At 39.8% G+C, this 288,358-nt stretch overlaps 2 protein-coding genes across 2 annotated transcripts; both read left to right on the top strand.

Moving 5' to 3' along the window:
• The first annotated feature begins 48,345 nt into the window (after nt 1–48,345).
• MLIP (muscular LMNA interacting protein) lies at nt 48,346–167,254 on the top strand. Its single transcript, XM_031688666.2, has 12 exons — nt 48,346–48,441; nt 51,629–51,784; nt 54,749–55,141; nt 66,593–68,122; nt 85,196–85,267; nt 94,050–94,115; nt 94,199–94,282; nt 94,404–94,463; nt 101,941–101,985; nt 111,639–111,683; nt 121,100–121,228; nt 166,925–167,254. The coding sequence occupies exons 1-12, from the start codon at nt 48,346–48,348 to the stop codon at nt 166,928–166,930; spliced, it is 2,682 nt and encodes an 893-aa protein (XP_031544526.1). The 3' UTR covers nt 166,931–167,254.
• Nucleotides 167,255–184,614: 17,360 nt separating this feature from the next.
• Nucleotides 184,615–248,413, top strand: TINAG (tubulointerstitial nephritis antigen). Its single transcript, XM_072944682.1, has 11 exons — nt 184,615–185,078; nt 191,873–191,936; nt 192,581–192,670; nt 197,914–198,028; nt 210,104–210,227; nt 214,892–215,042; nt 216,118–216,298; nt 217,801–217,846; nt 221,188–221,311; nt 243,165–243,210; nt 247,991–248,413. Exons 1-11 carry the CDS (start codon nt 184,724–184,726, stop codon nt 248,123–248,125), a joined length of 1,431 nt encoding a protein of 476 aa, XP_072800783.1. The 5' UTR covers nt 184,615–184,723; the 3' UTR covers nt 248,126–248,413.
• The last annotated feature ends 39,945 nt before the right edge of the window (nt 248,414–288,358 follow it).

Raw genomic sequence — 288,358 nt, 5'->3', positions numbered from 1 at the left:
CATACATTTGATAGCGGAAGAAGACACACAAACCAATACATATTTAGCCACAACACCCTGGGGAGGCACTTGGATGGGGGCAGATAAGGGAGAGAGATCTAGAGATGTTCATTAGAGGCACAAACTGAGCTTCACACTTTTATTGATTCTTTGGGTAAAGAATTTTTGAATTTGGGTTGGGTTTCATAGTTCTGGCCATGGTCAGTGAAGACAAGGGGGGAAAGTTTACCAAAGATCCAGGGGGTGGGGGTTGAGACATCTGGGGAAAGTGTCTTGGACGCTAGAAACTGTCACATACAGTTTGTCAATTCCACTCGCCAAAGCAGTTTTCCCAACTTGCTTTTGTTTTGCAAGAATCTCACCCTATCAATAGAAAAACAGCTGGTTTAGGAAGAAAACAGAGACAAGGAAAAGGAGATGGTTCACCTGACTGAGTGACTTGTCTTGAGGACAAGGACCAGATGAGCAGTGGACCAAACTGTATCGGGAGAAAACTGAGTTCCCAACTGGGCTTGCCAGCCACACAGTCCTGAGTTGATTGCTTAAAATGTGAGCTTGTTCTGTATCCGCACATGGAAGTAAAACCTTGTCTTACTGGACTGCCTTGGGTATCAACTGTGATAGTGTGTGTTTTTTCCTAACTGTAAAGTGGACAAAATAGGAAAGCTACCACTGTCACTATTACCTCATTGTGTCCAAGACTTTATACTGGGCACCAGGCTCCAACCTTGGAAGAATCTATGTAATTCCAGACATAAAATGTACAAAATGAATTTAAGTGGTGTTGAATAAAATGAGACCTTTTATGTCCCAAACACTGTGCCAGGATCCAGATACAAAAATGAGTAAGATTTCATCTCAGCCCTCAGGAAGTTTACAGTGGAGAATTAGTGTAAAAAAGAAAAAAGAGAACACAAATTGTATTATAATAATATTAACAATGCAGATGTGAGAGACAAAGGAGATGTGATCAGAGCCTTCGATGGGAGAGGAAAATCTCAGAAGGATGGAAGGAGAAAGCGAAGGTCCGTTTAGAAAAGTCTTCAAGCATGAGGATTTCCCAGGAATTTGACAATCTCATTACTTTCTCAAGTTGGTTTATCTATTTTTTTTTAGAGCCCTCTTTTTAAAGAAGAAAAATCTTTGCTTTGAAATGTACTTATTTTTCACTCTGCACATTTGAAACATTTCATTTGAGGAGATTTCTGAAGTCCTTTCCAGCTGACCTGATTTTACATTGGTCTACTTTGTGATAAAAAAGGGAAGAGCATCTGGAGTCATCATTCCAGTCCTTCCCCACCTGAAAGTCGGGGCACACCGACCAAAGCAGAGAGCGAATGACTCATCCTTATAATGATGGAGACTCTTCTTTAGGGTTTCTTATATCCAAACACTATCCTAATGTATTCATTCTCTTGCGGTTGGCTCTTTTGTTCCTTTTTGTGGTTTGATAATTTTCTTTTGTATTAGCTTGGTTTCTTTTTGGTTTTTGTGAATTATTGATAGATGTGTGCTTATGGCCATTTTGAACTGTTTTCCAGTTGATTTGGTATTTCTCCTTTTTGTTCCTTTCTTTTCCTTTTTGTTTTTCTTTTTGTGGTTTCTCTTTTTTCTTACCATCCCAGTAACAATTGTCACTCTCTTTTCCTAACCCCCCACCCCCCTCCGTTGTCAAGTTCTTTGATGAAGATGAAGCTTTTTTTTAAAACGTTGTTTGAATTCAGTCCATCTGTCCCCGACAGCTACTACCTTGGAATATTTCAGAGAACTTTTGCAAGTCCTTTGTCCAGGCTACTCAGCGGATTGCAGCCAGGTCAATAGCCCTAATGGGACCTTTCCAGTAAATCAGGTGATGTTCTTATTTTAAAACTTGATAGTTCTCCTCCATGGTTAAGTCAAAACTGCTTTGGATTTTAAGACGATCTGTGGTGTAGGCCAGTCACCAACTGCTCACCTTTCTGAACCCCTTAACTGTAATCTGATTGACATATTTTTTCCTAAAAGCAGAGACCCTTTCATTTTCTGTCATAGGATGAAGGGGAAGGAAAAGAGAGATGAGGAGTGGAAATGCTCACTCATCCCTCAGCCGACTTCTCCTCTCAGCCTCTGCTAATCCTGGCTTTAATATTCATTTCTCGATTTTTTTAAAGTGGAAAAAAAAATTAAGGAAATAACCTATGGTCATTGGAAAACAAATGAAAATAAGGAAAAAGTCAAGTTTAAGGTAGCCTCTTCATATATTTTTGAACAGAGATCAGATCTTGTGCCTGCCGTGTAGGGTCTCAATAAATGTTTGTTGAATGAGTAAATGAATGTTCAGGGCCAGAATTACGATGAGCCAAATTGTGAGACCTTTTGCTTCTTCCTCTGATCCCTCAGTTAGTTTCTCCACCTTTTCCCCCTTCACCTTGTTTCTCTTTTAACCTGAAAACTCTCTTGTCAGTGTGTATGTACATGCGTGTGGGTATGTGCACTTTTAAAAATTAATCGGAGAAAAAAATTACACTTGAAGCTTAATTATTTTGTAATATTTGCAGGAAATATCTTGCATATGATAAAGATATTATGACTTTGGCATATTTATCAGTGCTACGATAACTGTACATATGATGAATTTTTTTGCTTGTCATTTGTGTGTAAATGTGCTGCAAATAGGTATTCAGGGATTTAAGCCATTTGGATTTATCTAGTCAAACACTGTTATGGTAAGTAAATTTGCTCAAGATAGAGTTACCCTAAAAAGTCAAACCTTTTTAAGAATAGACGTGATCAAATGGACGGGGGAGGCAGAGCTAAGGCAGTGGTGAGCTTTCTTCATACAGAGAATGAAACTTTTGTTCCAAATGTTACTGCCCAGTGCAGAATATTTCTTAGAGAATCCACTGGGTACTTTTAGACTTCTACACTGAGCTAAACCGGTAAAAAGAGTTAGAAAGATTATTTATAGATTTAAATTAAATAACTTGCTTTATCAGAAATTCAGATTTGAAGCAGTAGAGAGTTTCACTGTATATATACGCTGTACTGTAACTACTTCTGAGGCCAGGGTAGGGAGAGTCTGGAATTAGCAAGCAGCTGCCTTTCAGGAGCTCTCCCTTAATACAATTTTTCTGTGTTGCTAAGACTCATATTTTGAACAGGAGGGAGTTAATGACTAAAGAGGGTTAGTGCTGGAGTGACTGAGTGGCTTTTCATTTAGACGGTCAGTGCATGCACCCTAGCTCTGCTCAGACTAGCTCTAAAATCTGAGGCAATGAACTTCTTTCTCCCTTGGCTTTCTTTCTTTTTTAATATTTTTATTATTTTTTTATTGAAGTATAATTGATTTACTATGTTGTGTTAGTTTCTGGAGTACAGCATAGCAATTCAGTTGTATGTGTATATGTTCTTTTCCATCATAGGCTATTACAAGACATTGAATGTAGTTCCCTGTGCTGTACAGTAGGACCTTGTTGTTCATCTATTTTATACAGAGTCGTTTGCATCTGTTAATGCCAGACTCCTAATTTATCCCAGCATCCCCCTTCCCCTTTGGTAACCACAAGTTTGTTTTCTATGTTTTGTAAGTTAAGTTCATTGCATCATATTTTAGATTCCACATATGAGTGATGCCATATGATATTTGTCTTTCTCTGTCTGACTTACTTCTCTTAGTACTGATGATGTCCAGGTCCATCTATGTTGCTGCAAATGGCAACATATCATTCCTTTTTAATGGCTGAGTAGGATTCCATTGTGTATATATATCACACTTTCTTTATCCAGTCATCTGTTGATGGACATTTAAGTTGCTTCCATGTATTGGCTATTGTAAATAGTGCTGGAACATTGAGGTGCATGTATCTTTTCAAATTAGAGTTTTCTCCAGATATATGCCCAGGAGTGGGATTGCTGGATCATGTGGTAAGTCTATTTTTAGCTTTTAAAGGCATCTCTGTACTATTTTCCATACGTTCCCACCAACAGTGTAGGAGGGTTCCTTTTCTCCACATCCTCCCCAGCATTTATAATTTGTGATCTCCCTTGGTTTTCTTATCTGAAGAATATAAACGTACCCACATCGTATGATTGTTATGTGGCTGAAATGAACTGCTCCATGCTAAACACCCAGAAGTTTACCCGATAAATACTCATTGTGTGTTTGCAGTTGTTATCAGGACTAAATTATAAAGAATCACTTCTTATTACATCAAAGCTACCTCTAGTTAAAAAAAAATCAAGGATAGAGTTTTCTTACTCTTTCAAAGAGGATTTAGATGCATTTGTAAAGATAATAACCAAATGTATCAGAGGAATGGAGCCAAGGATGAATACTAGCTAAATCATTCTTTTTTCTCAGGGAAAAGCAATCACGAAAGTCTTAAACTAGAACATAAAGGCATTAGAGAAACATGAAGGGAGAATATACCAGTGAGACCTGTTAATTCTAAGTGAAGTTTTAAATCTGGGATGCTTCAGGCAGGTCTGTCTTCGGCAGCACTTGGGTTAATTTTTCAGTGTCCTCCATTCTCATGGGCTTCCTGCTACACCTCCCCCCTGCGGCTCAAGCCCTTCCTGGACCATCCAGTCCAGGCCCCCTCTGATCTACTCAGCCAATGTAAATTTTATATATTCCTCCTTGTCCTCATCTCAAACCTTTGCTGATTTAATTGCTTTAACTTTATTCAATAATCTTTTCAATGGTAGCAAAATGGACTTCTGACTCTGATAACTCTATATGTAATCTGTTTTTTTTGGACAATCGCTTCTAGTTTTCATACCAGTGAAACTGTACGTAGTTGTAAGCAAAAGGTACCTATAGTTTCATATTTTATTTTGTCCACTCATCATTTTTTCTGTCCTTTCTACATTTATCTTAGCTGTGTAGAATCAGTCATCAGATTTCTATATGAACCTCGAATACTTTCCTATCTTTGACTATTTGGGTTGTTTTTCTGTTTTTCTCTTAAAATGCTTTTATAAATGTCTGCTTTTTTTTTTCATTTTCACATTATTTCCTTAGAACAAATTCCAAAAGTTGGATTATTAGGTCAAAGGCATAAATTTTTCTATACATCAGCATATATGTTCACACATAGCCAGGTGTCCCTTAAAAGTAGTAAGTTTCTATTTCTATCAGCATTAAATATGTTCAATATATTTGGCTTATAAACCCTTACTATACTAATTTCCGAGGTTTTAGAAATAAATGCTTTGACTAACTCACATTGATGTATAAGTGATCGGTGGCCTTTTCTTTCCTCATTTTGGAAAGAAATTCTAAGCAATCTGAGTGTGTATGTGTGTGTGTGCATATATGTTAACATGAACTTCTGAATATTTAGAGGACTTCAGTATTTTGGTCACACCGTATAACACACTGTAAAATTTCTTTACTTAGGAAGGCCAGTTTAAGCAGAGTTTATTGAGATAGATTCTGACTGAGGGAAGGCAATAAATGTTTCTCCCAGCATTATATTATTATAATTTAATGAGACATAGATTGGTTTTGCAGGTAATTTGTTACTTCAGCAAACACTTAGAGAACCTCCTCCTTGTCCAAAGCACTGAATCAGGTGCTGTGGCAGCTACAAAGATGTAAAAACCCCACTTGCAGCCCTCAGCGACCTTCTAGTCGGATAAGGGGAATGACACGTGACCACAAACCAATACAATACTAATTAGAAAGTGAGGTCTCATCCAAAAAAATAATGTGATAGTTAAGTTCAGAAAGAAGTTGCTTTGATGAAGTGATGATTTATCTTAAACCTAAATATTCAACATCAGTGATCTCTAGAGGAGAAAAAAAATTCCATTCTCACTTCCACTGTAAGGTTAGGGAGACGAATTTTCAAAGCCAATTATATTAAGTTATTCTGCCTTCATCAGCCGCATTGACACATGGAAATATTTGGGAAACCTTACGAAATTCCAACATTCTTGTGGAACACAAACACATTGTAATTTACCAAAGGCATTTATTTCTCGAGGTATAATCTCTTCTGGGGAAGACGAAGGGTGAGATGAGTGGGAGAAGCACTCATGAATTTCAAATTTCATGGCTTGACATTCGATCTTTAGCATGAGACTAAGATTAATTCAGTATATAGTATGTGTTTGTAGCTGAAATCACTGAATATACTGAAATTGATAAAAAGAAGAAAAAAATGAGTTTGACACACTATTTGACAGTTTTCATTACATTATATGCGCGGCATGTTCAATAAAATACACAGTTCAGAAATAAAACAAGAAGGAAAATCTGAAATTGGCACTTCAACTCTTTCTTTTAGAACGGTACCTAATTAACCTTTAACAGCTTCAGAATCTCTAATTAGCAGATTCTTTAGAAACAAACATAAAAGTTTTCCTTCTTTCCTAAAATCATCAGCTCACCCCAATCCTCTTTCTAGAATTAGATTTGATCACTTTTTCTCCAGGTTCAGTTCCAAATGTACCTGTTCGCTTCTAAACAGGCAGTCAGCATTTTGAGATTCTCTTAGGTTGAAAGGCTAATCGCCTAGAGTGAATTCTGTACTTTAATATTCAAGTCACAAAGGTAAAAGCTGTTCTGCCTGGAGCCTGTACTTTGAAGGCTGCAGGCAGAAGACTGAGGAAATGCGGAATGCCACAAAACCTCAACTACCTTCATTAGAGTCTTCAGGACTGGCAAAGTGATAGGAATCAAACTTTGTATCATTTTAGGACAAAATTGTATTTTATTGACTCACACATGCAAACCAAGGTTGAAAAATCCAGATGCAGCTGAGGGTGGAATGCTCAGGCCTCCAGGGATTTGTCAAACTGAGATTTACTGCAGCTGGGCTCTCCCCTGGACAGGGTTGCCTTGTGGCTGGACAGGTCACCAGTGGCTCCTGAATTTTATGTCTTAAAACCCTGCCATCCATGTGGCCGATGGGCTTCAACGATCCACTCCCCAGTTTAAACATCCAGAAGAAAGTTCTTGTTGGTCCAGCTCAGGTGAGCTGTTAATACTGAGCGTGGTCTGGTGAAATAATTACTGGAACCCGTTCTGCCAGAAGCAATCTTAAACACTGTCCATTACTTTTTAACTTTGCCTCTCACACCGACTCTGTGAGATCAGAATTGTTACCACTTTCATTTAATACATGATATAATTGAGGCGTAAAGACTTAGGTGGCTTGTCTCGGTTTGCGGGCTAGTAAATCTCACAGCCAGGAGTTGCTTTGGGGGATCTATCTTCTTCCAGAGCTCCCACCAGCCGTCTTCCATGGTCTATCCCTGTGGTTAACCTCCTCTGGGTCAAGTGTGCTTCTCCCAGTCCATTGCCAGGTGGAGAGCTCATGAGGTGCATGCCAACTCCCAGAGCAGTCAGGGTGAAGGTGATGGTGGGAGTGGAGAAACGTCCTGCAGGAGAGGGCAGCATAACAGGTGTCCTCTATGTTCCTACCGCCACCTGTAGGTCTCGGTGCTGTTTGTTACGCCAGCTGGTGCTGCTCTCCCTGACTAATACAGGTCACTTCATGTTCAACGCTGGTCCAAACATCCCAAGACTCCTCTTTGTGTCTCCAGGTCTGAGCCCAGATCTCACAATTTCACTGATGGTTCCTTTTTTTCTACCATTTTATTTATTCACTTACTAGAGAGAGGAGATATATTTGTTTCTTCTTGAGACAATTTCAAGGTTATTCAGTGAATGTTATCCCTTCCTTCTCAATGAAGTGGGTTAATCTTTCTCGTTGGGATATTTAGAAATAACCAATAGTACAACTATATTTACATATACATGTTCAGGTGGGGACCTTTACAATCACTTGATGATGAAAATACTGCTCCTTATTTCAGAATTATTTAAAATACTCAAAAATTCCAGACAAGATGTCTTTAAAAAAAAAGACTCAAATCAGCTGTATTTTTATTTCAGGCATAAGGGACTGAACCACAAAGCGAGCTTAAACTATATCTCATCTCTCTTTGGACTGTGGTGTTTCATCAATAAAATTCTTAGGAAGGTTGTGAAAAGATGCTGGCAAAATGTGGAGTGGTCGAGTTCAAAGTTTTGATTGATTGATTGATTGATTTTTGTAAAGCATTTTTTATCTTCGCACCAACGTGTCCACTATTCAGTTACTCCTTTTGTCCCAATTGTCCCCCTTCTCTGCTCCCTTTGGAGGTAAACGATGCGAAATGATTGTTTTCACTCCTTAGTGTTGGCATGAAGGGGTGGACCATTCCTGCCACCCAGGCAAGACTCCTGTTTTCTCGAGACAGCTGTCCACCTCATCTCTTGAGTCAGTCTCCTTGCCACATTCATCATTTTTGTTGTTTTTTCTTCCGTTTTCTCAGCTACTTAGTATCACGCTGGGACCAGCTCAGTTTGATATAATGTCAGATTTTCCATGTCTTTCTTTCCCCATCTCCTCCATAGTTGATATCCTACGTAATGGTAAATGTTAAACTAGACCACTTTACCCAGAGATTCTCTGCTGATGTTTTCGTCATAGAGATACAGTGAGTACATTTAACTAATGGTTTCCAAGCTCACAGCTTGTGTAATATGCCTCTAGGGTCACACTGCTGCTTTTGTTTCTGGAAAAGGCAGGCATGCCAACTTTATTGCATGCAAAATTTGCCTTGGATCCTTGAAGAACCCTTTCCAACAGTTATTATGTTATCCTGTAATCTTTTGCTACCCTCATCAAAAAGAAAATAAATATAATAAATTATATATTCTATAACCTGTCTGAGCTGCGCACCCCTCTGTCAGTCTAAGGAGGATGATAGTTTCCTTCTTTGAATATGGTTGTTACATGCATGCCACAAAGTACATACAATGAAGATAACCACTTATATTGAAATACAGGCATCAAATTTAAAAAAAAATTGTGATATAGTAACATGTGCTTCATTCATTCATTAATAAGATGTGGAGATAGGTCTAACAGCTATTGTACTTTCAAGGTAGTGATTAGTAATCTTTTGTTACCTCTGTGTTACTTGTAATTTGATACAGAAATGTGATTTCTATAGGAATTAAAGTTACAGTGCTAATTCTACAGAGATTGATTGATTACATTCATAGTTGAAGGAAATGTTAAATTTTGCTTAGAGATTCACACAAACAAAATGTAATATATTCCACTGCAATCAATTGTTGGTGATTTAAAGCATTATTTACTTTCTAGGTATTTGCATTTCAAAATAAGACCTTCAGGGAGAGAGAAATAGTTTACCAAAAAAAAAAAAAGTTTCTAATGATGGAATTTCAAGCACTGTATGGTCCTCTTTTATGGGAAAGTATATACTTTGTTGTGATGGTGGTATATGTTTTAACAAACATGACAAAATTAAACATGCACGAATGCTTTCTCTATCAAAGCTGTCACTTCCACAGGCTAAGAGAGTAACATCTGTGTAGTATTTATAACATCAGAAACTTCCTGGGGAACAATCCTTCCTCTGTTTTCTTCATAGACAAGAGTCCTCATCTTCTGAGTCCCTGATAAATCATTATCTTTCAGTAGCAGGTTTTATTTTTAGAAAGAGTCAAAAGTCACGATGGGGTAACTTGTTTAGGATGAAAAGAAGAGTGTCAATTTAAGGCAGTGAAGCCAGTTTTCTGTGCTTTATAAGTTAGCTTTTAACTTAATTTGGAGAGAGATTTAAAGAAATCTTTTGAAGAATGGCAGAGACATTAAGTAAACATTTGAACTGCCCAAGATAACTTCTTTATAGATAACATTCATATGAAATCAGCTAAAAATATCTGGCCTCTTTGAGCCTTGTGTTATAATTTGGTGGGGAGAGAGACCCTCCCACTGAGCTTCAAATCCCATGATTTAGGCATCCATCTTTTCTGCTTCAGCACAAAACTGGATCTGGCTCCTTAGACGCTGCAGTCCCCAGTGAGATGAGGCGCTGCTTCTGGTACCGTCCGTGAGTCAGTAATCATCTTCCAGGGTTTCCTCGTACTCTGCTGCTTGAAGCATCCCGTAATGGACACTGAGAAGCTCCTGCGATTTTTTTTTTCCCCGAGGCATCTTAGGCAGAACAGAAACAGAGTCTTGTCTGACTTTGTCATCACAAGTCCTCTAGCTCTCCTTCCCTCTGTGGACGTTTTGTGTAAGTGTATCGAGTGATCGATTTCATTGTCTCTGCTCTCAAACGCCCGGGGACCAAACAGCCCATGGGTGCAAATAAATGGTTTCCAAGCATTCCTTTTTCCTTCTGCCTCAAGGGCTGCTGTTGACGTTTTCAGCTTCTGGTGGCCACGGGAACCTTGAAATCTCTGGAGGCTTCTGCCATCCCTCCCTCAACCTTGCCTCTCATTGACGTCCACTGGCGGCGGTCATCACTCACTCCGTTCTGCTGTCTTCGCCGCTCCCCTGCGACCTTGTCCCACTTCCAAACTCTATAGTCTCTTCCAGTGGGATTGGCCCGGGAGTGGGGGTAGGAGCGCTGTGTTGGGGCGGGGTGGGACTCGGGGAGCAGCAGCAAGTTGAGCCTTCCTCATACACCTTGAGCCCTCCCATGTATCCACGATCAGCCTTCCATAGTTACTTCTGGAAAGGCACTCCATTACAATCCCTATTCAACTATATTTTTCATATGATAGCTCCCATTTTAGCTGTTTAATTGGCTTCGTGGATTTGACTGAGAATTTTAGTGCATTTACTATATTCTCATGGAAAAACCACACGAAGTAGTTTGCAAGTCAAATTTTCATTTCTGTCCATTGAGAATGACTCTGCAGTTCACTTTCCCTTTGGTAGGTTCTACATGCACACATTTTAACCAGTTCTTGTAAAGCAGAACACCCGGCTCATGGGCCCTAGAATTTCCTAAAGGCTTGTTGAAACGTAGATCACTAGGCCCCATCTCCAGAGTTCCTGGTTTAGCAGACCTGGGGGAGGGCCTGAGAATTTGCATTTCTAACAGATTCCCTTGTGATTGTCAGGATGCGGATTCAGAAACAGACTTTGAGAACCCCTGGCCTAGAGGACAGGCCACAGCTCTAAAATTGCTATTAATCTCTATTATTCCTAAAATAATTTGAATCCCAAATTTTCAGGATACTGTGAATTTTAAACTCCTCTGGCAGGAGGAATTTAAACTAAATAGAGGGACATCCAGCCTCACTTAAAACTTATCTTTAATTACCTATTTTTAGGTTTGCTCTCAGATGCTCACTCCGTAATGAATAATAAAAATGTTTATAGGTTGCCAATAAATGGGCGAGTCTGCATGAATTCACGTCAGTTAAATAATAAATTTAATTTGCATATAAATCACAATTTTCTTAATTGATGGTTTCAAATTTAAAAATCGATTTCAAATTTAAAAAAATTATGTGAAAAAAATTCATGTGATTTCAAATAAATCACATAAATCGCATGAATGAAAATGTGCCCCAAATCAAATTAAATTGCCTCTTTTGTCATCAGTTTTCCTTCCAGCCATTCCTTTTGCTTTGGAGCCAGACTTTCTTAAGTAATGCTTTTTAAGAGTTAAAAAAAAAAATTCCACCAAGTTTGTTATCCTGTTAGTTTGAAGTTAAGTTTCTTTTCCTTTTTGAGGCACTACTGATAAACAGCTCCCAGGGAGTGCCTGTTCCATAGGTGGGAAAGGGTAATGGATTTTACAGCAGTGTAGGGTGTTCAGTTCCGGGGACCCACCTGTGCTTGGCAGACACGTGAATTGAATGGCGGGAAAGCTTTACCACTAATCACTGCAAGAGTCCAGACTGGGCGTGGGAGGTGAATGTCATGGGATGGCCTTTCTTTTCTAGAGAAAAAAGGAAATCAAAGCCACAGAATATTTTTTCCTGTTAGCTCTCATGATCCCACTTTAAGAAAAAAAATACCTTTCGATCGTGGTGAGGGTATCTTAAAAGATGAATCGTCGTGATGTATCAGGTTGAAGTTTGCACTGCAGTCAAAGGAGGCTGAGTTTAGCCTAATTTATGCAAATTAATGGGTGTGTCTCTTTGTTCCAGCCTCCAAGCAGTCGAGCTATCTGATGCTGGGGAAGCAGAGGGGCATCAAAGAATGAGCCCCAACCTGGGGACTTCAATGTTGAGTTCAAAGCCCACCTGTGTTATCTGTTAGTTGTGCTGCTTGGATCAAGTATTCCGTTTCCTCATCTATAAAATAATTTAGAGCCTGTGGGCTGTGAGGGGTTAGGAAGACTGGATGCAAAACACTTGGTATACAGTAAACAGCTAATGAATGGAAATTATTATTATAGACAGAAACTCATCAGTTTGCTCAAAAATTTCAAATTTTCTGACTTCTTCATTTGCCAAAGCACAGCTGCTGAATTCATTTGAGGGAAAAAAAAAAATTTCCCGAGTCCCTGGATAGGAATCAGAGAAATGCCTGTGTACCTCTTACTGACTTTGCATTCAAGGTAATTTCTGCTTATTTGTCCTTGCTTTTGTCTACTGTGTGAAGATGGGTTTGTGATTGGTTCCTTGAATTTTAATAGCCGTATCAGCCTTTTTACCCATTAGATCAAATTCTCTAAAGCACCTTTTATGTATGCAGTGATTATAAATCAGGGTTCTGTTATGAGTTTGGTAAATGTTGACAGTCTCTACCACCTTGCTTAGCACATACCGTTTATTCAGTAAATAGTAGTGATTTTTGTTAGAAACTGTAATATTGACAGAGATTCCATCAGACGTGCTTCCAGACTATTAATGTTTTAGAAAGTGGAGGTGCTCCTTTTTCCTGACCACTACGTACAGGGGTCCATGGGCAGGGTGCTTCCTCTTTGCACCCTGATGGTGGTCCTGGTCTCCCAGGCCATCCAGGCAGTTTTCGCACTGACCAAGCCCCGCACCACGGCTGGTGCCTCCCAGACACGTCTCTAGAGCCTGCCGGGTGTGCCCCCAGGGGTCAGTCCACGAAGCCCCGCCAATCATTTGTCACTCGTTTCACTGCAGTTAAAAGAGAGACTTGGAATAAGTAGGTTTCATCATTACGGAACTGTTTCTCTTATTTTTTATGGTTGACAAATGGCACCAAGAGCAGGAAGATGTTAACTTGTGTCCCAGTTAAGACTGTTTTTCGACCATAAGGTGAATGATTTCACTGGTCTTTGGCCACTAAAGCCTCCCGCTCTGGTGAGCATCGGAAAGATACGTTTCTGACCTCTCTGGAGAAGCCGGTACCTGTCTGCATCCAGCCACCCTCTCCTGCCCCCATGAATCCGGTTCAGCACATGCGCTGGGGTGGCACAGGGTGGAAAACCGAAGGCCCCTTGCTGTAACCCGTATTGGCCTTCCTCAACCCCCCCTCAAATCATCATAAATCTAACTGAAAATCTTGTCCTGACTGTGCGGTCATTGGCAAGTGGGGACGCTGTGTTCCTCTCCCCAGGTCACACCCAGGTGATGTCTCTGGGCTTCGCCTGAACGGAGCAGCATTTGGTACCCTCACCGCAGCTCCTTCCACAACTGCAGCAGAGAGAGTGTGGACCTGTAATTCGGAAAGCCTCCTGGACCAGCGTTCTGGAGGAGAGCTTCTCCAGGGCACTGCCAGGAGGGTTTAATTAAAAGAAATGCAACCTAACACATATGTTTTCTGGAACGAGGCATGTCTGTAGCCAGTGTTTGCTGGAAGCGGAGAGCAGCCCTAATGGATGGTCTCCGGGTGGCTTTTCCCAGGCTTCCAAGAATAAATTTTGCATAGCGACCTGGAGGCACTACCAAGATCGAAACCTGAATACAGTTTCATCTAAAGCAGCCCTGTGTGAAAAGTGCGCCTCTCCTATGTTCCCCAAATGAAGGTGGACCCGCTGAGGATGAGCCTTTTCTTTACCTGGAATTCACTTCGCTGTGGTCCGGCTTCTTCTCATTTTCACTCAGCAATTTAGCAGAAAAATGGAATAATGACCTTGAATGGGTTGGATGTCCACCTGACCTACTGTCATTTTGGCAGAAATGTTTCAACCGGTACCATTTCCTGTTCCTGACAGGCAGGGGGCTCTTTGTTGTAACAAAGCTGCTGCCTTTGAGACACCTGCTGCTTCAGACTTTCACAGATTAGGTTAAAGGGCTCGAAAATGGATTTGTAATCAATTCATGTCCCCTTTTTCCTCCCTAAAAAATTGTGCGTATAAAAAACACCATGTAGGTAGGTCGCAGACAAAGTAGTTCCCTAGCCCTTTTTCCAGTCTTGACATAAGACATGGAAATAGTGTTGTAAGGTTTATCAAATGGAAATACAGGCAGCCAGGTAAAAGTGAATTTCAGATAAACAACACGGATACTTTATTTATAATTTCAGTAGGTCACATGAAATACTTGAAAAGATGCCTGTGCTAAAAATTATTCATTCTAAATATTTGTTGGGGCGTAATTATATTAAAAACTTGTTTGCTGTTTATCTGAAATTCAAATTTAAACCTCATACTGAAGCATGTTCTAGGAAATGGAGTTTCTGCTGCCCACTCTGTTTTATATTGGGGACGGCTAAAATTTAATAACGCAAATGCTTCTAGTAGACGATTCTTAATGCCTAGTTGGCAAATCTGTCTCGGCTGAGGGCCTCTTCCTAGGCTGTGTTCGTTGGGCGAGAATTGGGTCAAGCAGATAAAACACCTTTTCAGTTCAAGTGTGGGAAGAATGATTCACCACGGGGGTATGTTTTCTGAAATTCATGGTGGGCAGGCAAAGCTTAAAATGATGGTTTAAGTTTACTCTCTATTTTAATAATGTATTTGTTTTTGTCTGTTTCATCTTAAGCTTTATGGTATATTATTTGGAAATTAGAGATAAGCCAAAAAAGAAAAAAGGGGAAGAAAAAAAGAGGTAAGAAAGATCTAACACCTACCATGCTCTCAATATCTAGAGAAAACCATTGTTCACGTTTTGAGGTTTACCGGTCTAGCCTGCTGCATATATAGAAAGTCGAGCGGCTATGATGTCTTGGATATCTGACAGCACGTCAGCTCTGAAACGTCACCTTTACCGTCCGTTTCCACATCACCTGGCTTGAGTCTCCTTCCACCATATTGTGGGATGTGAATATTTTAAAAAATTCACCCAAAGCATATCCTCTCAGATCCTATGGCCCCTTGCCGCCCCCATTCTTTCTCTCAAAGACCCTCAGCCATGCCTCTGGTTGTCACCCTTCCTCCGTTTCCATCATTTAATCTCATGTTAGAAATGGCCCCTCTTACTGCCATCCTCCGAGCGCCACTAACGCAACACTGTTGTATGGAGTTGGCTTTCAGTGAAGGTTGGAAAGTCAGTGGGGGTGGGTTTACAACAGGGCACAGGTTGGGAAGTACTTGGCATTGAGTCCTAGACGACCTGTGCTTAGGGCTTTCTCTGCCGTCACCAGCTGTGGGACCTTCCCACCGGGCCCTGCCCCCTGCCATGTTGCAATTCCTAACCCGACAGCCCTTCCCCAGGAGTTCTACTTGGTGCCTCTTCTCCTCATTCTGGAGCCCTGAATGCCCCTCCCGCAGCGTCTCTGCTTCCCTCACCTCCTTTAGACGCTAAGCCTCAAACATTCTCATTACTTTATTGTACAGGGCACGCAAACCTTTGTTTCACCCACAGCCCTCCCTGGTTTTTCCCAGGGCTCTAAGACTTTCTCAGATAAAAAGTTATACTTTTAAATTTACGTATTTATCTTTTAAATTAATATATTTTATAGGCTTATATTCTGACTTTTACAACCAAGTCATCAGATTAAGCCCTTTTATTAACCTTTAATAGATGAAGAGATTTTAATAGATTTAAAAATCTATTTGCCATCTCTACAGATACATATAATTTTGTCTGAAAAAATTATATATTAAAAAATTTACAATTTGTAATTGTAAATTAAAAATTAAAAATTGTGTACATTATATACCCAACTATCCAAAGAACCAGAAGAAACTTTGTTTTTATTTTAAAAAAAATTTTTATTGAATGAAAGTCTTTAAATTCTACAGAGCTTTACAATTTTCAAAAGTTTTGCACACATGATTTCATATAATTCCATAATAACCTGTTTTCTCTGCCCTCTATTACCCCTCCCCTCTTCCTACTCTCCACTGGTAACCATTAGTTTGTTCTCTATATCTGTGAGTCTGCTTCTTTTTTGTTTAATTCGCTAATTTGTTGTAGTTTTTAGATTCCATATATAAGTAATATCATATAGTATTTGTCTTTGTCTGACATATTTCACTTAGCATAATGCCCTCCAAGTCCATCCATGTGGCTGCAAATGACAAAATTTCATTCTTTTTCATGGCTGAGTAGCATTCCATATATATATATATATGTATGTATGTATCTCACATCTTCTTTGTCCCTTTATCCATTCATCTGTTGATGGACACTTAGGTTGCTTCCATATCTTGGAAATTGTAATTAATGCTGCTATGAATATTGGGATGCATGTATCCTTTTGAATTAGTGTTTTTGTTTTTTTTCAAACATATACCCAGGAGTGGAATTGTTGGGTCATATGGTAGTTCCAATTTTTAGTTTTTTGAGGAACCTCCATAGTGTTTTCCACAGTGGCTGCACCAATTTACATCCTCACCAACAGTGTTTGGGGGTTCCCTTTTCTCCACATCCTCGCCAGCATTCATTATTGTGTTCTTTTTGATGACAGCCATTCTGACCGGTGTGAGGTGATAGCTCATTGTGATTTTGATTTACATTTTCCTGGTGATTAGAGATGTTGAGTACCTTTTCGTGTGCCTGTTGGTTACTTGCATGTCCTCTTTGGAAAAATGTCTATTCAGTTCTGCCCATTTTTTAACTGGGTTGTTTCTCTTTTTGATGTTGAGCTGTGTGAGCTGCTTATATATGTTGAATGTTAATCCCTTATCGGTCATGTCATTTGCAAATATTTTCTCCAATCCAGTAGGTTGTCTTTTCTTTTAGTCAGTGGTTTTCTTTGCTGTGCAAAAACTTTCAAGTTTATATAGGTCACGTTTGGTTTTTTTCGCTCTTATTTCCTTTGCTTTAGGAGATGGATCCCTACAAATATTGCTGCAATTTATGTCAAAGAGTATTCTGTGCATATTTTCCTCTAGGAGTTTATAGTATCTGGTCTTACATTTAATTTTCAATCCATTTTGAGTTTATTTTTGCATGTGGCCTTAAAGAATGTTCTAATTTCATTCTTGCGTGTAGCTGTCCAGTTTTCCCAGCACCACTTACTGAAGAGACTGTTTTTTCTCCACTGTATATTCTTACTTCCTTTATCAGGATTAATTGACTGTAAGTGGGTAGGGTTCCTTCTGGACTCTCCATATTATAGATAGATACATAAATTTTTGTCTGAGAAAGAAGTTATATAGACAGATAGGTAGACAGATATACCAAGTCCCCAAAGGACCAGAAGAAACTTTGAAAGTACTGGACACGTTCTCTTTAACCTGAAGTAGACCAGTTACTCCTGGGCAAGACTTCACCCCCAGTCTTGGTGAAAGAACAGTTATTTGACTTCCTTTTATGCCCTGCTTCCCCCGATCTTCCTCACCCTGACCTCACAGAACTTGTTTTAAACCAGCTATACTCCACCTCTAAGATTCATGATTTTGTGATTCTGTCTGAAGTGCCCTTCAAAACTTCAGTGAAGGGCTGTTTTATTTTATTTTATTCTTTAAGTTGGCCTCCCTGCCTCCCCCGGTCCCCTGTGGCACTGAGGAACTGCTCTCCAGTACCCTCGTTTATTCACTAGTCTCTCTGGAGGCTTCCTGCAAGCAGTAGATTACGTGTAATTCACTTGTCTGCACTGACTCACTACAATGGCTGGAACCCAGTAGGCGCTCAGTAAATAATTTGTTGGCTGCATCGCCAAGCTACTGCATGGAGGAGTCAATGGACTGATGCAATCTTTGCCTTCCGCTCAGCCTCTCTCCTTGACTACCCACTGGCGTGAGCAAGCACTGCTCAGTATCACAGAAAAGACTGTGCCCTGAAAGCGAGTTGCTGTCAAACAGTTTGAGTTTCTGGAGGAGCACGATTCTGGGGAGGGGTCTACCTTGATGGTCGTAAGACACCCCCAGGCTTCCATCAGTGGCAATGAAATTTGCAGATCTTAACTACTGTATATGGTAGATATACTATAAGTTTCTGCTGTATAGTGCAGGGAAATATATTCAGTACTTTGTAGTAACCTGTAATGTAAAAGAATTTGAAAAGGAATCTATGTATGTATGTGTAAGACGGAAACATGATGTTGTACACCAGAAATTGACACAACATTGTAACTGACTATATTTCAAACAAACAAATAAGAAAAAGGGGCGACTTTAATGCCAGTGCAGACTGCATAGAGCATTTGGTGTTAGCAACTCTGTTCAGAGTTTTATAGTTGCAAGCAAATGAGAAGGCAACAGTGGAAACTGTGAATCAGCATTTGGATCAAAATGTTTATCAGAAAATTTTAAGATGCCCTGACTTCTCCAGGGCAGATATTTTTTGATACCATAATGACTCACGATCATTTTATTCATTTTACTTTCAGTGCTATTTATCTTGAAGCAGAACCAATTATTCTTTTCGCTGTGCTTTTGCTGCACTTTTTTGAGCATATTGTTTGTATTTTCAAGGAGTTCCAAATACAACAAAGAGAAATAAGGAACTTCCAGTATTAATTGCAACTTCTTGCCTTCCTCTTTCGATCTTATTTTTCTCGCTCCTGCTCAGAGTTTGCTATCCTGGATTTAGTGTTTATGATTTTCATGAGCGTTTTGTACTAATACCACATACAATCTATAAAATTATATGCAGCAGATTTTGCATGTTTTGAATACTACACAGATTACGTCTTCTATAATTTGCTTATTTTCCCAACATTATATTTCTAAGATACAGGTATGTTGATATGTGTAATTCTAGGGAATTTATTTTATTGCTTTGTGCTATGTCACCAGATAAATATATCCCACGTTTTTATCTCTTCTCAAATTGATGGGCATTTAGATTGTTTTCCTCTAACAGAAAGTGTCAATACAATATTCGAGTGCATGACTCCTTGGGCCAGGTGCTGGGGTTTCTCTAGGGTATCCACTAGGGATGGGATGGAGGGTCTTGGAGTGTGCCCCTGGTCTCCTATTCTGGGATTTAAAAAAAGTTTTTTTCTTTCCTTTGGTAGGGGGACTAATTAGGTTTATTTACTCACTTTTAGAGGAGGTACTGGGGATTTAACCCAGGACCTTGTGTATGCTAAGCATGCACTCTATCTCTTGAGCAACATCCTCCCCTTGTTCTGGGATTTTGCCAAACTGCCCTCCAAAGTGGATTTTCTCTCCCTTGAGCCGTATGTAAGCCTTCACTGTTGCTCTGCATCTTTGCAGCGTTTAGTATGGCCAATCTAGCGGGTAGGAAGTGACACTTCATTTATGGGTTTAATTTGCATTTCCTGATTACTAGGCAGATTGCTTATCTTTTCATGTTTTTTTTTTTTTGTCATTCAGGGTTCTCCTTCTGTGAATTCTCTCCTTCCATAGTTTGCTAATTATTCCATTTCTTAAAAGCTGACTCATGGAGCCCTTCAAGTATGTTTTTGACTTATAAACCCCTTTTTTGATTTTGTGTACCGCAAACATCATCTCCATCTAACATCATCATGTCTGAGAATTAGCATAGCATTTTCCCCATCTACAGGTTAATGTAGCAGTTACCTCATTGCATCATATTTTGTGTTTGTCTCTGTCTCCCATAAGGCTGTGAATTCAGGTGAGAGCAGGAACAAAATTCTTCATTTTTACTTCCTTAGTCCCTGGCACGTAGATGATACCTGGCAAAATTGCTTGGATTGGCTTGAGGGTGCCACTTAATTTAACGTAGATGCTTTTGCAATCTTGAAGTTTTGACTTGAAGCTTTCAATTTAAAGGCATGTTTGTCAGTCCTAGTCATTTGATATATACATATATATTCATACACACACACACACACATATATACGTGCATACACACATGCATACACAGGTATCACTTGAAAGAGTGACACTTCTGCAACCAAATCAAATTAGGACCTTTAAAAACCTTTAAAATAGGGCTTCCCTCAATTTCCAGACAGAGTTTCTGTTAGAACACTGCTAAGGTTGAGATAGGTTAATATCTTCAGATGCGATTGAAATAACAGATGCATTTCTATTTCCAGTCCAGAGTTGTTGGGGGAGCGGGAGGAGGGAGGGCAAACTTGTACGATGCTTTGTCATCTTTGCAGCTCGTCAGTGTCAGCAGCTGACACAGGCAAGAGTTCGTCAGTTAAGTTCTGTTGGCTGACCGTGACCTTGTCGTTACAACCACTGCTTTCTTGACATCTGCTAGTTTGACACGTGGCACCAGACTCCGTGGGCAGCTGGTACCTTGGACTTGAATGTACTGTGAGTTCTCTGGCATCACTAGCCAAATTCCTTGTGATTGTCACCATGTCACACTTTTGACATTGACAATAGCTGTGTGCTGTCTTTGCATCCCTTGTTTCCTATCACAGTCCATATGTCGTAGGTGATGTGACTGTGTATGGTGGCAGCAGACGACAGATGCTAAAGTAGCTGTGGACTGGTGCAGGCTCAACTTTGGAACTGCTGCAGGAAAAGCTGACTTTAACTCTAACTTTATATAACAAGAAATAATTTAAGTAAATTGTGGGCTGGAGCGAGTGTCAAGAATTTATAAAGAATTGCTTTTTATTTGAGATGTAACTGAACTTTGAAATGCCTTGAAATGTACTGAAATACATTTCAAAGTGCAATTGTAACAATGCACTGGGGTAGCAAAATAGGGAAGCCATGGGTCTCACTTCCCCTCCTTGGTCCTTCCTTGAACTTCTCTTTTATTTTCCTTCTTTCCTTTCTTTCCTTTCTTTTCTTTCTTTCTTTCTTTCTTCCTTTCTTCCTTCCTTCCTTCCTTCCTTCCTTCCTTCCTTCCTTCCTTCCTTCCTTCCTTCCTTCCTTCCTTCCCTCCCTCTCTGTCTCTCTCTCTCCCTCCATCCCTCCCTTGTCTCTTCCCTAACCTGACATCCAAACATTCTTAAGCTCTCCAGGTGACTCTCAGCATTCCACTTACGAAGTTTCATTGCCATTTTTTTTCCCCACCGATAGCATCCTTTGAAACAGATTTATCCACAGTAGTAGTGGGAGATAACATTGTTGTTTCTGGTGCTGTAGGTAATTGCATTTGCTGTTGGCTATGTCAGACCTACGAGGATGGAATAATAAATGGGTACTGAATGTTCCTGCTGCTTTCATTTGCGAGGCATGCCTCACACTGCCAGGGTCACATTACCTAGATGCAAGGGAAATGAGACGGGGAGAGGAGGATTTATCTAACCCACTCTGAATGCATTCCAGAGTGATTTGATTGTTTTTCTGTACCTTCTAGCAGGCAGATACACATCCATGCGCAGTAGAGGAACCTTTCTTGTTTTGGTTAATAGCGAAAAGTACTCTTTGCCTTGCAAATTCAGGCATTTTTTTTTCTTCTAGAATCCCTCAAATTGGGAAGATTCATACATTTTCATTGCCTTTTAAGCTTGCTTCCCTAGGGCAGCACAGCTGTAACTGTTCCCAATATATCCTGGGTATTATTGCAAAGGCCGTTTTATCTCAGAGTCAAGGGGACAGTCGAACAGAAAGTTTTTATTCCAGAAATTCAGCCATTGTGAATTTTGGTAAAATGTCATCTTTGCATCATTTATTTTCTGCCTGAAGCTTGTGTGTAAGACTGGAAGGTTCTTTGAGATGATGTCAGAAGTTTCTCTAGACATGTGTTCAGATTCTGTACCAAGCATCTCTTTCTTGGAAGAGCCAAGATTTCAGATCGATTGCACTTAGCCCGTAGATGGCTTTGCACCAGGAACTGCACCCGTGGGGAGGCTCTTCACCTTTGGTGGATCCTGGGCTCCGGATGGGAGCTCCTTACATGGGTAGCAGAGGGCCACGGCTAGGTTAACTGAGCGTGCATCTCCACCCTACTCCTTTCTCTCGAGTCCAACCTCACTCTTTCCAACTGGCCACTGTCCCAAGTGGCATCTCTGAGAGGCGTATCTCTGAGATGCATTGTAGGATGATGGTTAAGGTCACAGTGCCAACGAGTCAGAAAGACCTGGATTTGAGTTCTAGATCTATCATTTGGTTGGTTTGTATGGTCTTGTGGGGGATTATTTAACCATTTTTTAAAAATTATTAAGTCTTTATTTTTTAATTAATTAATTTATTATTTATTTATTTACTTTTAAGTCTATTTTTTTTAGAGCAATTTAAGGCTCACAACAAGATTGAGGGGAAGAGGCAGAGACTTCTCTTATATCCTCTTTCACGCACCCACAGCCTCTGCAATTATCAGCATCCCTCACCAGAGTGGCACACGTGTTACAGTACGCAGACACATCATAATCACCCACAGTCCACAGTTTACCTGAGGGTTTACTCTTGGTGCTTGGACAAACGTATAAGAACACGTATCCATCATTGTTGCATCATACAGAATATTTTCACTGCCCTGGAAAACCTCTCTCCTCTGTCTATTCTTTCCCCCACACTCCTGGCAACCACTGGTCTTTTTACTGACTCCATAAATTGGCTTTTTCCAGAATGTCGCATAGTTGGCATCATTCAGTACGTAGCCTTTTCTGACTGGCGCCTTTCCCTGTGGAATATGCATTGAAGCTTCGGCTGTGTCTTTGCGTGGCTTGGTGGTGATTTCTTTTTAGCACCGAGCAAGCGTTCCATTGTCTGGATGTACCACAGTTTATTCACTTGCTGAGGAGCATCTTGGTGGCTTCCGAGATTGGGCAATTATGAATAAAGCTGCTGTAAACATTAAGGTGCACATTTTTATGCGGGCATAAGTTTTCAGTTCATTTGGTGAACGCCAAAGCAAATCACTGCTGGATCATATGCTAAGAGTACCTTTAGTCTTGTAAGAAACTCTCAAACTGTCTTTCAAAGTGGCTGCGCCATTTTGCCTTCCCATCAGCAGTGAATGAGAGTTCCTGTTGCTCCACATCCTTGCCAGCCTTTGGTCTTGTCACTGTCCTGGATTTTGGCCACTGTAATAGGTATGTAGAGATATCTTTCACTGTTGTCTTAATTTGTGTTCCCCTGATGACAACAATGTGGAGTTTCTTTTCATACCCTTATTTGCCATCTGCAGATCTTCTTTGGTGAAGTGTCGAGGTTTTAGCCCCTGTTTGGGTCAGGTTGTTTTCGTATTGCTGAGTTGTAAGTGTGCTTTGTACATTTCGAATGATGGTCCTTTATCAGAAGTGGGGTTTTTTTGGCAAATATTTTTCACTCGTCTTCTCACTTTCTTGATGCTGTCTTTCGCAGAGCAGAAATTTGTAATTTTCATTGTCAGGCTTATCAGTTATTTATTTCACGGATCATGCTTTTGGTGGTGTATCTAAAAAGTCATCACATGCTTGAGGTCCTAGAGATATTTCTCTCATGTTATGGTCCAGGAGGTTTATAGTTTTGAATTTTACGTTTAGGTCTGTGATCCATTTTGAGGTTTTTTTTTTTTTTTTTTGTGAAGGGTGTAAGTTCTGTGTCTAGATTCTTTTTCTTTGCATGTGAGTGTCCAGTTGTTCCAGTACCAAAACACTGTCTTTCCTCTGTTGTATTGCCTTTGTTCCTCTGTGAGATCAGTTGGCTGTATTTATGTGGGTCTGTTTCTAGACTGTCTATTCTGTTCCAATGGGCTATTTGTCTAATCTTCTACCAACACTGAATGTATTGAGTACCGTAGCTTTATAGGAAGTCTTGAAGTCAGGTAGTGTCAGTCCTCCAACTTTGTTCTTCTTCAACATTGTGTTGGCTCTTCTGGGCCATTTGCTTCACCAGATGGTTGCATTGGCTAGAACTTCAAGTACAATGTTGAAAAATTCTGGTGCAAGGGAACATCCTTACCTTGTACCTTGTACTGAGTGGGAAAACCGAGTTTTTCATCATTAAGTATAATGTTAGCTGTAGGTTTTTTTGTAAATATTCTTTATCAAGTTGAAGAAACTTGCATTTCTAGTTTACTGAGTGTTTTTATCATGAATGCATGTTGGATTTTCTCAGCTGCTTTTTCTGTTTCTATTGATACAGTCATGTGATTTTTCTTTTTTAGTTTAATAATGTGATGGATTACATTCATTGATTTTTTTGGGGGGGGGATGTTGTACAGCCTTGCAGATCTGAGATAAATCTCCCTTGGTCCTAGCATGTAATTCTTTTTATACCTTGTTAGATTCAACTTGCTGATGTTTTGTTGGGGGTTTTTATGTCTACATTCATGAGAAATATTGGTCTGTAGTTTTCTTTTCTTGTAATGTCTTTGTCTGGTTTTGGTATTAACATACTGATAAATTAAGAAGTATTCCCTTTGTTTCTATCCCCTGAAAGACACTGTAGAGAATTGGTATACATTTTTCTTAAATGTTTGGTAGAATTCATCAACTGAGCCTGGTGCTTTCTATTTTGAAAGGTTATTAATTATTGATTCAGTTTTAAAAATTCTATTTCATAGAGATAAGTCTTTTCAGATTGTCTATTTCTACTTAGGTAAGTTTTGGCAAATTATATCTTTCTAGAAATTAGTGAAATGAAATCCATTTCATCTAGACAATCAAAACTGTGGTCATACAGTCACTTGCTGTATTCCTTTATTGTTCTTTTAGTGTCCATAGTGTCTGTAGTGATGTCACTCTCTAACCATCTCCCGGATCAAGAAATAGAACCTCCCCAGTATCCTAGAGGCCCCTTATCGTCCCTTCCTTTGACAAGATCACTGTATACACTGCTAGCTGCCTAGCAGTGTTTGTCCTCCAAGAAGCATTTATTCATCATTTTGTTATTCAGGTCCAAAACTTTGGAATGACCGTTGACTACCCCCTGGGTCTCAGACGCCGCATCCAGTCCATTAGCCTGGTCATGGATCTACTCTCAAAATATACTGAGTCTCCCCAAGTCTCGCTTCCTCCACTGCTAATGCCCTGGTCCCAGACTCAGGCTTTTGTCTGGACTTGTGCAAAACTGGCGCCTCCAGTCTGCTCTCTGTGCTTCTCCCTTGTACCCTGGTCGACTATTGTCTTCTGTTTTGAAGTGTAAACTTTTATTCTCTTGCAAAGTTTTAGACTCTCCCACCCTTGTTCTTTCCCAGGACATCTTGTCATAACAAATCAGTTTAAATAAGCCAATATGATTAGCGTCTATTGCCCAGTAACTTGTCTGTACATTCAAAGTAAGAAAATAGTGACAGTTCAATTGTATTTTTGCTTCAGGCTAACAAAGGATTCATTAGCGCCCATTGATAATTGATATTTCTGATTTGTTAGAACTAAGAGATGCATGTTAAAACTAAAATGTTTTAATATGTATATTCTTTTCAAACTTTTTACTTTTTTATTTTAAAAATGTCAAAGCTACAGAAAAATTTCAAGAAAAGTACCATGAACACCAAATATCCTTCACCTAGATTCATCAATTATTTCACATTTTGTCATATTTGCTTTATATCTTTATCTATCTATGCATCTCTCTATCCATCCTTTTATCTACCTTTCCTTCCTTCTTCCTTTTTTTCTTTCTTCCTTCCTTTTCCCTTTCTTTTTTTCTTCCTTTTTCCTTTCTCCTTCTTCCTTCCTTCCTTCCTTCCTTCCTTCCTTCCTTTCTTTCTTTCTTTCTTTCTTTCTTTCTTTCTTTCTTTCTTTCTTTCTTTCTTTCTTTTTCTTTCTTCCTTCCTTCCTTCCTTCCTTCCTTTCTTTCTTTCTTTCTTTCTTTCTTTCTTTCTTTCTTTCTTTCTTTCTCTCTCTCTTTCTCTCTTTCTTTCTTTCTCTTTCTTTCTTTCTTTCTTTCTTTCTTTCTTTCTTTCTTTCTTTCTTTCTTTCTTTCTTTCTTTCCTTCCTTCCTTCCTTCCTTCCTTCCTTCCTTCCTTCCTTCCTTCCTTCCTTCTCTTTCTTTCCTTCCTTCCTTCCTTCCTTCCTTCCCATCCATTTATCTATCTATCTGTCTGTCTATCTATCTATCTATGCATCTATTATCTATCTATCTATGCATCTATCTGTCTGTCTGTCTATCCACCCACCCATCCTGTATATCTATCTATCTTCATCATCATCATCATCTTCTTGCTAATTTATGTTGAACTAACTGAGAGTACGATGCGGACATGACCATATTTCATCCCTAAATACATCAGCATGGGTCTTCTAAGTATAAGAAAATTTTCTTACATAAACCCACTACAGTTATCACATTTAGGGAATTTAGCATAGCTATAATACTGGTTTTGAATATATATTTTATTTCAACTTCCACAACTAGTATCTGTATCCCAAACTCATTCTTGCCCAGATTAGTGCAAAATCAGTGCACTGTCCTTTATCACATTGTTCTTTACAGCATTGTTTCTTGTCAATCCAGAATGCAACCTACCATCGTGTGTTATATTCAGATTTATGTATTTTTGGTTTCCTTTATATAGGACATTTTCTCAGCTTTTCTTTGTCTTTTCCAATGTTGACATTTTGAAGAGTGGAGAATATTTATTTTGTCGTCCTTTAATTTGGGTGGTTTTTTTTTTTTTTTTTGGCTTGTTTCCTCATGTTCAGATTCAGATTATTATTTTTGTCTGGAATGAAATATAAGTGATGCATTCTTCCTATCATGTCACATCAGAAGGCACATGATTTCAGGTTATTTATTGTTGATGTTGACATTGATCTCTTCAATGTGGTGTTTACCATGTTCATCTGTTGCAAAGGTATCGTGGTTCCTATTGCAATTTATAAGTGCTCTATGAGGAGACACTTAGGGACTGTATGTATCTATTTTCAGGGTATGAATACTATTGGCAATTACCTCAAATTTTGGGCAGCTTGGCATTTTACATTACCTGATTAAGCTTGCATCCCAAGGCCACAGGATAACTTTACTTCCAGGATTCAAAACTTTATTTTCTCTTAATGAAGCACAGAATATGACTGAAAACACATTTCGGTTCTGAGCCGTGATAGGTGAGCTGAAGGCCTGGATTTCAGGACCATTCTATTTCTGATGGACAGAGGACTCAAGCAACAGAGCTCTGAATCTGAGACTGTCCCTCCCACAGAATATTCATTCCTGACTATTTGAGTCTTTCAAGAACCAGAACCAGAATCTCCTTGACACAGCATCGCCGAAAGCAAAACACTGTGTCCCTTTACACCAGATATATCCGAAGAATTTGCTAAACCCTGAATGAAACCCAAATACTGAATTTATTTTTTAACTAAGATCTATATTGAACAAACATGTTTTTAAAGTATTTAGCTTGAACTGCTTCCAACTTTGAATATTTCGGGACTGTAACAAACCAGGTCATCAATAACGTATCCTCTGAGTGAAATTGGACTTGGTCCAGTGCCTTGGTCCTTAAGTCCCTGGATTGAACCTCCTTGTGGCAGGCGCTCCTCCTGGAGCCCACACCACCGATTTCCATTAATCCTTCCTGATAGGGCCTCTCTGCCTTTCAAAAAAAAACTCATCTCTACTTTGGAAGCATCATTCTTAGATGAAAGTGAATGATCTATCGGCCTTTGTTTTCTGTGTCTTGATTTCTTTTCTTGAGCTGTTGCAGATTAAAAGTGGGAAGAAACGTCAGCAGCAGATCTCAGAGACAATCTGATCCTTGAGGGACTTAAGTTTTCTTCTCAACTCTTCATCAGTGGTAATCCCCCTCCCATGTCTCCTTTTGTATCCTAGCAGGACCCCGTGGGGCCTTCCAGGGTCAGACCCCCCCGCCGTCCCTGTATCCTCCGCTGTGGCTCCTCTCCGAAGGACCCAGAGAATAGTATCCATGTATATTTCCTGAGTTTTTCAGATGCTGAAAACCACCACTAAAGGGCAGAAATTAACTATTTGATGATTAAGACCACGTGGCCCCCAGACCCTCCGGTGCCCAGGGGTTGATAGTGTTGACGCCCTGTTACATCCATGTCGCCCACTCAGAGGGCTGTGCACAAGCTGATCACGCACCCTGCAACCCCCGCCCTCACCTGGCCTTTGAATGTGCTTTGCTGAAACCCTTTGGGGAGTTCGGGGTTTTCTTGGGCGTGAGCCACCCTGTCCTCCTTGCTCAGCCCTGCAATAAACCTTCCTTTTCTCTGCTCCAAATTCCGACATTTCGGTTTCTTTGGCCTCACAGTGGGTCAGCGGCATGAACTTGCCTTTGCTGACGCTTTGGCAGAAAAGGCTCTGATGGATGTAGAAAGTGCACCAATTGTCTCCCAAGGATGTCTTATGATACAGAAGTTGTGCACGATAATGAAGATGCCTAGTCTCTGTTAGGATCTGTCAGACTCACAGAGGACTCCAACCCTCCCAAGACGATCCTCCCACTCTGTGATCAGTGGGTAAGCTCGACAGCTTCACTCTAAGGTTTTCACTTTTGTTTGTTTTAATTTTCACCTTCTGTCCAGAGCCATTGGAGTTTTATTAAGTTTTTTGTTTTTTAGAGACACTTACTAAATATGAAAAATGAAAGCCCAGAGGATCTGTATTTCTTTTATGTCTGGTATCTGACCAGGAAGAGGCCTCTAAACTGTTTTTCAGGGAAGTGTGAACTAACTAGTCTCTTCTTTCTCTATTGAATATCAGTGTCTCCAGTATAGGCATTCTTCTTTGATGTTGTTTGAGAGAAATCTTTCATCAACTGAATATAAGATGGAATGGGAGAGTGGGAACGATTTTATTCGTAGAATCTGTTCAGGAGACTGTATGGGTTAGCCTTGTCTGATAGGAGTAAGGATGTGTTTTCAAGATCTTTTGGAAGAAAAATCAGTGAGTCCCACATAAATGCTAATTTTTATTTCGCTGATGAAACTGAAGCATCCCCCAATGGCAGTGGGAACAAGCAACGACTTGATCCTTAATTGTCTGGGACCAACCCCAGGAGCGCAGGCTCTGCTCCAAGGATCAACTTTTCTGATCCTTCTAAACTCCAGGCCTCCAGTTACAGACTTCCTTTAATTATACGCACACCTGTTGGTGGAGAACTCGTAAACATTCAGCACATTCAAAAATTATTATTTACTCCCTCACTTCTTTGTACTAATGAGTTTTACATCTACTTTTAATCCTTCAGTTTTTGGAATCTTTCTCTATTCTGCAAAACTGGCACTAAACTGGGCTTGCGTTTCTGAATATGAATCCACGAAGGTAGTTTTCAGAAGGGAAACTGCAGCTAAGCGAAGCACTGATAATTTGTCAACCAGGATACTTTATACAACATGACTTGACTAGCCTCTGGAATTAAATACCCGAGAGAGAGAGAGGATTAAAAATAGAATGGGTTTCAATTTCAGAAAGTGAAGTCTTGAAATGTCTTTCCTGTCCTTTTCATTCAATTTCTCACACATCCTGGCACCCACCAATTCTGCAAATGAGGCAGTTTCCTCTAGGGGCTTCCAGTGTTAAGCAGAAGCAAAAGGGCTGAATTCTTGCTGAATTTTTTCTGCAGACTGGTGGGTTGCCATTTCAATGCAGATCATAACATGCTGGCCCAGGACTAGCATCTACGGTACCCTTCAAAGGGAGACCAGAACTGGAAAGCTTTGCCCTTTTTGTGTATCTTGGTACATGTTTGATTCATTTCAAAGTGGTCTCTCTGGAGTGTTTGACTTGGTCTTGTTTTATTTGTATGCAGGCGAGAGGTACCACAAAAATCAGGCAGATTTTTCGCACCTTATTTCTTTATTGATCGTATTTTACCAAAGTATATTTCAATACAGGTTTAATAGCATTATATCTAGAATGTAGCAGAAGTAGCATTATTATTAATTCATATATTAATAGTGTTAGGATAATGATATAATATAGATTATAATAGAATTCATAATATAATAGAGCAGAACTTATAAAAATAATAGAATGGTTCTAAGGAATTCCTCAGCGATTGCCAGACTTTGAGGTGTGGAGAGGATTTGTAAGAATTACAGTTCTGTTGACTTTCCATCACTCTAGTATATGGTTTGAGTGGTTTTATTGTGGTAATAGAGAGTTATTTGAATCTTAAGGCTGCAGAGAGCTCTCAGATCCCGTGTGTGTGTGTATAGATCTGAAATAGAGTCTCTGAAATAGTGCTTATTGGGGCATTTTCTATTACAGTTGATTATTTTCCATTCTATTCTTCTCTTTTCTAATTCATTAAAAATTGCTGAACACGCTTCACTCAGAGTCATAACTGGTGGTTTGAAAAGCACTGATCTAGCCCAGCAGCTGTGTGTTATGGGTGAGGAATCTGGGGTTCTCAAACATGAAGTGACTTGCCCGAGGTCAAACAGATCATCAGCAGCTAAAGTGAGCACTCTGTGAAAAACACATATGGGGCGAGGGTATAGCTTAGTGGTAGAGCGTGTGTTTAGCATGCTTAGCATGCACGAGGTCCTGGGTTCAATCCCCAGTACCTCCATCAAAAAATAAATAAGTAAATAAGTAAAGCTAATTACCTCCCCCCTAAACAAAACAAAAACAAACACAAAATAAATACATTAGAAAAACACATATGGAATTTCAGATTCAAGTCATTTAGCCTTTGGCACTTACAAAATGATTTACGGCTAATCCAGAAAGTACTGTTCAAAATGGAAACCAGGAGGCCAGCCTGACCCACTGCCGCGGCGAGTACATGCCTTGACTCGTCCGTGTGGCTGCCCTGGGACACCCCGGCCCAGGAAACTCGACTCGTGGTGCTGGGTTTTGGCTACCTTCATACCTTTGGCATGGGTGTGGAAGCAACAAGAAATTCCCGAGTTTGGCTGGCCCTTTACAACTCTGAGCCTTGGAGAACACACGTGGACCACGCAGCAGGAGGAGGTGGGGGGGCAGGGGACTGTCTGCTCTGCCCGGGGCCACCATCACAGTGCGTGACCTCAAGCAAACCAGTCAGCCTTTCTGTACCTTAGCTTTTCTCATCTGCCACACGGGCGTGATGATAATATAGGTGCCACCCTTCCTCCCAGGCTTTCTGCGACAATCCAGTGCGAGAAAAGAACGAAAGCTTTTTGAAAGGCCAAAATGAAGTGTACATACAGAGTACTGAAAAAAAATCTTCCTCCTTGTCAAAAAGCAGATATATATATTTTACTTTTAAAGAATAAAAAGGCATGGAAGTGATTATTGATGGCTGTTTTTGTATTTCATCTGAAGAGAAAAACAGGAATAAAATCAAAGGTTGGATTTTCTGGTTGTATTTTTTCAAGCATGCTAAAACAGATGGAGGCGGGGTGGGTGTAGCTCAGCGGTAGAGCGCAAGCTTAGTGCGTCCTGGGTTCAGTCCCCGGGACCTGCATCAAAACAAAACAAAAAGAAAAACAAAATAGAAACAAAAAAATAAATAAAACAAACGGACCTATTAAAATGTTTATACATGTGTCTCCTAAAATTATCTTAAACAGCAGCCAGGCATATGGGTATCACATTCTGTGATGTGATGGAGAGAAGACGGTTGCTTTGGTGACCGCTCGCTAGACCTAGGCTGTCACCCTGCCCTCCATCTGCAACCGTGGGTGACCACGGACAAATTAACTCGACCTCAGACATGCCTGGTTTCCCCACTGGAGGAATGAAGATGCTCTTGCCAAGCCCACAGCCTTGTGAGAATACTTAGGACGTGATGCGAGCCGGTGAACCAGTGCCAGCAGGCCACACCTGGCCCACCGATTCAACTTCATCAGATTTTGTGGATAAAGTCGAATGGGGACACTAGCGTGCCCATTATTTGCACGTTTTCTGGGACCGCGTTTACTCCACGACGGCAGAGCTGAGCAGTTGTGCCAGAGATGGTGTGATCCAAAAAGCCCAAAATATCTACTCTCTGGCCCTTTCCTGAAAAAGTTTGCCAACTCCTGAGAATTTTATTTGATCATAAAACATTTAGCATTTCTGGCGCAAGGGGACATTCCAAAGCAGAGCATGATCTACCCTCATGATCGAGTAGTACTAGAGGCAATGATGAATTACGACTATGTTGCTGGTAATACTAGTGGCAGATGATGGTGCTGGTGGCAGTAATGATGCTGGTGATGATAAATCTTTTTTTTGGCTGCCAGTTTCAAATCCTTTTACCCTATTTTAGAAACCACTCCTCATATTGCCAGATACCTAACGCTTAAAGTTTTTTCCTATCCCCTGGTATCAGAATTAATTTTCAGGAAAGGATCTGAAACTTGCTACAAGGTAACAAGAATGAAGTGCTAGGCGTTTTTGGCTTAATCAGCAGGTGTGGGGAGGTATTTTGAGGGAAAGACCAGATCTCCTCCTTGTCCATTTCTGCCCAAAGTGGCCACTAATGTCTTCATACTTATTTTTTCATTCCGGACAGCTCCTTTGAAAATATTTGCAGAGTGTTCAGAGTGTTCATGATTTATTTCCCCCTAAGATCATGCTGTAAGCATGTACCAGAGACCTTCACCTTGGGTAAGTCCTGGTCATTTCTCCAAATCCCATGGGTTTCCTGGGAAAAAAATGGGTTTGCTTTTCTGGACCTTTTTCTTTCTTTCTTTTTTTTTTAACTTTTTTTATTGATTTATAATTTTACAATGTGTCAAATTCCAGTGTTCAGCACAAGTTTTTACTCATACATGGACGTACACACACTCATTATCACATTTTTTTCTCTGTGAGCTACCATAAGATCTTGTGTATATTTCCCTGTGCTTTACAGTATAATCTTATTTATCTATTCTACAATTTTGAGATCCCAGTCTATCCCTTCCCACCCTCCGCCCTCCTGGCAACCACAAGTCTGTATTCTATGTCTGTGAGTCTATTTCTGTCCTGTATTTATGCTTTTTTGTTTGTTTGTTTGGTTTTGTTTTTTAGATTCCACATATGAGCGATCTCATGTGGTATTTTTCTTTTTCTTTCTTTCTTTTTTGATTTACAAAGCTAAGAAAAGGGGGAGAAAGAATTTCTTGTTTTTATTTGTAATTTCTAGGCTACAGTAAGAAGATTTCCTATGAAGTGGGTAATTTTCCTAACCTAAAAAATGTAACCCATTCTTACCATCAAATGTGTCTCAAATTCGACTCACCCAGAAACTCCCAGCTATAAACCTCCAAATAGGATTCGTTTTCTCCCTTTAAAAGCAGTTTCCGTGGCAACTAAACCACCCTTGCATGATCAGGGCACCTTGGCACTTTGCGAGTTTGACTTTCCAGCAAGGCCTCCTGGCTCAGGAAGAATAAAAAAAAAAGAAAAAGAAGTCCAAACACCAACGTGTCAGAGACACTCCAGCGGCGAATTACACGTGGGAGCTCTGTCTGCTGGGGCGACTTTTCTGTAGACTGTGTGTCAGAGCGCATCACCGCCCTCCTCCCGCCTCCGCGCCAACCAGCGAAGACGGCGGTCTCTCCCAGCAGCTATCTTTGTAGCGGAGAACAGATGGGAGCGATGCTCACGGGGATAAATTACCATCAAGTTATATTCTGGGAAGCGCCGGGTGGAGGGAGAGGTGGGAAGATCTGCAGCCGGCAGCCGCACGCAGCGAGCTCACCTAGCGATTGTTCAGCCTTGCTTCGCTCTAGGCTGGAACAGAAGCACCCCTCATGCCTCGACGCATCATCGGAACCCAGACTTCTGCTCCCCCTGCTCAGAAACGCCAGGGCCCAGTGAGAGGGTGGCGGTCGTAGCCGGTCCCCAGACTGGCTTCTCATTATTATTCTCTAGCCCGGGTGCCTTTCCCCGCTGCTGCGGCCCTTTTAACCAGCGCCCAGAGTCAGATCTGGTTCGGTGCTGGGTTTCCTCCCCCTCCACTGCCCCCGCCCGCCCCCGCTGTAACTGGGGTGCAGTTGGGGGTGGATGGAGTGTTTAGGGTAGGAAAAAAGAGCACAGTAAATAAACAAGCAAGTTCCCTGCTTTCCTGCGTCATGTCCCACCCAGAGGAGCCGGGACCCCTAGAAACTGACGCGACTCTGCAGGGACTCCCGGATGAGCTGAGAGCGAAAGGGGGCTGGGTTTGCTTTCATGATCTCCGGATGAATGGCGAGCTTTCTTCCTTGGAAGGCTCCCCCTCCGCAGCACCGTCTTTCTCCTAGGAAGCAAGTCCAAAGGGCAGCCGTGTGTCACTGGCTCCTACTTTGGGTGGGTGGGGGGGTGTGGGTCTGGAGACCCCGGCAGCATCTAAGTGGTGGGAAGCATTATATGCAGTTAAGTGGAAAAGGCATGTTCTGTAAAACAAGGGATTGCAAGCTTTTGCAGAGTCACTGCTGACTCTAGGAAGAGTTTTTCTTATAAAGGAACTTTTGAAAAACCTTTTTTTTTTTTTTCAGGCTGTGAGTGGGTTCATCTCAGGAACTTTGCTGTATGGGTTGTTTCTTAGGCTAGGCATAGAGTAAGTTTCAGTGAACTATTGAGTAAATAGTTATCAAACACCTATTGTGGGTTTCATATTAACATTGGTGTTTGGGAAGGGAAGCGTAGAATTCAGACCCAGGGTGGTGGACACCCTGTGTGGCCCCTATTTCCGCTTTGAGGAAGAGCCAAGCATGGGGAGTATGATGAGCAGACAGCCTCCAGCTGTCCCCTCGCTCAGGGTCTTCCTCGTCTGCAGAGAGGCCTTGCTGAGGTCACACCTTCCCAGGGGAGCCCACATCAGATGAAAACCTGGCCGCTTTGACTGGATGTCGGATGCTCTCGTGGGTGCACTTACTCCAAGCTCCCTACACAACCAGCCCCAGCTCTGTCTGGTATGCAGCACAATGCAACTCCTCCCTCTGCCCAGTCCTGCTTCTGCCCCATCCTTCTTACAGGTGTGAATCCCTTGTGAACAGCTGGCACCTGGAACTTTGTCTTGGGATCTGTTTCTAGAGAACCCAACCTGCACCCTCTGGTTATTAATGATCTTACAAATAGTCCAAGAGACAAGATTGCCCTCTGGGGATGACTGATGATGTGGGATAGAGATGCTACAACATTCAGATGAGAGGGAGATAGGGGAATGCTTTAAAATTCAGCTATAGGCTCCTGATGGATCTGGAACATCTTGTGGAGCAAACCCAAGATACTTGAGGGTGAGAAGACGATACAGGCAAAGGGAGCCAAAGTGCATGGGAGACTGTGAGGAAAGGGGCCTGGCTAGAATGAGGGATGCATGTGAGAGGAGGGAGAGTCAGCACCAAAGTGTTAATTCATTTAAGATCAGATCTGGCTGTAGACAAGAGAGAAACCTCTTGACAGATGTCTACTTCTCTCTCACATTATTTAAAGAAAGTTCAGAGGTTATCGGTCTTGACCTTGACCCCCTGCCATTTCATGAACATTCCATCCTCTTTAAAGTGAAGCTTCTATCATCAGGGTCTCAGATGGCTGCTAGAGATCCAGCCATCACATCCAAATTCCAGGCAGCAGGATGGAGGGTGAGACAAAGAAGGGGATGCCACATCATTTTAAGGAGACTGACTTCTAATTATGTCTCACTGGTCACAGCTTAATCACATGTCCACACCTATAAGGAAGGGAGGCTGCAGAACGTAACCTTTAAACTAGGCAGCAATATACATGGCTGAAAAAAAAATTCCCTATATTACATTTGAAGAATATATTATCATGTTTTATTTCAAATGGTGGAAACAAGTGACACAAAATCATACGAAGGCTAAAATCTGGTGTCTTGAAAATAATAGCGGCAGTAAAACAGTCTAGAAATTACGGAGAAGAGTTTTTGTATATGAGTATGGAATAGCAACAGATTTTGGATGTATTCAATTGGACATTAACATTAATAATCATCTGACAGATGATGAGTGTTTTCTGTGTACCAGGAACTATGTCAAAGGCTTTACCTCTTGGGCTGTTTCTTCTGGAGGAAGAAGAACAGAGGAGGAGAGACAGAGGAAGAACCAGGCAGGGAGGGTTCAGAGAGACCCAAAGAAAGACTTCCTTGGCCATGAAAGGAGCCAACGATGTCTGTAACAGAGATGTTCAGAAAGAAGTCAACGAGCTGAGCAGTAAGAGGTCATTCGCTGATTATCTTCAGAAGTGTTGGAAGTAGGATGTAAGAATTGTGGAGGAAGGTCGGAAATAATGGATCAACCATTTAAAACCTAGACGATCCTCTTGTTGTTAGCAACAGTCAACATAACAGTGAATATTTATTGAATGCTGACTCCAAGCCAGGTAGTGGTCCCAGGGTTTATGTGTACCCTCTGGGGTCGCTTCTCTTCTTATTCCTATCTTACAGATGAGGACATTGAGGCAGTGAGAGGTTGAGGCATCTGTCTAACGTCACACAGAGTTTGGACTCAAGTCCAGCTGTCTGGCTGTTGACTTCATGGTTGGGAGTCTAGAAAAGCCAAAGGTTTCTTTAAAAAGTAACAAACTGGCATCTTGTAATGACCTTTAATGAAAAAGAATATGAAAATGAATATATGTACGTATGTGTGTGACTGGGACATTGTGCTGTACACCAGAAATCGACACATTACAACTGACTACTTCAGTTAAAAAAAAAAAGTAATGAATTGACAAAAGTCCACGGACGCTTTTCACTGAGATAAAAATCTCACATCCATTTTCACAGGAATTGTTGAGGGTCCTTAGTGATCATTGAGTCTTCTTTCCCTGAAAAACTGTTTTGAAGAGGGATTAGTTTTGTTTCATTTTTTCCTATGTCAGTTTTTTTTTAAAGATAGTTTAAAAATAAATTCAGTGAAATTTGAAAATATTGACAGAACACATCTTGTATTTTTACTGGTAAGCTAATTGAGAGACTTGAAATGATACATTATGGACCTTAGTAAATGTCTCCAGAAAGAAAAGGGCATTCTCTTTTTACAGCAAAACATTTTAATAGCTATGCACTGGAACAATGATTTTTTTGTGTCTCAAATTCCTTTATGCCTACAGACTGTTCAATTGAATGTCATTAGAACCTCTAGAACTTATTTTCACATAGTTTGAAGGCTCACTCAGCGCCTACATAGTCACGTGTTGATTTGGAAAAAAAAATATGTGTGTGTGTATATATATACACACACATACGTGTAGCTGTACCCGATACACATGGACAGCCTGTTGGGGTCTAAGACTTAGAGATACCAGCCTCTCAGCATCCTTAACCCTGTCCAGGTAACCAGATTTATTAATGTCAATACATGCTTTCAAAGGACTGACAAGTGATTCTTAAAATCTTTCTACCAGGAACACTCTAGTGAGATTTGCAAGTTAATTAGTCCTGTGATATTCAAAACCGGAGACTCCTGAACAGTGTTTCTGTTTCAGATTTGCTGGTTATTAGGTTAGGCAGCTCTGAAGGGAGCAGATCTGCCTTTCCATGCAGACTCATCCATGAACAAAATCGTAAATGGGAAACGGGCTTCATTGTACCCAGAGTTGTAAAATATAAAAGCAAGGAAACAATGATCAAAGTTGATTAGAAAAAGAAAAGAAATCAAAATAACTGATTTTTAAAGAAAAGTACTTTGGGGTATATATATTCGGTAACAATATTTTGGGGGAAACTTTATAATGATGATCACAGAGCTAGCATTCATTGGTTTTAAATATATACTTAACGTTAGATCACTAGTTACTTCCAGCAACACGACACGAGAGCCGACAGCTACAACGAATGATGATTTTTGAGATCCTCATATTGGGACTGTCTCGGGTATCATTTCCTTTCATTATTCCATTTAATTATCACAAAACCTCTATGAGTTAGATAATCTAGTTTCTTTATGGAAATGAGGGAGTGATTCTTCATTGCGTATCTTTAAAACCTGAAGTATAGTTGATTTACAATGTTGTGTTAGTTTCAGGTGTACAGCAAAGCGATTCAGTTATATATATATATATATATATGTATTTTTTTCCATTATAGGTTATTATGAAATATTGAATATAGTTCCCTGTGCTATACAGTAGGACCTTGTTTATCTATTTTATATTAATTGTCTCTTTAATCTAATCTGTGGACAAATTTGATAAGTAGAAAAAGTGCTTTTTTTCAGGTAAGATGTTGCTATTTCCATCTCCCTTTTATGATGGATTGAAAAAAAAAACTCAAAATGATCTGTTTATTTGACTTGAAATTTTTCCTGCTCACATCATGCCTATTCATTACACACCAAGAGAAGAAAAGTAAGAGCCATGTTTTCCTCGTATTGTATCTTCTAGATTACTTCTTAATATTCCACCTTTGAAACGGTGGCGATTTCTGACCTAGGAAACCTCCTGTCACCTAGTTTAATTTAGTCAGAGCAGTTCCAGAGGAAGGGTAAATCACAGTGGCTGCTGACTTACCACTAATAAGGTGAGTCGTGGGGAGAAAGTCTTTGCCTTTCGTCTTCAATTTCTTCACACTTGACCCCTAGCACCTTCGTTTCTTCATTCTCCTCTTTTTTTTCTAGGGTTGGCATGTACTATTCATTCATTCATTCATTCATTTATTCATTTAACAAATATATAATTAGTGTCTGCTCAGTATTAAGCACCAGGGATGCAGTGGTGATCAGAAAGGCACCAGTAATTCCTCTCTCCATGAAGACTGCTCGGCACTGTTGGTCCCAGGACCCCTCCCATCCTGTGGGAGCTGATTGGCTACTGCCGCCATCAGCTGGTTTTTCCCTCGGGGAGAATTACTGTGTCAAATCCAAAACCAAAAGGAAAGACCATCCCAGTGTACTTTGATTCACCTGCATCTCTTCACCCACTCAATGACTCTTTTACAAATACATTGACACCTTCGTTGGGGACAGCCCTTCAGTCTAAGTGGGGACTGACTCTGGAGGACCAAGGTTGGACCTGTTAACTTGTGTGACTCCTGATGAATCTGGTTTTCAGCAGTTGTGGGCGAGTCACAGGGTTTGTGACTTTAGGCTGATGGTGATCTTTAGGCTGATGGTGAAGATAGTTAAAAATCTACCTTTCTGTTTCATTTTGGAGTGAGCGCATTAAGGGAAGGAAACAGAGGAGATCACACGTAAACATGGTAGTGTTCTGATCCTGTACCAATTTAGAGATTTTTGTTAAACCTCATACCTTTCATCTGTCCTAAAAAGAAAGAGAGAAATTAATACTTAGTGTGTGCCTGCTGTGTGTTGGGCCACACCCTCGGGGCCTTATGTGTCGTCTCATTAAAATTTCACATTCACCCCATGCGATCTGGATGGTTTTACGCTGCCTATTTTGTAGACAAAGAAAGGAAAGCTTAAGGAATTTCACTAACAGAGTGTCGTCAGCTACTTATTGGTAGATTATGATTTGAATCTGTCTCTGAATTTCATTGTTTCTATTAGTAGAGTTAATAAGTTGATGGTATAAAATATAGTTTATAGCTCACACTTTAGATGTTTTTGAAGATAAATATTGCTTATAAAATATAATGAAATACTTATTTTTAAGCTAGTCATTCAATAGTATTTTACCCTATTTTGTGCTAGCTATATTGAAATTCATACCAATACCATCATATTTTTTGGTGATATCTCATTTCCACTTAAAGTTATGTTGCAAAATAGCCATGCATTGCTTTTATAGATGGAGTAGGGTAGAGACAGTAAGAGAATGACAGTGACAAAAGCTAGGAAAGTCAGAGTAGGTGGCCACGTTTTGGGAATGAATACTGGAGGCTTGGGGAAAATGTTCATCGGGGCCCGATTCTCTGGGGTCAGAATGCCGTCAAAACAGAATCCTTGCCAGGCTCCTGCCTTGCATTGTCCCCTGCACCGTGACCTCTCTTACCACTTTTCTGTAAATGATTATTTCTAAGGTAAGGATGGCACAAGTTGTCAGCAAATAAGAGTCCGCATTACCCTGGGTTCTAGCCAGGCAGAGGAATTCAAATCCAATTTCATCATGTGCTGGTTAAGCAAATAAGTTAATCTCCCCGAGTCTCATTTTTCTTACTCGTCTAATGGGCATCCTGGTTCTCTTGCTGGCTTGTTGTGAGAAATTTAAGAGACGATCTATATTAAGGGTCAGAAACAGCATCCCATAAAACTCGTTAAATGGTGTTTATATGCATTATACGTACATCCAGGCTGTTCTGGGAGGAGTGGGCGAGGCGTGTGACGTGGCCAGGGTGGCAGACCACGCCAGGCTGCCAAGATTGACGGGAGCGATCTGGACCAGAGAAGCTTTTCCATTTCCCTTCACGTACCCCAGCCCCTCACACACCCTTTGGATGCTGATTCCTTCCAGGCGTTCTTAAAACAGTCACAGCTTTGGCATTTGGTGTGGGTTGCTATTTTTATATGCTATCTGTCGTCAAAGTAACAAAATTATACAGTGATTAAATCACTCTGATTTCTCTATGGACCCTAACACTGAATGTTCCTTGAAGACAGAAATCTCTCGTGCCCTGTCTGAATCCTTCATTCAACTCTCATGAATGCACACAGTCTTGCATTTATTTAATGGACATTTATTGACCCCCTACTGTGTGATAGACACTAAACGAGGTGCTGGAGATACAGCAGGAGACAAAATAGAAATTTCCCACTGTCCTGATTGTTGTGTTTCAATGGGGGAGCCAAATAGGAAAGAATCCATTATATATATATATAAAACCATATAATTTTTAAAAATTCTTTTAAAATTTTGTTTTGTTTTTATGAGGGAGAGATAATTAGGTTTATTTACTTATTTCTATTTGGAGGAGGCACTGGAGATTGAACCCAGGACCTCGTGCATGCTAAGCATGCGCTCTACCACTGGAGCTACACCCTCCCCTCCTATAATTTAAAAACAGCAAATGCTACACTGAAGTACAAGGTGTAAGACAGCAGACAGCACAGGCTGTATCTGAACCCAGTTGTCTTACGGTAGTGATCTGATGAAGTGTATTGTGTGCTGGGAAATTGTGTTACCCTCATCATGCAAATTAAAATGATTCACCACGGAATCTCTGAGTTTCTCAGAACTCAGCAGGGTGAAGAGGAATTAACCCTTGGGAATTAACCCAAGCTTTGCAAGCAGATGTCAATCATTCATTTTGCTCCGTTTTTAAGAAGACAACACAATTAGTGCCTCGTATCAGCCTCGCCCCTAACCCATGCCCAGCTGTGATTTATGAGAAGGGAAAATAACTTACTGAACATATGTATGGTTAAACTTCCTACATCGCTTCTTACATGATGCCATTTTTAACCTCACAACAGTTTTGAGATATTATTATCCCCAAATTGCAAATTAGTAGGCTGATTATGTCTTGGGTTGTCCCAAATCGTCCCATTTCATGCCCGTTGCCCTGAAGGTATTACTAACAGTGGGCACCCCACTCCCATCCTCCCGCCTTTTACACCCAAGAGTCTCCCAAGTTATGTGATAAACTCTAGGTCATAAATAAATTGGGAGGAGGGCACATCTCCGTGGTAGAGTGTGTGCTTACCAGGCACGAGGTCCTGGGTTCAGTCCCCAGAACCTCCATTAAAAATAATAACAACAGTAATTAAAAATAAATAACCTAATTACCCCTCCCCCCAAAAAGTATCCTCAAAAAAAAAGTTATCCCCTTCCCCCCCCCCCAAAATAAATGAAGCTCAGAGAGGTCAAGAATCTGCCTAGAGTCACACAGCTAATAGGTGGTTGAGAGTGGGGATACCATGCCAGTACTCGCTCACCTAAAGCCCACGTTCCCTCTGATGTTTCACCAACACAATTAATTAGTTCTACTCTTATACTGTCTCTGTTTTGTTCTTCCGGTCAAAGTTAGGTAGCCCGAGATTAAAAGTGACCAAAACTGGCTTTCTGACACCTTCCTTCAGTTATTTGCTAAGAGGCATTCATGTCTATAGCATATAAAGGAAAAGAAATGATGGATTAAGATAAAGTGCAAAATACGTGTAGTAAGTAGTGATTATTTTCTTGGTATGCGTGTCTTTGCACTTGTACTTAGCCTGTTCTCTATGTTGACTGATATAAGGGAGCTACTGTAAAATATAATTGTTCTGGAAAGTGAAGCTGTGACTCTAATGACAATACATTGGTTATTGATCTTTCTATGACGACCTATCTTATGGGCGGGGCAGTTCATGACTTGCTCTGATGGGCGGAGCCTGAAGCGAGAGAGTTGAGAACTTTTAAACTAACCAGTTAGGGGGAGTGTAGCTCAAGTGATAGAGCGTGGGCTTAGCACGCACAAGGTCCTGAGTTCAATCCCCAGCACCTCCATTAAAAATAAATGAATAAACAAACCTAATTACCTCCCCCCACCAAAAAAAATGATCTAAAATAACCCTTTTTTAACATTTTTTATTGATTTATAATCATTTTACAATGTTGTGTCAAATTCCAGTGTTCAGCACAATTTTTCAGTCATTCATGGACATATACACACTCATTGTCATATTTTTTTCTCTGTGATTTATCATAACATTTTGTGTTTATTTCCCTGTGCTATACAGTGTAATCTTGTTTATCTCTTCTACAATTTTGAAATCCCAGTCTATCCCTTCCCACCCTCTACCCCCGGTAACCACAAGTCTGTATTCTCTGTCCATGAGTCTATTTCTGTCCTGTATTTATGCTTTGTTTTTGTTTGTTTCTTTGTTTGTTTTTGTTTTTTAGATTCCACATATGAGCGATCTCATATGGTATTTTTCTTTCTCTCTCTGGCTTACTTCACTTAGAATGACATTCTTAAAATAACCCATTACACCATTTTATTTGAGCCATTTTTGGGGAACCATTTTAAAAACACTTTTTGAACACAGTTTTCATCATTGCCCAAAGTGAGTAACACAGACACAATTTTTATCTGTAGAACGTGATGAAGGCTTTTGAGGGCTTTCTTCATATGTCAGTATATCTGGAACATAAAATAGAATGCTATTGCTTTCCCTTTGATTTATTTATTTTCATTAAGTTTTTTTTTTTTTTTGGCAGTGGGGGAAGGTAATTAGGTTTATTTATTTATTTAATGGAGGCACTGGGGATTGAACCCAGGACCTCGTGCATGCTAAGCACGCACGCTACCACTGAGCTATATGCTCCCCCACTGCCCCCTTTAATTTGAAACATTTAAATCGTATTATACCAAAAATCATATTGGGAATAAATATTACTTTGTTTATGTTCCTTTATGAGATTATGATGTGAACTCTAAAGCACTATTCTATGCACTTACAAATAAGATTTTATAAACTGTGTTCTGGGTTAGAATTTAAGCGTCTCTTATGATGTAAATAGAAGTGATTTGCTATGGAATCTCTGAGGATTTCTGTTAAATCCTGGGCTTTATTCCCAACTCTCTGGGCCACACTTTGGTACTTTGGATATGTTTTGAGATCTTTTAGTCAAAGTGTTAGCCATTTTTTCAGTTCACACTCCTGTGCTGCAGAATATGTTCATGACCCATTGGCACATGTGGGTCTGTAGTGTGCAGAGGGCGTGGAACTTGGGACCGCCTCTTCCTTGCTTTCGCTTAGAGCTAGAGTTGCTTCAATATTTGGAGGGTTTTGGTTTACTAGAATTAAGGAGGGCTTCTAGCAGCCTCTTCCCTGGGAGGATATCCCCCAAAGAGAAGCAGTTCCACTCCTGAGTGTTAACAACAGGAGTGAAAGCAAACCAAACTGAGGCTGTGACGGTATCTCACGTGGTTTTGATGACATGTCAGAATTCGCATTAAATACCATGCACTTCATTCTGAGTCTGATTGGGACCCCTAGAATTGCCCAAACCCCGAGTGGTTCCCATCTTCAGAGGAAAAACACCACCGAGGGCTAAAACAGAATGAGAAGTGTCCTGATGTTGGTTACCAGAAAGAGAAACCAAGGGCAGAAGCTGAGAGTGAAAGCTCCCTGGGAATGGCCCGGGACCTCTTCCCCACGCAGCTCGGATTCAGCACATCACCTGCGCTGCTCTCTGATTTCACTCACCACCGCTGTCAACTGTGATGGAAGGTGCCTCCCTCACAAGACGATAACCCATGCTGAGAATAGGGTCCAGTCTTCTTTATCTTGATGTCTTCTAGAGCTTAGAATAATAGTGCCCGGCACTCAACAGGTGTTTATAAAGATAAATAAATGGGATTTCTAGTACCTTCTTCTTCTTCTTCTTTTTTTTTTTAAAGCACAAGGCATAAGAACAGACAAATGGACTTCTGAATAGCCTTGGCAGCTGGATCTATTTAATCATTTACATGTTTCTTAGCAAACTTTCGTGGACAAATCTATTTTTGTCTCAGATTTGTTTCCCATGTCAGGAAGCAAGACTATTTGTTCTGTATTGTTTGTTTTAAAAGCAACACCTTAAGAGTCTTCAGGCTGGAAGGTATTGCAGTAAAATAAGTGTAGTAGGAAGAGTGGAGAATGCTCTGCTTCAACCATCAATAATGCCAGATTTTAAAGAGAATTTTGGATTGTGTTTGTCTGTTGCAAACTTCAACAAGCTTTATTTTCTTTTGGAAAAATGTTATTGAGCAGGACATTCTGGGTTCCTGAGTGGGAGAGAGATTATTAAAAGTCTGTGTTTATAAAATGCCTCAGGGTCTTAGGCAGACCCTGGGGGACCTTATTAACTATAGAAAAAAGTAGGTGTAATTGGAGGGTAGACCCTCCCCTCTTCCCTGCCCCCCATCCTGTGTAAGTAGCGCACTTGGTCTTCGTCATCTGAGACTGAGGCCTATTTTTTTGACCAGGTGCCATCATTTTCCATTCAAATGAGGTTGGTTTCTATAGAGATTGTTCTAAATGCATGTGCTCTTTGAGGCTGTATGTAGGTACTAGCCAGATGGCTGAAGCACGCTATTATAAGGCATGGCTCTTATGTTTTTTGTTAAGTAAAAATTATATCTTCTATCAATATAAGAAATAGTCTATCACACCAACCATTTTGATTATTATTACTTTTTTAACTTGAAGTACAGCTGATTTACAATGTTGTGTTAACGTATATATACATATATATACATTCTTTTTCATATTCTTTTCCATTATAGGTTATTACAAGATATTGAGTATAGTTTCCTGTGCTATGCAGTAGGACCTTGTAGTTTATCTATTTTATAAATAATAGTTTGTATGTGCTAATCCTAAACTCCTAATTTATCCCTCCCCCACCCTTTCCCTTTGGGTAACCGTAAGTTTGTTTTGTATGTCTGTGAGTCGTTTCTGTTTTGTAAGTAAGTTCATTTGTATCATTTTTTAGATTCCACATATAAGTGATATCACATGATATTTGTCTTTCTCTGACTTAACTTCACTTAGTAAGATAATCTCTAGGTCCATCCTTATTGCTGCAAATGGCATTATTTCATTCTTTTTAATGGCTGAGTAATATTCCATATATGTATATGCCTCTTCTTCATCCAATCATCTGTTGATGGATGTTTAGGTTGGTTTCTTGTTTTGGCTACTGTAAATAGTGCTGCTATGAACATTGGGGTGCATGTATCTTTTTGAGTTAGAGTTTTCTCTGGATATATGCCAGGAGTAGGATTGCTAGATCATATGGTAACTCTATTTTTAGTCTTTTACGGAATCTCTCTACTGTTTTCCATAATGGCTGCACCAAATTACATTTCCATCAACAGTGTAGGAAGATTCCCCTTTCTCCACACCCTCTTGAGCATTTATTGTTTGTAATACCAATGATTATTAATAAAATAAGTTGAAGAAAATGATCAGAGAAAAGTTCCCAATAAGACACAGAACAAAACAACAAAATAATGTATTAATTGAATTGGTTGTCATGTTGTAAAATGATTCAAGGAAGAACTCAAGTAGGGCAAAGGGGAGGGGCTGAAGTATTTCCCTTCCCAAATTTGATTGTGCCAACATGCCTAGATATTGCTTTATTTTTAGGGTGAGGGAATGAGCAAAAGGAAAGACCAGAGAGAGAAGGACAGAATGAGATTTGGGAAAAGAGCTTCCTTGTTGTTTGAATTGACTTAGAATAAACCGATTGAACCAGTGACACAGGAGGGAACTGTTTCTTTCCCCTCGGGAGCCGCACACCGGAACGTGGAGATGAGTGTGGTGCCCAGGATCTGTTAAGGCTACTCTTTTTAAATTGAAGTGTAGTTGATTTACAATGTTGTGTTAGTTTCTTGTGTACAGCATCGTGATTCAGTTATACATATATATATTCCTTTTCATATTCTTTTTCATTATAGATTATTCCAAGCTATTGAGTACAGGTCCCTGTGCTATATAGTAGGAACTTATTGTTTGTTTAAGTCTACCTTTTGATGTTTGGATTCACATATATATACACATATATATGTATATACATATGCACACATACATATATATAAATATATATTTATAAAATATATATATATATATATAAAATCTTAAATCCTATTCCTTACTGAATACATCAAAACACCTTACTTCAAGATCTCTGATGATCTATGAAGACAGGGGAGAGATGCATCTGAATGTAGAAACTAAAACAGTGGGGGTGGGTTGGGGCTGGGGTGGGGCAGGGAATGGGGAATTATTGCTCAGTTGGGGACAGAGGTTCAGTTGGACAAGATGAAACCAGTTCTGTGGATGGACAGTGGTGGCAATCACACAACCATGTCAGTTTTACCTACTGCCGCTCACTAAACTAGACACTTAAAAATGATTAAAATGGCAAAATAATTAAAAAAAAAAGATCTCTGATGATCTAGATGTAACCAGCTTTTCTAGTCTTATTTGCCTGTATTCTCATTTATGTTATTTACCAGGCTGAGTAGTAGCCGTGCTCACAGGAGCAACATATATTAAGTTTTAGATGCCGGATTTAATTGTAATTTGCCCAAGAACCCTGTGAAATAAGTACAACCCTGATCCACATTTCACTGGTGGAGGACTGAGCCTTCGAGGGGTCCCAAAAGCCCCCCAGGTCCCACAGTCAGTGAGTGATCTGACTACACGGTGGGCCCCGGGCTTTATGGCGGCACCTGCTGCCTGCTGACAGGTGACATCCCTCACGGCTTTCTCTCTACTGGAAATAAGGGTTATTCTGTCCACCGTTCAGAGGCCCCCCTCCCCCTCCTCTTCTAAGCGCAGCCCAAATGCTACTTTATCCTTGAGTTACTTACTCCAGGTGACTGTGATCTCAACACCCGCCTCCCCAAATTCCTCTGAGTCTTTGCTACTCAGAGTGTCACAGACCAGCAGCTGGGCATCACCAGGGGCTAGTTGGAAATGACCCCAGATCTCCTCAATCAGAAGCTGCATTTTAATGAGATCTCCCAGTGGCTCATGTGTAAACATTGAGAACTGCAGTATGGGATTTTTCTTCTTTGCTTTGTATCTCGGCACACCTGCTTTAATTCTCAGTTAAACCGTAAGCTCTTTGAGGGCAGGAAGGTATAAAATTCTCTTTTAAGTATTCCTAAATATACACAGCATAGAAAAAGGCGTATAATTTGTTTCATGATATTACACGGCACTTCCATTAAACAGTTTAGATCATTTCCTAGGTCAAAAAGTACTGGGTTATTTGGAATAACTTTTCCCCACATGCATTATGAAATATTGACGATTATTTTGCTTGTAATGTTTCCACACAGTCGGGCTTTTGATAACGGTGAAAATGTTAAGAGGTATAATCTAAGTCCCTAAAATAAAACTTTCATTCTTCCCAGAGCCTTCGGTCTATAATCAGCCCTTGTGACACAACATCTTTCATTGCCAAAGCACAAATATAGATATGACAGATTTTTGGAGAAAAATCAATACTTAGAAAATAGAAACGCGAAAGCTGAAGGCTCCAATCAGTTTCACATGTGAAGTTCTGCGGTTTGTCTGCGGTCGGAACGAGCACTGTCTTCCAAGAAGCTTGGAATGGGATTTTGTTTTGACGAATGTTTGATTCCAAGCTCTCTTTTAGAGCAGATGTGGTTCATAGCAAAACTTCAGTCACTGCAGATGCTCCTGGATCACTTGCTGTTTATGTGCCAAGGACCAATAATTAAAGTTATTGATTTTTGAAGTGATCACTGTGTGTTTGCTCGTCCTTTATCGAGACCCAGTGTTTGCATGTGTTCGTACTTCTAAATGTTCTCAGTGAGTGTGACCGGCTGATGGCTGGGATTGGCAGATGTGGGGGACCCTTCAATCAGCTCCGTGTTGCAGCACAATCTGGCTTCTCTGTTCTTTTTTGCAGAATATGTAATTGGAGGACATGCATGCAAAGAAAAGAGGGGAGAATGCCTGTAGGTGGTGATTCTTTTTTTTTTTTTTAACTTCTACTGGCTCCATTTTAGTAGTCAACGTGACCTCTCGTGTAGTTCCAAATCTAAAAATGGTCTGAACATAAATCTGCTCTTTGGAGCTGACAAAATCCTTCGGTTCAGGGAGGGTTCCATGTTACCTCTTTTTAGAATTCTTTTCTCTGTGCGTGCGTGCGTGTGTGTGTGTGTGTGTGTGTGTGTGTGTGTGTGTTGTTTCAGTCAGCGGCTCCCTTCCCACCTAAGGCGTTGATTTGCTCACTCCCTTATGTGATGAATCAATGCTTCCAGAACGGGGGCTCCCGAGGGACTGCGGGAACAATCACTTCCAAATGAACTCGTGCATCCTAGCCGGGAGCGTTCAGACCGCACCCCAGGTAAAAGGAAGTCTTTCCTTAATGCTTTCAAGAACTTTTAAAGGCTCTGCACTGTGGTGTTGGCTGCAAGTGGGTTTGAGGGAGAGCTGCCTGGGGGTAGGTCAGTTTCGCTATACGCAAAGGAAATGTTACAGACAGTTAGGGGAAAGGATGAGCAGATAGAAGCAAAACTGCTTACTGGCAATCAAAGATGCTCGGGACAGTCCTTGGCGTGGCATGTGTGCCCAGACACCCTGTAATGTTTCTTCTCAACAGGAGGCTAGTGGCCATCTGTGAGTGTGGGTGTCAACATAGCAAGGGAAAGAACTTTCACAGAAATAGAAGAAGGGAAGGCACTGTAGCTCAGGACTGAGCAAAAGTGCAAACAGCCTGCATGGCACGGGGGTGAACAGTCTCTTAAATCATTAGCCAGCTGTCCGGTGAGAAGGGACAGTCTCAGTTTCGAGCCCTTGAAACCATATTTAGGAAGAGCTTTTAATCCTTTCGGCTCTAATTTCTATGATTAAAGTGGTTTCCCAAGGAGAGGAACTAAGATGTGTTTTTAAGCAACGTCGACAACTGAAAGTGTTAATTGGTATTTAACAAATGCAATGGTATTAACATGCATCTGTTTCTGCTCTGTGTGGGAAATGAGTTTTCATCACCATAGCAATTCATTTCTGGGCTCCGTTGGAACTGGGCCACAGTATGCAGTAAATGGCACTTTATTTTATTTTTCTTTTCTGAATAAGGGATTCAGCAGTCAACCAGCTAACACGGGGCTCTTCATCTACATGTTGTATAGTGTCACTAGTATGATTTCAAATCCTTTTCCAACTAAATTCTGTGCAAAAAAAAAAATTCCGTACATCTTTGGTAGGATAAGAGGATGATAGGTAAAAGTGATGAAAAGAACTGCATGATAACGTACTCCCAGCTTAAAAGCGAATACCAAACCATGGCCCCCTTTTTGTGGTTGTTCTTCTGAGGCTCTGTGTGTGGACAGGAATTTATCCCTGGTCTTTTCCGTAGCAGTAACCTAGGAAGATGAATAAAGTCTTTATTAGTACAATTGGATTTTCCATTTTTATGTTATGCTTGAATGACATCATACGTTGGTTCCACTAAAATTAAAAAATAGTGCACTCCTACACTGGTGAAGAAATTTTATATAGGAAATGAAAAAAGGAAATTTTACGTAGGAAATGGATGTTTCTGTAGGAATCTGTAACAATAAAGTAGAAGGAAACAATTCTACTTATTTTCAGTTGCTTTTATTGTCAACCTGCGGTTATGTTGAGAAATTCCTTGGAGGACAGTGTTCTAAAAGCGCACCTTATTCATTGAAGCATCGGTGTTTATTCATACTTTGTTTCCATTTTATTCACTAAAATTGTAGCTATTAACCTTTAAAAAGTCAATCGTTTATAACGTATCGATAGCAACCACCTATTTGTATTTTAAATACTTCAGTAGCAAGCCTTTTGGAGAAGGGAATTTTTGTCACTGTACATGCTTTAGAAGGCAAAGTTACTGTTAATGATGGTTATGTGTATTTTGTAACCACAGGACACTTACACTGAAGGCTTTCATGCATCAGTATTTAAATTTCCTCCGGATAAAACCTACGATACACCTGTCATTGTCATGTGGGGAGATGAGGGCAGGCTTACAGAGCCTGAGGACAAAGTCACAATTCCACCTCTCCTCTGACTCCTAAAAGACGATCTTTATTTCCTACCCAAATGAAATTCTACGATGAACTATCTGAACTACCCTCAGTGATTTCCTTGCTGAAACCCCGTCTCCATCCATCATGATATTGATGAGATGAGTCATATAAAGAAACCTTCCCGGAAAATAATCCATCAGGAAAGTGTGCAGAATTGAGTATCACTGATGACACTTAGTGGGCTCCCCAGATCTCACAAGGGATGTCATGTCCCTTCCTACAAAGGAAAGCATTGGTTTATTATTTTCTGATGATAAGCTACAGCCCAGGAATGGTGCCATGACTGTGATGGGGGAATAATGACAATTTTTTTTGGAAGTATAGTCAGCTTACAATGTTGTGTCAATTTCTGGTGTACAGAGTAATAGTTCAGTCATACAGATGCATACATATATTTGTGTTCTTACTCTTTTTCATTACAGGTTACTACAAGATGTTGAATATAGTTCCCTGTGCTGTACAGGAGGACCCTGTTGTGTATATACTTTCTATAGCACCTTCTTCTCCCTTTCCACGTGGCCCCCCATCTGCCGCTCTTGGCTTTCTGACCTAATTCCGATCTCGTGTCTTTAAAAACCGGCATTAGCTATCCAAAATTCTAATGTGACGATGCCACGCACAATCTACGGGACTTTCACGGTTGCTTGTTGTCAATAGGACAAAATCCAGGCTTGGTCCTCACCCCACCATTGACGCTTTCTTTATTTTTTGCTCAGTCAGGGTCCTCATCTTCCTCTCCCCCGGGGCTTCAGTTTCAGGTGCTGCCTTTTGCAGAGTTTCCCAGACTGGGCAGCATCCCTCATGACACTTCCCTTCCTCTCCTGTGCCCATGCTTTCCCTGCCTGTGTGTGGTCTGTTGACCGTTTCCTCTTCACGATTGTCGCCTGAGCTCCCAAGGGCCTCCGCACAGCAAGTACTTAACAAGATGATTTTTGAATGAATAAAGAAGGAAGGAAAGAGAGGGTATTTCCCTGAGAAGAGGCAGGGGTAGTCCGACAGCCAGAAAAGTAAACTTTCCACCTTCGGTCCGTATTTGAACCCTCTCGATAACGATCTCTGTTGGAAGTTTCATGTGTGCTTGGGGATTGAGAGCCAGCTCAGACTTGCTAAACCCAGGGCTAAATGGATACAAGTCAATTGCAGAGCAGACCAGATGCTGTGTTTGCGATGACACCACAGAGGTACAGATGCCTTATGCCAGCTGGTCGACTTGTCCCCCTGCCCTTTCCTTGCTCTGTCCTATAGTGGGATCTTCCTGGGGTTGTATTTCTTTCTCTGAGAAATATTTTTCATAAAAAAAGGATCTGATACACTCTGAATATTTTAATGGCTGTTCTCTTTGGCAACCATACACACGATCACAGAGTAACAGGCAATTTATCAAAATCAATGAGGTAAATATCACAATATATAGAGAACGAAGTCAAGGTGAACCTTTAAGAAGACTGAAAGTCTCATTTATTACGTGTCTCATAGGTCTCTTCTGGTGACTCTGAAGCCAAACCTCTGATCTTCACATTTGTTCCCACTGTCAGAAGACTACCAACCCACTCCCAGTTGACTGACACCTCTAAATTCCTTGTTAAAATCCCTGAGGAGCCAAGCGATAAGACTCCAGAAACTGTAAATAGGGTAGGATTATTTTTATTATTTTTTTATATCAAGCAATTAACATTAAATTATCCATAGTAATGACTTGAAAATCTGTATGAATGTTCATTTTCTCTGCTTAAAGTGAGATGACTGTGATTGGCTAAAAATATAGTTATGTAACAGGAGCTTCAAGTCCCGGGTTCTCTCCAATACATTATTCTCAGCACTTTGGATCAGACGTCCTGTGGTTTGCTGTTCACATGATATATTCTGCCTCTTGGCATCCCCTGCTCCCAAATGTATCTTAAAATAATAAAAGCAAATTTTTTTAAAAGTTTAAATTTATCTTCATAGAGAAAATACTAGATAGAGTGAGGTATTATTATTATTATTATTAATTATTTTAGTTCAAAATTTGTAGATACTGGCAGGCATATGTAGAATAGATAAACAAGATTATACTGTATAGCACAGGAAAATATATACAAGATCGAGTGAGGTATTATTTTGTGTGTAACAGATTAGCAACAGTAAAAAAATGTAATAGTCGATGTTAGGACAATTGTCGAGATACTGGCATGCTCACACTTTGTTGCTAGTTTTGTGGATTTGGGTAATTTGAGTGGAAAACCCTTATCCACAGTGCTAAGAACGTTTCAGTAACCTTTCAGTGATCTGACTCTTGGAAATGTGTCCCAGAGAAACAGTACGAAAGAAGAAAAGTGTTACGTAGGAAAATAATTAGAGAAAAATAAAAATGGCCCAATGTGTAACAGTCAGAGAAACGCGGAGACTATGACAGCACATCACCTTGACAAAGTTACAGCCATCATGATGATGTAATTTCCTGGAGCATGTTAATTTGTATACTACTGAGTGATCCAGTAGGTTGTAAGATGGTATTTATACCCTGATGATTCCTCTCTAAAGTGAGACCAAGACTGAAAATGAAATTCAAACAAGCAAACAAAAACCTAAACATGACTTATGCTAAAATAATGACATTCTGGGTAAAAAAAAATTTTTTTTCTCTTTAAAATGTATTTTAATACTGTCTTGTAAGAAACAAAATGTGACGGAGGGAGCTCTGTGGTATTTGTGAGCCAATTTGCAGAAGATAGAATTGTCTGATTTTCCTCGTCTATGTGAAAACATTCTATCTAGAGAGTAATAATATATTTATCTGTGAACCTGGAACTTACAATGCTACCTTATTTCAAAGACTGTTGGGACCAAATTATTTCAGAGAAACCCTGAATGCTATGTAAGGCATTTCTGGGAAGTTTGTCCCCAGCAGTACTCAAGTATATATAATATACTCATGGGATCTTTCTGTTATTAGGTGCTCTGAGTGGGTGAGACCGTAGATACAAGAATCAACCTTGGTTGCAGACTCCAAAGCTCCCTAAAATAATGATATTCATCTGCTGATACATTGGTGCCAACACAACCACATCTTTAAAAGATTAAAGGTTTTTCTTCCTGTTTTTAAAACAATTCACTATTCTAATAGAACAGGGTAGATAATCCCTCATCCTTTACATATTTAAAACTATTTACTGAACACACGCCACGTGCTTGGTGCTATGGATTCCGAATGAATAAAGTCAACTCATGTAACTTATTTGTTATCAGGAAGGCAGACAATGAAACCAGTAAAAAGGAGATAATAAAATCTCAGGTGGTGATAAATGTAAGAAAAATACCTCAGAATAAAGTAATAGAGAATAATGGACTGTGGATGGAGGGAGTTATTTGAGATCATTAATAATGTTTCCAAAGACTAGTTCAACTTTGCCAGCTCTCTAGTGATTCTGTTAACTTCCCATGTGATAAGCAATCTGTCTTTGAATCCTCTGATTTTTAATTTGAACTTCCTTCCTATCCGGGTTTTGTTACTACCTAGTGTTGTAATTTAATATACGAAATGACCATGGTCAGAGAAATCCTAATCAGAGGCAACTTGGGTTTTATCTTGACTACGATCATCAGCTAAAAAGTGTGGAATGAGGGTCTGAAGTCACCTCCTTTGTTTAGTTGTATCTAGTCCACGGTTGGACTATTCTGTCTTCACATACACAACACATAATACATATGAGCCCACATTAAGTTGACGGCCATAGTTGAAATTTAGTTTATTTTGGTTTATTTACTGTCTTTAACTTTCTATTTCGAAATAATGTGAAACTTAAAGAAAAGTTGCAAGGAAGAGAAGAATAGTAACCATAGTATGATGATCAAAACCCAGAGAATTAACCTTGGGTCTTTTAAACACAATCTTAGTGTACGTAGCTGCTATAATTATAGAAAAAGATGCTTTAGTGCGTAATAAAGCTGTCTCTCCCCCCTGGTCTTGTAAACCTTCTATGTATTCAGAGAAAATTGGACGGGAGAAAACTGAGAATTACAAATCCAAAATAAAATAACAGTTAAAAAATACTTTGCACTAAAAATATCTGTCTTTCTTGGTATCCTATTCATGAGTTCTTCCCAATCAGCTTGGATTGTTTTGTTTGAATTTCTGTGCATTTTGTTCCAATTCTACTTTTCTTCTCAAACTTTTAGAGAGTCATATTATTTTAGAACTTTTCAATGGGATTTCCTTTCTCCCCGGCTTCTGCAGGATATACAGGGTTTTCTTGACCATTAACTAAATGCTTGACTAGTCCCCATTTGTTTCATGAATATCTTTATGGAAAGCATTGCTCCTTTCCTCTCTTCATAAAAAGTCATATCAGGATTTATTGGAAAGCAGGTTTGTTCATTGATGTTGATTCTAAACCCTAAATTATATGAACTTGGACCAGAATGAACAAGCAGGTTAGTAAAAGTAATCCACTAATTTCAACCCAATCTCTCCTAAGCCAATCTGATTTTTAGATATATTTTTAAAAACTCTTGTCCTTGGAGATTATAAGCAGGTTAAGCTTTTAAGGGTACGTGCAAAAAAGAAGCATTTGTCAAATCGATGTCAACGCTTTTATGTCTCTACGTTTATTGCAGTCTAATTCCAATGAGTACTTGACCTTGAATGCTGGGAGCCAACGGGAGAGAGACGGAGGAACGTTGACTTATCCTTTAGAGGTGAAGGACAAGATTTCACAAGGAAAGGGACTGAAAGCAAACGAACCTCAAGGAATGCAGCAGAGTGACCTCTTCAAAGCTGAGTATGTCTTCATTGTGGACTCTGAAGGAGAGGACGAAGCTCCAAGCAGACAGGGTGAACAGGGCCCCCCAGCGGGGGTGGACACCACAGCTGCTCGGCCCCGGTCTCTGGCCCTCTCCTCCAGTCTGGCCTCTGACGTGGTGCGCCCCAAAACCCGGGGGGCCGACCTCCAGGCCCCACCACATCCTGACATGCCCCATGGAGTGGCTCCTCAGCAAAAACATGGGCAGGTAGGTTTTTCTTCTTGTCATTTAAAAGAAAATGTTTCTATTTAACACCCTTGTTCTAGACTGTCTGCAGAGTCCTTCCTATTTAGTCAAGGCCTACAAAACTCCCAAAGAAAAGGATGTTAAAAACCTAAATCCCAAGGTCATAAATCATCACAGTGTAAATACAGATACTATGTTCTTAAGACAAAAAGGATGACACACAATTTTACTGTGGATTGGCTGAAGAGCACATGCAAAACACTCAGCCGGAGTGGAGTTGGGGGAATGTTAACTCTTCCTTCTGAAAATTCTCGGGAGAAGGTTGGCAGTGGGAGTTTCTTGGGAGAGAGAGCCTGATGGAGACGTGAGAAAGCCCCGCCGAAAAGACATCAACTGGGGATTAGTCGTAGACACGTTACTCTGAAACAAGTGAAAGAGTAATAAAAGGAGCCACGAGGTAATAAGAGCGTGGAAGGAAAATCGTTCCCTCCTGCACATCTTAAGGGAAATACCTATTGTGTTCCTGAAGCCACCAGAAGCAGGGCCGTTCTCAGTGGATTGGGGAGAAGAACCTATCCCCAAAACTGAGCTGCAAGATTGAATGGTTCCTTTAAGGGGGAGAGCCTTTGATACAGTAGAAGAAGACCCATGCCTGTGATGGCGAGAGTAAAGGGATGGGTAGGGAGAGATTTGGAAGGGAAAGAAATAGAGTGACTGGCTATTTGTTGTCATGAAGTTGTAAGATGACTTTGACGAGATGTAGAGAGGATGTCAGGAATGCAGAGGCTGGCCTGGGGAGCAAGTAATGGGTACAGAGCGCTCTCCTTGACAATGAGCATGAGTTGGTACCCAAATGCCCCATTTAGGAGCTGCTAGACCAGGCATTTGCAAGCATCTCAGAGTAACTGGAAGAACATGTTTATTGGTGAGTTGGCTTTTTGGAGCTACTAGGACGCATGCAAAATGGTAGAGCAGGCATCTTATTTTTGGTGCCACCCCATCTTTATGTCTGCAGCTTTTGCTGACTTCCCGATGCTGCACTGATGTCACCTTCAAGCATTCAGTATCCTCATGCCACCTTTTGGTGCTGGAAGACTCTCACTGGGGTACCACCACCACCCAGGTCTATTGGACTAAAAGATTGATTTCTTCTTGAAATTTATTCTCAGCTAGTTATTGGAAATATTCTAATCATATAATTAAGCATCTTCTCAGTCAATGGTGATAAGCTTAAACATTTCTTTCCTGCCTTTGGAAGGATGGTGGAATAACCAATTTGGAGATGTGGCCATTGACATAGTCAGTGGAGGGTACTTTAATGTGGCCCCTTTGAAGAACATGTAGACACGGCGATACCAAATATAAGCGAAGAAAAATACCCTCAATGAAGCAAAGTTTGGAATTTTAATTTACTCTTTTCCCCAATTGATAGATTTCTTCTGCTGAGTTGGTCATTTATTTTGTTTTCATGGGATCATATATATAGAGTCCAAACTAGAGACTAAACACATATGTGGATTTTTTTTTTTTTGCCAGAATAGGTTAGAAGTAGGTTATAGTTCATGTTGTCAAAGCTTCAAATGAAAAGGTAAAGCTCAGCCTGATTCATTAGTGGTGGCAGAACATTCTGATCACCACAGGAGGAGGACTGCTGGGTCCTGAAATGTTTGGGAATCGCCATTGTTCCTGATTCCATTTCCTGTAATAATCCCCTTGAGCAACGGGTACTAGGTCATCATGAAATAAAAATAAGATGACTGTTACCCACAGATGTAAACTAAACATCAACGACCAGATCATCAAAGAAGGCACTCAGAAGTTTCACGTAGTCAGGAGTCAAAGCTTAGCGTAAAAAGCCTAAAGATGTTTCCATCATTTGATCACCTGGTACCAGTCACATTAGTCTTTCAATCAGAAATGCAGTTAATTAAGTGTCCTTCTGGTCTACCTGGTAAAAATGAACCCACGTACAGAATTGTCTACAAATTAGCACTAGCAGTAAGTCAGGAGAAATTTATGAAGATATTCCAAAAAAAAAATGTCCTTAGTTCTTATTCTGACCATAGTCTGACCATAGTCTGACCACCTGCCTAGGTGTCATTTTTCTGTCCACCTCTTGTACCTTTCTTCTTCAGCTCTCTTGAACCATCAGCCAAGCACATGCTTCCTACCTTTGCATCCCTGGGCTCTTCATTCCTGTGTGTGATGCTTCTTTCCTCCCCAGCCTGCCTTCATGTTGGTCTTGGCTACTCGAAGCTCAGTTCAAGTAGCACCTTTTCCCAGAGACATTCCCTTTAAAGAGGAGTTAGGTTTTCTCCTGAATTTTGTCACTTTCCTTAGAGTTTGTAACCTTTTTTTTTTGAAAATCTCCGATTTAACTCCTTTTATGTTTATAACCTGATTATAATCATTGAGTTTATTTTTCTTCCTCACTAGACTGAGAACCACTTGAAGTCGAGGTCTGTCTCTTGTTCATTTCTGTGTCTTTAGCACTTAGTGTAGTGTCTTGTGTATATGTAGGTTCAATAAGGTGTATGAAAAGTATACGTATTTAAAATTTCACATTGTTGAAGTCTTTGTTCAGATGTTGGCTCCTTCACGAAGCCCGCTTTGGTTCCTTCAGTGAAAGCAAACTCTCCCTCAATATATTTCTGGTAGCCTTTTCTGTACATTTTTATAACAGTTACCCTATCCCAGCAAGTATTATACACATTTAAGTTTATGCCTTATCTCCTCTAGCAGATTGGGAAGTCTTGAAAGGTAAAGTCCAGGTTAAATTCATTTTTATTAAACATTTTGTTCCCTATAATGGTTACTGTATTATCTTGAGCATAGTCAATATAAATACTGAGTTGAGTGTACTTTGTGTTCCAAATATTTTTGTTGAAGTGGCACATTTAAGTAAAAGCACATTGTCAAAAAATCACCAACAAACTAAAAAATTGAAAGTGTTAAGTCAAAAGTAAAAAGGCTATATAAGCAGTTGAGTGAAAACTTTCTCAGATAAAATTCAGAAAAAAATCAGTAATATTTTTGAATGTCAGTGTCTTGAATGTTGGTGTCAAGGTCTAAGAATTGTCTTACCTAAGGATGCTATTAGACTTAAGAGAGAGGTGGCTTAGCTATGGTGAAACCTGGAGCTGAGGCAGTGGCACTGGGAATAAAAAAGAAGGACTTTTTAGAGGGGAGGATATAGTTCAAGTGGTAGAGCCCATGCTTAGCATGCACGAGGTCCTGGGTTCAATCCCCAGTACCTCCTCTAGAAAGAAATAAACCTAATTACCCTCCTCCCCACCAAAATACAATAATTAAATAATACAATAATAAATAAATTGGAATTTAAAAAAAGAAGGACCTTTTTGGGTAGAATTAACTGGAGTTGTTCATTGACAGTATATGGAAAAAAATCAAGGGTGAATGAAATTTATAAGCCAGGAAACTGAGTGAATGTTGGCATTAATTGAGGAAAGAATTACAGGCTTTGGGAAGGGATAGGAAGAGATGAAACGTCTGATGTTGAACTTGAGATGCCTGGAGGTGCAGCACGATGCTCTCAGGAAGGAAGCTGGAAGGATGAATCTGGGCACAGGAGTGAGATGGGAGACTGGAGGTGTTTGCTATACACACCTAAGCTGTGAGGGTGGAGCTGTTTATTCATGGAAAGAATGCAGAACAGGAAGGCACCACACACAAGTCGGGAAACAGCAGGGTGTAGAGAGGTCCCTGAGAAGGAGATGGAGTGGGGGCCAAAGATGGTGAGAGGGACTTCATGCAGTGAAAACTAAAAGGCTGTTCAACCAGAAGAGTAGTTTATGAACAAGATCAGATAAATAAAATCTATATAAATGAATTAATCAATAGTTTTAAGGGTAGCTCAGTAATGTTTTCTTTATGAGACTCAGATGAATCTGGTATCAATCTTATCCATTTGGGAATACAAAATAATCACCTATGAAAGAACATTCTGGCAGCACGACTTGTTTCCCGCCTGGACGCGGAGTCATCACGTGTGATTTCCCATTTCTTTGCGGGGAGGAGCCCCTCCTCCAGAGAACGCGGCTTTCCTCGACAACACTGTACTTTTCATATTTTCTAGCTGCCTTACCGGGTTCTCTTTCTGTGCACCAGCCAGTCATTCTGCCAAGTGGGACAGCCAGGTTAACACACGCTGCTGCTCGATTTAGGAATGGTTAGAAGCTCAGCGATCAAGAGGCCAAGATCAAAGCTGAGGGGAGGGTCAAGAGGCCTTTTGCTGATAGAGCTGGAGGTGAAGCAGAGGGGCCCCTGCAGGGAGGTGTGTCCCCTGAAGGGAAGGGAGGGGACCCTCTCTCCTCTGGGAGTATTACTAGAACCAGAAGATGTGCAGGGGTGAGGCCAGGCATGTGAGGTCCGACCTGGCCACCATCCCAGTGTGGGAAATGGAAGCCCTTCCACTGCCCAGGTCAGCCCTCGGCCGGGCCCCTGTTCCCTGCTGGGAGACACGCCCCCTCTGAGCTCCTCCTCCTCAGTGGGAGGGGTTGGGCTTGTCTGGTGTCTGACCAGCTCGCCCTGCAAGAGCTGCCTTGTGCCTTCTGTTAAAATAGCATTATAATATATTATTTATGAAGATAATGTAATGTATAACACAATATAAAATCTTGTAAATATGGAAACAAGTAAAAATAAAATATGAAACGCAGTCAAATAAAGCAGGGCCCTCAAAGTCCATGAAATAGAGAAATGAGGAGGTCATTTGATGCCCTGAATGGGGCCAGTGTGAGAGGGCTGATGGGCCAGAAATCAAGTGGAGAAGTGATGAGGGAAGGGAGATCATACATTGGGAGAATGGTATGAAAAATTAAAAAAAAATGAGACCAGCAACTTACAGCCATGCTCCTCTGTGTAGTTACTTGAAATCATAAACCTCAGGGTCCTCATTGGTAGAATGGGGTGATGACATCAACCTCCCTGGTGAAGATTAAATGCGATGGTATATATGGCCTAGAATGGTTCCTGGCCCATGGTAGAGTCTCAGGAATCATCTACTCTATTTAAAAAGTTGGAGGTGGTCGCATGTTTGAGGGCACAGGTTCAGAAACGTGTGAAAAGGGAGAGGCTTTTTGTACTGGTGTAAACAAAGTTTGGAGGCAAGAACTGGAGAAAGGACACACACAAAAAAAAGATCAGAAGAACTAGCTGTGGTCAAATCAAGGAGGGTCTTAACAAAAAATTCTGGGATGGGAGGGTATAGCTCAATGCTAGAGTGTGTGCTTAGCATGCACGAAGTCCTAGGTTCAACCCCCAGTACCTCATAAATAAATAAAAACCTAATTACCCCCTTCAAAAAAACCCAAACGAATAAAAGTTAAAAAAAATTCTGAAAAGCATAGGCATTGGCACATATATTTATTAAGAACCTATATTTTATGGTTCCATGGAAAAGAGATTGTAAAAAATTATTTGGACAGGGCATTAGACATAGAAACCTTTCTGATTGTCCCGGGTCTTCATTTATAATGAAACATTCTATTCATACAGCACATTGTATCAGAATAGACTTTCTAGGTCTCTTTTACCCCAGTAGATCTGGGAGTCCTGTGATGACAAAGTCTCACCTTCTGTCTATATCACGTAACTCAATGCCTGGAACACTAGGTGCTTAGAAAGGGTCTGATGAATGAATGATCATTCCTTCCCCATGACCCTGTGATATAAATAGGAAATAGACGTTGTTACATGAACTTTCTTAATGAACATTCTCAGTGGAGAAAAAATTATACTAGCGTATGGGAGACAGTCTTGGACTCCTGCCCCCTAGCTTGGCGGTTGTTTTGTATTTTGCTTTTTAAAACAAATCATCCATAGCTTTTGGTTTAAGGATTTAGAGATTCAAGATTTTGAAAAACGCTGGGAGATTAAACTTCCGTGTCGGTTCTGCTCACTGCTGAGGAGTGGCTTGCTGTGTCACAAGTCCCTGAAAAATGGCGTGTTTCTATGAAGATGTCAGGAAGTCATCAGCTGGATGACTTTTGCGTACCCTTTTATGGTTTTAACAACTCTTCATGTACTGACATGAAGGGAAATGGGGGGATCTTCCCACTCCATCCTGATCCATCCTCTTAACCTCCTTTGTCACTGCCCACGGTGAGTGAGGCTGGACACCACAGGGAGAATTCCTCTGACTCATTAAGAAGATCTGTCTCTGCTCTGATGCCGGCAGAATCCCTGTGATCCCTCACCGGGTGGCTGGTTGCTTCCCCTGGGTGAGATCAAATGTACCATTAGCCCAAAGGGCAGAGGAAGTACATTTATGGAAAATCAGTTGCCTTGACAATTTCAGCAGAAAGGTGAGGAAGCCTTTTAAAAGGAGAGTCTCCTGACGTGGTGTCAGAACTCAAATGTTTGTCCTACTGGTGAGGTCAAGACTGACCCGGATTTCAGAGCCATTGTTCATTCCACCCCCAGCCCGCCTTCCTTGCCCAGAACCTGGAGCAGAATAAGAGGGTGCAACTGCAGAGGGAGGTGGTGAGAGCTCCTTTGAGCAGACAGCACATTTCTGCTCTCTGTCCTATTCCTACACCCACCGGACACTTTATTTCCTCATTCCTGCATGAAGGTAACATACCAGCCACTAGACACTGGGGAAACAAACTTCAAAAATTCTAGTACCTGCCTTCAAGGAACTTGGGAAGCAGATGCACATGAACGCAATGACAGTGAAAGGTGATGTGTTCAAGCAGGAGTGGGATGTCTAGGAGGAGGACACCTACATCGGCCTGGACCACCAGACCAGGAAGGGGTCACCTTGTCTGAGCAGAAACATGAAGGATGAGTAAAGGTTTTCTCAGTTAACAACCAGGGTGTGGGCATTTCAAGTCAGATGGCCAGGGAAGAGGGCTCACTGAATGACAGGAAATACTCTGGGAGAGAGGGATGAACCAGAGGCCACAGAGACAACAGTTTTGAAAAGGAGGGAAAGACTGGAAATCAGTCTAAAGAGAAACCAGAAGAGACCAGGGATTCAAGTGCCCACTGGGCTTAGGAATAAATAAATCATTGTAGACGTTGGTGATAACAGTGTCTGTGGAAGAATAGGGAGTAAAAGCCATTAAGAACTCAGGGGAAGTGTGTCACTATTCTATTTCCACATAACAGGTGACCACAGATTAGTGGCTTTAAAAAAAAAACACCTATTTACTTTCCCCAGGGATTCTGTAGCTCGGAGGTTTGGGCATGGCTGATCTGGGTCTCCTAAGTTGGAAACCAAGATGTCAGGTTCCTCTCCTCTGGGGTTCTACTAGGCAACGGTCTTGCCTCTGAGCTCACCCGTGCTATTGGCAGAAGCTCATTTCCTCAAGGCTGTAGAGTGAGTTCACGGCAGCTTGCTTCTTAAGGCTGGCCATGGAGAGGGTCGCTGCTACTTGGATCTCTAGCCTTTTGGTCCTCTTTAAAAGAGGGCTCATTTGATGTGGTCATGCCTACCCAGCACAGTCTCCTGTTTGATTAAGTTAAAGTCATCTGATTAGGAATGGTAAATACATCTGCAAAATTCCTTCACCTTTGCCAGGTTCTGTTAGTTAGAAGCAAGTCACAGTTTCCATCTACACTTAAGAGGAGGGGACTATGAAGGTGGGGGTGTGCTTTGGGAAGTCACTTTAGGGTGTGTTGGCCATAGAAGTAAGGAAATCTACACAGTGATGGTGTGGCACAAGCGAGCCTGAAAAGACAGCTACGTGGACTTGTACTAGGGCACGGACAGGCTCCACAGATCTTGGTGCACGTGTGTGCACTCGTTTTTTTCTTATCAGTTAGCTTTTGCTGCTTAATAGACCGTGCTGACATTTGCTGTTTTCAAACACCACCATTTATTTATTTAGCTCAAAAATCTGCAGGTCGACAGTGTGGCCGTATTTAGCTGGGTGGTTCTGCAGATCTGGAGTCAGACTCAGCTGTCTTTGTTGTGGTTCACTTATGTGTCTGCAGTTGGCTGCTGGGTCAGATGGTGGCTGGTTAGCCAAGATGTGGTCCTCCAGCAGACTAGCCTGGGCTCATTCACATCATGGCAGCGTTCTGCACTTGGTAAGCTCCAAGGCACAAGTGCCACTCAAACCACTGCTTCTTGGATCACATTTGCTAACATCCCACTGGTCCAAACAAGTTATGGGGCCAGTTGAGCTTAAAGGGTGAGGAAAATAACTTTGCCTTTCTTATGAAAAGGGTAGATAAACGTGCGCATTTTTAGAATCTACTACATGATATTATTGTCCTTTTAAAGATTGGAAGTATTATGCTTTATATTTATGTTAGGATGAGAGAACTAGTAAAAAAGATAAAGGATGGGGGAAAACTATGAAAGGGGATCCCTGAGAAGGCACGGGCTGCTGTGATCCAGAGCACAGAGGGGAACGTACATTTAAAAAGGGAAAATTCTTCATTTTTCTTTGGAACAAAGGAAAAGAATGAGGATAGATCTAGAAAATTTTAATTTTCCTAGTACTCTCAATTTTCCTTGGAGAAAGGGAACGTGGAGTATCTGTTGACTACAATGAGGGAGGTGCCGGGAAAAGGGTTTGTGGAGAGTGTTAACTTTGGGGAAGAACTGTTGTTCAGAACAGGACAGGAAGCTGAGATGAAGACATAGGAAAAGAAAAAGAAAAACCCCAAACAACCCACCAAAAATCTGAGTGGTACAGGGCCCAGCTGAGACTACAGGTCTTAAATTTATGATGACACCATGTACAGCGCCTGACCCAGGCCACATGTGAATTCGAGAAAGGTAGCCCCTCTCCCCAGTGCAGAAAGTTCAGCCCCACTCAGCTGGTGGCCTTGGGCAGCACAGGGAACTAAATTCAGTACCTAGTAATAGCCTGTAATGAAAAAGAATATGAAAAGGAATATTTATACATGTAGAACTGAATCACTATGCTGTACACCTGAAATTAGAACATCGTGAACAGATTATCCTTCAATTAAAAAAAAATAGAAAGAAATGGTGGAGAAGAAAGAGAACAGGCTTGAGAGAGAAGAAATTAGAGCATCAATAACAAACACAGAGACCAGAACAGGGGTGATTAGGAGGAGAGGATGAAGGGACTGAAAGAATTTGTAGATGTCATTAGAGAAGTTTGTTATCACTAGTAAGGGATTTACAGGAAAGAGAGAAAAAGAAGGGCCTATTTTGAGCTACTTGACTGAGCATTTAATAGGTACCCATTCTTTCTTTCTGCATAAAATTATTCCTGTCTTTACCCCCTCTTTCAAAATAAAAGCTTATTAATGAGGGAAAATCAGGAAAATGAATCTTTTTCATTAAAAAATGCATTTCTCGCTCCTGGGAATTTTATTAAAATACAGTGCCTCATTTTTATATTAGTATAAATTAAGATAATGTCAGGATGTATTTGCAAATTGGAAACAAATATATTGCAAAGGCGTATGAATACATTGAATAGGGAAATATAGTACAAAACCGTTCTTAGATTTTTCAGAATCTTTCTCTTTGAATTTTCTTAGAAATTCTTCAATAATCAACTGTAAAAAATACAATAAAATTCAGAGGTACTTGCATTAGGCAATATATGACTTCCTGTAATAGAATGTTTGGTGATTAAAAGCCATGGTCTTGAGGAAGTTGGAGACAACTGTCTTTTCCTCTGAATGAGACCCTCACAATTACAGTCCTGTAACTTTCACATGCTACTTTGGTGGATAATCAGAATGAATTAATGAGTTTATTATATAAGTTGAAGTTATTTGGAAACATGACTGAAAAGATAATGAAATTTTTGTGGCTGTTACTAATTTACATTTTTGTTTTTAAAACCAAAAGCTATGGCATAACATGCAAAGAGATGCTACACAGTCTTGAAATTTATTCATTCTTTCTGTGAGGAGAGACCAATCTTTGGAAACAATAGAGAAGACCTTTTATTTATGGCTTAATCATGAGTCAGTTTTATAAACACTGAATAAGCAGAACTGTTTCCAAGTAAAACTTAGGTGAGGCAGTTGTTTTCTTTCTCAATTTGATTGAATTCTGCTTGATTTTCAATTATCTCTGATTTTCAGATATTCTAGTCACATGCCAAAATTATTCAAAAATTATTTATGTGGCAAGAATTCTGTGTTGCAAACACACAAATATATTTACATATAAAAAGAAAGGAAGATTTTTGGGTACATTTGCTCAGAAACAAGAGTTTGGGGTGAGTTGTTTGAGTTGATCAAGTTTTAAACATTTTTAGAACTCAAAACTGTGTGTATGATATTAAAATCTTTGCATTAGGTCTGATGGACACTTTCTTAACATGTTACAGAGCAAAATCAAGAAATATCTTTTACTGAGTTTGTAAACCAAGCTTTTGCTAAGTTTAATCGTTACGGTCATACATTTCTGCTATGTAATGCAATATATGTATAATATTATTATATATTATATATACATATACAGATACTCATTAATATTTTGAATAACTGATATTCCTTGAATTCTTTATTAGATACAAGTATTTTTCTTTCTTTTATGGATTGATAGAATCAAATCAATACTTTAAGGGAAACCTCTGTTTTAAAGGTTTGGCTTTAGAATCATTTATAATTTCAGTACTTGTCTTAAAGTACTGGATGATGTAGAAAATAGCACAAGAATAAAGATACCCAGTCATTTTGCAGGCTCTCCCTCGTCTCTCTTGAAAGTGATACATTATTTCTTTATTTTCTTTTTATTTGATGTGGGATTTGTGGATTGCATTGTTTCAGGCAGATTACAGGGTACTCTAAGCTTCCTTTGCTGTTCCTCCTGGCATAACCCACCTCATTTGTTAACTGTTCATTCCGGCAAGTCATTAGGGAAAATATTTTTCATAAGCTAAAACTCCCTCTCTATTTCGACCCTGGCTTTTACTCTCTTAATTTATCACTGCATGTTGGTGTTGGGTGCTGCATCTTTGAATCCTGGGCATTATTTTCAGGCTTACAATATGTAAGAGTGGTCCAAGTTTTTTTTGAATTTTAAACACTTGAAGTGTTAAATTTTTAAGGATTGTAGTCATGACTATCATGTTATGGCTTAGATTCCTACAACGGAAGAAAACCCACTTCATTTTCCGAAGTGAATTTTGAAATATATATCGATGGTGATTTAAACCTTTTCAAATCGCTCAGTCCTCAGTTAAAAGAACTCTTTTAGCTTTTATCAATGCGTTACTTTCCAAATGGAGACACGCAAATACAATTTCATATTGATGTTCATTCTGGAGGATACATGAGCTATAATATCGAATAATTCACAGTTTATTTATATTTTATTTCAAAGTCAAAGCAATGCCTCATTAGCAAAGCAGCATTGCTTCCATTTTCTTCGAGGTTTAAGCGCCTCCTTTTGTGTCAACTCACAGAACGACTCCGCTAAACACTCACGTGACACGTGACAAGAATGTTTTGACAGTTTCACAGACCACGTCCTATTACAATGTCTATTTCTCTTTCCTCTAGTTAACTTCTCCTCCCATTGCCTCTGAGCAGCTTGCCTGTAAACCACCTGCTTTCTCCTTTGTTTCTCCAACTAATCAGAAACCGCCACCTGACCCAGTCGACCTCGCCGGAGCCTCTGTCCTGGAGGAGTTCCACACGAGGAGGCTGGATGTCGGTGGGGCCCTGGTGGAGGAAACGGCTACGTACTTCCAAACCTCCGCTCACTCTGCACCCTTTTTTGCATCGGAGGGCACGTCCTCGACGCCGCGGTTTCCCCATCCCGCTCAGTTACCAGGTTCTCATTTATCCAGTGCAAGGGCAGCCCATCCGAAACCTGGACTGACATCCGAAGGCCTCGAGAAGACGACGGCGACGGTCACCTCGCACGTCCGTAGTCCCAGAGGGAGTCCGAGAACCTCCTCTCCTCCGCCGCCCTCGGGTGCTTCTCCGAAGCCGAATTCAGCCTCGTACATCCCCGTGCGCATTGTCACGCGTTCACTCTGTCCGAGCCCCAGACCCTTCCCCCTCCCTTCCCACGGCTCTTCCTCCGCCGTCTGCAGCCGCGTGTCATCGAGCGGGAGCCTCTCCAAGTCAGGGGTGAAGTCCCCGCTGCCCTCCCGGCTTTCCCTCCTCACCGCCATCCTCAAGTCCAACCCTTCTCACCAGAGACCCCTCTCCCCGGCCTCCTGTCCCACTTTCGCTCTCAACTCCTTGGCTTCTTCCACACTCACACTCGATCAGAAAGTAAAACAGACTCCATCCACGCCGAAAAAATCTCTCTCGAGTTGCTCCCTAAGAGCCAGGTCTCCAGAGCAACAGGAGAACCGGGTTCCTGAACTCAGCCAACACTTGGCCTTTTCCACCAAAGCAGCTCGCCTCCCACGGGCGCCCTCCCTCTCTCCCACAAGGCACGGCAGTGGCAACCTTGTTTCTCTGAATGTTGAGAAAGCGCCGTCGCCCACTTCTTTGAAGGGCGGTCCGATGTGTTCCCCGCTGCAGACCGGCCCCTCCAGTCCTGCAGGTCTGCCTCCCGTTCCACCAAGCCTCCCTCCTCTGTCTTCCAAGGGCAGACAGGATGCTGACCTCAGGGGCCCACATCCTTCTCCGTCACCCTCCTCTGCATCGTCTTCTGTATCCCCTCCCACTAACCAGAGAGCCAGGCTCTCCTCTCCAGAGAAATGCTACCATCCTTCCCCCGCTCTTTCAGACCTGATAAACAGATCCCAGAGGCCCTCAGCACAGCCGTCTGGCCAGGGGCACCCTCCTCCAGCCCCTCCTCCAGCCCCCGTGTCCAGCGCTGGCGCGGCTGCGTCTCTTCCCCACCTGGGGTCCAGTGCTAGTCAGCCCACGCAGGCGCGCCGGCTCAGCCCCTCAGCGCAGCACCCAACTCTTACCTTGCCTTCAAGACTTGGGAAATCTGAAAGCTCAATCTCTGACCACAGGTCATCTGTTTCAACCCCATCACCTCCCATCTCTCTAACAAGAACCAAGGAGCTGATTTCACCTTGTGCAATGTCCATGTCGACAGGCCCTGAAAATAAGAAACCCAAGGTATCTTTTTTTTTTTTTTTGCACGCTGCATGGTGCATGCTTATTTTGAAATATGGAAAAATCTTTTTTTCAGGGGAAAAATCAATAATTATGATACTCATTCTGCTCCTACAAGGAGATAGGCAAAGTGCAAACGGGTCTAGGATTTGGCATATTTGAATGTGTGGATGAAGTATAATCTGTCTAAAACTCTGCATTTTTCCATAAAACTTTGATTTTACAAATCCTCTTATGGTAACGTCTTTTATCTCTGGGTCCAAGAGCATTTTCCCCCAGATATAATAAAAATTACATTATTGATCCCAAAGGCGGAATTTAGAGCAGTTAGGTGAGATTTGGGAATATGATGCGTTTCTGATTATTTAATAATGTGGACTTTATTATCCAAGAAAATACCCTATACCGAGAGAATGGTAGACAGAATTAGTGTAAAAATGGAATACTAGCATATACGCATATTATTGCCAAGTCAATCTGAAAACTTTCTAGTTCCTTTGCTGGCATTTATTTATTGTTACTAATTTTCTTCCCCTTCTAGCAGGCTGATTTCTTTATTGCTGTCTGTATACTTTAAGCTAATTCAGTATGGATTTAGCTATATACATGTAGAGCAAAAGGGAATAGAAATTACCTTTATACGTGAAAATGATTTGATTTATTATGAGCCCTAAATATGTACTGATTATGGAATACAGAAAGGGTGGGCAGGCTGGGTATAAGGAAATAGAATTAAGAGAGGAGAAATACTGACTTTTAAATGGTCTGAAGCAACCCGCTGAGTGAGCATGTGAACTAAAGCATCTATTTTAATGTGAGAAGAGGATCATTTGAAGGAGTGACCCACAGCGTTCATTTCTCCGGGTGGAAGGCACCGCTTTTCTGGAACATGCTGGCTTTCCAAATGTTCTCAAATAATTTAGAATGTGGAGCTTATATGCCCAGAATTCAGTCATTGGTATACAAATAAAATATAAAATAAAGTAATGAAAGTGCCTGTATTAGGAGGGAACTGGGATTTTCAGTTCAGTGCAGTGAAGTAACACAGTTTTAGAGTTTCCAGGTTCCATGGGGATTGTGTTCAGCTCTGTCACTCTTTGGGTGGTGAACTGATGATGGGAAAGATGAAACCAACCCTCGTGATCTTGTTAATGAGTCATAATACAATTCAACTGAGAAAGCATGTATTAAGCACCTACTGTATGCCCACCACTATAGTGGCTTCTGGGGGATGTATGTTTTATTTCTAAGGAAAATAAGAGATAGTCCTTTGTCTTAAAAAATAAATTTTATTCAGCAGGAAAACATATACATAATGTGGAGGAGCAACAGCTATTAAACATGCAGTAAATCTAGAAAACAAGTATCAGGCCATATGATTAATATAGTGTAATACAGATCATATGTAACAGTTCACTGAATTCAGTATAACAGAAATATTATTATGGGATCTGGTTAGTGAGAGAAATTATCAAAAATGTCAGGCCTGTCGGAAATGTTTAGGGTTTAGCTTAATGAAGAGGAAAGCAATTGGCATTTCAGAAATGGTAAACAATGTGACCAGATATACAGAGGATGACCCCAGTGGAGTGTATGTGGAGATGCAAGAAGACTGGCTTTATCATTGAACAGTGACACCAGGAATGACAATTATAGGAACAGATATATAAATAGTAATGATAATTATAGTAACAGACATCAGCTACTTTCTGGGAGTGGAGGACTGTCTTAGCAATTACACAAACTAGTTAAAATTTAATTAAAAGGGACCATGCCAGTTAATTTTTTTTATGACCATATGAGATTTGGTAATATTATTTCCTCCTTTTTAGACACCAAGAAGCTGTAGTTCTGTGAATAACTTGCCTGGGTCACATTTTTGATACTGGCAGAGCTGACGTTTATTTTGATTTAAGTCTACTGATTCTTGAAGCCATGTTCTTTATTACTGAGATTTATTGCTACAAAGCAATAACTCATATTAATGATCTTTTTTAGCCTGATTTATTAATTCTCCTGAAAGAAATCATCATTGTGGAATAATGATTAGAATGATCAGTTTATATAATATTGGGGTCATTATAAAATGTATTTTTAGAGATTAGTAAGTCCCTGTATTTTCAGCTTCGAAGCAAATGGGTTGGAGGAAATCTAACTTTTTCCTTAATTCTAAATTTGGAAATCGTGTTTATTGAGGTAAAATGAGTTGGTGGTTGTCTTTTCAGTACATACGTGTGATTATGGAATTCATTTGTGGCATATTGAAAAAAACCTGGTGATCTAAAACATCAGTGTTCCCTGAATTTACTGACAGGCATCTCTTAAACCACGCTGCTTACGCTGCAATTATTGTGTACCTTTCTGAGAAGTGGCTTCACTCCATGGGCTTCGTCAGGTCATTTCTGTTTGTAGTTCACTCTGCTATTTCATGTTTTCTCCTGTTTTTGGAAAATCGGAAGAGGGTGAGCCCCGAGGGTTCTCTGTTAAAGTCAGGACCTTTTTATCCTAAAATCAAGTCTATTGAAGATCTGTTCCTCCCCAGCTCACTTCCCCCAATATTGAAGAATGCTTAGCGTTTGCTTAATTTTTTCAGTTTATCTTCTTTATTTCCAAGCTCATAAAATGCAAGCTTTCTGAAATGCATGATAAATATGAACATGTATGAAAAAATGAAGAATGATGATGACTTTTTCCATTTTTATCGGTTCCTTCGAACAGAAGAAAAAAGGTTTCTTATCATGGCTAAAATTTATGATAGCTTCTGCAAAATTAGTTTCTTTTGCGACACGCTGTTCTTTGCCACAGTTTCTTCCTCTTCCTCCTTGCTTCTTGCTGTGATCGCTCTAGGTGAAAATCAGCCTCTAATTTTTTCAATTGCAAACTCTTATTGGCAGGAATTATAACTTGAGTATCAAGTTCATTAAAATGGATACTGACGGATGGAATGGATAAATCTTATCTCTGTTTCTTTTGACTGCTTTTGTTTAAATTGCTAAGATTATTTTATAGACAGATGGGAGGAGAGACACAAAAGGCTTTGGGTTATCAAAGAATTTATGTGCTTTTATGGGCTGTTTCTCGTCGCATTCCTTCCACTGCGGTGCTCATCTGAGCACAGGACTTTCTTTGAAGTGTGAAGGAGTTTCAGAGCTAGATTACTTTCACTCAGTGCCAGATCCCGGAAGGAACAAGGTCCTAGAATACAGATGGCCGTCAAATTAAAGCACGGATGCTTTAAAGATATAAGTTCAAAGTCTGGGCCCTACTGTCCTTCAATATTAAAATAAAATGGAACAACTAGATTATGCTGAGCTAAATTCAGGTATAAGGCGTATTTGATGTTCCTTTTTCATAGAGAGAATCTTAAGGTTCTATATCTGCTTATATTAGTATGATATAATGGCCTTATTTTAATTTCAGATATGGTTTAAGAATATTTCAGATGGGTGTTTCCCTGAAGGTTGCTTCTGCGACTCTTTGATGAACGTGTATAGTGTCTGAGACATTTTTTCCCCCTCAGGAAAGCCTGAATATCATGAAATTAATCCACGGAGTTGTGTTTGGGTTCCCAATATACTTTCCTTTATAAAATAGTTTAAATTTTTATAAATAGCTTAAATTTTCTCCTCGTGAGTTATTGTGGTATTCCACATGGAAATTTGGGGTGGTCATTGCATCGGAACCTGACAGGTGTTGCCCTCACTGATGACAGTCTGAAGCTCTGTGAGGGCGCCAGCAGCGTGTCTGCCCTGGTCTGAAAGCTATCTGGACACATAGCTTGTTCAGAGAACTAGTTGGGAGCTTTTTGATATTTCATGAACTTTTAGAGCTGATGTTTTATTTATAAACTCTCATTTCTTTAAGGCATCAAAACATTTCCAAATATATCACACTGAAAGCTCAGTGGCAACCGTCTCTATGTAACGGTCTCCGCCCCTGCTGGTCCTCTTGTGATCTGGGGAATGGCCAACGTGAAATATGCATCCATGGGCTAAAACAGTTAATCTGAGTTCGAACAAATCACTCATTCATTCAATAAATACATAATTGGGTGCTTATTATGTGCACTTTTCAAAGTTGTGAACATGTCGAAACAAATAACATTGCAAAAATGCCTGCTAAAAAGACGTTTATATTTTATGGTGAAAGAGAAACCATGGATGATTTCCCCCCATCCCCCCAGAAGTGAATTTGCTCGTATATTAGAAGGACATGAGTGGCAGGGAGAAAAGTGTAGCAGGGTAGGAGGTGGCTGTCACAAATGTATACTGGATGCTGGAGACGGGGTTCTTTGAGAGCGTGACATCCAGTTTGGTGATGCGTCTAAAGAGAGTACAGTCAGGAACTGTTCCGAAGGCCAGAGAGAGCTGGGCGGGTACAAAGAGCAGACGGGGGAGCGAGAGTGGTGATGCTGAGGTTGTCAGGCGGAGATGCTGCTGGCAGCCGCGTCCCGTGAGGTCTCGGAGGCCACATCTGAGTCTTTGCTTTTTAATCTGAGTAAGAAAGGGAACCATGGGAGGGTTCTGAATGGCTAACAGCCACAATCTTACCTGTTCAGCTGCTGTGCTAAGAATAGATTCTAAGAGGGTGCGAGGGAAAGTAAGGCGACCTTAGGAAGCTATTGAAACAACTAGACAAGTGATGATGGTGGCTCAGGTGGCAGTGAAGGGGAGGACAATATTTCTAATATGGGTAAATGAATGGACATCCAGCAATCATTAAAGCTGGCCGTATGTGGGATGCTGTTAAAACAGCTGAAACGAGACATACATATCTTTTTGTTTCCTTTGTTTCTTTTTGTCCCACTGTCTTCGACCTCACCTCTTTTTAAAAATTTTTAATTTTTCCTGTTTTTTTCCATAGAATTGTTACAATTTGACTGACTGCACATATACAATATATTGCATATAAATATATATACACAATATACTTCACATTTTAAAAAGTTTACATATATGTACTGTTCACTGTTTCTAAGAATGTTTAGAGCTTTAGCTTTTTCAATTTACATAGTTATCAAAGGAATAAAGCCAACCATAAAATAAGGATTAATTCAAAAAGATACATACACCCCGATATTCACAGCAACATTCTTTATAATTGCCAAGATATGGAAGCATTCTAAATGCACATCAACAGACGAATGGGTGAAGAAGATGCAGCATGCATATACATGTAATGGAATACAACTCACCCATGAGAAAGAAGTTTTGACCCAAACTCTTCCACAAAGTTCTTGGCACCTTTCTGGGGCTTCAAGATTTTCCACGATTATCCCATCCTTGCTGTCTGTCACTTCCGTCTCTCTCCTAACCAGTTCTGTACCCTGTTCCCTTGGCTTCTCTCCAGCTAGCCTTTCTGAACTGATCTCAGCAAATGGTTCACACTCCGGTGTCACAGATCGACAGAAGCTTCTTTTTCACGCCCTGGAGAGTATGTGCATTTTAGCCGAGGAGGGCTTAATGCAGTTGAACTCAAGGAAGAGACTTTTCAAAAGAAAAAGAAAGCAGTGCTTCAAGCTCATGAGTTCAAACCTTGGAAGTTTCCATCACTGAAGGAAGATGAGTTTAGGAACCTAGCATATTGGAAAAGTCTTCAGGGAATGCCTGGAAATGAGGAAGAGGGTCTCCAATCAGCCAGGTTCCTCTAAGAGTTGAACAGCAGATGAGGGACCAAAATTTTCTTCATGAACTCTGAATCTTATTACGATTTTCAGTTAAGTACTTCAATTTGAGTCAACAAATGTTTGCTGAACATTTGTTCTTTGCCAGGTTGGTTTTAGGTGTTGGAAATAATATAAAATCTCTCCTCTAAAACACCTGTCAGGCTAATAGGGGTGGCAAAGTCTCATAATACAAGGACATACATGCTGTATGTTTAGAGTGCTGGAAACATGAGAAGATAAATGAGCCGTGGACAGGGACCTGGGAAGACTTGTTCAGGGAAGTTTTCTTTGGAGCTCTCATCCCCTTGGCCAGTTGGTTGCCCCTGCACCTGCGCTGGTAATCAGGGTCATTCTAGAGGCTGTGCCCTGCCAGTCATCCAGGTGCAAGGCGGGTGGCTGGGCAACCTTCTGTGGATGGGATGAGGGCTTGGCTTGAGCTTCCATCTCTGGGAGACTTTGACTCGGGTGGTGTAGACATGATCCCAGAGGAGCAGGAAGCGTGCGTCTGGAGGGATGCTTTCCGCCGTGCCCGTGGATGCTTCTAGAAGGAGAAGCCGGGCAGGTGGTGGGACGCTCTTCACCAGGGTCGCCTTGTTGTTCGTTTAATCTCAGGTCCTGTCATTCACCTGTGTTGAAAGTATAGCCATGAGTTCAAATTCCTGTTGCTCAAGGCAAATAGTATCATTTGTTCTGAGATCTCATAGGTCTTTATTTCTAGAGTCTGTGGTGGAATTTCAGGCATCAGCCGTGGGGGGCACGATAGCGGTGGGAAATATCTTCTGAAGAGGATGGCTTTGCTCTTGTTATTCCTACACTTACACCCAGGATTTACGTTGCAATATCTAGCATTGCCCATAAATAGAGTTGGCTCTGATCAACTTACGTGCAAAATGCCTTTTCCTTTTTTAAGCCTGAATTTTTCCTGCACTGGTAAGAAGTGTTTATTGAATGATGACTGAAAGTATAGATTGCAAACTGGAGTGATGACAATAGTTCTCATTGATTTTTTTTTTTTTTTTTTTTTTTTTTTTTTTGCCGGATGCAGTCAGGCTGGTCATTTCTGTGATTAGCTGTTGGTGATTCCAGCCTGTAATATTACAGTCTGTTATTCAAGTTATAATTATCTTGACTACAGTTATTTGCAATTTTAAACCAGGGGTGGGAAACCAGTGAATTTGGTTTAATACGGGGAAGGCTGGAAATACTGAAGAAGAAATATATTCCAAATTAGAATATTGTTAAGATAACCCAGAGGAGATATACCAAACACAAAAAAATGTCTCTTATGGTAATAAGAATGATTTTCAGATTGGAAAGGAGAGGCCACATATGTCTGAGAGATGCATAAATACTAAGATAGATGAGGAACTAGAAAAGACATTGAGTTGCCCTAAATAAATTTATATCCCCTAGTCTAGATAAATTGTATCTCAAAAAATGGATGAAATTTCTAATTCTATTGCAAAACTCTTGTAAATGAAGGGAAATAAGAGATTTACCAGGAAAAAGAAGAAAGCTGTGTGTTCCATTTTTCACACACACAAAAAAGGTAAATTCTGAAAATTACGTCCTATCTTCTTAGTTTGTGAATGTTTGTAAAAACAGTTATAACGGGAAGTCAGGCATTTTCTTCAGCAGTAGACATTTATTGAAAGCATTTCAGGTTCTAGCTTTTGTGATGTCTTTCACAATATGAACAAGGAGAGCTAGTCCAGGTGTAGTGATGTGTTTCTATGAATTCACTTTGGATGCTTAATCCAAAGCATCGTTGAGATTGCTCTGTCTCATCCCCCATTTCAATTTTCTGCATGTTATTTATCTCTCTATGATTTTTCTTTTCCTTTCTCATGTATTTGTTTGTTTATTGTTTGTCTCAGTTTATTAAGATGTAAACTCTAGAGAGTAAAGTTGTCTTGTTTACTGTGGAATCTCCAATACTTAGAGCAATGTGTGTTACAAAACAGACACTCTACAATATTTTTTTCAAATTTTTTTATTGAGTCATAGTCATCTTATAATGTTGTGTCAGATTCCAGTGTAGAGCATAATTTTTCAGTTATACATGAACATACATCTTTCATTGTCACATGTTTTTTTCACTCTGAGCTACCACAGGATCTTGTATATATTTCCCTGTGCTATACAGTATAATCTTGTTTTATCTATTCTACATTTTGAAATCGTAGTCTGTCCCTTCCCACCTCCCTCCCCCTTGGCAACCACAAGTTTGTATTCTATGTCTGAGTCTGTTTCTGTTTTGTATTTATGTTTTTTTTTTTTTAAGATTCCACATATGAGCGATCTCATGTGGTATTTTTCTGTCTCTTTCTGGCTTACTTCACTTAGAATGACATTCTCCAGGGACATCCATGTTGCTGCAAATGGCGATATGTTGCTGGTTTTTGTGGCTGAATAGTATTCCATTGTAGAAATATACCCCATCTTCTTTATCCAGTCATCTGTTGATGGACATTTAGGCTTTTTCCATGTGTTGGCTATTGTAAATAGTGCTGCTATGAACATTGGGGTGCAGGTGTCATCCTGAAGTAGGGTTCCTTCTGGATATATGTCCAGGAGCGGGATTCCTGGGTCATACGGTAAGTCTATTCCTAGTCTTTTGAGGAATCTCCACACTGTTTTCCACAGTGGCTGCACCAAACTGCATTCCCACCAGCAGTGTAGGAGGGTTCCCTTTTCTCCACAGCCTCTCCAGCGTTTGTCATTTGTGGACTTTTGAATGATGGCCATTCTGACTGATGTGAATTGTAGTTTTGATTTGCATTTCTCTGATAATTATTGATATTGAACATTTTTTCATGTGCTTTTTGATCATTTGTATGTCTTCCTTGGAGAATTGCTTGTTTAGATCTTCTGCCCATTTTTGGATTGGGTTGTTTGTTTCTTTCTTGTTAAGTTGTATGAGCTGCTTATATATTCTGGAGATCAAGCCTTTATCGGTTTCAAAATTTTCTCCCATTCCGTAGGTTGTCGTTTGTTTTACTTATGGTTTCCTCTGCTGTGCAGAAGCTTGTAAGTTTCATTAGGTCCCATTTGTTTATTCTTGCTTTTATTTTTATTGCTTGGGTAGACTGCCCTAGGAGAGCATTTTTGAGATGTATGTCAGATAATGTTTTGCCTATATTTTCTTCTAGGAGGTTTATTGTATCTTGTCTTATGTTTAAGTCTTTGATCCATTTTGAGTTGATTTTTGGGTATGGTGTAAAGGAGTGTTCTAGCTTCTTTGATTTCCATGCTGCTGTCCAGTTTTCCTGGCACCATTTGCTGAAGAGACTGTGTTTATTCCACTGTATATTCTTGCCTCCTTTGTCGAAGATGAGTTGACCAAAAGTTTGTGGGTTCATTTCTGGGCGCTCTATTCTGTTCCATTGGTCCATATGTCTGTTTCTGTACCAATACCATGCTGTCTTGATGACTGTAGCTCTGTAGTATTGTCAGAAGTTTGGGAGAGTTATTCCTCCAGCCTCTTTCTTTTTCTTCAGTAATGCTTTGGCAATTCTAGGTCTTTTGTGGTTCCATATAAATTTTATTATGATTTGTTCTAGTTCTGTGAAATATGTCCTGGGTAATTGGATAGGGATTGCATTAAAACTGTAGATTGCCTTGGGCAGTGTGACCATTTTAACAATATTGATTCTTCCAATCCAGAAGCATGGGATATCTTTCCATTTTTTTTAAGTCTTCTTTAATTTCCTTAATCAGTGTTTTATAGTTTTCCGTGTATAAGTCTTTCACCTCCTTGGTTGGATTTATTCCTAGGTATTTTATTACTTTGGGTGCTATTTTAAAGGGGATTGTTTCTTTACTTTCTTTTTCTGTTGATTCATCATTAGTGTAAAGAAATGCAGCTGATTTTTGAACGTTAATCTTGTAGCCTGCTACCTTGCTGAATTCTTCAATTATTTCTAGTAGATTTTGTGTGGACCTTTTAGGGTTTCCTATATATAGTATCACGTCGTCAGCATATAGTGACACTTTTACCTCTTCTTTTCCAATTTGGATCCCTTTTATTTCTCTCTTGCCTGATTGCTGTGGCTAGGACTTCCAAGACTATGTTGAATAGGAGTGGTGAGAGTGGGCAGCCTTGTCTTGTCCCAGATTTTAGTGGGAAGCTTTTGACTTTTTCACCGTTGAGTACTATGCTGGCTGTAGGTTTGTCAGATATAGTTTTTATTATGTTGAGATATGTTCCCTCCCCACTTCGGTGAGAGTTTTTATCATAAATGGGTGTTGAATTTTATCAAATGCTTTTTCACATCAATTGAGATGATCATGTGGTTTTTGTCCTTTCTCTTGTTGATGTGATCTATTACATTGATTGATTTGCATATGTTGAACCACCCTTGTGTCCCTGGGATGAACCCCACTTGGTCATGAAGTATAATCTTTTTTATGTGCTGTTGGATTCTATTTGCTAATATTTTGGTAAGGATTTTTGCATCTGTGTTCATCAATGATATTGGTCTGTAATTCTCTTTTTTGGTGGTGTCTTTGCCAGGTTTTGGTATCAGGGTGATGGTGGCTTCATAGAATGAGTTTGAGAGTATTCCCTCCTTTTCAATCTTCTGGAAGAGTTTGAGAAGGACTGGCATGAGTTCTTCTTTGTATGTGTGGTAGAATTCCCTGGTGAAGCCATCTGGTCCTGGACGTTTATTTGTAGGGAGTTTTTTTATTGCTAATTCGATTTCATTTCTAGTGATCGGTTTGTTCAAGTGGTCAGTTTCTTCTTGATTCAGTCTTGGTGGACTGTATGTTTTCAGAAACTTGTCCATCTCCTCTAGGTTATCCATTTTGGTTCCATATAGTTTTTCATAATATCCTAATATGATATCTGTATTTCTATGTTATTTGTTGTAATTTCTCCATTTTCCTTTCTTATTTTGCTCATTTGTGCTCTTTTTTCTTCTTTGTGAGTTTGGTCAGAGGTTTGTTGATTTTGTTTACTCTTTCAAAAACCAAGCTTTTGATTTGATTGATTTTTTCTATTGTTTTTTTAATTTCTATTTTATTTATTTCCTTCCTGATCTTTATTATTTCCTTCCTTCTGCTGACTTTTGGGTTTTTTGCTCTTCTTTTTCTAATCCTTTAGCTGGTGGGTTAGATTATTTGAGATTGTTCTTTTTTGAGGAAGGCCTATATCGCTATAAACTTCCCTCTTAGCACTGCCTTCGCTACACCTCATAAATTTTGTGTGGTTGTGTTTTCATTTTCATTTGTCTCAAGGTATTTTTTAATTTCAACTTTGATTTCCTCATTGACCCATTGGTTTTTTAATAGCATGTTGTTTAATCTCTATGCTTCCTTTTTTTCTCCTTTGTTTCTCTGTAGTTGATTTCTAGTTTCATGGCACTGTGGTCAGTAAAGATGCTTGAGATAACTTCTATCTTCTTAAAATTGTTGAGGCTTCTTTTGTGCCCAAGTACATGATCAATCCTAGAAAATGTTCCATGTGCACTTGAAAAGAATGTATGTCATATTTTTGGGGGGTTAATGCTCTGAAAATATCCACCAAATCTGATTTTTCTATTGTATCATTTAATTTCTCTGTTGCCTTATTTATTTTCCGTCTGGAAGATCTGTCTAGTGAAGTTAATGTGGTGTTAAAATCTCTGACAATGATTGTATTCCCATCAATTTCCCCCTTTATCTCTGTTAGTAATTATTTTATGTACTTAGGTGCTCCTGTATTGGGTGCATATATATTAATGATTGTAATATCCTCATCTTGTATTACTCCTTTAATCTTTATAAAAATGTCCTTCTTTATCTCTCTTTATGGCCTTTGTTTTGAAGTCTATTTTGTCTGAAATCAGTACTGCTACATCTGCTTTTTTGGCTTTTCCATTTGCATGGAATATCCTTTTCCATCCTTTCACTCTCAATCTATATGTGTCCTTCTCCCTAAAGTGGGTCTCTTGTATGCAGCATACTGAAGGTTCTTGCTTTATTATCAAGTCTGCCACTCTGTGTCTTTTGATTGGAGCATTTAGTCCATTAACATTTACAGTAATTAATGATAAATGTGTGTTTATTGCCATTTTGAACTTATTTTTGCAGTTGATTTGGTATTTCCTCTTTGTTCCTTTCTTCTTCCTTTTGTGGTTTGGTAATTTTCCTTTGTATTATCTTGGATTTTATTTAGTTTTTGTGACTCAATTGTAAGTTTTTGGCTTGTGGTTACCCTTTTTTGTAAGTCTGTTAACACATTAGTATAACTGTTTGTATTAAATAGATATTAATATAATCTCAAATCCATCCTACTGAGAACAAAAAATTTAAAAAAGAAAAAAAAAACTCTACATTTTCTTGCGTCCCTCTCCCACTTTTAAAGATTTAGATGTCTTCTTTTACAATTCTGTGTTTATTCTATTTGTAATTCATGGTGGTTATCACCTTTCTAGTTATGAGTTTCTTATTTTTGTAGCATCCTGCTTCTTTTCTTTTTAGAGTAGACCTGTCAATATTTCTTTTAGCATGGGTTTAGTGTTGCTAAACTCTTAGTTTTTACTTGTCTGTGAAATTCTTTATCTCTCATTTTGTTTTAAAGGATGGCCTTGCCTGATAAGCTATTCTAGGCTGCATCTTTTTTTCATTCAGGACTTTGAACATATCTTGCCACTCCCTTCTGGCCTGTAGTGTTTGTGTAGAGAAATCAGCTGAGAGCCTTATGGGGGTTCCCTTGTTACTCACTCTTTGTTTTTCCCTTGCTGCCTTTAGGATCATTTCTTTATCCTTGACTCTGGCCATCTTGATTATGATGTGTCTTCGTGTGGGTCTGTTTGGGTGCTTCCTGTTTGGGATCCTCTGAGCTTCCTGTATTTGGATATCTGATTCCTTCCTTAGGTTTGGGAAGTTTTCAGTCATGATTTCTTCAAATACCTTTTCAATCCCCTTTGTTCTTTCTTCCCCTTCTGGAACCCCTATTATGCGTAGATTGGCATGCTTTATATTGTCCCATAGGTCCCTTATATTGTTTTCATTGTTTTTTATTTGTTTTTCTCTCAGCTGTTCTGACTGGGTGCTTTCTGTTGTCCTGTCTTCTAGGTCACTTATTCGTTCCTCTGCATTATCTAGCCTGCTTTGTACAGCCTTTAGATCAGCTCTCATCTCAGCAAATGAGTTTACTAATTCTACTTGGCTCTCCGTTATAGCTTCAATTTCATTTTTAACATATTTTATATATCTAAACACTATCTCTTTTAGTTCCTTCAGTACTTAGATTACTCTTTTTTTGAAATCTTGATCTAGTAGGCCATCAATGTCTATTTCCTTGATTGTGCTTTCAGGGGATTTCTCTTCATCTTTTAATTGGAAGTGGTTCCTCTGCTTCTTCATATTGCTCATATCTCTGGCACTGTGGCTTAAGGAGTATCAGTTATCTAGTTCTCCTGGAGACACTGTGCTCTTAATGATTTTATTGAGAGGTCTTTGTGTCTTCACCCTGTTTCGCGAACTCAGCTTGCTGTTTCCAGAGGCCTTGTGTTGGCGCCCTCTTCTGTGCCGCTCCCAGTGGCTGTCGGCTATCAGATTGTGCCCCCTCCCAACACTGGGTCAGGTGCTGCTCTCCTTCGTGATGGGTGGGTGGGTCACTGCCCCTCCTGATTCCGCAGTCAGATGCTGTGTTTGTGGGGGAGGTAGCGGGTGGATCGCGCCGCGCCCCCTCGTAGCACCGTGGTCAGGTGCTGTGTTCCTGCCAGGAAGGCTGGTGGGCACCTGTCCACCCCCAATGCTGGTTGCTCTGCTGCTCTGTGCAGCTGCCTGCTCCACCTCAGGTGGGCACTCCAAAGGCGGGTTTGGGGAAGACCACAGAACTGCCCTGCCACAGCTCCATTCCAAAACTCAGCTCCTTGTTTGTCTTGGTGGCATGAGTTCTCTGAGGTACCAGGGCAGAAAGATCCCATCTGCCTCAGGCTGTAAACAAGTTTCAGTCCTGCCCAGAAGGTTGCGGAGCCCCCGGGTGCGGATCCAGGTCTCAGCCTCACCCTCGCCGGGGTGCTGTGCACAGGAGGAGATGGCGGCTATGGCTGTGCCTCGCCTCTCTTCTCGCAAGAGGACTCCCCCTGCAGTCACACAGGGCTGCCTCAGTGCAGCCGTCCCCGTCCTCTATCCGGCTCTAGCGGCCTGTCCCGGCCCCACCTGCTGACTTGCATCTAGGGCTGGGTGTCGCGGGGACCCTTTGTGCCCGTTTAACTTGGTTCTGTCAGTCAAGGGGTGCTTGGGGCAGATCCGAGCCTTGGAGTCTCCCCCTCCATCCCGCTGGCATCTCTGTTGGAGACGGGGAGACCCAGCGAATGAGTGCCAGTCCTCCTTTGCCGCTCCCTGTCTGCAGGACTGGTCCCACACTGTTTTCCTTTTTCTTCTTTCTTTTTTCCTTTTCTTCTGCCAGATTCGTGGCATCGTTGTCTTTTGAAGAGGGTGATGTTCCATTGGAGTTCAGCAGGTGCTCTGGTTGGCTGGGTGGGTTTGTGGATGTGAGTTTTGATGTATTTGTGGGAGAGGTGGGCTACGAGCCTCCTTCTACTCCGCCATTTTGGCCCCTTCCGGCACTCAATAATATTTTGCTGAAGGAATCCACTAGTTGAACTGCCGTATCCAAATAAATTTACAAGATGGATTAATGCCTACTGGGTTAGCAGAACCCAGGAAGCAAGAGCTCCATACCTTTGGTACGTGACACAAATGAAGATAAAAATGACATGCCTAAAACATTTAAAATTTAATTTAAAATTATTTAAATATAGAAATTATTACCGTGATAGTTTACAATGACAAACCAAATCTAATTAGTGAACTTGGATAGAGATAATGCCTAAAGTCCTATTTTTGGATCTAGAGAAGGAAAAAAAAAAATTCCGTAACTATAGGATGGAGTTTAATTTCAACAAATGTTGAAAAAAACATGAAAGGACTAGGAATTTTAGGTGATAGCACCCTCGGTATGATCCAACCATACAGAATGGCTTCAACCTCACGCCCCTGTATGTTCTGAACTCAACACAGAAAACAAGGAGGCAATGTCAATTATTATTATCTTCAGTGTATTAATTAAATTTATTGTCAATACCATGTAAGTGATGATGACATTCTACTTTGTGTCAAAAGTACACTTAGTTAATCACACCTCTTAAACATTTAAAAGACTATTGACAAAGGAAAGGAATAGTGAAATGCTTCTGCTGAGGATGGATTGGTGAAACAGCAGTATAACCATCATGCAGGAAGAAGCTCTTAGCCCAAGCAGGGAAACGTAGGACCAATGGAGTAAGTTAGCAGGGAGCATCCTCTGGCTAAATATAAAGGAGGATTTTGTACCAATTCTAACAGTTAGATCCAAATGTGCTGCCTGGGGGAGGTGGGCAAGTGTTCATGGCATGACTGAACAGAGGATCAGAGCGATTCACGCTTTGGGTGAGGGGGTTGAACCAGATTGCCTTCAATGTCACCTCTGAATCTAAGATTATATGACACTGCATGTGTGAGAACAAGATAGCTCTCTGTACAGGCTTCTCCAACAATCTTCTTCAGGGCAGCTGAAGATAGGAGATCAAACGTTGTAAATGGTTATGCATCCCAAAAGGCGGGGCGAGGGCATATGGTAGATCAGTGCACAGCTGTTGAGCTGGAGCGCCCGTGTCCAAATCCCAGCTATGATTTAGTAACTAGTGACGTCAGGTGAGTTTCTTAACATCGCTCTCCTGTAGTTTCAATATACAAAATGGACATAATATAGTATCTACATAATGGTTTATCATGATCCCTAAATGAGATAATACACATTAAGCTTTTAGAAGGGTACCTGGTTTGTAGTGATTGTTAAGTTATTATTATTATTATTATTATTATTATTATTATTATTATTACAACCATGATTATACTTAAATATGCATAGAAGCCTCGTGGAGTGTTAATCATATATTTTATTTTGCATTATTTGTCTGTTGAGATATTCCTTGGGAGCAAATATCTTATGGAGAAGCGTGGGTAGCTGGACCCCAGAGCTGTTTTTTGTTCTTTATAGGCTGTTGTCAGCTTAGATAAGTCAGCTGAGCTCCCTGCGTCTCCTTTTCCTAATGACTCTTTAGTTACAGGGATTCTGCAGAATTCAGTGAGGCAAGAAGTATTATTTGCCTTGTAATAAATGTCAGTTCACACTCCCCACGAAGAGATGGCATTTCACTTTTGGTCCTTATCCCAATCCGTGGACGCCTGGAGACCAGGTCATAGCAATGCAGGTTCTATATAGAGAATTAGGGCTTTGAAGGGACCAGAAACTTGCTCCCTCCAGGTCTGGCCTTTTGATTTTTTTTTTATTCCTACTTGAACTTTCTTCTAAGGAAAATGAATGTGCCAGCCTCTTACCTTCCTCACGGCAGTTTAATTAAGGTTTCATCAATGGCATCCGTAAAACTCAAGGTTTTATTTTCACTTGACTCTCTGTCTTCTTCTGTAGATCCTTTGGTGTGCTTTTCAGAGGGACTACGACAGCCTGGCACTGTGTGCCAGTTTCCCGCTGGCTGGGGCTGGGCCCTTGGGGAAGCTACCTGAGACAAGAGCTTTTGAAGTGAGAGGAACCTTGAACTTGGTTAAGCAGCTTGGGACCCAGAGCAGGATCAAAACCAGGCTTTTGATTATGCATAGCAGCCTGACTTCCACAGCTTCCTCACGCTCAACCCTCTTCTCCCAATACTCCACAAAAGTGAACTCTGTTCTCTGAGTTTTACTTAAAACTCAGGATGTTTCATCATTGGTTTCATCAACATCACTGTATTAGAATGTGCAGGAGACTTAAAGTGATGAGGTTTAAAAAAAATCAATTTAAGATCAAGAGTGTGGATTCTAATATTTTTTCCTTTATGCAGTTAAATTGCTGATATTACTTCTATTCAAAATATGCTACTTATTAAAAATTATGGCTTAATTTTATGTATTCTGATTGTTTGTTATGAATGATGCAAGAGGGTGTATGAAGACTTCAGTGAAACTTATTGGCACAGTATTTAATTATGACACTATTAAAAGGAACTGCTTTCTTTTGAGAATCAAGCCACCTTCCCCCAACACATGAATAGTACTCCTATGGGTGAATGCTGCTAGTGAGAAATGTATATATAATTTTGTACAAATGGATGTTTTTAGGCTCTGAAACTAAATAGCATGGAATTACCTATAACCTCTAGGCTGATAATTTACTGTGATAGTGTTTTGCTTCTCATGCTAAAAAAAATTAACATGACGAGCTGATTTTTTTTTTCTGTCAAAAATAAGTTGTTCAAGCGTAATCACTGTTTTCTTCATTTGATAGCCTGGCATTTAACTTGGTAGAACTAGTCTACAATCATGTCACAATTTTCCTCCCTTTTCAATCCACTCTTGCTTTCTGGTTACCATTCTAGCAATACAAGACCAAGTCCAGCTACAAGGCTTTCGCAGCAATCCCTACAAACACACTGCTTTTGGAACAGAAGGTCAGTGTTGTCTCAAAAGCAGAGTGAATCTGTATTCTGTCTTCTAAAAATTTCTAATGTCATTTTTTTGTTATTGTTCTGTTTCTTTAAAAAAATTTCGGTTTTCAAGTTCTGCCTTTACTAAAATAAAACGCTGCTTTTAGTCTAGGATGATGTGGTGAGAGCATCTTGGTGAACAGAACTGGAGACACTGTGGATTTTTCAGTCGAGGCTGGGGATGAGTGTAGAGTTTTCCAAGCCACTGCCAAGCAGCTCTGGGAAACTTGACCTGGATTTGGATACAGTTGTTTTCCTTTGGAATTTTAAATGGTCGTTTCAAGAACGTCCATCTCTACTCATATTGATGAACAGAGTAGAGGTAAAATGGGGTTGCACTGTGGGCAATTGGCCACTTTTAAAATTAGGTGATGAACAGTAGCTTCCCCAGGACAGAAATATATGAGCTGAGCATCCAACGTAGCCGCTTAGATCCCTGCGTGAGCTGGACCTCTTCGTCCACGCTTGCCAGCCACGGCTCGTACCTCCGTGAGTAGGCAGGAGGGTTGAGATCCTTTCCGATGACCCAGCTGCTTTCACGTGGCTCTAGGGCATTTTTATTTGCTGTGGAGTTGTTAATTACAAAGTTACAGGATTCTGCTTCAGTAGGTAAATTAAATTAAAGTCTCTTGTTTAATCAGCACATTACAGATATGCAAATGCAGCCCCAATGGAGGGTCACATCAGAATTGAAGTGAAATCAGTTACCAAGTCTATGAAATTATACATTTCCTATGTTATTTTTATGATATTTATTTAGGCAATTTATCTTTTACTGCCTTAAGCCCCCCCTTTTTTTCTGTGCAACGATTGCAGTGATAGTGTTTCAAATAATGTCATTATTTGTCAAATGTTAATGTTTGCCCACCAGGCGGTATTTCGACCACTGGTTTATGAATCTGTATCTTTGTTATTTTAGCATGATCTGGAGAATAAAATGGTTGTATATTCTCTTGCCTAAGAAGTAGGAAATGTTAATGGAAAATGCTAAGCAGTATATAGCAGTTGGCTGTGTCTCTTGTATCATGTATCTCTGAGAACTAATTCCAAATTATCCACATGGGGTCCAGAGTCTATGCTCTATATATGTGAATGCTTTGAGCTGGGCAGGGGTGTCACTTGGCTGCAGGCAGAGCTGTAGCTTTTTCTGTAGCTTCTCTTGTGAATTTTGACCTTTTACAGCTCATTGAAAGACGAGGTGGGCTTAACCATCAATTTCAGGAGGACGCAAGGAGTGACACCTTCACCAGATGCCCCTTAACCCTACTGTCTAGAGTTACTGGGTAGAATCATAGCAGAAGTGTTCCCTCACCGCAGACCCTCTCCATTTCAGATGGACATTTCCAAAATCTGGTCACCGAAATGGGAGCAGCTCTCCCACTCAACAGCTGGGCGAAGAGAGTGGGGCTAGCGTGTCCCGGCATGCTTCCCTCAGGCTGGTCTCTCCTGACCCAGCCTGCTCTCCTATACCTGTGTCATTCCACTATTACTCACTTTCTATTTAGAAAAACAAGAGTTAATTTTTCTTGAAATGTCTTTGTAAGGGAAAGCTGGATGTCACTATTGCTTCCAGAATTGCTGCTTAAAAGCTCTCTTCTCTTCCAATTAAATGGATTTTTAGAGGTGGTAACCTATTGGTCGTTAAAATGAAGAATGATTAGCTTAATTCCCAGTTTTATCACAAACTAATTTCATAAATGTATATGCTGATATGGCTTTACATCTCACCTCGTGCAAGTTCATTTGCGAGAGGTTTTGTTTTGAATCAAACATGCTCTTTGGCAAAATGATTTTTATTTTTAGTACAGCCAAATGGAAATATCATGATATCTCATTTTAAAATATCTGTATCTAGTGTGCATAATAATCTCTTGGCTAAGATAAGTTGTTTGGGGACCATCAATATTTGAATTGTTCAGATGTCATAGGATATGACAGGATGTTAGTCTTTAAAAATACCACATTTGGCGGGGGTGGGGGGGCTGGCTTTTCCATGTTATATATTCCTCAATGAGACACTTTATTTTGTAAGACTTTTTAAATAACAAAAACGATTATGTTATCATTAGATAACATGATTAGATGAGAGTTTATTTCTATTTTCAGTAATATTTCTTGAATGATACTGTGCTGTTTCTTTCATGATTATAATTTTAAAAAATAAATCTGGCAATTTAGACTGTTTAACCCATCTGTTTATACAATAGATCTCATTCTATGCCATTAAAATCAAAGGGGCTTATTTCTGAATTGAGTGGACTATTAAGGCTGTAATCATCAGAAACTCATCTATTTGTGGAAGGAGTAACATTTTGGAATATTTTAAATCACAGAAGCTTTTATGAGGTCACTCTAGTATCACACAGAACAGCACAATTAAGGGACAACTTGATGATACAGTGTCATTACAATATCCTCTTAAGGTCTCTGCCATGGGACGCCTTGAAAATAGAACTAACATATTTAATTCGAGTCTTAACGATAGTTCAGCAAATAATTCTCTCCCCAAGCCAGATTTTTTTTCTACTGCATTCTAGTTGATAGCATTTAGTATAATTAATGAGTATAAAGCTACTTTTAAAGGCAAAATTTTCTCCAAATTGAAATACAGTCATCCTTTCCAATCAGACATTAAGGTCTCATTGAATCCCTGCATTGGTTTCAGCTTTAATCACCCCTCGATGAAGCCCATAATTTTCAAGGGAGTACATTTTGTTGGCAGAGGACATGAGGTTTCTGGTACTTTTGTAATTTATTGTCTGCATCAAAACTTAAATGTATAGCTTATTCCATTTTCTATCATTTTCCCCCCTGTGAACATTCAGGAAGGAAGCATTTTTAGCTGAAGTCTTAAGTAAGGCTTTACAGGAAAAGATGAATGTCAGGCATCATATTTTAATGTGTTGGCATCCAGGTCCTTAACCTAATCTCCTGCCAATAGTCATCCTCTCCAAAATTGAGATGAGGATGTAGTACAAGTGATTATAAAGCAGGAACAAAATAATCAAATCAACTTACATTTGTGAGTGTCCATGGATCTTATTACAGTATGCCCAGCAATATATTAGGTCATTTTGATATGGGCATTATTCTTTGGTCTTGAGGTGTGTCCTTTTTGGAGAACGCTAAAGTAAAGGTCTCTCTCTCTCATTGACTAATTCTTCTTCTTATCATCTGGGTCTGATAGCAATAGGTAGAAAGTTAAAATTAAATAGAAGTACACATATTCATGTTCTAAATAAATGGATGATTATTTTTAGTGTGCAGTTGTATTAAAGCAAGGACAGATGAAGGAATATTTCCATGAGATCAGATAATATGGCTTTCTATTGTCTCTCAATAATATTTTTCAATGAAAGAATATACTTTTTCCCTTGAATATATTTAAGTTATCTGTTCCCTTCCTGACAAGGATTTCTCAGGATAAATTCAAAGCTATGGTAGGCACTGCTTTCCAACAAATGACATTGCTATGCATTTAATTCATAAGCTATGAGCATTTGAAAGAATTCTGGAGTAGCTCAGGTTTGTTAATAGCACATATAAGTTGCAGGATTAATTATCTAAATGAAAGTTATAGAATAAAAGTTATTTTATTTTCTCCTGTTTGATGGCAGGTAAAGAACAGCCCTTTTGAAGACAATTGTAAAAACTGTGCTATAAAAACAGGTAATGATTTGAGATATCTTGTCAATCGTCAAGTCAATTTATTCTAAGTTGCCAATTTCAGTTCTTTAAAACATCAGTTGGGAAACTCCAGTCTGATTAAACACATGTCTTTGGATGAGAAGATTTTAAAATCTCTGCAGGTCTCCAAAATTTAACAAAATCTGGTTACTAACTTAGCATATGGTCTAGACTAAAGAGACGTCTCTTAATTTAGGTTAGTTCAAGAAGTGAGTGTGTTTCCAATTTCTTTAGCAATGGAGAAATGCCCAGGACCCAAATCTATACTAATTGGCTCTCTCTGGGTAATTGTATACCATGCAAATGTTTCTTTTAGAGCACTCACTAAACCATGTTTAATTATATGTATTGATTGGTTTTTTCCTACTAAAACTATATCCTACTACTAAAATATAGTAGTTTTTGTTATGTAGCCCTTGAATGAATCAATTTAGATTGCACCTGAATAGGTCTCTAAAATTTCCATCTTTGTTCTACAGGATTTCAAGGCAAATTTTGGCTCACAGAATTATAAAAATAAAGGGGTCTAGTGTATGACAATTGGGATGATGATAATTAAAAGTTTTTGGAGGTAGAATAAGCTTCAGCAATTCTCATTCCATGGAAAAGACATAGAGGACCTTCTGCTACAAGGAATGTCAGCTGGTTTTAGACTTGGCACCCATTAGCGATGAGAGAATACAGTCACACCGGCTGCCATTTTGAGAAGTCTAGTGTTCTAGTGTATCATACACTGAGCTAAATGCTTTCCTATCCAAACTCTGTGAGGATTTTGATGCTCCAAGATGTCAACTGAATCTCCCAAAGCAGCAGGGCTAGTAAGATGATGAATTGGACCTCAAAGTGGATCTGATTATCCTCTGACTTTTCCCTGCCCACCGCGCAACTGTGACATCAACCAGCTAAAGTGAAGTAATGAGCAAGAGTTGATGGTTTTGGATGTTTTGGGATAATTTTTTTATCACTTGCTAAAATATATTTAAATCTTCATTAAATTGGGGCAACAAATGTGTTTTTTTTAATTTCTATTTTTTTAATGAGGAACAATGAAAGAAAACTGGAAATGACTTAGTTCTGATAAGACTTGAATGAGCAGAGGATGACAAACCAGCCCAGTTCTTTGAGTTACTGAAGAGATGAGGTGAATTACAGGGCAGACGTGCCGGCTGAAAATAAGGAACACCCTTCTGATGCCCTTGATTAAATGAAGGAAGAGCAGGGGGGCTCTTGTCACTGAAGCTTGAGTTTGAAACTGGCTCTAATGGTTTGCAAAAACTTCTTTCCTTCTGTGTGGGAGAGACAGACATTTAACCCTCCAACAATTTTGGGATTGAAAACACCAAGTAAATTTCCCTCCATTCTTGAATTTTTTTAGCCAACCATGTGAAAATAATCTAGTGATAAATACTTCTAGATCTTTACAGAAGCTGTACTTTTGTGTATCTGGAGGCCCCTTTGGCTTCCAGTGCACATCCCCCTCCTTTTCTTCTGATCTGAATGCTATTCAGCCCCAAATCTCCAACTAGATAATCGAGCTGAGGTTGATTTGCTGAGAATATCTCTGATCCTACCAATGGTTTTGTGTTAACGACTGAAAGTCAAGCAAAGTCTTTGTTGTCCTCTGAGGATTTAGTCTCCCAAATAGCTGATCAGGTTAACAAAATGTAGCAGCATTTAGGTTTAGCATGGTTTATTTTTGGAGAATTTGATCATTACTAAAATACAGTAACTTGCCCATGAAATTTTTGAAACCCAATCCAGTTAGGCATCACCAAAAGCTTACAAACCCTCTGAGAGTCTTCTTCCTTTGGAAGCAGTTTACTTTCTAACTCTATTTAGAGTGCAACTAATTCATCTTATCTTCAGATTCTCAGAGCTTAATCTTATTTCCAAAGAGAGCAGGTTAGACTGACTCAGTATGTCTGACTTTAAAAGTGTTTGTGGCTCTATCAGAATTGCTCCTTTTGGATGGAGAACAGATATTACAGCATGCTGGCATATATTCTCATAAAGACTTTGATTAACAATGCTTGCTCTTTGTCCTTGGCTCTTAATCATAATGGCATGCCAAGCTCAGAAACCATTTTCTTCTAGAAGTCAGATTTCTATGTCTCTTTTCAAAAACTGTGCCCCAAAGTTGGTTGTGCTAAGCAAAACATAACCACTTTTAATGAGAATATTTCTAACTTACATTAGTAAAGAATCTTTAAAATATGATTCAAAGCCTGTCCCATATATGCCTCACGTGGCTGTCATCTCATTTGGTAGGAAATATATATTTTTAATAAAAATCTTTTATTGGAAAATATTCTGAGAGAACGTCACTCAATATGAATAAATCTAAAGAAACATCACTACAGTCCTGCTAGCTATGTTGTCAAAAGGCAATCTATGGTTAGCCTTCTTGTTAATGGACAATTAATGTATTTTTAAAAATACATTCTTGTACCACAGAGGAAAAGAACCCTACTTTTTTATGGCCGCTAGAAGGAATGGATCAAGATGATATATTTGACAGAGAACTCCTTGTCAATGAAAAAAAAATCAGTTCTAGTAAATTTCAAGGCTATTTAAACTCAAAAGAATCCCCCTTCCAAATTTTAATGCAGTTTGAGCATTGTCTCCATTTCAAAGATTGAGCATTATTGACATTTTCAGCATTACCAGTCATCTTCCTTCATTTTCCAAGGATTCTGAATATATAGCTTTTTAAAATTCTTTGAGTAAATTTCAGGATTTGAAATAGCATAAGAAAAGTTGTGTTTGCCTGCAATAAGTTCCCATGGGGAAAGCAGCACCATAATCCTATTTGATTTTGGCTGAAAAAAAAAATTTGCTCATTATATTAACACTGATCACATGCTCAGATCTCTAATGGTGAAAACTTTAATTGAAATATGGGAAAAGAAATAATTTGTTATTTAAAATATTCAGAGTTTAAACTACTTCTCTAGAGCATTTTACCAAGGCATATTAAAATCATATTATTTCTATGGTTCATTTATTCATTTAAATCTATTTATCGTTAGTTTGCACTTTCAATTCATCCTAATGATCTTTCCTGAGCACATATCATGTGCTCTATCCTGGGACTACAAAGATAAATACCATATTTTCCTGATCATAATAGAATAAGTGGTCCAATAAGGTAGAGATATGGTTGAAGAGGAATTATGATAAAATGTGCTCTTCACAAACTAGGAAAAGAAGTGTTTTCTCTTTTTTTTCACACAAAGGTATTTACCCAAGCTTCTGTCCAACATCATATTCCTTTTACTAACAGTTATAAAAGAAAGATATTTGCTCTTCTATTTAACCTTTTACTGATGGCTTTAGGCAATAAAAGAAGAAAGGAGAAACAACAACCAAGAAGCAACAGAGAAAAGAAGAAATGAAATTGCACTTAGTATAAAATTTCCTGCATAGAAAATCCAAGAGAATCTATGAGATCACTAAAGTAAATCAGACAGTTTACCAAGTTCACTGGATAAAGGGAATGATTGAGATATAGCATCAATAAACAGAGGATGATTTTTTTTTTAAAAAAGGACAGTGTATACTTGTAATCCCCTAAGTAAGATAACTGAGAATAATGAAATCAAAACAAGCAGATACATGGATGAGAATTGTGAATAGTTAGCAAGCATAGGAGGGATGCCCAACCTCAAAAATGATCGTGGAAATGTGACCTAGAGCCAACATATATTTCATGTACATCAGGATGCTAACATTTTTTTTTTAGTCTGAAAACAGGAACTCTCATTCCTTGCTACTTTATGTGTAAAATTGTACAGTTTTAAATAGCAATTTGAATATGTCTGATGAACTTGGCTTTTATTACACTATCATTGCAGCTACTTTAGTCTTAAAACCACAAATATGTGTGTAAAGGAATCTGTGCATGAATGACAGTTGTTGCAGTTTGTAACAGTGAAAACTGGGGTGACCCTAAATATGCAACTCATTTTGCTGTGGAATATCCAGGCTTTGGAATCGTATGTGGGGTTGAAATGACCGAAAAACGGATAAATACATAAAATAAAAGGGTGGGAGGGAACTTTTGGAGGTGACAGATAGGTTCATGGCATAGATTGTGAGGATGTTTTCACACATAGATACTTATTTGCAAACTCATTGGTTGTATGTTAAATATGTACGGATTTTTGTATGTCAATCATACCTCAATAAAACTTAAAAAAAAAAACAACAAAGAACAGAAAAAGCAAGTTCCAGGAGCATGCGGTATACTTACATGAAATTAGGAGAACTGCACAGAACAACCTTTTATGTTATTCAGTGATGTACACATACATTAATAGGAAGAAAAATGAAGGACATACACTTGATAAGCAAAATGGAGGAAAACGAGGAGGGAGGAGAAACAAGAGGTGGAGGAATGGCCACTGGCTTCTGTTGTTTTGCAATATTTTACTTTGTCATCTCCATGGGACTATACAGTGAACAAGAGTTTTATCTCATCTCTTTACATGTGTCTGAAATACATCACAATAAATAAAAAGTGTGTCCCATTTTGCAAAGTTAAGTGTCCTTTGAGGCCAAGCCTGATGAATAAGGTAGCTAAGACTTTTTGAATAGAAATGATGAACAATGAGGCAAGATTTCCTTCTTGTGTGTGTTGTGTTTCTTGTAAACTGGCCCTGAAGCATTTCTCTCAATAGATTTGTGTTCTTTTGAGAAATGACTACATCACTGTTTTTTCTCTGTGTAGCTTCCCAAGGTGACTTCTTTGAGGGGACAAGGCTCATTTGGAGGCATACGGTGTCCAAGTTCTAGTTTCTGTGCTTAGAAGCTCAGCCTCTTTTATTCCAGCACCTGATAATTGGAGATACTCATCCCACAGGAGAAACTAGACAATTGTGGGAAATGCCTCTGTATCAGAGAATAGCTTATCAGATGATCCAGAGATTTTTTTCTTCTCGGAAATACTGAGCTATATCGAGCTACCCGTACTGAGCTATAGCTGGGATTCAGACTTTTCTACTATGTTTGTATTTCCCTGAAAGACTCACATGAGAACTATTTCATTTGTCATCACTAGGCACTAGATGAACCGGCCAAGACTGAGAGCATCCCCAGGGACCGCACATTAGACCCACCACTGGAGGTAACGGCTTCAGACCACCCCTGCTTTTGAAATGCAATCCCCAAAACTCTTGCTAACCCACTACCTGGTTTCAATTCTTCCAGTTGTGTTCCCCTGCACAGCTCAGGCAGCAAACTGAAGAGCTCTGTGCTACCATTGATAAGGTCTTACAGGATTCCTTGTCTATGGTAATGCCTTAGACTAGAACGTGCTATCAAACCTTTGCTTCGCTTCTCTTCATTTGCCTCTGCTTGACTAGGATGGATGCATCACAGCTTGTCCTTTTTTTGTTTTGTTTTTCCCCCCTAGCATTCTTCTGATTCGCCTTCAAGTTCCTTACAGACATGGTTGGGTTCTGACACAATCAAAGTATGTATCTATTTAATATAATTTACTGAACCATAAGAGTTACTAAGTCAGTGAGTTTTAAACTTCAGGTCAAGGCTCAGTAGCGATTTGGGATGTTAGTGGACAGCAACCAGCATTTTTGTTTTGTGTTTTTTGTTTGTTTGTTTGTTGTTAGCAAACAGCATTTTAGAAATATAATGTAAGATATGTAAGAATGTAAAATATCAGACTCTATTCTTCCAAGTGTTGAGGAGGTATTACTGACGTTTATTTCGGCTTCTTTCTATGTACACGTATAGTTATGCGTGTATGGGTTGCAGTAAAATCTATTTCTAACTATGGGTCAAGTTCAAAATAGAAAGTCAAAGTGTTGGACTGTGTTGTTCCATGTTGGCATTTAACATGTGGGACCGTATGGAGAACTTGTGACTTAGTTTCATCTCAAGCCATAGCTTCAGTCCTTATGTAATTCACAGCCCTTAAAATTGTAGAAGAGGCAAAATGGAGTTACAGTCTAAGAGCTTTCACACAGGTATTATTTCTGGAATTCTTTTTCTTTTGGTTGACTGGATCAATTTCATTGTTCTTTGACTCAGAGAGACAGAATCCTGGGTACTTTTGATTGTTAGAGGACGGCTAAAGCATTCACTGTCAGATTGCATATTTACATAAGTCCTTCTTGTAATGTAGCCATCTTCGTTTGTTGAGATAAAATATTACGTCTCCAGATTATTTTTCGAATGCTTAGTACAGATCTGCTTATCCAAATTGCAAAATGATGGTGCTTTTTCCTTAATGGCTAATTGTTCATTTTTTTCTGTCAGTCTTATTTTCTCTCTTGGAATTAGTATCAATACTTTTTGAACAAAGTTGGACATTGTATGTATAAAGTAGATCTTAAATGTACAGAATTGTCTGTAACTAAAAGAGTACTCCTATTTTCAATTGGACCGTTATAGACAAATATCCTCTAATAATGTAGAAATCAGGTGATCCATCACTGTCAATATTAAGAATTATATTTTAGTAGAGAGGACCTGCAAATAGATAATTATAATTTCTATGTTTGTAATCTATTTTGTTGTGTATTCTTCAAGTCTTTTAATCTGAAAATAGAAAACTTTGATTTGCCAGAGCTGCTATATAAATTTTAAATATATACTGTTCTCATTTCATTTGTTGAACATATAAAAATACCCCATATTACATTAAATATAATAGGAATAGGACTTAAGAAGTAATGTGTGAATAATAATCTGTACTATTGATTTATTTAATATATATGTAATGCTTATAGTGTCAAAATACATTATTCTAGGCCATTCAATTTAAAGTAGTTATTTCATTTAACAAATATGTATCAGATGCTTACAGTGGAGATGACAGTGAGCAAGGTGGGGTAACCTGAGGGGCAGACTTGGATGTAGCGATGGGAAAGGAGGATTCAGTCTAAGACCAGTATGGAAAGACACCAGCCATGGAAAGATCAGAGAGAAGAGCTTTCAGGCAGAGGAGTAAGCATGTGCAGATCTCCTGGCAGGTAGAAGCTTAGTATGTATGCAGAAGACCAGTGTGGGTGCAGTAGAGCGAGCCCAGGTGAACAGTGTAACACGAGGTGAGAAGGTGGGCTGGGGACAGTGACGATACTTACATGCCATGGCATGCAAGTTCGGATTCCATGGAAAATGGGAAGATATAAAAATATGGGGGGAATACTATGAAACCATTGAAAGAGATCCTGATGGCTGCTGTGAGGAAGCTACTGAGGTCAGAGGAGCAATGACGGTGGCCTGGAAGGGGTGGGTTCAGAGGAGCCGCAGAGAAGCCCGCCCTGGGTGTGATGGGCGCTGCAGGCTAGCTTGGGTCCGGGTGTGCTGGGGAAGGAGAGCAGAATCATGGAGGGGCTCCCGGTCCTTGCCTCCAGTGCAGACAGACATGAAGGAGGCGCAGTGTGGTAGCGGGAAGAGGGGTGTGTTTGCTTTGGATGAGTTCCAGGTGTGTGTTAAGGTGACCTTAACCCTGTGTGTCTGGAGCTAGCAGGAGGGATCGGGGGTGACTGGAACATCAATGTTGTGAGCGCCCTGTACAGAGCTCCCAGAAATAAAACATTGCAGGTCCGAAAAAGGAGCATGAAAAGTCCATGGCAATAAGGGCAAAGTCAGAGCGGGGCACACCCAGCATACAGCGTTTAGGGGAATATGGTTGTGGCGACTGCTGCCGACAAACAAAACAAATAAGGCTACAGAGTGTTTATTAGATCTGACTTGTGCATTTTGAAACTGTATTGCTATTGCTTATGTGTTGATGTTCATTCTTGTCTTTTTGATTTTTATAGCCTTTACTAGCATATGTAGTCCTTTTGAACCAAAAGTTGTTTTTTTTTAAAGTCTAGTATGAAAATAGTGACCTTATATAGGTAATATAAATGTAATTTTTATTCATGTTTTCCTAGATAGAACTTTTATTACTTTTTCTATTACTTTTAAAAATTATTTTCTATCACTTAAAAATCCTTTTTACATTCTTATCTTATTTTCTTCAAGACAACATATTTTTGGATATCACTTTTTTTTTTGTTTTAGGGGGAGGTAATTATGTTTATTTATTTTCATTAGTGGGGATACTAGGGATTGACCCCAGGACCTCATGCATGCTAAGCACATGCTCTATCACTGAGCTACCCCCCGCACCCCACCAGGTATCATTTTTATACTTAATCTGGAATTCTGTTTATCTGGGACCTTAAGCCATTCACAATAATTTTGATTCTTATATCAGGACTAATTTCTGCTATCTTATTTTATATTTTCCATTTAATTTTTTTTCCTTTTGGCTTTCCTACTTTCCTTTGGATATTTTGACATTTACTGGTTTGGAAATTTTAAAAATTTAGAAAATTTTACTTTGCATCTTTGTGACTTTTCCTAGCTACACATAAATTATTAAAGAAAATAATTATGCTTATTTTTCTATCATTTTTAAAGTTTACAAATCTCTTTTTCCAAAGTTAAGTATCATAGGACTTTTCACTTTCCATTTGTTTTTAATAAAGTTATATGTAAAATATTGGCTATATTCCCCGGATTGTGCAATACATCCTTGAGCCTGTCTTACACCCAGTAGTTTGTACCTCCCACTCCCCCACCCCTGCATTGCACCTTCTCCCCTCTCCCCACTGGTAACCACTAGCTTGTTCTGTATACCTGTGAGTTGGCTTATTTTTTCTTATATTTAGTATTTCTTATATTTGTTGTATTTTTTTAGATTCCACATATAATTGACATCATACAGTAATTCTGTCTGACTTACTTCACTTAGCATAATGCCCTCCAAGTCCATCCATGTTGCTGCAAATGGCAAAATTTTGTTCTTTTTAACAGCTCTTTTTTTCGGATGTATACTCAGGAGTGGAATTGCTGGGTCATGTGGTAGTTCTGTTTTTAATTTTTTGATAAACCTCCATACTGTTTTCCATAGTGACCGCGCCAATTTACATTTCTCCACATCCTTGCCAACATTTGTTATTTGTGGGGTTTTTTTTTTTTTTTGATGATAGCCATTCTGACAGGCGTGAGGTGATATTTCAATGTGGTTTCGATTTGCATTTCTCTTGATAATTAATGATGTTGAGCATCTTTTCATGTCTCTATTGGCCATCTGCATTTCCCCTATAGGAAAATGTCTATTCAGTTCTTCTGCCCATTTTAAAATCAGATTATGTTTTTGATGTTGAATTGTATGAACTATTTACATATGTTGGATATTAATCCTGATGGTATCTTCTCATAGGAAATTCAGAATTCATTGTGAGTAAATATGTAAATAATTACTAACAGAGATACTAAGAACATTTGTAAATGAGACTTTATGTGGCACATGCTTTCATTTATCTTGGCTAAATACCCAGGAGTGGAATGGCTGACCCAGTTTTTTACACTATTTACATTTTTCAGATGCCTTATTATTTTTTCATGAGATCCACTATGTGTTACCTGCCACCTCCCCCCACCCTCACTCTGATGACACTGTCCCACACCTTTGCCTCCCTGTACCTCTGTGTATGGCACTCCACACCCCTCTTTTCCAATAGCTGTCTCATTGCCATCACTGAGGAATGAATCAGGAGAGGGACTCATCAGAAACTGACCAGTTGTCCAAACCTATAATTAACTATTCTCTTCTCCCCAGCCAATCTGAAGGGCCACCTCTGTATCATCTGCATAGATTCTTCTTTGCACCATCCTTACGTTATCTGTTTGCTCTTTATCTGTGGCTTTGAAAAGTACCGTGAGATGAGAAGGCGGAGGCAGAGTATGTAAAACAAAGAAACAAACAAAAACAGCTACTTTGAAATGTTGGGCTCTGAAAGGAAGAAGGAAGTTGGGCCAGTAGTTGGGTCAAGGGAGAATTTTTTTGGTCTGCTTTTTAAAGCTGAAAATACCAAGGACAAGTTGGTGTGCTAGTGGGGCTGAGTCAGTAGAGAGCCCTCTCCATTACTAGAAGGTCAGTCCTGATCTGAGCTGACGTATTAACCAAACGGATGACAGTTGATCACGCCCTCCTCTTTGTAAACATTCCTCTGGTTTCTTCCAGGACACCAGGCTCTCTCAGGTTTTCTCCTACTTCACTTGCCATTATTATTTTTCAGTCTCCTTTGCAGGTTTATCCTCTTTCCCCCAAACGATTAATGTGGGAGTGCTCTAGGGCTCAGTCCCCGGACCCCTCATTCCTCTCCATATTCATTCCCTTGGTATTCTCGCCAAGTGACATATTTTGAAAACCAGGTATATACTGACAGCTCTGTGATTCTCTAGTCCAGAACTCTCTCCCAGGCTCCACTCTCCCAATTTCAATTTCTACTAAATACATTAAAAATGAAACCTAGATTTCTTCCCATGAAAACTATTCCATACCCCGCCTTCTCATCTCCCTTGACAAGAATTGCAGTCTTTCATTTGCTCACGTCCAGGAACTTGGGTGTCCTGTTGTATTCCTCTCTTTTTCTCGTGTTTCTCTTCTTGTTGCTGTAGATCCTAATATTTGTAGACACTGATTATTTCATTCCTTCTGTACATCTGAGCCACCATCGTGCTTCTCTGGATCGTACAGTGGCCATGTCACTACACCTTTGCGTCACGATGATCCATTCTGAACACAGCAAGCAGAGAGATCCTTTTAAAGTGTAAGCATACACATTACACCAGAACATAAGCCAGAGTCCTTACGAGCTCCTGGAAGGGCCTCCAGGATCCGGCCTCCCGACACTTCCATGGGCTGCTCCCCGTCTCCCCTCTTCTCTTCCCCCTCCATCCCCGCTCACCTCTCTGCTGTGCCTTGATCAACGCCTGTCCTGCATGCTCCTGCCATGGCACGTTTAGATCTTTTTCAACTCAGTTATATTACTTCCTATAGTTTCTAGTTTCCTGTAAAAACGTGCAAGTTTAACTTCTATCTCAAAACACATGGTTAAGTGTGGTTGTTTTTCAGTCAGGCTCTAAGAAAACAAATTTCTCTATGGTTTCTTTTTTCAGTTATTCATTATTTTTGCTCATTCTCCCTCACATTGTCTTACCTCTTTGTGTATCTGAATCTGTGTGTTGGGTCTTCTACTTGCAAACCTCATTTATAGAAATTATTTGAGGCCTCAGAGGATTTGATCTTCCTCTGGATTCTTTGCTTCTGTCACATACCAGGAGAACTAGCAAAGAAAGATGACTTCATTTAATTTAAGGTCTGGAGATTTTTTTTTTTAAACGATCATTTTCAATGATTTTAGGCCAGGCTAAAGACCATGCGAGGTCCTGTAGATCAGTCTTCCTTCTGGGGCTCAATCTATTCTTGGCAGATCCTGGGCTCTGACTTTTATCTCCCTACATCTCTGAGACTGTCAGAAGTTTGAATCAGCTTCTTAAGTAATTCATCATTAATTGCAAACATCCCTAGGTCAAAAGCACGTCTCCAATGCTTGACTCCTTTCTTTGGATTTTTTATCTTCTCTTGATCTTGCCCCCAAATTCTTCACTCTCCAATTAGCTCATCAGAGTTTTCAGTGAAATAGTATCTCCACAGTGTTTTCAATAGTTTGAGGAACTTTTCAGTTGTCTGTTAACGGAAGGACTGCATTGAGTTCTCGAGCTGTCATTCTCAGAGGTGGACGTCTAGTGTAAGAACCTGGCCTTGTTGCATCCTGTTGGAATGGTCTTCACCCAGATATCTGCACAGCCATCTCCCTCACTTCCTCCATATCTTTGCTCAAATGTCACCTGCTACAAATTGACCATCCTATTTGGTCAATTTAGGATCGTGACCTCCTGAACATCTGGGTGATCCAAAAAATAGGATGTTTAACAGAAGCAAAGAAGATTTCCTCTGGAAGCCCATACTACCTGAGGCTTCAAATGATTTCCACTCTTCTTTTTCAGGGCATTATTACCTTCTAACATCTGATGTAATTTACTTGCTATTTTATTGTTTATTTTCTTTCCTACTGGAATGTAAGTTCCCCAAGGGCAGGGCATCTCTGTTTCTTTTATTCACTATTTAAGTCTGAAGAACAGTTCCCGGGACACAGTAGATACACAACAAGTATTTGTTGAATAGATGAATGAACCAAATAGCCATCTTGTCTCAGAAAGTGGGAGAGTGGGCCCCCAAGAGAAAGCCTGGGGCGCTATTAGTGTTAAATACCCATCTGCAATTGGCAATTGTTAATTTACAATGAAATCAGTTAGCTTGGTTGAAAGAGTTCCCCCAGCTATGTTCTATATCTCAAGTACCTACTTAAAGGAAACAGATGATACAGTCCATCCAGGCTTTTGTTGTTATTGCTGTTGTTAGTTTTTGTGAGTTTGTCACAAGGAGAGAAGGAAGCAAGACAAATTAAGATGTTAAAATGGCTGAGGATCGGAAATATATGTAAGCAAGGAGGCAACAGAGCCAGAATGGCTGGGAGGCCTCATTGCTTTCGAAGTCTCCATGAATGAGGCTGAAGAAATGTTGGGATGTTTGAGAAATGAAGACAGTAGAGAGGAGGTGGAGTTCTGACAGGAGGACGTTAGAAATGAAATGAAATTTCAGAGGTTTTCCATTTTATTGGTGAAGGCAACATCCAGGAATGGTCCAGTGGATAACTGAAATAGAGCAGACGGGAGCATCTTTGGAGTTGAGAAGCTCAAAGAGTTGAGAGGGTAGAGACTTCTGCATGAAATTTCGAACCAGCCAAAAATTACAGAGGGAACCATTATGATCCACGAGTGAACATTATCAACAAAGAAGATAAAATTCACTAGAAAGCTGATACGTAACAGCTAAGAAAAGAATAATAAAGTGACAGTGTTTAATGAAAAATTTTCAAAGGAACAGGGGGTTTTGTCTAGAAAAGAGGGAATAATAGAAAGTCTTAATGGGAAAGAAAAGGTCAACCGTTAATCCCAGAAGCTGAATCTTTTAGTATTTTCTTGGTTGCTTCAGTAGCATAATTGTTTTTATTTTCATACAGATGCCTACAACTCTTCCAAGAGCAGCTGGTCGAGAAACCAAATATGTAAGTTCCTTCACAATTATCCATACTGCTTTTTCAGTGGGAGTGTGTGTGTGTGTTTTGGTGGCAACTCAATTATACAGTCATTGAAGTTGAATTAGTTGCATTTTTCGTAAATGGAAAGGGTAGGATGGTATGATTGGAAAATCAGGTTATGTTAGTTAAGTTTATTGAATAAATTCTTCTTCTTCTTGAGGGAGGTCTCCTTTAATTAGTTTGACTAAATAAAACAGAACTCCAGCATCCCGCTTCCTGTCTTTCTAATTGTCAAGGCTTAGATGACAGTTTCATGTTTGTGGTGGTTTATTGTGCTTATTAAGAAAGAGTCACCTCATACACTTGAAATGTTACGATTGGCCCATTTCCAAGAAGATTGCCAATTTAGTTGATTTTGACTGGTTTGTTGCTTTCTTGCATTTAAATTGTATCAAATAAAGCAATTTCCACCTACAAGCAAAAATGTATTAATAATGGGAGACTCACACACTTGATTCCATTAATTATGGGGAGCTATCTCCGAATATTCTAGACCCCACCCCTTTCCTACTCATTATTCACCAATAATCCATCATGCGGCCAACTTCTGCTTCCCACCAAACATATTCTGGTATAAACAAGATTGTCTCCTAAGCAAGTATTTAGTTTTTAGTTTAAAACAAAGCAATAAACTCTTCTTTTCAGCTTATACTTTACATGTTCTATTATGTAGTCTTCATCCTCATCCTCCAAAATAAATCAGTAAATATATATCTTGTGACATATCTTCTGTGAAATTTAAACATTTCTGCCTTCCTGTGAACCTCCCTAAGGCAAATAATAAATTGGGTGCAATTACTGAACTTCCATCACGTTTGGGAAATGATGTTCAGAGGGTATGGAAGGGAGCACTGCTTAGAACATTTTCTAGACGCTTTCGCTGGTATTTGCTGTTATTCTCAGAAATCATTTGGAGCAATACTTAAAAGTGTGGAGGCATTTGGTAGGCTGCACCCAAATTTTAATCACAGTCTTGCTGCTTGCTAACAGATCCCGGAAAATCACTTAACCTCTCTGTGTCCTAGTTTTTTTCATCTCAGAAAACTGGGAAACTAATATTTGGTCGATGTAAGATTTATCGTGGCTGATGTATGAAAAGCCCTGGGTGCAGTCCTGACACACAGAAATGACTCAGGGAATAATGGTTCTCCTCTTTTTTCTTCTTTTATTTTTCCCTTCATCCAAGTCTCCCCCCTTTACTCCTCCTCCTTGTCTCGGGTAGACTAGAAGTGCCATGATTTAGCTGATTTCCTTGAGTCTTCAGTTGGGTACAAGGAAAGAAAGTCCCTAAAGATGTTTCTCTGCTTTTGGTGACTAAGACCTTTTATGAAAACCAGACACCAGAAAAATTAGCTAGAATATTTTGTTCTCTCACCTTCCTTTCTCATCTACTCCTACTTTGCACGCAAGTGCCTCTGATTTAGATTCATTTACAGTAAAGACACAGAGAGCTGGTACCTTCTCCCTCTCCTCCTGGGGGTGGTGAATTTGTTAGCAATTGAAATACGTCTGGAGGGGGCTAGGCTGCTTCAGTCTCCAAAGGGAGAGGTTATTTCAAGTTATTCTTCTGTCAGTTACCAGACTTAATTGGGCTTAATATTTGCCCCAAACTTGGTGAGAGCATTGAGTCTTTCAAAGTTAACACTGAATCATCACATAAGTTTAATACGGACTAGAACAAATATAAACTGATTCAGATAAGATTCAAATTTGGTTTCTTTTTAAAAAAATTTTTGTAAGTTGATTTTAAATGGAGGTACTGGGGATTGAACCCGGGTCCTCATGCATGTTAGGCATGCATTCTGCCACTGAGCTATACCCTCCCCACCAAATTTGGCTTCTTGAGTGAGAAGCTTTGTGGTTTACTTTCTCTTACCTCATGACATTTGAATGGCTCTTTGTGACACTCCAAATGTGTCCACATCTTGGGGAAGACTATAAGGGGTAATTTATGGTGAAATGTGAAAACTTTGGAGTCATCATTGGGAAGTCACATGTGTAAATATTTGACTGCAGTTATGACATTTACTAAGTGATATCTGACACATTTCTTTTGAGGAGAAAAAAACGAAATTTTGGAACAGAAGTCTACCTTAGCTATAAGCCTTGATCTCATGTGAAAAATCTATCTTAAATACAACATGTTTTGATTTTTTTTTTTTAAAAAAAGAATGGCTCTGTCATATTTTCTTTTAGAGATTCTAATATTTGTTTGGGCCAAGCTACAAGATGCCTCACATTAAGTGCGACTTGAAAAGCTTTCACTTAAGTAATGAATTCATCTCTTGCTACCGTTTTCTCCCTTCCTCTCCCATGGAAACCAAAAAGCAAAGCAAAGCTGAGAACCTACAGACTTTCACATTTCAGTATTCCACCATCTCTCTTCGAGACTTTGAAGAAAAGAGGCGTTTTCCCAACATACACCTGCTGGGACTCCGCCTGTCATTGACTTTGTAGAGATTCTTAGGTTAGATTCAAAAGCTGGGATCACGCAATTTACTGACTTCCACACCACAGGGGATAAAAGGAAGACTTACACTGGAGCCGAGTTACACTCGAGGACAGCCTTAACGGATTGATACAGTCCACTCAAAATCCCGATTTCTGGGGACTTTTTAAAAGTACAGTGTATAGTCTATGAATTGTGACTAGCAGAGACTGTAGTTGGTACTTCTAGCTCTCTTATTCAATTTTCCACTTTCTTCCACTGATTTGACTGGTCTGAGTTGTCTGCCACCTCCCGGGACTCACTGCGGCATGACTAGGGTGCGAGGGGTGAACAGATGATCAGGGTCCCCATTGCCGAAGCACCCCAGGTGGGAGACAGTAAACAGGATGGTAACGAGCAAGATGCTTCCTGGCAGATGTTAGAGGAGAGCTAGCCAGAGGGCTGATTGACGTTAAAACACATTTGGACAAATGAACTTAATTACAAAACAGAGACAGACTCACAGACGTGGAAAACAAGCTTATGGTTACTGGGGGCAAAGCGGGCTGAGGAGGGATAAATTTGGAGTTTAGGATTTGCAGATACACACTACTGTATATAAAATAGATAAACAACAAGGTCCTATAATATAGCACAGGGAACTATATTCAATACCTTGTAATAACCTATAATGAAAGAGAACTTACATATATATGTATAACTGATCACTATGCTGTACACCAGAAACTAACACAACATTGTAAATCAATTCCACTTCAATTAAACACACACACACACATTTACACAGTTGCTGATTTTCAGTGTATCAGTATGCCCAGTGGATTTCCAATTTTCCTGGGGTGACTATAATGGTTTGATTAAATCACAAGAAGTTATATGACTAATTTCTCTTTATGAGGCTTTGGGTGAAAGGCTGGTTTTCCTTTATTAAAAAAAAAAAAAGAAAAGAAAACCAATGTAAAACAAGCAGTTCCCCTTTCTTAACGTTGACTGCAAACATTGTTACATTTCACATAGGCTGCCTGTTAGGGTGAGTCAGACAGAGTAAAATGCCATCCTTTTAGACTGATTAAAAGTTATTCTCCAATTCATGGTGTACTTGAATTGCAGGTTATCTGAAAGTAATGTGATTGAGGTTCTCCTGAGCTTAACAGAATTTAAACTAGGCTAATGGACGAGTCGAGTCGTTGTGGTCTCCGCCAGCCACTTGTGGGACTGGCTATATTAATGCATCTTTAGTATTTCACTTGATTGTTTTCAACCGATGCCAAATGCAACAATAATAATAACTAATGTTTTGAGCTCTTACCTGGGAAATGAGTTTTCACTATCTCATTTAACCTTATACCTACCTGTCCTTTGAGGTGGGTATTGTTATTTCGAAATCTCCATTTTACAGAGGAGGAAAGCAAGCTTCAGAAGTCATAGAGGAGGCAGAATCCAGCCCAGGTCTTCATGACAAATCTCCTGCCATTTACACTTGTGTGTCCCAAAAGAAGCTGTGAATCATTAGTCTTCCTTAAATATTTTATCCGTTAGTATTTATATTCTGAGTCTAAATTATTTCTTCATGCCCAATAACCTTCAGCCTAAACTTTGAATGAATCCTTTCGTATTTGGTGACAACGTCTAAAATGATCATGCTTATTATATTTCTAATGTTTTAAATTATTTGCTCACATGTAAATTAACTCATAATTTATCAGTTAATATATGAATGATTATTTCTCATGGCACTCATTTTTAGAGTTTTTTCCCCCTCTATGTAAAGAAATGGATTTTCTAATTAAATTTCTCATTCATTCTGTTTTCACTCTTTCATCTTTGGAGGGGAATATCATTTTTTTCCCCTTTGCATTGCACTTGTCTTTGTAAATATTTATTATTTTTCATTAGCTACTACTGGTATAAATTCATTTCACTCATGTAATTCAAAACCACAGTATGTTTGTTTAATAAAGAGTAACTTCAGAAAATTGGGCAAGTATTTGGACCTATGACTAATTTAGCAAAAAGCTCTCAGTTGAAATTACATTCTATTGATACCAACTTCTTCAATAAACTCTCTGCATTTTGTGAGTTATTTTTAAGTGCCAGATAAATGACAAAGACAGGCTTATTGAATAATATATAGCATACAGGTAAGATCTCATTTTAATGAGTTTGAGGGACAGAAAAATGTCATCACAATGGAAGCATATTGCTTTCCAAATATCACAGTATATTAAAAAATGTGTCAAACTTTATTAAGAATCTTCCCCTCTCTATATACAGATATTCAAATAAAGGTCATCTCCAATTTAGCCAGCTCACACACTCCTCTCAGTGCGGTGCTTGGCAATGTTGCTGTGCTGAAGTGTTTCAGAGGCGACGTGACCTAACGTAGTCCCAGATCCTGGGGTAAGAGGTGACAGATCCAATCCACTTACATCCAGATGTGGATCTGATCTGCTTCTGTAGCACTTGGCCAGAGAGCTGATGAGTTACGGGAAGAGCTGTAAACAATTTAAGCAAGCAATCCCACTCTGCAGATCATTCCCCTTCCTTCCTTCCTTCCTTCCTTCCTTCCTTCCTTCTTTCCTTCCTTCCTTCCTTCCTTCCCCTCTTCCTTCCTTCCTTCCTTCCTCCCTTCCTTCTTTCCTCCCTTCCTTCCTCCCTCCTTCCCTCCCTCCCTTCCTTTTTTCATTGTTCAGAAATATTTCCAAGGTACACGTGTGTGAGAGGGGATGAGGAGAGAATGGAAGATAATGATATGGCCTGTGCTAAATGAGGAAGAAAAGATTTAATGAGACACCTTTGTGCTTTGTATCCCTCCCATCATCATTTTAGAACTTCATAAAACACGAAGGCTCCATATTTCAGCCAAACTTGCCCTTGATCTGATATTTTCTCTCTCATTTGCACATGTACACTGGGGCTGTCACCAGTCACCATGCCCACTTATTCTGCCCACCAGTTATGTTCATAACAACGTGGAGTCATCATTCCCTAGCTTACAGACTCAAACTTCTTAAATCCTTTCTAATTTACTTTTTATATGTAGCTCTTTTGGGGATCTATTACTAACTTATAAAATGACTTTTCCTGAGATATTCATACAGGGTAAGGTGTACAGATGGTTAGAGTAAACAGTGTGAAACAAGAAGATACGATGCCTCATAATATAGGTCTCTGGCCTTGGTACCTAACATGCTTACCATTGGATTCAGTCTTTGGAGTAGTAACTTATGTACAAATAACAGGAACACGCTCTAGCTTAAGGGTAAGACAGTGTCTTACCATTTTATAATTTTATATTTCCTCAATGCCAAGTTTATCACTCAGGGATTCTTAGAGGCTCCGTTACTATTTTAAGTTTTGTCTTTTTGCCTTGGTCTTGTCTGGGAAAATGAAAATAATTCAGTTAACACACTATCACTAATTCCAGTTCTTCGAGCCTTGAGAAAAGGAAACTCCAGGACAATTACCGTCAACAGAGAAAAGGTCAAAGAGAAACAGTTTAATAACATTGAATTAGATGCTGTATTCGGGTGGGAGGGACGTGACTGCAGAAGGCAAGCAACCGTTCAGCACTTTTCACCTGCTGCAATTTGATTTTGTCCCAGTCCCCCAAAAGGGTGTCTGCTAGTGTGATGCCAGACATCCATGAATCAAGAGTGGGGAGAGGCTGCAGACTGCAAGGGAAAGCAACCCTAGACAGTGACTAAGGAGCTTGGTTGTACTTTATGTGCCTCTGGCATGAGGCCTTTGGAAGAGGAAAATGCTTTCTCCAAAGCTGACCTGGCAGGAGGGGTGGACTTTTGTAGCAATTTATTTTCCAGTGGATTTCAAATCCTCTTTTTTCCCTTAGTCTTAACTCTTTTAATCTCCATATAACCTACCTCTTTAATAGGTTTCCTTATAAACAACAAGGTCCTACTGTTTAGCACAGGGAACTATATTCAATGTCTTGTAATAACCTAAATGATAAAGAATATGTATTTATGTATAACTGAATCACTCTACTGTACACTGGAACCTAACACAACATTGTAAATCAACTAGACTTCATTTAAAAAAAAAGAAACATCACTTATCTGTAGAATCTAAAAAATACAACAAACTAGTGAATATAACAAAAAAGAAACAGATTCACGGATAGTGATTACCTGTGGGGAGAGGGAAAAAGGGGAGGGGAAATATATGGGTAGGAGTTAAAGAGACATAAACTATTAGGTATAAAATAAGCTCCAAGAATATATCATACAACATGGAGAATATAGCCAAGATTTTGCAATAAGTATAAATGGATTCCTTATGATAGTTTGGTATTATTTAGCACATTGTACTAATAAATATTAGTCATATATATGAACTGTGCAAATACTTTATTTTTAACGTGTGACCTCTTTTTCCTATAATTATTGAGATAAAAAGTTAACTGTGCTTTGTTCCAGTCAAGATACATTTGTCAGCATATTTCTTAGAAGCCATTTAACTTAGGGAATTCATAGAGAATTCTCTCATTATGGCAACAGTGAAGAATCAACTAAAGGGAAAAAAAACCTCGAGGTTTTAGAAGAAATAATTATTATTCATATTGCATTATAAGGTTAAAAATGAAACCTACTGGAAAAACACTGTAATGGACATTCTGAAAGACAATTTTCTGCAGCACAGAATAGCATAAACCTTGGTGGACACTCAGCTGGTCCACAGCAATCAGAGATGGGGTGCAGTTAGCCAGGATAGCCCGCTGCCTTAGAGCAACCAAGAATGGCAGTGAGCAGTGACTGTCCTGGTGAAGAATGGCATGAGTCAAAAATCAGAAACAAGCAATGTTGGACACCATGTGAGAAGGACCGCAGGTGCCTCCTCATCATGTTGGGTGATTTGCACTCCTACGTACTCGGCGATACCCCAGGAACCACTAAGCTTTCAGTTTTCAGTTATCATTCGTCTCTCAGAGAGTAAAAGCAATGTTGACACATCTGTAATAAACTCTGAAAGTATTTGCAATTTCAAAAAGAACGGAAATATTTTAGAAACACAACTTTATCATGTTTTAGTCAAAGATATATATAACTGTGCATCTGTATGTTGACCACTTCCCAACAATGTTGAAGGCTGAGCTGATGTGGAAGCTAAGTCTTCCACTGAAATGCAGAAATGCTTGATAAAACATAACTGTTAAAAAAAATACATATATATATATATGCACACATAACTCAACCTACAAGAAAAAGGAGCAACTCTGAGCTCCAGAAATGACAAGGGAGCTCCAAGTAGGGGTGTTAAGAAGAAGCTTAAGCTCTAGTAGAACCCAGGTATGTCAGAGCCCAGATGCTCGGAGCCAGGAGCCTGGAGTTTACCTTCTACTGTATAATGAGTCTTGAGACCTATGAATGAATCCTCTGTGTACATCCAGGAGCCTAGAATTCCACAGTGGCCATGAAGCATGGGATGCAAGAAAGAGAAATCCTTCTGCCATCTTTACTGTGCACTCTTGGGTGATAACATAGTCCTCCACGAGAAAATGAGTCCTAAACCTGTGAACCTGAAGATATGAGGACCTGCCACCCTTTAAGTTCAAGAATATAAAGGTAATGAAATAACATGAAAACTGGTCCAGAATCAGTGGAACTCCTGGGACCCCCAACAAGGGCAAATGTGAAAGGTACTGCAGGCATGGTTCCCCAGCCCAGGTTTCTCAGATACTTACAGACATCATCACTAACATTACCCTGATTGAAGATGAGCCCAAATCAAAACTAAAAAGCCATAAAATGAGTTAAAAAATCATGGAGCAGAGCATACAGGAGAGACAGCAGATACAAGAAACAGGCGATCTGGCAGTGAGAGACTGTAAAAAAAACTGGAATGAATTTATAAATATAATAAAAATGTTGAAGTAGTTAAAAGGGTTATAGATACTTTAAAAAAGATTTGATAAAGAACCAAGTAGAACTTCTGGAAATTAAAAATCAATTCATTAATATATAAAATTCAATGGCCATGTTAAATGTGTTAATATACCATCGAAGAAAAATTAGGTAATGGTCAGGTTTGTATGTGGAAACCATCTAGACAGTAGCATAAAGAGTAGCATAAAATAATATGACAGGGCATTTTATAGAAATGGAGGATGGAGTCAGAAGACCCAACATGCATTTCATAGATGCTCCGAAGAAGAGATTGGATAAAATGGGAGAGAGGCAGTATTTGAAGAGATACATGGAGGATTTTCCAGAACTGAAGAAAGACATGCCTACTCGGAATGAAGGGCTACAGCACCCCCCCAAGAGGATACGTAAAAAGAAGTCCGCGCTCAGATGCATCATAGAGAAATTACAGAATAGCAGGAGAAAAATCTTAAATGCCAACCAAATGACATGACCCACCAAGTTATGACATTCAGACCAACAGCAGGAAAGGGAGCCAGAACAATTGGACAATATCCTCAAAATGCTGAGAGATAATAACGATTGCCCTAGAATTCTGTGTCCAGGTAAATGCTCATTCAAGATGAGAACAAAATAAAAGTGTTTTCAGACAAAGTCCAAGACAGGAAGGTCTAAAAAAATCTACCAAAGCAACTAATTCAGCGAGAAGGAAACTAAATATCAAAGAAAGAAGTGAAATGCAGGAACCAAGGTTGATGGAACAATATTAGCCTTCTCTTTACTGTAAAACAATTTAAAAACCCAAATAAGTTCCTTTCCCAAATCATAAGAACTTTATTTTTAATATAAAAGTAACTTAAGAAAAAAATCTGTTATATGTTTCATTTTGCTGTAAATAAATATAAATATCTCACAATGCTGGTATATTTACGTAAAATATGGAGTTTACTGAGAATGAAATATGTCACCTTGAAGAATTGTTACTGTCTTAACACTAGTGCTTGTGTTAAGATGTTAGGGAAAAGCAACATATAAAACCTCATATTTACTATTATGTGAACTGAGTAAAAATTCATAAAAGGAATATTATAAGGCAATGTGTGAAAAATGTAAAAAAATCATTTTTGGTGGCATAGGGATGTTTTTCTTTTTACTTAGTACCTGTCAAAATTATTCAATGGGAATGTATTATTTTCATAATAAAACTTCAGAATCCTTAAAAATGTAGACATATTATTTTACTAAATTATGCATTTTACTAAATAAACACTCTGTTTATAATTTTGCAGGCAAACCTCTCCTCACCATCTTCTACAGTATCTGAGAGTCAGCTGGTATGTATCCTTTTACTAAATCAGGGACTTGATGCTTTAGAAAATGCTGACCCTTCAAAAGACAGCTTTATCTGAACAAAAATGAACTGAGGATAAATTTGCTACCTACTGTGTTTATTTGCTTACTTGTCTAACAGAAGTTTACTGATGCTTTACTAAAGCTCCATGGGGGGGTTTTGCGGGTTATAAACATACGTGAAGTCATAGATAGACTTCAGTTGCCAGTAACTTGCATCCTTGTAGTGGTGTTAGAGTAGAGTGGGCAGGGTCAGAAGCAAGATGATGATGGAATCTAGGGAAGACTAGGGTTCAAGGGCAAGGTCACATTGGAAATGTAGGGTAGGTTCTGGACTTGAGGAAACGGGAAACAGACAAGATATTTCAGACAGGAAGATTAGCATGTGAATGGTCTCAACCCGTGATGAGCAGCAGAAATATAGGGTGAACTGCAATGATAAGCCACATATGTAATTTAAAATTTTCTAGTAGCCACATTAAAAAAGTAAAAAGAATAGGTCCCGTTAATTTCAATGATATATTTGATTTAATTATATATATGTATTTATATATGTAGTCATTGTGACGTATAATCAGTATAAAATTGAGATTATTTTACGTTCCTTTTTTGGGGCAAAGTCTTTGAAATCCGCTGTGTATTTTGAATTTACAGCATATCTCAATTCAGAATAGCCCCATTTCAAGGGGGCTAGTGGCCACTGCATCGGACGACCCAGATCTAGGCTCTTGACTCCGTTATTTATAGATAAAATTTGATTAAATAGGAGGATAACTTTTCTTAGAGTGTTTCATATTTCTTCATACAGTGGTTAGCGCGTTGAAACCATGATGTAAGTTGACTAGCTATTACTGAAGATCTTCTTTATATCTTCTAATTTTTATTGTTTCTAATTATAAATTCCTGAGCAACAGACACTTTGAGTAAAATGAATGGAAACATCTAGTAAAGCAGTGTGAGACATTAAAAAGACAAAATCAGTTAAATACTGATTTTTCCCCCTTTTTAAGCGAGTAGTTCGGTGTCCTACATTCATGGCCAACAACTCATCCTGTCATTATAATGTCAAAATGACAGCAGTGTATTTGTTTGTAATACTGGAAAATCATAAAAAAAAGGTAGTTTGACTCTTCAAACGGCCTGATTTTTGCAAACTGCTTGCGTATGTCAGCGTTTATTCATATAGTGTGTATATGGGGCGTTTGCGTGTGTGTGTGTGTGTGTGTGTGTGTGTGTGTCTGAGTGATTCTAGCGTCAGTGGGTTTGGAAGAGTGGCAGGCAGTGTAGGAGAGTTGAAAGAAGGCTGGAATCGGGGTGCCAGAAGACCCACCTTTTACTTCCTGCTCTGACACTAACTCCCGGGCTGACAGTGGAGAAGTCGTGAATCTGGGAGCCTGGGCTTCAATCTCCTAAATGAACACTCGGTTACGCCCTGTCCAGGCCTCTCCAGCGCAGTGAGTCCGTGATTACTAACATAGGGGAGCGAGGCGTTGCCATGGAAACAGGCACTGCAGCAACATAATGAAGTTGAACAGTTTCCCACTTTAGATATGGACCTATTATCACGGCTGTTTTAATATTTAAAGATAAATGTGCTCGTTTCTTGAGAGGAATGTGTAAAAATCAAGAAATATTTTATATACCCAACATTGTATACAAAAAACAGATTCAGGTGTTAAATGTGAGTGTGTGTATATATATATATATATCTATGTCTGTATCTGTGTTACCAGACTGACATATATAGATGTCAGTTCTTGGCTGATCATTTTAACAAACTATTTCAAAGAAGCAAATATAGTGATTTCATAAGATAGGACATAGAATAAATGACTCATTGTAAATGTAATAAGTAACCCTTTCCTTGCCTAATCAGTTCCCTGAATGTGGTGCTTGTGTTCTCTATGGGGGAAAATACAAAGCGTTGCTTTGACAGACTTTGATGATCATTTTTTTGCATTTACTTTGGACCTTTTCTCTAAAGAGTTCAAGGAATTTCTTAACCAAGTTTTAAATTAAATTTTAATCCCCAAATGCTCTTGAGATATAGGTCAGTTTGGGAAGGGATTATTATCAAGCAAGCTATCACACACACAAAGAACAGCTCTTGGATTGATGTAATTAGTCACTTCCATCACTGGTTCCTGCTTCATGACATTAACCCTGTATTTACACACCCTGAATACAGACCAGAGTAGAAATAATTGCATGCAAGCCATGTTACGTGACATTTGCTTTTTAAAGGATTTATAATGTTTCCACTCTGAAGGGTAGCAATTTATGAATGAAATCATATATATATTTTTATTTTTAAGAATGGATTTCCAATATTGCCTTCATGAACTCTCTTCAGAATTAATTCTGAGTAATTTGAGTAAATAAGAATGCCTTTGAAGAATAAACATATATTGTATATGCACACTATGCATATGGGTGCCATGTGACAGTTAATTCTGATTATAGGCATATGCTGGTTTTTGTTTATATATGTGTGTACATGTGTGTGTAGCACATAAAAACAAATTATTGGGAGTAAATGATAGATTATCATTAAATTATGAATGTAAATATTGTATGTTTTGCATAAAATAAGCAGTTAGTTAAAATTATTTGACTTCAATTTTAAGAGAGAAATGTAATAAATTGAGGTGAAAATAAATGAGGAATTGGTGTAATAGCACAAGTTTAGTACAGGAACCAGTTTGCTTTTGAGCTTTGACTTTTTAAGACTATATCATTTTTGTCATATTTTTTTCTTTTTAACTGGGCTCACCTAACTTGCTTGTTTGCCAACTGTGCCAATTCAACGCTGGAAGGAAGAAAAGAAATGTGACCTTGCCCTGTACTCTTAAACTGTCTCCACTGTTTACTCTGGAACCCAAATGACGTAGTCTTGGGTTCAGAGAGAGTAGTTTGGGGGTCTTTATGAAAATTAGCTCCCCGGTCTGTGCCTCAGTTTCTCTTCTTTCAATAAATAGGAGCACAGTCTGTCAAAACAGGAAAGGAGCTGAGAGGGGAGGGTGTTGAAAATACCCTCCATCTAGAAAATGGAGGCGAGAGCAACCACTCTGCCGACCTGCCGGGGTTACCTGAGGGCTCCCATGTGTGAGGGTGCCAGTGTAACCCTGTGCACACGGGGTGTTATTATTGCACAAAAAGTCTCCTGTATATTACCTCTGACATTTAATAAGAGCAGCCATTTTTACAGATAAACAGAGGCCCACAGAGTTTTCAGTAGATTATCCAAGATCCCAGAGTTCGTGGTCATCTTTGTTCTGCATGACTGTCAAAATGGAATCATTACTGATTTTAGATAATTCAAGGAGAATAAAACAGGCTGATGAAGGAGGTGGGGCAGTGGGCCTCTGCAGAAGGCTGACCGCCACTGGGCACCCCCCGCCCGGGGCCCAGTGCCCCGGAGACGTGACCTGGGACCGAGGACGAGGGGCTGAGTCCGGTCGGTCAGCGTGTGGAGGCTTCACACCTGAGGATGGCACTTCCCAGGCATCAGCAAGGGACACGGAAGGGAAGAAAGATCTAGGCTCTAAGCTGCGCCTTCACCAAGCTTTCCTAATTCCTTAGCTCTGTTCTCACAATATTAACGGAGGCTGGTGGGATCTCTTTTCTCTGGATGAGAAAAGGAGCTGGGCTCTGCCAGGAGGGTAAGCGCTGGTCTTCCTTGGCGGTAGGTAGAGGAACCCAGTTTAGGGGACATTTGGCTTTGGCTTTTGAAATTTCATGCCATTACAAAATGGTCCTTGTTGCTCAAGACGGAATACTGAAGCCAGAGAGCACAAAACAATAGATTTAAAAAAACACACCACATGGCTCTATACAGCTAAAAGCAAAAATGCAGCTTACTGGAACATTATAAAGAATGCTTCACCCTCCAGATATTTGTTCCTGGTTCTGAAAGCCAGCTGGTGTGTCCCTGTGTTGGTGCCGGCCTCATCTTTCCAAGGGCTCTTGAGGGCTCTGTTGTTCAGAAAATGCAGCCTGAAAGCTTTCCTGGAGAACTGTCTTCTTTAGCTTTAAGGCGCTTTGTCCTTGACCAATTCCCCTTGATACGGCGCGCTTAAGCACAGAGCATTTATCACGGGCGCCTGTTCGGGTCTGAGTCATGTGGTTTGTCTTTTCTTTAACCACTGAAACATTTCAATCTGGCCAGCCTGTGTTGTGTGCAGTCCCCACAAATGCTTCTTGAACTGTGGGATATGGTTTATGATTACTGAAATCCTGTGTATGTTTATTTTAATAGTAATTATAAATTTTTTTTTTGGAAGAAGCCCATCAGGTTGGTTCTTTCCTGGGTAGTCTAGATCCTTTAGTATCAACACTCAACATTATAATTGCAAAAACAGGAAAAAGGGAAGTTCTTTTAATTTTCCTTTCAAAATCTTTTTACGCTGTTTCTTCTTCACAAAGTTCCGTCATGCAGATTATGTTGTTAGATGCGCACCATCACTTTGTGAGTTAGTACAGCAGGAATTGTTATTTCCATTATTCTGATGAAAAAACATCCCCTGAAGTCCAGAAATCTACAGTGCCTTGTCAACAGTCCTACAGCTGAGGGGTGGTATAAAAATCTGTCACCCCCCCTCACCTCATCCCCAGTCTTGGAAGCCTTCCTCTGTACTGTAGTGTTTTGAAATTTGAGATATTTCTTTGAGGGGGGAAGAAAAAGCTTTTAAGTCTTTGTTTCAAGCATATAACATTGTTTATTTAAAAAAAAAGAATGAGAGTCAATAAACATTTATTAATTGAATGCATGACTCAGCTAAATAATTTAGAAGATATTGTTTTTGTCAACAGTCTTGCCTGGGAGGATGTTTTTGAGTTTCTATGAGCTTGTTGCTACAGAAAGTCTTAAAAAAAAAAAAAAGCAAAAAACAAACAAAAAAACACTGAAAAATGAAGAGTAAAAGCAAATGGGGGAAAAAAATACCCAACTGTGGCACTATCACAAACTCTTTGGATCCATCAAATTAGTAAAAATCCTAGCCAGGCTCACAGAATTGTCTATATGCTGTGTTTTACTACTTTACTGCTGTTTGTTTATACATCTCAACTTTTCAAAAAGATCGAAGTAAACCCTTGAAAACTGGGACCCTATCATTTATTTCTTTTGTTCTCTTATCCCACGAGCCCAGAGTTTAACTACTATAATCAAAGGCAATTAAAAATACCAATCCACCAGTTGAAGTTAATTTAAGAAAGATGCTGTTCCAAGAATCCATATAACGGATTCTCTAGGTCAGTGCTGGCGGTTAATTTTCAACTGTGGTCTCTAGCCAGAGGCAGTACCAACTTGTTGTCATGGAATTAAAAGTTCCAAAGGACAGAAATGATGTCTTTTTTTTTTTTTTAACAGTGCCTGAGTAGCAATATTCAAGGATTTGTGTATACTTGATGACTTATACACACAAATGAATAGCAGACTGGGACCAGTGCCCCACAGGCCATTAAAACCTGCCCTCTGGCCCCGGGACTCCACAAACTGTATCTCTTGGATTTTTTTCTCCCTTAAGACTAACAACAGAGTTAGATATGATCCCCTGGTTTCACCCCACTCCAGAGAAGCTGACATCGTTGTCTTCTGGTATTAAGAGCTTTATTGCTTAATCACCGTAAGCAAACAGGGGGGAAAAGAAACATTTGAAAAAAAAATAGGGTTAAAATTTTGTAAAGTCCTTAAAGGTGTGGTCGCCTGGCTTGACTTACTGTCTTATCAGAGATGACAACTTCAGCCTTGTACTCTTATCTCCAAGGGTGGGGCTTACCAAACCACGTTTCTCCTTCTGGTCCTCTGTTGCCGGAAAGCAGTGTAGACCTTCTGTCTTGCAGAGTTCCCTCTTGCCGGGTTACACTGCGTTCAAAAAGTCAGTCCAGGAAAAATTAGAGGAGACCCTAAATGGTCCATCAACACCTTTTAAGGCTTCCATATTGGATTATAGCCAGGAAACCGAGCTTCTGCCTGTGAATAGTTTATTCATTCTTCAAATGTTTATTTAATATCTGCTAGGTTCCTGGCCCAGTTCTAGGTGTTGGAGGTACAGCAGTGAACGAAGAGATGATTGCTGGCTTCCCAGAGCTTACATTCTAGTGGAGGAAGCAAGAAAATAAACAGGACAGATTGTGTTAATTACTTTGGGGAAGAAAAAATAGGGCAAGCCAGGGGAGGTGGGGTTAGTATTTTATGCGGGCCATTAGGGAAGACCTGTCTGATAATAAGGTGGCATTTGAGCAGAGACTTGAAGACTTGAACAAGAGAATCCTGGAAAGGGAGAAAAGAGTTCCAGACAAAGGGAAGAAGAGAAAGTACAAACTCGCAGAGGATGGGGGACACAGTGCGTGCGCCGGTGTGGAGGGTTGGGGAGCAAGGGGGCCGCGGCAGGAGACAAGACTGGAAAGGGAGAGGCTGGTTGGGGACTGAAAGATTAGGTCCCACAGCACCTTGGGGGCATCACCTTGCAGACGTTGTAAGGGTTTCGGCTTTTACTCTAAGTAAGAAGGGGAGGCAATGGAGAGCTTTGAGAGGGGTCCCGTGACATGGCTTGACTTACACTGTGATGGTTCTGTGCTTAACTCAGCTGGCTTGTTGGCCCTCGGAGAACAAGGGTTATGGCTTATTCATCTCTGTAGACACTTCCTGACATAGACGAGGTCTCAAGTGGCAAAGTCTTGGTGGGTCGTCTGACAGAGGTGTGCTTCAGAGCCTCAAGACAATGGTTGTCTTGTCTCTCAGGCACTTCAAAAGTGTCGCACACCCAGTGTAAACCAGTTCTCAGTCAGTTCATCGTAATCAACTGAAATTGACTATTGGGACCATCTACTCCTTGTTCCTTTTGTGCCCTTTGTGCTGGCTCTGGAAGTCATTGCCTGTTTTTATTTCCCCACTTTGGTTGGAAAGAAAGTTACGGAGTTGCTTTTCCTGGCATCATAAGAATGACGTTTGTGTGTAGTTATCAGCCCTGAGTCTGGCTGGATCTGTCAAGTCTTTAGCAGATAAAAATGAAGGAAGGGCCTCTTTGGGCTCTTGTAGTTATGAGATTGCTGGCAATGACAATCTTCGAGGAGCTCACCTTGATAGACGCTTCTTTGTTTTTGTTCGGACACAGACTTAACAGATTAGATCTGCCAGAATCAGCGAACTAGTCTGCTTGATGTTTGAAGATACCAGGTGACTATGGGCAAGGATGCAACGTAGATTAGAAGGTCATAAAGGACATTCTGTTCTAAGCCTTGTGCAATAACCAACTGGAGGGCTGTCTTTTCTGGACTTACCCTGAGGGATGATGGGCCCAAGAGAGAGGATCTGAGTGGAAAGGCTGTAGGCTGGGATCACCCAAAACATCCTCCTGCTCCAGTGCAGGGACCAGGGCATCACGTCTCTCTGGGGTGGGATTCTCATAGCAGATCAAGTGCTTCTGGTCAGGTGTCTTCCCTCTGCTTTCATGCTTCTGCTGCTTCCACCAAGCTCAGCTCCTAAAATGCCATGTGGACTCCAGAGCACTGGTGGTGTGCTGATTTCAGGACTCACATTAAGAGCAGGAGAGGAGGAGGCGCAGGAGTAGAAGCAGCAGGGAGGAGAAATGAAACAGGGAGTCACGTGGAAAAGAGAGACAGGCAATCTAGACCACTTAGGATCATGACCTGGATATCCGGCATCTCCCTTACTGACAGAAGGCTTGCCCGAAAGGACTGCATTTTCAAGGACATGTTAGATTCTGGTGACACTTAACTTGGGATTTCCCCAGCCTCCAAGTCACCAACTGCATGTGTCATGTTTCTTTGCATTCTCCAGTAATGAAGGCATTGATGTTTTTGAAGAAATTGAGGGCTGTAGAAATCAGTAGCTGCGTGGGCTTTGTTCTTGTGTTGAATTCACTGGAGGATACCGCTCTCATTTGTATACTCAACAGTGTGACTTCACCCGTAATTGAATGTTACTTGTTCATTTTTTTTTTCCCCTGGAGAGAAATCAGAGCTTCTTAAATCAGAGATGTTTCTCAGCCTGGGGAAGATGGAGACTTTTCACAATCTGTGTTTCCCCAGTTGGCATAGATGTGAAAGCCAGTGGGGAAAGTACCAGTTGAAAAAAGTATTCAGAGCGGCATTTATTCAAGACCGGAAACAGATCAGGTGGCTTATGGAGCAGAGAGATAGATGTCTTCCCTTAAGACTTAACTCGCGAGCTTCAGCACTGACTGAGCAGAGCTAATGTACTCTTTTCTGAAAGGAAATGGGGCCGAGAAGAATGATGACAGCAAAATGCTCAAACAGAAAAAAAATCACAACTTTTTATCGAATTCTCGTTTGCGATGTGTGGTGTAAACTTATCAATCATTGTGTGACATTTTACAGTGTAGCAAGATTTTGGTGTTTGTGAAACATCATTTTGAAATTGCCCCAAACTAGATTTCTCTCTCTCCCTTTCTTTCTCTCTCTCTCGTCAAACTGACGTTGGGTACAAGTTTATGAATCTTGAATGACAAGTCTATTCGCTCAAACTCTTTTGATTGCAAGTTACAGAAGTAAACTTGAGTTTTCTTAAAAAAAAATAAAAGGTGGGGTGGAATTTTGTCAAAAAGAAAAGTTATGTCTTGGGGAGCTTCAGACAAGAAATCCAGCTGGGTCCCTGGAATGTTCTGGAATTCAATTCTGGAAAGCTCTCAAGTGACTGTCGCCTTTCTGGGCTGCCTCTCCATTCATTTTGCTCTGTGTTTCTTGATCTCATCAGATCTGCCTTTATGGCAGATGGAGGCTTTCCCATAGCTCCCAAACTGCCGTAATTTCAATCTCCCAGTGTGACTGCACAGCGGTTCAAAGCCTGGTTTCACGTCCTTGGAAGGGAGCATCTGTTTGCTACTCAGACCCCATCCTCTTGGGTCAGAAAGCCATCCCCGGTTTCACCATCCACAGTATGAAAATGGATTCTGGGGGCCCTGCTCTGTGGACTTGGGGGCGGGGGCGGGGAAGTTTCGAGAAGAAGAAAGTTGTGATGGGCTTGGTGTGTTGTGCCAAATTCATCTGTCCTACTGTGTGCCAAGTGAGGTGCTGCCTGGCCTCAAGGATGCTCTGAATAAGTATTTGTCAAATGAAATATTTATTGACTGGATATAAGAACATATTTGGTTAGACGAAGAAGGCCATTTTTGCATTTTTAATTTTCATAATAGAACTCTATGTTGATTTTATCGTCACAGGTAACTTAAAACTTAAGTTACATTTGTTAAAATCATTGGATTTCTAGCTGTTTCTTTGTATCTGTAACATCATTTTAAAATTTAAAAAAAGATAAATTGCTGTGAGAACATATGAATGACTTAATATACATATTAATTCGTTTTAATAATATTTTTTCTTTATTTTTTTTAAAATTTGTTTGCTATTCATGAAGACTAAGCCTGGAGTAATTCGCCCTGTACCTGTGAAATCCAAAATCCTGCTGACACAAGAGGAGGAGGTCTACGAACCCAACCCTTTCAGTAAATACCTGGAAGACAACAGTGACTTCTTTTCTGAGCAGGTGAGCGTGCACACGAGAAAATCTTTGGTATTTGGATAAATAACTGTATGAAATAGAGAGATGCTTTTTTGAATAGAGTACGTGCAAGAAAATATTTATGTGATGGGACTATCCTTAGTAATAAACAAGATCTATGTTTTTGTATAATAAAAAATTCGTAAGTATTTCCAGAATGATATTTTGAAGTATTTAAATGCTTTTTTCCTAAAAGTTTTCTACTCAGTGCTGGGATCGTTTGGGCGACAAAGGCACTGCCGTCTGAAGACATCATGGAGTCACTGGTTGGAAGGGCCATATAGGTGTTGGTTTCTTATTTCTAAAATCCCCAGGGGGGAGGGTATGGCTCAAATGTGGAGTGTGTGCTCAGCATGCATGAGGTCTTGGGTTCAATCCCCAGGACCTCTGTTAAAAAAAAAATTAAGTAAATGAACCTAATTACCTGCCCCCCTCAAACAAACAAACAAACAAGCAACAACAAAAGAATTAAATCCTGCTTCCTTTTGAAGTGAAGCAATGCTTTATGTTAGTACATTTGACAAAAGGTCTCTTGTTTGGATTCATATCAGCTTAGTAGAGATGATGTGATCCCCTAGAGTGAATGGTACCTGTTAGGGAATAGGGGCTTACGTTATTCTAAGGCTTTGTTGGTCTTTGGTTTATGTGCAGATACGGTACACTGTCTTCCCCTTATGTAGCTGCTATGTTGAAGAAGGTATAATAGAAGGTTATTGATGGTGCTTTGTAAGTTACTGGGAAAAAATATAACAATATACACTTAGGCAACATACAAGTTCAAAGTTAGTTCAAAGAGAAACCTTACATCTTTGCTTGTCTTATTAAAATGCAAGAAACAGGTATGGGTTCTGTATTTTATGTCTCAAGCATCATTACAGGCTTAAGCAATGTATGCAGTCCAGAAAGCTTTCTGGATCCAACCAGGACACGCTAGATCACCATATTTGGGAATCTAGAATAACATAGATCAGCAAATGAATATAAGGCGCTGTACTCTTTGTAAATTCTAGTTTGAAAATGGTAACTAAAAGCAGTCTTGAAAATACAAATTACGTTCATCATCGTGATACCTAAGGACTGTCTTACCTGCACGCAGGAGCTGTGTGACACTGAGCAATTTGTCTCGTCTCGCCTGCCTTCTGGGTCTTAATGCATAACATGAGCTATTCAGATCGGGTACTTTTAAGCATCCTTCAAATTCTAAAATTTGAGTTCCTTAAAAATCTAAGGCGAACTGTGACTAGGGTAAAAGCCTTGAGAACTTTCATTGTAAATACTTTCTCATGCTTAGCTACAGTTTTTCTTTATAAAATGAAGATGATAACATTTTCTTATTTAGCAGTACTTTGTGAAGACTGAAAGGATGTTGGTAAGTCACACATTTTTAGAAGCCACTAACATCATTGAAAATGCTGATGATTAGAGGCAGTTATTATCACTTTATAGAATAAAATGTAGCCCTCACTTTATATTAAGTAGAGAAATCTTACTGAGATTTAAGATTGTCTTCACTCCTTCTACATGTAACAGAAATGGAAATTCCTGGTAGGAAAATATATTTCCATCAACAAAAACATGTACTAAATAGCTATTGCTTATCTGACACTAATAATTTAGAGGCTTAATGTGACATTTTTGACAGTAGGGGATTGTTGTAAAAATTTATAAGAGTAGTCTAGTGTCATAGGACAAAAAATGCCAACATTTAAAATAAATTTCACACATTCTCCATGCAACACATTCTTCAAATAGGATCGGATGCTGTAAAATTATGTCTGTTTTTTTGTGTTAGTATAATTTCAAATGTATGCATTTTATCTTGAACAAGATTCTTTATAGAATGTCAAGTTTATCTACCTATAATTTGTCACCCATTTACTGTCCTCTGAAATGACAAAATTTTCAGGTGGCAGAAATTCTTCACATTAAAAGGAGTTACCAATTCTTTTCATGACTTTTCCTGAACATACAGCCAGTTTGAAGCTCTGTTTATGTACCACAGAAACCTACGTACTTTCAGATAATTTGTGGAAAATCTGAGGTCTTTGACAAGCATTTGGGTACCACAGACATAGTCTCATTTATATTTTCTTTCAGTCAATTCGTTCTTGTGTGTATCCCAGCTTCCGTGTGGAACACGGGAAGTGCTGAGTCAGTAGACTGTCAGGATGGAAAGAGGTCTAGTGTCCTACTTAAAAGTGAATTCCAAGCATTCCCTGGTCTTATTCACTGACCTTGCAGGAGAGGAAAAATGCATATACTGGCAATTCGGAAGCCATCCCATATAATATATAGTCTATCAACGGACCTCTACGTCGGCTCGAACTACCATTTCCTTGGGTCCAGAATCCACAATGGAGGCAGATACAAACGTCAGCTTACAAGGGGAGATGCTGAGATCTTAAAAAATAAATCGAGTAACAATCATTTTTATCTCAGCATCGCTACTTCGTCAGAACTTCAACAGAAGAGAGCGTACTCAGATTCAGCTCTAGTCACCACTGTGGCCGCTACTACAGAATAAATTGAATAGTTCCGAACTCAGTGGATCTCACCCACCCATGTAATGGGAAATTCTTTAGCCAGACAGCTGGGCCAAATTGAAATAGCTCATAGTCACTAATCTACCTTGTACCGGGGACAGTTCCACATGACGGGAGCTGTTGGATGGGGCTGTTAAGTCAATAAATTTCCCCCAGCGGCCTCGCGGCCATGAAATATGTTTTCAAAACTCTGTGAGAAAATGTCAGACACCGAAGAGGATGAGACCAGATGGAGGCGATTTCCTGTAGCTTAAGGAGGTACAGCCAGGCAGCCTTCGGAACTGATAATGAACTGAATATTTGCCTGGAGATAGCCTCCGAGTCCTAACAGCAAAGTTTGAAACCAAACGCCTGATCAAGTAACGGAGACTTATTCATCAACAGTTTTCACATCCAACTGGCAAAGGCCAGGAGACACCATTCTGCATCAGATGGATTTTCCCATAGAGACTCCTCAGAATGAAATGTGAGCTGTTCTGGAATTACCTTTCGATCCATTATTGTACCAACTTGTGGTCCTTTTGAGTTCTTCCAGAATATCCTCACGCTCCACATACAGATTTCAAACGCTGGTGGTGCGCTTCAAAGCACGGTTCTGTTGATAATTAAAGGCAGAGGTGGAAAATAATGAACCGAATTGATTGGACGAATGGACCCCCAGAAGACAAAGAGGCTGAGAAAAATCCATTCACTGATGAAAATGAAGATACCAAAGAGACAAAAGGGTTTTTGTTTGTCTGACTGCTTGTGAGTTTGCAAAATATATTGATCGCTTTCTGGTCATTTAATGATCGAATTAGATACAGGTGATCTTCTGCATTTGCAGGTTCTCCACCTCATCTAAAAAGTGATTGCTAACCTAAGTTATAGAAAATGTTATATAAAATATCCTCTCATTCTTTATCAACTAATAATTCAACCCATAATATTAGCTACGTCATTTCTCTCTTGAAGCCCTAGAGAAATGTATAAAAAAGATTTTTGGACAGAAGTGAAGGGGGTCACATTGTTGTTTCATCTGATTTTTCCAGGAAATCTTTTTTTTTTTTTAATGAGAAATAACATTTCCAGCATGCGTGCCTCTTAAATTTTATTTTCCTTCTAATTGCTTCAGTAGGGAAAAGAACATGTTTTCGTGTGAGAATGACCATTTAATGAATTTCCTCCACACTGCTGTCACAGAGAACACGAAGGATCATGACAGGGGATTTTCTTTGTTGTAGTATTTTTGATCTTTCTTTTCTTCTGAGTTTTCTTAGGCATCTCTCTTCCCTACCAAACTCTCTGTTTGACATTCAACTTTGACGATTACGTGGGTGACTTTCAGTTTTCTATCTGGTTATTCATGGAGCTGTATGTTTACCGTGACTCTCACCTTTTCCCCCTTATGTCAGCCACGTGTTACTGTTACAGAGCAAACACCTCTGTCAAAAGGTGAAGTAGATAACCCTACTGCCTTTTATTCTGGATGGCTTCTTGCTTTGCCACAAACTGCTACTTTTTCAACATTTGTTTCTCGAATCACGATGGTTCACTCACATGTAATCATTTATTCATTGGCCAAGTAGGAACAACTTTTTGATACCTCTAAGGAAGTTTTTTTCTATTGCTCTCTTAATTTATCTAGGTCAGCATTTCCCGTGAGTTTAAACAAAAGTAAAAGTTTCTGTAACCAGTAAATCTGAGAAATGTTAAACGAGCTTCATTTTCTTCAGGACTTCTTTTCTCCATCGTGACTCTGCAGATAGCAAAACGTAGTTTTTTTTTTTTTTTTTGCAAATCTGTAATCACAAACCGTTTTCACTCAGGAACTCACTTTAAGAATGAAGATTTAGGTAAACGGGTGTGTGAAAATCGGTGTACAAATCTGAGATTATTTTGCACCCTTTAATTAGAACTGGTGGACTTGTGTAGGAAGTTAAGAAAACACGACGTCACTCTCTGATTCATAACTCTGCTGCGTGGATGGTTAACAGAAACAGGATGGGTGCTCCCTGAATGTCAGTGGACTCTGAAGATTTGGAAACCTTTGTAGAGAACCTAGGATTAACTGGCCACATGGTTTTCTTCTTAAAACTCTTCTATGCCAGCCCAAAAGGCTTTTTGTTTTTTTCTTTAAAGCAGTTTTCGTGATAACAATGCAATTGTAGTAGTTAGAAAGGGCTCCTCTATTTTGTGGTCAAATAGAAACCATTGTTATGACTTTACCTTTTTAAAAACTGAATGTGCCCAGCAACCAAATAATAAATCCTAAAATTTTATTTTTGAAAAAAAAAAAAGATGGTTCACTCCCTTTTGTTATAAATTTATCTTTCATCATTGCTAACCTTTTATTAAGAAATAGTTTTCAGATTAAAACATTTAACCTTTTTAAGGCTAGAAATGATTAAGTGGCTTCCTCAATAGTTTTGAAGGGAGAGATCTGAAATTTCTTTCAGGGTTACAGTTCTGGAAGAATTAAGATCAGAGATTTGGCTTCTCCAAGCTCTACCAGGTTGTTTTTGTTTATTCAAGTGATGAAATTCTGAGATTTTCTCTTCATTTTTTTTCTTCCTTCTTCCCTTCCCTCCTGCCTTCTTTCCTTCCTCTATATGTAATAAGCAATAGACAATTTATCATAAACAGGTTATGTACTATATGTAATAATTTATCGTCAACACAATAAACTTTTTAAAAAAATATTTTTTAAAAAATTATCCTATAGAAACAAGATTTGCTTCTTCCTCCAGGATATAATCAGATAGGACTATCTCTTCAAACTTAAGCTTTTATACCCCCCTTTTATCTATTATTAATAATAATAATAATAATAATAATAATAATAATAATAATAATTTTTTTTTTTTTGCAAATCTGTAATCACAAACAATTTTCACTCAGGAACTCACTTTAAGAATGAAGATTTAGGTAAACGGGTGTGTGAAAATCGGTGTACAAATCTGTGTACAAATAATTATTATTATTATTATTGGCTTTAAGCTTCCTCTTGACCTGGTTGTGTATGTACCAAGGAAGACTGGAACTGAACAGTTCCGGTTTCCTGCATTGCTAAGGGACACTTCTTTTCCTGTCCCCTTCCCATTGCTTTCTGTAGGGTTCAGACTCTTACAGAGATTTTTACTTGCTTTAAAACAAACACACACACAAAGAAGACCTATTGCCACTTGTATCATAATCGGTGGAATAACTCTAATAAATCACTTAAGCAACTGAACTCTAATAATCAGTTAAGCCCTGGAGCACCTGTTGTTTAGCAGATACTTGGTGAATACAGAGTGACTGACTCGGCCCCAAGCTGCTGGGAGATGAAGACAATCTGAAGGCTTTCTGCGAACGTGCCTGTGTTTTGTTAACTCATGTCGTCCCCAGATACTTAAGAGGGCTGATCATTACCATATTTAGAACCTCTCAGGTAAATTATGCTCCCGTTTTTTTAAAATAAGGTTTTGTTGCGGTAGAATTTACAATTCTATATCGATTTTCCCTGAAGAGTGTCAAACAACAGAATTTCCAAAGAGAGAGGGTAGCTGTGTTAAAGTAATTTGAAGTCCTATGCAAAGTAGATACTGCTCAAAGATTAGACAGTTCCTTGTATTTGTTGGCAAGAAAAGAAAAGATGCATTCTTAGGTTTTACTTCAGAGGAGTCTGTGTCTCGAACCTTCTGGAACTTCCAGTCAAGGTCGGCCTGTGGATAGAACTGACGATGGTGACGACCACACGCCTTTGGCAGAGTTTTGTCTGGTGGCACATGCACCACGTGGCGTGCCTGTCCCAGGACACTGTCGACCGTGGTCTCCTCCCTTCCCGCCCAAACAGCTTTGATCCCACAGCATCCTTAAGATGATCTGGGGGCTAGTTATCAATACGTACACCGAGGAAATGCAGTCAGAGAAAGGGGCTAGTAATTTTCTTTTCTCTGATGAGCAGTGAGAAGTGGAATCCAGGTGGAATGCACTGAGGAAGACACAGTAAACACTGGATCTGTTTTTTGTCTATAAATGCTAAGATCGATGTGTTTGGAACACATGTTACAATCTCTAAACATTGGAGAGATTGTTAAATATTTTTTAAAAACATTTTATTGAAGTGTAGTTGATTTACATTGTTAGTTTCAGGTGTACAGCAAAGTGATTCAGTTACACATCTACGTACATATATATTTTTTCTTTTCAGATTCTTTTCTATTATATGTTATTAAAGAAACTGAATATAGTTCCCTGTGCTCTACAGTAGGTCCTTGTTGTTTATCTATTTTATATACAGTAATGTGTAAATTAGGGGCTAGGGATTAACGGACACACAGTACTAGATTATTAAATATTTTAAAGTGTGGATGAGATTAGACAGACTTTGCATTGTGACACACGTAAAGGTCACAGCAAGATATGTAAGTCTGAAGCTGAGTTATATGAAGAGAATTGGGAACCTTCTCCTCCTCACTCTGTTCCAAGATAAAATAACTTTAAGTTTATAATTTTGGCAGAGAAAACAATAAATCCAAATGAGAAGGGCAACCAAGAGAGCAACCATGGGAGAGAATGAAGCAGAGAGTTAAAACTGCTAAATAGACTGTGTTTTTTATTTTTCTTAATTCCATTAATGAAACCAAAGACAACTTGAAAAGTTCAGCCTATGGAAGCTGAAATCAGGCTAATGAAGGAGGTGATTTTAAATAAATATACAGGAAAAAAAGAAAACAGAATTTAAAATGTATTTTTCTTTATCTCAAAGGCTGCGTGAAATGAACAGTCTGCAGTAAATTTGTGAATTCAAAATTGGCAAGTCCTTAGAGTTGGGAGAGCTGGTCAGTTTTTAGAGTTCTTCAAAATAATGTTCTCATCTGCAAATAGAGATATCTAAGTGACATTTAATCTGCTACAGCCCAGCCATCCAAATCCCAGTGTGTCTTATGGACCTTTAGATATATAATATATATATATTTTTACCTTACTTTTCCTTGAAAATAGAAAATGCGTTTGGTGAGAAACAGCTTCGCAGGAGCCGATTGTCACTCATTTTTGTCCAGTAGAGCTGAGAGGCTTAGCATATTTGACCTGCTCAAAGAAAAGCAAGTATATATGATTTTTATCCCATTGGGTAAGTTCAGAAAAATAGAAGTGTTTTTCTCCATCTGTGGCTAACTGGTTTTCGGGAAGTTTCAGGCCCTCATGAATCGCGTTTTGTAGAAGGACTGGCCCTTATTCAGAGGGCAGGCCAGTTTCACCTCCCCATTCCAGAAACCATATTCAGGCAGGAGCGAAGGTCCCTCATTTGTTTGATGTATAACTGAACCCAAAGGGGAACTAAGACAGCCTGGCTCTGCAGAGAGAGCTCTGATGTACGTATTCTGGTTGCCACGGCGTGGTTAACCAGTACGCAGTGCATTTGTGAGATCTGAACCTCATCACTGAAATCAGGGGACTGGACTAGACCGGTGCTTCTCAACTGGCGTGACTTTGCCCCGGATGTCATCCATTGTCATGACTGGGGAGGGAGTGCCAGCTGGTGGATAGAAGTCGAGGGTGTTGACAAACGCCCTACGGTGTCCAGGACAGTCCCCCACAACAAGGACTTACCCTGCTCCAGCAATCACTTTTCTGCTTCCTGAGAAGGAGAGAAATGTCATGATAGAATGCAGCGGAATGAACATGGGCTCCGTGTGATCTTGGGAGGGTCAGTCAACTCTCTGAACTGCAGTTTCATCCTAGAAAGATGGGGCTACCAATCTCATTTCTAATCTCTTTTCATGATGACATGAAATAGTCCCCGTGAAAGGGCTCTGGACGCTTTAAAGGGGAAGGAAGTTTTAAATGTTTATTGTCATTAACCTTTTCTTTTAGAATCACTCTTAACTTTCGAAGAAAGGAGTTGACTTCCTACTAAAGGATCGCCAAAGGCGCTCTCCTCTTTCTGCCCACCTTTATGAGAAATCAGAGAAGCCTTTTTTCTGTGTTACTGTCTAACAACATCTTTAACTTAAATTGAGCCTTCCCTCCCCCCCTCCCCGCCCCAAACACATCCAGGTTAGCAATCCAGGATGAGAAACTATATGTAAAGAGAAGCATTAAACTCAGCATTTTAATGCTCTAGTGCCCACTGTGATTGATTATAAAAAAATTTTTCTTTCTTTTGTCTTGAGTGGGTCTCCATCAAATATCTTTACACTTCCCTAATGTTATCTGCTCTGTGAAACTTGCCCTCAGCCAGCCACAAACTTTAAGCTCTAAATAATCCAAATCCTATCTTCAAAATTATGCTTGAATCATTGAAAATCTTTTTATAGGGAAATTGAAATAGCTAAGCATATGCTACCTTTTTCACATTTCACACGTTCACATTTTTTGGTTCAAATCAAGATGTGAAATAGATGTGTTGCTTTAAGTATGTCTGTTTTTAAAATGCATATGGATTCTTCAAAATTAGGGCAGATCAACAAGAAGTTATGCCATATGTTCAAAATTAAGGGACCTAATTCATCTTGGTTTGGTCTTAGTGAAATGTGGATGATTGGAATCTCTTCTTAGTAATTTGGAGTTTCTGTGATAATATGGGTAAAATGTTGGTAAATCTTTGGCTGGAGGAGGAGTCACTCCTCAAGAAATACATTGTAGCTCTTCTTGACTTTCTGAGCAGAGTGTTGTTTTAAATTCAAGCTGTAGCAGAAATGCTATAGTTCTGATTGTAAATTGTTCTAAGCTCCAGGCAAGATTAAAAAAAAAAAACTGCAAGTAAGTGCTGCATTTAAAATTAAGTGTTGTTGTACCAAAGAGGTGGGAGGAAGGAGGGAGGATGAAGTTAAAAGCTCCAGTAATTTCACCCCCTGGTGCTCTGAGTCCCCAAAGGCACAGAGGACTGTGGTGTGGCGAGGGGGCAGTGGGGATCCTGGGGGAGTGGATTTTCACCCTTCCCTGCCAGACCTCAGGAAAGGAGGGAACTTTAAAAAGCCGAGATGGACCAGAAGAGCCTCAGATGTGCAGGCTTTCATGAAAAGAGCTCATACGCCTTCCAATGCCCTTTGGTGCTGCAAAGGAAACAGCTCTTGCAGTTACACAATTTGACTTGATGGTGGATGAGAAAGTGGGCTTTTCCTACGGTGGTAAATGCATCTGATAAGGTTATAGCATTACTTTCTGGATGTCTCTGTCCATATTTAATTCTGCAGGCTCTCTAAGCTCTCTTAACCAGCAAAGCTAGGTTAATTTATTCACTGAGTATCTGCCTGGTGCACTTTCTCTAATGGACAAAGAGATTATCTGCTTTAAAACTTCATGTGTTCTTGAAAGTTTGCACAATCTGATACCCTCCTCAACGCAAATAATCAATTTCTTTTTGAAAGACCAAGCTCCTACCTCCAGCTGACTTTATTTTGCAAAATTTATTCCAAACATTTTTATATTGAAAAAGACAGTTCTCAAGTAAGTTAAAAGCACTGTGAAGCATTTTATCAGAAATAACTATGTTACCTAGCTCACTGGTGGAAACACGTACAAGACGATTTTATGATTTTGGTTCTTTCCTCAAAAACTAGAACCTTATAAGATTCATCTTTTGAATGCCAAAGCATGGTAAATGGTGTTCATTTTCAGGAATCATTTAGAATAGTCAGCTCCAGAGAAATATGTACCAGCCTCGAGATAATTCATTGAAGGGAGGTAGGGTGCAAGACATGATAGAAATTTTATTAAGGTTTTTTTTTTTTAACGTAAAACAGGGATTACAGATAATGACCTGTGATCCAGATCTGGTCTACTCCTTGCTTCTGTACAGTTTTATTGGCACACAGCCATGCTCATTCATTTGTCTACTGTCTGAAGTTACTTTCACACTGTCATAGCAGGAGTCATTGGACAGGATTATATATATAGTTTACAAAGCCTACAAAATACAGTAAAAGTTGACCAACTCCTGACCTAAAGGAGTAAGAAGAATTTTAAGCTTTGCAGATGTACATGGCTTTACACTGGTCTCTTTTGTAGCTCTGAACACCAGGCAGTTACAACTCATGGAAATTCTAAGTGAGATTTCCTGGGCGAGGGTCAGGATCTCCAACCTGGTGCACTGGACAGTCTGTTCCTGAAGCCTGTTGCACCTTGCTGCAGTTCGTGTGCCCAAGTGTGATTTATCATTTCAACTCTTTTAACTATAGTAATTCTCATAAAGTAAGCAAATAACTTTATTTTAAAGAACTCCTGCAAAATAATCTAGATTGAATATGCCAGGACTCATATAGGCATAAACAACAAGAAATTCTGGGATGAAATAACACCTATGTCTAGGATAAGCTTGTTATCAGCCATAAATATAGGTTGTGAATGCTGCTAACTTCCTGGAATTTGACAAGAAGTAGCCAATTTTTTGAAATTATTAAAATTTATTTGATATAAGACTTTATATCTGCTTTCATTATTAATATATACCTAGCCCTAAGCTGTTGTTTTTGCTGTGAGTTTTAGCTAATAATTGTATTATGGCATCATAATTAGCAAGGAATTTACAAAGTAGGCATCCAGGACTTGAAGATGCTGTGCGATTGTCAGCAATATTTAAAGACCAGGGGTTCTCAGTATTATAATGTTTAAAGTTTCACTCCAGCAAATGATAGAAGTCTTTTCCTGAGGAATCTTAATAAAGGAAGCAATTTAAAACCCGATTTAACTGGGATACACGTGTTCTTTCTGCTACGGTAAACACCATAATATAATACACAGGAAACAATAGAATGCTGAATTGAAATTCATTCCTTTGTATCCAATACCATTAAAAAATGCATAGACAATACCTCTGAAGATTTGAAAAACTGAAGGAGCAAATTACATTGTATTGGAGTTTTATGGTGCTGCTGGATCAAAGGATAAATTTAACAATATTCTCAGTTTATAGCATTTATATTTTATGAAATATGTGAAAGTGACTCTTTTTGAGTCACTTTATGTAGGAGAAGTAAGTCAGAGAAGATTTATTTCTCTAAAATTAGTGACTTCTTTAATAAAATCACTGTTCTGTGGGAAAACTGTGAGGGTAAAATCGACAATGCAGGATACATAAAGAAGATCGTGTTAAGAGGCTGCAGTTATGTCAACATCCATAAATAAGCCATGATAAAAAAGAAGATGTAAGTACACACACACACACACATACACATATATAACATATATGTACATAAGATTATGTATATTTATATATATAGAGAGAAAGATTCCTGTGTAGAAGAATAGGAATTTAGAGATATGGTAATAAAGATATTTACATTATTTACAATAATGAGATGGTCAAGAACCAAGAAAATCTTCTGGCTCTTTCAAAGTTTCTCAAGTTATTTCCTTGTGGCAAAGTGTTTTAACAGGTTCTCATGGCATTATGAATACTTGTATTGAATAGAACAGGCATGAAGTTAGCAGTGCATCACATTTGATCATCCTGATATCGTCCTAAAGCCAAAAAGGAGGAACAAAACAACGGTTAGGTGAGGACCAGAGGGATGCCCAGGGGCAACCCAGGGAAAATGATACTCATTTTCAGGAATTTCTACTTGAAAATAACAGTTAATGAAATGATCATCTATTCTCATGTATCAAATATAGTTAAAATAGCTCTTGGAAGAAAATTTAGCATTTTAAATATGCTTAATGAATCAGTAAGAGAATAAAAATAAATCGATTAAATATTCAATTTGGAAAATTCAAGAACAATCAGATTTCCTGTGCGTAAGGAAAGCAAAAAAAAGGAATTTCTAAGAATTGGCAAAAGGTAACTGGAAAACAGAAAATCTGTAGAAATCATACATAAAAAATATGTTTTTGGAAAAAATGTATAAAAGAGTAAAGTGTGATAACACTATTACAGTGTAACAATACTTTACAAATTCTGAAGGAAATTACTTTGCAATGTGGAATTCTAAATCCAAAAAATTAAGTGTAAGGGCAGAACACAGTTTTCAACATGTAAGGTATTAAAAATTTGCTCCCCAAAATCTATTTCCCAGAAAGTTCTCTTAGGGCCCAGAAAATATGAAAGGAACCATCGGGAAATAAACAAAGAAACAAAAAACATGGGATACTGGAAACAGGAAATCAAACACAAGAGAAAGGCAAAGAAAATTCCCAGGATGATGGTAAAAAGAATCACAGGGTCACAACGTATACAAGCATCAAAGACAACAGCTCAGATTGGAAAAGATGTCGCAAGTGGCATCCGTGTTGAGGCTGTCACCACCAAGGATGCTTTCAGCTTTGTTCAGTACTGTCCACGGACTGTGTTCAGCGGTGCCTGCCCAAGATTCTTCACCCTTTGGCCTGTCCAAACGCTGATAAAATTCTGCTCTCCCCTGCCGCCCAGCTGCCTGGAATAGCTGACACCATCTGCCCCTACACAAGTGTTCAGGTTTGACCGATCCCTGAGCAATGGAGGTTGGCCAGTGGGAGCTTAGCAGCATAGAACACAAAGCCACACACACTTTACTATCATACCCATATATTTTACCCTTGGTGATTGGTTTGACCTTGACCCTGCCAGATTGCTCCATATTAGGAAATCTCTGGTTCCCGACATCCTCACAGTGGGTTGTGGTACCCTCCAGGAAAAGCTGAAGCCAGACTGTAAACCAGAGACTGTCCACCTCTCACTTCCTTGGCATCGTCAACTATCAACAATGCTGCCTTTTCCTTTAAAAAAAATTTTGGTTTTAATTTAGAGAATACTTGATTAGTTTCTATAATCAAACCCATGTGGATAAGACCTTACATATTTAATACAGTGCATTACCCCTGTACAAATGGAAAAAAAAATTATGTTTAACATTTCCAGAGCAAGATGGCTGTTAATTTCTGCACAAGGCCAACCCAACACAGTACAGCTGGGACACTTTTTTCCAGAGCTGACACAGTGCTGCCTTTTCCTTGCACAGCTCGTCTTTGTGCTTGCTACTCAATTTTCATATTAATCACTTTCCACACTGACTAAGAAATGTTAAGAGTTGTTGATAAATCATGAACTCATTGATTGAGGAATAAAACGCAATTAGAATATATTTTAATCTAAAAGCCATCGTTAGCAGGCCACTACTACAAGCATTCCATTAAAATTGCACAATGACGTGACTGTTATCTAATGATAATAATATTAGAGGCACTAGCCAATGCGATTAGTCAAAAGAAAGAAATAAAAGTATAAAAAACTGGCAAAGAAGAGGTGAACTGATGGCTGTGTTAGGTGGTGTCACTGAATGATGAATTACAATCAGTGAGGGAACCCAGTCATGTGTCTCGCAGGGAATCCATAGCTTTCACGTACTGATACCGAAATGTTCCAAAACTGTTGTCAAATGGAAAAAGAAACTGAAAGAAATAAGAATGCTGTATATAGAATGCCGTCTTTTTAATAAGTGTGTACTCGTGTGTGTGAAATCAGAATGCGTATTTGTATTTGCCTCGTGTGTAAAACAGACTCTTGAGGCACAAACAAGAAACTGATAAAAATAAAACACATTTAGTCACATTTTCAAGGTACGGAGGGTTAAAAACTCTCATTTCTACAAACTTAAAAAACCCTAGAATTATGATTTTCTAACCTGCTTAACATTTTCCGGGAGTTTTTTTAAAGTAAATTTTGCAGTAAGTTTTTAAAGTGAGTTTGAACCCATCGTAGGGACATCTTCTGATACAGCAAACATGTTCAGCATACATTTTAGAAAACCAGTCAGTGGCTTGAAAATACATGGCTTTGGCAAAAAATCAGTTCAGCTTACATGAGAAAAATGATTAACGGTACCATTTTAAAAGTAGACCTGTTTAGCTGAATGTCACTTTGAGCAGTGTATATTATTTTATAATAAATTTCCATTTCATGCAAAGCCAAGCATATTTATTCACTACTAATGGAACAGAGCAACAACTGAATAATAGAATGCTTTCTTTTTTATTGCACTTTTTATTGAGGTATAGTCAATGTACAATGTGTTAATTTCTGGTGTACAGCATAGTGATTCAGTTGTATGTGTACACATATGTATTTCTTTTCATATTCTTTTTCATTCTAGGCTATTAAAAGGTATTGAATATAGTTCCCCATGCTAGGCAGGAGGACCTTGTTGTTTATCTATTTTATATACAGTAGTAGTATCTGCAAATCCTGAACTCCCAATTTATCCCTCCTCAGCCAGCTTTCCCCCCTGGTAACCATAAGCTTGTTTTCTATGTCTGTGAGTCTCTCTCTTATTTTGTAAATAAGTTTATTTGTGTCCTTTCTTTAGAGTCCACATATGAGTGATATCATATGGTATTTTTCTTTCTCTGTCTGACTTACTTCACTTACAATGACGATCTCCAGGTCCATCCACGTTGCTGCCAAAGGCATTATTTTATAGGCTGCATTCTTGGCCTCATAGAAGATAACATATTCCTTTGAAAATTCAATCATCCCTGCATTAAGCATGTACTGTATTAGGCATTGTGCTTGATGCTGAGGTCACAAAGGGGAACGAAAAACAGGTCTCATTTGATGAGGTCTGTCCCCGAAGGAGTTTTATTGTAGGCTAATCACTGTCAATTTATTATCTTATATTAAAACGTTTAGGACTATAAGAGGTACTTACATGTCTGCAAAAAAGGTAGCCCTTTTCTTTCACGATATATACGCACATACTGTTTGTTTGTTTGTTTGTTTGTTTTGTTTGCGAGTTTTCTCTGTAGGCTTGGATTTCCCTGCCGGTTTCCTTGTTCCTTTAGGGGATTCACAGCCTCGCCTGGCAGCTTCTTCTTCTGCAAAGACTTCCTCATTCATCCCCTTCCCAGGGGAGGGAAGGAGCCTCTCTAATCAAGCCCTCATTACTTCTCCCCTCTACAGTGGAACTCACCTCTTGGCTCTCCAATTTCTCTCCAAAGTAACACACTGCCTGGAATGGATGCCTTGGTTCATTCTAGAATCTAGACTCACCTGTGCCCCGTTTCTTGTCCAGGCTCAGCCCGACAGAGCAGGTCCCTGCACCGTGAATTAAACCCCAGGTTGCTATACGCTATGATGCCCTCCCACTTCTCCCCCAAGTTCTTCCAGACCAAATCACAAACACCTTTAAATTAATTCCCACTGTTACCACCTCTTCAATGAAGATTTTTCTAATCCCATCTTGCCCCTTTGAGATGAGCGCTCTCCTTCCTTAAACATACGTGGCCCCTCTGGGGGACACCGCAGGGACCTGTTTAGTTCTGCAGAAGGGGCTGGAGGTGGGCGAGCCACAGGAATTATTGGAAGAGATGGACAATGTGCTGTGAAAGCACAAGTCTTGTTTTCTTTCTGCTAGTAAGAGATCCTGACACAACGTCTCTCATATGGAGACTTAATGCCAAGTGAGCGTGACTTTTGTCCACTAACATGCTCTCTATGCCTTTCTTCCTCCCAGGATGCGCCAGTCCCTCCCAAGCCTGTTTCTCTCCATCCTTTATATCAGACTAGACTCCGTCCTCCCGCTAAGTCCCTGCTGCATCCACAGACCCTCCCACACGCTGACTGTCTTACCCCGGGACCCTTCAGTCACGTGTCCTCCTTCTCCCTGAGTGATGGACAGGAGAATTCTCACACCCTGTTTAGTCACAACGTGTACAATAAGGTGAGAAATGTCCTGCATGGTGAACCTTCTTCATGCTTTACTTTTACAACTGAAATGCAGAGGAAACAAAAATTCAGATATTTAATCTATTAAGAATATTAAAGAGGGAAGGGCATAGCTCAGTGGTAGAGCAGGTGCTTAGCATGCACGTGGTCCTGAGTTCAATCCCCAGTACCTCCACTAAACAAATAAACAAACCAGATTACCACCCCCGTTCCCCCCCAAAAAAACCCAACAAATAAAAGAATATTAAATATTTGTGTGAAGGCATATGTCCTTATAAAAAGATAATAATTAACCTTGGGAAAGGATTAAATATTTATTTTTCTTTTCAAAGTCATTTCTTGATTTTCATTCCTCGTTGTTTCGTATTCTAATCCCAAGGTGGGAACCCCAAGAAATTTTTCAAAATCTTACAAGAATGCCATTGTTAATTTATCTTCTTGGCTTCTAGTTCAGCGTTCTTAAAAAAGTTCTTACAATTATGATGCCTTGATGAGGGAGCATTTATAATTGCAGTCAGTGGGGATATATATTTTAAAAAGCACAAATATCTATAGTTGGCTTTGGAATGTAATCATAAATATTCTATTAGAAGCGAGCTGTCCGTATAAGCACCTTTTGCTTTGCTGAGCATCACCATAAGGACAGCCTGGCTAGCTCAGACTCTCAGACCTGGAAACTTTTCTTTGAAAATTGACTAGTGAAAGTCAACCTGCAATTAAATCTTTTTTTTTTTAATTCAAAATCTGGTTTTAAAACCTTTATTTTGCAAATTCTCTATATTTAATGAAATACACCTCTATATTTGGAAATCATTCAAGAACATAAGTTTCAGAATGTAATTGAACCATATTCCTTGGAACCTAAAACAGTTTTTTTATTTTTGGAAAAAATGTTCATAAACACAATCTAAACACAAGCAATCATCTAAAAAGTGAACACAAGTATATGAGGAAAAATTTGCTTTTTATATTTAATAGCATTTATCATGACTAAATGATCAACCCTGAATTAAATTTTTAGAGTATTCACTTTCGGGAAACAAAATGTTTCTAGGCGAAGTTCAGGATGACATTTTTATGACCTTTGACTGCTTCACACTCTTGGTCTAGAAAAAAGAAGTATTTCAGAGAGAGTACAGTATTTTAAAATGATTTTATGTTACTTGCCAACATCTATGAAATCTGTTTAGCTATTAAATAGTTAATAATTCTGATAACAGCATGACCATTTTTTTATAACTGTCATCCATGATAGACAATTATCTATGATAGGATTAGAATTGTGTTTTCTAGATATCCATTGATTTAAATATCTCTTCTTTTGACATTTTTGTGGCGTTTCCTAGAGGCGTTCAACAAAGGTAGAGTTTGTATTTTATCCATGTTTTAGCCTTTGCTTGATCGGGCTGTGAAGAACGATATATCAAAATCCTTTGAGGCTGGACAACTATTTTCAGTCTACATAAGCTTCATGATAGATTTTGTCTTTCAGTGTCTGAGATTTATTGATACTGAATAAAGAAACAGTCATATCTGAAATCATAATAATAATGGTGATGATAATAATAATGTAGTTAGACAGCACTTCCTGATGGAAGATTCAGTTGCTGAGTCCTTTATTTTAATTGCTTCTATAAAAATGTGTGAATTCCTCAATTTGGTATCTATGTGTACAAACTCTGTGTTGTAAATATTCAGCATCTTAAGTTATCAAGATTTTTTTTTTTAACTTGAAATAGCTTCTTGTCTGGAACTGTAAAACATATACTCTGTCATTTAAATACACTTCTCTCCAAGACCCTGACGTCCTCCCCAGGCCTTACTTTGCAGCTTTGCCTGCTGGGCTCATCCACAAACACAAATCTTCCCACCCCTCCCCTGGAGAGCCGCACTGAACTTGGTCTTACGTGACTATCTCTGAGGCTCCCTTCTACGCTGGGGCTGCAGAAGACATGGGCAGGTTTCACTGCTCTGTTGCATCTGTAGTGTGTGCTCCTTTCTCGTCAACTTTCGTCAGGTTCAGCGTGTCCTAAATCCTTACACTAACCCCTGCTCTCTTTCACTTTCAAGACAGGGCTCTGTCATCTGATGTCCTGTCATGTAGGACGGTGCTCAGGCACTTTGCCTTTTACCTGGGGATGAACCTCTCTCTTCCCGTCTCGTGAAGGGAGTCTTTACTCTGACTTCCTTGTTTAACACTTGTAACTAACATAGCCCAGTGGATGAGAGCATGACATCTTTAGGCAAACCTGTCTGAGTTCATTTCTTGACCTCATTTCTTCCAGATGGTGATAGTGGCTGTCATATAATATAGGCTGCAAATGCCTCCATTTATTCCCCTTTAAAATGAGGATGATAACAGTACCCACCTTGGTAGAATATGATGAGATTAAGATGTGCTAATATGTGTAAAGCACTTAGGACGGTGCCTGGAACATAACAAGAACCAGGGAAGAGTTAGCTCTTGTTATTAATCAGCCTTCCTCAGTCTTCATCATCATCACGCTCTTCCATCATCATGTGGTCTCTTTCTGTCGGACCCCTCCTCTTTGTATGCAGAAACTTCAGGTCACAAAACAAAATGACGTCTTCCCTACCTTTCCCTTGAAGATGCTGCAAACCGAGTCATTTCCAAACTTTCTCTCAAAGTGACCAGTAGCCATTATCTCCATCCCCCTCTGTGAATTCACTCTTTTTTCTTTTTTAAAAAATAGATTTTCATTGAAGTATAGTCAGTTTACAATGTTGCATCAATTTCTGGTGTACAGCACAGTACTTCAGTCATATAGGAACATACATAGCTTCATTTTCATATTCTTTTTCACCACAAGTTACTACAAGATATTGAATATAGTTCCCCGTGCTCTACAGTAGCAACTTTTTTATAAACTCACTCTGTAACCCGTTCTCAAAATCATTTTGTCTTTCACCTCAACCATGCTACAGAAATTTCCCTCTTAGGGGTAAACTGCTTGGCAACAAACTCAGCTGAGTTTCCTCAGTCCTCTGTCTCTTTTATCCTTGGAGCAATTGATACAGTTGATCATCCATTCTTTTTTTTTTTTCAATTGAAGTACAGTTGATTTACAATGTGTTAATTTCTGGTGTACAGCAAAGTGATTCAGTTGTATACACACACACACACACACACACACACACATTCATGTTTGTATTCTTTTTCATTATAGGCCATTACAAGGCATTGAATATTGTTCCCTGTGCTGTACAGTAGGTCTCTGTGGTTTATCTGTTTCACACGTAGTACTGTGTATCTGCAAATTGCAAATCTCTGTCCTCACTCTGCCCTCGGGATAATATGTGCATTTCAACTCCCTGACTGTTCCTTCTTTGCTTCCCTGGTGGACACTTTGTCCTCCTCTACCTCCCCTTTCCAACTGCCTCACATCAGAGATCCGCCCGCTCACAGGCTCTGTGATGATCTCAGTTGTACTGAGAACCCTCAGATCCACATCTCCAATTCTGCGTCTCCTCTGAGAGCCTGTTTTATCCCTTCAGCGGCTTGCTTGTCAGTTCCCCTAGGATGTCAGGTTGTCACCTCAAGCTCATCACTCACGTCGCCTCAAACCACTTCTGTTCTGGCTTCCTGACTTCTGTCATTAATGCCCTGATGCTCAGTCCCCAGACTCCAAACATGGTTCCTCCGTTAACACTTTTTCTGCTCTGTCCTTAAAGCTAGTCATTCAGTAAGTTGAATGGATTCTTCTTTTGTCATGCCTGTCATGTTGTTATCTCTTACTCTTTTTTTCTATTATTCCACTTTACTGAACCTAATCTACTTAATTCCCCCCAGCGTGCCTTGGGAATTTCTCACTGTTCAGTCTGCTCCTGCGTTCACCCTCTCCATATAAAACACCTTCCTGCTTTTCACCTGGCTTAGGCACACCATCCTCATCCCTAGCCAAATTATCTCTCCTCCTCCGGGGGAGTCTCCGTGCATCAACATTCAAAGGGATATTTTTCTCCTTTCAATGTCTAGAACCCGTGTCTGTGCCAGGGTATCTCATGCATGTTAAGGGTTATCTTGTATTCACGTGCTGTGATTTTTCTGGGGTCCACCTAGGGCATGACATGCTTACTGTGGCATTTTTCACATCACAGGTACAGCAATAAAGACGTGCTAATGATGAACAAAGCCTCACATGCCCTGACTTGTTCCCAGGGAGCACAAGATGCTTGAATATTTCTGATTATTTCCATTTTTAGCAGAAACTAAATCTGAGTCACTCTCTGGATTTATGAGTACGTTCAGTAGAATTTCAGTCAATTGAGGATCTCCAGGTTTTGAGGGCTACCTCTAATTTCCAGCCAGTTTACAGAGCCCCTCACCATAGAAGCATGAGTGGGGGCAGGAGGCCCCATCTTCCTCTACTATATGTGGACGCTGGTATCCACTGGGAGGTCCTCCATCCTGTCCAGTGCATGATCACCAATCATATGATACGTTGCTGCATCCTTCTTCACTCACCTGCCCGGCATGCCCTCCCGGCTCTGGGTCAGCTGCTCCTGAGCCTCTGTGATGCGTGGGGAAACACTGTTACCTGTACACCAGGGGCAGATACTCGCTAAGACTGTCTCAGAACCATCAGCTCAGAGACGTACTCTTCTCCACTCTTCTGTGCCTGCACCCTTGGCCACAGGGAACTCCAGAGAGTCCATGTTTGTGTATTTGCCTACAATTTATTTGTAAGCCCCAAGTGGATACTGGTTGCATTTTTGTGGTTAATTGTGGACAGGTGAGGATCAGCGGAGAACTTGAGTGACCTGTGCACGTGTTCCCAGCTGAGAGAACATGGGGATGTTTTTCTTTTTTGTTTTTGTGTTTTTCCCCCAGTTCTCACATTATAAGCGATGCTTCTTTCCATGGACTGTCTGGTACCACAGGTTTTGAACTGTTGTGCTTTTGGTTGGTGATGTCACTGTTTTAAATGACCCCTGAGTGTGGTGCTGAAGTGCTGAGCAGTGTTCTAAATGCAGGAACACGGCCATGGGTTTTAGGGAGAAAATCTACATTTGGGATAAGCCTCCTTCAGGCATGAGATTATGCTGTTGGCTGTGAGTTCAATGTTAATGAATCAGTACTATATATTAAATCAGGTGTCTTTAAACAGAAGCACACATAAAACAAGGGTATGTCGGAATGGTTGATGAAAATGTAGTTAAAGAGACTCGCAGGAATCCAAGCCTGTATTTCTTCTTGGGGCAATGGTTCAGGATTTGCTAATGTCACATTGGCAGTGACCTTATGGAGCAGAACGACTGCGGATCATGATCTTCGATTGTATCTTTGTTTGGATTTCCCTGAGACGAGGATTCGTATGTGAGTAATTAATTTGGGAGGTGGTTTCAGGAAACACCTGTTAAGGGAATAGAGGCTGAGACAAGGGTGTAAGTTGCCACTGTGGGTTTGAGTCTCCTGGGGGAATTCTGGGCGCCAATGTAAGGTGGACGACTCAGAGTCAGGCAGTCTGCGATGGGCGACGGGATCCTTGCTGGTCCTAACTTGAGGGGTGCATGGTGGGGGGAGGACAGTATTAATTCCCAGAAAGAGACTTCAGGCAAAGAGAAGCAGGGACAAGCGTTTTGAAGTTTAGAGGTTGGTATTAAAATGTCACGACCTCAGATGACATTGGCACGTCAATAATTTATAAAATTCATATTCACAGGTATCACGTGTATGATCTAAATGTGAAGTCCAGGGTTCTGCAAACCCAAATTTTGGCTGTTGCAACACAAGAGAATTCTCTTTATTTTGAATACATTATGCTCCTGGCTGTGTAGATCTGCTGAAACCATAAAGAGTACAGAGGAATTTGTGTCGGGGCTGTGGTGTGACTGTCTAAAAATTGTGTCTCATCCAGAGTCACTTTGCCATTTTTTCCTCTATCTTGCAACACATTTTAAAATGTTTCTCTTCACGGGGGGAGGGTATAGCTCAGTGGTAGAGTGCATGCTTAGCATGCGCGAGGTCCTGGGATCCATTCCCAGCACCTCCATTAAAAAATAAATAAAAAAACAACTAACCCTAATTATCTCCCCCCCCTGCAAAAAAAAAAAAACCTAAAAAAACCAAAAATTTTAAACATAAAAATGTTTCCTTCAGAGCTAGTAAAGTACGACCCATGACATATCTTTTATGTCTAAGTTGAGATCTAGGGCTTTCCACCCTCTGTTTTTGAGAATTCCATTTGTTTGTTTGTTTTTTGGAACTGGGTTTGTTTAGAAAGACGCCTCTTCCCAGCCACGGCTAGTGCATCACCTTGGGGTGGGGTCTCAGCTATTTTCTCGACCCTCAGGTGAGGAAACCTACATGCATGTAACGTGCATACGTGGAACGTTGATTGATCTCCCAAGTGTCTATTCTTTCCTCCATCCTCTGCCTCGTTTATTCTGTCTTCCCCCCTCCCAGTCTCTGAGGTTCCGCCGTCTTTTTAGTCAACTCCAGATTCCAACTCTTTTCACCCTCTTTCACCTCCAGCCTCGGCACTTAGCTTCGGGCACTTTTTCCTCTTTTCATTTCCTGAGTACATTTCTTTCCGAATGTCGAGCACAGCCAGAGGCTATGTAGACGGGAAGTTACTTCTTATCCTTGTCTGCCCCGAGTCTCTACTCTGCCCACCTGGACCAGCAACAAACAAGAAAACCCAGGGCGGCCGATGACTAGAAGCAGGAGGAGACAGCGCTAAGCCTTCGCGGTCAGATGGCTTTTCTGATCCGCTGGCAGGAGAAAGACTGGGGTTTCCCACTCTGGAAGGCTCTGTTTACAGTGAAAGCATGAGAGGTTTTACAAGGAAGAATAGGATCTTTATAGGCAGAGAGACAGCTTTGAAACCCTGGGAGAAATTTCCCATTCTCAGTGTGTCTTCTCTTTCAGTTACCAAAAATGATGTGATCTGGGGGCCAAGTTTGTGACTAGACAGCCATTTCATTTCACTTTCAGTTCTGTAGAAACCCTTGAGCCTTGAGCCTTGTTTGTGACGTCCCATTTTATTTCCAGTCTTCTTCTGTCCATGGCAGAGGCAGTATGGCTGGTTTCTTCACATATGTGCTCTCCTGTTGGTCCCCCCGCCACAACATCCCCTGGTGTATTTCCTAGGCAAGGGCTGGTTCTGGCTCCTCCCAGATCTTACAGTTGTTGTATTTCAGTGTTTATCTCTGGAATAGCTTCTTGAAAAATCCCTTCCACTCTAGTGGGAAGGCATTAGTTATTCATCTCCCTGCCCAGAACCCTCCCCTGCTCTGACCCCTCCTGCTTCCACTCCCAGTGCAAACCCCCAAGCTGGTATCCCTATTGCTAGAGGCCAGGGCAAAATTTTAAAGGCTCTCACAGAGAGAGGAAAACATACACTCCTATGTAGGATAACCTTGTGTCTTCATTTTGCCCAGACATTTTTTTTAAAAAGTATACCATTACGGGGGGAGGGTATAGCTCAAATGGTAGAGCGCATGCTTAACATGCATGAGGTCCTGTGTTCAATCCCCAGTACCTCTTCTAAAAGTAAATAAACCTAATTACCACCCCACTACTGCCAAAATAAAATACTTAAATAATACGATAATAAATAAATAAAATATTTAAAAAGTGGGGGTGAGTTTATAGCTCAAGTGGTAGAGTGTGTGCTTAGCATGCACAAGGTCCTGGGTTCAATCCCCAGTGCCTCCTCTGAAAACAAATAAATAAATAACTCTAATTATCTCCCCCAACACACACACAAAGTATACCATCACGTTTTTCTATTTGAAAGAATTTTACTTTAAAAAAGTCTTTTTGAAAAGAAATACTTAACAAATCTGTTAATGTAACAAACCGTTAATGTAACAAAGCGTTAATGTAACAAACTCTTGTTACCAGGATCAGCTGATACATGGAAGTAAAACTTGTATCTTCCGCCTAACTTACCCAGTTTTATAAATTTTTAGCATGCTATCTGTTATTTGTAGATTTTTGGTGCTGAAGTAAAGGAACAATCTATCAATGTGACCAGTAGGACATTACTCTCATTGAAAATTGCCTTTTTCCTTTTATTATCATCGATTCGTTCCTTTAATGCTTCCAAATTTATTCACATATCTTGCCTTTCATTCTGATTTTTCGCTTCGCTTTCCCTCTTCCCATAGGGAACTATACTGAAGTTTTTTTGGTGGGGGGTGATAGTATATCTTCTTTCAGAAGTTGCATCATTATTTTGTGTGTTACAATTTAATTTGCATAAGCTATTGTGTGACATGCCTCGCTCTTTTTCTGTGGGTTTCTTTATTCTCTGTAACAGGAGGGTATTGGGCTTGGCTCCCAAACCCTTACTCTGGGATATAAGCTGGGGTGATTGCATCGGAATTACCTGGAGATCTTAGAAAAATGCAGAGCAATGAGACTCACTTGAAACTAAACTCAGAACTGCCACTGGACTGAGGGATCTTAAAGTTTGTACCCCACTGAAAATTCTGTGCTCCCTCTGTGATAGCAAACGTTTCCTTTTTTGCTGTTTAAATTCTGTAATGATCCAGCAAGAAAATGAATTTCAGTATGAAAAATTACTTTACAAAGAAAAACTGTTTGTACTGACATGTTTATAAATGCTTGATTATAATTGATTTTTTTTTCTACTAAACCCCTAGTAAGTAAAAGGAAAAAAAAACTGTTAAATGGTATATTTATTAACTGAGGTCACAGGATTTTTTTTTTTTAAACTAGAGAAAGTTATAAAATGTATGGTTGAGTTCTTAATCAAAATTGTCCCCATGGCTTATAACATTTACAACTGGGCTGAGTGTTTATACATCCAGTATTCTTGGACTTACCGAATCAGAGGGTACTTGTTTTTCTCCCAGTGCACTACTTCAATTATTAAAAGTCATTTCTCTTTGAAAAAATACCACAGCTGACAACACAGACTTTCTTATGATTTACTTTATAAGAAATTAAAGTGCCTTTTTCGTAAAAAGAGATTTTGAAATATAGCAATCCTTTATATTAGAATTATGTTTTTGCTAAGCAGGGTGAAGCATCTTACTTGAAATGTATTTTATCTTTACGATATGCCAACGGACAATTTACTGATCCGTTTTTATTAGGCTCTTTTCCAAGCAGCTGCTTTTGAGATGGTAGAGTAAGAATAAAAAAGGAAATATAGCTTGCCTGCGATGAAAAAGTGAGAGTTCAATGAGCAAGATGAAGGTGTTCGCCCTCCAATTCCTTCCATTATTTGTCTTCTCTCCGTAGAGGATCACGCCGCTTAGAATAAGCCAAGGTTGAGACATCTATTAGAAAAGGGCGGAATCTACGTAGAAAAGGTAGGTAGGTTCTCACAATAGAATGAGAAATACACAGTTTCAAAAACAGAGGAGGAAGACAACAGGTGTCATAGATAACCGACTCTTTGGGTGAGTGGGGTCTTGTTATCTTTTATTTTCACATCATGGAGCATTGGGGGTTGGCTCACCGACTTTGGAACCTGTGTTGAGGTCTCATGGCTGTATGGGGCCATGTGAATGAGGCAGGAAGACAGAAGAAGAAAGGAAAGAAACTGCTCTATCCAGGATGGGTCAGAGGGACAAGGTCTTTCCATAAACTGGCTTCAGCCTGGTTCCTAGTTCATGGCCATTTGTTCTTTAAAACTTTTGGATATTTCAACCTATACATTTTGACGTTTCTCATTCATTTCTTTCCCCCCATTTTTTCTCTCCTACTTCTTAGTTTTCAAATTTCATCCATTTGTAAATTTTTTTTTTATTTTTACCATTATTGAGAATATCTTAACTGGTATAATCATTGCATGGCTACTCGGAGAATTGACTCTCGTAATCTACAGAAATTCAATAAATGAATTAAAATATTAATATGAAAGGCGTTATTTCTAACATGGGCTAAATTTTTTAGTAGCTCCTCTGAAATGAGATTTCTCATCTGAGGTGTCTTTTGATATTTTAACAGAAATCAGTCTACAGATGTTAAAGCAGATTGTGACTTAGCTGGAGAAGGGAAAAATCTAAAGTAATTTTAAACCTTCACCAAATGGTTCAAAGGCTAGGGAGTTTTGAAATAAAAATTTGCTTTTCTAATGTAAGCTGTAAATATTTAGATCTGAAGATGTGAAAGATCCTTTTACAAATATATTTCAAGAATAAAGCAACACCTCTTTGACATAAGCAGTTGGCAATGGTGCGTAGATTAAGGAGCAGAAAACAAGCACCAAGTTGAGTGATTTGGTTCAAGGTTAAAAAATCCTTGTCCAACTAAATAGCCTAATTCCCTGCCAGTAACAAAGGGACTAGACTTTGCAACTTTTTTATTCCAACATGAAGTCTGGGAACCCTGGAGTCTGGAAGTTGACCAAGCACACGTATTTATTTATTTCACGAAGATTTCTTGAATGTCCCTTATTTGCAAAGCACTGCGTCTGTGCTGGTCACGCATTGGAAAGCATGATGAGCCTTTGCCAGGTACTTTTCTTCATTTGGGAAAAATAGAAATTAAATAAACAAGCAAAAAAAATCATTATAAATGATGCTTGTGACAACTGCTATGCAGAAGACAGTCAAGTAGTCGTGAGTGCAGGGAACAGAGGTCCTGATCTAATCTGGTCATCAGGAAAGACTTAAGGAGGAAGTGAGGTCTTGTCTGAGGTTTGACAGGAAGCAAAGTTTGGGGCCAGACTGGGCATCAGGTCAGAGGGAAGAGCATCGGGGAAGGTTTCCAGGCAGGAAAGAAAAGGAACAGGGAGAGTTTGAGAAAATGAAAGCAGGCCAGGATATGGAAGAAACAACTGGAAACAGGAAGTATGGCTGGAAGTCAGCAAGAAGTCAGACAGACGGACAGGTCTGCCGCCCTGGGCACGATGGCTCTTCTGAACTTGTGAGAAGAAAGCAGAGAGGGAGATGGAGGGTGGTCCCTGAATTTTGTAAGATAGAAACTGTTGCTTAGAAAAAGTAGACCCCAGGCCACTTACTCAATGGACAGCATTTTATTTAACTTTGCAGACAATCATAAAGTAGGGGTTTTATCCTCTTTGTTTTACATGCAAAGGAACTGAGGCTCAGAAAGTATAAATAATTTGTACACGATTCCACAAAACTAGCGTAAAGCTGATACTTGACTAATTTTTCTTAAGAAACTCCCTCCAAAAAAAAAAAAATCTATAGATGAAAGGGCATCACCACTTGGACATCTCCATCCTGGAGTCATGGGTTTCACTCTGGTCAGATGGCAGGACCTAGACCTCAGAACAGGAGCGAAGTAACCACTGAGGCCACCTGACTTCCTTCAGTCTCCAGATGAGGCACTAGAGACTGAAGATGCAGAGTGACACCCGCAAGCTCAGCGTGATGAACACCGCATATGCTTTTCACATCTCGTCCCCAGGCTCCAGCCAACCTTCCTGTAGTTCCAAAGGCTAACGGCTAAAAGAGTCCCTGTTTAGTGACTACTCTGACAAAAATGGACTGAACTATGTAGCCACATTTACTGAAAAAATTCTTTTTACATTTTGGAAGCAAAACCTCCTTCCCCTCATTAATAATGTCTGTTTGTGTTCGGTCCACATCACTAGAAATTCCTTCTGTGCGAGTAAACGCAGGTAATTTATTTTCTATCATCACAGAGATGCACTGCTTTGCTCTCAATTCTAAAGCTTTTCTGACAACTTTTGGACTTAATGGGAACTGGATGACTACGAAGATGCTGTAGATGAAGAAAGCTTTGAGGTGGGAGGAGCAGGAGAAAAAGGTCCATAAACTCAAAATTGGTTTTTAATGTTTTGAGATTTTTTTTTTCAGGAAACAAAATCTGAGCCCTGTTTGCCTACACCAAATTGTTTTTAAGACGGATGACTTTGTGTAATACTTTCATAAAGAACATTCTGTGTGAAATGGCCAGATGCGTATTAATTGAACTTTCCACACTAAGAATTGAATGCCAGTGAGCAGGTATTTTAATAGAAGCAGTTCTGAAAAACATTTATTTTGTTAGGTTCCCCTCTTGAGGGCAAAAAGAACATCTCAACACAATAGATGTCTTAATGACAGGCTGGCATTTGAAACCAGGCATGTTTCAGATTATCTAATTGTCAGTTATTTTAAAATGTACTTAATATAATCACAAGCAATTGGCTTTTATATTTCTTCCAGGAAACGGAGGACAATCCATTTCTCATACATCTGTGCCAGAGCTCATGTGCTGTTGTCTTGATGAAAGTTTTTATTGTACCACTTTCAATAAACTCACTTTAGAGGGGAGGGGATAGCTCAGGGGTAGAGTGCATGCTGAGCATACGTGAGGTCCTGGGTTCAATCCCCAGAACCTCCGTTAAAAAAAAAAAAGCCACTTTAAAAATTAAGAATTCGCTAACTTGAAAGAGATGTGCACTCGGAGGCAGGCTGGATGGCTTTTAGTGAAGGAGAGTATCCTTGGAGAGAGATGAGTTTTAAAGCTCTTGTAAAATAAGATGCTGGCCCCTTAGGATGTATTGACTCTGCCTGTGTCTCATAAGCAGAGAGAAACTGTCCGTTTGTATCGTGCTCAGATAGAGGCACTAAGGAAAAATGAGCTTTCTGTGCTTCATGGCACTCAGCTGCCACCTGCCCCGTCCCCATCGCGGGGTGTCTCAGGTGGAGGTGGAGCCTGAGACAGAGGCCCCGGTGTCCGGATTCGCTGAGGATGTGGCTCTTCAGAAGAACGCCCTGTAAGGGAGGGTGTGCGTCCTTACCGGGAAGGGCAAGGATAGAGCAAGCATGGCCTCAGACAGGCCAGCCTTCTCCTAATTCACCGGGAGAGGGCTCTGGAGCATAAATCGCAGGGTTATCCACCCTTGAGGCAAAGGAGCTGCCCTTGGATACCCTCCATCAGTCATGATGGGCTGTGGACCTTGGCGCGGGGCGAGGGTCAAGGAGCTCTGCATTAGGGGACACTCTGCTCAGTGGAGGTCAATGGTCTGTGAGAGGAGGTGGCTGTGGGCTCTGAAGTATGATAAAATCCCTGATGGAGGTGTTCATCTTTGCAAATGGAGTTTTTAAAATACACGTATTTTGCTTACCTTCGAACCTCCTTTTAATGCTATCCTTTTTCTTAAATGTCTTTTACGTGAGGTTGATCCATATGAAATCACATTATTCAACCGTTGTCGACTTAGAAAAACATCAGTTTTCTCAGTTTCATAGAATTCAACCTAGTTACCACACTGCTTTAATTTATTTGGGTTCCTTCACGCAATAAAAGCCATACCCAGCAGGTGGCGTTTACATGTAGTTAAGGAGTCTCTTTATTTTGAAGCTTCAGGGCAAAATTTTCCCGTGTGGCCTCATCTGGCCTAATGCTTGACCACCGTTTCATCTCTTTCACTAAAAATATGACCATAAAATTGTTTCAGATGGTTACATTTGTTGGAATTTATCCATGAGTGACTGATGACAAATGCACCTCGGACACTTCATGAATGGCCACCAAAGAACGGTCCCCATTTGCCCTCTGAGAAGCCATACGTGCTACATGTCCTGTGGATCAAATAGAAATCTCTTTTGCAGAAGAAAGATATGACAGTGGGATTGGACCCTTCCTCAGGCTGTTTAAAAATATTTATTTGGCTCCCATTGGGAGCAGAGATACTTCCTTGGCTCTTGAGGTATTCAAGTGAAATGTAACATCACTCCTGGCCCTTATAGTAGCACAGGCCAACCACTGGAAAAATCTTACACGTTTGAGGCTGTATTATTAGGAATTCATGTGTATGATGGTCATATCTTCTTGTTCAGTGATTTTTTTTTACCAGTATATAATTCCATTTTAAAGATAGTAAGACTGCTCTCCCAGTTTTATTTTGCCTCATTTTGGAGAGAGAAATCTTTTCCTCCTTTTTTCTTTTCAACTTACGTATGTCTTCTTGTTTGTGTGCATCTCTTGCTGAGCATAAATTCTCCCATTTTGATTTTTTATTTTATTATGAGAGACTTCTCTTCATGTGTAAGATGATCTCATTCCAGGGTGTTAATTCTACCATCTTATTTTATGTTTTCCATTACTGTGTTTGTTTTAATCTCTTCTTTCCAGCTTTCCACCTGAGAGATATGGTTATAATTTGTTAGTTTAGAATTTCTTCATCCTACTTTGTTGGTATGATTGCCCTTAGTTTAGGGCCCACATTCATTTTTATGTACCTCTGTCAATATCAATGTCTTCTCCCAGTAAAACAAGTTCATTTGGCCCCTTCCATGGTCTCTCAACATGTTGACATTTTTCAATTCTAGAGTTTTGTTTTTGGCATGTTATGTCTATAATTTCTTCCTTTCTTTTCCGTAGTTTTTTTGCGTGTTTTTTTTATGACAATGATACACTTACTCAGCGTGTTTTATTACCTTACCTTCCTCTATTTCTTGCTGCATCTTTCTGTGTTTATTTATCTTCTTATTCAAGTCTTTGATCCAAGAAAGTTTTAAGATGGGTCTTTATTTGGGAAATATTTTGAGGCCTTGTATGACTGAGGATATATTCTGTGCTTTCATATTTATAGGACATTTTAACAGTTTACTAAATTCCAAGGGATAAAAATCTTAGACAAATTTGGTAATATGATAAGTGTTTTTACCCTAATTTCCAAAAGATCTCAGTCTTTAGAATGGCTGAAACCTACTAATATAACATAACTAAATAGAGAGTTTGTCTGTGGGCTTCTTAGCAATCAGTAAATACCCAACCTATTGTAGGGTTTCAAGTTTTGGTACAGAACTACCATGGTGTTAGGATGTGGTTCTAGCCGGGACGTAGCAAGGGGTCAAAGAGGACAGGTTCTCCATACTGGAGACCTTAGATTACAACAAGGCTCCAGAAAGCAAGGCTGACAGAATCCCTTAGGCGTGTTCTAAAACCCAGTTGCAGTGCCTGACAGATCTGTGCAGTTGGGGCAGGGAACGTGGACGTCCTGAAAGTTCAAAGGTGTATAACAGACATGGTAGAGTGTTAGGCGGTGCTTACATCATTCCTGGAATGTGGTTTGAAATTATGCAGGGGGAGATGTCGGGGATGGAGAAAGAGGGCCCAGCTCCAGGGAGGTGGGGCTGGCAGGTACCAGATAGGAGGCACCTTCCACTTCATGTGTCGGCTTACAGTCCTCTGCTCACCTGCCTACCCACCATTCACGCATCCTCTCCCTCTTCAGCCTCCCTCTGCATACTCTCAAAGATCCCCCTGGGGGAGCAGTGTTAGGAGAGAGCAGGGTGGAGTCTGGTTGAGGGTCTCTGGAGGTGGGGGTATGACTGACCCCATCACAGTCATGCCTGCTCCTCCTCTTCAGAAACACTTCCAGATTTTTGTGATACACGAGTTGATGCCTCTTGACACACTCCTGGGTTCTGCCAGAGGTTTCCTGCAACTGGGGATAACTAGGTACAAATTAGGAACAGCTAGGGTGGGACTAAGGCTGGGCAGGTGTCCAAGCTTGAACTGGTCACCATACAACAGGTCAATAAATGGAGAAAACGTTGTTGGGGCAAGGAATAGTGACTTTATTCTGAAAGCCAGAAGACTGAGAAGATGGTGGACCAGTGTCCCAGAGAACCATCTTGCCTGAGTTAGAATTCAGGTTTCTTTGATACTAAAAGGGGAGGGAGTAAAGTCAAGCATTTCCTGCTTCCGGTTAGCTTCTGGAGAGAAGGTGTTGATTTCTTCCTTCCTGCTGCCAGTCCCAGGTGGGCCTGGTCAGGATGTTTCCTGTGAGCTAAACAAAGGTATTTTAGCTTAAACGCTCATTACCTGGGGGGCAGGGCTCCCAGAGATGGGCCATTATGTGTAATTTAAGTTTATAGGCAACATCCCTTTAGTGATAAACAAGCCATAGAATGCAAAGGTTAAAATAAAAGAAACAGATCTTATATAGAGTCAGATTTGTTTCTCCCAATCATAATATGTCACATTGAAATAAACGGGTAATGCCCCATATATTCTGTGGAAGAGAGAGGACAGGGCGAGAAGACTCCACCAACATCATCCGTTGTGCAGAAGGAGACATTTGGTTTCTGACGGTGCTGGAGTTAGTCTGACACTGAAAACAGTTGAAAATGATGTTTCATTTCAATTGCTGTAGCACTGAGCAGCTAATCATGCCCTTAAAGGGGAGAGGAAAAAAAGAGAGCAACCAATATCCTTCCTTGTCAATTCCAATTTCAGTTTCCGGAATTTATTTTCGGTCCTAAAATGTTGCTAGAATGGAGATTTTGCTCCATTTCCATTCCAGCCCGGGAACTGTGCAGTGAAGAAAGTGAATGATCTGTCTGACCCCCTCGGGGAGTGGCTTTCTGGTTGAGAAAGAAGCAACTCTAGGTGAAAAATGTGAGTCAACATTGGGACGTGCTATTTGTTTTCAAAAACAGGCTGATCGCGCAGATGGCAAAAATTCCATCCTCCTGCCCTTTTGAAGGTGATCGTCGGGGGAGGAGGGGATTCTAACATGTCCTGAGTCTGGGCCTCCTGGGATGGAAGAGGAAAGGTCAGGAGTGAAAAATAGTATAATTGGGGAATTTTCAGCCATATCTCAAGAGACCTGCTGCAAAGATCAAAGCAGAACATTCTTGTTCTCTTACTGGTGTTAGACTTACTGGTACTTAGACACCAGTATGATGATATTAATGATCAGCACTTAGCAGCGAGTTTTCTGTGGGTTTACCAAACAACTCACATGAACTGAATTCCAGCTGAACATGTGCGAAGACTCAGGGAACACACAGAAGGATGCTGTGAATCTGTGTCTGTGAAAGGTCACACAAGGAGCGATTGGCACACGTTGGAACTGCCATGAAGGATCCCAGGTGACAGTCTACGGAGAAGGCATCCCCGTGTGTGTCCCTTCCTCCCCAGCTGTGGTTCAGTGTGGGAGACTCCAGAAAGGGACATTGTTTTTTTTCCTTCTGAGACAGCATCACTTATCAGTGAATGGATTTTTGCTTACCTATCAGACTCACTGAACAATCCAAGCAGAGAAGGAGTGGAACTCATCGAGTTAGGGCCCAGAACTTAAAGATAGGAAAATCGGGGGCCCAGAGACAAAGGGATTTTCCCCAGTCTACACTGGAAGTTAGTGGCCTAGACAAATTTGTAAACCTTTGGATACCACCAAAAATAGATGCTGTACCTTTAAATTCTAAAATGAAATATTCAAGCTACTGATGGGGTTTTGGAATTAAAAAAAGAAAAACTATTGAATGCTAATGCGGATGAAATCTTTAAGATGTGTCAGTGGGAGGAGCGTGTGTCTGACTATCATTAAGGCAGCTACGTCCTCACTGCACTAATCGTGACCTGCCCGCGTTAGGGACAGACCCGGAGCACTGCCCGTGTTTTGTTCCCAGGCATAGATGCTTGAACGATAAAATCAATCAGCTAGTGTTTGGTGCACAAAATGCCAGCGTATGGTGGGTCCTGTCCTCAAACAGCTTGGGGCCTTTGGGGGAAATGAGACAAACTCATGTTTAACAGCCTTAATTCGTGGAACGCGCATTTTCAAGGACTTCCTAGGCTTGGTTTCCCCAGCGGAGCCGATGCAGGCGAAATCTCCACTCCAGAACTGGCTTCCTGGAGTGCTTGCACTCATTTTGCCCACCCGCTCTGAATTTTCTCCCTGTCTTCCCGTCAGCCCAACGATGAGTAATTCCTTTCCAGCTACGAACCCCCACCCCTATCAGGGGACTTGCCCTGTAGCTTTCAGCCTCTCCGTAAGAGGGGCCTTCCTGCCAGACCAGGTCAGACTCACCTGCTCTGAACCCTCGTAACACACCGAACTTGTACTTCAGAGCACACTGTTTTGTGTTTGCGCCCGTAGAATCCTGCTTATGTTGAGATCTGCCTCTCCCACCGCACTGTGGTCTCCGGGGGCAGGACGATCTCTCTTTGTTCACTGTCATGTCTCTAACATCCAGCACAGTGTCTGGCGCATTAGCTCACATCAACGGGCACATCAGTAAAAAAAGACCCCCGGTAAATTATTTAATTATACACTTGCAGGACCACTTAATTGATTAGGACTGTTTGACTATAGTTCATGTCAGTTGTGGATAGATAAATATTTGGAAAACATCAGTTCCACCAGCTCATATGAAAATGTTGGCTGTGGTCTCAATTTTCAACCTATGGTAGGATTGGCACCTGCTGGGACCCACTTGAAATGCAGGTGCTCAGGTCCCTCTCTGGACTTACTGCGTCAGGGGCTGAAATTTCCAGAACTCCCCGGGTACTTCCTGTGGGCTGGGGTATGTTGTTGAACAGGGATTAGAAACTCAAATATTTTGTTTGGCCAGGCAGAGGGCAGAGCCCCTAAGTGAGTGAAGGAAACCAGACAGACATGTATAAATAATCATGATCCTAGGTGACCTCCGTCGGTAGGACTGGTGGCCCCTCGGTTGACCTGGAGATTAGCTTCATCTAAAGGGGGCAGCGCTGTACAGATCAAGACAATTGCAGGCCTAGTGTTGCGAGACCCTTGAGCAGTTCAAGAGAAGGAGACACGAACCTGCAGGTAGAATCTGTGGACTCAAACACTGGCAACTACATTCAATTCTTTTTGAAGGAGGAGAATCATGAAGGTCCAACAAACACATGCGTGATAGCGCTGGTTCAAAAAGTTTGCAAGGTTTCTCTGGTTTGCAAAGTTTCCTACAAATCAGGAGCCTGGGGGATGCAGTATATACTTCTAATTCTTCACTAACACAGACTTCTTTAGTTTTGCAAGTCAGAAAACTCTCTTTTCTCTGTTTCCTGCCTATTCTCTTTTATTACTAATTTATCTATTCAATACACATTGTGTCTTTCCTCTGTGCTGAGTGGGCTCTGTCCCAAGGTACTGGAGCCCTAATGGTGAACAGCATGGGATGCACATGACTTCCAGGGGCCACGGTCTCAGGATGACAGCACCACACTCGGGAAACACAGTGCTTTGTGTCAGTGTTGCCATGAACGGTCACGTCTGTCTTTGAGAGATGTTCTTAAGAAGGTTACGCTCTGGCTTGAGTCGTTCACAAATCTTGGTGGGGGACAGATGTCAGAGGGATGGCTTCCTGAAGACAAATGGGGTGAAAGAGGTTTTATAAGAGGATGTGGTTTAGCCAAAACACAAGCCCAAAGGAGGGAATTCTGATTAGCAGGCGTAGCATCCTTGGAGACTCTAAAATGTAAACACATCCTGTGACAGGCAGGCAAGAAAAAAACCCACTTGACCATGTTGCATATTTTCTTTTCTTCTAGTTGCTGGCTTCTCATTTCTCTAGTTGGGTGGAGGGGATTTTGTCTGTCTTTGGAGAAGCAGTGACATTTATGAGAAAGCCCTGCACTGGCGACAAACACTCCTCAAAGCTTTCTATTCGTTTGGTGGCAGCTGTAATCAAGAGTGTAATAAAACTCAACTGAACGATTTATTCAAACGTGGCTTGTTGATTAGCCCATGGTGGTGGTGAGAAAAGGTATGATTAATCTCTTCTACAATATCTGGTGCTGGAGTGTCCATGCAGGATCAAAGGATGCTTTGTCTCATTTCATCTGAGCTTTCCATTTTGTTGATCTATGCTGAATAATGCTCTGATGATAAAACTAGTAACTTTTCTGTTTTTTTTTTTTTTGAGGCAAAATAGTAATTTGTTCTCCAGAACACTCACCACCAAGTAAACAGGCTTGGAGATCTCTCTCTTTCCTCCTGTGTTTACCTACTCTCTATAGTAAGCCATCCATCTATATGGAATGCATTTTATTTTATTTTTTTTTTCATGGAGGTACTGGGGATTGAACCCAGGACCTCGCGCATGCTAAGCACATGCTCTACCACTGAGCTATACCCTCCCTCCCTTGTAATTTATTTTAACGTTTTAGCTTCATCATTTCTATTCTGATTGTGAGAGGGTGCTTGCACTTGATTTGTTCCCCCACGTAACATCTGTAGCCCTCGCGCTTTACAAAGCCTCTGCATTCAGCACACACAGCTTCAGCATTATTTCTCTGGAACCTTTCCCATTGTTTCTTCCCTCATCAACGAAATATCTTGTCTACCTGATGCTCCTTCACTCAGCCAGGAAAACGTGAATTCATTGTATTCCCTAAGGCAATGATTGAGTTTAAACCTCCTTTTTTATTCTCTCTCTCTCTCTCGATTATTTAAATATCTTCCAATCCCCCAACCCGATCTATATTCCGTGCATCAGCCACCGTGACTTCTTTTGACATGAAAATCTGATCACGCTTGCCCCTGTCTTGCTTAGAGACTTCAGTGGCTTGTCACTGCCTTAAAAATGAAGCCCAAACTCCTCATCTGACATGAGAGCTTCATTGTCTTGTGTTTTTGCTGCATGGCGCCATCAGCTACACCAGCCACTCCTGAACTGCTTCTGATTTCTGAAAGGGACTCTCTTGCCTCTAGTATGTGGCTTTTCATTTTGCAAAATGGCCCACACCACTGCCTCCCCATCTCCCCTCTCCCATCTCCCGAGTGTCTTCCCGGTGGAATGTTACCACTTCTTGTGCTTTGAGAGCACCATCTCTCGAGACTGTCACTCTGTGTTGCAATCATGACTCTGCCGCTTACTAGCTCTGGACCTAGAGTAGGTTATCCTGCCCTTTGGTTCTTTTGTTTCCTCATTTGTGAAACAGGGTAAAATTAGTGCTCATGTCATTAGGCTTTTGTCAACACTGAATAAACACATACAATGCATTTATCACGCAAGTACACAATAAATTATTATGATTAAATCCATTAACAGTGTCACATTTTATGTACTTTTTTTGATCACCTTGAAGGTAATAAAAAAGCAAAGCTATTATGACCTGAGATCTTAAATGGAAGAAAGCATTCCAAAGCCAGGTATAGATGATTTGAGAATTACTGGTGCATTAGGATCAGTCCTTTGCTGTTGTGTTTTGTTGATTTGGGTAGTTGATGCCCAGTTTAAGTGTATGAATAGTGCTCCAAAGACCCATTTAATAATAAAAATTCCTATGTAAACAAAAGAACCTCCCTCTGTTTAAGTGTCAATGTGTTGTAAGCTGCAGTGCAATAGCCTCGTCCGGTAGGATTGCCATTTTATGAAGTCGCTGTGTTTTGAGATGTTTTACGTTCACATAAGCATTTACCGTCTACAGACGCGTCCGCACTTCCTGCGGGTCTGAGTGTGATTTTTCTCCTTTGCTTTGGAGCTTTGCAATTAGAGGCCTGTTGTGAGAGTTGAAACAAATTTAACTTTGTTTCCTCTCTATGATATCTGTCAGTGTGTGTGTTTTTTTTTTTTAACAATTCATTCATTCAATAAACATTTAATTGCTGCCTCTGCTGTGTGCCAAGCGCTGTTAGGGTTTGTGTAGGACACAGAGATAAGTAAGCTGTGGTCTTAGGCTCCAAGTCATCAGCATCTGCTGTTTTTTTTTTCTATGTTATGAATATCTTTGTTTTTAATGACCATCAAATCTTAGTGTTTATACTTGATAGACTCTACTACAATCAGCAGTAAGTTACTGACGTCATTGTTTAACTATTAACTGCAATGAAACTTAAACACTTATTTCTCCTTAATTCTACCCCCATCACATCCTGGGCACCTTTTCTATGAAGCTGAGTCATCCAATGGTGGCTATTCCTGAACACGAAACTCTTGACTCCAAAGAGGTAAATACACGTAAGGTACAATCGGACATCTGGTTATCCATTTGCACGTGACACTCGGTTGTAGAAATAAGCCAATCTTATTTTTTTTAATATTCATAAAATCAGGTTTTTTTTTTCAAAGAAAGAGTGAACTGGCCTGCTCTGGGTTGTTTGGAAGCCCCTGACAGTTAAATGAGTAAATTGTTGCTGCTTCTCCGTGTGGAAGATGGTACTAAGTTCCCCGTGTTTGTAGGACCTTGATCACAAGCAAACTTCTATCCTGACTGTCTGTCTTTGTGATGTTCTCTCTGCAGTCATATGTGAAACCACCCTTGTCTTCTTTTCCTAGAGGGTCAGTGGATGTCCCATAATACGTCTATGTGTACCTCATGGTAGCTCAGTTTCCCAGCCTCCAAGAGAATTTTGCCTATGGCAGGTAGCGTCCCAGCGAAGCATCTCAAACACAGCCTCTAAATTTCATGCAAATGTCTAAACACTTTCACGTTTTGAGCTGACAGACACAAATCTAAATTTTAAAACCTTGTTATTTTTATAAATGCTATTCAAAGAGACCAGAAAACAACACTGTAAAAAAAAAATTATACCAAAAAGACAAGAAAAAAATTTGTAAAGAAAATATTAATTTTGTGTTAATTAAAAGCAAGAATAATTGAACAATGTTTTCTTCTTCTACATCCTCTCAGGCAATAAATGTGGGAAATGTGAGGGAGAAAAGTGCTTTGATGGATTTCTCTTTAAGAAGGTGAAAAGTGAGCTCATTCATTCATTTCAGATACCCTCACAAATGAGGCATGCTCAAGTCTGCAGCATCTAAGTTTAGGGGAAAAAATACAAAAGAGAAGCAGGAATAGTAAAATTCCAAATTCCAAATGAAATTCTAAATAAAATCTGAATTTATCCCCCAAAGCATATTTTCCACAATTTAGGGCATATTAATCCACTTTTCAGAAACTGACATCCCTGTTTCTGCAAATTTTGAAACCTCTGTCATGCAAGACCCATGTGCCTCTCTGCTACAACTGTACTTATTAAAATAATAAAAGCATGTTACGAGTAGGTGTGAATTCGTATCCTTGACCACATCTCTGATTTTTTTTTTTTTAAACCAGGATTATTGGCTTAATGAGTATGGACACATGGAAAACGTTCAATGCATGTAGCCAAGTAGCATTACTGAATAATTGTGGCAGTTGAAACCTGTTACAATACCTGTTTCCATGTTTACTCACCAGCATTGAGAATTACTATAAATTGCTAATTTATGGAGCGCTTACTATATGTTAATGTGTTAGTCACTTTATATGCATTCTTTTACTTAACCTTCACAAAACATTGTAAGTTAAGTATTATCATTGGTCCCATTTTACAGATGAGGAAAGTGGGGGGGAAATCAGTATATTGTATACAGTCAAAGAGCTGACCAGTGTCTGCACAATCAGGAACAGAATCCAGATATCACTGCCTGGAGCCTGAGTGCTTAACCAGTCTACTGTCCTCCATCACTTTCTTCATCTAAAACTCTATGCCATTTAAATCTTTTCCCCTTTGAAAATCATGTTTTCAAATATTTGCAATTTAAAAGGGAAAATGATGTTTCGTTTTCCTTTATGTTAAAAATTTGTGTCTTTTTCTGTTATTTTCATCTATTTTGCTTTTGCATCGTATTACACATTTATGTACTGATTTGGCAATATTTTTACTATTGAGTTGTAAACTCCCTTTATATACTAAGGAGATGAACTGTTTGTCAAGTGTGGCAAATTGTGTAATAGTAAAAAAAAATTGGACAAATATAAATGTCCTAAAATAGGAGAATGTTTGAATACATTTTGCTGATTTCAGATGAATGTTAAAAAATAGCCAAATATTCCCTTTCAAACATAAGAATTTTGGCTCAAGTTTACAGTGGCTCTAGATACAAATGAGAATGTTTCTAGACAATCAGAGAAAATCAATTGGTTATTTAAATAACAGAAGCGTTTGGTTCAGATAATGACTGCTGAATGAAGAAATTCTGAATGTTGAGTAATGTGAAAGGCTCTGTTGCTGAGAAGAAAGAGCAGGGTAGATGCAATAGTGTAGAATCTGCATTTTTTTTTTTTACCAGTTATGCACAACCGTAGCAACAAAACTTAAAATTAAGCTAGCGGATAAGATTGCCAAAAAATAATTTCAACTCTCATGTTTAGAATATACAAAAAGAAAAACAAAACAAAACCAAAAAAACCATCATAAAATAACCCCAAACTTTGAAGTTTAACAATGGTGAGAGAGAGTTATTGTTAGTATTAAAAGAAACAAAATTAAGCAGACTACCATTTTATGCATCTAATATGCTGTCTTTTACTTCTTTATAACACTGGCACATTTGGGAGCCGTTTAACACCTTTTTTTACAATTCCTTATGCCATGTGGTCAGACTGTAATATTTACCCGAGTATTTTTCCCAAACCCTCTCTTTGTTACTTATTTACCTGCAAAGCACCGACCAAGAAAACGACTTCTTTTGCTTTATGCATTTCTGGTCTTATGAGTATAGGACCTAAGAAGTAAAATGTGCTAGTGACCAACCCAGTGTGAATAAACAATCATGGAGAACCTTGATTGGATCTCAGAATTTCTGCCTAGCTGTTCTCTCCTTTTCTAATTTTTTTGGGGGGTGTAGGAGTGGAGAGATAATTAGGTTTATTTATTTTTAGAGGAGGTACTGGGGATTGAACCTGTGACCCTATTCGTGCTAAACATGCGCTCTACCACTTGAGCTATACCCTCCCCACCTTCATTTCCTACATGATAGCAGTTTGCCTTTCTCGCAACCATACTCCTGTTTCCTGCATACGCTCCGTGCTATTCGTAGACACTAGTTTTTAAAATTAGCTCAGTAATTCATTTAAAAGCAAATAGACCACAGATTTATCTGATTTAATTTGATCACCATCTGGATAAGTCCTATGATTTATAAAGTACATTGAAAACCAACTAACTCAAAACAACGATGCTGCTTCTCATCTGGTTCAATGGTTCAATGTTTCTCAGCTCTGGTTCTGAGCAGCAGCATCTCCTGGGACTTTTTTAAAGTCTGAGTAACGGGGTTCCGCTCTGGGAAACTGAAATCCAGAATCTCTGGAGGTGGGCGGAGGCAACTTTGAAGTCTCCACGTGCATTGTGATCCTCAAATACATATATTTCTTTTCATATTCTTTTCCATTACAGATTATTACAAGATATTGAATCTAGTTCCCTGTGCTGTACAGTAGGACCTTGTTGTTTATCTGTTTTATATACAGTAGTGCTTATCTGCAAATCTTGAATTCCCAATTTACCCCCCTCCCCCTGGTAACCAAGATTTGTTTTCCATGTCTGTGAGACCTGTCACTCTTCATGTGACCTGCTACATGTGGCCCTAGGACTATTTTATTTTTAACTTGAGGATCAATTGATTTCCAAAAACACAGTTAGATGCATTGGATTCTGACCTTTCAGATCCACTTGTCATTAACACAACTGGAGAGCTAATCATTCACCCGCTGCCCATAAAACACACACGAGGCAGATTCTTCTCCTGGTTTCTTATTCCTTCTCGCTGCAGACTTTTGATAGCAGTTCTGCTGGCAAGGTGGCTGTCTGTGGCTGATTTCCCCCTGTGGTGTCTATAAGTTTCCATGTTCATTTTATTTGGAATTCCAGAACCTCCATGGCCATCTCAAATTCTAATTTTATGGACCAAGTGTCTCATTCCTTTATCTCTCTTCTCCAGATGAGATGCAGAAAAGAGAAAATAAGTTACTTGTTTATGGAAGCCACTCTCATTTTCTGATTTGCGTCAAGGGTGAAAAATCAAATTATTAAGAGGAATGGGCCCATTCTGTTCCCTTCAGGCAGCTTCCCATAGATATGATTTATTAAGTCAAGCTTTGATAAATCTTGGATTGCAGTGTTGGAGGTTGTAATTATAGGTAAGAACTTGGAATCTGGATATTATTGACTGCTGGTTAGAAGGAGTTTTATATGCTTTGATGGACAACTGGCCAGCAGGCCAGGGTAACTTTGTCTTATAAAAACACCTGACACGAATACCTGAATGGATGCCCACCTTGCGCACGTACCCAGGTGGGCAAGGAGACAATAAAGAGACATTCCAGTCGTACCTCCAGACTTGGCAGCAGTGGACCCCATCAACATGAACTTCCTGTGTTATAAACCCCCAGCTGTGTTGAGAAAATTAAAAAAAAAAAATTTTGTCAACCCAGAATTCCTCTTCACAAAAGTAGTAGAGACAGAAAACACTTTTTATTATTGAATTAGTATTAAACCAGAATGTGATGTCTGTCCCGGACCAGCACGAAGAGGTTGCAAAGCCCAGATGGCATCTCACCCTTCATGTAGCCAAGCAGGTTTAACTCATTACATGTATGTTCTCGACATAAACAATAGTTCAGTTTCTCCCCAAGGAAAAGGATTTGACAGCACCATGCATTACACGCAGTTCATCCTAAATCACCCTGGTGACTGGGGGGCCCCCCGCTTTAGTCAACTGGCTCTACACAAAGGAAGAATACACTTTTCATATCTTTATGGCAGGAGGCGGTTTTACGACACGGAGCCAGGTGTCAGTTAATGTTAGGCTCCTCCCCTCCCTGGGAAGCTAGGAGAAACTAGCAGATAAGGCTGCCATCTCCCTGGGATGTTTACCTTCAAAGGAGATTGCTCTCAAGTCCTTGAGAAAGACTTTCCTGAGTCTTAAAGCCGACAAAATGCCCATCTCGTTTTCAAAAGGATTTATCTACATTTCGGACAGAGGGGTGTGTACCTAGAAGGACCAGTTTTCTGAAATAAATTTTTTAAGAACAGGGAAGTGAAATCTCTTCCTTTATTTTCAACAAGGAGAATTAAGCCTCTTTTTAGAAATTTCGATTTGTCCTTACACCTGGTTGACGTGGGGGCAGAATTGAGGTCCAAGAGCATCTGACTCTGACGTAGCCAATAAAAAGAATCAGTTGTGACTTATGTTCTTTTCTAGGGACTTGGTTGAAAATACTGTGGGAGAGGTGGCGGGCTGACGATTCTGGACTTTCAAAGTCATTTCAATCCATGTATGTCAGGTTTTACATTGTAGTGAATCATGGCGAAGCTGAACGGAAGTCAGAGAGCAGGAGGATGGATATTCCTGTGTGTGCTGGTTTTTTAAGATACCCCCCTCCCCCGCCAAATAATAGAATGGGGGGAAATAACTATTTGGAGCTCCGGTCATCCAGATATTAAATGTTTTGACCTCAGATTCAATGTTGTGTCCCCTAGACTCCATTTTACCTGCTTTATACCAACCCTGCCACCTTTACAGGGCCTTACTTACTAAACTATCATTGCTTCTGGCTTATGGAATCTGGCACTAGATCTTGTATTTTTAACCCCCAAATTAGTAAGCATGTAAGTGTCCCAAATGCATTTAAAATCTTTTGGGAAAAAAACTGAATATGTAGCAGTTAATAAAGTATGATGTACCTTTTCTGGAATTGACTATTTACTCTGGAGACGTGAGGTCTGGTTTCATGTTGACAAGAACATACATGGAGGTCATTTTGCTTTCATCTGGCAGACAAGAATATTCCAAGTGGGTTTTGTATTAAAAGGGAACGCAAAATCAATTTACACAGCACATTCTTTAAAAAAGTGCTTTCTGAGATGTTGGTTTAAAGTTTCACCACACTACATCACTTATTACCTAAAGTTAACTCTAAACAAACCAAATTAAAAAAAAAAACCCAAATTGGAAAGTGACTCCCTTTAAAATGATGATTTTCTAAATGTCTGAAGGTCTTTCTTATTTACATTTTCTTATCCAAAGTAAGTGTGTTGTTCCACGGGCCATATGATACAGAACTGAGCCTTCACGGCCAGGGGGCCTGTCTGAAAATACGGATTTGTTCATTTATTTGATTAATGATCGTCATCTTTCTCAGATGTGGAGATTGGTTTTTTCCCCAAGTTACTGAGCTCTTTACCCCTACTGAGATTGGCAGAGGGAAGTAAAAACTTCACAATGTGTCCACAATCATGACTCCACCTGTCACAGCATAAAATGCATTCAAACCAGCCGCTGAATCGCGGTACCAGACATGCCTTTGACCTCCCGGTGGGTTCAGGAAGTGCTGAGAAACACCGCTGAGGCCGCCAGCATCGTGTCGGGGGATGGCCTACCTGGTCCCCTTCAATCTGATTTAATTATTCCATGTCCAGTATTTTATTTGACATTATGATCCTGTCTACAAATGTATCCTTATAAATCTTCTGTGTAAACTCTTTTGGTGACGGTGGGTTTACTGTTTACAAGCCAGACACTATTTATGTCTTCATGTGGCTGAGACAAACTAATGACTGAATAAAACGACAAAAACAAACGGGAAACACTGAACAAACTTGGGTTTAAGTTCAAATTCCACGGCCTTGGGCGCGATATGTAATATTTGGAGCCTCCATTTCACTCTCCATTTCTGTGAAATGAGATCAAAGGATTATGGTGAAGATTTGCATTAATGCATGGAAAGTGCTTAGCATATAAAACACATAGCGCTTAATAAGTGTCAGCCTAGTGGTAATGATTTCTTGAAATCACTTGTCACAGTAACTCCCAGATGTTGCTTCTTTCAGGAAAATCAAATACGAGGTCGTTTTTATTTGTTAGAGAGAAAAGGCGAGGGAATTGAATCATTTTCTCCTTTCATTCTAAAGCTTCGGCGAATTCCAGGCGATGGAAGCTACAACTCACTTATTCCGTGACTGTTGATTTTCTATGACCGGAGCAAATCAGTGCGGGATTGGAGCTACCTCCTGTTTCTAGTCGCTTTGTCCCACCTCCTCCTTCTAGCCTAACAAATGCAGCTTCTCCGTGATGCGGTTGTATGTCCCTGTTTCCTCATCCTGCTCAGCCGCTTGGCCACGCCGCACGCAGCCTTCCTGTCTGCCTTCCTTACACCTTGCACGGCCCCGCTGTTCCCCTTGGAGCCAGCCCTGAGCCACAGCTCCCTCACACCACTGCTTCTTCCCCCTGTGATCCCGTCCAGGACAGAGCAGGGAGAGCAGCCTGCAGAAGAGAAGCTGACCTCCCTTGTTTTCCGCCTCGAGATGTTCAGTCATGGCCATTTCCTTCCGTTGGCATCACTTCGTCACATTGTTCCACTAGGGTGCGGTTCCAGAACTAAATTTCCCTTCCGCCCTCCTCTCTGACGGGTTCCTTTGTACTTCTTCCTCGACTTGTATAATCTGCTAACACCTAGCTCCACTCAGTCAAGTTCATCTTATCTGCTCCAGACAGTGTAACCCTATCCAATAGGAACACGTAGAGATGGATGGAGAACCAAGACACGATTCGATTGGCAGCATTAGGAAGCTAACTGAATCAATATGTGAGAAAAGGGCCAGAGGTCCATTTGCTGTCTCTCTTTTGTGCTGTGCCGTTTGGCAAAAGCTGGGACTGAATCCAATCCCCGTTCACTCTCCCTCCCTGTTTTCGAGGATTACATTTTGGGGAGTGATGCTAAAGGAAGAGGACGGCAGCGGGCAAGTGACTGAAGGGTGAGGAGTTGTGGGCGGCGTGGGGCTCTTCCCTACGGTGCCCTGCCCGTCCCAGCCACCCGCACCCCTTGCGGAGACACAGCTCTGCTGGTTTCTCCAGAGACCACAGTCTGATGTGAACAAACAGCTGCGTGTCTTTATCCCACATTAACTGCATAACAAGAAAAATCTATCGAGGAAAAAAAAATGAACAGAAGTTCCTTTCTTAGAAACCCTTTTTTAATGTGAGATGCTCTGTCTGAATATGAATGTTTACATTTGGGGGTGTGGCTTTAAAAAGTATGTACCCCCATGGACCTGACTCCTCTTTTCTCTGATTTTGCAGCAATGAAGATGGAGCAGGAGATGGAACCATAGACCGGGCTGAAGTTTTTTGGAGTGCTGGTGCTAATCACTTGCTAGATTTAACTTTTATTATTATCTTTATTGTTTTCAGTCTTAGCGTTTTCTGTATGAACCGCAGCACAGCAGCAGACCTAAAAAAGCCTCGCGCCGGCACAGAACGTCACAGCATCACTAACGCCCGGCGTAGGAGACATTTACCTACAGCTTCTCCCATCTTCTGGTAGAGCCTTAACGCCTTCTGTTAAGCTGACAGCAATACTGATGCGCCCCTGTGTTTAGCAGCCAAATAAAGAAGAAATATGAGTAAATAGAAGAATGGGTGTGGCAATTTTTCAACACCAGTTTTATTTAACGCATACGTTACTTCCTGAATCAGGCTATATTCCCCTTCTGCTTAATTTTTTTGTTTTACATGTTAATAAAAAAAAAAAAACTACTAAAAGAAATGAATCCACGCCTGCTCTCAGGGTTTCACTGAGGAGCTCTTGAATGTGAGAATGTTGGCATTTCACCAAACACACACTGTTATCCTGTTCTGGCTGGATTCTCCCGTTGACGGGACAGCCAGCCATGTTGAGCAACCAGTCGCTGGAATGTGCCTAACATCACTGTCTCTCTGTCCACCACCCCATGATTCTTGTCGAGGCTGCTTCAGAGTCAGTTTGTGCTCATAATCTTGGGAGAAGCCAAGACCATAAAGCAAAGCAGACTGTGACAGTCCTGGGAGCCGACGCTCTGGCACAACCGGTGCCAGTGCCCGCGCCCGCCATGTTGGCTGTGTTCAGATTCTTTCCCAGCTGCCGTCCCCAGTAGCCTGTCCTCACCTTCTCTAAGTGGTTTCATTTTTTAGCCCTCTGCCCAGCTGGGAAGCCTGGGGCCACCCCTCAGGAGGAATCCACAGTGGTTCTGGACAGTGAGCTCCTGGCATCAGAGGAGCCTCAGTAAAGGCTACTTATCCTTGCTCACAACCCATGTTCCCCTTGGAGCCAGCTCTTTCTGGGCCACAGCTCCCTCAGACTACTGCTTCATTATCCCCATCATCCGGGGCAGAGCAGGGAGAGGTGCTCACAGAAGAGCAACTGACCTCCCTCATCCTCCATGCGCCATTTTGGAATGCCCCGTTGTCCGTCATCAGCTGGCACCTGGAAATGCAGCGTCCTCATCGTCCCCTCCATGAGTGGGTAAGGAGCGATGGAGCCTCAGTCAAGCCTTCTGCTCATCTCTCCTCCCCCAAACAAAAGCTACTCGTCCAGCTGCTAAATTGTGTGCGGCATCCCTTCCAATTATTGATGATAACCTCTAGAATTTCCAGTGTTCCATCTCAGGTGTAGGGCACCCCCCTAAGTGCAGCACATGAATTGAATCTAACATTTACAGTGAGCCTCTGAGGTAGGTAAGAGTGTCACTCATATTTTATGTTTGTGCAAATGGATTCCAAAAAATTCAATCAAGCTGGTAAGTGGTAGAGACAGAATGAGAACCCAGATAATCAGGTTCCAAGACCAAGCCATTTGTTCAATCATTTGTCCATTCATCTCTGACCCTGGGAATAAAGGATTGAGTTCATCACACTCCTTGGTTCATGGCTATCATAAGTTTGGGCAAGACCCCTCTCCTGTGTGCTTGTTGATTGGATATTTGACGAATTAACTTTTATAACAATTTCTATCTTCCTGTCTCCTGCCATAGGCACATATTCTTGTGTTTAATGAATATACATTCTTTACAGATATATGTTTTGAAGATGTGCATTGTGTTTCTCTGCATAGATATTTAGTAAATGTAGATGGTATAGCTTATATTCTGTCTCTTTTCTTTTTTCTCCACTCAGCACGATGGTTTTTAAGCTCTATCCACAGTGTTCTGTAAACGTCTAGTGAATTACTTCCTCACCGCTGCCCGCTGTGGTTTCGTCACTTCTCACCCACCCACCTGCCCAAGGTGGGCTCTCTGGTTGCCTCCCTCCACCAGGAGCAGTCGTGATGCGCTTTGTTGCATGTAACCTTTTGTGGACCTTTGTGAGAATTTCCCTGGACTAGATACCCAGGCTTAGCGTTGTTTAATTTTAAGCCTCCATGTGCTTAATTTGACTGAATCCTCCCAGATTGCCATTCTCTAGGATGGAGGCGCTCATTTCATTCCCACCAGCAAGGCGTTAGTGCTCTTATACCTCCAAGCATCTCTCTACTTGGATCTCTGTGCCTTGAGACATCAGGCTTTACTCTCACTGAGGGCAACGTTTAGGACAGGAAGTTTGTTGGAACAGGGGTCCCATTCGCCCTACCTTTTCCCGTTCTCAGAGGCTTTTATACCCTCTAACTGTGCAGCTGCCATTCAGGTATTGTCTTCATAGCACTGATGGAGACCTTGAACCCGGAGGTACAGACTGCATCTTAATTTGCAGGCAGCTATTTGAACGTCTCGTTTTCAGATCTTTTCCCTCCCAAACCAAGTGGCTTCTTGATCTTCTTGAACAGAAAGAGTTCCTTTCCTCAGATTCCTTTCGAAGAAGTAAAGTAATAATAAGTTACGCCAGAAATCAACAAGGGGTCGTATCCAAAAATTTCATTTAAAAAATCTGTCACAAAATGTTTCCCTCTTCTTCTGTGACTTCACAGAAAGTAAAAATATTACAAAACGTAAGCAAGTTGGAATCACTGCAGTAAAACAAATAAAAACTAAACCCAAATGGTCGTTCGTGTGGTTATCCGATGCCCTGGGCAGCTGGGCCGGACTCCCCTCCGATGAGCAAGTTGAGCTTGAATCACAGCCTGGACTCTGATCTGCCCCTCCCCTGAGGGGCTGATCGCTTAAACTCCGTGGGCCTCCGTTCTGGGAAATTTGCTGTTTTCAGGTCTCTGGTGCAGCCGCAGAGATCTCCGGCCCCAGGACCATCCTCTACAGCAAAGGGGGAGGAGAAACTTGACCCTCGGCTTGAACCAGCTGGGAGTCTCATGTGTGGTCACGAGTTGAATGACAAGCCTTGGTGAAGGTGACCTGTGCTTTTCACTGTAGCTCGGAGGGAGATGGTCACTCCGGGGGAGACAGTGAAACATGCTGTTGATTAAAACCTCACTTGACTTTCCGGAAAAATGCCCAGAAAGCTTCTCAGTTTCTATTGACTGGCTGCGTGAGAGCTGCGCTCACTTTAGATTTAAATGGGGCAGGATATATAAAGCTGAGACTGCATATCAGGTGTATCAGCTCTGAAACCCAGAGAGTCTTCTTTTTTTTATATATATAAGCTACCTTTTTAGGCTTATTAAAAATATTTCATGTCAGTCCATTTCTTAAGTAGTACGTGCTTTATCTCTACAACTAATAGAAAAATATAAATGGAAACCAGCAGCTTGACTGAATGGGCCTTGCACCTTGCCTCCTACCCCCAGCCATGCCTAGAGCTAGAAGTTAACTAAGAAAATATGCCTTGTACACTTGATAAGGTACTGCTTTGTGAACTGCCCTGGGGAGTGAGCGTCAGGCATTTCTGACAGAGAGAGTGTCCTTCGCTGTCGGGTCCAGCCCAGACACAACCTCGGGGAAGCTCTTCCTGGCAGACACTTCCAGGTCAGCTCTCAGGGCGTGAAAGCTGATCAGGCCGTCACAGTCATCTCAGGCCCCTAGCTCTGGCAGTGTCCCAGACTCTCGGCACCTTTACCAGATTCAGGGATGGGAGGAGGGTGGGCAAGAGGATCAGGAAAAAAAAAAAAGCAAATGGGTTGTCAAATCAATCTTTTTTTTTTTAGATTTATTTATTTTATTTTTATGTTTGTTTTTGCAGGGGGGGTAATTAGGTTTATTTATTTATTTATTTAAAAAAATGGAGGTACGGGGGATCGAACCCAGGACCTCATGCATGCTAAGTACGCTCTCTACCACTGAGCTGTACCCTCCTTCCTCAAATCAATTTTTCATTTTAAATCCAGTCACAATTCTGCAGTTTCTGAGTGCTTCTCAACTTAATCCCCAGCACGCGCACACACACACGCACACACACATGCACACACACAAAGTTCCTCTCCCTTACATAACTACACACACACACAAATGGACACACTTCTGTACTTCATTACTAGAAGCTGCATTATAAGCATTCTTTTTTCATTCTGATGGCTCTAGAGTATCTAAACTTCCCTTTACTTGACTATTTCAATACAGACCAGTGAAGACCCACACGGTGGTTTGTGTAAGCTTTTACACAGATCCGAGGTGTAAGGGGTTGAGACAACTCTTTCGAGCCAGAAGGGCAAACGTCTGACATCAGTCTCCCCTGACCCCATCCTGCAGTCGTGGAGAGCCCTTTCCTGGTCACGGTCTTGAGCTATGCAGTCTAGGTTTGGGTTTAGAGTCTCCCGCACAGAGTTCCAGGCAGCCATCATCAATGCGTATAGTTTTATGTTCAAGATGAAACCTGTTACTGCCTGTGCCCTCCAGTGTTGCAAGTTAGCTCTTAGACGACACTTCCCTCTGCTCTTCTTCCTCCTCCCCAAGGACCTGATGGTCTAAATCAGCCCAGATGCCCAGACCTCTCCTCAGCCCTGGGCACATGGGGCTTATGCTCTGGGATCTGCACTTCAGGGGTCCTGAGCCTTGGAGTGCTTTCCTCAAAATTGTCGGAACCCCTCTTTGGTTGCTGGAATGAGTCAAGGTCAACAGCACCACCCAAATGGGGCATCCTGAGTTTGGACAAGAAAATTCATGGGCCCTAGTCCCTCTTTCTCCCATTCAAGGTATCCCAACCCTGTGTATCATGCTTGGGTCAGCCAGGTACCCTAAGATGCACAGAGACTCATACCTAGAGGGTTGTCCCATGGTCCTGTGGCCAGGACCCAGATATAGGGAACAGATCTGTTGAGTGGGTCACTGTGGCTACCCTATGAGTTATTTCTTTCACAGGATCATGCATGATCGGGCCTCTACCTGGTGCTGACACGCTGATTTTCGCTGACTCAAGTTGCTTACACAGGCAGAGAGGTCATGAAACATGGTTATGTCTTCCTGCAGTGTCAACACCACTTGTCTTCCACTGCATCCTTCCTTCCTACCAATTTCTAAAAACCACGATTTTTTTTTCCTGCAGAAAAGAAATACACTCCTCTCAATATCTGGCTTCTAAAAACTTACCTTGCTAGTTATTAGTGCCATTGGAACCCACTGTTTCTGATGGGGTAAGAAGGAACATGGACCTAATTCTGGTCAATGAGACTTAAGAGGATGTCTACTCAGGGTCTTCTAGTAAAAATTTCTTCGTTCTTAAAAAGAGACACAATGGGGTGGGCAGTGAAGCTAGCAAGATGGCAGAACAGGAAACTCTGTTCTCTCCATCCTCCCAAAGAGACACAAATTCAATAACCATACAAGGACCAGCTTCCTTAGTGGGAAATCCAGAAGCCAGCTAGGAGGCTCCCACATTCTTGGCAAGCACAAAACCAGGTGCATCAGACCCAGTAGGAAAATGTATGGCACCTTCTGGCAGTACTCCTACCCCGGACATAGCACCGTATAATTGAGAGGAAGACTCTCAGCTACCGGCTTCTCCCTGGGGAAGGAAATAGGAGACTGGATCTACTGCCAGCATTCTGAATTCTGGAAGTCTACTCAAAAGGACTGATTTCTGTCTCAACTGTCTTGGAGAATGTATGAGAACTGGTATAATCTAGATGCTGGGGAGCTGCTGAGAACAAAAAAAAAAAAGAAAGAAAGAAAAGGCTTGGATGGTGTGTGGTGTGCTCATGCTTCACAGAACAGCAGAAGAAGACACCAGAGGGATCAAGAGATTCTAAGCTCCTGAAGAAAGAATAGAAAAGAAAAGAAAAAACCCAGCAAATTCATCTAACTAGGAATCCACACACACATGTCCGGAGAAGGCACATCCACAGAAATTAGTGTGGGATGTCATAGAGAAAACTAAACACACTGCAATCCTGAATTTGAATTGGAATGTTAGAATTAGTTCTGTTCACTGAAGATGCCTCGTAATAATGGCTGACCCCGTGTCAGTGAAATCTCTACCAACCTGAGTCTCATCTTCAAATACTATATCCCATCAAAAGCAGCTCTGGCTTCTTGAACAAACAGCTGGTTTATATTCTGGGGCAGGAAATGTACAAGCTGAACAAGGAAGCTGTACACTGCAGTCGTGTCCGGAGGCCTCAGGAGCCGAGTGGAAGAGCTCTCACTGGCCAAAGATGGAACAATTTAAGTTTCCATAAGGATAACATGGAAATCAATGGAGACCCGTGAGTTTCTAATAAGACTATGAAGTAAATTCATCATGTCGAAAAGTGACAGGAAACTAATCCATCTTGAAAACTGGACGAATGAAGGGAGAGCCTGAAGCTTTATCCTGGCTTTCCTATGTGAGTCATAGACCCCGGGCAATTACGCAGGGGATGGAAAGAAGCGTCTCCTTACAAAAGCACTCCAGCTAATACATGAAAAGAAAAGTGATGGGATGTATTATTTTGCAAACTCCAGTGGATTAATGGATCTAGACATTGAGCGCCAATGACTGCAAACATAAAAAAATGAGGGACTATTTATTGCGTATTGCGTGCCTCTTGGTTAAGGTATGTCACTACGAAGAGTCTTTCAAATGGACTGGAGGTGATCTGGTCCAACCTCCTCATCCAGCTGCTAATTTCCAAGCCTTCTAGATGATGGAAGAATACACCGAATGATGTCATGAGGATGCAGTCGAAAAAATCCAGATTGTGGGAAACCGTGTAGGACAACAAACATGAACATGAACTTTTTAGTTGATGTCTGATTTAAAAAAAAAGTGAGAAAGAGATAGAGGAGGAGCCTGTAGGTTAAAATAAATTTTAAAAACTTATTTTAAAAAGGCAAAGGTAAGGTCTAGGGATGAACACGTGGGTGATAAAAAAAAAACATAGAAACAGAGGAAGCAATTACTAGAGAGGTCAGGTGACTCTTGGAGGGAGCAAGGATGCCATGACTGGGATGGGACATGTGCAGGGGACACCAGGGTGGCTGACGAGGCTCTGGTTGTTGACTTGGGTGGTTATGAGGGTATTTTCCTTATAATAATCCAATAAGCTGCAAAAAAGAACAAATACTAATTAAGCACTTATTTGTAAATCCTGAATATATCATCCTTCCATAATCCACAATCTATAATCCACCCATTCTAAGTACATTGTCCATCGATACATTACTACCTTTGTGAAAATCATAGTTCAAATTAAATGAGTTCTTATTATGTCCTTCGCATTACTCTAAGCTATATATTTATTTGTATTATGTCATTATAGACTATTGTTATTTTCATTTCACAGATAGGAAAGTCTGCCATGCACCGAGATAATTTACGACCATGGTAGATATTAACAAAATTAGTGCCAAAATGAAAAGACGTGATGGGATGGAAATTAGAGGTAGTTTTCATAAGTTGAAAGTGATAAAGAAATGGGTGAGTATGGCACAGATGGGAAAACTGAGGCACAAAGATGTTAAGTAACGTGACTAAACTCACATAGTTACTAGACCTCCTTGGAGCTGAATATTATTCACGTAAGGGAAGGTTTCTGGCTAACTCGGGTCGCAAAAGCAGCTTGCAAAGAGAGTGTGGGTTTCAGGTTTATTAATTACTTGCTTCTTTCACTCATTTCACAGTTTTTTTTTTGTTGAGCATCTCCTCCGCGCCGGGCACTGTGCTGGGGGCTGTGGTTACCTCTGGGCTCTGACGTTGCTTGCAGACTTGCAGAAAGACAGAAGGTACCACAAGGTGTGTAGCGGTGGGATGGGGAGCGGTTTCCTTGAGGAGCGGAGGGTGAGGCTGAGACAGGATGAAGTGCGGTTCACCAGGTGGAGGAGGGTGGACACAGTGGCAGAGAGGGAAGTGCAGGCGAAAGGGGCACAGACGGGGAGGGGACATTCTAGGAACTGTGGGGAAAGGCTTTCTGAGTCTTCCTGGTACCTGCACCTCAGCTCTTTCCATGCAGAACCTCTTTAAGGGCTATTGACCTGGGAAAAGCAAAACCAGACTAAGTGAGCACCAAACACTGGCCTCCGAAGTGAACCGGAAATGCACTGAACTGGCTGCAAATGACAGTCTCTCCTCTGTCTCTCATTTTAACTGAATGACATACACAGTCAACTCATTCAGGAGACTGAGCTGAAGGCACCTGAGCTGAAATGAAATGCCATCCAGGCTCACTCGGGGTGGACCTGGGGGGCTGACTTGGTGCCCATGCGAGGGACCTCATGCTGTCACGTACCATCGTGTTAGTAAGTTTCAGAAGAGTGACAAGTGACCATCCTGGGAGGGACTTGAGAGACTGGAAGTCCCCGTGTTGAGGAAGAGATCAGCCTCAGTGAACTGAAAGTTTCTCTCCAACTGTTTTTCCTAAGATAAGACCATTAGACTAGCCTCAGAACTGAACAACGGTTGAACACGACTTTATTACGACTGAGGGCATGTGGAAGCTCTGAGCTGTGTTTTGATAACTTGCTTTCAACTTGGAGTGGCTGATTTGAGGACCATCCCCTCTGTCCACAGGCCTAGGACCCTTCCCTGCTGGCATGGACTGGTCCTCTCTCTGGGGATGCACTGGCCCTGCCTTAGGCTCAGGTCTGACTGTGGCTGGGGCTCACATCCCAACACCTGACAGCCTTGTTTCCTTCTCAGTGGGCTGTAGGAGGGAGGACACTGGCTCAACCTCTGGTTCTTGGAGTGAGTGGGGCCAAGTCCCTGGCTCTGTTTGGGCCTCGGTCTCTTCATCTGTGAAGTGAGGATTCCACCCCCTTCCTCACCAAGTGATATCTCAGAGTCTAGCTGGAATTTACACCCTGAGGTTCTCTGATTAGTATGTCCCAAACAATGTTTCACTAAACAAAAATGACTGAATGAGGTTGTTAACCCTGGCCAGTAGACCAGGGGAAGTGTGGTCAAAGCTTCAAAGTTCACCAGCGGACTCTTCATTAACCAGGCCATCCAAGCCCTGAGTTATATGACATGATCTTCCTAGGCAGTGGTCCGTGGAAATTCTGAAACAGCTAACAATTGTGTCTTACAGATTCCATCACATGTTACCCACGTGGTCGGCCTTGCTTTTATAATTCTAGTTCATCAGCTATATCAGCTAAGGCTTTTTTGTTGTGATTATTACAAGATATTGAATATAGTCCCCTGTGCCGGACAGTAAGACCTAACTGTTGATCTATTTTATATATAGTGCTAGTAGCTGCAAATCCTGAACTCCCAGTTTATCCCTCCATCCCCCACCTCTTCCTGCCCTTGAGTCTCTATCTCTGAGTTTTCTATCTCTGAGTCTGTGCTGTGTCTATTTTGTGTCTTTTTTTTTTTAGATCCCACATATGAGTGATATCACATGGTATTTTTCTTTCTCTTTCTGACTTACTTCATTTAGTATGAAAATTTCTAGGTTCCTCCATGGTGCTGCAAATGGCATGATTTTATTCTTTTTTATGGCCGAGTAGTACTCCATTATATAAATACACCACAACTTTTTAATTCATTTTTATGTAGATGGAAATTTACATTGCTTCAAGGTCTTGGCTATTGTAAATAGTGCTGCTGTGAACATGGGGGTGCATGTGTCTTTTGAAATTAGAGTTTCCTCTGAAAACTCATAGTTTCCTTTTCTCCCTACCTTCTTTCTCTGATACTCCTAATATTTTCTTCATCAATATGATTTCCTGTATTATTTGTATTTCATATTTTGCTACCAAAATTCCTCAGAGCTGGAAATTTTTTTCTTATTCTTGAAGTTTTTAAAAAAAAATCCTTTCTTATTCTTATTCTTATTTTTGCCTATTCTTATTCTTAAAATTTTTTTTCCTTTCTTATTCTTATTGGCTTTCTTATTTCTAATTCCTATGGTAAAAACAAAAGAGCATAGTCTTTGAACTAAGACAATCCTGGATTTAATTCTCTCTCTTTTTAAATTATTAGAGTTGATTTTAGGAAAGTTTTGACCTCTCTGAGCCTCTGTTTTCACAGCTGCTCAATGGAGAAACTATAGATCACTTTATGCATTGTTGTGAGGATTAAAGGAGAGAAGTGAAGGGCTGATATCACATCCTAGACAACGAAGTTTAGTTTTCTGTGCCATCTTTCAGATTACCAAAAACAACGTCCAGAGTCTTTATCCTTTGCCTTTTAGCCTTACTCATATCAGCCAATCTCTGCATCCAGAGTAGCCCAGGTGAAGGAAAGAGGACACCATGTATGCGCTCATTTGTGGGTGTTTGAAGTCGGGATTTAGAATTGTAAACCGACTATACGTCAATTAAAAAAAGAAAAAAACCCAACAACAATGCATTTGAGCTTCAAGCCCAGAGCCAGATAAATGCGATCACAGATGCTTATGGTAGGTCCCTCACGTCTCCCGAGATGTCTTTCCCGTGTACCTGTGAGTACTCAGGCCTGTACTTCATAGGGGACCGGCTTGCTCAGAGTCTGGGTGGGGTCTTGAGGGCAGGAAGATATACACATAGTACCTCATGTGGACTTGAGGAGAGGACTTCCTTAGATTGGGATAGACTTTGTTAACATGATACGATGTTCACGTCCTTAAGGATAAGGAGGAATTACTCAGGCAAAATTAGGGAGATGGGATTGGCGTTCTAAGCCTCAGACATCACAAGAGCAAAGGTCTAAAGGAAGAAGGAGCACATTCTGGGTGCTGTATTTCAGCACAGGGTTTGAGGCGGTCCCCTGGCAGCGGACTCTAGGACAAAGACGTCAGTGGAAGAAGTTATTGGGAAGTGCGTCCCCTTGACAACACCTGTCGGGGAGGGAAGGAGGCAGGTCGGGGCAGGAGGGGGAGGAGCTGGGCTGTGATGTGGTTACAGCAGAGGTCTCGGTCTGTCCCATGGTGAGTTCCAGCACTGGGATGGCTCCTTCAACTTGTCAGAGATGGAAGTGAGGAGAGAGTCTTTGTATTTTCCACTGACCTTGGATAAGTGTTTCCCAGGGGTGAAAAAGCACCCTTGGGTGAGGCAGCTTCCTTTTGGTAGAAGGCAGCTCCCAAAAAGGGTTTCAGCTGTGAGCTGTGAGCCGGCCACCTTCCAGTGACAGGGGAAAATCAGGACTCGGGACTTGAAGGCGCTCTGGGCGGCACTGCACAGCATCCACTTAGAAGGAATGAAACTGTAAAAGATGCAGTTAGAGAAAAAAAGCACATGGCAGGTAATCCAGGGCCTCATAAATCACATTTACAGGTTTGGACTCTGTTTTTAAGGCAACGGGGAGCTACTGAAGGATTTTAAGCTAGAGGTTAAGTCAATACAATCATTTTTGTATTTTAAAAGGATCACCTCGGCTGCTGGGTTGAGAACTGATTTGTGAGAGAACGCTGGAGTCAGGGAGCCCTGTGGGAAGTTGCTGCAGTCATCAAAGTGACGTGATGCGAGTCTGAATTTACAAAGTGGAGGCGGGAGTAAAGAAAAGCGAACTGATTAAGGAGATACAGGGAAAGCAAAATTAAGGGTACCCGCTTGTTGATTGACGGGATGTGGCATGATGAAGAGAAATGGCTGAAGCCAGGGTTTCTGCACTGGGAATCAGAAGTAGGAAACTTGGCCAAAGATAGTGCTGTGTGGTTTTCATTCCTGGTTTCTTCCTCCTGCCACGCGGACAGCCACCCTTGATAACACGCTTGCAGTGAGGAGAGACCGCGTAACTACCGCTGGATAAGGAAATATGAGCGAAAGTGATGGAGTGATGGATGTGCTTCTGGTGGGGGGAGTGGTGGGTGGCAATTAGCCCTGTGCCATCCTCTAGCCTCTTTCTTCCTCTTTGGCAAGAGGCAGGGAGGCCAGATGTGGAGATGTTAGAGCCACAGAATCAAAGCAGCAGAGAAAACTGAGTCACACCGGTGCAGGACAGCTGCTTTGGATTGTTGCCCAGTCAAGAGAGGAGGACCTCGTGTGAGCTGGAAATAAACTATCTATGTTATGCTTTGAGATTTTTGGAGCTGTTTGTTCTTACAGAATAAGGCTAGCCTATCCTGACAAATACTGGAGCATAAAAAGAGTGCGTGCGCGCGCGTTTGTGTGTGTGTGTGTGTGTGTGTGTGTGTGTTGGGGGTGGGGCTGGGGGCAAAAAGAGAGTGGAGTGGAAAAGGCAGACTATAAATTTTGTTAATTTTTTTTAGCTTGTTTATTTATTTTTCTAACAGAGGCACCGGAGATGGAACGCAGGACCTCCTGCAGGCTAGGCATGCACTCCACCACTGAGCTATATACCCTTCCCACTGCACACTGCAAATTCTGTTTTACACATACTGAGTTTAAGATAACTCAGAGAGATTTAAGCGGGCATGGCCAAAACATGGTTAAAATGAGGGTGAGGTTTAAAGCAATATTTAAACTGGGGATATAGATTTTGAAAGCCATCGTAGTCCATAAATGAAGCCATGTGAGGAATGAGGTGCTAAAACAGCCTGATCTAACATGATCTGAGCGTGTTATTTCCCTGGGAATGGACTTTGTTGGCTAAGTCCTTTACAGAAAGCAATAGAATTCCGGAAAACGTTACCCTTTACTTTTTAAATTGCATAAGTCAGTCTCCATATCACCAAACAGGATAAAGCTCATTTCTTTGTTTCCCTCCATCAGGATGCTGAAGGCATCAGGGCGCCCAGCTTGAATGTAAGCGCCAGAGCCAGCTTCAGCCTCAGAAGAGCGAGTAAGCCAAACAATGCCTGTTAAACAGCCGGTTTCTACCTAAATGATGTCTTAACCGGGGACTTGTTTTGAAAAATTAACTTAAAAAAAAACTCCTTGGTTCCACAAATGTAAATCAAATAATTTGCAATATATTGTTATTGACAGCTTTAATGCAATCTGAGTGTCATTACTTTAGACACAGAAGCTGGGAGAGCTCTCCGGTGATGTAAATTTTACTTAATTGAACTCGACTTTATAAGGCTGCCAAGTCTTGCTTTGGGGGGAGAGATGTAAGAGACAGAATCTGGTATGAATTCAGTCTGCACTGTGTTTGAACAGTTGCCTATCCTTGTTTGGATGTCTTTTTTGTGTTTCTGCTTAAGAGTTGGTCCTTAGCTGCCTAAACTGACTCAGAGGTCAGCAGCAAACCTGTCGGGGTGAGATCTGCACCCGTGTCGCAAAAGGAGCAGAAACGCCAAAGTAGGTTTGACTTGGCTCAGTCTACACTGAGCCAGTGTGGTCTACACTGCTGATGTCCTTCACACAGACAACTCACATAGGAGAAAATATGCTGACCTGCTATATTTACTGTCATTTCATCCAGAAACTGAGTCACTGAAGGATTAAGTGACCTATCAAAAAATACACCAAAATGTGAGGGCCAAAGCTGGAACCCAGGATTTGTTCTCTTCGATTCCAAACCCCACTCTTTCTCTTCTTGAATGCACTGTTTTAATGAGATCATTTCAGGTGTGTTATTTATATCCCTTTATAGTGTATAAGGGATGTGTTCCTATTTCTTTCTTTGTTGTTTTTGGTGGGGGGGGGGTTGTGATTAGGTTTATTTATTAATGGAGGTACTGGGGATTGAACCCAGGACCTTGTGTATGTCAGGCATGCACTCTGCCACTGAGCTATACCCTCCCCCTGTTTCTTTTTTCTTTTTTTTTGTCCTTGGAGCTTTGAAACATTTTAGATATAGTTGTTAGTCTCTGTTCTCCCTTGTGTGTGTTTGTAATAATGGAAACACTTCCCTTCTCTCTCTTTTCCCTAGGGCTGCTGCTCAAAATGACCCAGCTTTGGATAAAGAGGCTGTGGTATATCTATACAATGAAATACTACTCAGCCATAAAAAAGAATAAAATAATTCCATTGGCAACAATGGAGATGGAACTGGAGATTGTTATTCTAAGTGAACTAAGCCAGAAAGAGAAAGAAAAATTCCATATGATATCACTCATGTGTGGAATCTAAAAAAAAAAGGACACAAATGAACTTATTTACAAAATACAAATGGACTCACACAGAAAACAAACTTAGGGTTACCGGGGGGAAAGGGGAGGAGGGATAAATTAGGAATATGGGATTAACAGATACACACTACCATATACAAAATGGATAAATAGCAAAGTCCTACTGTACAGCACAGGGAACTATATTCAGTATCTTGTAGTAACCTACAAGGAAAAAGAATATGAAAAAGAATCTATGTATGTCTATGTATGAATGAAACATGATGCTGTACACCAGAAATTGACACATTGTAACTGACTATATAATAATAATAATAATAATAATAACAATAATAATAATAATAATAATAATAAATAACCCAGCTTCACTATTCTGCTGTGGTTCCTGCCTCATGGTGGGGAGGGAAGGACCCACTACACACCTTCCCTGTAAAACACACTGAAAGGTGCCTGTTTCTGATGAGAAGCAGGGAGCCCTGTCCTTTCCTGGAACCAACATTCCTCCCTCGACCCACACACATCCATCTCACCCAGTGTTTTGTCTCATCTTTCTCATTCTATCCGGATGGGACAGAATCGTTTTCTAGTTGGTCTTTATCACCATCTCTTGGGAGTAAACGGGCAGTGAATGCCCTCAGGATCCCCAAGCATGAATGCAGACTCTCTTCTGTTCTACAAAAAGAAGAAATACAATTGCTGGATATTAATAGCCCGCTAGAGATTAGAATTTAAGATTAGTCAAGATCTGCCTAATGCATTTCTTATCCAAAGGCAAGGGAGGGGCTGAGCAAGGACATCACATAGAGAGGAAACTAATAAATATTGAGTGCCTGTTGTACACCTAGTAGTGAATCTTTTCTACTTATAAATGTTCAATTCATGGACTCTCACTATGTGAATGAAATTATGCTGCAATTAAAAGCACTCACCACCAGTAGGTGGGGTTAGTAGTCACGTTAGGTCGTTTTAGTTATTGTGTTTCTTGAGTCGTAGACAGGAAGTCTGCCATGCATGGAGATAATTTATGATCATGATTAGCCCCATCCTAGTAGATAAGTATAAAATATGTGTCAAAATGAAAAGACATGATGGGCTGGAAACTAGAGATAATTTTTGTAAATTAAGAGTGATAAAGGAATGGATGAGTATTGCACAAGTGTATGGAATAACTCATTTTTCAGTAAGAACGAATCCAAAGGGCACACAACAAATCATGAAATACTTGAAGACCGGTGTCTGTACCACTGAAATTAATAGACAAAAGATGAGGGAAAGCAATTGAAAAAAAGGAAAGTTTCTGACTGTGTGGTTTTAGCAATTGTTTTTGAGCTTACCTGTATTTCCTTCTATGCTGATGAAATCATCACTTTGGGGGATAAGACCTGAAGACCAGCTTACTTTTATTTTGTGTAATTTTTACTTCCCAGGTGATTCTATTCTGCAGTCAGTGTGTCCATCACTGGGCTAGGAGTTCAGAAGTGAATCGGTGGGTCTGTAAATAAAAGGGCTTTTAAACACGGGGTGTGCTAGTGTTGTACATTTAGCATGATTATTTCAAACTAGTGGTGATTTCTCAGGCTCCAAGCTTTTTTTTTTTCCGATTTTGTACATTGAAATAAGTGATGAGACAATAAAGGCTATTGCCATAAGCTAAGACGGGCCCTTCCACTTGCGCAGAGATCATTGGGAAAGGATTGACCTTATCCCCACATTTTCATGTAGATGAAAGAGCCATGTTTTGAAAAAAGATCTCTAAATAAGTATATATCAGCACAGAGGATAAGTTTAGGTTGATTCAATGCTGGGAGTTTTGAAGGAGGATGGTACGTGAGGACCAGGGTGGAGGAAAAAAAAAAAGAACCAGGGTGGGGAAAGGATTGAGAATGTTGGTGAAACCATGTTTTAAGGGACCATAGGGAAAGGAGCTTAAGAGTAAGCAGATATATTGGGAACCTTATGAAAAATGGGACAAGAAGCAGGAAAGAATGAATGAAAGCATAGAATTTACAGGAGGAAAGAGTTTTTAGGTGGAAAACTTTGTAATGGTAAATAACAGTTATTTAACACGTGTGATGTGCTAAGTACTTTATGGATGATCTCATTTAAATTTCCCACCCACCCAATGTGGTAATAAATATTGTTGTCTACATTTTGCAGATGAAGAAATTCAAGCGTAGAGAAACTAAGCCACTTGCCCGAAGACCTGCCGCTAGGCAGTGGGGAAACTAGGATTTGAATTCCATTGGTCTAACTCCTTGACCAGTTTGGTCTAAAGCGCTAAATGCTGCAGAAGATTCAGGTATAATAGAGATGGACATAGATTAGTGGGAAATGATGTCAGGACACGCCTGGCGATCACTGGCGGAAATGGAAACAGCACTTTGCAGGAGTTTAGCGACTCAGTGGATGGCAAGGAAGTGAAGGCAGCCATTTTGGGAATGGAGAGACAAGGGGATTCTGGCGAGTGATACCAAGATGATGTACAATGAAAACAACGAAGGATAAAGAGACTTGCCCTGGATGACAGCCTGAGAGGAAGGTGAAACAATGAGGATACAATTGTGAGTCCAATAATTTATGGAGCAAAGTCAGGGAGCAAGCTGGATGGGTTGGAATTATGGATTAACCTTGGAGAGGAAGACCCTCCTTTTATAGGAAAGTAATGGAGGACCAGAGAAGCAAATTGCCAACCCGAGATCACAAAGCCAATTAGACAGGAGCTCAGGGACCAGAGTCCAGGTTTTCTGGTTGTCTGGGCAAGTCCTTTCTAGTAGGCAACCCAACCACTCTCGCTGAATCATCGTCTGCTGGTTACTTAGCCCCCATCCAAAGGGAGTTATTATAGTTAATGAATAAATACAATCTAGCAAAACCCACTGTAAATGTGCAGCTCTACAGACACACTAAATACATTCTGACCTTTGAATTTCCTTCTCGACTCCCTCCCCACTGAAGCTGTTCAGCACAGAGCACTGACTTTTCTTGACTCTACACTGCCTTCTGGATACCGCAGGTTCTTGCTTTGATGTCAAGCAGATTCAGGTGGAGAAAACTTACGTCACTGTCAGGGAATTTCTAGCTGAATTAGGCGCCACTAGGCCTTGAAATCAAAATGTTTCTAGTAGGTAGAAGGGGTACAGATGGGAAGTCAAGCCCGCGTGTGACTCGGCATGATTTAGAGCAACTTGTTATTGACATGACAGCTCCTAGCAGGCAACCTCACGAAAGCCCGAATTTTAGTGGCAGTGCAAGTTGGTGAAATGAATAATTGTGGTTTTGACTTTTGAATTTCCTACCTCTTGCCAGGAGTTATTGCAGCCATCATTTGGCGCCATGTGTATTCCAGAGAGGTTTGTGATTTAAGAATCTAGATTATTTTGGATGCAGGCAATATTCAGTGTATCACTTACCCATAAGACTTTATGTATTTATTTGTATGGCGATGGACATTTTTTTTCCATGATGTGAAATATCATGAATTTTTCAGGGCTTTTTCTAGGGGGGAGGTAATTAGGTTTTTTGATTGATTGATTGATTTTAATGGAGGTCCTAGGGATTGAGCCCAGGACCTGGTGCATGCTAAGTTAAGCATGCACTTTACCACCGAGCTCTACCCTCCCCCTGTATAAACTTTTAACTTCAGAGGAATGGCGATCGTCTATTTCTAACACTTACATTATCTTGGGCAAACATTGAAATTCTCGGTTAATGTTTAACTGCAAGAAGTACGCTTGGTTCAAGTAAAGGATCCGTTTCAAGATTCAGGCTGAGTTGTCTTGATGATTAGAATTCAGGCTCCGAGGAGAAGCTCTGAGGCCAAGGTTATCGAGTAGAAGAGAAAATTTGGAGCCACATCTGACCTCTTGAGAATGTGGACCAGATATATGATCTTAATCCTCTCTTATCTTATCACAGAAATGTGGATGGAGAGACAGCATTTATCTCTAAGAGACGTGGAACCAGGAGCTGATCTCACTAGGAATCACACCCTCCGGGAAGGCACTCGATTCAAAAGAGTCGTTTTCGAAGGGCAGTACTGTAGAAACTTTGGTTGTTGCGAAGCCAGGGATGATGACTGTGTCACTCAGTTCTACGAGGCGAAGGCGCTGTGTTACTGTGACGCATTCTGCGAAAGGGAAAATTCTGATTGCTGTCCTGATTATAAGTCATTTTGCCGTGAAGAAAAAGAATGGCCTCTTCACATAAAGCCTTGGCATCCAGAAGGTAAGGTTTGGGGATGTGTTCAAGCGTTATCTTAGTTTATAACGAGATCTGTCAACCTTTCTCTATTTCTCTTTCCTCCTTGCCTCCCTCCCTCTCTTCCTTCCTTCTCCTTTCTTTCCTGCCCTCCCTTCCTTCCTGTCTTAAGGTGTCTTTCAATCACCAGGACAAATTTCTTTGGATTGTTGACATGCTTTGGTTTAAGGGCAGGGTACCAACATCGCACGAGCTAGCCTGTTCAGAAAAGTTCTGGTGTGACAGCCATGAAGGCTGGTCTAGATTCTGTTTCGAATACTCACTCCGCTTCTACAAAGGTTACTTAAAATTCTTCCTTTGTAAGATGTATTGACAAAAGGACTCTCTCGCTTTTTTTTTGAGTGGAATCTCTTAGAGAATTTCATCAAAGTCCCAGGCCCGATCATTCACAGATTTATGTAACATTTTACTTATTATTTCCTGGGCCTGAAGGACTTCGTAGCATTAGAACCTATAAACTAGCAATGCCAGGAAAATGGTATAAAAGCAAAATAAAGTCGGTTCCCCTCCCTGCCTGAGTCATACCGAACAGTTTCTTCATATGTGTTTCTGTCTGGATTCATTTACCCAGTCTGGGGTTTTAAACTATTAAACACAAGAAGAGTGCTCCATATAGAGTAGTTTTAAAAGTCTAAGACTGAGTGAATAAATATAAGTAATTCATAAGGAGAATGGTGGCATTTACTGCATTGGTCTAATTATAGTAGAATGGCTGTAGATTCTGAGCAAACAATATTTCCAAAATTTGCAAAACCACAAGACAAAACACTATGCTCCACGTATATGAGGCAGAAATGCAGATTTAGTGAGAATACTGTCACACCGCTGTCAGTGGGTGTTGGAGGCTGGAAACCACAGTTAAAGGACCATTTAGGATAAGCTGGGATTTTGCATCCTTATTTCAAAGTCCAGATGCTGACTGTGACCTTCATTCTCAATAATGTTATCTTCTTTGTAAAACTGAGGAAATGCTCCTTCAAACACATGTGTATTATGTCTAAATTTCCACATTAGTGCCATTCATGTGAGGCCTTTGATTTACCAATAAACAGCTCAGCCAACATTTATTTCACCCTAAAAATGGAAAGATAGTCTATTAGAAATGGGAGGTGTGGTCATTCATCAAAAAACATTCATTGACTATCTCCACCGTGCCAGGCAACAATGGGGAAGAAAAGATAAGATCTTATTGTGACTGAAGTGACAGTCAAGTTGTGTGTGTGTGTGTGTGTGTGTGTGTGTGTGTTGGGGGGTGTGTGTGTAAGATATTTAACAAACTCACTGTACAATTGCAAGTTGTGTTAAATTCTCTGAAAGGAATGTTTAGGGTGCTGTGAGGAAGTATGTCAGAATATAACGTTAATGTGTAAAGAGATACATAACGTTAGCCTCGGTGGGGGAGGTCAGTGAGGGAAGACGTTTAAGCTGAGGCTTGAGGAGGGAGGGGAACTGAGGCAGAGCTGATGGAAAGGCCTTTGAGATTTAAGAGCCAGGCCTGGCGAGGTCTGGAAATTGGATGGAAGCCACCATTTCTAGAGAGTAATGGTTAGCAGAGGGTCATATGAGGTGATATGAGAGGTGAGTGAATAGAGAGGTCAGATTTTGTCAGGATTTACAGGTCATATTAAGGATTTAAGATTTTATCCTATTTTGAGAACTCATTGAAAGATGTCAAGTAAGCATAGCTGCTTGGGTGCTGAGTAGAAATATTCTGTATAAGCTGTGTTCAAAGCGTATTTGAACTGATCTTATTTGAATCATAGGACCCATTTAGGAAGGAAGTGGCTACTTCTGCAATGTCCGGTTTTGCTTGAAAGCTAGGGTTTTGCCGAGGCTTTAATTCAGGCTCATGTTTTAGTTAGAACTTATTTCTAGGTACAGTTTTTATTCCTATAGTTTTTATTCCATATTCTTTCATTATGGAAGGATGCAATTAATCATTTTATTTCATAGCAAAAAGTTCACATTAGACTGTAATTGCTCTCATAAAGATAATTTTTTTTCTTTTGTTTTGTCTTCCTTATGAAAGAAGCTGGTTGAAAGGAAATAGCACAATATTGAAAAATTGTATAAAATCAGCTAAAATAAATAGACAATGCTACATTATTTGTATTAATTTTTTGCGTGTATAAAGTGACCTCCCTCTGAGATGTTAAGTTGTTGATCCACTGATTTATTAAATGTTTTTCACTTACCTAGTTACATGGTGTTATCTAGTTTCTTATACTGCAACTCTTTTGAAGCCTGGGACTTGAAACTATATATATTATTTTAAGGTTTAAAAAAATAAATATATCCGCTTTGTATGGACTGGATCTAGGTCATATCAGGAAGCGTCTTCCTTCTGGGCTTTTTTTTTCCCCATCTCTGCTGGTTAACTCCCCGAAATTGGAGGATTTCAAATATCAGATACAGAAAACAAATGATCATCTTTGAAACAGATCCAGAGCGGATTTTCCAGACGGAATCTCTGGTGTAGCAGAGCTTAAGGAAAGAGCCTAAGGTACCATCTGCTGTGAACAGACATAAGCTAATTTGCTGATGCACAATTCTTATGTCCAACGTGGGTTAAAAAAATGTATGGAAACCACCCACCCATTTGAATCAACTGAGGGTTACTTACTCCTTCACCACCTCCTTAACCACATTACCATGAAGACAAATCACAGTCCAAGCTCTCCCATACATACTGATGGTTACAAAAAATATTTATGTATATCGGTAAGGAGACAATCCAATTCCTCCAACCTCTGCAAGCTTCAAGAAACCTCAAGTCCCTGCCCTGTTAGATGTCCCCACATCTGCCTTGCTTGAAAGATTTCTCGGAATTTTCCCACGTGAGAATATTACAGAGGGTGTCAGTGAACGATAAACCCTCCTACCCCGCGGCTGGACCTTTTAGAGATCAATTCCCTGGCAGCAGGTCTAAATGTGAAGGCTTCTGACCTTAAAAGATATACAAAAGCGTGAGATCCGCCTTTAACACCTTTCAGCTATCTATGTAAATTGAATGCTGTGAATTTAACCAATAAGAGTTGATTACTTTATATCCATTATGCTGATTAACAAGCCACTAATTTTACCAATGAAAGCCCATTTCTGACACTCATTATACGGGTATTCTAGTGTCCATTAAAAAGTGGCTAATGGAAGCACTTGTAAGCAGCTGCCCTGGAATCCAGCCTTTCAGGGTAAATGCTCCTGACCGCCCCTGCGATGCGCATTCCTGATTAGAGCATCCAGCTGCCTTCCCCAAAGTGAAGTTTGGACCAGCACGGATATTATCATACATCAAGATGCAGTATTTTAAAATCAGTTATTTCATGTTATCATCTTTTCTCACATCAATAGACTGATTTCACTTTCCAAATATCTGATTTGCCTCATTTTGTATTAGTGGCTATTAAAGTTGCAAAACTCCTTTAATCTCTACAGCCATTACTTTAAACATTTTTACATATGTATGTATGTATGTATGGACATCAAGGGGGAACCAGTTTGATTAACTTGCTTTGAGGTGCTGTATACACTTTTCCCTGAGAAAATAAAGCCACCAGGAAATCTCTCATCTCTCCAGGATCATAATTTTCAACCTACCTCCATCTTAGTTACTTTTTACATCAAGTAGATTTCTCCCCTTCTTTTTGGGAGGAAGGAGTGGGTAATAGGCTATTTATTTATTTTTTAAGGGAGGTCCTGGGGATTGAACCCAGGACCTTAAGCATGCTAGGCAGGCGCTCTGCCCTCCCACCATGGGATTCCTCCTCTTGAATTCTGAGTCCCATCCTTTCTTGTCTTTTCAAGATCTTCACCCTTACTGTTGCCCCTCCCTCCTTCTCCCTTCCCTCCCTCTTTCTCCTTTTCTCCCCTCTCCCCTGATTCTTCCCTCCTGAAGCATCATTTCCCCCTTCTTTCTGAGATCAATCCATTTTACAAAACTATCAATTTACAAAAGTATTTTTGTAGCTCCCAACTTTGAAAACGCCCTCCCTCGACTCCATGTCCTTAACCAACTTTTTATTTCCTTCTTTATCTCGTTTCCTTCTTTCCTTGAATGGCAAACTGTCTGAAAGGAGCCCTTTACTTCCTGCGTCTCAAGTCTCTCACCAGCTCATTCCTCAAGCCCTCGTTCCCTACTGCTTTACTAAACTCTATCTCAGCGGGGCTGTTGAAGACTTCCACGTTTCCAGACGCACTATTCAGATACCTGTTCTTTTTTTGACCTCTCAGCAGTACCATACCTAGTGACCACTTCCGCCTGTCCAGGACACTTTCTTCTCTTGCTTTCCAAGACTCCACCCTCTTCTGGATTCCCTACTTCCTCACAGGTCACTCCTCCCCAGTTTCCTGAGTGTCTGTTGGCTACAGTGTTTGAGCTGAGTCCTGGACGGCTTTCTCTTACCTACACATACCCTCTCAAGCACACTCGTATTTAGTCTCAAGGCTTTAAAAATATGTGTTGCTGTCTCTCAAAATCATGCTTCGGTCTTGACTTAACTGTGGACATCAGTGACTACCCTACTTGACATTCTCCATTAGAATGTCCAACCGATTTAGATGTAGAGTTAGTCTAAATCAAACCCAGGCAAAGCAGAAATGAGGTATGCTTGATTCCTCTTCTTGCTTGTTCTCCAAAATCAATCCAAGAGCTGGTCCCATTTGCTTGGCCTCCAAATTATGTTCAGCTTATTAGTATTGTGCAACTGCGTCATCCCTCTGGGAACCCCACCTCAGCCAGCACAACAGGAGCGATGAGGACAAAGATTACGGAAGGGAAAATTTGGATAAGGTCTTATAGCTCATGGTAAGAAGTTTGGCTTTATTCTAGGATAAAGGCTTACAGGTCATTGTAAGAAATCTGCATTTGTTCTAAATTTGATGAAGAATACCTTGAGGATTTTAAGCAGGGATACGACATAGATTTGAAAAGATCTTTCTAAATGTCATGCAGGGAATGGGGTGGGGCACACTGGAGTTGGGAAGGAGTGTCTCAAGGGGTGTGTAGAGGCTCACACTCCACCCTGTGTGCACCTTGGCCAGACTCAGGTGAACGGATTATAGTTTTTGTTCAAGAGGCCAACTCTCAAGTGTGATTACCACAACCACTGTTTCTCAGTGTCAATTGTGACTTGATGTTAAGGAAGGAAGATCAAGAAATGGAAGGTTTGCTAACACTAGATGTGGTACTACTGACTTGGGGTAGGCCTGGTGACAGCATTCTCTTGACTTCAAAATTAGGAGCTGGGGTACAGAGAAGGTCAGAGAAGGGACAGCCTTTTTTCATTAGGACTTTTGTTCCCTTTATCTGTGCGACTGGTAGGTTGGACAAGCATGATTCGGCCACCACTCCCCCACCCCCCAAACGTCTCCCTTTAAAACGAGCCAGGGAAGTACTTCCCTTGACTTTGAATAAAACTTGAATTGTTGCATGAACTTTCTGTTGCTCCTTTCAGGGTCTTTGTAAGCTGTAAACATAGCAATTTATTTACTGAAAGTGTTTGATTCTGGGTAGTAATGAAAACTCTGACCTGGATTTAAAGTTAAGTCCTCCCCCTCCCCTGAGTTTGCTGCATCAAAGATGCCTGTGGTCCAGGAGAGAGGATGCCTGTGGTCCAGGGGAGAGGTGGTCACCTTCTCTCTTCCCATGACGGCAGAATGTCAAAAATCCACGGAAGAGAGGAAAATAGATGCAAAGAGATGCAAATACATGGAGGTTTTAGATTCATTAAGCAAAATATTGAACTGCAAGAACACGGTGCCTACTGAAGAGGGCAGTTATAAAATGTTCCCTGTGGCACAATTTTTGGAAAAATCAGAGGGTGGCTGATTTGTAAGTGGCTTTTGTGACATTGTGGCCAGTAGTTAAACCAGGTCCCTTGGAATGATTTCTAAACTTGTAGATTTCTCCCAGGATTGTATGAGTGAAAACTTAGAATTCACTTTAATTAGGGGCCACTGATGTGATCTGTCAACTACAAGTTTCTGTCAAAAATGTTTTCACACATCAAAGTAATGAACTTTGCTGCTTTTGTTAATTCAACATGGACTTTAAATTTGTCTAAATTATATTTTCAAAAGGGATTTAATTTGTAGCCAGGGTACTATTTTCACAATATCTCACTGCTTGGTTTCCATATAACGATAATTCACACTTGTTCTCTTTTGAGTAATTTATATAATCTGGTAAAATAATCAAAAATGTGTTTCAGTGGATAGTTGAGAAACATTTGGATCTGGAACACAAATGGCTACACTCTTAATATTTTTCTCCTGACCCAAATTCTGAAGAGAAAAACAGGGTCGATCTTTTTAAGGTGAATTCCATGAAAAAGGCTTTATACTTTGGTCCAAAACTTTGAGTTCCTTACTCTAATCATATGCAATTAATCATATTCACGTATGAAACTTGATTTGATCTGTTAAAATGAGAAATGTCATAAATTCTATCACATTACCTATTTAAATACATTAATTATTTTTCAAGTGCATTAGTGATTAACTCCTTGGTAGTCTAGTTTTTATGCTTTAGAAATCCTTTTAGTTGGAACATAACGCAGTGTAAAGATAGAAGTTCATGGAGCAAGCCCAGAAGAATTCAATGTATAAACCTCAACGCAAACCCCATGTGGATTTCCATCAGATTGGCACCAGATATTTTTTCAGAGTTGAAAAACTAAATGCGATTTTAGATTACTTGTTATGTGAATGCATTTTATCATTTCATTTGGAAATTTTCACTTGTTTCCATGTTATGTTGACAGGTTGCCACAGAGATGGTCAACATTATGAAGAAGGATCAGTAATTAAAGAAAACTGCAATTCCTGGTAATGAATTTAAGTGGCACAGAGCTGAATTCTGCTGTCTGTGTATGTTTTCCTCAAATAAAAGGAATATTTGTGAAACAAAGCATATGTTTAAATACAGAGAGAGAGAATCATGTCGTATATCACATAACTATAGTTTGTTTTTACAAGTGTGTTTTAATTTTAATGAAATTTAGGATCTAATCATGAATATTTCCTTTAATGTTTGACTTTGCTGTTTGTGACAGTGGGCCTTGATCATACAGCAGGCCTGCAGTAAACACACCTCTTAAATACGCTACAGGCAAACCATGTTTCCCTGAACACAGTAACTATACGTAAAATCAGGCTGCCTTAAAAGGATTATCCTGCAGAAAGTTTCCAATTACAAATGCATTCAAATGACCATCTCCATTGTCTCATGTTTTCAAACTGCAATGAATGCGTGAGCATTTCATTTATTAACTGATTGCAGTAGAAGATAGTGGGTGGTAGCTAATGCCTGTGTTAGGATTTATTTTTGCCGAGAATTAAATAGTCACATGATGAACATTAATCCAAACTGTTTTATGCCTTAGCAACATGCAAGTCTGGTTATTACTTTTGTCATCGCACTCCCTAAAGGCCAGGCCACTTTTGCAATTTTTTTTTTTTTATCTTTGCAGCACATGCTCAGGACAGCAGTGGAAGTGTTCCCAGCATGTATGCCTTGTTCAACCAGGACTAATTGAACATATCAATAAAGGAGACTATGGGTGAGAGAAATCTTGCTTTGTAGGCTTTTTGACACTGCTCGTTACTCCCCAGACTTCAAACAACATATTTCCTATCTTCTAAAATTGGTCATTTTTTTAGAAAAAAAAAGTAGGAGAGAAATGGGAAAGGAGGTAGAAAGGCATGTGAAATGGGAATGCACAGAGGTGAACGTGAAATAGTTAAAAAGCAAAATGCACCAAGAAGAAATAAAGAGCACAGTCTTAAATTGTCTAGAAAGGAGCGGTGTCATGGTGTGAGCGAGGTGAGTGGAGGGAGCTTTAGTTCAGATAAGGATTCAAGCAAAATCCGAAAACAGACTTGATTTATTCACATTAAGCATCTCTCCTTCCGTTGCTGCCCTGAACCAACCAATCACATGCTCAGCTCTTCTGGGTAGAATCAGTCCTTAAGGGGCTGTATTTTATCTGGATGGCTCCCCCAGTCGACCAGTCCATCTAGCCAAGTTCACCGCTGTGACTGACATCTAGCCAATTTCACTCACAGTTGAGTCAAAAGACAGGCTGAGCCACGTTATTTTGCTAATAAACTAAAAATAGGGCTGATTGACATGGAAACACATGACATAACTGTTTGATGCTCTCCAACAGATTGATAAACTAGGTGGCTTTCCCACCTCCATGGAGGGAATCGGGTTGTAGGTGCTAACCTGGGCTTTCTTTACTAAACTGAGAGGAAGAGGGGTTGGCTGGCTGGTTTCTGCCTCAGGATTTCTCCACCGCCATGGATCAAATCTCCATCCACCCTCTGTAACATTTTCCACATTCTGGAAAAGGGTTTGCATGAGAAGATCAGTTGTCAAGCAACTCTAATAGTGAAGTCATCCTGAAATGCATTTTTTAAAAAGTAGCAATAGCATTTCTTTGCACACCTAAGAGGTATGTTTTCAAGCACAATGGGGACACTGATTTTCAATGAAATATAGAAATCCCCTTTGTTGACATTAATATTCTCAGACTGTTCTTGATTCCTCTGTGTGTGTGTGTATGTGTGTGTGTGTGTCTGTGTGTGTGCACCCGGGTGTTTCCCCAATATTTTAGGTGATAACATAATGACATTTTAAAGTATTTTTAGGGAAAGCCAATTATATTTTTCTATGACTAAGCGATATTTAAATCATTAAAAGAACCCAAGAGTGTGTGTCAGAGGGAGAGATGATCTGAATTAGGTTCCTAAAAGGATTCAGATGCTTGACTTAACAAGCACACACTTCTAAGGAGCCAAGAGAAGCAGACAACCCTTCCATTGTCCCAGAACCCAGGAGAAATCACAGTTTACAGCGATGTAGGAAAAAAGTGCACATAAGAATCTGGGAGCTGTTGAGAATGTTGCCTTCCTTGGAAGGAAGAATTTTCATTTCATCATTTGTTTATCGTTAAGAGTACACGAGGGCTGTTTAAGAGGCATGAGCTTGCCTTTCAGTCACAAACATGGAAGACTTAAAAAAAAAAGTAAAGTGTAATTGCAGCAAAAGGAAATATTCACAGAGCAAAGGTAAAAGAGTTCAGTAAAAGAGACAAACTGTGGGGAAAAAAAGAGTAAAACTAAAATTATTTACCAAGGATAAAAAGGAAGGGGGTGTAGAAAGTCCTTGAACTTAAAAGAATGTTCTAATTCTCAATTTACTGTTTCTGATGTTCAAAATGTTTTTATGTGTGAGAACAGCGTCGCATTTTATCATTCCATACCTGTGGTAGGTGCTTTTGTAAAATAGCCAACATGCAGATATATACAATCTTTGCTTTAAAACATTTATTTCTGGCATCTTGGTAATGTTTTAGATCCAAGTCTTTATTCCTTGTATGTCACCCAATTCAATGCTTATTTATTCCCTGTATTATGTTATGACACAATCCATTCATAGTTTTTCAATCAATTAATATTAAGGAAACATGTGTTTCCCTTGTGGCATGGCTGAGGATATGAATAAAAAATTTCTGTCTTAAAGAAATTTACAATCTAGCTGTAGAGTCCACAGGTCAGAACTTTGTAAAAGGATTTCTAGTGACAGAGTAGTTGTTAAGTGCCAACTCAGTAGCACAGGTCATCACCAGCAAGTTAGTAGAACCAAGGGAGAGAGTTACCTGATTCAGTCACCTGTCACTGCGCAACGAACCACATCGGAATTTAGCAGCTTGACACTTCAGGCTTTTTATTTGTTCACATCAGCAATTCGGGATGGGCTTAGTGAAGGCTCTTTTCCTGGTCTCTCCTGGGGTTACTCAGGTGTCGCCAGACATCTGGAGCCTCAGCTGGGGCTGGATGGCCTCACTCCCATGCCTGGTGGTTGGTGTGGTAGTTGCGGGGGTGGGGGGGCCCACGTGTCTCCAACAGGCCAGCCTTGGCTTCTCCACACAATGACAGCATTTGAACCTGAGGTGAGTGGAGGCTGCCCGGGGCCTCACCGGAGTCCTGAGCTTGAAATTCACACGGCCTCAATTTGATTGCTCTCTGTTGGGCCGAGCAAGTCACCGGGCCAGCTCGCATTCAACAGGTGGGGAGACGAATGTTAGCTACTATATATAAAAATAGATTAAAAAAAAACAATTTCTTCTGTATAGGATGGGGAACTATATTCAATATCTTGTAATAACCTTTAATGAAAAAGAATATGAAAATGAATATATGTATGTCTATGCATGACCGGGACACTGTGCTGTACACCAGAAATTGACACATTGTAACTGATGGTACTTCAATTAAAAAAAAATAAAACAGTTGGGGAAATGGACGCCATCTCTTGATGGAAGGAGCCACAGATAACGTGTGCCCATTTTTAACCTGTCATGTCTCTAAACTTGATTGTTCTTATGAACTCAAAGTCTAGTCTATTGAATAAAGTGGCCTTGATTTCTTACTGACTTCTCAAAATCAGAATGCCCCAAACCAAAAGGATTAACCTCTTTGACCTGTCCTAGGTTCCTGGCACCCCCTCCACCTTGTCAACACCAACCCAGAGAATCGGAAGTCAGTTCGATGCTTCCTTCCTCTTCACCGTCTGTCCCTAGGCTCTAGTAACTCCCACAAAGTTTATTTCGGAAATGTATTTCCTATATCCCTCTGCTATGTTCTGGCGCATTTCTCTATCAAGGCGACTTGGAGATGACCCAACTTTTCTGTTCTCAGTCTGACCAAACTCTAGCCAATCCTTTATACTTTCATAGTCCTCCACCTAGAACAAAGCTTTGATTCTGCCACTTATGCTTTTAAAAGTCTCCGGTACGCTCCACTGCTTATAGGACTACACTTCTCAGCATAAATCACCATCTGGCCCAAACGCTTACTGCCTCATCTTTTACACTCTTCCCAGCCCCTGTCCCCCTGGTCCCTCTGGTGGGGTTTAAGCGTTCTCATCTGCTGTTCCCTAAAGGTGCTACCTGATTTCAAACCTGCTTTGCTCCAGGGTCGACTTGATTTAGAACAAATGCTCCCTTTTCTCACATCTGGCCATGAATCTCATTCTCATCCTTCCTGGCTGAGTGCTGAAGTCACCTCCATAAAAAAATTTGTTCTAACTCCTTCAGGTAGAGTTATGTTTGACTTCTCTACTCTGACCATAGTGTGACCTACCTCTAATACACAACACATACTGAAGTCATTCTTACCTCTGTAGTCTTTTTATGGTATGAGCTCTCTGAAGGTAGAGAAATTTATTTATTTCTATGTTCCCAGTGTTTAGCAGAGAATGTTTCCAGTAAATGCTAAATTGGGTTCAAAGGAGAGTGATGAGTCTAGGCCAAAGAGGATGGTGTAAGGTAGTGGTGCTTTTGACACATTTTTGAGCATAAGTCATAGTAAAAATATGCATTTAATTTATATGACCCAGTACACACACACACACACACACACGCACCTGTACATATACCTAGATGCACATAAACACTACTTACCCTCACTATGTGTGACGAACGCAAATATTTCCTATTGTTTCTCCTATATTTGATTTTGTCTTTTAAAATACTGATCCCTGTTCACTAAATTGAGTGGTTAATTAAATGACCCACAGATGTCTCTGAATGTTTGAAAACTACTAACGTAAAGCTCCAAAAGCATACCTTACTGATGTCACGATTTTGCCTAAGGCTGGTCCTGCTGGCCTCTTAAATGATGCTGCCATATCTAATATGTTCAGAAGTTTCCTTATTGAAATTCCCTGGATGATGGAGACTGCATTTTAAAATTGTGGCTCAAAGTTACTCAAGGTTTTGTGAACTAACAGGTCTTATAAAAGAAGAGCATTAACTTGCCAGATATGTTTTTGAAAATTGAGTTGTATCTTTCATCAGTCACAGGAGCCGATCTCATTATAAGCAATTTAGGTGATAAACACAACAGGATAAAGTTTAGATTGGACTAAGTTATTGAAAATATATTGCCTTCAAGGTGTCGGTAATTTAAACAAGACAAATTAAATTACTTTCATCGTTCTCATTTTTCATCTCTTATTATCTCTTAAGGAATCTTTGTTGTTTTCAAATTTCAATATTAGATTTTGAAAACAAAGCTTCCTTTTCTATGTAAGGGCATAAAATATGTCTCTAGAAAAATGTGCACTTTTTTGTTGTCTAATTTCACATCAATTGCATTTATTTATATTATTAATAATGGCTAAGATTACTGAGCACTTAACACAAATTAACTCATTTAATATGTAATAGAATATTTCAATATTCAAATAAAATATTTCAGTAAAATTTTAGTAAAATGGATTAGCATTGATGTGACCTTTTTAAGTATAACTCTTTTATCCTCAAGTTTTCATGGATAATTCTTTTTTTTTTTTAACATGGTCAAGTTCCTTTTAAATAAAGCAGATTACCCTGTTTAACCTATAAGAACACTTCTGCACATTCAAGCTTCTTTCTAAAGTGCCATGCACTTCATGGCATTTAAAAGAAGCTACATATATTGGCCTTCTTATCACTAAATTCCCTTTACAGTATGTGTAGGTTCCATATTCTTAACCTTAGCCTAAATTGATACGGCCTTGAATTCCTCAGGGTCGTTAAAATAATTGACATAGACCTGATTTGGGCAGAGGGACATGCTTCCTTACTAGAGTAATCAAAAGTGCATCATTAATAGAAAGACTATCTTGCTGGCAGGAGCAGTTCTAATTGTGTGAAATTTGCTTCTGCATAATTTCAGAACTGTAAAGCAACCTGCATCGATACAGTGGTCCTCTATAACGTGTACGTGCTTCTGTCTTTCGTTTGTAAGGCAGATGGACAGCCCAGAACTACAGCCAGTTCTGGGGAATGACCTTAGAAGAGGGTTTCAGACACCGCCTTGGCACTCTGCCTCCGAGCCCCGTGCTTCTGAGCATGCACGAAGTAACAGTAAGTATTCTCTCCGTCTGACTCACGTACCTGTGTGTTTGTCTAAGTGTCCGCGTGTGCATTTAAGGGCCTTTCAAATCACTGAAATAGTGAGTTTTGAGCTTTTGGAGTTATAACTTTAGCATACAAATAATAATAATAATAATAATAATAAAACCATTTCCCCAAATGATTGTTACATCCCTCAAAAGCTTCATGTGAACTTTGAAAGTTAGCTGTAGTCTCCAATCTTTAAGATCAATTGTGTGTTCATTTATACTGCTAATAATTTCATAGAAATTCATGTTCCTGATTGTTGGCTACTTGGTGACCCAATGCTTAAGGAAGTCATTAGTTGTCTTTTTTTTTTTTTAAGTAAACTTAGTTATTTTGTGAATTCATCAAAACAGAGTTGATGGCTCTTGGGCTAGCCCTTCTGAAATGAAGGTAAAATAAACGCCAGTGACTGCAGATATGTACGCTATGATGACTAGTAAAAGTTTAATCCTCAAAAATCCTCAGATTTTCCATTTAAAGAACGCCTTCGGATTTTGCCTGATGACCTGACAAATTCCTGTGTGAAATTGTCACGTTTCCTAACACTCAAGTGCTTTCTATTCTTGTATTGCTTTTCCCTTTCATTTCAAGGTGTTATCATCTGAGACTAGGTATCTCGCATCAAGAGGCTTCTGTCTCTCCAGCTATCACAGACTTCTAACTTAGAGCTACCCCTCCACGTGTGGTGTCTCTCCGTTGAGATGCTGATTATATTTAAGAACTGTTAAAATTGCCCAAAGCAGAGCAGGGCTTCCCAGGCTGCTGGAGAGCTGCCTCTTCCCTCTGCAGGTGTCTGGTCCTGGTGCCCCAGAAGCACTCAGCATCCCAGAGGAAGCAGGACCACTGTTTGCTATTGGATGAGTGGTAAATCCCCAGGCTTCTTATGAAATGTTTAATGTGCTTTACATTCGAGAGATGTCATCCCCTGAGTTATCACTCCAATTATATAACTTGTTACAACAAGTATCAGGGAAGTTAACAATAGTTGCCATTTCTTGATCCGTTGTGTGCTAAGCATTTTAGTACAACATCTCACCTAATTCCCACGGCAGTTTGACGTAGTCGTGTGGGTTCTGTCCGGCAGAGGTCCCACCACGATGGAATGAGTTACTCGAGACTCTGTGGAAAGTCAAGAGAGCAAGAAGGAGTCGGAGACCAACTCCCCAAGCCTCTCAAACACTCCCATATTTACTGTGCACAATCAAAGAAAAGATCACAAACAATTGTGTCATGGAACGCAGGAGCTTAAGGAATGGGTAGAGATTGTAAATTCCACAATGGGTACAAACGCTTAATTTATCCTCAGGGCAGTCCTGGAGGGAGGGGGCCAAGGTACATTCTTCAGATAGAAGAAGCTGATTGCAAAACAGACCACCGGACCACCAGGTTCTTGTCCTGGGGGTTAAAGACTATCTAAACAGCAGAAAGCATAACCAGTGTATGGGTCGTCGCTTTGCAACGAGCAGAGTAAACCCTGAACTACGGACCTATGCTTATGATAAACGAGCTGTGTCCTGCGTTTATAGCAAGGGACACACAATGGCTTTACCACTGCGGAAGCAGCCCTAAGCTGAAACCTCAAGTATGCAAGCAAGGGGTTGTCTCTGCTTTTTAGGGCAAGGAGATCCAAGTGCAGATGCATAGGCACCTGCTAGGAAAGTGGCTAGGAAACTTATTAACTAAGCACATTTGTTCTTCTTAAAGGTCATAGAGTCTGTTACAATTTATTAACCCAATCTTGGGCTCCCACATAGTAGGTACTGTAATTATCCACATTTTAAAGACAAGGACATTGAGACAGAGCGAGGTCAGGTCACATGGAGACTGAGAGGACTGAAAAACCACCGCCCAATTATCTAAACTGCAGAGCCAGGATTTTTTTGATCTGCCCCACAAATAGTCCTTATGATGCAGGAAAACGGATGTGCAGCAAGAGGAGGGCCGTGTCCCAGGTCTCGGTTGAGCCCCCAGGATGTGTCCCACCAGGTGTGGGTCCTTGGCTTTGCACAGGAAAGAATTCAAGTGCGAGCCACCGTTGAGTAACGGGAGATTTATTTAGAGAGCTACATACTGCATAGAGTGTCAGGCAAGAGAAAGGCAAGGAAAGAGGTGTGGGGGTTGGGTGCTGAGGTTAAAGTAAAAGTAGGTGCCCACTCCATGGACAGATGCGGGCTGTCTCCAAAGTGGGGAGAGAGCGCAAAGGGCCACTAGGCGTGGTGGTGTCACTTTTTATGGGCTCAGTAGCTTCACATGCCTACAGGTGGGGTCAATCCAACTGCCCTGGGGGGGAGGGGCTGGGATTCCCAGGAACTGGGCCACCGCCCATTCTTTGGCCTTTTGCGGTCAGCCTTGGGGCTGTCATGGCGCCTGTGGGCATGTTATTTGATCACGCTGTTACAATGAGCATATAATGAAGCTCAAGGTCTACTAGAGGTCAAACCTCTTAATCCTCAAGGCCAACCAGGAGGTGAATCTTCCACCATTTTGGTGAATCTTCTACCTTTTTGGTGTTAAGTTGCTGTCCTTCCTTGAGTGGCTGTGCCCTGCTCCCTTCCCTCCTGTCTCACTTAAAGTTCCAGTAGAATCACTTAGCTTTGGCCAATGCGGGTTCAGAACAGCAAAGAGCTGTTTAATCTTGGAACCAGACCTAACTTTATGAAATGATCAGCTTAGATCTATTTTTGGATCTTTCCTGCAATTAGTAAGATATACAATCTTTAGAGGGGTCATCCTGACTCATAAGTTTTACTGACCTAACTATGTGATCAACTGGAAAAGAATTATTTATTTTTTTCTGGCTGTTTTCTTTTTCATTTTTGTCCTTGTCTAGGGAAGAAAGAGGCAGAATTGTTTAAGAAAACAATAAATTCACCCCCTTTATGAAGATCGCTCTTTCATTTGCTTTTGTTGAGGGTCTCAGTTAGCCAAATATTCATTTGAGTGTCTATGTACATTTTCTCCAACCTTCTTTCTAATTTGCTTTATTTTTCGCAACTTAGAATATTTTATATTTACCAAAAATGAGGTACATTTCTTTCCCAGGTTGCCACTCACCATCGCATAGAAAAAGGAAATGTAATTCTAAATTATTTATTAGCTCCTGGGGTTTGTTAGCATAAAGGTCACTACGGTGATATTTAAACGAAAAGAAATCTTAATGATTAGTTTGGGAGCATTTATATTACCTAGTGCTATGAATTAATGGTATAAAGTGCCAAGCAATTCCAGAAAAGCAGTGAGGAGAATGTGGCTGACCTGTAAGTGTCCTATTACCCACTTAGGATATAAGGCAGGGAAATTGCTTCCCATTTCTAAGGCACGGTAGCTTGAGGACTGAAGTCCTATCAAAAAGTTTCTGAGTGTTGGAATTGTCCTCCTCTCTGATAGAAGAAAATCAGGAATATAACAAGTACTTCTATGAAGAACAGAAAGTCAGCATGAACTGAGTTGAACTAACAGTCACAGGAAGAGCTTAATAAATAGGTTAATTCTTAGCCTGGTGACTACATAGAAAATATCCCAATATATCAGATTACTCCTGAGTTCAGTGAAAATGAATGATTTTTGTGTGGATTTGCTTCTCAGGACAACTCCTCCCCCCACTTTTTCTCAATTGTTTAAAAAATACCATTTTCAACATTGGCTGACATATATGTGCAGATGGAGCAGGCAGTTGCCAGCAGTGAAATAATTTTTCTAAGAGATACCACTGCGTCCTCAGCCCCAAACCTCTCCCTTTCCTCAAGCACATCCCCTGGATGAGAACTGAGATTGATCAAATTCCTTATCTTGAGTGGGAAAGATGAGCCATGGGTCAGTCTTCCCGAGTCCCCCCGAGAGCCCTTCTCCTCGGCTGGTCTCCTGGCTCCACTGCTTGGCTTGAATCACTATCCCCATCATGTGTCTGCTGAGTGTGACTTTGACGATTGTCAACAGGTGTTGCACAGAGAATTTCATGATCATCTATGGAAAACAGGAAAAATTGGTTTAATCTATAGGAGTTAGTTCAATTCAAATGAGTTTTTGTAGAGTGAGATTTGTAACAATGAGGAATAGAAATATATTACTGATAGTGGGAGATTAGAAAAATGAGCTAAAGGATTTTGGGACGCCCTTTCTGGGTGGCAGTCCCAAGTGAGGGCAGACAATAAGAAACATTAGTTTACAGTGTTCTCTGGGTACCAGCAGACTGGACAAGAGGAAGTGGAAAAAGGGAGAGAAAGCAAGCTGAGAGGGTCCTGCCCACACCATGTGGCTCCTAGTTGTGTATGAAGGCTCACTTCACCCTCTTTAGAACCATGTCTAGATTTGGGTCAGAAAATTCCAGCTGATCAAACTTTGCCTAATTTTTTCCTGAAGGCTATTTCTTGAGATTGTTCCCAGTAACACCCCCATTGGATGGCTCTGTTCCAACTTGTTCTGCACTAAAAATGTTAAGAACGATTGGATGAACCAGTGATGCTCCTTGGAACTTCTGTGTGTTGTCTGGACAAATTTGCAGTGGGACTGATGGAGCTCTGGCCTTCGCAGGGTAGCTCTCCACAGGGACTTCCAACTCTACTGGTCAAGCCTTTTGTCTCCTTATGGGGGGTTATGACATGGTTTAAACCATATTTCAATATTTCCTCAGCATTTGTTCCATGGACCACCAATCTCGCAAGATTTGGAATAAAGGTGTCTTATCTGTGGTCAAATGCACTTGTGAAATGGTGTATTACATCTGTATTCCGAAGAGTCACACTCTACACTAGCGTTCTGAAGACCCTGAGAACCCTTCCTCTACCTTTTTTTTCACCCAGTGTGTCCTAGATTCATGACATCAGAGACCCTTTCCTTGTTTGTTTGTTTAAAATCATTGTTAATATTCTCCAGGATTTAGACTCCACAGAACACCCTTTAGGAAATGCTAACTCAAGCTAAACTGTCGAAATAAAAGCACTGGAGAGGGCAGAATTATATTCAGGGCTAAAATCGAACTCTCCCAGTGTCTCAGAAAGAAAATAATTACTATGATTGTATGCAAAACTAGCGTGGACTGAGGTCTTTCAAGCCAGCAGAAACGTCCCAGGTGAGGTCTGTTAACAGGCACGCGTAGGCAGGGCATTTAGTTACACATTCCCACTTATATCATGTGAGTTCTGCAGCCAATGTGCTTGGGTCTAGTCTGGCTGAAATGATGACAGCAGTGGTACCCAAGCTCACAGGGTTGTAAGTCCATGAAGTGATGAATAAGAATGCTTAGGACACAGACTGTAGGAGAGCATTAAGGAAATGTTATTGTATAATATATAACGTTCTTTCTCCCTTGGATTAACCTTGAGAAAACAGCAGGTTTCTGAAACAAATAAATTCTGTAAGAACTAAATCATCCAAGGCTTCATCATTTGGGGTATTTTATTTCATAAAGAAAGGTGTAGCTCTGGGTTTATTGGCCCTGATGGAGTTTATGTATTTCTGGTGACCCTGAAAGTTTGTCTACTACGCTCCTAAATCACATCAAATCAAATCATGTCAAATCATATCAAATCAAATCTAATCAAATCAACAACCCTGTACCTGATTGTCTTTCCAGGCATAATGTTCAGGTGCTTTTGAATTTGGGAGAGAACTTCAAGAAGCTTCACTGTTTTATATCCTATTACAAATATTACAAATATTTTGAAAAAAAACACAGTATTTTCAAATAGAAATGGGAAAATTTAAGAGTTCTTTTCTTTACTTGGTTTAGTTTAAAAAAAAATAATGTATAGTTTTGTTGATCATTCCCTAGGGAGAAAAATAGTTATTACAGGTAAATATCACACCTTAGGTAGAGCTATTTGGAAACTACTAAAACACTAAGAAGGCTGGTATAACATTTAAAACCTGAAGCTTTACTATATTATATGGTATCAGATTGATGCATGTAAAAATATTCCAAATTTTTTTGTCAACTGCAGTGTTTACTAGTACAACATCTTTTTCCAGTCACCCAATATAGATGATTTTAGCGTGTCTAAGTTGGCATTAGTAACAGAGAAAAAAATATCTTTTTTTCCATTGTTTGTTGGAAGTTAAAGTAAAATAATATGTTATGTGTTACATCATAACTTTTGAAACCACTGATCATTGAGGTGAGAGAGGAAAATTTATTTAATCATGTAGAGACGTTATCACGATCTAGAGAAGATACACTATCTGACTGACTAGATCTGTTTCTCCAGTTGTTAGTTATAATTGGAAGAGTTTGTTTTTTCCTTGCTGAAATATATTTTAGTGACAGTCTGAGGGATGAGAGTTACCTTTGGAAAAAAAATCAACGTGACTATCACCAAGCTTCGTTTTTACCCTTCATAGGTTATTGAAAAAATTTTTAATTTAACTAGGAATAACCCTGCCTGAGCAAATGTCTACTTGATTTCAATAACCTTTATCACTTGTGTAAACAGAAGTCATTGTAGAAACCAACACACTAATGAGAAAAGTAAAAAACACAATTCTATTGTTACGTTCTTTATATAATATTGAACCAATATGACTATTCCTTCCCATAAAATTGAGGTTTATCTCCACACATATGAATGTGATGCAGATGGCATCAGGCTTGTGTAATAATTATGTGGGATATGGTAGGTCTCAGTGATGTTGCAGAAAAGTGGTACCACGGGGGCATGGTGGACTCTGTTTAAGTACAGAAGCATCTCATCTGAGAATCTCCTCCGCTCAATGGGTCAAGAGCTGGGGACGGAATCGGATGCCAGTGTTCTTGCTGTTCCTGAATTAAGGGTCTTCAAGTTCAAAGAGCATCAAAGCATCTGCTATGTCTCTCCAGGAGCTCTCTTTTCTTTCTTTCCCTCCTTCTCAGAATGGGACCCCAAACACTTCAGGAAACTGTAGAAGCTATACATCTGGTCTCACTCCTTACGCAGCTGTACCTCTGGCAGAATGAATGTCTTATCTCTCAAATTGGTGTCTGACTTTTCAGTTTATTTTTCTATACTAGTCAAAGTCTGATGCACAGCACTGTGATGTAATTGAACACGACTGGAACAACACCGTGGGGCTGAAATGATCACAGCAGGACAAAGCTTCAAAAAGAAATGTGAAAATAATTTTTTCCCGTCTCTGTGAACAAATATTTGGGGCTGTTAAAAAGTAGATTCTTGAGGTGATTGAGGGTGTTGATGTAACAGGCACCTACTCCCTGGCCTCCCCAGGTCAGTTTCTATCTAGTCCATGCTGTGGTTCTTCCCAAAGTGTGTTCTGTGAAACACTAGCCCTCTGATCTGCTTCACGGAGAAAAATGAAGTGAAATAAAAAGAAATAAGGCAAGGTACTTCGCATTGGGCCATGCACATTTAAAATCACAAACATTATTTTCATTTCTTAGAGTCTCTCGACACTTAAGTAGTTTATAAAAAAATATTGCAGCGAGGACAAAAATCTAATTTTTAAAGCCGGTACTTCTCAGAACTGTTTGACTAAGCAACTCCTCTTTGTATAATTATCTATTACAATTCCTCAGAACTCGTGTTCTAAGAAAGTCATTTTAGGAAATATCATAGCTCATCCATTTCCAGATGCACATTTTCTTCACCCTATTACACCTTTGAAATTGGGATGCTTCTTAAATTTGATGATACCCTGGGCTCAATGAAACATGGTATTGCCTTACCACAGTTTACAATGTTGTGTTAATTTCTGGTATACAATGCAGTGATTCAGTTATACAAATATATATTCCTTTTCAGATTCTTTTTCATTATAGGCTATTATATGGTATTGAATATAATTCCCTGTGCTATACAGTAAGACTTTGTTGTTTATTTTGTATATAGTAGTTAACATCTGCAAACCTTGAACTCCCAATTTATCCCTTCCTACCCTCTCTCTCTCCCCTCACCCTGTAACCATAAGTCTATTTTCTATGTCTGTGAGTCTGTTCCTATTTTGTAAATAAGTTCATTTGTGTCTTTTTTTTTTAGATTCCACATATAAATAATATCATACAGTATTTTTCTTTCTCTGCCTGACTTACCTAACTTAGCATGACGATCTCCAGGTCCATCTATGCTGTTGCAAACTTACCATAGCATGTTTAAAGTCAGTTATGTGCACTCTTTTAGCTATGATTAGGCTCATCTGAGACTGACAAAATCCCAAAATGATAGTGGCTTAAGTAACTTAGAAATTGATTTCTTACCAACAAATCTGGAGGTGGGTGAACCTCCACTGGAATTGCACTCCCTGGTTTTGGGTACCCAAGCTTCTCCTTTCTTGTTCTGTTTTCCAGAGCCTTTATATCCACATCATGTAATGGTTCAAGAAGGCTGCTCCCTGTCTCCATGTTCAGCTCTATCCAAATTTCTCCCACTGGGAAAGGAAAAAAAAAAAGATAAATATAAAGCAATAAAAGTCAAGTGCTAGATGTCTCCCATGGGCCAGAATTTAGTCATGTGGCCACACCTGGGAGCCAAAAGAGGGTTCAGGAAATATGGTCATTTATCTGAGCTTGCATGAGCTGAGCTAAAATTGTTATTGTTATGAATAAAAGGAAAACCTATTCAAAAGGGGAGGACTGGATGACTTAATTCACTTAGTATGATAATCTCTGGGTCCATCCATGTTGCTGCACATGGCATTGTTTCATTCTTTTCATGGCTGAGTAGTATTCCACATGTAGAGCTGAATCACTATGTTGTACACCAGAAACTAACAATATTGCACATCAACTATACTTCAATAAAAAAGTAGGGGTGGGAGCACTGGAGAACTAGTGCCACCTGCCATGGTGCAGCCATCGGATATTAATATTTACAAGAAGCTAGATCATTGGAAAAAACAGAAACTAGAGAAGTATCAAAGCATAACTTTTTCAGAGTTAAGGCATGAAGGCAAATGTTGTTGAAAATGAAAAATTCATTTTGCCATTAGCAACCAAAACATTGGTCCCTTCCTCTCCAACATCAAATAACTTAGAAGAAATTTCTTGGTATTCACAGCCACTGACTTTGGATTGTGAAGGTCAGAACAGAACATTGTTCTCCGTTGCCCTCTTTTGAGTCTCAGGTCATTCATTATCCAAATTTAAGTGGCGGTAAGTACAAGTAAGAGGGGAAGTGATTCACAGAGTGGATATTGTGTAGACATGGACTTTTAGTAAGAATGTCTAGAATGTCCAAATATGATTAGTTTGTTCCCAAGCTGCTCTGTGATTATGTTTCCATGATTGTTAGGAATTTTGATTCAATTAAATGCAAGAATCATTGTAAAACAAAATTCTCTAGTGTTCACTACTGCATTTATTTCTTATATTTCTCACAGTGTCTTTAATCTCTCTAATATCTAAATGGAAATATTAAAGCAGTGAGACTGTTCAAATTTGACTAATGTTAATTTGGAAATTTAATTAGATGATGATTGAAAATTTTCAACATTACAATGAAAATAATTAAAAATGTCTATATGTAATAGTGTAAATCTCTTAAAAATTAATTTGCTATCTCAGTTAAGCCGCTGTCATTTTGGAGTTTCTGTCTCTGTCAGCTGATCCTTTTGATTTTTTTGCTTTATTAAGCTAGACTTTGACCAAGAAAAAAATCTTTTAGTGAAACCAGACATCTGTTTCCAATTCCTAAATGCTGTTATTCTATGGTGTTTACTTATATTTATGAGCTCAGAGGGGAATGCAGTAATTATGGAGTAATGAGATATAAAATTTACCCTGTGTTTATTATATCAGATTATCTGATATCGTAAGGTAAATAACATGGCAAGGTAATATGTACTTGTTGAGCTTCAAATCCTGTGAGCTTACTTTTAAGAAAAGCAATATTAAATAATTGGTAAAAATCTTGAAACATCTGACAGGTAAGCGTCATGAATTGCTCTGGCCTAGTGGCTTGGTAAATATGTTCTCAATGAATATGATAATTTTGCTTGCTGTTTCTCTATTGCCTTATTTTATTGGGGAGCATTATCCAGCCGTATATTTTTAAACAATAAATCATAGAAAGCAAATGCATGCTGCTATTATAATTTAACTGAATGTGCCTGTAGGGGGAAAATGACTTTTTAAAGTGATGAATTCTTTCAGAGAGACATGTATCTCCTCATTCTTCTCAGACATTTGCTGAATACGTCCCACATGCAGAGTTCTCTGGTGGGTTTTGGAATGCGGAAGCCAAATTCTGAAGAGCTATTGAAATGGGTTTCAAGTCATAGTTATAGCTTTATTGCTTCCACAAAGCAGAAAGGAAATAGCCTAGCTCTGCTATGAAATTAGGATTAAAAAGCGATGTGTTAAAATAACAGCTGACACGCCACATATTTCTCTGAAACTTGAAGTGACCATATTATAAATTCCCCAAGCACACTGATAAGCCAGTGGCAATAAAGTTGGGAGGTATGAGGAATGTGTAAGTTGTGTGTATTTCTGTTCTGGTTGGAAAGACTCTTCGGGAGAGTGGGTCTGTATCTCTGAAATCATCTACTCAGAGCAGTAAATTTATTCTGCTCCAACTCTAGGGTTCTGCAGTCTGGATAACTTGATGGCATAGGAATCTAAAATCACCCGAATTTCTGCGAGCAGCTCTTTGAGTTACCACACGGGTCCTCTGCCGTGATCTGCTTAATGGTTTAGCACTTTCTCTCCATCAACTACATAGCAGTGTTTTTAGTAATAGAACTCAGGATTGAATAACTTTCTTAATCAGCCGATAACAGTTCTTTCAGTCAAAACTGAACTCCCTTTAAGATTCAAATTTATAAATATTTTGCATGAATATCTTTTCAAGCAGACATGCACATTCTCAGTTTTCCTTCAGTCTCTAAAGCTATTTTATGCTTGTCAGCTGTAATTTTTCTGGGCAAGGTTTTGAATCAATAGTCTGCTTTGTTCAGTTACCAGTCATAAAACTTTTAAATAGGTAAAAATTTAACTTTTATGGACATTTGACTTCTTTTGCAAAGTATCCGTGTATTTCTGATAAAGTGGTGAAATGATCAATGGAGCCGAGGTGTTAGGAATCTAAAACCTGGGCCTGGTCTCAAGGGATGGTTTTTATTTAATTGAAAGGCCTTAGTATGTCATTAAACTTTCAGAAGTTCGTTTCCTTGTGCATAAAGTATAGTGAATAATACTTGCCCTGATTATATCACATAGAGCTATTGAGATGATAAAGATTGTGCATTAAAACACTGAAAACTTTAACGCACTCTCAAAAATGATGTGCATGTGTGTCAATGGATGTGTATGCATAAGTGATACAAATTAATTTTAAAACCTTGTTTGGTTGGAGTCCTGACTATTTGTGGGAATGAAAGTTTTCAGTTTTTAGAAAAATTTGAAAAAGCAAAAAACCCCAGGGTATAGTATTTTAGATTTTCTTTGAGTCATCACGAACAGAACAAGGTCCATGACATTGAATTTGCCTTCTTGGAAAGACAGCGTCTGAAACTGACTCTGTCAGGTCCTTAACATTGACTCTTAAGACACCGTGGTTTTGTACGTTTGGCGTTGCACACCTCCTGAAGTTCTTTTTATTCTTCAATGATTTTATGTAGCTATCTGCCAATTCATCCCAAATTTGTTTCCCAATAGCTAGTTCAAAATTGGTGTTTCAGGGGGCTCCAAGTCTGTTAACGCATAGTTGTCCCCAGTGCATCGTTTCAAAATGAATATCATGTCAGAAGCACACACACTCTACAACATGGGAGGGACATAAAACTAGACGTTGTTTATGAGGCCAGATTTAAATGACATCCTGTGGTCTTCCACGGGGGTGACCAAAACTCGGAGTCACCGTGACAGAGTCATTGGCTGAAATGATCACCCCGTGTGATAACCCAGGAAAATCATTTTGTGGGTTGTCCTTGTGACTTTGTACTGGGTCGTGATTGCCCACATGGAATCGTCATTTCTGAACAGAGTGAAATAGATACCTTACACGAATAATTCTTCTCAGGGATGTCATTCAGAAAACTTGAATCATTCTCTTACCGTGGTTATTGAGGTACACTGGAAAAACACTGTTACATCAGCCTCTTTTTCTTCCTTAGGCTTCTTTACCCACGACAACTGATCTTCCAGAGTTTTTTGTTGCTTCTTACAAATGGCCAGGATGGACCCACGGCCCGTTGGATCAGAAAAACTGTGCTGCGTCTTGGGCGTTTTCTACTGCAAGTAATAAAGTCATTTTAATTTCTTCCTTGTAAATTCTCCCTTTGACTCTAGATCTTGGGGCAGAAATTAAAAACGTTTTTAATTTAACACATTTAAATATTAACATGTGGGCAATTAAGATAAAGTCTTAGTCTAGCCCAAGAAAGCAGCCTGAAGATTAGATAAAAATCTATTTTTCACTCTGAAAATTGGTCTTTATTTTTAGGGTCTAACTTTAAAGAGAGAGTAAATCAAAAGAGCCACAAAGAAAAGTTGCCAAAAATGTGTTTGTTCTTTGAGAGTTAAGGCCAGATACTAAGAGAGGCATAATGTTCATCTTTAAGCTAATCCTAGCATGCGTGTGGACACAGACATATAATTCCTACATTCTTTCCTCTTGATAAGATCTGCAAGAATATATTTAATTATTAAACTAATTTGATGTAAAGCAAGACTTCAGAACTAAATAATAACGGATGAAATGCATGTCATCTCCTTTTGGATAAAGGCAAACATGTAGATTCTGACTCTAAGGTGATTCAATTGATCTTTCTTTTTTTTGTAATTTTATTTTATTGAGTTATAGTCAGTTTACCATGTTGTGTCAATTTCCAGGGTAGAGCACAACTTTTCAGTCATACGTGAACATACATACATTCACTGTCATATTCTTTTTCACCGTGAGCTACCATAAGATCTTGTATACATTTCCCTGTGCTACACAGTATAAACTTGTTTATCTATTCTATATATACCTGCCAGTATCTGCCAATTTCGAACTCCCAGTCTGTTGATCCTCTAATAAGAGTAGCTTCCAAATTCTTGCTGCTGTAAGGAATACATACCTCTGTTACAGAAACTTACATATAATTTCACAAGTCCAGTAAATGAATATAAAGATTAAGCCCAAGATTTGGTCTCCGAAGAGTGTCAATCGTATTACAGCAATTAAAACTTACATGACATCGGCGATCTGCTCTTAAAGATCAGCTTCTTAAAACTGTGCTCTAGGCTTAGAAATAATTCCAAAGGAGTGCTCAGAAACAGGGTAAGTACTGAAAGCATCGTGAAATGAGTTCACAGGCTCTCTGAGAAGTCGGCTGAAGGGTGAGGGTGGCACCCCTTGGGACAGAGGAGCGTTCGTACTTCGTCTCATTGTCATCACTTCATAGTATCAGCTAGATTGTTCTAGAAAGGTTGCATTTGGCCAAGCTCACCACTGGAGCATCTCTGTTAATTCTACGTTAACTCCTCCAGTATAAACGTCCTATGGCACAGGGATCTCTTTGAGTCTCATTTTAGTTGGGTGGGGATGGTTTGTTTTTTTTTTTAATTGAGGTATAGTCAGTTTACAATGTATCAGTTCCTGGTGTCCAGCACAATGCTTTAGTCATACATGAACATACATATATTCATTTTCATATTCTTTTTCACCGTGAGCTGCTACAAGATACTGAATATAGTTCCCTGTGCTATATAGTATAAACTTGTTTATCTGTTTTATATGTATTAGTCAGTATCCCACAAATCTTGAACTTCTAGTTTATCCTTTCCCACGCCCTTCCCCCCTGGTCACCATAAATTAGCTCTCTATGTCTGTGAGTTTGTTTCTGTTTTGTAAATAAGATCTTTTTTTTTTAACATTTTTTATTGATTTATAATCATTTTACAATGTTGTGTCAAATTCCAGTGTTTAGCACAATTTTTCAGTCATACATGGACATACACACACTCATTGTCACATTTTTTTTCTCTGTTAGTTACCATAATGTTTTGTGTGTATTTCCCTGTGCTATACAGTATAATCTTGTTTATCTATTCTACAATTTTGAAATCCCACTCTATCCCTTCCCCCCCTCCGCCCCCCTGGCAACCACAAGTCTGTATTCTCTGTCTATGAGTCTATTTCTGTCCTGTATTTATGCTTTGTTTTTGTTTGTTTGTTTGTTTGTTTTTTAGATTCCACATATGAGCAATCTCATATGGTATTTTTCTTTCTCTTTCTGGCTTACTTTGCTTAGAATGACATTCTCCAGGGCCATCCATGGTGCTGCAGATGGTATGGGTAGGGACAGATTTAATCAGATAAGTCACTTGTCATACTATGTTCCTGGGTTAGTGTATTATACCTCCTAGGTGAGATATAAGAATTTTACCTTAAATTTAAGAGATCAGTATTTACTTTTTTTTTAATTGAAGTATAGTCAGTTTACAATGTTGTGTCAGTTTCTGGTGCACAGCATCATGTTTCAGTCAAACAGGAACATACATATGAGACCAGCAATTTTGAAGACGTCTTAGGGAAGACATTGGTAGTGAAATACGGAGAGTAACTTACTAGGCTGATTTGGACTGTTACTTTGGGGTCCCCAGGCCACAGCCCCATAAATGACCTCAGCACAGGTGTAAGTCTGGATTTGTCCCCCTACCTGATGGAGGACAGTTTTGTATCCTGTGTGTGTATTCACTGTGGCAAATCAGGCTGATGCTACTTTTTTTTTGTTTTTTGAGTGTATTCAGTAAAGAAAGGCATATCTAGGTTCTCTAAAGGATCTAGAAAATCAGGTCAGGACATAGTAGTTAAAATCAGAAAAGATATCTCTCAAAGAAGCTAAAAACTGTAAAGTGGAATAAAGAAGACACTTAAAAAATATACACATATAGAAAAATAACTATGCAGCCAAATAAAATCCAAGTAGTTCAGAAGCTAAGACGTGAAGGAGTTTGAAGCGGTGGCAGCGATCTACCCTGCAGGGCAAACTTGAGGACAGAATAAAATAAGAGCGCGTGTCTCAGAGGTAAAGCCCGAAGGAAGTTTTCAGAAAGAGAATGGAAAGCAATTTGCTGAACTGAGTCATCCTTAAATCTTCTGACCTTTTCTAAGTATTTCAAGTGAATGTGGATTAAACCTTTACCGAGATTCAGATATGTCTGTATGAGCAACACAGTGCATCTCATTAGAATTAAAAACGCTTATTATTCTTTCCTTGACATCTACAGATGCATGGCGCTGAAAGGGATGTTAGAGGTCACCTTTATCAAGCCTTTGGTTTTGTAATAGAGGCACCAGTAGGGGAAGTGACCTGCCCAAAGTGAAAGCTGAGATGTCTCAGCCGTGATCTTGGAAGCCAGGCTTCTGACTCCTTTTAGCACTGTTTCCTCTCCATTGTAAAAGTCTTTTCTGAACCAAAGAATCGCTACACTAACATTTAAAATATATATACTTGATTCTGAGCCCTGTACTGAAAGTCAAAGCATCAGAGGATTTCCATTTTCTCTTATGAAAGAGGAGATTATTTTCTGGAGAATAGGAGAGACGGTGGTGTCATGACATTCGCCACCTGTGAAATATATTTCCTCGCTGGGACCTGGAAAGGAAGTACGAGGTTATAGATTCAGCACAGACTGAGCGTCTAAGATGCGCCAGCAATTGTACATCTGCTGTAGTGACATAAAAACCATGTATATGCAGAAATACATATGTAAGGGAATTATTTTTAAACAAATTATGTGAGAGTAATTCTAAACTCGCACCTTGAGGGGTTCCAATACACAGATAATTTTGATGAGCAAAAATGATAACTTCTGAGAACATTGGACAGAGAGGAGAAAGGTTATGACTCTGTTGCCTTTAATTAAAAGGGAAAGGTTAAACACCAGGAGCAAGACTATACCAGGAATCCAACAACAAAAATATCTGTACCAAAATGTCACCCACCCCAATTTTCTCATGATTTCAGCACACATGCTAGTTTATCATGGTGGCGTGATCAAAATGCTAACACATATAGTTTTCTGCTACTGGTTGATTAGTTTCCCTCGTCTATTATTCTGTTCTACTTTGAGGTCAGGATTACGACTCTTCTGGTTTTTGTTCATGTTGCAATTTCTACGGCTCAGTACAGTGCCTGTCGCCTGGTAGGAGGTCAACAAATATGTGTTGGGGAGAGGAACAAGCTCATTAACAACAACCAGGCTAGGGGATTATTTAAACAAACGGAAGGTTCAATCATAAAAGATACATATGAAAAATACAAGGTGCATTCCACATCTGCTAAGGTGAAATTGGGATCATAATGTCCAAGAAAATTATAAGCCTAAAAGTGTGCTGTGTAGCTTTTTGATATTTTATAATATAGGTTCATATTAGTCTCAGTTAATTTAGAAACCAAAGACTCAGTTTATTCCAATGTATCAGATTAACATGGATGAATTTCCAATGAATATTTCTGTAATCAGTCTTTCTCATTTCCTCTGTTTAGTTACATTCATTTCAAATATATATATATTTAGCCATGACTCTAAGTGTTACTGTTCTAGGTGCAGGAGATATAAATGTAACTAAGATATGGCCTTTATCCTCAAGGTCACTTGAAAAATTCACTTGCAATATTTCTTAACAAAGAATTTAAAAGTACACAGAACATGAAAGGAACAAGGAACTAGAAAAGTCTTTGAGGTTGGTAAGACAATGAAGCAGTGCCACAACTGGACGAAAATTATGCCTGAAATTAGGGCACTGTTGAACTTGCTGGAATACATAGATATATTCATGGCATCTGGCCTCAGTTTTAAACTACACAAAGTTTTGAAGAATAGCTGAGGATTCAAACAAAAAACTCTATGGAAATGACTGGAAATACCACGTGCCACTTGAACATTAATCAACATTCTATTTCAAACAGGCGTGGCAGCGGACCGAATAGCGATTCAGTCCAAAGGTCAATACACAGCCAACTTGTCCCCTCAGAACCTGATCTCTTGCTGTGCCAAGAAACGACACGGATGCAGCAGTGGAAGCATCGACAGAGCTTGGTGGTACCTGAGAAAACGTGGGTAAATAGCTGCCCACAATGTGTCTCTAGGTTTCTTAGGGTTAAAATAAGGACCTGCCTGGGGTTAGAATGAGGACCCTCTGACTCTGTCGAACACTGTCGAATGTTCTGGAAGCAATCCTACCAGATACTTCCATGGCCACCTCAGCACTGACTGTCCATAAAATCACTCCCGTTGTTTCATTTTCCTTACCATCTGCTTCGAGAGTCAGTGAATTATGTTAGATTTGGATCCAAATAAGTTGTACTTTTCCAGCTTCAATTTCAAAATCCAAACTTATTTTCTTTATTGCTTGTATAAGGTATAATACATTTGTAGAATGTATAAGAATGGTATAACCTGATAACTTTATGCCTTATTAATGTTAATATTATATTAGTATATACAGTTCCTCCCAAAATATCATGAACTACAGGCACATAATAATTGAAGTCTTATAAAAATGTATCTATAACTAATAAATGTGTATTTATTTCTTTTCTTTTTTCTATTTTTGTGTGTGGAGGGGAAGCAATTAGGTTGTTTTATTTATTTATTTATTTATTTATTTATTTATTTATTTATTTTAATGGAGGCACTGGGGATTGAACCCAGGACCTCGTGCTTGCTAAGCATGTGCTCTACCACTGAGCTATCCCCCCCACCACGTGAAAAATACTCTTTACTTCTGAAACTTGCATAATTATCAGAAGAGCCCTATCTGAGTCTGATACAATTCATTCTCTTTCACACTCCTCTACATTATAATTATAGATGTAGAATTAAGGAGTCCTTCTCCTGTTCGTTTTACCACAGATTTTATTGATGGCCCCTTTTCACCTTCAGGAAATTCTGTACAGTAGATAGAATTGTTTATTAAAATGGATTTAAGCAAGATTTTAAAATTATCATGAAAAAATAGGAATGGAACAGGGAAGAGTGCAATGTCATTGAATGGCTGTGTTCAATGTCATTGATCTTAATGTGTAAATAGTCAGAATAATTTACGAACGTTTAGTTCAGCAAATTGCACCTAGGCTGGTGATTATGGCATTTTTCTAAGTATTACTTTGACTTCTTCAATGGTTCCTCATAGACTGGTGTCCCACGCATGCTATCCACTCTTCAAGGACCAAAATGCTACCAATAACAGCTGCGCCATGGCAAGTAGGTCTGATGGGCGGGGCAAACGGCACGCCACAAAGCCATGTCCCAACAGCATCGAGAAATCCAACAGGATCTACCAGTGCTCTCCTCCCTACAGAGTCTCTTCCGAAGTAAGTCCAAATTGCGAGAATCCACAAGGGTTAACTTTCTCAGAAATGTATGGCTCTGCTGTTACTAGAACTATTTAAAACCTATAATATTCTAAAATAATGCTGAGCTTCTGAGTATAATTTTTGATATTCTTAAAGTGTCTATTAGAAACTTCCAGTTTGGGTATGACTTCTGCTCTTTGTAATATTGGCAGTACAAATGATTGCCTTAAATATAAAAATGCCCAAGGGAATAGAATTTTATAATTATGTCTTATTATTAACATATATTTATTCATATATATATATATATATATATATGACAAATAAAAGCTAAATCAAACCTTTTGCGCTGACCTTTTTGTGGCGGTAGCTTATTTTGTCAATCCTTTGGCTAACTAATTGCACAAAATAATTAAAGTGAGCGTAGTCCTCATAGGAAAAAGATCCCCTTGGATTCAAGTTTGTCATGCTGAAAACCTGGGAAAATTTTACTCCATCATATCAGTGTTACGCAGACATTCTCACTTGCAGAGTATCTGAACCTTCGGTGGCTTCCAGTTACCGGTAGAATGAAGTTCAGGATTCTTACCATGACGTAGAGACCTGTGGTTTGGTTCTGGCCTCCTGCTTTCACGGACTCATTGGGACCAGCTTCCACACATAATACTCCTGAGAAAACAGGACTGTGTCTGCTCCCTAGATATGCCATGTCCCTCATGCTTCTCCACTTAGCCAGGTCATGTCTCCTCTGACCCAGATGGTTACCTCACCTGGTTCCAGATGGTAAGATCCCACACACGTGCCGAGACCCAGGTCAGAACTTCATCTTCTGCGAGAATTTTTCTTGACTCCTAGGGAGACTCATTGTCCCCTTCTCCATGGTGCTGGATGCTTGTCTGGACAATAGAACTTATCCTATCATAATGCAATTAGCTGTGTTACTGTCTGTCTACTCCACCAGAAGGTAAATATCTTGAAGGCCAAGTGCAGGGACAATAGTTGTTTCTATCCTAATTTCCAGCATGCACTGTGATCAATCAAGGGATGAATGAGTGAATGAATGAATGACCTGCCTTTCCTAAGGACTGCTTTACCCAATGGGCGACCACGTAGAAATATCTGCGTGCTGCTCTGAGGGACCTTGCTACACAGTCACCTGGGATCACTCTTGTGATTCAAAGCACGGAGATGACACTAATTTCCATTGATAAAACAGAGTTTTAATTATTTTTCCTGTGTGACCATAAAAAGTCATGATACTTTCTCTTCGTCCCCAAATTATTGTCCGTGGGGAGAGTCAATGAAACACGTGGGTGTGTTTTGTCTTCAGCAACTTCCTCAAGATGATATTTCACATGTGAGTATCTGAAAGCACGATTGAGAGCGAATTGCTCACGGCCAAGGCATGCTGGATTGCGTAATTCCTAAATGGATGGGCAACACCTACCAGTGTATTCCAAACAATAGGTTTTGTGGGCTCTGACCACATTAATGGTGCTGATGGATGTTTTCCCTTCCAGGAAACTGAGATAATGAAAGAAATCATACAGAATGGACCGGTTCAAGGTAAGCTTGGAGGAAATATGACTGTGTCTTGTTTATTCCTTTCACGAACATTACATTTTAGCGCATGTAAAAGGAGCTCAATAAATGAAAGGAAATGTTTACTTTTAGAATATTCTTAGGGATTCAATCGTTCTAAGACTAACGTAATTATAGGTGATATGCTCCCCCGATAGCTTCATCAGCTGCCATTTTATTTGAGGGAGATAAACTCATTCACAAACTGATTTCTTCAATAAATTTTGATGATAACATCTGATGCAATTTTGCTAAACTCTATCCAAAGGGATCATGGACCAAACAGACATTCAGACATGAAATGCTAACTGATGAAGCTTGTTTAACTGTTTGGTTATATTTCAGAATCACATATAGTGTTGGACATTTTCTCACTTCAGTTTAAATGGATTAGGTAATGGACTGGAAAAAAAAATCAAGATTTAGTCCTAAAAACAAAGTAGACACTTTCCTTTTTCTATAAGCCCCCAATAAATCAAGTAAGCCACTGTGATTTTTATTTTTATAAAATGCTTTCCAGTTTGATCAGTTTTATAAATATGTTATGGATAGTATTAACAGTAAATAAGGAAATAATATATGGACTTTGCACTGATTTTGATATTAAGATATTATCTCTGATACGTATTTCCTCTGCTTACCTACTGGATTTTATTTTACACCAAGGGCATGAATAAAGATACATTCACAGTGTGTATTCTCTGTACTAAACATTGTCTTGAAATGCTTGGAAGAGCAAATCCAGTGAGGGCTAAAATAGAAATTCAGGGTGTAGACACTAAAAGGGCCGAAACATATTATCAATGCAGTGGAATTGATAAATCAAATAATTAGATTAAATAAACCAAAATTAAAACTAAAATAGTTGATATATACTAAGGAACTATTGGCCAATATATATTTGTGTTTTCCTGAATGCTGGCCTAATTAGTATTGGCTCAACATATAGCAAGAAGCACAGATTTTTCAATCGTGTTGGGAGGATTTTTATTGCTCTTTATCATCACTTAATATTTATTGAGAAGTGAAAGCTTACTCTAAACATGTCCTGAATTTAACTGTTAAAATCCTGGGGCCTTACTCAAAACCTGAAACAGACAAAGAGAAAATATTTCTCTCTTTCCAGTTGTGTAATTTCTGATAAAAGAGTGGGGGAGGTTCATGCATAATTTAAGTGTATGCTTCATTAAGTGGAATTTGTGTGACAAATTCGAAGGAGCACAGGCGTTTGAGGTCAAGGCTGAATTTAAAATTCCATTCTTGACATTTGCTGCTGAAATGACTTTGGTCCAGTTATTTAAACCTCTCTGAATCTTCGAATCATTGTATTGCAGTTTCAAGTTTCTCTTTCTCGCTCTCTCTCTCATTCTTTTCATCAGTCAAAAGAAATCTGGATCATAATTATTTAAAATTGAGAACACCTTAGGTTTTTCTTATGGTCAAATACGTAAGTTTTCACGAATTACATAATGAATCAAATAGAGATATAATTTGAAACTAATAAAGTTGAAATTCCAATTATTCAACATCCATGTAACAAATGCTTGGTGAGAACCTTCCTCCTGCCAGCCTGAGCCAGGAGCACGAAACAGAGCTCACCATCCTACCCTCCTATGTGCGATGATTATGTGAAATAAGTTTGCTGCAGTTTTCCCAAAAGTTAAAATTGCACTGAGGTAGCTTAAGTAGTTACCTGTTGATGGGTTCACCAAGTCTGTTTTGGCATCAGGACCCAAAGGAAGGTCACCTTCAAGTTAATTGTGATGGCATCTCACCTACGTTTCTTTAGTTGGCAGTGTTTTTCCCCATTGAAGAGAATATTTTATTCGTGGTGCTTAGAGAGAGTGGAAAGGAGCTGAAAGGGTCAGTGGTTCCACAGAAAAGACAGCCCCTAGCAGCATCCTCAGACTTTTAGAGACACTGGTTGCCTCGTCTTGTTGTAGATGCAATGTAGTTTATCTGCACCTTGTTGCCTGGGTTAGCAAATAGCGTTTTCCCCTTTTCGGTACAAAAGCATGTGAAAGGCAATAGAATGCTGAATGAATAGCACTGTATGCCTTCTAAAACCTATAGAATTAAAAATGGGTTTAGGTGCTGGAAACAGAACAAAAGCAAAGATCTACAGAGAGTACAGTTAAATAAATTCCTTAAATCCTATAGGAATGTGCTTTTAAGTAAATAAAGAAGATTTAACCTCTGTTGAGAATATTTGGACAGCCTCAGAAAAGGCATGGAACATTAAAAAATAAAAAGTAAAAGGTGGGATACTGAAAAGCTATATTTGACTTTGGGGACAAAGGTTCACTTTAGGATCTATCAAATGCTAGTGACCTTAGTTTGTATTTTATTTAAAATGCACGTCAAAGTAAGGCAAGCATTGGGCACTGTAATCAAGGTCTACTTAACTAGTCCCAACTGAAAATATGTTTAATTCACGTCTTGTGGAGGAGAAGTTTAAAGCCTTCACCCTGAATTGCCCAAGTCCTTCAACAAAGCATCACACGATACAGAAAAGAAATGATCTCAGTGAGAGAACGAAGGGGCACTTTATAAAGTATAAGCTCTGATTTTCTAAAGAATGCACTCTTGGCTTAGCTCTCCAGAGCTGAGGGGATGCAGTCTTGCCAGAGCCTTCTTTTGCCAAGGGTTTGTTTTTTGTTCAAACCCACCAAGGGAAGTTTTGTATTTACGTCTAAGGATTAAGGACAATTACTCTGAGTGCTCTATGCTAGGTTTATCCTTTGCTGCTAGCTTAATTCGAGTTTTAAGAGGCTTGTGGAGATGTCCAAGGTTAATGGAGAAATAGCGAACCCTAGCCAAGTGTATGGGCTTCCTGAAAGGGCTCAGTTCTGTCAATTAAGAATAGATACAAACTACTGTATATAAGAGAGATAAACAATAAGGACCGATGGTACAGCATAGGAAACTACATTCAATATCTTGTAATAACGTATAATGGAAAAGAACATGAAAATAAATATGTATATATACACACATATATATATGACTGAATCACTATGCTGCACACCAGAAATTAACACAACATTGTAATCAATTATACTTCAATAAAAAACAAGAATAGATAGTGTTCTAAATGTACACAACGTATTTAAGTAATATTCTAAATAGCAAAAAATTGTCTTCATAAAAGAATAAGAAAATATTGCAGCCAATTAAATAGGAAAGAAATTAGGCTGAATTCCAAAATTCCTTCTTAGGGTCTACCCCTGGCAAGTTACTCAATGATTGTTCTGTGAGACTTTTTGGAGGTTTTTAAACACGATGGTTTAAAATCTGTGCCATTTATCCTGTTGGTTTTATTTTAGCCATAATGCAAGTCCATGAAGATTTCTTCAGTTATAAGACAGGGATATATAGACATGTTACCAGCCCAAGTGGAGAGTCAGAAAAATATCAAAAGCTTCGGACACATGCAGTCAAACTCACTGGGTAAGGCAATTTCTTAAAAATCTTCATTTAATGCTTTTGGAAAATAGAACTGAAAATAGAGTATGTAATGCACTTAGGTGCCTGAATTCCTCCTGATATGAGAGATTCTGATACAAATTAAAAATGATCAAAGCCTTGACACTCTTCAGTCATTATTTTAAAGTCCTACGAAAAAGTAACTCAATATTCTGGGAAAAGTAACCAAATCCTATCTCTCATGTGCTTGGGAATCCATCCTAAAAATCTGTTCTAAGGGCAAGGAAAATAGATTATTGGAGTAAATTCTACACATGGAATAATCAAGGAAAGGGTACAAACCCCAAAGTATGTTAGGATTTGGGGAGAAGGTTTGGAATGGATTTAGAATGGCAGAGATTAAGCAGGGAGAAAGGGTAGGGTCACCTTTCATTCAATGTAAAATTGTGTTTTTTAAAATATTTATGTGAGAATTTTGGAAATTCTATTTATTAAGTTTTTAAGTAAAATATATTCAGCTCTACAAGGGCAAGAAACAGGTTCAAAATTCGGCTGCATTTCAAGAGGAAGTCATCTCACAACAGACCCTACTCAGAGGGTGTGGTCACCTGAAATCACTTTCCCCAGCGCCTCCTCGATCTCATTCCGACTCTGCCCTGTCTTCAAGCTCTTTCTCCTAATGTCTCATTCCCCTTCAGATGAAATATTTCCTGTCCTTCCGGTGAGTACCTCAAAACCTTTCCCTTTTATCTTGAATCACCGGTACTTCCTCTTGGTGCTCTCACCTTGCATTATATTTCACCAAAGAGATGAAAGCAATCAGAAAAACGGCTCCCGGTATCACACATGCTCCCTGTCGGTTCCCACTCCTCCCTGTCCTCCCACTTCTCACATAGATGCATCTCCCCTGCTCTAATTTATACCCCTCTTGCCATTTTATAGACCTCAGACCGTCTCCGTGTTCAAGAATATGCAGAGGCAATATTCCCATTTTCTTCTCTGTAACCCATTTTATTTTTACTACCACACAAGCATGCCATTATTTCTTAGACATTTTGGAAAACAAACAAAAACAAAAACAAAAACCCTTCCTCTCGCCTTCACTTCCTCTACACTCCATGTGTGTTCTTTCCATCCAGTGAATTTCTAGCAAGATCTATCTGTTTTCATGTTCTTCAATTCCTCTCTGCTCATTTAAACCAAAAATCTTTTCAATGATTTTTTTCCTTCCTCCTCTTTTCAACAGCATCTGTTTCAAGGTTACCAATGACTTTTATATTTTCTGTCCATCTGTCAGCATCCAGACCTGCCCAACCCCTTCTCCTGCATTTTCTTTCCTGCCATGACTTTTTAAGACTCTTTGCTCTTCTTTTTCTTTTGTCTGTTCTTCTACACACCTTAGTGTGGGAGTGTCCTGGACTCAGCTCTTAGTCCTTTCTCCCTTCTATGCTCACTCATTTTCTGCTCAACTCATCAGTCTCTGAGCTCATCCTGGCTTTGGGTACCATCAAACCCCTGACACCAGCTAAATTTGTATCTGCAGCCCAGATCTGCTCCAGACCTCCAGACTTGTACTTCGCATGTCCTCCTTCACACCTCCACCTGGGTACCTCCTGGATGGCTTACATTCAACACTTTCAAAACTGAACTCCCTGTCTCTCCCCTCATACTTGCTGAACAGTATCAACCTTCTCCTTCTTAGATGATGACAATGCCATCCTTCCGTATGCTCTGACTACAAACCTTGGAATCATCCTCTGTTCGTCTCCTTGCAACTCACTTTCAAGATGTCAGAAACTCCGTTGGCTCTCCCAACTTATATCCAGAATCCAACCACCTTTCACCATCCAAACTATCAACATCCTTGCCTGAACCACCATTACCCATTGTTTTGTACGTGGATTCATGGAGTAGCTTTTAACTGTTCCTCTCACATTTAAGTTTGTCCTGAAAAGTCTATTCTCAACAGAGAAGGCAGGGTGTTTCTTCAGTCAGATCTTGTTGCTTTGCTCCAAACCCTACAGTGCTTTCCATCTCCCTCAGGGTAAAAGCCAAGCTCCATACAGTGGCCTGCAAAGGCCAGCATGCTCTGAGGACTCCCCCGTCTGCCTGTCTACACCCCCATCAACTTTCTGATCTCAGTTGCTTTTCATCTGTACCCTGTTTATGGCCCTTTATGTCTCAGGAACCCACACACCAGAGCCCCTCCCTCTGCCTTCCCCGCTCCTTTATGCAACGCCTGGTTCCTTGTCCTTGTGCCTCCGTGCAGTCTTTGCTCAGATCTCATCTTCTCAATGTGGCATCCCTGACTGTCCTGCTGAATATTGCTGCCTGCCCTCTGCTTCAGCTCCTCTGACCCCCTCGCCTGACGTATTTAAATCTTTTCACAACAATGATCTCTTTCTAACAGACTAATTTAATTAGCTTTTTCTGTTGAGTGTGTATTGTCTGCCTCCCCTACTAGAATGAAGCTGCATGAGAGCTAGTGTCTGTCTTATTCACTAATGTAGCCAAACCTCCAGATATGATGCACTTCATGCTTTTTCTATCTGAAACATGAACGTGTTTTAGCTTATTCTACATCAGTTCTTGTCTGACATCCATTTTTCCATGAGGCAACTCTGTTGAAAAATAGAGTGAGGAGAAGTTGGAGGGGAGAGCTGGGGCCCTCCTCAGCTTTGATTGGTTTCTAATTCTTGCACCTGTGCTCATCACATCAACTCTGCCCCTAGTTCAGAGCCCAGAGTTTGGTGGGATTCACAGTAAATCCCCTCCAGGTGCTAATCTTTGCCTTTTCTTTTGCATCACATTCTCCATCTTTCAACCATTGCCCTTGGTGGGTTGGCCAGGACTTCTGCAGCTCAATGGGCCCCCAGTGTGCTTTCTTCTTCAGCTGACCTCCTGGGATGGCAGGGTGGGATGGGAAGGGACTGCCACTCTGATCACTTTGCCCTGCTCATGGCTTTTGTTGGAAAGTGCATGAGGGGGTGTTTCTGGATCGTCTTATGTGCTTTTAAGGGGAAAATTTTTCCATTCAAGTCTGGAGAGGAAGGAGGAGGGCTGTGGTGAGCCTTGTTTCTCAGCATCTATTTTTGCTTTGATACAGAACAAAATGTGTTTTTTTTTTGTTATTCCTCAAAGTTGTGTTTTGGGGATTATGGCTATATGCCTGGTTTACTAAAGAAGAAAAGAAAGAGGTCTTGATTTTTAAAACTTGTTTTATTATGTTTTTCCACTCTTAATTGTTTAGTGACTTCTCAGGAAAGCAGATGGAATAAAAATGCCTCATACAGTCACTGTCACTGGGAACTCAGCTCCGCTTGAGTTCTGTTTCCCTTCAGTTTGAAAATCTTATTGCTTCTAAATCTCTCCTTCGTCTGCACGTTTCATTATCAATTTTTGTTTTCTCTAACAGCATCCATGATTTGGAAAAATTCTTCCCACACCCATGGTGATTGAAACGGTTTTTCCTGTCATTCAAAGATAGGAAATGTTACCATCCTGGAAATGGCAATGTGAATGTGGAGCCTTCCTTGGCTTATCAGAACTGTTCCTTTATCATCGCTGCCACGTATTTAGCCATGCTGGTCATGTTTTCTTTGCTCTGCTCCTACATTTGCTCATGCTGCGTTTGAGCAAGCTATGAATGTGTTTACATCTCATCACTCTGCAGTGTGTATATTTTCCTTGATCAGTGTGTCAGTTGCATGAATACGTTCACTTTTATAAACTCTAGAAACTTGAGGCATTTATAAATTTGCCTCACAGGTGTGACAACTAACAAGGCTAATTCTGCTAATGGGCAAATAACTTTTGGAGAATTTGTTTATTTTTCAGAAATATTTTAGGTCCCTGGGCATTGTTCAATAATCCGGAGCAGTAGATTTTAATTCATTTCTCCATTAGTAATTCCTGATTTGGTAATTACTGTATTTAGAAAATTAATGCATTGGTGAATTAGAGAGTAATCAAATAGCCCAAGTGACTTAGTGTTCCTTATCGAAGAACTTAATATGCTTCTAAGAAGTACCTTACGAATTCATCGCAACAAATTCTGTTTGCTGTCCATTCCGTAGGAGACAGAGCTATTAGATTTAGCTTACTTGAACAAATGAATTTAAACTTCTGACAAATGCCCATCACTGGAGAATACAAGATTTAATATATACTCCTGCTGTTAAGGAGTTCAGGAATAAGGTAGAGACATTCACAACTGATTCTAGGGTAAAGTGATAAAAGCTATACATTTCCACATATATAAAGCACAGAAGAGTGGTAGGTAGATAAACACTTGTAATGTCTTTCTTGGCTCCTCATAATTTGATTGCACTCCTCTCTCTTCTCTTTCCAAAACCTCTGTCTATCGCCATGGTGGATACTATCATTATAAAAGCATTTAATTAAATTAAAAATGCCATATATTCTGAAATATGGCATTATTTTATTTTACAACAGTAAGGATAAAATATTACCAATTAAACTAAGAAACTCTATTGATTGTCAGATGGATTTCAATCTTAGAGATGTTAAAATGTGAGGGGGAAAAGTGTGTCATAATGAAAAAATAGATATGGTATTTAAGATTTCATCCTGGCCAGTATTTTTTATGCTCTGGTCCTGCTCTACATCTTCATATGTATTAGAGTTCATTCTGTGTCCCTGGCCACCAAAGTTCTGAGCTTTCTTTAAACCCTGTCAGAAGTTTATAAAATAGTGCATTTATGTCATTTATTTTTGCATATGATTCTCAGGAATCACCACTATAACTTAAATGAAAAAAAAAAAAACCAGTTAGCTATTTTAGAAAATTAAGGGCAGTAATTGGGGTAAAACCATTGTCAACTGTGCTCGTGGGACAGAATTTTATTGAGGATCTAGTCTATATGTTACAAAAGAGAAAAACAAAATCATTTCAGGATATAATGTTGCTATCGTTCAATAACGTTTTACATGTGAGTTTATTCAACAGACGTTTATTGAGTGCCTGGATGTTTCAGATGTTGTTTTAGATGCCAGGGATGTATCAGTAAACAAAATAGACATAGATTCTGGTCCTCATGAAATTTATATTCTGCTGATGGATATATAGCTGTTAGGCAAATACAATTGCATCTTATGAAAGGCCAGAGTTTTGGTGTCAAACTTTGTGTGTGTGTCTGGGGTCAACAGTATAAACATTTTTACTTATGAATATTGAACAGAGACTCAGGGAGAAGACAAGCAGTTGTGAAATAGAGGCCAAGAGAAAGTAAACATTAAATAGTCCAAGAAGGAGAGATGAACGAATAGCAAAGATGTTTTCGAGTAGATTGTGAATGATGATTGCAGTTTTTAAATTAAATGGAGCATCCCAAAATACATGAAAAATATTGTAAAGTGGTGGAAACTGGCCATGTTTCCAATAAGTGACTGTGAAGCCATTTAGTTTGAGTAAATCATTAAAAAATTCAAGTCAAAGTTTCCTGTAAACTTTGGTGCAAATCTACATAATATGACTTAAAATTGGGCACAAATAGAATGATTTATGTGTTTTTCTTTGCTATATATTTAACAAATATTAAAAGAAAACCCATGCTATTACTGGTGCTGTGCTGAGTAGTAGGCAAAATGAGAAAAAAAACAAGCAACAACAAAAAAAAACAGCCCTTGCCCTCCCAGTGCAACTAGATAGTAAATACAAAAATGGAAAGTTATGAAACATTTCATAAAGGCAGAGTAGAAAGTGAAAAGAGATCATTTAATACTTGATCTAGACTTGAGGATCTGAGAAATGTCTTTGAGGAAGAAAAGTATGAGCTGAGATTTATGGGCTGATTAGCAACAGGCAAAGGGAGCAGCTTGTGCAAAGGCCCTGTGGTTAGAAGGATAGAAGACACTGTCTGAATGCAAAGAAGGTTGTGTTTGCTGAATCTCAAAAGGCAAGGACCTGTAGGCCAGTTTACAGAATTTATTTAAATATGTTAAGTATTTTGTTAAGGATCTTAAGAGCAGAGGGAAGTCAATGAAGAGATTTAAATAGAAAAGTGGCATGATCTTTCTTTGTAGTTTTTTAAAGATTGCTTTAACTGTAAAGAATGTGGTCTAAAAGGCAAATGCTGTTAATCTTAGTAAAAGATAGAAGCCTGGACTTGGTAAGATGGTGGAAGAGTTGGGGAGATATAAGTGGACCAAGAACCATTTAAAGGGCAAAGCTGGGAGATCTGATATGGATTTGGAATCGAGTGTGGATGATGACATAGGGAAGGAGTTCACTTTCGGGTCTGATGATTTCAAGAAAAAATGCAGATAGATGTCAGAGAATTCAGGTAGATACACTGATCTCAGGGTCATAGTAGCCATCAGGGTTGAAGATGGGCGATACTGAACTGAGTAAGAAAAAAAAAGGAAGTTTGACTGAGGCTAAGCCATGGGAAAATCTGGTATTTCGTGACTGGTTAGGTGACTATGAGTCTACAAAGAAAGGAAGAAGAGGTCAGTGAGGGTTTTTTTGGTTGGTTTGTTTTTCGTTTTTTAAAAAGTGGCTAGTGTAAGATTTCAAGAAAACTGTGAAACTGTAAGATTGGCATCTGGAGTATTTGAAGATGTTGGTCTTAGACAGAGACAGTGGCAAGTCTGTTCTATCAGGGGAGAAGGGAGGGAGGAAGAAGTTAGATGAAGCTGTTTAGCACTTAAGGCAGTGATAAGTTGAGGAAAATTCCTATCAGATTGCTTCTTTTTAAAAAAAAATCTACAGAAAGTAGGAAGTATGGTTATCTGTAGAGGGAAGAGGTGGTAGGAGGATGCAGTATCAGAAACTGAGGAGAATAGAGGTGGTTGGCAATGGTCCTCTGTATATTTAGGTGGGGGAGTTTCCCAAGGGACCTACAGTAAATTGCCTCGCATTGCTAAGAGCACCATCTGTCCTTTTGTGTGTGCCTTCTGCTGCTGTGGTCAGCTGCTTGGGTGGATGTAGAGAAATGAGTAGTTAAGTTCATCCAAGGCTCAGAGTTTTCCAGATGGGTTCAATGAAGAGTCAGAAAATCAAGGATTTTAGGATATGAGTGTTGACTTCAGTATTGCTAAGATGGCAGAAGGCTTAATCAGCCTGCTGAAAAGACAGGGTTGATGGATTTGGAGAAAATAGAAAAATCACTGGACTAGAGGCCATGATGATTCTGATCTCTGTGATGTTTATGATTCTCCAATTTATTTTTCCTACCTTTGGAATTTTTTATCATTATTTATGAGAAAAAATGAATCATTTAATAATAAGGAAGTAATATTTTATGATTATGATTGCAGTGTCATAGAGTGACTAAAAGAAGTAATTTTCTATGTTAGTGCCTAATTATGTTGTAATACTGATTGTCTACTTTGTAGTCATAAACCTTTGATGTCTGTCTGTCTATCTATCTATCCATCCATCCATCCATCCTGTATATCTATCTATCTATCTATCTATCTATCTATCTATCTATCTATCCATCCATCCATCCTGTATATGTATGTATGTATGTATATATGTATCTATCTATCTATCTACTTACCTACCTATCTATCTCTCCATCTAGTTAAAGAAAGTTGCCCATTAGGAGCATAAAATAATGCTTCACAGTTAAATTTCTAATATATTTTTCACATATTTTTCTAGACATATCAAATAGCAAGGATTCCTCAAGCAGAAATCATTATCTAGTGGGATTACAAATTATGTGACATAGCTTTCTTGGGACCACCACTTGTTTTTCCCCATGCATCTTTTTATCCCCTTCTTCCTTTCTGAATAACAAATGAATATCGAGCCTAAAATTTCATGCTATGTTATGTTTCACCCCTGGCAAATTGATAAATTCTGAGCAGATGTTTTAATTAGAGATTTTTAATGCATGGCGAGGTCTCAGATAGTTGAATGAACATTTCAACAACACTTATTTAGAAAATGCAAATAAATATGTGATAATTAGTAGAGACAAGGCAAAAACATTTAATTTGGATGTTGGCATATCTTTTAACTGCAAAATGCTTAGTTCTTTCTTTTGGGGGGCTGGGGGGTGCCCTGGTGTGAATAACAGTAGCCACTGAAGTGGACTCAGAATATTTACTGGTTCAAGTGCGTTAATAGAAGTTTATTTCTTATTCATACAAAAGTTCAAGATGGGTGATCCTAGCTTTTGGGTGGCTCTCCTCCATGTGGTTTCAGGGACCCCAAGCTCTTTCCACCATGTTGCCTGGCCATCTCTTAGGGTCACGTGTTGTGATCTAGCCCCCCCTATGGAAAATGAAGAAGATCATGAGGCGGGCTTCTTACATTTACTTCTTTTAAAGCCTTGACTCAGAAATGGCCCCTGTTAGTCCATTCACATGCCTTTGGCTAGAACTCATCCACACAATTCTACCCAACCGCAGAGGTGGCTAGGGGTGGGGAGGTAGAGTGTGTGGAGGGAGGGTATAGCTCAGTGGTACAGCGCGTGCTTAGCATGCACGAGGTCCTGGGTTCAATCCCCAGTACCTCCATTGAAAAATCAAGTAAATAAACCTAATTACCTCCTCCTTGCCAAAAAAAAACCCAAAAAACAAAAAACAAAAAAAAACCCAAAGTGGCTTAGAAATGTTAAAGAATTGGCAGGAACATTATTCTATCAGAACAAATAGAGCTATATTTTGGAGCAGAATTCCAAATCTGCATACATTTTAAAGGAAAAAAAAAACCAAAAAATGGAGACTCAGGTTTGAATTTGTGGAGAGCTGACTTGGTCGGCATCTTCCAAGCCCTCTGTGATTATGTTTTGTTTTTAGAGACTCTTCATTGGGAAATTCTTAAGAATTACTGCTCTACCAGATTGCATAAATTAATAAATGCATTTGGTACCAAATATATTCATAATCACTGAAGTAGCACTGTTAACACAATTTTCCTACTTAAAAAGCCTTATGAGATGGGAATTATTATTCCATTTTACCATAAATAAGAGACTGAGAATGTCTTAGAAAACTTTTCAGGTCTTTCTGAATTCAAAATTACTATTTTCCCAATACTAAATCTATATATAAATATAGATTTATATACATATTTATGTATATATTTATATATATATAAACAAGAAAGGTCAAATGTCAAGATTCACTTAATATATGTTTACCACCTAGGTTTTCTCAAGTAATTGCTAAATGTTCTCTTTTACTAAAAATTTCCTTAAGGTAAAGCTAATTATATCCTTTTTTTCTTCTAAAATTCTATTCTTACTTGCTTGACAGCATATTTTTAATCTGTACATACAGACTTTTGCCTAAGTTTTCAACAAGAACCTTTTCTAAGTTTATAATGTGTGTCAGACACCGTGCTGGGTGTTAAGAAAACAAACACCAAAAAAAATTTGCTCATGTTTTCAGGCAAGTGGAGAGAGAGAGAGAGGGAGAGAGAGAAAGGAAGACAGAAGAGAAGGAAGGAAGGAAGGAAGGAAGGAAGGAAGGAAGGAAGGAAGGAAGGAAGGTAGGCCCAGGCATTCTTCTATTTCATGAGAATTTACTTACCTGCCCTGGAGCCTGACTACTTCAGCATCTCTGGGTTTTTCTTCCCTCTCCTCCATCATCTCTATATGAATGTATATACCTTTGCAGCAACATCGTTTGGTTAACAGTGTCCATTGCAAGTGGCCATGTGGCATTCCTCAGCCTCATATTCTGTGCAGTGATATTCCCACAAGAAGACCAATACAAGTCTTTCACATTTGCAAGCAGTTCAGGTCAGCATCCTAGGTCTGGATCCTTCTACTTTGAGATAAAGTAAATCCGAGGGCAGAAACCATTACCAAAGTATAGAAATGGGGATTTCAGTAAAGTAGACCTACTCTTCAGTTGCTGCTATAAAGCAAGTAGCACAAACTGAACAGCCTTCAGAAAGGAAAAGGAATCTTTCTGACACCGTGGCAGCCCTGCGTTCTGGGAAGTCCTACGTACCTACACTAGCGTGGTCTTGAAGTGTCCATCTAGGAGCAGAGACAGCCCTGTAAACGTACAATAGTGGCAGGAGGTGAGCTCACGGTCTTCCTACTCTGCCATCTTGGCTGACCCCCAAGAATAAACATAAAACAAAACAAAACGAACATACAATATGAGTGCATTGGTTTTGCAATGGATAGAATCAAGGACTTTGAAAGCGTAGAGATGGTACAATTGAGAACTAGAGTAGGAAGTGACACTGAAATGGGAGTTGAGAGCACATTCAGCATTCCTTTGCATTTCCTTTACCGTGGACTCTTTATTCTGGCCCTTTATTCATTTTTCTAATGGAGTCTTAGTTTTTAAAATTTTGATGTGTATGAGCTCGTATGATACATTGAAAGGATTGACTTTTTTATACTGTTGACTGAATCCCACTTTGTTGTTGGCTTCATTAATTTATTTTTAATGGTTTTGACCTGGACAATGCTTTAACTTTTATTCTGGATTTTTAAAGTTCTATTTTTAAGTATTTAAGTCAAGGATCTACCTGCAATATGTTGGGTGGATGATGTGTGGTCATGATCTAATTTTTTTCCTTCATACTCTAAGCTCAAAGCACTGCGGGCATGTAATGAATAACCCACTCCTTTCATACTCTTTGAAATGTATTTTTTATTGCCTATTACATTCTTACACCAATTTATTATGGCTTGATTCTGAGGTGTCCTGTTTGAAATACACACTACTATTTAACTTCTACCACTTTTTTTTTAATACCAGGTGGTGTTCACACTGCTTTATCACTTTCATTTTTTCAATAATTTTCCTGTTATTTTTCCTATTCATTTTTACAATGAGATTAACACAAACACATACAAAAAACATCAGAACAATTTAAACTGGAACTTGTATGTCTTATTTATAAAGAGGATAGCATATCCTTTTTTTTTTACTTTTTAAAGACTATGATCAAGTACCCTGCATTTATTTTTCTTTAGAGAAATGCTATTTTTCAAGGATTTTGTTTTTAGAAAACTTCTTTTTCCTCTTCCCTATACTCTAAGATTTTTATATGTTTCTTAAATGTTGTTTTTAAAGATGAAGCTATTTGGCTTCTAAACTATTTAGTTTAAGTTATTTTATTTTACTTTCATTGCCAGGTTGAAGTATCTCAATAGTAAACAACATTAAAAAATAAAAGAAGTAGTAAAATGATAATTTGATTATGTTGATTAAAGAATTTACCGCTTTTCAAACCTAGAACGTTTTACCCATCTAAGATCTGTAAAGGACCCTGGATTTTCTCTACCCAATAACCTAATGTAAAAGAAGAGGGCCTGGAGATAGAGATTTGCCAGAGATTACATGCTGGTTGGTTGCAGAATCAATATTCAACTCAAATGACTTCAGTACTAATCTTGTTTGGCAAACCACTGGGATACAACACAGGGTTACAAGACTGGGTGTTGAAGTCAGACATGTCTACATCAAAAAGCTATTGCTCGAACGGACTATAACTCAATTAAAAAAGAAAAAAAGAAAGAAAAAGCTATTGCTCATTTTTGGATTGGGTTTTTTTTTTTTTTGTTCTTAAGTTGTATGAGCTGTTTATATAAGATATTCTGAAAATTAAACCTTTGTCTGTTGCATCGTTGGCAAATATTTTCTCCCATTTTGTAGAGAACCTAAACAAGCAATTCTGCAGTGAAGACATACAAATGGCCAATAGGCACGTGAAAAAAAAAATGCTCAGTATCACTAATTATCAGAGATGTGCAAGTCAAAACTACAATGAAATATCACCTCACACCAGTCAGAGTGACCATCATTAAAAAGTCTACAAATGATAAATCCTGGAGAGGGTGTGGAGAAAAGGGGACCGTCCCACACTGCTGGTGGGAATGCAGTTTGGTGCAGCCATTATAGAAATATTTGACTTATTGGAAAGTGAAAAATGCAATTATTTAGTTTATGGAGATGCGCCCCAAAGTGATTCCCAACTCAAACTTTCGATAGATTTTATTGAGCAATGATCGTGTACTAGGCACCTTGCCAGGTGGTGAGGGTACTGACAGGAGTAACGTGGGGAGCCTTAACAAATAAAATAAAACAAGACCCAATGACGTGATGCAGCCATGGAAAGCGACCAATTATACAGGAAAGCCACTGAGAGGTTCCGCAAACCCTTGGGATCATTTGAGCTGACCTCACTGACAGAAGCGTGAAGGCGGAGAGGGACCCACGGGGGTGAAACTGATCAATGGGCTTTATTTTTCTTCTGTCTTCAGTGCTGAGTGCAGGGTGGTCAGGACTGAATCAAGCTGCCAGCACAGTTCGGGTTCCATATGTTCCTCTTGTTGACACCGGTCTCTCATTTATTGGCCATCTCAAACGCCGAGCAAGTCTGCTAACTCCGTAAGGGCTGTCACTATGAGCCGGTCTTTTGCAAAGCAAAGCAACAATGGCCAACAAGCAAAGCTTTATTTTTATTTAAGTAAAGCATGGTAGGAGTGTTGTTTTAAAAAGAATTCTTAGAAAGCTCACTTGGCATTCATCAAAGTATGCCTTCTAGAACATGTATATATAACACGTATTGTATGTATAACATGTGCAGATGTGTGCACACACCCATATACATGCACATGAAGGTCTCTAAGATCTTTCTCCCTTCAGGGCAGTGCAGGACTAACCTTGATTGTGGAGCAAACACTGTAGAACATAAAGAAATGGGATTTCCATTCAACCTAAGGTTGATGCTAATTCCGCCCTTTTTCTCAGGTGACCTCAGGCAGTGACCTCTCATCTCTCTCTGTCGCAATTTTCTCATTGGGATAATAATAGTGTCCTCAGTGTCTTGTTGTGAGGATTAAATGGGACAGTATGCCTGCCACCTAATTAATAGCTGCTCCTTTTACGCTTTTTTTCATTTCTTTCAAAACTTGTATTTTCTTTAACTCTTTCTTTCTTACCTTTATTACTCTGACTCTGTTTTCAGAATTATCTTTGAAAGTCTAATCTGGAGCTGGTTCTAATTATGGCATTACTGAGTACTTACATATGATATGATACACTTTTATACTGATGGTTTCCAATTTTTTTATGTTTAGAAAATTTTTGATCCACCTCACTCCGGAAAGACCAGTAGATGAATAAGGATGAGAAACGAAAGAGAAATGTGACTCTAGGAGGAAATATTTAATTTCTTTGGTAAATGTGATTAAATTTTTATGACCTTAGATAGTACGGCTCTGTTTGTAGCAAGAAAAGCAGGAAGGTAGTTAGGGAGTTTGGTCACGTACACTTTAACCCCACTGGATTGTGTAAATAACATGGTTTGAAATAATAACTTCCTAGCTGGTAAATATCAAGGAGAGACATGGCACGTGAACAAATGTTTCGACTGAGGAAGGTGATTACAGGCAATTCTCTAGATCTATGGAGAACCTGGGGAAACGGTTACACCAAGGCTGAGAACGGCTCTCAGTTACTGGGAAAGTGAGCTCTACCTTCTTGTTGGGGTGAGTTTTAGTCTCTGTGGACACTTCAGGTCTGGGGGGCCTGGGCAGCGGGGCTTCACTAGTCCCTGGGACAGTGCTACCTTCCAAATGGAGCCGAATGGATTATTTTTGGTGATTTTGTTTTATAATCCAATATGTTCTGTGGCAGGTGTTGCCCTCAAAGTTTCAGATATGATAGACTTCACAGGGAGGTTAGGTAAAGTGTGCTTGCGAATTTGCAGAGATGTGTGGTGGGTGTGGAGGGGACATGAAGAGTGGCTTTTGTCAGGAAGAAGTGTGGATTGGTTGTCCCTTAAAAGTGAGAGCACTCTCAGGACAATCACGGGACATTTTAAGAAAGTATATAATGCAAGGTTACCGTGCTGGGATCTAGGGTCAGAATTTATTCTTATGCTCCAGCAATATGACGTATATGACAATTCTGATGAATAAACGAACTGGGAGATTTTGTTAAAAGGTGTGTGTTGCTATGGCAATGAGCAATGTCTTCCCTGAACAGAACCATGTAGAATATGACTGACAACGTCAGTGAGAAGTTCAGGCCACGTCTATGTTCCACCGAAAAGGGAAAGGTTGCAGAAAAAACCTGGATTTGGCAGGTGATGAATGAGTACTACTTATGACATTAACTGACAGCTTTGACTTATTTTGATCCTTAAAATAAATGTATCAGATATTATTCTTTCCCTTCCTCATGATTCTGACAATTATGTTCATTACATCCCTGCATACAGAGCTGGTTGGAAGTGATGAAGGCCACCCTGACTGGAGTGTTGTTACCACGACCACGCTGTTCTCTTCCTGCCTCCATCCCCACACTTTCTCATTTTAGTCCATTTTGTTCACCATTGTCAGCTTTATCTTTCGATGGCTGTCTACCATCCTTCCCCTTCCAAACGTTTCATGATTCCTCTGTGAAGGCACCAAAGGTAGCTGCTGGCTTTATTTCTTGCTCTCCTCCCCGCTGTGCCGTCCCTTCTTCTCAGCATCTTCTACAAGTTACTCAAGGCCCACCATGCCCCTCCTCATCACAGCTGGAAATGGCTCCACCCGTGTCTGCCTTCCCCTGGTTAGATTAATTTGTGGGGGTGGGGGGTGGGGACTTACCATCTTGAATATTCACAGACATAGATAATACGTAAATGAATGAGCTTGATTGTCTCATAAATGTTATTTGCAAACACAGGCTTTGGACCAGATTTAGCCTATGAGTCATGTACTCCAACCCCTGGAGGATGCTGTAATCTCCCAGTCTCCTTTCAGTGCCAAGATTTTAGAAGAAAATAAAAAGCCAAGTCTATGCCTAACATCCAAAGGCTGAAGTTTTCCCTCCAAGTGTATCTTCATTAGATACAACCCTCGTTAACTGTCATTGACGATGATGGATGGCTTTGGTCCTGCGTGCGCTCTCCGCGGTACACTTCGCGTGGTGTGGACATCTTAACATATCTTCTGTCGGTGCAGCCAATGCAGAGGGATGTTCTGCCTGGTCTACAGCGCGTCATTCTGACCAGAGCATAAATTGGGCACAACTTTGTCACCCATTTCCTCCATAATCCTTTCTAGAGGCCAAATTACACATGATGTTACAACATAGCAATCTTTTTGCTTTCTGAAATATTAGCCTAGGAGAGTGTCAACCATATGTCAGCAACTCAGTAAATAGTGTTGTTTGGATGATTAATTAAAAGGAGGAACATATAACCCACACAATTGTCTGTGACATTTTCCGACCAAAGAAACGATCTTTCAGAAATCCCCATCTGCTTCTTCCATCGATGATAAAAATTTTGTAGCTCCGTGGGGGAACACAGCAGGAAAAGGACCCGAACGTAGATTCAGAGAACCCCGGCTTGATGGGCATTTTGCTTCAGTAGAAAATGAAGGGGGTTGGGGAGCACCCTCATTTTATTTTGCTTTCCCATGCAGTCTGCTTTGATCCATCTCTGATCTAGCATTAATTAGCACTTTCGGATCCTCTCCATAGTCGACACTGCCACACTCGCTACACTCACCAAGCCTGAGTTTTTTATTTTTGAATGAAGTTACTAAGTGTCTTTGCTACAACATTCATCACGACAAAAGCGTGCATATCTTTGCCTCATTCTTACTGCAGTTACCTTGCACATCTTTGGGTTGAAGGATGCTCACAGTCTCTATATAGTCTCCCCTTTGAAAGGAAAATCCTGCTTCCAGAGTAGTCAATATCATGGTTATTGACTTGAAGCTCCCCTGGCGGTTTCTTTACACTTGTATCCTATCTGACCTTCATTTGCTTCATATGAAGGGTTGGAATGCCACATCAGGCTCGCTTACGTGTTTGCTCCCTGTTTTCCTCCAGAATTTCCTGTTCTAGTTGTCTGTACTGCCTAAAATTTCTTTGCATGTCTGCTATTTAGAAACTTTGCTTTCTATCTGTCTGGATCTATATTCGCTGATACAGAATAGGTCTGCCCAGAAAACATGAGTTTGAATTCTTGCTGTCAGTCTGCTGGACACATGCAGGGACCCCAGAAGTAGCCAACATCAGAAGGATTGCAACATTCTGATCTAGACAATTGGGCTTCCGTGTAATATACCTAGCATCAAGACAAAATAAAGCTTTGTTCTTCTTGTAACTCCAGATTCTTAGATGCACGTGAGATCAGCTTTAAAGAACTTGATTCCTGAAGCCAATGGGATCTTGACATGTGAGTTAGCAAATGACTATTCTCGTCACAGGAGAATTCGTCACTCTGCAGAAAGTCTCTTTCACAGTTTTGTTTAATAACCAGTTTTCCTTCGTCCTTTTAGTGTGTTGCCTGTCAGAAACCCCGAAAAGCCACGAATTTAAACATTAATATGCAGAACCACTCTCAGCAGAGGGAACTCAAAAGGAGACAAAGCCACTCTGTCATTACAGTCTCAGGCAACCCGATGGCCGGGAACACGTCTCTATGCAGCGTGCGGTGCACCTCAAGATTTGCCACATTTGATGTACCCTCCCTACCCATTTGACCTTGAAATCCTGCAGTTAACCTTGACTCCTTTTTCTCCCTCTCAGTCAGTATAAATTAGCCAATAAATTCCTTCAGTTTCTCTCCAACATAGCCCTCAAATCTGGGCCCTCCTGTTCAGTCCCACTGCCACTGTACTTGCTCAGAAAATATCTGTTGAGGGCTGCTTAAGTGATGGTCAGTCTTCTAGGTGTTGGAGACCCAGCTATTAAAAGCATAAACAACTTTTGCTTTGGAGGGCTTCCATGCTTTTGTGGAATTTCTCTATGTCTTGTTTTAAGGGCAACATGCATCGGGAGCTTTCAGTCTCCCCCCCCCCCAACCCCGGGACTCTACCGCCCGGTGCTAACACCAGGGTGGTCCCTCTGAAAGACTGCCTGAATCATGTCACATCTCGGATTTGAATGATTCTTGATCGCCAGCTTTGTAAATTCCAAGCTTCGCAGTCATGAGTGCTTTTATTTTTCTGACTTTATTTCCTTCCGCTCCCACAGCTGTTGCCCCGTCAAGCACAGCTGAGATGAGGTTTTCATGGCTCTCTCATGACTTTGCGCTTACTTATTGTGCCTAAAATTCTCCACCCCCCTTTCCACCTGAAGAATGTCTACTCGACTCTGTGAAAGGAGTTGTCTTTGCCCTGCACAGTTGATTTCTTCATCTGTAGCCCACAGAAAAATTGTAAACCATGCTTTCACAGAGGTAGCAATTATAGAATTCAGATTATTTTTATACTTGTTTGTTTTCCACGTTCCAGCATCACTCTCGTTAGATTTGCATCTTCTTGAAGGCAAAACATATACTTCCTTTGCACTAAACAATAGTCTGCTAAGTAAAGGCAGAAATAAATGAATGAAGTACTCAAGATGCTCTGTGCTTTTGTTTTTAAGAGACATGTTTAGGGGAATATAAGTGTCACTTTCAGAAAGTTATGTGTTCAATTTTCTCTTATTTACCATGTCTAGCATGAGCACCACTGTATATATGAACCTCAATGGCAAAATCAAGCAAAACCAAGGGAGAGGAAAAAAACTATTATTTAAAATCATACACAAAGTACTTATTCAGTTACAGTGCTTTTACTATTGAGACATAGCTTAAAATAGAGTTTTAAGAAGTCTAATATTGTTTAACACAGTTATCTGAGAAGAACAACATCCTTTTCAAAGGAAATATGTATAAAAATATCCATAGTCTTAGCTGTACAAAATCCCCCATCATTCTTTAATGCTTTACTCTGCAGAATTTATCGCCTCTCCAAGAAAGACTTTTAATATTATGCAAAAGAGGAGTGTTTCCAGAACTACCTAAAATGACATATAAGATGAATCCAGAAGGAAGAGCTTAAACGATCATGTGCTCAAAGTGAGGGACGTAGCAATAGACTCAGAGCGGGAAGCCATCAGTCCCCAGGCATCCTCAGAGAATGTAGTCCTCGGGCTAGGAGCTGCCTGCAGGTTTTCATTACCAGCATTTTCCCGTGTGTCCCTAAATTTTGAGGGAAAAGCAGCATTAGTGGGTCTTCACAACGAGTGGAAACAATTCAATTTAATGAGGTCAAAAAAAAAATTGAACAGCATAAGTTCCTATGAAGTGGAATCCCTTCAGGCAAGAAATGCCACCATTAAGGTCTCTCCAGCCTGGGGACCTATGCTACAGGTTAACAAGTTTACAGAAACAATCTCAGCAGAATACAGCTAAGGTTCTGGTCCTTCTGAAGAAATGTTTGTGAATAGTCCTCAGAATGAAGAGGTATGAGGGAAAGGAAAGAAGAAAGTGAATAGTTAGACTTGGGGCAGATGTGAATGGAATGGGGATCCTCATGTCCTCAGAGACACTCATTGTCTGACAAGAAGAGATTTGTGAAAAATACACACGTATTCCTAAAATTTCAGCCTGTTGGTAACATGACAAGCAAAAGTCCAGGACCACAATATGTGTGTGTATACACACACACACACACACACACATATATACTATAAAGAGAGGAGGGACTCTCTCCTGTAAATGAATACTGTAAGGAATCTTTTTGCTTTGTTCTAGTTAACCATCTTTGCTTAGATAAAGGTTTTAATTACGTGAATACACTATGACACTAATGAGAAATAACCTGGACTCAAGTGATTCTTCCCAGTCGTTCAGAGCCTGGGATATTTAGAAAACTAACCCACTTGTCTACTTTTCTGCAACACTCCTTTGTGACTTTATTTGATTACCATCTTAGGAACTGTCATGGTGTAAGCATTAGGACCTGTGATGGGTGAACTTTGCTTGTCCTTTATCACAACGGCTGTAACGCAGTGGAACTGCGCAGTCGCTTCTGCGGTGAGGTGTGACATTTTCTTCCCAACTGAATTTTGCATAAAGGTTAACGCCCTTTGTTTATGTTTTCTTTCCACAAGCATCCTAGCCTCTGAAACCGTCCGCTTCAGCAGACTTACTTTCGTTTTCCTCTCTCACCTTTATTTGAAGACTTGACTAACTTTCCTGTCCATTTTGAGAATGGTGATAATAATTTGAATGCTGACATTCTCCTTGGGTGAAAAATGACTGGTGCTCAAAATACTGCATCTTAAAGTTATGATAAACAGCACTATTTCTTGAAAAGAAATGTATAGCAACTCCAAAGAGTGAGTAGGTTTGCAAGCTAAGAATTATTGTTGTCTTATTACACCACCGAAAATATTGAGATGATTGTAATAAAGTATATAGGAACACATGAAAAATACGGCCATTTGAATGATGTAAAAGTGATAGTTTGTATTTCTCAGACCCCTCCAAAAAGCTTATTTCACTTTTAACTTATTTGGTAACACCTAGAATAAGAAAAATTATATGGCTACCTTCTGAAGTGCCTCTTCTTTGTGAGGAAGTGCTGTTTCCTTAGAACTGAGTTGAGCCTTGAACGACCCTGGGGCTGGGGGCTCTGACCCTCTACCCAGTGGGAAACCTACATGTAACTTTACAGTCAGTCCTCAGCAGCCACGGTTCCACATCCACGAATCCAATCAACTGCAGATCCTGTAGTACTGCAGTAGGATGTAGTGACACAATGCACGTATAAGTGGACCCATGCAGGTCAAACTCATATTGTTCCAGGGTCCACTGTGGTTAGCCTCTGATCTGTTGGTAATGGAATTATGGGTAGTCGTTATTTTGCCAAATCTTAAGCCCATATGTTGTTGTGGATCTTCATGCCCCAAAACGATGTGTCAATATTTCTGAGAGTGTCTAGGGGTTCTCTAAAATAGGCTTAATAAATGCGATACTTCTTTCATCATGTATTTTTCTTGTTTTGTCTTTTCATTTCCCTCTGCTATGTTACTTTGTCTTCTAATGCACCACCCTCAATGCAGTGGAACATAAGAAGTTAGAAATAGCATGCAAAGTGTGAAACCTTTTTCCACTTTTGGTACTACCCTCTATTTGAGTGTCACTTATGTCTTTTATGGAATATACAGTGTTCAGTGAAACAGCTCTTTCGGGTTTTAATGACAAGTCTGACTTTTCTTCCCCAAGTTAGCTGAGTTCAGTGTGGAGCTGAGTTTGGACATATCTGAGTGACAGGGAGCAAATTGTACTCTCAATTGCTCCTCTTCTCTTTTGGTGAAGACTTCATTACAGCAGCAAGCTTGTCACGTCTGAATATGTCTTTCTTGATTGGAGGTTCTTTCTTATGAGGCCCCTTAGTACCGTAACCAAGATAGACCTCAACATCTCACTATGTCTGGTGGGATCTCAGATATGAGGATCCTCTCCCGCCTGCATTCGTTTGGAGTCAAATGGTTCCTTAGATTCCACTAGTTTAGTCTTGTATTTTATATTTTATGTAAATAGCTAAAGTAACTCATGGTCAGACCATGTGAAAGGAAGTCTGACTGAGTGGTATGGGCATCCCAAAATTGTCATGATAGCCATGATGAGTAACAAATGAGCAACTCAAGGTTTCAGATATGATCTACTCTTGAAGGACATAATGACCTTTGAAGACTTGGGAGCACCTTGAATGATTGGTAAATTTTTTTCAATGGTGATAGCATTTTTAGAAAAGTTACAAGGATGTAAATGCAATTGGAAAACTGGAAAATGATTTTGAAAACTGAACCAGTTTGAACTTACACATTAAAGTGTCCAGAATATTGGAAACCCTTAAGTGTTTCAGTCTACTCTGTAGCAGAGAACTAAAAAAGACATGGCAGTCAGTGCAATTATCAGTCCTAACTTCCATCAGTAACACAAGAAAGATAAAGTTGTTCTTTAATGTTTGTCTACCTCTCAAATCACTTTTTTTCTTCCCTCAATCTCATACCAAAGGGTCCAAATGCATTAATATATTTTCTTGAATGTCCCAAGATCCCTACTATAAACCCGTCATCTCTAGGCAATGTCATTATACTATGGTGCCACCCTTCTATTCTGTACCCTATTAAAAACAGATTTCTGGCAATTGGACATGTTGAAAATGTTTGAACAACAAATTTGTATCTCTTCCAGGAATGTTTGTTATACAGTGGTGTTCCACGATTTAGCTTGAAGGCGCTCTGATGTTGAGATTTGGGATATTAGAGGTGGATTGATGTGGGCAGAAGTATTTTCTCATGATCTACCAAAGTTCATGAACATGGTAGTCAATATGATTTCTCCACATTCACTGATGCCATTCAGGACACACTGCAGTTGGGGACTGTATGTTTATCAGAGAAGGAATATAACATATTAAGAACATGAGATTTGGAATCCTGGCTCAACATCTCCCACTCTGTCATCTTGGACAAGTCTTGGTATTTCTTTAGTAAATAAAACATGTTAGTAACATCTACGTCATGGGGTTCAGCCAAGAAAAGAAATGAGGTATTGTAAGTTTGGATTTTTTATGAACTATTACATGCTACATTGAGAATGGACCAGTACAGAGGATATAAGATTTGATTTCCATACGTACCTGAGTATAGAGAAATTCCATAATAGGCATATAAGCATTTTATAAAATAATGTATGCATATGAATATTATTACCTAACCTCTCTTTTCTATAACAATAATCTTTTTTTTCACATTATGGTTTATATCAGTAGCCTTGGAAATTCTTAGTTTGCCCATTTAGGGTAGAGTTTCAGAAGGCAAGCTGTAGAGAGGAGAGACATCTTTAAGTACTTTTAAACCCCTGCATCCCAGCTCTCCTAGACTTACATCTTTCAGTGAATGAGTGTGATTCCAAGCCATTTGGACGGACATAGATGAGTATATCTTGAACAAGAAAATGACCTTATGGTTGAAAAGAAAACTATATGTGCACATTTCTACAGGCAATGATGACAGTCCCATAATAAAACAGGGTGGGGCAAAAGGAAATGCAAAAGATATAATTCTGACAATCATGTGCATTTTATCAAGACGCAACTCAAACATTTTTCACTGTACCAATATTTTTCACTGTCATTTTTAGGTGGGGCACACTAAGAGGAGCATCAGGGCGGAAAGAAAAATTTTGGGTATGTAACTCTTTTCCATTGAATTTCTACTGTCAGGTGAGTATTTGAGAATCACCCATGTCTCTACTCCCTGCTTTGTGTTGTGTAGTCATACCCTAAGTCACTGCATTACTGTCTGTAATATTGGCGTTTTCTCCAGCAGAAAATTCATTATAATCATTCATAGTATAGTAAGAGTTTTCTTCAACTTCTTTTACTTCAAATTGTAAAAGAAGAGTCAGTATTGCTTTTCAAAAGGAGAATCAAGAGAAAAACTTCTGTTCTATTGTCATCTATCTCAATTACCTTCAGAAAAGTGGTGTGAAGACTGATGACTGGGGAAAGAGTAGACTTTTCAATGCATGATGTTGAGAAACCTGGATATTCACATGCAAATGAGTGAAACTTGAGCCCTATGTTAACACCATTCTCAAAATTAACTCAGAATGGATTAAAGACTTAATGTAAGATCTGAAACTGTAAAACTCCTAGAAGACAGTATGAAACAAAGCTCCCTGACATTGGTCTTTGCAATGATTTTTAAAAATGTAGTATTAAGAGCAGGAGAAACAAAACCAAAAATAAACACATAGGACCACATCAAACTAAAAGCCTCTGCATGGCAAAAGAAACAGCAAAGTGAAATTCGACTTACCGAATTGAGAAAGTATTTATAAACCACACATCTGGTAAGGGGTTAATCTCCAAAATATCTAAGAAATTCCTACAACTCAACAGCAAGAAATCCAATAATGTGGTTAAAAAATAGACAAAGGACCAGAATAGCGTTTTTCCAAAAAAGACATAAAAATAACCAAGAGGCTCATGAAAGGATGCTCAGCATCACTAGGCATCAGAGAAATACAAATCAAACCCACTGTGAGATGTCACTTCATGCCTGTTACAATGGCTCTCATCATAAAGACAAGGGAATAAATACTGGAGAGGATGTGGAGAAAAGGTAACCCTCGTGCGCTGTTGGTGGGATTTGAAACTGGTAGAGCCCCTATGGGAAACAGTATGGTGGGTCTTCAAACCATGTGATCTAGCCGTTTCACTTCTGGGAAAGTGTCTGAAGGAAACAAAGTTATTATCTCCGAGAGAGATCTGCACCTCCATGTTCACTGGAACATTATTCAAGACATGAAAACAACCCGAGTGTCCCTCAGCAGATGAATGGATAAAGAAAATGTAAGATAATATGTGTACAAATTTCTAGCAATAAGGTGAATAAGTTCTGGGGATTTAATGTACAGCATGGTCATTATAGTTAACAGTATGTAACATATATTTGAAAGTTGCTAAGAGAGTATATATTAAATGCTCTCACCACACACACACACAAATGATAACTATATGATGTGGTGGACATATTAACAAATCTTATTTTGGTAATCATTTTGCATTAGATATTAATATAAAATCATTTTGTATACCTTAAACTTACACAATGTGATATGTCAATTATACCTCAATAAAGCTAGAAAAAAAAGACTGATGTCTGACTTTTCAACAGAAAAAATAAAAATGGAAGTCAAAAAACAACAAAATTACACTGTGAAAGTGCTGAATAAAATAATTAGTAATAACAATGATGATGATACACCTGTCAACCTAGAATTTTATATCTAGTGGCAGATTTCTCTAAAAAAGGCAAATCAGAAACATTTTCATTCTAACAAAAGCTAAAAGAACACAGCATCAAAGATACAAAGCGAAAGTTACAAAAAAGAGAAGTAGACAAGTCCACAATTGTGTAGTGTATTTCAACACATCTCACTTATTATTTCATAGAAAAAGCAGCTAAAGTAAAGATATGGAAGATTAAAAAAATGAATGACTAGCTTTATGTAATTAATTTTCTATGAAATTTCATAGAATTTTCATAGAATACTATGTACAGACATGAGTGGATATGCATTCTTTTAGTGCATATGGAATATTTGCCAAAGTCGACCATATGGTGGGCCATTAGGCAAGTCCAACAAATTGAAGGGATCGAAATTTTACAGAGTCTGCTATGTCAAAACTTGTGTTAGCTACAGCAGTCCTGAATTTAATATAAAAATGCAAGTCTTTGAAAAAAGAAAGATTAAAATCAATGCATATATTAAAAGAGGAAGAGTTGAAACCTGCAGTCCAATAAGCCAAAGAACTCAGATTGTCCCCAAAATAGAATGAAGGGAAGGACGAAGGGCAGAAATCAATGAAATAAAGCAGACATACAATAGAGAATGTCAAGAGAGCAAAGATTTGATTCTTTGAAAAGATTGAATTCCTTGGAAGACTCATAAAGAAATCAAGAGAGAAAAAAATTACCATAGAAATGAAAAAATAGAACTTTGGTGCAGCTTCAATAGATATTAAGTGGGTAATAGAGGATGTTGTGAAAACGTTATGCCAATAGATTTGAAAATATAAGTGAAGTTGATAAGTTCCTTGGAAACCTAAGTATCAAAGCTCAGACAAGGTGAAAATAGAAAGTCTGGCTGTAATACTATTTTAAAAGCTGACTCTGTATTACAAAGAAACCCCTACAAAGAAACACGTCTGTAATGGCTTCGCTGGTACATTCTTCCAAACATTTAAGAAATAAATGAAACCAATTTTACGTCAATCCCCTTTAGGAAATAGAGAAGAAACAGTTTCCAACTTATGTTATGAATCAACGTAACACCAATACCAAAACTCGACGGGGCCAAGAAAAGGAAACCACAGATCAATACCCCTTATGAAACAAAATTCTAAACAGAATATTACAGTTGTAAAGTACATTAAAAGGACAATATATTAGGATCAAGTAAGGTTTATCCCAGGGTTGTGAAGTTGGTTTTGAATGGAAAATCAATGAATATAGTTGATCATATTGCCAAAGTAAAGAAAGGGGAAAAAAACATGAATACCTTAACTGGTACAGAAAATGCAATGATAAAATTCAGCGCCTGAATTAGTTTCCAGTTGTTACTCAACACTTTAGTGGCTTGAAACAACATACTTTTATTATCTCAGCGTTTCTGTAAGTCAGGAGTCCAGTCGACTGAGCTGGGTCCTCTTACTGCTCAGGGTCTCCCAAGGGTGCAAGAAAAATATTGTCTGGGCTGTGTTCCTTTCTGGAGCTCAAGCTCCTCTTATAAGCTCCCAGGGTTGTTGTTAGAATTCAGTTCTTGTGGTTGTTGGGTCAAATCCTCATTTTCCGGCTGGCTGTCAGGTGGGGACCACTGTCAAGTCCTGGAGGCTGCTTGCAGTTTTTTGCCACCTCTCCCCGGTAGTCACTCTCACTGATCCTCTTGAAACAGAGTAGTTTCAAGTTGATTAGGAAAAAGAGCTTCTGGCTATAGACAGTCTTTTAAAGGGCTCACCTGATTAGCTTAGACAGACGAATCTCCCTTTTAATTAACTCACAGTCAGTTAATTGGGGATTTGAATCAGAGCTTCAAAATCTCTTCCACTTTGCCAGATAATGTAACCTACTCACACTGTATTCTCCGGTGGAGAGGATTATATGGGGCAAGAACACCAGGAAGCAGGAAAGGGGGGGGGGGATTCATCTTAGAGTTCTGCCCACCACAGAACTCATTTACGATCTAAAATCTCAGCAAATTAGGAATAGAATCTACCTTCCTTCATCTTATAAAGCCTGTCCTCAAAAACCCTTCAGCTAACATCATTTTATTGGTAAAATACTGAGCACTTTTTCCTTATCATTAAAAAATAAAACATTCATTGTCCTCACCTTTACTAACCTTTTACTGGAGGCTCCACCTAGTTCAATAAAACAAACAAACAAAAAATAGAGAGGAAGTGTGGAAGGAAATGTAACTGATGTTATTTGCAGTTGGCATGATTATGTACATAGAAAATAAACAAGTATATGGAAACAAACTACAGAAACAATAAGCATATCTAGCAAGATTTCTGGATATTATCCAAAAGCAATAAGGTGACATTAGGAAGTCCTTACCTATGAATAATTACTTTAAATGTAAATTGACTAAATTCTTCAATCAAAAGGCATAGGGTATTTGAATGGATTAAAAAACAGACCCAATTGTATGTTACCTACAAGTGACTCAGTTTTAAGGACACACATAAGCTCAAGGTGAAGGAGTATAGAAAGATATTGCACACAAATGGAAAATGAGAGAGAGCAGGGTTATATTTATTTCTTACAATGGAAGGAAAGAGGGGAAAATCTCCTTGACGTTGTTCTTGGCAAAGATTACTTGGCTTTGACACTCAAATTGCAAGGCACAGAAGCAAAAATCAACAAGTGGAACTACACCAGACTAAAAAGCTTCTGCATAACAAAACAATCAACAAAATAAAAAAAGGCAGCCTAGAGAATGGGGGGGAAATTGCCAACCATATATTTGACAGGGGGTTAATTTCCAAAATGTATAAGGAACTCATACAACTCAATTGCGCTTGACCATCCAGTTAAACAAATGCATGAAGAAATAATACAGGGCTGGTCACATGGTAAGACACTGTAGGTACAGCCTGTGTGTCACCTTCTGATGTGACATTTCAAACTCTCACGCATATGTTACCGTTGTGTTCTGGGGGGTTCACCAATTCTGGTTATTGTAAACACGAGCATACATGCATATTCATAAATTAACAAATAATAAAGCCGTTTTATTCTTAGTACGAAAATATTTAGGTTCTTAGTCATCACGGTCTATCATGTCAAAGGCATCCAAGCTACATGTGAGTCCCCTGCCATTGTAAAGGCTGGAGGAAAAAAAAAAAGCCAAGTGTAATTAATATTCAGCTTTTCTCATTTTTTGTTTCTCTGCAGATTGCTGCCAATTCCTGGGGAAAGTCGTGGGGCGAGAACGGCTATTTCCGGATTCTTCGAGGAGTAAATGAGTCTGACATTGAAAAGTTGATTATCGCAGCTTGGGGCCAAGTGACAGGTGCAGACGAACCGTGACATATCATCCCGTTTCCAGAAGGCTGTGCAGTCAAGGAACCCTGTCCCTTGAAATTAAGCGATGTGAGGTTCTCCGTGACATTGCCCTCTCACCTTGTTGTTACAATGTACTTGTTTTTCTTGTTTCACCCGGGGCTCTAAATTCCTGCTTCCTTTATGTTACTGAGTCTGGAAAAACATTCACAGAGGACAGCCCAGGGGCTAAGTAACTTTTAAGCACTCTAGTAATCTTGATTTCTCTCTCTTGACAATGTTCTTTTTGACTTTGATGAGGCCCAAACAGCGGGATGGTGCTTTTAATGCTTTAAACGTTCATAACGTTTGTTTGTAGCAATCATCTGGCTTCTCTCTTGAGGACTTCAGACAACAAAAAGCCATGAAAATACCAATTTACCATCTTTACGATTTTTTTTTCAACCGAATCATGCTTTCTGAATTCAGACCTTGCTTATTATGTTTTGCCAAAAAGCAATGGAAATAGATTGTGTCTCTCAATAAGCCAACATTTGGGTTCTTTTCATTTGCCTAAATGGAACTCACAATCCAAACTCGAAAGAACTGTGCCTCTGACAGGAAATAACTGCTCTTTACAGTACTGGGTAAGGACTTGTGATGTGGAGAAGAAGTGAGTGATGGAAAAGCTTAGAGGCTGACAATGGAAGTACAGTCTTGATAAACATACCCTCCTATTTTGGGAAGCCAGTACACTTTGTGTAATGTCTATTAAAATGAGCTGCAGAACGATATTTGGAAAGATAACGTACTTACCCTCCCAAACAACAACGTGATACCATGAGTCAGAAAGAATAACTTTACTTTTATCACAACCATTTCACAGTTCACGGCTTGAGATTCTGAAAAGTAAGCTACATTGGCACCCATTTGCATCCAATTTTAATTTTAGTTCTCTATTGTCAGAGAAACAAAAGTAGTTTCATCGTGATGGTTGGGAAAGGATATAATCTTTTAATAATTCACTGGCATCTGAAATGGCAAACTAATAAATGAAGAAGCAAAGCTGATCGGCGAGTGAGCGTGGCCGATTCTAATCACAACAGTGCGATATCCCTGGCCTTAATTTCTGGGGACTCTGTCATCTGGATTCCCTGTGTTGGGCTTTTTTATGTGGTTGTGACCAAAGGTACCCTGGTTAGATGAGCCAGATGTTCTAAATTGCGAGGAAAATGGAGCTCAGAAAGGTAAGTGTTGTTGCAGGGTTGTTTTCTGCACTATCACTGCAACTTTATCAGGAGAAGCATTTATTCACTTCTCCCCTGAGAAGTATCCATGAGGCTGACTGGCCTTGCTGTGGCTGTGTTGCAGGAAAATGGGGTGAGAGAGGATGGCCATGTCCCAGGACTTGGGCAAGTCCTGCCAAGGAGGAGTCCTTGGTTTTGTGCAGGAAAGAACTCAAGAGTGAGCCACGGCAGAGTGAAAGCAAGTTTAGAGAGAGACATACCCCACAGGCAGAGCGTGGTCCCTCTCGCTCAGAAGGGAGAGCGGCCACTAGGTGTGGGGAGGGTCAGTTTCTATGGGCCGGATAATTTTATACGTGAACGAGTCGGAGGGTTTTTCCAGCTATGTTGGGGAAGGGGCGGGAATTCCCAGGAAGTGGGTCACCACCCACTTTTTGCCCCTTTATGGCCAGCCCTGGGACTGTCATGGTGCCTGTGGGAGCCCCATTTAGTACGCTAATGTATTACAGTGAGCGTATAACGAGACCCAAGGTCCACTGGAAGTCGAATCTTCTGCCATCTTGGGCCCCCAGGTCTACTGGGGGTTGAACCTTCCGCCATCTTGGTTCTAACCAGTTTGTGTCTTATTCTCAATGGCCGTGTCATTCCTTCAATGGTTGTGTCCTGTCCCTTTCCCTCCTGTCTCACTTGGCCGATGTGTCCCCAGAGGGTTGAGAAACAATTTGATTTTGTTTCTTTGGATTCCCTGAGACAGAATTTTGAGTGCAAATACTGGTTTGTTTGGGCGGTGAAGGGACACTGAGAAGGGAGCGGGGTGGGGACACAAGGCTGGAAGGCAGACGGTGAAGGGTGCATTACCACACAGAGCACCACCTCAGGCGATGAGTCCTTATGCTGCTGGGGGCTGTTCATCCTCAGACAAAGGCCACCCAAGAGAGGTGTTCATTGGTCAAGGGCTGCTTCTGGGGCTCCTGAATTCCCTGGTCGTTCTGGCCCTGCACAAGGATGGGAAAAGCAGGTTCCAGCATCAGGGAGAAACCCACAGGCAAAGAAAAGCAGTTCCTGGTGGCTGGATGACAGGCTCAGATCCACTGAAATGGCGCAGGTGAGGCGATGTGGGCAGGGCGCCCGCTGTGTCTCTGCTACAGGTGTGAAAACACTTTTTATTCAAAACATTTCTTGGATGCTGAAGCCTGAGGGAGTACTGAACAATAATGCCTGAAAACGCCAGCTGACTAACATGGCTTTTAAAAACACGGGATTAAGTTGATCCAATCTTGTCTTTGTTATGCAAATAGATGGAATTGTTGGAGTTAATTTTCACATTGTAGCTTGTTGTTCTAGATTGTAAACCTAGATTCTGAGGTTTCAGAATTTCCTGCCATTCTAATGATCTCAGCTGATGAGGAAACTGATCTCAAAGATTTGGAAAAAAAAAAAGGAAAAAAAGAGAAAAATCACAGGAGTAAGCCCCCTAGGAAGGCACAGGATTTATCTGTCCAGCGATTAGAGACTAAGAGGTAAAGGACAGACAGAGGCCAGTTGGGACAGAAACATACCAGGGGAATAAGGAAAATATTAGTCCTGAGATTTGCTGAGTCGGCATCTTCCTTTGAGAGATGTTGCTTCTCATTTTTACAACTTTAACTGGTTCTATTTATCATCAAAAGGCCCTGAGTCAACCTTTAAAAAACAAGAATCGCCACATTCCTCTGTCCACACTGGGGACTGACTAGTTTTTTGCAGAACTGATTTGACTGGTGACTAGACGGCGTCCTGCTACACCGTGGCCTTTCCTGGCCGGCAGGTGTGCCCTCCCACCTCAGCTTGGACTGAGCAGTAGGGAGGACCACACATCTGCTGCATGTGTCTTTAGCCTTCCGGTCTCTGTTTGCACATCTGGGGTCTTACTATTTTGAGTTAAGGGCAGATGAAGGAAATCCTGTCCATAATGATCATTTAACTCAGCCAGGACACGGTGTCTCAGACTGGGTATTACTGTAAACACTCAGACCTGATTTTCTGCCTGTTGCATCTGAAGTTTGCACTATTTAAATGCTTTTTATGGATTCCAGTTGCAACTGGTTACTGCATAGAGTTTTTCCCAGGAAAAAGAGGAAATAGTCCTAATGTAGCACATTGACTGCAGCTTGGCCACTCCACTCAGCCAAATAATGTTTATTTCTTCAGGTGTCAGGTGTCAGGAGGAAATGCGCATAAGAAAGAAGGAGGAAAGATCTTGAAGACAGGGCTCATGGCTCTTTTCCTGATTTGCGTTGTTTTGAGTCCCATCTCATTCTATTCTAAACGATGAAAAAGCTTCCCCAGGTTTTTAAAATGCATCTGCATCCATTCTCTTAAAACCCCATAAAACGGAATTGTGTGTTAGTTGATATTCAAGGAGAAATACAGGGAACCTCTCTAAGTGGTTCCAGCGGAAGGAATATAGTGGGAGGAATTGGTCACGTAGGTGATGGAGGCGCAGAGGAGGCAGGAGTGGATGGCCAACCAGTCGAGGGGTGAGCAACAGCTGGGGTATCATCATCCTGGACTGAAGGGACCAGATGAAGAGGCGGGCTCCTGGGATCTGAGGGCTGGCACTTTCCTGGTGGCAGCAGGGAGCATGACCGGCCTGTGTGGAAGAAGCTGGGGTGATACAAAGACATGGTGTCATGGGATTTGGTGCCCGACACAGAGAGGGAGAGAAGCACTGCAGCTGCTCCCTTGCTCACACCCTCCAAACGCTCATCAGTGCCTCCCATTGGCTGATCCTGCAGAAAGATAACTGATGCAGAGGTGATGAAATCAAGCTGGCAGGGTCGGCTTCCACCCTCTACCAGATGGGGAGGAGCATAGGACGAGGGCAAGGAGTAAATAAGAGGGTACCCAGAAAATTCACTGTGGGTTCATCCCATGTGGATATTGGAAATTAAGACTGCAAAAAGGAGTAATTTCTCAATGACTGATTGGCTCATGAGCCCAGTACTTTGGTTAATACTTGTTTTACATACTCTAATGCTTGCTATCATATGCCCCTTTTTTTTGGTTAAACTGTTGACTGATGGAGAATATATTATATTCTATGTCAGGAAAGATACTCTTCCAACTTCACAGTCGTTTATCGAGAACTTGTATGATGTCTTGGTATTACTGCCTACGAAAGGATTATGATCTGATTTCAGGACTTTTATTTTCCTCTGGATGGAAGTTGATTCCATACTCAGAAGAAAGAAGGGGAGGAAAAGGAGTATTACCTCACAGACAGCTGTTTTATGAAGTGTTTCTGGGTAGAAAAACATCACTCCATCAAGTGTCTCTGTATCAGAAAGGAAACTCTTAGAGAACACACAGACACCCTCTCCCCAGAGAGGCCAGTGAAGGAGGGAAGATCAGTCCCACACTGGCAGGAACGGGGTGACTGAATGAAGGGGGAAACTTTCTCCATCTTCAGCCGTGAACACTAGCCTACATCGTTTTGCTAAGATATCGAATGGAAATGTTTATCTACTTTAATGTTTTAATTAATTTTTTATAAAAATAGATAAACATTTCCATTCAATGTCTTAGGAAAAAATAGGTAAAAAACAAAATTCTAAGTAAAGCAGACGGAATTGTATTCAATATCTTGTAATAACCTTTAGTGAAAAAGAATATGAAAACAAATATATGTATGTACATGCATGACTGGGACATGATGCTGTGCACCAGAAACTGACACAGTCACTGACTATACTTCAGTTAAAAAAAATAAATACCTTAAAGTCATTGACAGGTAAATCCAATAAAATGGGACTTCTCCTGAGAACCACCAGTAAAAGCCTCATTAGTTAGAAATGGAGTGGCTGGAAATAACTCTTTTCTCCATCACCCAACTCCCATCCTCTCTGTGTGAGCTCCACCCCCCATAAAATGAGCTGTTTAATTCTATGATTCTTCTGAGATTTTAAGGAGTAAAAGTGTTAGTTGTATAGAATTTAAGATACATCCTATGTTGCACCCACCAGTTTAAAGATCCCAGTTCACAGTTAGGTCGTGGGGAAGCCCTGCCAGGACTCAGTCCTCATCCACCTTGGCTGGTACTCTTTGTGATGATCACCAACATACGGTTGTACACAATGTACACTTGTAGACAATGCTGTATACAACACATACTGTACAATGTTGTATACCATTGTATACAACATGTACATAGTGGTTCAGCCTAGAACATGTACACGTTTACAACATGTGTGTGTCGTATACAGCACTTCCACATGTGTCTGTGGACCCTTTTCTCCTGAAAATTCTCATTAAGTAACGTGTCATCTGTTCCATATTTAGTCCAGTTGTCCCCCAATATCCATGGAGGATTGGTTCCAGGAGCCCGGATACCAAAATCCACAGATACCCAAGTCCCTTATATGTATAGAATAGCAGAGCACAATGGTGACAAGTTGACTCTCCTTATCCACGTGTTTCACATCTGCAGGTTCAACCAAGCATATTATCTCATAAACTATTGTTTTATGAAATAGTATACATAGTCACTTTCTGTTTTTTATATATATGTGTGTGTGTATATATATTACATATTATATAATTATATAAAGTATATGATGTATAAATATGTAGTTATATAAATATATGTATATATATGAGACAAAATGACTGAAGAAGAAATAAATAGTAAGACAGAGAAAGCATTAATCATGAAATAAATACATTTGCTAAATTTTGCTGCATGACATTTAGAAACTTGTTCACCAAAAGACACAATGGATTGCAACAAGGACAATGAACAGACAAGGTAAACGAGCAGAAAACGTTTGCAGCCTATGTAAGCAATAAAAATATATGTATTTGTCCATTTCATGTAAGTTTCCATATCATTGGAATATATTAGCTTATATTATTTATATTACTACTAACATGGTTTTAATTTTTCTGGATCTGCATTTATTTCTCACATTCCCCACCTAATATTATTTATCCTTTAATTTATGCATTTGCTTTTTTTTTCTTTCTTGGATAAATTTATCAGAGGTTTGTCTATTTCATTATCCTTTTCAAAGAAACAACTTTGGGGGTTTTTGACATCCTCTTCTGCGTCTTTGTTTTTCTGTAGGGTTGAGGACTGCTCTCATCTTCATTGTTTTCTTCTTAATTTCTTGGCATTTATCCTGAAAATTTTTCCTAACTTAAAGTAAACCCCTACTTCTTTAATTTTGAGCTTTTCTTGTGTTCTAATTTAAGTATTTGTGTGTGGAGCTCTCTAAATGATGCCTCTCACTATAATGATTGCCTCTTTTAGCTCTTATAATTATAATTACTTTAATGTTTTTTAAAAAATCACAGATTTTCTAATGAATCAAACCTGGAGAAATGTTGCATCAATTTTTGTTATATTTTACTTCTGATGTACTCTCTTAGATTATCTCTCTTCAGTAAGTTTCTGAAATAATTTAATAGCACAATATATAAACTGTGTGATTCAGTAATTTGTTGCACTGATGTACGTTGCATTGTCCGAAACCTGTTTCAGGATTTAGGTCTCAGCTGGAAACTGGAACATTCACAACAGGCTAGTTGACAGATGTGTTTATTTATGAAAGCCATATTTCAAGGGAGAGCCACTCTCTGTGGCCAGGTCGTTAGGTGTTAGTTCTTTAATTTCAAGTGATAACATTCTCTTTTTCCAGAACCACCAGCTATAAATCACTCCGTTCTTAGCCCACTGGTTTCCTACAGGGACAAAGGAAGTAAAGGAGCAGAAAAGTCAACCAAACTGTAAATGACTTTGGGCATTTAAAAATCTATTTCTGATTTTGTAGAACATTCTATTTCTCTTTACAGTCTTGTAGTATTTGGTTACCTTGAATTCACAGGTACCTCCCCAGTCAAGGAAAGAAAGATTTGCTCAGAGGAAGAAAGCTTTATTCTTCCCACTGCAATTACTATTGGTTATTGTCATTTATAACCTCTTTACCATTTAACCAACTGTCTAATTTATGCTTTTGATTCATGATTTTATATGGCTCGAGATATCTTTCCTTGGAAACAAATATGACTTTAAAATGGAAATAACTCCATTGTAGAAGTAGCCCCATGTTGATTATTTGTCAAAGCATTTTACATAGGACATGCATGCAAATAATTAAGGATAACTAAGATGATGATGTAGGTGAAGTAATACCTATAGCATTTTCCCTATTTTAATATAGCATTGAAAGGCACCTGTAAAATACAGTTCACCCTTAAACAATGCAGGGGTCAGGGGCTCTGGGCCTCTGCAACCTCCAAAGTCCAGGTACCACCTTAGAGTTGTCCCCCCATATCCACGGTTCTGGTTCCACACCCACAGACTCAACTAACCATGGATCATGTAGTAATGAATTGAAGAGAACCCCTATATGCATGGACCCATCAGTTCAAACCCATGTTGCCAAGGGACAATCGTACAGTAAAACTAGACCTTGATCCTTCTTATGAATATTAAATGATGGGGTGAAGTGGCTTTAAGACCTCTGGGATGTTATTAATATCTATTGTTGTATTTGTTCATGTTCAACTAAGTTGCCACATTAATTATACTAACATTCATTGAGCTTTTGATGTATACTGAGTAATAGGATAAGTGCTATTCATGTCTCTCACTTAATTTAGTAGTGTATGCAGCTCCAGAAGACATAATTTAAAGAGTATGCAGACTCTTTTAATGACAGAACACCCCACCCTAAGCTACAGCGAGGGCAGAGGGAAGGGGACGCAGATCGTCCAAACACATCTTCGTAGCTGTTTTCTTGCTCCTGACATCCCATCCCGCAGGTGGCGAGGGGTGAGCAGCTTGTCCTCAGGGTAGTTCTGTGTCAGGCTGGGTCTGTATTTTCTGACCCAGCATGAGGACGCCTGGTTGGATATCGACAAGTGTTCTTGGGGAGATAACGGGATCCTCTGCCCGACATCGTGGCTGCCCTAGGAAATCCAGGACCCAAGGATGCTGAGTGTATGGAGTCCTCTAAGTAGACAGAACTGACTCTCAAGTTTTCAAGTTACCCTCAAAAGGCCGCCTGGAGCAGAGGGAGAGGAAAGAGGGTCCCCAATGTCCAGATAAAATCACTTTAGAAGGTGGGAATGGAAATCTGGGTCTTCCAGGATTCCCTGGGCTTCTAGCAGCAGGAGGAGAGTTTCAACACTCATTTGCTGTCAATGTTTTTAATAATCTGATGTCTTCTGTGGTAGGAAGTGGTGGTGGGGGGAAGCATTATGGAAAAGGTAGTAAAAATCAGCCAGGTGAATAAACGAGGGAAGAGGATTTTAGGAAAAGAGAATCGCCTGTTCAAAGGGGAGGCATGAATATTCTTGATGTGATAAAATAGCTGAAAGAAAAATAAACTGTCTAGAGCTTAGAGGCATGAGACGGGAATATAGAGCAAGGAAATTGTGAAGAAGCAGCAGAGATGCATGTGGACTGTGAACGGCATCGGCTGGAGCTTGCATTTTATTCTCGTGCCGCGGGAAGCCATTGAGCAACTCTTGTCACTTTCACTGCTGTGAAAAAATGGATTGAAGAGAAATCAGGACGAGGAAAGAGAACCAGTGAGCACGTTGTCGCGGTTGCCCAGGTGAGAGGTCACAGAGGCTCAGCGCGGGGCAGCAACTGAGGACAGGGGAGATGAGGAGAAGGAGGAAGAAAGCAGACTTGTGTACATGATTAAACAAGACTTTTAGATCTCTCCCTGACCCGCTGGGTTGATGGTGGTGTCATTCACTGAGATGTGGAAAAAGCAGGTTCACGAGAAAACCAAGAGTTCATGCTTGGACATGCTAAATCGGTATGCCTCCAAGTCTTCCGCAGTCCTCAAGTGATGTGGGAGAGACCGAAGTCCCCTGTGTACCAGACAGGGATAGAGGAATAGCAAGAGTGGCTGCTAAGTTTGGATGAATTGGGTACAGTGGGGATAGACTGGAGATTGACAATGAGATGGACATCTTATTGGATGGAGGGATGGTCCCGCCCAAGATCAGACAGGAGAGTGACGATGAGGTCCAAAGAGCCTTCTTTCTCTGTTCCAGTGCTACACAATGCTCTGAAGAAAGCTAATTAAGTCCTAGGAATTAGCTACCCCCTCAGAAAGCAATCAGAGAAGAGATAAACCCCAACTTATCTAATGTTGAAATAGAAATGACTTTGTGTACCAAGAATTGACTAACATTACATTATTTGCTCGTATTAGTGGATAGACAATTAAAATAGAAATTAAACAATATTACAAAAATACTAAAAATACGCCATATGTATGTATGCGTGTGTCTATGTACATACACAGTGTTTGTGTCTGTGTGTGTAATGTATCTTTTATTCATCGTTGATGAGAACTTGATGGAGTGAGAAAACTATATCCTCAGTTGTGTGCAATGTAATGTTTGTTTCAAACAGATGTTTATTATCTGCTTGCTGATGAATAACCAACATTTTAAAGCACAGACAATGAAAATGAACCGATGCAAAGTCTTGGTGAATATATTCCAGTGCTTGGCCAAGTTTAGTATCCATAATGTCTGTAGAATGAGATACTTCTGATTAATCATAATCCCAAGAGAACAAGAAGCCAATAAAAATTGAGTTTTAACAGCACCAGGAAGTTGAGTTTGGTAGAATTTCATGTGATGCAAATGCACTGAGAAAGTTTTTACTAAAATTTGGATGGTTCGTTCCTCAGTCCATATACAAACGTTCTCTGTTGAATGAAACTCCATGTATCCTTTTGAAATCCAGTCAAGAATAGAAAGTCTAAAACTGACCAAGTCTGCTATTTTCAGTCTAACAAATGCCAAGTCGACTCCAAAAATTTGATTTAAAAAAAGAAAAGAAAGGAAAAAACAAACCTCTGAAATTCCCTGTTTCTTCATTCGTATAAACACTAAGTAAAATAGCAGAACAGCATGAGCTCTGCCTTTTGACTTCATAATGCTCTGTATGAAACCTAATTTAGACTTGGGAAAAATTGCTCCATCCCTAGGACTAGCTTTGTACTTAAAACGTTAATGAGAAATGAAGGACTTTTCAGTAAAGTGTAAAGGAAAAGATCCTTAGAAATGGGGGTGAAATAAAAGATGAAGAGGCTTTGATTTTGGCTCCGTGGGGGAACTGAGAACTCACGGAAGGAAGGCATGACTTATCGTGTTAATTACCTAGCAGACTCATGAGAATTCTTCTGCATCTTCGTGACACCACTCTCTTCTGTTCCTCCAGTTTTATTTTTGGAAATGAATTTAAGCTTCTGAATAGGTTCTGTGCTTTGAGTCACTCAAGAATTAGTAAAGCAGCTGGTGCAAACATGCAAAAAGAAAAAATTGTGGGTATTTTCCAAGCACATGAGAGGCTACCCCTATGTTGTCATCACTGGAGCTCTGTTGATGGACTATTTTAAAACCCAACTGATAATGATGAGCAAAGAAAAAACTGTGCCGAAATTAAATATCATCTTTAATGGTAATTCAAATAATTATGTATATTCATTTCTTAAGAAATTAATCACCAAGGAGCTGATCCTCTGTACTGTCTAATGCATTCTAGTGTATGACACGTGCAAATGGTGAAATTCTATGAAAATCTTTGATGCAAAATATTGCTATATGTAAAGATGCCTGGACATCTTCTTCCTGCAGGAGGAAACACAGTCATAGTACCAAACATTTTTATTGAGGGGGGAAATCTTTCTTAAATAAAACTTAGATCATTCAATAATAGTATCAAATTAAATTTTCACTGATATGTGGAAGCTGAACACATGAAAATTTTGTTTTCAAAAAATAGAAAGCTATGTCAAATTACGGTGAGATGGATAAAGCATTTATTGATCTGTATTAACTGGGAAACATAGAGATGGAACCAGCCACAGGGTCAATCGGATCCAGGGTCTGAAAGGTGACCTCGCCATTCTCCATTTCATATCTTCATTGTTCTTTTTTTCTCCAACTCTTTGAGATTTGGCCTCTTCAAATGCCGTTAAAAATGAGCAGACTTTATCCACATAGCAAGGGAAGTAGTCAAGCATGTTACCTAAGTGACTGGAGAGGAGCGGTCCTCAGTGTTTTCCCTGGACTAGCAGCATCAGCAACACCTGGAAACCTGATGAAGATGCAAAGACCAGGGTCACGTCTCAGACCTACTGGCTCAGAACCTCCGGAACTGAGTTTCCCATCATCCTCAGTCTATGCCTGACATACAGCCCAGCTGATTCTGAAGTAGGCTAACTTTTGAGGGAAACATGGCCCTGAAAGAAAGAAAGACTGTCTCTTTCAGCTCAGGGAGGGTTTCTTATGGGCTCAGCTTCAATTATGTCTCAGACTCTTAGGTGGATGACTAGAGTCAGGGATATAGGAAATGCTCATGAGCTAGACTGAAGGACATGTTCACAGCCCTGGCCAGGGAAGTGAGCTTCTATGTTTGGAAGTCCATCTGGAATCACGTAGGTGAAGCAGAGGAAGAGAATATTCACCCCTCACCACCCAGACAAGGAGAATGTTGCTGCCTAATGGAAGGGAAAAGATGCAAAGTTGAGGCAAACACAGAAAATTGGATCTTCACCAGTTCGAGGATGACCACAGTTTAATATTTATCTCATACATTTCCTAAAAAAAAAAAAATGCCACAGAACACGGATACATGCTATCAATTCCATCTTCTCAACACTCTTGGAAAGTACAAGTCATGTTTTATCAGTTTTACCTTCTGCCTTGTGGAGAAATACAATAATATAAAATTTAAATGATTTGTTCAAGGTTATCTAATTTATCTAATGATGGAGTCAAAATGAGACTATAGTGTACAAATGGGCAAGTCAGGAAAAAGACTCTGCTTGTCAGATGTGGCAGACTTCCTAGCAAAACAAGATTTGGTGGGTATGACTTCATGGTCAACAACATCTGGATAATGTTCTTCCCGTCACCTGGTTATTTGACTTTATGTAGCTCAAACCCACATCTAGGAGAGAGAGAAAAGAGACTAGACACAGATTGAATTCATCAGCCAAGAACAAAATTGTATCTCTTTATTGATGAAGAATGTCTTCTAAAATAAGCTACTGTAAGTAACAGCATTTGATACATTTTTACCAGAAAATTGTGAAAGCTCAGAAACTCTATGCACCTCAATGCTCATAGCAGCCCTATTTATAATAGGCAAGACATGGAAACAACCTAAACGTCCATCAACAGATGACTGGATAAAGAAGCTGTGATATAATTATACAATGGAATACTACTCAGTCATAAAAAAGAATACAATAATGCCACTTGCAACAACATGGATGGACCTGGAGATCATCATACTAAGTGAAGTAAGTCAGAGAAAGACAAATTTCATATGATATCACTGATATGTGGAATCTAAAAAAAAAATAAGTACACAAATGAACTTATTTACAAAACAGAAACAGATTCACAGACAGAGGAAACAAACTTACAGGTACCCAGGGTGAAAATGGAGGTGGAGGGATAAATTGGGAGTTCAGGGTTTGCAGATACACACTGCTATATATAAAATAGATAAAAACAAGGTCCTACTGTACAGCATAGGGAACTAAAGTCAGTATCTTGTAATAACCTACAATGAAAAAGAATATGAAAAGGAATGTTTATGTGTGTGTATAACTGAATCACTATGCTGTACAACGGAAATTAACACAACAACGTAAACCAACTATACTTCAATAAAAAGTGAAAGCTCAGAAGCCCACATTAAAGGAAAGCAAATAAAGTTTAACACGGTGCCATAAGTCTAACAAAAGTTCAGCTCTAAGAGTGTAGAAAGCAGCATGTTTCATTAACCATATTGCTGTCAAGCAGATTTTTTCCCAGCTAGTCCCAGAGATAATTTGACTCTTTGAAGAACATCATTTTAGACGTCTACTTTGATTCCTTTTTCCAAACAACTGCAACTAAAATATGTGAACACATTTACCTTTACAATTTTAAAATTAAACTTGCTTCAGAACTTCTCCCCAAGGAAATACCGGAGAACCAATTAGCTAAGGGTGACCTGGGCTAGTATTTATTTTTTCCCTCCTTGTTCTATGTCCTACAAACAAAAATAATATTTTTGTGCAGGCACAGTGTTATTCAGAGATGCCCAAAATCTTTTAAGCACGCCCTCCACATTTCGCGCGCCTTACTGAAAGCTGCCTTCCAGAGACTGAATGCACCAGATGGTCTAGCCCCAGCTTCCCTTCCACCAGGCTCAGAAGGATGATATAGTTTCCTCCAGTGAGACAGAACCTCCTTGAACTTTGGTTTGGAGCTGAGCCAGGTGAAGAAACAGGCTCAATTTGGAAGATGCCCTTTGCTGGCTCTTTTCTCCAGGGTTGACAATAGCCACAAATTCCCCACCAGACAGTTCCTCATGGTGTTTCTGGGACTGGCAGTGGGTAACATGACAACATCTCAAATTAGGAATCTCATTGTAGGAGAGCCAAAAGTTCCTCTGATGTCATTAGTGTCTGAAGCCATCTTCTCAGGCTAGTTCTGTAGCAAGAGAAGTTCTGATGATGGGGTTCAAAGCCTAATCATTCTTTGAGCTTCCAACACAGATCCACAAATTCCTTTCTGCTTAAACCAGCAGAGATGGATTCGATCGGCAGAAACTAAGAACTCTGAACAACACACAGAAGTGAGGCATCTTGGAAGATGATTGCAAGTTTATATGCATAGTAATCTGATCATTTATTTTCAGTTTTTCTGATGCTCTGTCAGTGCCTGTGTTCCAATTAATTGCAGTATCCGTTTACAAGCTGAACCTCCACAGGGGTGCCAAAGTGATTCGTGTGTTTTCCAGTGTATCCTTCTGCAAGAAACTTAACGTCCCCTCTACCAAGGAATGGTATATTGTGTTTCTCTTTTCACTCTTCTTTTGGACTGGTGTAATATGATATTCTTTCTGGTTTATTATAAGTATGGATCTGAAAGAAATGTGCCAGAAATTAAAAAAAACAGAATTATAAATGCCATTAAGTTTAATATTGCTTTTAAGAGTTAAGAGCAAATAAGATTTTATAAAATACTTGTCTAGGAATTATAAATCTCTATATTGTACTCCCTGCTACATGCCTTTGGACAAGTCATTTAACTTCCCTGGGATCCACCATGCTCTTCTACAAAGTAAAGATGATAATGCACTTTTTCCTCTCATGCTGGGACACTGTGATGACAAGCGGCTTCCGAAGTACATAATGTCAAAAAATAATGTACACTGCCTTTTGTTTGAGCATCCTCCACAAGACGAAAACCTAATTCTCTGAGAAAAAGACAAGAAAGTGTGTCTTGTGATGAGGTGGACAGGGAGTCTATCAACAACCAGTGGAGATTTAATTTTAGCAAATATTTATGGCCCAGGTGACATTGATTTGCGGCATTCTTGTAAAAAATATTTATACCTATCGACAGACCATGCTACTGTGACGCATCCCTTCATTAGTGTGCTGTATGTTACTAAATGTAACTGTTGGTTACTGAGATGAACTCTGCTAACACATAAATTGTATAGCTTCATCTCTTCCCATCTGCCGTGCCTTGTTTGTTCACACGAAAACAGTACTTAACGGAAGAGCATGTGGAGGAATGTGTAACCTCACACTGCGTCTCACTCTCTTATTTCTCATCCGTCCTTGTGCCAAGATGGAAGATCCGTTTCTTCTTCTTCTTTTTTTTTAATTGTGGGGAGGATTTCTCCCCACATCCCCCACGGTCCATCCTTCAGACCCTCCTCTGGACCTCTCTGCTCTTGAATCTTTCCTCTTTCACCAAGTGCTCGTTGGAGGCTGAGAATTTTCGCGTTTATGAACATCCAAGACATTGCCTGTGGTTTCCTTTTCTTGCAGCGTTTCGTCTGGCTTTAGTACCCCGCTGATACTAGCCTCATAAAACACAGGCATGTCTATAAGAACGGAAAAGAATCAAATTCAAGTTCATGCCTACAAGGAAGAGGAAAACAGAAGTCCTTCCTGCCAATAAACTATTATTAACAGGGAGCAACTGGCTGCCTACAGAGGTTTTCCTCTACCGTCCAAATATTGCTTCTTTCTTATGTTTTATCTCTTCTACACTTCAGCTTTGATACAGAGACGTCCTGCAGACTGGACACATTTCAGACTGTGTTTATTTAGGAATATAAGCTTTTTATACATTCCTGGTATGGGAGGAAATATACACATGGGCAATTACACATTTCTTCTTTTTCTGTGTATAAAAATCACCTTTCTAGCTTTGCGAAACCAGAAACAATTTAATAAGTGCTACTGTCACACGTATAAAATATTCTTCACACTATGTAATGGGGCAGACACCATGCATTAGAGCTTACAACTACATGGACATTGATTACCCGTCCACGTGAGGACAGAGAACAGCATGGGACTCTGTTTGCCCTTTGATAAAGTTCTGTTTCCTACAGGTCTCAGGGTTTACATGGAGCTAAAAGGTCCGCACGGTTGTCGATAAGACCTTTGCACAAAGGGACCAAGTGGAGGCAGTTAGCACCCGGTCGCCCCAGGAAACCTCAATCAGACCCACCAATACTAACCACCGTGGCTTTGGCAATCCCAAACGCCACAAGAGAGAAGATGCCTGAGTCCTAGTCAACATTCACCCAGTGATGCTGAAAGCCAGGCACCGTCTTTAATAGCACAATCCTCAAAGCGCAGCTCACTCACTGAATTAAGTCTTTTTTTTTTCTTACTATTAGAAGAACGTTCCTGCATTTTTCTGATATGATTTTGAGACAGTTAAATGAATCATTGAAATAATTTGTCTGCACATTTCCCCAATGGTAGGCAATAAAAGCCCTAATGAGCTGTACAACCAACTCTCCTTCAGCGTTTAGGATAAAGTAGGTCTAAATGAGCCATGGATTGGATTGCATTAGGACTGATACGCCAACTTTTCCCGCTCATAACATAAAGGAGTATTTTGGGGGTTTTTCCTTTGATCTCACTGAACTACAGAGATCTCCTGTGGCCTGGATGGCGCCTCTTGGACCCTGCTGAAGATAATTGCGATGAGGGACAATGAAAACATTTCATTTGACTTCAGAGATCACCAGAAAGACGAGCAAGTTCTGTGAGTTGAAGCTGGAGATCTCCGATTGGTACCTAGCGTGTTCCAGAACGTCAAGTGGTCCAGTTCGTGTTGCCTCTGTCTAATAATAAGGGTCATGACAATTATTATAAGACGCTTATTGTATTTCCTGATTGTGTAGCAAACACTGTGTTAACTGAACTGGGGCTTATATACCCTGTCTGTCTCTTCATTCTCCTTAGATCCTATTTTTTAAAGATAACTATTTTATTGGGGAGAAAAACGGGGCTAAGTAATTTGCCAAAGTTACATGGCTTGTTTGTGACAGGCCAGGATTTACACCTGAGTTTGCTTTATTCTAAATCTCATGAACTTGCTTCTTTTTTTTTTTTTTTACCAATGTTGTGTTAATTTCTGGTGTACAGCAAAGTGATTCAGTTAAGCATATGTATATATATATATATATACATATACACACACACACATATATATATATCCTTTTCATATTCTTTCTCATTATAGGCTGTTACAGGTATTGAATACAGTTCCCTGTGCTGTACAGTAGGTCCTTGCTGTTTATCTATTTTATGTATAGTAACGTGTACCTGCAAATCCCGGACTCCTAATCTGCTATAGCACGTGAGAAAGTAGGGACCTCTGTTTAGATCCTTTGTATTACAAGGGTTCAGTATGACATTACATCTTCATTATTTATCTTAATGGTCCTCGATACATATTTACCATCCAAATAGATTAATTTAAGAGGTGATTCCCTTTGGAGCTCAGACAGAAGGCTTATGAATCACGTGGACTCTGTTCATCCGAACTCCTGCTCACACAGATCACTACTGAGACATGAACGTGCATGCTGAGAATTTGCAATATTGCAATATCCGCTCTTTCCATCCATCCATTCACCCATTCATTCCACCCCCTCCAAGAAATTCTATGTAAATTGCACCCAGCTATGCTGCAAGGAGCTTGTGTATTGAATAGCTATCATGCCGGTGCCACAGGGGAATCCGTTATTTAAAACCCAAACTTACCCTACCTCTCGCTGCCTTCGAGGATGGGTGGCAGAATTTGCATCAGTGAGGAAAGAAATCTCCGTGTTGCTCATTTTCCCCATCCAGAGGCCAGTGGAAGAAGGGGAGCAGAAATATCTCTGCCAGCTCTTTCCTGCTGTTCAAGGAAGAGATGGTCCCTTTCCTAGAAGAGACCTTCATGCCTTTGGATCTACAAAAGTCAACTTTAATCATTAGGTGATTAAAAAGCTCAGTCACTCAGCCCAGCACCAGGAAAGGGAAGGGTTTTGTAGCTGAGCACAAGGATGCTAAGGTCTAGGGAAGCAGAGCTGCCAGGAGAGGACTGAGAAGGGGAGGGAGGAAGGCAAGGAGCTGACACGAGCCCCCCCATTGCCCCCAAGCCTGGTCATGTCTGCTTACAGAATGTCCTGTGGGCACTGTTTTTCCTTCCAGTTTTATTGAGATAAATTGATATGCAGCACTGTATAAGTTTAAAGTGTAGAGCATCATGATTTGACTTACATGCATCATGAAATGATCGCAATGAGTTTAGTGAGCATCCATCATCTCATATAGACACTAAATTTTAAAAAATAGAAAAAAATTATCTCAATAAAACTGAGGGAAAAAGGAAAAAAAATAGGAAAAAATAGAAAAAAAATTTTCCTTGTGGTAAGCACTCTTAGGATTTACTCTCTTAACAGCCTTCATGTATAACGTACAACAGTGTTATTTTATTTATCTTGTTGGATGTTAAATCCTTAGTACTTTTTAAAAATTGAAGTATAGGTAATTTACAACGGTGTGTTAGTTTCGGGTGTACAGCAAAGTGATTCAGTTATACACACACACACATATATAAGCATTCATCGCTGAATTAAAATTTTTACATTAAAAAGACTGAATTCTGCCTTATTTTTCGCTCCTTCTTTGTCAGGCGATCCTGGACAAGCAAGCCATTTAACATCTCGGCATTTCTGTTTATTTTCCTTTAAAATGCAGCAAAACTGTGTCCAGTCTGGCCAAGCCACAGAGCGGAGTATCGACTGACATCAAGTGAGTATCAAATGAAACAAACCACCTACTTTAAATGTTAGCGCGGAACTACCTGTGGGGATTCTTGAATAGAGTGGATAAGCTAATTGCTCTCTGAATTTTTCTCCAGCACTGGTTTCTTTTATTCTTGTCAGATACTGTTAAAATACCTACGTTTTTTTTTTTGCATGTAAAGATTTGTAATCTTCCAATTCCTTTCAAAACAGGTAACTCAAATAAAGGATGCTAGTATTTATAGCTGCAATTAAATATGCATTTATAGTAAGACAACTTTTTTGGAGGGTACCCTAGGCACCATATCAAAACAATTATCCTGCAAAAGGTATCGAGGTACCCCTGTGTAGTAATTTTACAGGATGTCAGGTCTGGAATCCTACAGGGACTGGAGACCACATCTTTTAGCTCTCACTTGCTAGCTGTGGGATCTTGGACAAGCTGCTCTAAGCCATAGTGTCCTTAGTAAAAATGGACATAGAACAGTAAGGAGGATTCACAGGGCACACGGGTTTGTGATTATTTTGCCTTCTAATGTCTCTGTTTAGGGTAATGCTGGCCTCGTCATATAGATTAAGAAATATTCTCAGTTTCTATTTTCTGAAAGAGGCTTTAGATTGTCACAACTTTCTTAGATTTTTTAAATTTTATTTTATAGAATTAAAAGTAAGGCTACCTGCGCTTGCAGTTTTCTTTTTGAGGGAAATTACAGACACAATCCAATTTTTTTTTCAGTGGTATAGAGATATTCAGATGTTCTGTTTCCTTCAAGGTCTGTTTTAGAAATTTGGGTCTTTCAAAGGATTTGTTGGTTGTTGGTTTCATGGTATAAACTCTTCCCAGAACTTCCTTATTATCTTTGTAATATTTTTCACTTCTATAGCCATGTAGCTTCCTTTATTCCTGAAATCGTGCCTTTATTTTTATGATCAATCTATTTAGAGCTATATAAACTTTACTAATATTAAAAAAAACAAACTTAGGTTTTATGGATTTTTCTATGTAATTTTCTATGTAATTTATTTTCACTCCTACCTTTATTTCCTCTCTTCTACCTATTTTGGATTTAATTTACACTTTTCTGCCTTCTTAAGGTGGAAGCATCATCTATGATTTTAGAACTTTGCTGTTTTCATTTAAAAGCATTTCACGCTACATATGTATTTCTAAACAGCTGTAAATACATCCTATGACTTGTGTTCTCTGGAGTTTTCATTTTCATTTGGTTTGAAGTAATTTTTAATTTCCTTTTTTTTCTTCATCTTTTGTCCACGGCTCACTCAGATCCACGTGGCTCCGCATCCTCTGGATTGCGCACTAGTGGTTTTAGGGACCCAAGAAAGCAGACGGAGACCTAGGCTTTTCACTGGGAAACTGTATACTCATGTTAAATTAAATTTTATATATTTAATATATACACAACTAAGCATATTTTTAAAAAATGCATTAGTTGCATTGGTTGAGTTAATAGATAGCCCAACATGGGGGCCAGTTGGGGGGCTGGCGTTTGGAGGCATGAAACAAAAGGAAGCATAAAAATTATAGACTATGTGTTCCTTGTTCTAAAGTGCATAGCCTGAAAATACACATCAAGACATTTCTTTGAAGCAGAAAGAAAACCTCCAGAAGACAGCCAAAAAGATGTGCGTGGCTGTTGCCTCAACCACACCTCATGGACTACTTCCCCTGCCTTCCATGACACCCAACTTGAGTACAGACGTTGGACAAAGAGAACATATTTAAGAGGAGGAGAAGGGAAACTGGAAGATGTGACCATATTAGCCTTTACACAGATCTTCAAAAATAAGGTGTCTTAAAGTCCTTTGTTCAAGCTCATTTTTATTGAACTATAATCAACATATGACATGACATTAGTTTCAGGTGTACAACATGCTGATTCAATATTTATCTACATTGTGGAATGATCACCACAAGTCTAGTTAACATGTCACCATACATAGTTACAAATTTTTTTTCTTGTGATGAGAATTTTTAAGATCTACATTCTTAGCATCTTTCAAATGCAGTATTATTAAAGTTCTCAAATAAAGTATCTTCTGTCTAACATGGGGGTCAGTGAAGCATAGCTCCAGATGGACTTTTGGTTGAAAGCACAGCAAATATGACGACCTGTTTTAGAAGTTTTTGCTTGTGTCTGATGCAACAACTATTTGACTCTTGCTGGAATCAGCATGGCACATGCAATAGAGCCGTGCTCTAAGCCAGCATGACAAATCCTATTTTCCTATGCGGAGGTGATTTGAACAGAAAAATAAGGGTCATCCTGGACAAAAATATAGATAGGTGATTTTTAATAAGACTTTTGCTGTTTATCTTCTTTTCATCATTTTAATGTGCACGGAGTGTATCTTTCTGTAGTAACTTACTCACTAGAGCCTCCCATCATGTCCAGTGCATGCTTATCAACACAGTGAAGTCTGCTTGCAAAAACACATCCCAAACTTTCACCATTACCTAACATAAATGCGTCTTTTAAATTACCTTCATTTCCTTTGGGTTTTCCAACTATCGTTCGTGTACTTGGCTTTTTCTAAACCATTCTTTTATTAAAATGTTTTTAGTTCGTATCAAAGTTCTAGTTGAATGTGTAAAGTTTACAATTTAATCACGTCTAGCTAAAGTGTACTTCCTCAGAGAAGCCTCCCTGACGACTCTATGCAGACTAGACTCTCACTCCCGGATCTAGTCTTTCTATACTGTTACCCATTTTCATTTCCTTCATAGACTTTATCACCATCTACTGCTTTTAAATTAATTTATTTTAATTGGATTTTCTTCCCACAAGAATATCCATTTCTTGAGATCTTTCTTGTTCATTGTCTTTCTTGCTTATTCTACAGTCTGAGAACCACAAACTATGCCTAATACACACTATATTTTCAGTAAATACACATGGAATAAATTTTAAAAAGATAGAAGAATTAGTGTCATTGCCTATAAATATACTATTTTTTTAAACTGAAGTACAGTTACAGTGTGTCAGTTTCTGGTGTCCAGCACAGTGTCCCAGTCATGCATAGACATACATATATTCGTTTCCATATTCTTTTCCGTTAAAGGTTATTTCAAGATATTGAACATAGTTCCCTGTGCTCCACAGAAGAAATTTTTTAAAAAATCTATTTTTATGTATAGTGGCTAACATTTGTAAATATACTATTTTAAATTATACTCCTTATATACCTTTATTGTAAAATTCAGATAGAGCCTCCAAAAACCTTAAGAGGACACATTTCATTGAGCTCAGCTGGTCTCAGTCTTAGAATTTACAGAAATATTGCTTGCATGTAAGTATATAAGTGTTTGATCTCTGCCTGGTTTAGATGAGTAGTCTTGCTTTTACAGTGTTTTCACTGTAATAAGTGTGATGGGAAGCATTGTGGTCCACCTTATGGTAACGCGTCATCTAAATGATGGTTGGAATTTAGAAAGTTCTCAGCCACTGTTATTTTATGTTCTCAAAAGTAGATGGGAAAATGAAATAAATAGCTGTCATACAGCCCATAAAGTGTATTTCACAGAGAAAGTACAAAGCTGCTTGAGGGTTTTGTTTGAAATGCGTTGAATTAGAATCCTACATTTAATAAAGTTGTTGACTTATCCCATGGGAGTGGGGAGGGGACTGAGACAAGAAGCCACTTGGGCAAGAAGAGAACACAGACAGATGCTGAGATGTCTTCTGATGCTGGAAAAAAAGAGACATCAAAGCAAAATGAAGAGTTACACATATTCAAAAATAGTCTAGCACAAAAGCTGGAGGGTTTTTGTTTGATCCTGTCTATAGTCATGACCACTTGGGTTCTAGTGTAGGAAATGAATGCAGAGGTGCTTCTAACCTCTAGAGTTTTGGTCCTTGTGATTCTAATGATGTCCAGCTAGTCCATAAAGATAGATTTTACTCTGTTTCAAGACAAATTCAAGGAAATGGCCTTTCACAAATAATCTTACAGATGATTCTCTCTCTGCATTATTTACTGTTGCCAAACAATCGTATTCCAAGACATGGGCAGAATTCTTGGGACCAAAAGCCCTAAGGGAAATTTCTAATACTGTAATTCGGGGGCTCTGCCTCCTCCTTTCTGACTTTTCAGGACTGCAGGACCCCAAGGGAGTCATGGGGCTGATGGGAGCTGTCTAGCATTCCAAGCTCTCCCTACTTCATACCTTAATTTCACATGTGTCCTCCCAAAGTCCAGCAGCCATGCATCAAAAAATGCTAAGCAAAAACCACATTCCTTCTCCAGGGAGCAGTAAACCTTGATCAGAAGAAAAACAGAATATGGTGGAACCAAAGAAAGTCATTATGCAAATGGCGGGTCACCTGGTCCATTCAACTTCCTGGAGATGCCTAGTTGAGACACAGAAGGAGAGAACTTTTTTTTTTTGAGAGGAGAGGGTTAAACTTGCCTCACTACGTAAACAATTTCAAATCTCTTTGAAAATGTGAACTCCATATGATCATACTATGCTGCTATAATATTAATAGTTTTCACAAGGAAGAGCTAAGTCATTGACAAAAGGCTTTGATTTCTTTGGGGTTAACTTCTATTCAATATGGCTGTACCCTGTGTGATGTAAACCTCTTGGTTTAATAAGAGGAAGCCCTGAACTGTTAAGATATACCAACAGTGGTCTGTAGTATTATTTAGTTTCTATTAGATAGCTGGAGGTTGCTGTACAGCTGTTAAACAGAGGTATGACCTAGCACGCAGAGCTGCAGGGAGGGTTGGATACAATGTATACGCAGCTCAGAGCACACTGGTGTTCACAGCAGGCATTGATGTTGCAGTAATAGCCTCTATGGCCAATCTTACCAGTTCACTGGCTTTTATAAATATATAACCACTTAAGTTATTTTCAATTAGCCATTCCATCCTTTTCTTACTTATTAGCAGTAAATCCATCATCTCTCTCTTCCAATATCTGCCCACCAACTCTCACTGTCCAAAAATCCAGGGGCTTATTCTGTTCAAAAGGAGGTCAGTCCTATTTTCAGACACTAAGCAGACAGAAAAATAATTGCTCCACTGTAGCCATTAGTTCCTTCCTCCCAAACAGCATGGGAGCTGGTGAATGGCGTAACATGTGGGATGATGCCTCACTATTGCGGTAGGAATATTCCTGCCAGTCCCGGCCCCTGCCAGCACCACAGTGATGTTCCAGAGTGAGCACCAAAGTTAGAACTCTTTTTATTCATACTCCCATACTCCATTTTGCTCCACAAAACAGCCACTATGCCAAGGAGGCTGGTGTGCTAAAATCATCTCTTTCTCTGTGTACTTTGGTCCTTAATGTGTCAGACTTGCTGTCATTCTTGGGGTATTTCTCTGCCAGCAGACTTGGCCAGGACCCAGGGGCAGGGAGATTGTTTACTGCTGTGTCCCTAGCATCTCGATCCTTGACAATGGATCTGTCAAGGATCCATTGGTCCTTGACAGATGGATGAATGAATGAATGAGTGAATGAATGAATTTACTCACTTAGCTCTCGCTGATGTTGAATTTTAGGGAGCAGACTCAAAGTCTTGGAACTTTCTCTTCCAAAACGCTTAAGCAAATTGGTCCATTTCTTTCCCAGGATCAGCTCTGCACACTAAAAGCTTTTTAGAAGTCTGCTTGTTTCAGGATGTTAAAGTTTGTACTGTGCCTTTTCTAGGGTCATTACTGATAGAGAAAATTTCTATTTATCTGGAAATGTCCTCTATGACTAAGATACCACATTTAATGATGCTAAATGACAGCTGCACTAAAATATGGTTTCAAGAAAAAAATGTTAGTCTACCCAAGCAATAGAAATAAAAGCAAGAATAAACAAATGGGACCTAATGAAACTTACAAGCTTCTGCACAGCAAAGGAAACCAGAAATAAAACAAGAAGAAAACCCACGGAATGGGAGAAAATTTTTGCAAGTGAAACGACAAAGGCTTGATCTCCAAAATATATAAGCAGCTCATACGACTCAATAAGAAAAAAATAAACAACCCAATCCAAAAATGGGCAGAAGACCTAAACAAGCAACTCTCCAAGGAAGACATACAAATGATCAAAAAACACACGAAAAAATGTTCAATATCAATAATTATCAGAGAAATGCAAATCAAAACTACAATGAGGTATCACCTCACACCAGTCAGAATGGCCATCATTCAAAAATCCACAAATGACAAATGCTGGAGAGGCTGTGGAGAAAGGGGAACCCTCCTACACTGCTGGTGGGAATGCAGTTTGGTGCAGCCACTATGGAAAACAGTGTGGAGATTCCTCAAAAGACTAGGAATAAACTTACCATATGACCCAGGAATCCCACTCCTGGGCTTGTACCCAGAAGGAAATCTACTTCAGGATGACACCTGCACCCCAATGTTCATAGCAGCACTATTTACAATAGCCAAAACATGGAAACAACCTAAATGTCCATCAACAGGTGATTGGATAAAGAAGAGGTGGTATATTTATACAATGGAATACTACTCAGCCATAAAAACCGACAACATAATGCCATTTGCAGCAACATGGATGATCCTAGAGAATGTCATTCTAAGTGAAGTAAGCCAGAAAGAGAAAGAAAAATACCATATGAGATCGCTCATATGTGGAATCTAAAAAACAAAAACAAACAAAAACAAAGCATAAATACAGGACAGAAATAGACTCATGGACAGAGAATACAGACTTGTGGTTACCGGGGGGAGGGTAGAGGGTGGGAAGGGATAGACTGGGATTTCAAAATTGTAGAATACATAAACAAGATTACACTGTATAGCACAGGGAAATATACACAAAATGTTATGATAAATCACAGAAAAAAAAAACCTTTCAGATCATTAGTCTTAAAAAACTAGCTGATGGTTACTCAGAGTATCTCTTCTCCCTTATAAATATTCAGCCACAGGTTTGAGGATTGTTTACCCTGGATGCTGGAAGAGGGGGTTTGTGCACTGGTTAATAGATTAGACTCCAGGACCATTAATATCTTTCCCAGTATGGGGAGTCTGTGATTTGTGTTCCAGATTTCAGTGTACTTAGCATTCACCTTCCAGTGAAAATCACCAATACAGGCTTCAGATATATTTCTCCTAAAATGAAAGGCAAAAAACAAAACAAAACAAAATAAAAAACCCACCATTAACAAACGCACATTTGAATCTTTATACGATGCGGACACCATATTGCCAGGTGTTTTTGAGACTGGCTGTTGGCAACATTTATTTTTTTTTTACCATAAAGAAAAAAATAGTCCTGGGGAGGAGAGGAACTTAACTTTTTTCTTCCCTTAGTAAGATTCCCCATCCGTCCTTTTCTTTTTCTATTTGCTGGTTACGTTTTCATCGGTAAATACTAGAGGACATTTGCCCTAATAGCAAGAAGCTCTTCTCATCTTTTCGTACAGGGTACGTGCTCAGAAATTGGTTATGGCTGAGTTGTCAAAGGAAAGGTGCACGTGACTTCAGCCGAGAGGAGGCGGGGCTAAGGCAGCAGGTCGGAAACTTGCAGGTAAATCTGACTTACCTGGGGCTCTTGCTAAACTACAGCTCGCTGAACTCCTCCCTGGAGTTCTTGATTCAGCGGTTCAGTGGAACAAGTTCCCGGGCGATGCAGATGCCACTGGTCCAGGCTGCACGTGGCGAACTCCTTGGATAACAGACTTTCATCTCATAATTCTGAGTCGAGCTTTGACCTGTAGCCCTGGGGCAAGTGGAATCTCCAGATTCTCTCTATGCAAGCGATACTTGTAAGGCGTTCACCGCTTTCCTTAACTTCCTTAATCTCCATAACCTACGTTTATAGTCAGTTGTGATCATCTTTATGTTTTATTGTGAAGCAGTCCGTGGCAAACGCATTTCACGTTAGGTGGGAGGGAGTAGGTGGGAGAGAAGCTGAGAAATGCAACATTTGCCTTTTCCTTGGATTGCTTTCGGTGACTCAGTTGCAGGTCACCGAGAACTACCATTTCATCCATAAAAAGTGTCTTTCTCCACGAAGATACTCCTCCTTTCAAAGGAATGTTGCCTTGGGGATTTGAAGTTCTGCTGAATTTTGAATGTTTCCCGTGGCCTGGATACACAACTGAGTATTTTATTTTGTGGAGCATTGTCCTGTATCTTCGGTGCCTTCCATGATTCCTGCTCACCCTGCGCTGACTCCAAAGCTGACCAATAAAAAGCATTGCAGCTCATCTACCTCCTTCAAGTCTGGCCTTTAACACCAGCTTTGAACCCTCTTCAGTGGTTTGAGGGTTCTTGGGGTCTTTAATCTCTCGTCTGTATCCTGATATACTGACTGGCCTCTGTAACTAGGTGCCTCTGTTGGAATGTCTGCTTGGTTCGGATTCCCCTTGGCTCTGTGCCCGGAAGCTAACCCCTTCCCACCGTGTCCCCCTCAGATGCCTGTTCTCCACCCTCAGACCAGGTTGCTAGGCTCCTGTTCTCTGTATGCTTGGCTACAACTTGCTAATTTTATTTTATTTATTGCATGTTAATATACAGTTCTCCATTCACTAGTGGAGAAGACATACCGCCTAGTATTTAGGAGAACAACATTCTAGTACCTTGGGTCGTCCCTTTTGAATTTAACATTTCAATAGACTTCAAGATTATGTGAAATCAATCTATGCCCATTGCCACATCTTTAGCTCAAGTGACAGAAAAGCCCCGTCTAGCTTAAAGAAAATGAATTTTAACGGCCGATACAAAGAGAAATGGAGAGCAAGGCTGGCTTTAGTTGGCGCTTAATTAAGGCAATGTTTCAAGTAGTAGCACCTGGGTCTGGTTTCTGTTGTCCATTTTCAGTTCCTCTTCTTCAGCATTGGTTCTTTTCTCCAAGGGGCTCTGCCTTATTGCAGCGAATCTAGTCAGAAATTCACACGTCCCCATCTAGTGGAAAGAGACAGCATCCTTTCTCCCAGTTTCCTGAAATCCCTGAGGTCCGCTCAGGCTGGCCTGACTAGGGTCACGTGCCCACCTCTGAACCAACCACCACGGCCACTGGGGGGCAGCAGAAAGCCGAGGACAAGTCCACCGTGAGAGCCCATCCCAGGAGCTGAGCAGGCTGAGTCCAAGTCAGACTCCTGATGAACTGATTGTTGAAGACAGGCTCCCTCACCAAAGACAGAGGCGCCTCCCCCCGTGTACACCAGTCAGAGGAAGGCGGAAGGGGCTGGAAAACATATCTTCTCTACCTACTGGTCTTTATTCTTTCCCTCTCAGACTACAGCCACCAATATTTCTGATGCCCTGTTTTTAGCTGAACGTGAAGGAAATGCTCCCTGTTGCCACCAAGATTTCTGAGATATACAATACTTAGAGATAATAACGTTTGCACACCACAGAAAATTTTGGCTATTTTTTTCCTGCTATGCTTAATTAAAACCAGATCTGAGCTAAAACGTGAACAAAAGAATTTGGGGAGGGTAGAAAATAATGACACCAGTGGCAGTTAGAAAAAAAAAATTTTATTGTTGGCATCAGTAGGTTACCATAAAAGCTTAAGATCCCTCATTTCAAAACATGTGTAAAAGGAGCTGGAAGTGTTGGGGGCTTCCTTGAACTTGAATATACACGTCTACTTTCACACACATGGAATCTGTCCTATGTAAACGATCCAAATGAAGAATACAGACAGATACAAAAAGATGTTGAGCACGGCTTTATATATACTAATGAAATACTGGAAGCCATGTGAATTGCTGTTTAAGAAAAATGTGTTATGTTTACTTGCTATCTTATGCAGCCCCTAATCATCATATTAACTGTGCTATCATACTGAAAAAAGCTTATGATACGAAATGAGAGGAGTTGATACCTAATGTAAATAACTGTATGTTGCACGTGTGAAAACACTCTGTAAACCCAATGTGTTCCTTTGTTAGGATGATTCAGCTATGGGAGCATTTTTTGGTTTTATTGTCCAAATTTTCTGTGATATCACTGTATTACTCTTATGATTAAAATTTTTAGTGTGTTGTCACTGTAAAAAAAACTGTGTAAAAGGGAAGATCAACAAAATAAATGATCAGAAATGATGGTAATTCACTAACATGCAAATAATAACATCATCCTTTGGGCATGTTCTTACATCTTTTTTCATTGAGGTGTAATTGACATGTTATTGACAAATTGTGTGAATTTAAGGTGACAAAGTGTTGATTTGATACATTTATATATCGTAGTCTGGTTTCGAGCATAGCATTAGTGGACACCTCCATCATATTATATAATTATCGATGTTTTGTGTGTGTGTATGTGTGTGTGGTGAGAACATTTAAGACGTATCTCTTAGCAACTTTGAGTGTAAAATACAGTATCATGGACTATAATCACTGTGGTGCATGGGATCTCCAGAACTGACTCATCTAGTTGAAAGTTTGCATCCTTTGACCTACATCTCCCCAGTTCCCCTGGTATCCACCACTCTACTCTCTGTTTCTACGACTTCAGCATTTTGTTTTCCGTAATCAATGAGATTGTGCAGTATTTACCGTGTTCCTCCTCCTGAAGGGATCTCTCTCATCCTTGCCTGGAGGCATTAGAGTGTTCCCTTGTAAAATACAGTCAGATTGCTCACTCAGCTGTGGAAACTCCCCCATCTCATTTCCCATCTCACATAGAATAAACCCCAAGTCCTTACAGAGGCTGCACAGCCCACAATGGTCTGGGCTTGGCACTTCCCCAGCTGAAGCTTCTGCCTCCCTCCTGTTCACTCTGAAGCCGGCTCTCCACGACTACCAGCATCATACCTGCCAAACACGTGGCTGCCCCCCATGCTTCCTCACGTCATACCCCACCCCCACCCCCAGGGAAACCCACTTGGCTTCCTTGCTTCCTCCTTCACTGTGTGGTCTCTGTTCCAGTGCCATCTCTTCTGAGCCACCTCCATGACCACCCTATTTAAGGTGCCACCCCCAACTCATGGCTTCTCATCCTTGAAGTCTGCTTTATTTCTACCTCCCAAGACTTAAATATATGACACTATCATCTGTATATTTTATTTTTCCTTTAATACCTACTTTCCCATGAGATAGCTCCAGAGAACCAAGGGCTTGGTCAGGTTTTCTAGGCTGTACACTCAACTAGCAGAGAATCTCCTGGAGTTGGCTCTCAATCATTATTTAGCTCCGCATTTTCCTGATTTTTAGTAGCTCGTAAAGGTTTTTAAGCTACTATTTTGCCACAAGCTGAACATTTGTGAATTGCATAGGAACATCTTCGGCAGTTAAAGTGCCACGATGCTGGTTCACAGAGGTTTCCTAGGAGACTGACATTTTTTTCTGCAACGCAGTTGAGTCACAGTTTGAGCTTCTGCTGTCATGTTGACATTTAGACCCAGGAAACAATTATTTTCTCCTTTTGAAGGGTTTGGTAGTCAGTTCCTTCTTTACAGTGAGGAACGAAGGGATGCTAACACTAATAGAACCATTATATTGGTTTTGATGGTATTTTCTGTCGCTCTCTGCTTCCAGAAAGCCCATCAACCTGAAGATCTGAAGGAAGTGATCAGGAGCTTCGTAAGGGCAAGAACTTTTGGAAAACCAATCTTGAATCAAAGAGCAGTGGCATTATAAAAGACTGCCTTTCCAAAGATCATTTGTTTTTTGGGGGGAGATCATTAGGTATTATTTATTTAAGTGAAGGGACTGGGGATTGAACCCAGGACCACATTCATGCTAAGCATGTGCTTTACCACTGAGCTATACCCTCCCCCAACAAAGTTCATTCGTGAATTGAGTTACTTCCAAGTTGGACTGCTTTCCCCCACGTAGATGAGATACACACGCTGGTTAAGTACATAGCCTGGTCCCCAGAAGCTACCCACCCTTCGGTATCTGAAGCATTCTCACTGTGATTCAATTTACACTTGACCTCATTCATCATATTGCTTCTGTGGGATGTTTTGTTGTTAATTCTAGATTTCAGCTTTCCGCCATTTGGGCTTCAGTGGGCATGGATTAGAAATTCTTGCATCAAACATGTTAGATGTTTACCCCTTGTATCTGTGTAAAGATACTGGATGTTCTGAATTAACGACCAAATCAACTACATTTTTTCTTCCCCTCAACTGGGAGATTGGGTGAGAGATGACTTCAGGTGAGAGTTGTTCCCATGGGAAGGTCTAGAGTTGAAACTACATAGAGAAGGATTAGTAGTGTGTATAATATTTCAGGATTTGCCTGTGCATGTAAAGTTAGAACCTCTTGAATTGTCAAAGGTCCACGAGGAACAGCCCAGGCTGGTGCAAATGTTAATTGTGTTAGACAGAAGCATGGGTGACTGGGAGCGGGAAACTGAGAGCTTGTTGAAAGTGCAGAGCTGAGAAATTAAACAGAGGTTTGCCGCCTTTAGAATAGATCTAGTATTAGACAGGATCTCCAACCCTGCAGCTGATCTAAATTCTTAAGGAACCATAGATTTGGAAAGTCAATCATTGTCTAACGTTTGGATCTTTGCAAAACTACTTTGTAATAGATTGGGGGGAAAAAAGCTTCAGGCAAAGCATGCCAAAAACCCTCTTGTACATTCACCCTACAAGTCTATGGGGCAAGAATTTTTGCTTGTTTTACTGTAATTTTACTTGTCCATTACTGTGCCCCAATGCCTAGAACTGATACACAATATGTTCTCAATAAATATTTGCTAAGTAATTTGTTGGAACACAATGCCTTCCCCTCACCAGGGACGTCAAAGAGACGTGATATCCTCTGTTTCCATCCATCAAGGACATGAGCAGGCGCCTTTGGTACAGCCAAGGGAACACTTCCGTCAGGGAGTTAAGACCCTCGCGGGACAGATGCCAGTCAGCTTAGATGTTACGCGTAGTAGCAGTAGTGGCATCAGACGTGTGGAGTGGTTTGAAAGCTCTGCTCTCGTGGCGTCAGTGTTCACAGCATCATGGCGACAGACCCAGCGGCTGAGTCTTGTCTGACCATTTCCTTGCCTTTGGAATATGGTTCTTCCTGTCTGGCCTCCCGGGGGGTCTGGTTCTTTTCTGAACTTGGTTTTGAGCTTTTCTATTGAGTCCTCGTGGTGCCTGTTACTGTTCCTTTCCTGAGTAAGTTTGCCGGAGTTGGTGTCTGCTGTTGGCACGAGAGGGTCTGAACTGACGTGGGGCAGGAGACAACAAGCGGTCCGTATAAATGAGGAGTTGGGATGAGGGGGTTAAGGGGCAGCACAAACCCTTCTGTGGACTCTGGAGATTAAAGGAAACATCCAGCCCTTGGAATTGGAGAAACATCTAAGAAGGGCTGGTTCACAGATGGGTACTTAGTACAGGATCAGCCAGGTAGATGTCTGATTACAGAACCAGGTACCAGGTCCAGGCAGAACTAGGGGAAGGTTCTTCAAGTCTTCCTTGCAGACTGACTCACCACTTTACTGGCCTCTATCTGCAACTAAGAGTTCCGGTTCCTGAGATACTTCAACTCGACGTGTGGAGGAACCTCTCTCTCTTTCACTTCCTGTGATAATTAATGCCATGATCATCCCCCAGTTACCCAATATTGAAATCCCAACATCTCAGACAGCCACTCACCTCTCGCTAATCAGGCCTCTTATCCAGTGAGTCATCTCTCCATCTTTATAGGCCTAAGATCAAGCAATGCTTATCTTCCCTTAAGCAATTAAAATAGCTCCTTAGCCAGAATTGCCATCAGTACACAATTCTGTCAAGTACAATGTATCCTCATTAATTCCACGATTATTATTCTAAAGCAATAGTGCAATCTTGCTCTACCTGCTGAAAAATTTTCAAAGGGTGTTTATTTTTTTTAACAGACGGCAGTGGGAACACTTTAGGAAGCAGTGTAAAATTAAAATTCTCATTATTTTCATGGAAAGAGTTGGGGAGAGTGTATGACAGATCATGGACACTTTACTATTGACATTGATAGAAAAGTACATGGTCAAATATATTTAAGTATCTCCAGTATTCATAAAACACATTTCTAAAAGGAAACAACCAGACTGTTGAAAATCATGAGGTGGCAAGAATTCTAAAAGATAAATGTACAAAAACGCGGAATAGAGGTGACTTTCATAATAGCAAAGAAGAATTCAATGTAGGAGGATTAAAAAGGGACAGAGAGAGTACATGTTGGAAAAAGGGTAAAACAAAGTCAGAAGAAATGACAGATAAAACTTTATATAACAAAGAAAAGAGAACCAAAATAGCCATGGCAGAACTGTTAGATACACAAAGAGAAACTGACAATATGAAGAACCTGGTGGAAAGTTTCAGCGTGAGCCTCAGAATCTACAATTGGTGCATAAAATAAAGAACACCTTGCTCCGTTTTCTTCAAGCTTCTGATGCTGTAAGTTGTTCTGGTATAAAGTCTCTTAAGTCTAAACTTTTAAATTTCTCTCTCTCTGAAAGTGTCTGAGTTCTCCATATGCTTGGCTTTATTAATTTTAATGACGTTTATTGTGTATTTTTTATTCAATGTGCTGGTCACCAGTGGGCACTGTTCATTTTGGAAGTTCATGTCCTTAAGTTCTAAAAAACTGTCTTAAATTATTTATTGAATAATTGCTGGTGTGTCCAATGCAGGTTGAGATTTTAGATCATCTCATGCTGTTACCATTTTCTACGACTGTCATTTCTCTATGTTTGTTATTCTCATTCACGTTTTCTATTTCTATTGAATTTGTTGTGCTCTCACATTTTTATTTTCTAAAACTTATTTCTTATGCTTGTAATGTCTGCCCCCTTCTAAAAATTAGCATCCTATTTGTGTTTCATAGGTGAAACACCTTTTCTTAATTTTTCCAAAATAGCATTTATAGGTACTTTTTAAAGTTTTCTTCCATCTCCTTGAAGACTTCCTTTATGTTTTCATGTTACAATAGTTCTTTAAATGTCTGAAATTTCCTGTCTATCTGATCATATTTAAGAGCAAGGGACTTACACATTGTTTGAAAGCTTCAGTCGTGTGGATTTTCTCTGTTGACTGCTGAGATGAAGTAGGATGATTAAGCAAAGACCCTGTGGTCCCTCTCTGTGTGGTCTTAACAAGTGACCTAATCTTCCTGCATCATCTGTAGAAAGAATAATGGAGCTCAGTCAAAAAGATTGTTTTGGAGATTGAGATAACACGTGTGAATTTCTGAGGCCGGTGCCTACCACGGGTGCTCTGTCCACGTGTTTATGATGGGTAGCTATTGTCTGCAACATGCTTAGACAGGGGTGGGCAGAGGCTCTTCCTACTTTCCTTTGTTTCCCTCCTTCCTCCCTAGTGTTGTGCAGTGAACACAGGTGTTTAAAAGATGAGCTGTAGAGTTGAAGAGATTTGGAAATACCTATCTCTGTATTTCTCGGTATCTCGAATGAAGATAAAAACATTTTGTGCAGTGTGTTGAGATGTTTTTGAACTCAAAGTGTTTGTCTCCTCCATCATTACTGTCATTCCAAATATGGATTAGGGGATCAGGCAAGCATTTTCTTCAGAGACTCCCTTCCGAAGATTTGAATTCTAAATGAAGCCTTGCTTCACAGCTGTCAGCAGAGCAGAGGTGGGAGGCACTGAGACAGCATCTCACCAGGATGCCTCTTGTGTAAAGGCTCTACCTCGAAGCAGACGGACCAAAGTTCACGTGTATAGATTCAGCTCTGCGGAGAATTCACGCTCAACGGATGTACCAGTGACTCAGTGCTGCTCATTAAATGCAGGGGATGCCACGTCATAGTCATTAAGTTTGGGAACAAGGGAAATCACCCTGTCTGTGACTGCATCACGTGTAACCCAGAACAAGTCGAGTCACTTCATCTCTTTTTGCTGGTGTGTCCTTGTGTATAAAATACAACACTGTAGCACTCATAGTGTGGAGATAAAGGTACACTGAGAAAGAAAACACAATAGGGCATTGGAAACCGGACCTAGCACCTAGAACTACTCAATAGGTTTTCTTATAATTTTAGTCCAATAGGCTCTTGTACATGGAGTGATATGTTTAAAACTATTTGTAATTTACTCAATGCTCAATGTTTTAATATTGTTATTGATAAAATAATATTAACCTGAATACTCAAATAATTAAAAAAAACTAATGTATCACACGTTGAAAAAAGGGAAATTTTCCAGTTATTTAAATATTGATTACATGTGCTTTTTGATCATTTGTATGTCTTGCTTGGAGAATTGCTTGTTTAGGTCTTCTGCCCATTTTTGGATTGGGTTGTTTATTTTTTTCTTATTGAGTTGTATGAGCTGCTTATATATTCTGGAGATCAAGCCTTTGTCGGTTTCACTTGCAAAAATGTTCTCCCATTCCGTAGGTTGTCTTCTTGTTTTACTTCTGGTTTCCTTTGCTGTCCAGAAGCTTGTAAGTTTCATTAGGTCCCATTTGTTTATTCTTGCTTTTATTTCTTCTAGGAGAACATTTTTGAAATGTATGTCAGATAATGTTTTGCCTATGTTTTCCTCTAGGAGGTTTATTGTATCTTGTCTTATGTTTAAGTCTTTGATCCATTTGAGTTGATTTTTGTGTATGGTGTAAGGGAGTGTTCTAGCTTCATTGTTTTACATGCTGCTGTCCAGTTTTCCCAACACCATTTGCTGAAGAGACTGTCTTTACTCCATTGTATATTCTTGCCTCCTTTGTCGAAGATGAGTTGACCAGAAGTTTGTGGGTTCATTTCTGGGCTCTCTATTCTGTTCCATTGGTCCATATGTCTGTTTTGGTACCAATAGCATGCTGTCTTGATGACTGTAGCTCTATAGTATTGTCTGAGGTGTGGGAGAGTTATTCCTCCAGCCTCTTTCTTTCTCTTCAGTAATGCTTTGGCAATTCTAGGTCTTTTGTGGTTCCATATAAATTTTATTATGATTTGTTCTAGTTCTGTGAAATATGTCCTGGGTTATTGGATAGGGATTGCATTGAATCTGTAGATTGCCTTGGGCAGTGTGACCATTTTAACAATATTGATTCTTCCAATCCAAGAGCATAGAATATCTTTCCATTTTTTAAAGTCTTCTTTAATTTCCTTCATCAGTGGTTTATTTATTTAATCAGATTTCCCAAACAAGTAATTAAAATCATAATGTATACTCTCACAGATTTAATTGCTTTTGTCACTTAAAAAAGCGGGCAGAACACACTTTAAAATTTAAAGAATTTTAAAAGGTATGAACTTACACTTAATCGAGTTACAAAATCATCAACATAGTGTGGATAGATCTATTTCTACTAACCTTGTTTATTCTTATTCTCAGTCAACATGCTCATTTTTCAGCTGCTTCTTATGCCTGCCTGGGTTATAATAATTTCGTCAGATACATTTCCATATTTCCCTTAAAACAGAGCCATCTTCCAAGCCGGGGGCAAAAATAACAGATTCTTGTCTCATGGAAGCTGAGGTTGCAAGGTCCTGGATGATTGGTCGATTCTTCGTTGGCGTAAGGAGCTAACTGTATTTTCCAAACCTCACCAGCAGTGCTTCAAACTGGGTACTTTCTTGTTAAAAAAAACTCACCTCCACGGCTACATCGGGGGGACGCTGAGCCCAGACTTCTTCATAGAGCTTTCACTTTGCAGATCCTGTCCCCTTTCCAACGATCCTGTTGAGAGATTTTACTTAGCCTGTGTTGTACACCTCTGTCTTCACCTTTCTGTTGACCTCAGCTCTTAGGCCAAGTGAAAACATCCTTGACTAGTTAACACCGCATTACCAACAATGTAGGGGCTTTATTCCCAGGGGACAAAGGGTTGCGTTCAAAACTACCTCTCCTCTTGAGAACTTTGTCTAAGCCATCATCCTAGCTCCTCTTTATATCTGTCATTGTGTCACCACCAGGGCAGGTTAGCCATGGGCTGTCATGCATGTTTATTTGGTTGACGAGTTCTCTCTGTTCCTTCCCAGGAGTTTATGGCTCTGAGCTCCGTGTTCTCATTCCTTCCTTCAACTGACAGAGAAGACTTTGTACTTTATGAGTAGAAATATGCCTCATCATAGAAACAATATTCAAATGCTCCAAACTCATTAAAAATCAATACAATTATGTATTTTTAGAAATACCATTCCCTTTGCACGATAAATAATTGCTTAAACACATCACATTCATTACTCCATTTTGAGTATCCTTTTGAATGTATGGCTTGTCACAGATTCGACTTGTTCCATTTAATTACAGTTTTTTTTTTCCATTGAGAGTGAGCATCTGAACGTCTGATGTGACTCCTTTTCCCTGTCATCAACACTTTTGAAACCTGTGAAAAGATTCCTGCTCTTTCTCAAGATAGTCCTGATCCACTTGAGTTTTCCCTACAGTGGGACATGAACACAGCTTCTCTCCTTGTTTTTTTCTTGGTGTTAGGAGTGTGCCTAAAATCATCTTCATCAAAGAGAAAGACAGATATCATGTGATAGCATTTGTCTGTGGAATCTGATAATAGGACACAGATGAACTCATTTACAAAACAGAAACAGACTCACAGACAGAAAACAAACTTACAGTTACCAAAGGTGGGGGATAAATAAGGAATCTGAGATTAACAGATGCACACTACTACACATAAAATAGATAAACAACAAAGACCTACTGTGGAGCACAGGGAAGTATATTTAATATCTTGTAATAATTTATAACAAAAAAGAATATATAAATGTATAGCTGAATCATCATGCTGTACACCAGAAACTAATGCAACATTGTAAATCAACTATACTTCAATTAAATAATAAAGTTAAAAACAGTGGAGAAAAAAAAAGATCGTCATATCATTGGTAGCCAATGTGACACTGGATCAGGGTACTTTAGCGAGAGAATTGCAAACAATGAGTTCACAGTGTTTCCTCTTTTATAGAGGTCTTCCTCTACCCCTCTTTCTTTGTTGTAAGACAACAGTTTTCCATTTGCCTTCTTTACAAGATACTGATTTAAATCATTATCTCCTCCCTCCCTCAAAGTTTAACTGTATTTCCTTCTTCTTATAATCCTTATAGATGTCACTGACAATTGTTAATTTTTTGTATACATTATTGAATTTACTACAGAAATTCCACCTTTTAGAATTTTGGGTTTTCTGTACTATGTTTCATTTACAAAGAACCGTATCAAAGAATGAAGATGTTTCCATGAGATGTTATAAAATATGAAATTATAAATAATCGTTAATTTGCCTCAAACTGCTATGAATACTAATGCATTTGTTTACAAAGACATTGACCAAAGGGACTGAAATATCTCATCCACTACATGTATTTCATAGATCAAAGGACTTTCATTATGTGTCTATTATTTTTTTTTGTTGAATAATGATGCATCTCACTAAACTGGATTTCATGTACTATTAGGAGTACATCCAACTTGAGTAAATGAATAAGAACCGTAAACTCTGTACACTCTAATTCACCAGGAACTTGGAACAATTTGGGACTGAAATTGTGTAATTAGCCTGGCTTTCTCACAAGCACATTTTTGACATGAGAGGACAAATCTCACCAAGAGCAATAACACATCCGTGACAGCCCATCAGTGGGACAGAGGACAGTAATTCCGGCTACGTGTCTTCTTCTGGAAAACTTGGAAACACAGTGGGCAAATATTCAAAACTGGAACGAAACACAGCATCTCAGAACTACACAGATGTTGAAAATCATAAAATAAGAAACTGGCATGCTGCCGAGTTTAATTGATAAATAGATATTAAAGCATTATTCTGTGGGACACATGGTTGTTGTGGTTTGCAAATTCAGCAAAAGAGGTTCCACCTGGTGAAGAGACTTTCCCAGAGTTATATTATTTGTAACCCTTTTCATTTAAATGTGATTTGGATCTGAAAACACAGAACAAGAACATCCTGAAAGTGCTTCTTGTTTTCTTCACTGAGGAGTAGATTTAATTTGAATTTTATTTTGCTTTAAGATGAGGTACCCAAAAGGACCACCTCAGGCTCTCTGCTCTTCCCTCCTCCTCTTCTCTTTCTTTTCTTAAAATCGTAAGACTGGGGAGAATGGCCTACCACCCTAACTTCAGGTACGATACGGGAAACTGATGGTAGGAATACTGACATGTGTTTGAAAGAGACAGAAACTGACATCTTCACATCTGTTCCTGTCATAACAGTATAAAGCACGTAAAAGTCTCTTTAGAGGCAGTGCAATGCTATATTTAATATAATAAATATTGCTTATTAGACTTTGCTGTGTCAACATTTTAGTGAATTTTCCAGGAGACTTATTTGTGGTCGTAAAAATGATACGGTCTGTCCCTTTTTTCCTTTTCGCAGCTAATCACTGAGAGTTAAGAAACTACAGAAGTGAGCTGTTTGTCATGAGATCAGTTGACCTACATCTTACAAAGAACCCTGCTTTTTCTTAGAAACAGAAAGCATCTAGCTCTCCTCTTGGTTTGAGACTTTTTAAAGAACTTACTTCTTCCTTTTGCTTTGAGCAGTCAGTGCGCTGAGACTGAGCGGGTTGCTCACCTCTCCTGCAGCACCGTCACCGTCCCTTTGCAGAGTCACTTGTGAGAGGAAGTCTGTGCGCTCCCCTAAGGGTTCAGAAAAGAGACTCCGACTTTTTTGATATGAGCCAGTATGCAGTATCTATGACTTTCTGAGAAGTCCTAGGTAGGGAGGGAGGAAGAGAATGTACTGAAAATATGCATCATTTCCAGTTAGCCAAGAAAATTGGATCTAATTAGCAGGTTCAGCCTAGTAGGAAAAGAGGGCGCGAAGGTAGCATGCCTCAGAATCACCCCGAAGGCTATTAAAACACCCACGGCTGAGCCTCCCCCAGATTTCTGATTCAGCAAGGTCTAGGGCAAAGGAATCGCGTTTCTCATAAGTACCCGGAGATTCTGCTGCTGTTGTTCTGAACACCACATTTTGAGAACGTGGCGTTAAGAATCAGGTGCTCTGTCAGCCCACTAGGTTGTGAGTCGTCCAAAAATGCAGTAACTTTTTCTTTTCATTCGTCATCTCACTGAACACAATATACTGAACATAACACACTCTCAGTCAATTGATACTTGTTAAACTTAACTCAGATGTTCTGTGGATAAGCCCCTAGACTCAGACCAAACTCCAATTCCCCCTATTATATTGACCTCTTCTGTCTCCATAGCATTTATTTATTTATTTGTGGGGAGAGAGAATTCAGTTTATTTATTTACTTATTTATCTTTAACGGAGGTACTGGGGATTGAACCCAGGACCTCGTGCCTGTGAAGCACACACTCCACCACTGAGCTATTATTATTTATTATTATTGAAAGTTATCTTAAGGGTTTACCTTTTATTATTTGTCCCCCACTCACACACTCACACTAGTTTTCGTTTGTTTGTTTTGCACTAGTTTTTAAAATCTGCTTCTATTCAGTTCAGTGTTGAATGTCAAATACTTGGGGAACGAATGGATTACGTAGTGGGTTGCTGTAAAACCAACCTTTAACGTCCCAAGTGTCCGTCTGACAATGTGGCAGCTCACGTTATTTTGACTTAGGCAAAGTTCACTCAGCCTTAAGCAAAATTAAAAGTAGGTAACTGCTCAACTGTGTTGAAAAGTTTGCAAAGGGAACTATCCCTGGGGAACAGAATGAGAGCAAAGATGTATTTTTTTAAATCATTCCTTCCTGAACCCGTCTCCACTCTATAGCATCTTCCTGTGTCTTAACACCCTCTCTCTTTGGCCTTCTCCTTCCCTCCCCCTGACCCTTACGGGTCTCATATTCAGTTTCTTTGTTCACGCTGTGGTATAAAGCAGCCAGTTGCAGCTGGATATGTTAGCTTTTCCAGGGAATACGTGGTTTTAAAAATCAAGGTTTAAGCATTCCTATTGTGACGTTAACATATGCTCATTTTGAAAAAATGTACCAAAAATTAGATTAAAAGGAAGGAAAAAAATCACCTCTTTTTATACAACCAGAGATGACATTTATAATACATATATATAATATGT

The sequence above is a fragment of the Vicugna pacos genome, chromosome 20, assembly GCF_048564905.1.
Source record: "Vicugna pacos chromosome 20, VicPac4, whole genome shotgun sequence".
Lineage (NCBI taxonomy): Eukaryota > Metazoa > Chordata > Mammalia > Artiodactyla > Camelidae > Vicugna > Vicugna pacos.
Note: the sequence above shows the minus strand (reverse complement) of the source record. Positions and strands in the feature narration are given on the sequence as shown.

Bases quoted from the DNA above. Each gene is read 5' to 3' on its own strand.
- MLIP (XM_031688666.2), top strand. From the start codon at position 48,346: ATGCTTCCAGAACGGGGGCTCCCGAGGGACTGCGGGAACAATCACTTC. The intron at 85,268-94,049 runs GTCAGTGTTGTC...TGTCATCACTAG, and splicing joins CACTGCTTTTGGAACAGAAG to GCACTAGATGAACCGGCCAA. The intron at 111,684-121,099 runs GTATGTATCCTT...CTATTCATGAAG, and splicing joins CAGTATCTGAGAGTCAGCTG to ACTAAGCCTGGAGTAATTCG.
- TINAG (XM_072944682.1), top strand. From the start codon at position 184,724: ATGTGGACCAGATATATGATCTTAATCCTCTCTTATCTTATCACAGAA. The intron at 191,937-192,580 runs GTAATGAATTTA...TTATCTTTGCAG, and splicing joins AAAGAAAACTGCAATTCCTG to CACATGCTCAGGACAGCAGT. The intron at 217,847-221,187 runs GTAAGCTTGGAG...GTTTTATTTTAG, and splicing joins ACAGAATGGACCGGTTCAAG to CCATAATGCAAGTCCATGAA.